Source organism: Hemiscyllium ocellatum, chromosome 24 (assembly GCF_020745735.1).
Source record: "Hemiscyllium ocellatum isolate sHemOce1 chromosome 24, sHemOce1.pat.X.cur, whole genome shotgun sequence".
In the NCBI taxonomy this organism is placed as follows: domain Eukaryota; kingdom Metazoa; phylum Chordata; class Chondrichthyes; order Orectolobiformes; family Hemiscylliidae; genus Hemiscyllium; species Hemiscyllium ocellatum.
In genome coordinates, this window is record NC_083424.1 from 16,536,612 (window position 1) to 16,824,969 (window position 288,358).

Genomic DNA, 288,358 nt, shown 5'->3' on the forward strand with positions numbered 1-288,358 from the left:
GCTTCAAGTAAACCTGTTCAACTATAACCCAGTGATGTGTGACTTCTGACCTTGTCCATCCCAGTCCAACACTGGCACCTCCACATCATCTCACAACAATATGCACTGTAGATTCTGTACACTTGACCTTGAATCTCTGGCTGGGGGCGGGGAGGATGGTACCACAAAAAAGTATTTTAAATCTGGGAGTCTTACAAAGCAGCTAACACTGTCCTTCAGTCTGCTTCAACAACTTAAAGATCTGTTAAAGTGCTTTAAAATAATTTGTTAGAAACTAAACTTGAATGTATTTTTTAAAATTAGATCCAAAATCTACTTTCATTGTTGTTGGTAACCATGTAAGCATGTAATCTAATTTTTAGGTTTCAACAAAGTGTAATGAATATTTATTGTTTTAATTCAAGATCTAGAACAGCCATTTGCAGTTTTAAATAAACAAATACAAAGTGCTGGGACATAAATTAGATGTGTTTCCAATTATGCACTGTACTTTAACTATGAAGTGCTTTGAGACATTGGATAGTTGTGAAAACTGCATACAAATGCAAGGCTATCTTTCAGTTGTGTGTAACTCCTGATTGGAGGTGAAAGTACGTTAATCTCCGGAGTGACAAATCACTTCGGCTGGTGGGTGATTTTGGATTTGTTGAAGAAATGCCTTCAATCGCACAACTCTTAGCGGCTTTCCAGAAGCAGTTTTCTGGAAGAGAGTAAACAATAGTCTCACAACCATGTTGTGGTTAAATAAGAATGGGGAGATTTTATTTGATAGAAGGAGAAATTTGAGGATGTTTATCCTCGACTAGAGATAGCAAAAAGGAATGAGCTGTCATTTCATTTTGAACCTGCCTCTCAGATTGTCATCAACTCACTATCAAATAAAATCATGTTGCGCTTTTTTATGAGTTTGTTTGTTTCTTGTTCATTTCTAATTTGCCTTTAAATTTAAGATTTAGTTTTCAAACTTTTATAAAGAAAAACCTATAAACCTGTTGTTACAACTAAAACTTTATCATTGAGTTTGCCTGGTATGTGTCAGGAGCTTTTGGAATTTCAGGAATTCAAGTTTTAATTTGACTATACTGACATTATTTTTTGGGAGGGAAGGAAATAACTTTGTTGATAATAATACTTTATCATGTCATTTCTGTGTTTTAAACCTGAGCTACATTTATGTTGTTTCATTACATTCCTGAATACAGTTTAGTCTGTAATGGAGTATCATGTGTTTACAGTCACAGCTGTGACAATGGGATGGGTATTATATTTATAAAGTGATGAATTTCCAGTGTACATTAATTTATATAACTTTCAACTTACAGTTTGTGGTTAAGTGTGTATCAATAGCGGCCTAATGTCAACCTTGTTTCAGGGAGATCTAGATCCAGTTCTTTCTGGAGAGATAAACAAAGTCAGTAAATCTTTTACTTGATTTTTGTTTTTACATATAATCCTTTATCCACTAGAATACAAACCTCAAAATATTGCCACACCTTTTTAACTCCCCTCCTAATACGGTCAACTTCTGAGGCAGATGAATATGTGGGGTAAGGCAACACTGAGTAATTTCCTCAGCACAGGAGGAACTGGGACATTTCTGTCCAGCTCTACAAGATGTTTGAGGATTCGTCAAGAGCTTTCTACATCTGTCCAGCTTTAGTTTCTCATATAAGATAATGCAGTAATTAGTAGATGATATTGGGGCAAGATGTAACTGCATGATGTATATCTTATCTGGTTGTCTTCTGACCTTTATCGAACTAGTGTTGGCAAATGTAAATTTCAAGTTTAAACTTTTGGGAAGTGTACTTATTTTACAAAATATTTCAAGAATTGCCTTTAAAATAAATTAACAAATGACGTAAAAACTATGATCTTGTAGTCTTGTATGTATTTAGGATTATGGCCTGAAATGTGTTAACAGTTTAATATATGCAAAGCATATTATAAACCACACTATACATTTAAATCTGATTACAATAGATGCAATGGATTTGCTTTGATTATAAATGTCAAGCATCATAAAATCATTAACTCTAGCCAAGTCACTGAGATCTCACCAGTATCATTCTTTGATTGCCATTACCACCAAACTGTTACAATAACATTCATGCAATAAATTTGCAATCATCAATTTTTAAAAAACAATTCTGGACAATTATTTAATATAGCACAAAGATGCAAGAATACTGGAAAGTCCGTAATTGTGAGAAGCTACCTAACCTAACCTGTTGCAGAGACATGTAATAACTCTCTGAATAGGTTGATTACAAAATAAATATGTGAGCTGGGTAAATCCAATAACTAAACATCGTTATAAATCTGATAATGAGTATCTACACAGACCCATATTCTCTCTCTCTCTCTCTCTCTCTCTCTCACACATTTTTATATATATATATAATATATATATAGTCCAAGTTCTTAAAACAATAATTACTTACAGGTATCAGATGTTTTTCCCCACATTTCTTAATTCTTTAAACAATAATTACTTACAGGTATCAGATGTTTTTCCCCACATTTCTTAAGTAATCTTTTATTTGGCCTCCCAGTTATTTTCCTATAAACTATGGATACTATTTCGCACTATCCAGACACTTGACTACGCAATTGAAAAAATATATGTGTTTATCTCTCTTGACTTATGATCTATTGGGCAAACCTATTTGGATTTTCTAATCATTTTCTTCAATCTGTTTTTCATGAACTTGATTGTTCCTTCCCCCAAAACAAATTTCCTTTTGGAGGAATTTCCAGGGTCTATATCAAAATAGCTTTTGACACAGAATTACAAATTCAAATTTAATCCATCCTCGCATTTCCAGTATTTAGGTCTGTCCAGTAGTTCCTTTTCCGCAGATGGTGTTTCCTTGTTCCCAGAAATACAAGAATTAACTGCCATCTTCTCAAGTAGTATTTATTATCTGAATTACTTTTTGTGTATTAATAAATTCAAACTGCAGGACAACGTAAAATTGATTTCTACTGTCTTCAAGCCAACCTCCAATCACATAGATTTACTCAAAGGAAGACAGGGTGACTATTAAAATCCACAAATGCGAAAAAGAATTAATTTATAAAACTGACATTTGATGTAATATTTGGTACTTCATATTTAATGGAATCTGCCTTATTGTTTAATTAAACAATTGTGCTTCACTCAACACAAAGAAATTGTTCTAATATAAATCTTATTTATTCAACTTTATTATTTATTACTTATTATTATTTATTATTCTTTATTATTTATTCCGCATTCTTCCCCACTGCCTGACATATTCAGTTACATCTAGTCTACTCACTTTCTCAGCTAAGCACTATTTTAACATTACTGTTTCCTGGAGCCTTCATTCCCTGTTGCTTAAAAATGTGGGGTTCTTCATTTTTGTTTGGAATCTTTTTTACAAGTATGAAAATAGCTCCCAGTGGATGTGATGGAATATCAATTCAAATCTATGAATTTTCTGGAAACAAATAGTATACAAAGATGTGTTGAACTACAGTAAAGTGAAGGATCAGATGTAAAGAACACTATTTTGCTCTGACAAACAATTTAAGAACTTTAACAGTGAGGGGAAGCTATTATTATGGATGGCATGCATTCCCACAAGATGCTAACACTTCCTGCTTTGACTGACCACATTTGTTTTTAGGCATTAGGTGTGTGGTGTAACTGTCGTGGATTGTTGCCCTGATAATCAACTGTCACTGCTGCTACATTTCATTCCTTCAAGCTCTTTGCAAGTAAGGTAAAGGAGACCAAAGTTATTTAGTTAGAAGAAGCAGGGAAGTATGCCCAATACTTCCTCGTTGAACTGTCACTATCTGTCCTCCTGAGTTGGGAAAGTGAGAGGTAAACCAGGCTGAACCTGAGAAAACATGTTAAAAGTATTTTATAAATGATAAAAAGATAGAAACTGTGTAAAAGGTGTAAAGAAATTTAAGGATCCAAAGATAGAAATCATGAAGAGCTTGTGAACGTATAGAAAAAATGAGAATTAAAAAGGCTAATGGAATTAAGGGGATTTGAATACAATGGAAATAATGTAATTGTTAGTTATGTAAATCTTTGCTTAGAACCCACTTGAGCACTGCATTCAGTTCTGTGCACTGCACACCAGAAAAAAATACATTTCTCTTGGAGGTTGTACAGTGTGGATTCAGCAGAATGATATGGGATAAAAGGACTATGGTGTAAGGTAGGCTAATCTTCCACAAAGCAGGGAATACAAAAGGATGATTTAATGATTTGTGTTTTATAATATGTTGAAAGGAATTGAGGAGAGACAAAATATTTTCTCTAGTGAAAGTAGTCCAGAGTATTTTCTTTTGTTATTCATTCATGGAATGTTGACATAACTGGTTGCGCCAACATTTTTGTCCATCCCTCCGATACGGGACCATATCTTTTAAAATTAGAGCGAAACCTTCCGGAGTATAACAGGAAAAAATTCACTTTTTTGGCACTTATTTTGCAAGTAATTGAGCATGCCTCTTGTTAATTAGTGATGACAGCACACCATATGCAAGCTGGTTTGCATATTTTAGAGTCTGATCTCTGTTTCCTCAACTTTATTTTTATTATAATTCAATATTATTTTGGATTTGGATTACATTGTTTGGTCCTCTTTAATATTGAAATAGTTTGAGTCCCTTATCTGAGGAAAGATATTGGAGGCAGTCCAGAGAAGGTTTTCTTAGTTGATCTGGGTATAGAGGGATTTTTCTTATGAGGAGAGCCTGAGGCCTGTACACGATGGGGTTTAAAATAGTGAGAGGAGACCTTATTGAAACATTAATGATTCTAAGGGGAATTGACAGGGTAGATGCAAAGAGATTGATTCTCCTTGCAGTAGAGTCCTGGACCACTGGGGCATAATTTCACAGCAAGGAATTGCCCATTTAAGACAGGGATAAAAATAATTTCTTCTCTCAGACGTTATTAAATCTGTCGGTTTCTGTGTTGCAGAAGGGTTTAGAGGCTGGGTCATTAAGTATATTCAAGACTGAGATAGACAGATTTTTGATTGGTAAAGGAATGGAGATCTAGAATAAGTGTCATACAGTACAGAAACAGACCTTTCAGTCCAACCAGTCCATGCCGAACATAATCCCAAACTCAACTAATCCCACCTGCCTGCTTCTGCCCCATAGCCCTCAAAACCTTTCCTATTCATATATCTATCCAGATGTCTTTTGAAAGTTGTAGTTATACTCACATCCACCATTTTCTCAGGAAGTTCATTTTCTCAGGAAGCGAATCACCCTCTGTAAAGAAACTGCCTCATGTCTTTTGTAAATCTGCTTCCTCTCATCTTAAAAATATGCTTCCTAATTTTGAAACCCCCATCCTAGGGGGGAAGAAGCAACTACCATTAGCTCTATCTCTAAATCTCATTATTTTATAAACTTATTTTAGATCGGGGCGGCACGGTGGCACAGTGGTGTGGGCGGCACGGTGGCACAGTGGTGTGGGCGGCACGGTGGCACAGTGGTTGTGGGCGGCACGGTGGCACAGTGGTTAGCACTGCTGCCTCACAGCGCCTGTAGACCCGGGTTCAATTCCCGACTCAGGCGACTGACTGTGTGGAGTTTGCACGTTCTCCCCGTGTCTGCGTGGGTTTCCTCCGGGTGCTCCGGTTTCCTCCCACAGTCCAAAGATGTGCGGGTCAGGTGAATTGGCCAAGCTAAATTGCCCGTAGTGTTAGGTAAGGGGTAAATGTAGGGGTATGGGTGGGTTGTGCTTCGGCGGGTCGGTGTGGACTTGTTGGGCCGAAGGGCCTGTTTCCACACTGTAAGTCAAATCTAAAAAATCGCTTCTCAACCTCCTATGCTCCAGTGAAAAGAAAAGTCCAAGCCTTTCCTTATAACTCAAGCCTTTCATACCCAGCAACATCCTGAGAAATCTCTTTTGAAACCTCTCCAGCTTGATAATATCCTTCCATTAACTGGGTGACCACAACTGGACACACTATTCCAGAAGAGGCGTCACTAATGTCCTGTACAACCTCAACATGACTTCCCAACTCCTAGACTCAAAGGGTTGAGCAATGAAGGCAAGTCTGTCAAACACCTTTATAACCACCCTGTCTATATGTGACCCAAACTTCAAAAGAGTTATGGACCTCACCCCTAAGTCCCTCTGTTCTATAAGACCATCGAAGACCCTACCATTAATTGTGTAAGCCCCTACTCTTGTTTGTTGTATCAAAGTGCAATACCTCACATTTATCTAGATTGAACTCCATCTGCTATTTTGCAGCCTATTTATCCATTTGATTCAAGATCCTTTTGCAATCTTAGAAACCCTTCTTCACTATCTACAATGCCACCAATTTTGGTGTCATCTGCAAACTTACTAACAGAGCCTTCTATATTGTCATCCAAATCATTTATATAAATGACAAACTAGAGAGGACCTGGAATCAATCCCTGTGGAACACCACTGGTCACAAGCCTTCAGTCTGAAAAGCAACCCTCTGACATTACTCTGTCTCCTGCTGTTAAACCAATTATGTATCCAATTGGTAAGGCCACCCAGAACACTGTTAGACCTAACTTTATTAGTTAGTCTATCACACAGAATCTTATCAAAGGCTTTACTAAAATCCAAATAAACAAAATTTACTACTCTGCCATCATCAATCCTTTTGGTAACTTCCTCAAAAAACTTAGTCAAGTTTGTGAAACACGATTTTCCTCACACAAAACCATGCTGACTATCCTTAATCAGTCCTTGCCTCTCTAAATGTCCATAAATCCTATCTTTTATAATCATCTTCAACAATTTACCCACAACCAAAGTCAGACTCACAAGTCGCTCTTTCTCTGGTTCTTCCTACAATCTTACTTAAACAAAGGTACAACATGTGGACTTTGCTAGGGTGCAAGGCCTGTTCGTAATGGCTTGAAAAAATGCTCCATGTATCCTTTTCGTCAATGAGATTGGTGCAGTTGGAAGGAAGAGTGGTCAAGGTAATTAGGAGGGCAGAGTAAGCAGGCAAACGCACTAAAATCAGTTATTGGTAGAAATGGATGCTGAGTATAATTTACTGGTTAAACAAGATCTGTCTTTGGAATATAATGCTCTATGTATGCTTTTTAATACATATCTAATATATTGTGCATCAATGTAAAATTTAATACCTATGCTTTCAAAGCAAAAACTTGTACTCTTGATTGCATGTATGAGCTGACATTTGTGCGTTTTGGACTGATAACTTCCCTTTTCACAAAGTAAACTGCCCTGACCCTAATACATTTCTCCAGCTCCATATCCATCCCTGTTTAAGTCCTTTAAGGATTATTTTATTCTTTGCTGAGATGTGAGTATCACTAATAAGACCTGAAATTGATGCCCATTCTGGAGGGCAGTAAAGAGTCAGCCACATTGCTGTGGGTCTGCAGTCACATGGAGACCAGGCCAGCGAAGGACAGCAGAATTTTTTTTGACAATTGATAATAGTTTCATGGTCACTATTTCTCAGCCTGACTTTCGTTTCAAGTTTTAATAACGGAATTCAAATGTCATTATCATGCACCTCTAGATTAATATTCCAGTAATATTGCTACAGTATCACCATCTAGGAGGACTTAGTGCAGAGCTTCTGTTAAGGGTGAGGTTGGTGTTAGCTCAGATATTCTGATCACTGTGTGAACGGATTCAACCAACAGTAAACCCTTTTTAAAATTACCCATTTGCGATTTTTCTGGCCAAGTGTCAGAGTCAGTTTTGAATGCATCCATGAGAGATACAAAGGAGAAAGCCACTCAGCACAGGAGTAGAATTACAGGCAAAGGCATTCTCATTTTTACAACACCTGCTGCATTCTTCAGGTTAAAGGTCCCTGAGGCACTCTAGCAATGACTGTGGAAAAGCAAGTATGTGTTACATAAGGACTTTAGATTAGATTACTTACAGTGTGGAAACAGGCCCTTCAACCCAACAAGTCCACACCGACCTGCTGAAGCGCAACCCACCCATACCCCTACATTTGCCCCTTACCTAACACTACGGGCAATTTAGCATGGCCAATTCACCTGACCCGCACATCTTTGGACTGTGGGAGGAAACCGGAGCACCCGGAGGAAACCCACGCAGACACGGGGAGAACGTGCAAACTCCACACAGTCGCCTGAGGCGGGAATTGAACCCAGGTCTCTGGCGCTGTGAGGCAGCAGTGCTAACCACTGTGCCACTGTGCTGCCCGCTGTGGCACCGACGTAGGGTACCAAGTGGGTGAAGAAGGGGAGAGTTCGCACGGCATGTGGGTGAAGGACTGGTTAGGGTGCTAGGTAAGTTGAGTGCTCATGGTGGGTCAGAATGTTGTGTTTGGCAGGATCTGTGGGTGTCAGGGCCAAAGAGGCGGAGGAGGTGGGGGCTGTTTTTGTATCTGAGGACATGAGTTAGGAGTCCAAAGAGATGCACTTCGGTTTTTCTGTGGGCTGGGCTGGCATTGTCAGTGGTGAGTCAGAGGGTCAGTTCATACTTAACCAAGCTTTAGAGTCCTCTAACTTTTCTTGCATAACTATTAACCTTAAGAGTTGGAATGCCCCACATTTGAAGGTACTTTTTTTTTGGTTAATTACAGATGCACTAGGACTTTCCAACAGATTTCAATTTCCCACAGAGTCTGCATGGTACTGGTGCGCAACTCCAGTCTATGCTGAACTAATGACAACAGTTTAGCTGCAGTCACTCTGTTACTACAAATAATTACCTACTATTCGTATTGATCACTTAGCATGTATCTTTATGGAAGGAAACACTATCTCAGCACTTAGACATTTATGCATACATTTTAAAACTGCAGTATAAACTGACGACTCACGCAGTGTTAGTACAGGTGATTCACATCAAGATGTTATGAAGGATACGCCATACAGATGAATATGCTAATTTCAGCATCACGAATGTATACATAGGAACGCTTTAAGTCTGTACCTAAGTATTTTCTCTCCTTTCAGTTTGACAATGCATAGCCAAATTAGAGAATGATGGGATTCTTTCTTTCCCCACTGCATTAATTTGAATAAAATAATCCTTGCTCAGGATAAATATTTCTCCAATGAAGTATTTATTCTATAATATGTTTGGTTTTCACCTTGCCCCCTTCCCTCTCCATTTCACATGTTTCTGTGCAGCTGTACCTCGCTGCTGAACTTCTGACGGCACTTCTTTGTTTAGCCACTAGATGGTGAACAAGAATGACTAGCATTGATTCTCTGCTTACCGTGCCTGCAGCTACAAAATAAAATTCTTGTAAATTTGTGAACACCTCCATGAGAGGTTTTGATTCTCTCTCCCTTCCAGTCAAAGCTGCTGTGCCTTGCTTGGTTCCTGCATCTTGCTATGCTTCAATGGGAACACAAAAGTAATTGTGTCATCTTATTTCCCACAATGTTTCTGTTTTTGCAACTACAGCCTCCTCTGATTTAAGCCACATTCTTAATGGCTTTCTCACTTTGGAACTACTTCCAAATTAAATGCCAAAAAATATAGTTATTCTTGCAAAACATCTAATTGTGCTTGACAAAATTCCTCCAAAAAGGAAACCTGAAACTAGTAAGCTCCCAAGGTGAGGAATGAACTGGCTATTTATTTATCAGTTCCTTTGATTGGTTGCAATATGGTTAAGCTCTAATTGGTCTCCCTACAAAAGAAGGTATAGAGGAAATACAGTGAAGTTTGCCCGGCTGATTCGCTAGGTTTGCAAGACTGTCACATGAGGAGAGATTGGTTTGAGTAGACCTGTATCCAGAGTTTAGAAAGATGAGAATGTATGAATTTTTAACAGGGTTAGGCAAACCACAAACAAGGAGGATGTTTCCACAAATTGGCGAGTCTAGAACCAGGGATCACTGTCTCAGCCATTTAGCCATTTAGTAAGCCATTTAGGACTTAGAGGACAAAAATGTATCCACATTTATATGGTGTTGAAATAGAGGACTAGCTATGATCTTGTTGAATGTGGAACAGCTTTGAAGCCTACTTCTATTCCTAGTATCTATTTTTATAAATGATCCCTTCCCTTGTGAGTACATTTCCCCTGGACCCAAATGAACTTTTATTTTAAAGAAACCAAATAGGCCAGGCTTTCTTGAATTATGAAAAAGTACAGGTTAATTAATTACTAAACATGAGAAGAAAAACTAAAGCAGCATACACACCCACATATTAGAAATACAAGGCAAGTCTAAAAAGGCAAAAATATTTTGGATAGGGTGAAGAGACAAGGTCTTTTCTCTGAGGTGGGGGAGTCAAGAATGAGGAAGCATAGGTTTAATGTAAGGGGGAATGTCTTAGAAGGGACCCAAGGGGTGTGTGTATGTGGAATGAGCTGCTGGAGAAAGTGGTGGAGGCTAGTATGATTGCAGCATTTAAAAAGCATCTGGATGGGTATATGAATGGGAAGGGTTTAGAGGGATATGGTCCAAACACTGGTAAATGGGACTAGATTTATCTGGTCAGCATGGATGAGTTGGACCGAAGGTCTGTTTCCATGCTGTACACCACTATGACTCTATTAGCCACCTCCAGTCATCAGGCCTTTCACCTGTAGTTATAAATGATGCAAATATTTCTGCAAGCAGTCTCATAATTTCCTCTTACTTCCCACAATGTTCTGAGATACATTAGATCAGGTCCAGGATATTTTTCCACGTTTATATTCTCTGAGACCTCCCAAACAACCTCTCCTGTAACGTGAACTGTTTTTAAAACATGAGAGTTTATTTCTCTGCATTCTCTGGACCCCATTCCTTTCTTCATAGTGAAAACTGATCCAAAATATTAATTTAGTGTCTCTCCCATCTTCTGGAGTTTAACACAAAGATTACTACTTTAATTTTTAATAGGCCCTACCTGCTCTCAAGTTGCCCTACCTGCTCTCAAGTTACCCTCTTGCTCTTAATGCATTTGTAGAAGCTCTTTGGATTATCCTTAACCTTATCTGCTGCCAAAACTATCTCGTATCCTCTCTTTGCCTTCCTGATTTCTCTCTTAAGAACACTCTCTATATTGATTAAGAGATTTAGTTGAACCAAGTTGTCTATATTTAAGGTTCTCTTTTATTCTTGATTAGAACCTCAATATATTTATTCATCCATTCTTCTTTAACCTTACCCTTCACTCTAACAGGAACAAAATATCTCTGAATTCTTATCATCTCTACACTCTTGAAAGCCTCCCACTTGTCAGATGTTCTTTTATCTGTGAATAGTCTACTCCAATTAACTTTTGCAAGTTCTTGTCTCGTACCATTAAAATTTGCCTTACTCCAGTTAAAAGCTTTAAATTTTATGAAAGGCTTATCCTTGTCCACAACCACTTTGAAACAAATAGAATTATGATCACTAGACCCAAAGTGTTCCCCAACTTTTACTTCAATCGCCTGCCCTGCCTGATTGCCCAAGAGATGGTCTAGTTTTGCTCCTTCTCTAATAGGACCATCCACATATTGATAAAGAAAATTTTCTTGAACACATTTGACAAATTCTTCACCACCCTTTAACCTTTAACACTATGGAGAGAAGTTATGGGGAGAAGGCAGGAAAGTGAAGTTGAAGACTATCTGATCAACTATGATTTCACTGAATGGTGGAGCAGATTTAATGGGCGAAATGCCCTATACCTGCTCTTACATTATATGGAATCTAATAAAACACCTTATATAAGACCATAAGACATAGGAACAGAAATTAGGTCATTCAGCCCATCAAGTCTGCTCCTCCATAGTATCATGGCAATAAATTTCTTAACCCCATTCTCTCACTTTCTCCAGTAATCCTTGATCGCCTTGATACTCAAGAACCCAACTCAGTCTTAACTATACTCAATAACTTGGCCTCCACAGCCTTCTGTGGCAATGAATTCCATAGATTCACCACTCTGTGGCTGAAGAAGTTTCTCCTTATCTCCATTCTAAAAGGTCTTCCCTTTACTCCAAGGTTGTGCCCTCAGGTCCTAGTCTCTCCTTCCAATGGAACACCTTCCCAAAATCTATTCTGTCCAGGCCATTCAGTATTGTTATGACACGGCAGTGAATCCTTCTGTTAATTAAACCAAACACTCAGAAAAGCTCACCTTGCCTTGTAATCTGTTCAAATATGAGTGACAGAGAATTCCCAAATTCCACTATTTAAAGAGCTATAGTATCAATTTATTCTTTAACTCTAAAAGTGAACATTAAACAACTATTCACAACAAAGGTGCAAGGTGGAAGTGATAAGTCAGAGGGGAGGATGGAGTTAATTGGTGGGAAGGAAGGAAGATGGACAGATAAGACCAGTTAAGGGGTGGTGCCGTTGGAGGCTTAGGACTGGGATAAATTGGGGAAGGGGAGGGGGGAGAAAATGAGGAAATTGGTGAAATCCACATTGATCCCGTGTGATTGCAGGGTCCCAAGGTGGAAGATAAGGCATTTTTCCTCCAGACATTGGGTGGTAAGCGTTAGACGATGGAGGAGGTCCAGGACCTGCATGCTCTTAGTGGAATGGGTGGGGAGTTGAAGCGTTCAGTCATGGGGCAGTGGGGTTGTTTAGTGCAGGTGTCCCAAAGATGCTCGCTGAAACGATCTGCAAGTTGGTATCCTGTCTCCCTGATGTCGAGGAGACCAAATCAGGTGTAATGGATGCCTTGAAGCTCTTCAGCCATGCATTGCAACCCCCAGCTCATCCTCTCAGCCCTGGAGCTCTTCAGCCACTGGATTTTACCAGTTTCCTCATCTCCCCTCCCCCAACCTTATCCCAGTCCCAAGCCTCCAATGCAGTACTGTCCCCTTGACCGATCCTCCTGCCCATTTTCCTTCCTTCCCACCCATCTGTTCCACCCTCCCTTCTGACCTATCACTACCACTCCTCATCTTCATCTACCTATCAACTTCCCAGCAACCTTCCCCCCCCCCACCCCCAGCCCCACACCCCTCCCATTTATCTCTCAGCCCCACAGCCCACAAGCCTCATTCCTGAAGCTCGAAACATGGATTCTCCTGCTCCTGGGATGCTGCCTAACCTGCTGTGCTTTTTCAGCACCACATTCTGAATTCTGATCTCCAGCATCTGAAGTCCTCACTTTCTCCTAACTATTCACAACTCTCATCCCCCATTTCTCTCAACTACTTATTACCTTCCTTCAATTCTATAACAATATACTGTTCCAATAAAACACTTATTAAAATTACATCAACTTCATCTCAAAACCACACAGTGGCTGTTATTTCCAGAGTCTTTCTTTTTCTGGCTAAAGATCACCCTGGGTCATCTATTCTTTTTCCTGTGAAGATGTTTCATACGAAAAGGTACCTTTGATAGAGAGTGCAAAATGCATGACATCACACATTCCCATGTTGTATTCCATCTTTGCCCACTTTCCTAACCTGTCCTTCTTCAGCCTTTTACCACTCCATGGACATCTGAAGAATGTGTACAGAACAACCTTTGTTATCCAAACATCGATTATCCGAACAAGATCTCAAGGACTAGATGCTTGGGTAAACTGTGTGATCCAAACATTCAATTATCCAAACAAAATACTTCCCATCCGTGTCGTTCAGATAATTGAGGTTGCCCTGTACATGTCACCCAGTTTTCCTTTCATGCAGAAAGGTATAAAGTGGAAGTAAAATTACTGGTTTTCCATGAAAGGAAAGGAAAATCCATGATTCGCCATGTGTCTAAAATTGATAGATTAAGACACAACGGTACATCTCGTAACACTTAAAGATAGATCAAAATAGTAGAGAAGACATTTAAACAGTTTTAAGTAATTAATTGGCCAAACGCAGTACTAGCTTTGATATGTGCACCACTGAATGGGGAATTGCGGGAAGTGAGCAACATGTAGCTTTATTTGCCAGCAGTATATAGCAACAAATTGTCCATATGTAGCATGGTGATTGTAGAAAAATATTTCTAAATACCTTAGTAACACAAGACAAAAAAGGTATTGGAAATTGTTGTGGGTAAATCACAATTTGGCTACTTATTAAGAAATCTCACAGACAGAGAAGTACTGAAACAACTATTTAAAGTTTATTGCTTACACAATATAAACAGGCTGCAATGTGAGGTCCAGTAGAATCGGTGGCAACAATGCATCCCTCCCCGATGAATTCAATGCATGCTATACTTGTTTTGAACAGAACATCAGTGAAATGATGTCACCTGCCCTGAAAGCCTCACATGCACCTGTACCCCCAATCACCGCCTTCTTGAGAGTGAACTTACTGAAAACAACTAACCCTGATGTGCACTCAGATCCTGCGTGGTTCCACCTCTCCGTACTCCAATTGCAGTTTCCCACCCGCTTCAAGAAGACCATTATCACCCCAGCACTGAAGAAAAAAGAACCAAGCAGCACGCCTTAATGACTACCGCCCAGTGGCTTGGACATCCATCATTATGAAGTGCTTTGATAGGTTAGAAATGGCACACCAACTCCAATCTTCCAAATTGCCTTGATCCACTACAACTGCCTACTGTTGCTAATAAGTCGATAGCTAGCATTGCCCTTTGATGTGAAGGGCACTGCTTGTCACAGGCCGCTCGGGTGTTTCCTTTCTTCCTAGTGGTGGAAATTAAATAAAGATTTGTGCACTTTGTGTCTCTCACTGTGTCTCACAACTGCACACACACACCATGGGTGCTGGGGAAAAAAATAAGCACTACCACAGTTAGGTGTTAGTGTGGGGGTTAATTAAAAAAAAGAAAAAAAAAGGAGATAAAATAAAGAAAAGAAACAAAAAAAAAGAAAAAAAGAAAAAAAATAAGTCGATAGCAAATGCCATCTACCTGACCCTAAACTCATCCTGGAATAACTGGACAACAAGTCAAAATCCTATTTATTGATTTTGGCTCTGCCTTCAACACCATGATTTAAACAAAACTCATCTTCAAACTCCTGACTAGGACTCTGCTCCCTTCTCTGCAATTGCATCCTCAATGACCTGCATACTGCAATCAGTAAGTTTAGCTGACAACACTTTGTCCACCATAATCCTCAACACCAGTGCCCCGTAAGGTTGCATTCTCAGCCCCTTGATATGCTCTTTATATACTCATGACTGTGTAGTCAAATTCTGCTCCAACTCCATTTACAGGTTTGCTGATAGCACTACTGCAGTTCAGCAGATATTAAACAATGACGAGACAGAGTACAGAAAAGAGATAGAGACCTTAGTTGCATGGTGTAAAGACAATAATCTCTCACTCAATATCAGCAAAACAAAAGAGCTGGTCATCGACTTCAGGAAGCGGAGTGGAGAACACACCCCTGTATCGGTGGTGCTGAGGTGGAAATGGTCGACAAGTTCAAGTTCCTCTGTATAAATATCACCAACAATTTCTCATGGTCCTTCCATATTCATGATATGGACAAAAATTTAACTACGATTCCACCAATGGTTTCTATCTCTGGAAGTGTCCAAGGTTTGATCCTTGTGTAGTCTTGTTCTTCAAAGTTCTGCTGTTGAATTGTTCTGATGTTGGATTCTTATATAATTTTCTCGCTTTCAAGTCTGTGGTATGACATTATTGACGACTCTTTAGATTCTTTCATCCCCAACATTGATTACACTGGAGATATCAAGTCTTATCAGAAGTAGCTCCTCTGTTCCTTGTTACATTTGGTGTGAGCTGTTTGCTTGAAACAGGCTGCCCCCCAATTATGCCTTTATTTCAGGACATTCCTTCTGCAAGCAGTCTTAGTTTCCCATTTGTAATGAGACAGCGGGTTATCTCATCTAATCTTGTGTATTATATTCTCTGCACCCAATGTGGCCTACTTTACATTGGAGAAACCAAACATAGACTGGGTGACTGCTTTGTGGAACACATCTGTTCTCTGCGCAATCATGACTCCGACCTTCCCGTATCATGCTGCTCACATACCCACATGTCTATCATTGGTTTTTTGCAGTGCTCCAGTGAATCACAGCACAAACTGGAAGAACAACATCTCATCTTCAGACTAGGCACTTTGCCGCCTTATGGACTTAGTATTGAATTCACCACCTTCAAACTGTGAACCAACTCCCATTTCTTCCTTTTCCTTTAGCTTGTTACATTCTGTTATCATGTCCTCTCTCCCCTCTCCCCATTCCAGTGGGACTGTCTGTCCTTACCAATCTGGCAGTTAGACACATCATTGTTCTGCCATCTTCATATTCCGATCACTCAATCTGAACTATCAACATCTTTTCTCCACCAACACTCTGCACCCACTCCCCCTCCCCCACAAACTATAGCATAAATACTGTCCGGTCCACACTTCAATTCAGCTCTGATGAAGAGTCATCTAGATTCGAAACGTTAGCTTGCTCTCTCTCCATGATGCTGTCTGACCCACTGTGATTTCCAGCATTTGTTATTTTCAGTAAATTTATAGTCAATGAGTGATCATAGCATCATGGCCACAATTGTATGAAGTGAATGACAGAAACAGAACAAGTACTTAATAATATGAGCGATCAGTGTTCACACCACACACATGAAGGTTTAGCAGGGACCCCAGCAAGGAGAATCATGGAATGTTTCTCTACAGACCTTTGAAATAGGGGATCTTATTTAGATGTATGCAGTACACGCTGTGATAAACAAATACAGTAGGGAATTGATAGTGTGGTAGGATTAGATACTTTGTTCCCACACATCACCCAAGAAAGACAGAAGTGCAGACAAAAACATGTTGATGAATCCTCCCAGTTCAAGGTAAGAAGAAAACAATGTCCTTGTAGACCTTACGAGATCTTGGACTGTCTTTGTCAATATAGCCTGCAATTGAGGTTTTTAAGGTCACCTGTGATTACTTCACAGAGATGACTATCTTCAATGTGTAGTGACCAATGACATGTTCAAGATTCAAAGTTTGGGAGAAGATTTGTAGCTCGGGTGCTCGTTGTTGTGGTTCTGTTCGCTGAGCTGGAAATTTGAGTTGCAGACGTTTCGTCCCCTTTCTAGGTGACATCCTCAGTGCTTGGGAGCCTCCTGTGAAACGCTTCTGTGATGTTTCTTCCAGCATTTATAGTAATTTGTATCTGCCGCTTCCCGTTGACAGATCCAGCTGCTAAGATAGCTGGTCATGTTGTTTCGTGGCTAGTTGGATGACCAGCTATCCTTAGTAGCCACACACTCAGATGACAAGCAACATGAGTTCGACTGGGACAACACGACTATTACAGGACAAGCCAAACAGAGAACAGCCAGGAAATTTTTAGAGGCATGGCACTCATCCACAGATTCAATCAATAAGCACATCGACCTGGACCCAATATACCGACCACTGCAGCGGACAGCTGAAACTGACAACCGGAAACGGCAGATACAAATCACTATAAATGTCAGAGGAAACATCACGGAAGCGCTTCACAGGAGGCTACCAAGCACTGAGGATGTCACCTAGACAGGGGACAAAACATCTGCAACACAAATTCCCAGCTCAGCGAACAGAACCACGACATGTTCAAGATTGCTTGTGACCAGGATTTGTAACCCACAATTTGGACAATGAGTAGCAGGGTACTATTACAAACGTCTTCAATCTGTGCTGTACAAGTGCTTGATTAATTAAATTATATAGAACAGTACTGCACAGTACAGGCCTTTGGCCATTGAAAGGCCTGAAATCCACATGGACAGACAGGAGGAAAATACAATTATTCTTCCCACTTTGTGTGTGGTCATATTCATTTTCCATTTCAGTTACACATTCATGATTTTGCACAAGGATGAAAGGCAATGCCAGTTGTGCTTGGCAGAGTCTGGCAAGAGAAGGAGAGACAGACAGCCAGCCAGGTAATTAAGGGCACCCCATTCTACTTCTACCTTCATGTTCCTCACTTCCCAGCACTCCTTATTAAGCCCATCAGTATGAGATTCCAGACGTTCTCACACAATGCTTTCATTTACATCTTTATCTCCCAACATTGTTTCAAGCCCCAGCCTAAATTGTGACAAGACCCTCCTGCTCTTTTCTACACCATGGATAATTTAAAAAAGTATACCTTCCCATCCCCCAACTTCTACAATTCTATGTATTTTACAATTTGTGTTCAATGCATGGTGTGCTCTTCCAAAATGTATTCCCCACACACCTCTAAATTAAATTCCATTTGTTACTTTATTCCCTTCTAATTTGTCCTTGAGTATATTATTGGAAGCCGACAGGTTTTTTTTCTGGCATTATTAATCACATGACCAACGTTTGCACGTCTGCAAAACTTCTTAATCATCTTCCCTACATTTAGAAACATAGGAACAGGAGAAGGCCATTCAGTCCTTTAACCCTGTTCCACCATTTAATAAGATCATGACTGATCTATGGCCTAATTCCATTTACTCACCCACATCCCTTAGTACTTTTGCTTAATAATTTTTTTATCAGATTTAAAGTTAACAATTGAACTGCCATTTGTGGAAAAGAGTTCCAAACCTCTACCGTCCTTTGTGTGCAAGTCAAAATCGTCGATTTTATGCCACAAAAGGCACAGTATCTAGTATTTTGATAGGCAATGGAAATAGACTGCCAGTTACAAAAAAAAGTTTGATAAACATTAACTTTTGCTTTCTGTAACTGAACCAATGTTGGATCAAAATTGCTACTTGCTCTTGGATCCCATGGTTTCTTACTTTCCAGGTGAGGCTCTTATGAAGCATTGTCAAAATCCATGTCAATTAGATTCATTGATTTTCTTCGTTACTTTCTCAAAACATTAATTTTGATTAGTCAGACATGGCATTCCCTTAACATCTATGCTGACTGTAATTAAATCCACACCTTTCTATAAATGACTTATAGTAAAAAATGAGGTCTGCAGATGCTGGAGATCACAGCTGCAAATGTGTTGCTGGTCAAAGCACAGCAGGTTAGGCAGCATCTCAGGAATAGAGAATTCAACGTTTCGAGCATAAGCCCTTCATCAGGAATAAGAGAGAGAGAGCCAAGCAGGCTGAGATAAAAGGTAGGGAGGAGGGACTAGGGGGAGGGGCGATGGAGGTGGGATAGGTGGAAGGAGGTCATAACCCTCTGAATTTTTTACAGTAGTTTTGCAACTAACAAAGTTCTTAATGCTGCCTGGTTTACTGTGTTCTTCCAGCCTCCTGTCTGTCCACTTTGAATTCCAGCATCTACAGCTTTTTTGTATTTTAAAAGTGTACTCCAGTAATGGTCTCAGAAAAGCTTTAGAATTGGGGATTTGCACAAACCGCTTTTTTCGAATGGGTGCAATAGCAATTCGGGATAAAGAAAACTGTTGACAAGAACCCAACAGTACTGATGCAATTGAAAAGCAGTCAACAACGTCATGGAGAGTGGGATAAGAATTCTGTGAAGTTACCCAGCCTCTGTGTCCTTGGACTGGGACTTCAATCAACATCTTTATGATAAAGCCCCACATTCTGACCCTGCTGGTAAACCTGCTTCTCCATTCTTAACGGGTTTTTGAATAGGTACATATTTAAAGTGAATTCGCTCTTTTGTTTTATTCTGTTCAGATTTCTTGAGAAAATCTATATTCTGCTCCAATGCCAAATTCTCTGCGAATGACAGGCCTTCCTTTCCCAAGATGGCGGAGGAGCGATTTGGAGAAGCGTCGGCGCCGATGTCGCTGCGTGGCGAAGCCAGCGGGTTTGTGGCGTTGCTATCGCTGTGATGACGTTAGCAGATTTCCTTGTCGCAGCGTGATGATGTCAGTGGGACGTTGGCGTTATCGTCGCGAGCAATAACATTGGCTGAGCTGTTTTCCTGAACTTTCCTCAGGGGCAAAGGTGACAAATCCCAATTTAAATACAAATGCGGAATTAAACGATCAGAGACTTCAGTGTAAACCGAACGTGGGGTTGTGATTGTATACCATCGTATCTGTTTGAAATTAAAGGAACAGAAGTTTATTTAATTTAAAATTTTATCTAGTAACAGGTAACAACAACAACTAAGTTCTCAACGTGAGATCTGACATTGGGAAAAAAAACCGTGAGAAAGGTTTCAGTTGATTTTGAAAAATGCTGTTGCATTGATTTTTGTTTTAATAGCAAGACGAATGAAAATAAGTGAACCTAACAATAAGTTAAAGACTGTTTGAGATAAAAGCAAGTGGTGTGCATTCTTGCCAGAAAAAGTGGTTGGGAGATCGGTAGCAATTCAGGGTGTAGCAAAGGGATGACCAATAAATTGATAAGGCGAAAGAGAATATAACTTTTGCACCCTAGTGCAAAACTGAAAGATGGGACTGGAAAAGCTTTTCTTAGCTCACAGAAAGGAAAGCATTAGCAATGATTATGTGGATACATTGCAGGTGGAGGCAGGAGAATTTATAATTGACAATACTCAATCTAAACAATACCAATGTCTTCACAAAGGAACATCTTAGCAACAAAGGACGTGTGAAAACGAAGAACTGAAAGAAATAGATATTAGTAAAGAGATAGTACTCAAAGGAAAAACTGGAAGCTCCAAGTGAGCTATATCCTGGGATAAAGAAGGAGGTGGCCATAGAGATAATTATGCTTTGGTGATTTTCTTTTAAAATTATATTAGATTCTGGAATGGTTTCTGCCGATGGAAAAGTAGCAAATGTAATCTAATTATTTAAGAAGGGGCCAGGAGAGAAAATGGAGAACTACAGATCCATTAGTTTCAAGTTAATTATAAGAAAAGCATGCACATGTGTTATAAAGGATCTTATAAATAGGTACTAAGCAAATAATGATATGATAGGGTATGAACAACATAGATTTATGAAATGGAAAGCATGTTTAATAGACCTGTTGGAATTTTTGAGGGTTTTAATTGTAGCAAAATGAAAAGTTTTGTGTATTTGTATTTTCAGAAGACTTCTGATAAAATCCATAACAAAATTATAGAACACATGGAATTGAGGTGATATTCTTCATAGAATCCCTACAGTGTGGAAGCAGGCCAAAGAGCCCATCAAGGCAACATCAACCATCCAAAGAACACCCCAGCCAGACCCACTCTACTTTATTCCTGTAATGTGGCGTTTTCCATGGCTAATCAGCCTAGTCAGTACATCCCTGGACATTATAGACAAGTTAGCATAGCCAACTCACCTAACCTGCTCAACTTTAGACTGAGAGAGGAAACCAGACCATCTGGAGGAAACCCATGCAGAATGTGCAAACTTCTCCCAAAGGTAGAATTGAATCTGTATCCTTGTCACTGTGACGGAGCAGTGCTAACCATTGGCTACCCTGTTCTCAATTTTAAATCCTCATCCATCAATTCTCAATCCATAGAACAAACAGACAGGAGAGATAAATGATTCATTTTCAGGCTAGCAGGCTATTTCTAGTGGGTACCACAAGAATCAGTGCCAGGATCAAAGCTGTTCACATTCAATATATAAGATTTGGTTACGGGGACCAAATGTAATGTTTCTAACTTTGATGACACAAACTAATTGGGAATATGAATTGTGAGGAGGATTAGAGGAGGCTGCAAAGGATTTGGACAGGCTCTGTGATTGGGCTAGAGCACAACAACTGGAAGATGATGTGAACAAGTGTGAACATATCTGCTTTGGAATGGAAAAAAGACAAAAGTGTTTCTTAAACGGCAAGAAGTTCAGAATTCTAGTTGTCCAAAGAGATCTGGATGGCATTATACATGTGTCCCTAAAAGCTAGCATGCAGGTGCAGCCAACAATTAGGAAAACAAATGGTATATTAGCCTTCTTCACACAGGAATTGAGTACAACAGTCAAGTTGTTCTTTTGCAGTCGCATGTTGCCATGTTGTGATCATATCTTGAAAACTACATGAAAATTTGGTCTCCTTATTATAAGGAGTAACATAGTTGCCAAAGAGGGTGTGCAACAGAGGTTCAGCAGACTAATCTCTGGGATCGTGGAATGTCTGTGAGAAAAGATTGAGAAAAACCAGACCTGTAACTGCTAGAGTTTCGAAGAAAGCAAGGTAATCTAATTGAAAATTACAAAGTTCTTACAGGACATGACAGGGTAGATGTGGATAGGTTGATTCCCTTGATTAGTAATTCTAGAACTGAGACATAGACTGGCCATTTAGGACAGAGATGATGAGGAATTCCTTCTCTCAGTAGTTGAATCTTTGAAACTCCCACAATCATTTAACTGGTTCAAGACAGAATTTGATAGATTTCTGTATTTTACAACATCTAGGGAGATAATGTGGGAATACCGTATTAAGATAGGTGATCAGCCATCATCTAATTGAATAGTGCAGCAGACTCAGTGGGCCCAATGGTCTACTGCTGCTCCTATGTTCCTAACTGTGAATAGGTGAGGTGGGGAATTTCTATATTTTGCTTGAACCACAACGTCCAGGTCGATGTGCTTATTGATTGAATCTATGGATGAGTGCCATGCCTCTAGGAATTCCCTGGCTGTTCTCTGTTTGGCTTGTCCTATAATAGTAGTGTTGTCCCAGTCGAACTCATGTTGCTTGTCATCTGAGTGTGTGGCTACTAAGGATAGCTGGTCATGTCGTTTCGTGGCTAGTTGGTGTTCATGGATGCAGATCGTGAGCTGTCTTCCTGTTTGTCCTATGTAGTATTTTGTGCAGCCCTTGCATGGGATTTTGTACACTACATTGGTTTTGCTCATGCTGGGTATCGGGTCCTTCATCTTGGTGAGTTGTTGCCTGAGAGTGGTTTGTGTGCTGTTATGAGGTCTAGTGGTCGCAGTAGCCTGAGCCACAAAGTTATATTTATTATGAAAACAGGAAAAAACATCAGGTCAGAGGTTGAGGTGTAACCTTACAGAGGTTTATAAAATCATGAAAGGCATGGGTAGCTCAAAGAGATCAGGTCTTTTCTCTGGAGTAGGGGAGTCCAGAGCAAGAGGACAGAAGTTTAAGGTGGAAGGGGAAAGATTTAAAAGGGAACTAAAGGGGAAACTTGTTCACACAGAGGTGGTGCATGTATGGAAATGAGCTGCCAGAGAAAATGGTCAAGGCTGGTACAATTGCAACATATAAAAGGCATCTGGATGAGTATATGAATAGGAAGGGTTTAGAGGGTTATGGGCCAAATGCTGGCAAATGGGACTAGATTAATTTGGAATATCTGGTCTGCATTGACGATTTGGATCGAAAGGTCTGTTTCCATGCCATATGTCTCTGTGATTTTAAAGGTGATATCCTTGGAGAGATCAACAGGCTTAACATTTCAGGTTAGGATCTAGAACTATGCTCTTATGATGTGGTTTATGTGTACAGGTTTGAGATTTTCTTCTAATTTGTAATACTAATACCAAGTTTAACTAATTCACTGTCTCTCTTTTCATGGTGTGCTTCAAAGTGAATGCCTGAAGGTGATGCAGCATACAAGAAAGCTGCCACACACTGAATTCAGCCATTGGTTTCAGGTTACACTGTATGAAATGATGACAATATACTGGAAAGCGCATTGTAATGTTGTATTGTGAAATACCAAGTTGTGATACCTCAAGATATAATTCCAGACATGAGCAAAACCTAGAATGATATTTTTGTAAAAAATATCGTTCATGTGATGACAGTGTCACTGACTAGGCCATCCCTAATGGCTGGGGATCTAGAGTCACATGTAGACCAGACCTGGCAAAGGTGGCAGGTTCCTTCCCTAAAGGATATTAGTGAACTAGATAGAGTTTTCCTGACAATCATCAGTGGATTTATGGCCATCATTTAACTCTTAATTCCAGGTTTTTTAAAAATTCAAATTCCACCATCTGCTGTGGTTGGTTTCAAATCTGAGTACTCAGAACATGACCTAGGTCTCTGCATTAACAGTTCAGCAATAATACATGAGGCCATCACTTCCTTTTTTTATTATGTGATATGGTGTTTGGTTTATATTTTAGAAAAAGTAATTAAAAATAACTGGGTAGAATAGATGGGCACAGATGATTTCCTGTATGTTATCCTGATTGCATTGTAGAGAATTACTACCTGTGAAGATTGCAGCAGTGTTTCACTTGTACATGCTGATCACAGAAGAATCAATGGTGGTGCACAGTTTATTTGTGAATTTGTAGAAGGAAGTGGGATTGTGAGAAGCTGAGAGCCATGCACAGGACTGTCAACATTGAACAGCAGCACTTAGAATCAACAAGAATGGTTAGAGATGATGACCCCACCCCTCTGAAAAGTAGAGGGACATCCTTTTACTTTTAGTTATAATGTGCATTTCCTACAGCTGAACAGTAACTGCAAAAAATATTCCATTGACTTAGAAGAAGTTTACCTCTGAGTATAACAGGATCTTGATCAGATGGGCTAATGGGCCAAAGAGTAGCAGATGGAATTTAATTTTGATAAAGGTGAGGTGCTATATTTTGGAAAGGCCAATCAGGGCAGGATTGAGACACTTAATGGTAAGGTCCTGTTGAGTGTTACTGAACAAAGAGACCTTGGAGTGCAGGTTCATAGTTCCTTGAAAGTGCAGTTGCAGATAGATAGGATAGTGAAGAAGGTGTTTGGTATGCTTTCTTTTATTGGTCAGAGCATTGAGTATAGGAGTTGGGAGGCTATGTTGTGGCTGTAGGACATTTGTTAGGCCACTTTTGGAATATTGCATGCAATTCTGATCTCCCTCCTGTCAGAAGGATGTTGTGACACTTGAAAGGGCTTAGAAAACATGTATGATGATATTGCCAGGGTTGGAGGGTTTGAGCTGCAGGGAGAGGCTGAATAGGCTAGGGCTGTTTTCCCTGGAGCATCGGAGGTTGAGGGGTGACCTTATAGAGATTTATAACATCATGAAGGTCGTGATACACGTCAAATGGTTAGGTCAAATAGATAAGGTCTTTTCTCTGGAGTAGGGGAGTCCTAGAGGGCATAATTTTAAGGTGAGAGGGGAAAGATTTAAAAGGGATCTCAGGGGTAACTTGTTCACGCAGAGGGTAGTGTGTGTATGGAAATGAGCTGCCAGAGGAAGTGGTCGAGGCTGGTACAATTACAACATTTAAAAGGCATCTGATTGGGTATATGAATAGGAAGGGTTTAGAGGGATATGGGCCAAATGCTGGCACATGGGACTAAATTAATTTAAAATATCTGGTCGGCATGGACGAATTGGATTGAAAGGTCTGTTTCCATGCTGTACATCTCTATGACTTTACAGTACCTGGAGACTTTGCTGCTTGTGAAAGATCATATGTAAAGGGCAGGCAAATTTAAAGGCTACATTTTAAAGCAAAAATATTGTTGGCATGGGCGTTACTCCATCTGAGTAAGATAATACACATGCATCAAATCACATCCCTTTGGGTGGGGTACCATCATATAGTGCACTTTCACTCAAGGGATCAATTTGTGGGAGGCAGGTACTACTACAAGTGCCATTCAGGTGATGATATGGTTTGTTATTATCAATGGGTTATTGGTGCCTAATGCCAAGATGTTCTAGCCACGGTTGGCATGGTGGCACATGCTAGCCCACAGGTGCTAATGCCATTTCCCTGCCATAGGATGATGTCTGCTAGCTGTAATTCTAAATCGATTTTTAGGACAATCATGTCATATTTCAAACCAGCGTTGAAAGGGAGCTTTGGACATCACACTGATCATTTAGTTCAGGTTATTTCACCTTACAACCAATCCTGAACTAAGTGACCAATGAGATTATGGCTGATCTGAGAATCCTCACATTCACTTTGCTGAATTTTCTCCATAACCCTTGGTTCATTTACTGTTTAAAAATCTGTCTGTCTCAGCCTTGAATATAAGTAATTACCTAGTTTTGACAGCCATCTATGACAAAGAATTCCACAGAATTCACTGTCCACTGAGAAAAGAATTCCTCCTTATCTCTATCTTAAATGTGTAACCTGTTTCATTTGAGATAATGCCTTACTGGTCATAGTCTGTCCCACCACAAGGGGAAATAACTTTTCCACATCTATCCTATCAAGTCCCCTAAGGATCTTCTATATTTCACTAAGGTCTCTTATTCTTTTACGTTCCAATGAGTAAAGGCCCAACTTACTCAACCTTTCCTCATAAGACAGACCTGCTAAAGAGCATTAAAATCCCTTCTGAGAGATTACATCTTGGACAGTTTACACAGCTGTCTCAACTTCGATTCTGTGGGAGAATGGGGATTGAATCCTAACCTGAATCAGGAGTAGAAGTGTCACAAAGAGCCAGGACTGAGGTGAGAGTGTCATTCAGCATGACTGTTGAAGGAAATAGACATTTTAGTCTAGGTTTGCTCCAAAATGTCTTTCTTCAGCTAAATGTATTTTGTTATAGTGTAACACCTGGGATAACTGTAACAAAGTTCACTAAAAAAATTGATAGTGAGTTTTGGGAAGATTTGTAGCTCAGGTTGAAGTTCTGGATGTAGGTTCATGAAAATGAACCTTCCAGCTCAGCGAGCAAACCTGCATCCAAAAAAATTGATATTTTGCACTCAGATAAAGCTGATAATGGTGCAGGTGTATATTAAGAATATGGGTAGGCCATTAAATGTTTGGAAATATTTGGCTGTTCTTGGATAATGCTGATCTATATCTTAACTCCATCCACCTGTCTTAGTTCTGTAATCCTTTAATACATTTGTCTAAATAGAGTCATAGAGATGTACAGCATGGAAACAGACCCTTTGGTCCAACCCATCCGTGCCGACCAGTTATCCCAACCCAATCTAGTCTCACCTGCCAGTACCTGACCCGTATCCCTCCAAACCCTTCCTGTTCATATACCCAACCAAATGCCTCTTAAATGTTGCAGTTGTACCAGCCTCCACCACTTCTTCTGGCAGCTCATTCCAAACACATACCACCCTCTGTGTGAAAAAGTTGCCCCATAGGTCTCTTTATATCTTTCCCCTCTCACCCTAAACCTATGCCCTCTAGTTCTGGACTCCCTGACCTCAGGGAAAAGACTTTGCCTATTTACCCTATCCATGCCCCTCATAATTTGTAAACCTATATAAGGTCACCCCCTCAGCCTCCGAGGCTCCAGGGAAAACCGCCCCAACCTGTTTAGCCTCTCCCTTTAGCTCAAATCCTCCAACTCTGGTAGCATCCTTGTAAATCTTTTCTGAACCCTTTCAAGTTTCACAACATCTCTCCGATAGGAAGGAGACTAGAATTGCATGCATATTCCAACAGTGGCCTAAACAATGTCCTGTACAGCAGCAACATGACCTCCCAACTCCTGTACTCAGTACTGTGACCAATAAAGGAAAGCATACCAAACACCTTCTTCACTATCCTATCTACCTGCCACTCCACTTTCAAGGAGCTATAAACCTGCATTCCAAGGTCTCTTTGTTCAGCAACTCTCCCTAGGACCTTACGATTAAGTGTATAAGTCCTGCTCAGATTTGCTTTCCCAAAATGCAGCACTTAGCATTTATCTGAATTAAACTCCATCTGCCACTTCTCAGCCCATTGGTCCATCTGGTCAAGATCCTGTTGTAATCTGAGGTAACCCTCTTCACTATTCACTACACCTCCAATTTTGGTGTCATCTGCAAACTTACTACCTGTACCTCTTATGCTCGCATCCAAATCATTTATGTAAATGACAAAAAGTAGAGGATCTAGCACCACTCCTTGTGGCACTCCATTAGTCATAGGTCTCCAGTCTGAAAAACAACCCTCCATGACCACCCTCTGTCTTCTATCTTTGAGCCAGTTCTGTATCCAAATGGCTAGTTCTCCTTGTATTCCATGAGATCTAACCTTGCTAATCAGTCTCCCATGGAGAACCCAATCTCAGTTTCAGATTTTCCAATTGATTTCATTTCAGCAGTCTTTGAGAGAAGAGTGGTCCAGATTTCCATTACCATGTGTGTGAAGAAGTGCTTCCTGACATCATGAAAGCGAATTAATGCGGATGCTGGGATCTGAAAACAAAAAGAGAGAATGCTGGAAAATCTCAGCAGGTCTGGCAGCATCTGCAAGGAGAGAAAAGAGCTGCCAGACCTGCTGAGATTTTCCAGCATTTTCTCTTTTTGCTTCCTGACATCACGTCCATGTATTATTGTAGTGCCATGGCTAGAAGCTTCATGGGGGAATTAGATTTTTGGGGAGCAATGCTGGTTTGGGATTCACTTTGCTAACATTGGTCAGTGTTATCCTGGTATAGGTGATAATGTAATTCATACTTCATAATTCATAAATTGCCATTGTTAACTGATGTCAGAGTATGATTGGAATTATAGCTTCTGATATTTGCTGCTTCATGTGCAGTGCAGAAAATGAGAACACAAAAGGACTCCACCTTTAGTGTTTTGCCCTTGTCAGTTTCGTGTTGGTTCTTTTTCTCCTTAATTCTCTACTCTCGTTCCCTGATATTCCTAAGTATGACCTAATCCAGTTTTTGAAGTTTAGCAACTTCAGCATTCTTAGACTGTTCGGTCAGGAATATTTGCGGTGAATTGTTTTGTGGTACCATTTTTACAATCTCTGTTCCTTTCCACAGCGGTTCGGCCAGCATGAGTGTCTCTAGAATTAGCCATGCTTCGCAATATTTCTTGGCGAAAGCATGGAGTTTTGTGTCCCTGTGCAGATATGCCCATGTACCAGTGTGGGTCTCATCTCGACGGAAACACACCAACTCTCAGCAGTATACGGCTGTGATTTTTGATATGGGTGGAGTTCTGATTCCTTCTCCAGCCACATTGGCAGCTGGTGAGCACTGTGAAAAATATCTTTGTCTTCTCTTCAATAAATCTTTCAGAAAGGAACTTCTACAAGTTTCTGTTTTAAATGGTGCAGCAAATTTTATCTAAAAGCATGGCTTCGTGAGAGCACAAGGGTCACACTATTACACAATAAATGCCTAGTTAATTGATCTGATCTGGGATGACAGGGCAGTATAATTTGCCTCAATGCTGTTCAGCTAAGGAAATAAAAAGTTGCTTATCCTGAATATTATCCAATAATCTCTGTTGGAAGTGGACACGTGTAGAAATTTGGAAAGATACAACTCTGGGCACTAAGAAACAAAGACATTTTTCAAAGAACACTCAGGCAACTCATCTCTACCAGTTAGTGTTGGAGTTATGAAGAAAATCTGGAAAACATGAGTTTCTCTAGTTGAACAGAGTGACTGATTATGTAAGAAATGAAAAGGTTAGTCTAGAATAGAGATTTAAATAACTTGTGAAGCGAGAGGGTCAAATGTCAATTTTTGCATGATCTTTAAGAACTAAATCAATGCTGTGATTAAAAATATTTGGAATATTTTTCAGAAAAGAATTGACAGTTATGGACTGATTTAAGAAAAAATTACAAGGTGAAATATAATCTTTACTCTCCTTTTAAATGAATTAGGGTAGATCAAATACATTTTTTCCTATTATATTATAATCTTTTGTGCATTAGATATGAATAGCCTAGTTTGGCTCACACAGGAATAATTGCAAGCTTTAAAAAATACATAATAATAGGAATAAAGCAAGACAGAATTGAATCCAAACTTGCATTTATATATATCCTTGAATCATCTCACAGATGGAGGTAGGACAAAGGATTGCGTCTGCAAATCTGTATTCCTAATCTCATCTGTTGCACTTTTTTTGAGGAAATGAGCTGATACCACAAATTGCTTTGAAGGGACCAAAACAGTCGGAAAGACTTAATTATTCTTTGGCTGCTTTTACATCTTTCCAACTAAAGGCTTTTAGTTTTAGTAAGGAAGAACCAAAAAACAGGTTCTTTGCTGTGTTCGTTGTGCAAGATTTGGGGAGTAGAATGCCTGCAAGTGAAGTATTTGTTTGTATGTGGAAAATATTGAAATATGGTAAATTCTGCAATTTGCAATTTAGTTATTTAGTTGAAGCAGCTATAAAACTTTTTATACAGGATTTATAACACCACCTCCGCTATTCTACATTCTTTAACCTTGGCTTTTTGTATTCAATAGAGTGGGAACTTAAAAATAATCTTCAGCCTGGATGGATATGGAAAACCATTTTAAGTGGAGAAAATTATGTTGCCTGGGACCGCTGCATGCTTGGAGAACTGACATTCGAGGAGTTTGTAGCAGTGGTTAGTAAAGAGGTGAGGGCTTCAGTATTATACATTGAATATGATGTCTCAAGTAACTAACAATTTTCTTACTACCCCCCCCCCCCCCCAATCAATTTTCTTCAAAAGCCCTTCATCAGGAATGTAGAGAGAGGAAGAGAACTTCTTCAAGGTAGACATCCTTGGAAAAGGCTTCACAATGAGATTAAAATCAACAAAGTGAAAGTGAGGACTGCAGATGCTGGAGATTAGAGTTGAGAGTGTGGTGTTGGAAAAGCACAGCAGGTCAGACAGCATCCAAGGGGCAAAAGCCCTTCATGAGGAATGTTCTGTTCAATCTGTGATCTGGCTCTGAGGGAGCTGGATCAGTGTTAAGAATTATCCATCTGTAAATAAAGGGTGACTTGGTGACAGGATAGTGGCTTCTGTGCAGTTATTTTACTGGCAATGAGAGTAAAGCGCGCTCCTGAAGAAATTCACTTGCAACAGTCATCGTTGAGTTGGGGGATAAACATTTCTGGCATCATGGCGTTATTTGGGAAACTTAACTCATTCAATCTTGCTGTTGAAGACTGGGCTCAATAAGTGGAAAGAAAGCATCATTTTTTCTGGGCAGTTGATATTAGGGCAGACGAAAAGCAACAAGTTATTGTCCTGACAGCTTGTAGACCAGCAGCTTCTTTAATTATTAGGAGCCTAACTTTCCCAGACGTACCAGATACTAAAACCTTTCAAGACCTGGCAGATTTAGTTAAGAAATATTACAACCCCAAGCCGCCTCTAATTCTGAGATGCTGTTGGTTTTACTTGGCAATTTGAGAGCATGAGGAATCCAAATCATGATTTCTGACTAGGTAAAGACAACTGACAGAGACGTATGACTTTTGTTTAACAGTTACTGAAATGCTGAGAGACTGTTTGGTATGTGGGATTGATAATGTAACCATTGCAAAAGCCCAACTGGGCTTCAAACAGTTGCCAAAACTGGCTTTGTCATTGGAAAAGGCAGTAGATGGAGCAAATGAGTTGCAGAATATTCTGATGGAAGTGGACACATTCGCCAGTCCGACTGAGCTTGGGCAACACCACTTGAGTGAAGGTAATTGCATAGTCTCATTCAGGACATATCCTGAACTGAGGGATTCTAAGTCAGTCCCACTGCAAAATCCTGAAACAAAGCCAAGCCTCGGCCAAATGGTTAAAATTTCTTTCAGGATCTGGGCTGGCAAGCTATTGTACTTGCTGCCAGTATGTGGACTCGAGACAGCAAAAGAGTCCCACTAAACCTAAATTGAGTAAAATAACTCCTAGGCCGGTATCTAAGAGAGTGCACACTTAGAAAGAAACTGGTTTGGAACAGTTAAATTGTTTACCAACATCCAGATCAGAACCAATCACAATAAACGTCCGGTTAAATGACCACCTGGTTCTAATGGATGTCAATACTGGTGCAACCATTTCAGTGATCATAGAACCAGTCTTTAACAAAATTTGCACTGTACTCCAACCTTGAAGTTTGTGCAAGACCTTGGCTAGACTGAGACCCTATACCGGGAACCTTCACAGATTAAGGGTACAACTTTGGTTCCAGTCTTGTATGAGAAGCAGCTGGTTCATCTACCAATGATTGTAGTAAAAGGCTCGGGCACAAGATGAATGGGGCAAAATTGGTTGAGAAAGATTCACCTTGATTCAACATCTTTTGATTAGAAAGTGGCTGCCTGAATGAAGTCAATTAAATACTCAGGTGTTTTTCAGGAAGATCTAGAGATTATCAAAGGTTACTTTGCATGATGATCAGGAAGCAATTCCACAGTGCTGCAAGGCCTGCCCAGTGCCATTTACCTTATGGGCAAAAGCAGAGGCAGACAGCAGAAGGCTGGAAAGTGAAGGAATCATCAAACCAACCAGTTTTCTAAGCTGGCCTTATGCTTTAGAAGGGAAAAATGTGTGTTCCAAACCCCCCAAGTGACCTACATGGTCTACAGAGTTGACAAAACTGGGTTACATCCATTGGAAGATAAAGTGAGAGCAATCAAATGTACCCTGGCTCCCACATATGTATCGGAGCTTAGGTCTTTCCTTGGATTGGTCAATTTATTGCGGGAAATTCATAACATAATCTGGCCTGCATCCTGTATCTTTGCGTCAACCTTTTACAAAGGGTCAGCCTTTGAAATGGTTGCATAGACAAGCTATAGTTTTCAGGCAAGTGAAGAAACAGTTATCATCCTCAAAGATGTTGGCGCCCTATGATCCCAAGCAAGAACTGGTATTGTAACCCCATACGGCATCAAGGTTGTATCGGCTTATAGGTGGCTCAATGGAGAGGAACACCCTATCGTGTTTGCATCCAGGCTAATGCAGAGTGTAAATATGCCCAGAGAGAGGAGAAAGGTTTGGTGGTCATGTTTGTTGTCAGGAAGTTCCACCAATAACTTTACAGATGTAATGATAATACCTCTGCTAGGTCTGTCAAGAGGACATAGCTTCAGGCTGAATTCAGCATTGAGCTCTAATACTAAGGGCATACAATCTGTGTCTAGGAGCCAAGTAGCGAATGCAATGCATTGAGTTGCCTTCTGCAGGCAGGTACAACATTGATGGTACTGCCAATGGAAGACCGTAATAGTTTTAAATTTTCTGGACATGCTTCTAGTCACAGCTGACAATATCAGACTTTGAATACAGACAGATCAGGTCTTGGCAAAACTGAAGCTGCTGGTGGTGGTGAATGAAACCAAAGGGGCATCACAGCCAAAATTGAAACCTTTCTTGACCCAGAGAGAGTAGATCACATTAGAGGTCAGCATATTATTATGGGGAGCAAAAGTGATTGTCCTAAGCAAAGGTTGCTGCTGGATACTGGTTGAACTCCACCACGGTCATTCAAAGGTTTCTAAAATGAAGATGTTGGTGAGAGGTTATGTCTGGTGACCAGGATTGGATGCAGACATAACTGCATTGGTGGGACAGTGCCCTGAGTGCCAAGGATCAAAATACCACTAGTAGCTTCCCCACAGTCATAGGAATGACCAGATAAACCCTGGATTCAGTTACACCTCAGTTATGCCGATCCTTTCATGGACACCCACTCAAAGTGCCTGGACGTTCAGAGTTATTCATCAAACACAGGGACAACAATAGAAAAACTGTGCCCATTTTTTGGAATACACGGAAGTGTTGGTGACAGATAACAGGTCATCATTTACCAGCAGGGAATTTGAATATTTCCTGAGGTCAAATGTCATTCAACATATGAGAACAGCTTCATACCATCTATCATCCAATGACCAGGCAGAAAGAGCAATCCAAACTTTGAAAGCAGGCTTAAAGAAACAGCCTACAGCTTCAATAGATATCAAACTGTCCTGGTTCTGATTTGATTGTAAGACCACTGTTCACGCAGCTGCACAGATAGCAGGGTGGGGGGGAAACGGTGTGGGACGGAAAAAGACATAAGAACACCAATGCCAGTCATGACTCCGCTAAGTGAGAGAGAGTTTACTTCAGGGGAAGACGTTTGGTGTAGGAACCATGAAAATGGCCCTACATGGGGAAGAGGCATGATCAAGGTGAGGTCAGATCCAGTGACATTTTAAAGTTTGGATAGGTGCGATGGTCCTGAACAAGCATATGGACCATGTCAAAGCTGCAAATTCACAAATGGATGGGAGCCAGATGTGCCTAGCTCCTCAAAACAGTTGGAAAGGCTGTAGAAATTCATGGATTCTCCCTGTCAGTTCAGCATTGAAGAGACCTCAGAATATGAAATGGACATGGCGGATGTCGCTGCCTTGGTATCTTTGCTGCCTGAATATTTCTAGGGGCAGGTTATTTTCTCCATGTGAATCAATTGTCTGAACCCTTTTAGCCAACAACTATAGGTCAACTGTTCCTGACATCACATGACCATTGACCCCTTGTCCACTTCCATTTGAAGATTAGTATCATTCCTTCTAAGAACAAAGCCTTATTTTTGAAAACAACAAACTGAAAGTAGAGTACATTTGGCACCAGATGAACTGTTGGTGGTAGTTCAAAATGTGTTGTGACCTCTGTGTTTCTTGTGATTCTGCCCTTTCATTTTCCCATGTTAGAATTTTGGCAAGTTAATTACTGCTGTAACGCTGTTGAATGAAAGCTCATGCTACACGATAAATACCTAAAAAATTAGAGTTTTAAGGGAGCCCAATATCCGGCAATAGTAAGGGAGTTAGAACATAGCTCTGCATATGGATTTTTAGAGATAATTAGAAAGGAAGATCAATTAATAAATACCCTTTATGCAACATTTTATCCATTTCTGATCATTTTAATTCCAAAGAACATTGGTCTACTCTAAAGAGGGTACAAGAGCAAGCAGTAAACCTTCATTCGCACAAAGTGGGAGCAGCATGAACATCCATATAATTGACCTCACTGTGCCTGGGCTGAGAACAAGGAAAAATTATTAGTCAGAGTTTCCAGTACTGGTGATTTTGTAGCTAGAGATGCTCAGTAACAATAGGATTCTGCAAGGAATTCATTTCTGTATGTTTAAATAATCACATGATGAAGGTTCATATTTAATGATCAACGATTTGTCAAAAGCTACTCAGTGACAGCGTCTTCAGGAGAGACAGGCAAAAGATTGAGCGAGAAGAAATGCATCTTGCATTTAGTGTATGTTTTGCTTGCTTATCTGGAGTATGTGTGTATGAAAACAAAGACATCTAGTTCAGATATTACCTTCCTACATCCAGTGCAGAAATAGAACATTTGAAAAACGACTTGGACTATTCCAAAAACCTCTGCTTGTGGAATTGTGGGACCTTCTGATTGTTTGATATTATGATTTATTATCCTGGTAAATCATTCTTTGCTTCCTTTGTTTATTACTGGCCAACCTGTTTCCCCTTACATCTTTCTTATTTTTCACTTACTGCCCTTTTCCTGTCTTTTCTTCTGCTTGGTGAGCACGAATGTAGGCTTCACTGTAAATGTTAGTGACTAGGGGATTTACCTATATGTTGTATTGCTTACATTCACATTCAGTGGTGCAGACCATGTTTTAAAGTCAGAGTTGTACAGCAACGAAATATGCCCTTCGGTCCAACGACCTGATATCCTAAATTAATCTAGTCTCATTGGCCCATATCACTTTAAACCCTTCCTATTCATATACCCATTCAGATGCCTTTTAAATGTTGTAATTTTACCAGCCTCCACCACTTCCTCCAGCAGCTCATTCCATACATGCGCCACCCTCAGCCTGAAAAATTTGCCCCTTAGTCCATTTTAAAATCTTTCAACTCTCACCTTACACCTATGCCCTCTAGTTTTGGACTCTCACACCCCGGGAAAAAGACCTCAGCTATTCACCCTATGCATACTCCTCATAATTTTATAAACTTCTATAAGGTCACCCTTCAGCATCCGATGCTCCAGAGAAAATAGTTCCAGCCTATTCAGCCTCTCCCTATAGCACAAGCCCTCCAACTCTGGCAACATCCTTAGAAATCTTTTCTGAACCCTTTCAAGTTTCAGAACATCTGTTGCTGAACAAAGAGACCTTGGAGTGCAGGTTCATAGCTCCTTGAAAGTGGAGTTGCAAGTAGATAGGATAGTGAGGAAGGCATTTTGTATGTTTTCCTTTATTGGTCAGAGTATTGAGTACAGGAGTTGGGAGGTCATGTTGCAGCTGTAAAGGTCATTGGTTCGGCCACTTTTGGTATAATGTGAGCAATTCTGGTCTCCTTCCTATCAGAAAGATGTTGTGAAACTTGAAAGGGTTCAGAAAAGATTTACAAGGATGTTGCCAGGATTGGAGGATTTGAGCTATAGGAAGAGGCTGAACAGGTTGGGACTGTTTTCCCTGGAGCATCGGAGGCTGAGGGGCGACCTTATAGAGGGGAACCTTGATTATCCTAACGTGATGGGCAGGCACTATTTCGTTCGGTTAATTGATTAAAGTTTTTTCCTCTGGAGCATGGAGTTTTTAAAATCTGCTCCTCATTCAGGACACTGCAGTAGCACACCACGTGAGAGACACCACCCAACACCTCCCCGTCCCCTCCCCCAACCGCGTGCAGCACCTCCCCCGCCCCCAACCCCGTGCAACACCTCCGCCTGCCCCCAACCCCGTGCAACACCTCCCCCTGCCCCCAACACTGTGCAACACCTCTCCCTGCTCCCAACACCGTGCAACACCTCCCCCTGCCCCCAATCATGTGCAACACTTCCCCCTGCCCCCAACCTTGTGCAACACCTCCCTCTGCCCCCAACACCGGGCAACACCTCCCCCTGCCCCAAATATCATGCAACACCTCGCCCCCTCCCCCAACCTCGTGCCAACACCTCGCCCCTCCCCCAACCCCGTGCAACACCTCCCTCCGCCCCCAACCCCGTGCAACACCTCCCCTACCCCCAACCCCGTGCAACACCTCATCCCCGCCCCCAACCCCGTGCAACACCTCATCCCCGCCCCCAACCCCGTGCAACACCTCATCCCCGCCCCCAACTCCGTGCAACACCTCCTCCCCCGTCCCCAACCTCATGCAACACCTCCCCCTGTCCCCAACCCCGTGCAACACTTTGTCCTGCACCCAACCGCGTGCAACATCTCTCCCCGCCCCCAACCCTGTGCAACTCCTCCCCCCAACCCTGTGCAACTCCTCCCCCCACCCCCAACTCCGTGCAACACCTCCCCCCCGCCCCTAACCCCGTGCAACACCTCCCCCAGTCCCCAACCGCGTGCAACACCACCTCCAGCCCCCAACCCCGTGCAACACCTACCCCTGCCCCCAACTCCATGCAACACCACCCCCCCCACCCCCAACGCTGTGCAACATCTCCCCCCGTCCCCAACACCATGCAACACCTCCTCATCCCCCAACTCCATGTGACACCTCCCCCCGTCCCCAACCTCGTGCAACACCTCCCCCGCCCCAAACACCGTGCAACACCTCTCCCCCGCCTCCCAACACCTTCCCCCGTCCCCAACCCCGTGCGACACCCCCCCCACCCCAAACACCGTGCAACACCTCCCTCTGCCCCCAACACACCGTGCAAACCTCCCCCCACCCCAACACTGTACAACACCTCCCCCTGCCCCCGCCATGCAAAACCTCCTCCCGCCCCCACCATGCAACACCTCCCCCCGCCCCCAACACCATGCAACACCTCTCCCCGTCCCCAACCCCATGCAACACCACCCCTGCCCCCTCCTCCATGCAACACCTCCCTCGCCCCTGACACCATGCAACACTGCCCCAACACTGCACCCCTGCCCCCAAAATCGCCCACCGCCCCAACTCTGTGCAATGCCTCCTCCCCATTCCCAACACATTCCTCCAGCCCCAACACCACTCCACACCACCTCCCACTGCCAACACTGCCCCCTGCCCCAACACCTTCCCCCCCGCCCCCAACACCTTCCCCTGCTCCCAACACCTCCCCCCATCTCCAACACCTCACCCCGCCCCAACATCTCCCCCCACCCCCAACACCACCCCACAGCTCCCCCCACTCCCAACACCGGTCCACACCTCCTTCTGCCCCCAACCCCACCACCTCCCCCCATCTCCAACACCTTCCCCTGCCCCAACATCTTCCCCCAACCCCTAACACAATACAGAGTTAGATATAGTTCTTAGCTCATAAGGCTAGAGGAATCAAAGGGTATGGGAGAAAGTGGGAACATGGTACTGAATGATCAGCCATGATCTAATTGAATGGCGGATTGGGATGAAAGGTCTGAATGGCCTATTCGTCCTCTTATTCTCTGTCTCTGTGTTTACTGTTAATACACTGCACTTCAAAGTCTCAGCCCTGTCTTGCTCCTCTTTTGCTTCTCTATCCTTCTCTTCCTTGTCTTTCTTTTTATCCAACCCTCGATTTTTCTGGTCTTGCAAACTCTTTCCCTTTCGGTTCATACCCCAAAATTACTAGAAGTCTCTCACCTTTTACCTATGATTTCTGATTTTCTAGACAGCCTCACTGGTACTATTACCTGTGTACTTTATGTTCTCTCCCTGTTTTTCTTTCTCTTTCTCAACTTTCTCTCATGTGCTGTTTTTTACTCTTGCTTATTTCTTACTCTCATCACCTCTCATTTGTTCTCTTACTCTGAGGTTGCTTCCCTGTATCACTAACTTTTAACAGTTTTACTTTTCTTTATAGAAGCAGATCAAACCCTATTTAGAAGCAATAACTAGTCAGAAAGAATATCAGATTCCCGCGATGAGAGAAGCAATCCAATGTATCAGAGCGGAGGGATTGAAAACTGCTGTACTGACCAATAACTTCTGGTTCAAACACCAAAGTTTCTTGCCTGTGGAGAAAGTTGATTTTGATGTGGTGAGTATAACTGATCAAGCACTTCACTTTATTTTATTTTGTGTATCTCTTGTATGGTGTGAAAGGTAAAACAATGATTAGATGTGCTTGTTGGTGCAGAAGTACTGAACATTAGACTGTCAGCACCTGGTGCTCCAGATAGGGAAAGATTATTTGTAGTTCTGTTATTTAGACTCTTCGTGAATGGGTACAAGGGTATGAGTGGTTACTAGGAAATGATTATACTGTACTTGCAGTTTCATCTACAAGGGATGAAAATACAAAATACATACGAATTTCACAGTAAACTGTCTCAGTAAACATCATACTGTTGTTTAGGAGATGGTCATGATGGACATTCTAACTTGCACTTCTCAAATACTGCACCTCCCAAAGATGGGAAATGCTGGTTAAGTATGTGTTTGTCCATATGTATTTTTCAAAGCTTGACAAGGATTTTGATGAATAGCAGCAACTTGTACCTTCATACCACTTGCCACAAAGTGTGATGGATACTGGGGAAACAGATATTGCAATGTTGAGATGATTGAAGACCTCTTCAAAAAGATAGGTGCTATGGAGTCTGTAGGAGTGGAAAGAACTAGAAATATAAGGCAGCGTGTAAAAAAGTATTCTGAGCACAAAGACCAAGCCAGAGAGAAACTACACAATTTTTCTAGAATTAGAAATGCAAACCTGCTGCCTAAAATAGATTGCAAGGTTAGAATTAATTAAAATCATGAGGCTTTTGAAAATGTTTGTATAAGACTTTAAACCAGCAAGGGTGAAGAAAGATCAAGTCTTTGTGTGAACAAAGATGCAGGCCTTGGAATTTGGGTTTATTTGCCAATGTACAGTGTCAGCTGTCAAGAATCAAATGGGAATAATTAGGCCTTAAATTTCTGAAGATGTATGAGATTGGCAGAGGTGTTGCTACTTCTGTTTTAATTGACTAAACATGGACAGTAATAACCCCATAGCTGATTTTCTTTTGTATTCATAATATAGTTATGAGTTTGTGCACTGTTGAAACAAGATATCTTTCTCAATTATTTTAGTGCATGTGTCACATGCAACAAGTTACAAAAGATATTTTTGATTATGGACAATAAATATATCTATTAATGTATTAGAATTAGCTTTATTGTCACGTGAAAAGTTTACAAAGTCACCACTTACAGTACTGGGTACAAAGGTACCAAGGCAAAAACAAAATTCGGAATAAATTAGAAAAATAAAGAAAGCAATGTTCCCAGAGAGTTATAAACAGATTTTATAATTTGCGAAGTCTTGAAAATCTAATCATGTTTCCCATTGTTCCCTGCAGTTTGTTTATTCGTTCAGGGAATGTGGACATCGCTGGTTGAGCTAGCATTTATTATCCACCCCTCCTTGCCCTTGAGAAGTTAGTGGTGAACTGCTGTCTTGAGTCACAGCAGTCCATTTGGAGTAGGTACATGAATGTTTTTGTTTGGAAGAGAGTTTCAGGATTTTCACCCAGTGACGCTAAAGGAATGTTGATACATTTCCAAGTGGAGCTCAGTTGGCTGGACAGCTGGTTTGTGATGCAGAGTTATGCCAACAGCACAGTTTCAATTCTTGCACAGGTTGAGGTTGCCATGATGGTCCCACCTTCTCAAGCTTACCTCTCACCTGAGGCATAGTCATCTTCAGTTTAAACAGTCATTTCTGTCTAATTGTCCTCTGGGATGATGGTGATTTTACTGTATTTATATGTCAGGTTGGGGAATGACTTGGTGAAGAACTTGCAGCTAGTGATGTCCTCATTCATGCATTATTGAAAGAGTTTTGGTGAATTTATGTTTTGCATCTTGAACATGGTACACACTGCTGCTACTGAGTATTGGACATGAAGGGAGTGAATTGAATGTGATGCTGGTCAAATGGACTTGCGTGCATATGTACAAAAGTCATTGAAGGTGGCAGGACAGGTTGAGAACATGGCCAATAAAGCATACAGTATCCTAGTCCTTAATAATAGAGCATAGTGTACAAGAGAAGGAAGGTCGTGAACACACTGTTCTAAAGAAGGGTCACTGGGCCCGAAACATTAACTCTGCTTTCCCTCCACAGATGTTGCTAGACCTGCTGAGTTTTTCTAGATATTTCTGTTTTGTTTCTGATTTCCACCAACTGCAGTTCTCCTTGCTTAGAAGTTATTTTGAATTTATAGAAGTTTGGCCTCAGCTGGACTGTTGTGTATAGTTCTGAGATCTGCACTACAGGAAAGATGTGAAGACATTAGCAAGGGTGTTCCAGGGATGAGGAACTTCTGTTATGAAACTAAGTTGGAGCAGTTGACACTGATTTCCTTGGAGAAGAGAAGGCTAAGACATTTTCAAAATGGTTAGGGGTATCAACAAAGTTGATAGAAACTGTGCCCACTCATAAAAACTCAGATGCTGCCTGGACTGCTGTGCTTTTCCAGCACCACTCTAACCTAGAGTCTGGTTTCCAGCATCTGCAGCCCTTGTTTTTACCGCTCATTAAAAGGTCAAAGCAAGCTGGCACAGATTTAAAATAATTGGCAAAAGAAGCAAATGTAACATGAGGAAAAGGAAGAATGTTTGAGGCAGGTGTAGGAGAGTGTGGAGGAATGGTATTTAATGATTTCTTCAGTTAGAGAGCTGGTGCAAAGATACAATGGATCAAATGGCCTCATTTTGTGGTGTAACAATTCTGAGAGTACAACAGCAGCAAAGTAAATAAATTTTTAAGGCTAGATGTAGAAATCATATCAGTGAAGATTAAATTGAAGGAATTTACCATCACTGATTGCTTAGGTTTACTTCAATGTTTGCAGGTTATTGAGTCATGCCGTGAGGGAATTAGCAAGCCAAATCCTGAGATCTACAAACGCTGTTTAGAACGTCTGAAAGTCCAGCCTACAGAATCAATTTATCTTGATGACGTTGGACGAAATCTGAAACCAGCAGCTCAGCTCGGAATGGTTACAATTAAGGTAAAGCTGTTACACTTGTCAGGCACAGAAAAATAATTTCTATAGCACATAATGCATCATAATCGGAGAAACAGGTACGATGTAAAGGCCTCATGAGTACTCGAGAAATAATTAATGTATAATTATCATAAATAATTAATGTTCTACAGCTTGTCCTTCAGAATCAAAATGTTTTCATCTCCTGGGGTGTGGTTACATAATCTCTCTCAGATGTCTGATACCTTGACCATCTGATCATTCTTTACATGTGAACCTGGTGTTAACCAGATGTGAATCTCAACAGTTCTGGTCTGATATGCATACTTTCTAAGTTACCACTTGGCAAGGGAGGTAGTGGCCTAGTTATATTATCACTGCACTGTTAATCCAGGGACTCAGCTAACGTTCTGGGGATTCAGATTCAAATCCTGCCATGGTGGATGGATTCAATAAAAATATGGAATTGAGAGAAACCATTGTTAATTGTCGGAAAAACTAAAGTGGGCAGCATGGTGGCTCAGTGGTTAGCTCTGCTGCCTCACTGTGCCAGGGACCAGGGTTTGATTCCAGCCTCGGGCAGCTGTCTGTGTGAAGTTTGCACATTCTCCCCGTGTCTGCGTGGGGTTCCTCCAGGTTCTCCGGTTTCCTCCCACAGTCCAAAGATGTGCTAGTCGGGTGAATTGGCCATGCTAAATTGCCCATAGTGTTAGGTACATTAGTCAGGGGTAAATGTAGGGTAGGGGAATGGGTCTGAGTGGGTTACAGCTTCGGACGGTTGGTGTGGACTTGTTGGGCCGAACGGCCTGTTTCCATACTGTGGGGTATCTAATCTAATCTAATACCCTTTAGGAAAGGAAACTGCCATCCATACTTGGTCTGATCTACATGTGACTGCAAACTCACAACAATGTGGTTGACTCTTAACTGCTCTGAGGAATTAGAAATGGGAACAAATGCTGGCCTTATTCCGTTAATTAAAACAAATAGGAACAAAAGTCATGTCTAGATTTTAGCATTTTAGAACTAAAGGGTAGAAGACAAGAACTTCTCTAGCTAGAGAATGGTGTACTTGATGGTTCTTTTACTTTGAAGACGGTTCTTTTACGTTGAAGACAGTGAAGAAACTGTCATTTCAATTGTGTGAAGGTTTTGTTTGTACTGCTACATGGAAAAAAGGAACTAGCTGAAAGCAATGTGGCAAAGGTGTCTCATTTTAATTTCTAGGTTGGAGACGTAACTACAGCCATTCAGAAATTGGAGTCATTGCTGAGGTTCCCGTTGCATGGTTATGTGCCTGGTACACAAACTGTTCATAAGCACATGGACATTCCTACAGACTGTCTGAAGGAGTACCTCCAGACCACTTTAGGGCTAAGTTCAGCAGGTATGTGCTTGACTGTCCCACACCATGTTGTGACCCACATTCTACACTGAAAGTACAAGGGGAGTCAATGGCATAGTGATATTATTGCTGGACTGTTAATCCTGAGACCCAGATAATGTTCTGGGGACCCTGGTTTGAACCCTGCCACGGCAGATGGTGGAATTTGCATTCAATAAATATCTGGAATTAATAACCTAATGACTACTGTAAATCCATTGCCAATTGTCAGAAAAACACATCTGGTACACTGTCCTTTAGGGAAGGAAACCTGCCATCTGCACATGGTCTGGTCTACATGTGATTCTAGACACACACCAATGTGGTGAAAGTGAGTATTGCAGGTCCTGAAGATTAGAGTAAAGAATGTGGTGCTGGAAAACGCAGCAGGTCAGGCAGCATCTGAGGAGCAGGAAATTCCTGATGGAGGGCTTTTGCCGAAATGTCGGTTTTCCTGCTCCTCGGATGCTGCCTGACCTGATGTGCTTTTCCAGCACCACACTCGTGACACACCAATGTGGTTGACTCTCAACTGCCCTCTGGGCAATAAGTGGTGCCTAGCCAGTGACACCCTCAACCCTTGAATGAATTTTGAAAAGATTGTGACATAACTTCATTACAGTGAGATATTATTAGATTGGTTTCTGAATGATCCACTTCAGAGACTTTGATACCTGATCAGAATTAAACTAGTGTCACACTATGAATTTATATGAACTGATGCACAGTGTACTGAAGTACCAGTACAAGAGCAAGCTGGAACATGGGTCAACAGGTCACTCGCATAAATGTTTTCCTTCTTGAATTTCAGTTATTGAACCAGAGGAATTTGAGTTCCAATACAAACTTTGCAGCTCCATCCACTTTGTGCAATAGTTAATGTAGAGAGAAGAGTTTTAGAAATGTCATCTCCTGGAGTTTCATTGTCTCCGTAGGGAAATGTATGTTTTTTTTAATATATATTCATGGTTGTGCCATGTCATGTGCTGTATTGAGTTATGTCCAGTCCCTTTAACATCAATTTACTTTAACTCTAATAGGAAATTCCATTTCACGTTAGAAACAGAGGATGGCTTTTTACAATACTAAATTGTGTCCTGCAGCAATTTAATTTGATTTCCTCAGAGAGTAACAGCAATTAGCTGACCAGTTTTGACCAAACTTTAGCAATGACTGATTGTTGGATGCTCTTCTGAAGCATTCTGTGTTTCCAGGTGAGGAAAGTTGTATGGATATACTTGGGCAATTTTAAAGAAATGAACGTGGGTCCCTTTATTTAAATTTTAATTGACATGAATTATTGAAAAGTGTTACAGTTCTTCTCCTATCTGAGATTCAATGTGTCTGATCTATTTAATATAATCTCCTCGAGATCAAAGCATTACCTGCTTGAGAAGATGTATTGTTGGTTGTTCACACAGGAGGTGTGCACAAGATTGTAGCTGTCTTGCTTGCTTTTTTCAGGATAACCAAATTTACACTTGTAAGACTTTGGCCAGAGAGAATTAGCATTTTTTACTATACTTTAGAAAATAAGATAGTTAACAGTCTATCATGCCACCTATAAGGACATTGTCTTTTTATATTTGTGTTTTTAAAAACTGTGGACTGAAATGAAAAAGCACTGTTTTTAAAAATCATTTTGTGAAAGAGTGGCTGCAGTTTTGAAAGCAAGTAACGATACTCATCATAAGCATTGTAAACAACTGTTTGAACAAGCATTGAAGTGTGGAAATGTAGACAACCTGGAGCCAAGGGTGTAGACTGATGCAGCTCTTGTTGACATCAAGAAGCTGATCGATCTCTTAACTAATGGCAGTTATCAGTGACAGAAATCTTTTGCTTACAAGCAACTGTGTAAAGTTAAAATTCATACGACACTAGTTTATAGTCCAACAGGTTTAATTGGAAGTAATAGCTTTCGGAGTGCTGCTCCTTCATCAGGTGTTTGTGGACAGCCCAATCTAACACTGGCATCTCCAAGTCAAACAACTGTGATTTGCTCTTGGGTAGCTGAGCAGCTTGGAGCTGGAAACTAGTTTCAGAGACACAGAGAGGAGAGAAAATATTTATGCAGATCTTCACCCAACCGAGAAGCTGCCTATTTCCTGCAGTCAAAAACTCCATTTACTCCTGAAGTAAAGCAGTTACTTTTCTTGCAGTAGTTGCTGTAAGCTGTGACTTTTAGATAAATCATAGACATTTGGCAAATGTATCTTACAAAGCAGCAAAAGCCTCCAGGCAAGATATCTGAACAGGCTGTCTGGCCAATTGAAGGAAGATTACCTCAACATCAGAACTGGGAAACAAACACCATTGAACTGACTTCCCATTTTTCTCTACTATCAATTTCCCTATTTCTTTCTACTTGTGTGTGTGTAAATGAGAGAGAAAATTTATAATTAGATTGGAGTTTTAATTAGTAGTGTTATATGCCAGTGGTTCATACCCGTTCATCTGCAGCTAAAGTCAAATTACTTGTAGTAAGTAATACTTCTTGTTCAGTAGAGAAATGTGGTTTGTGGTTTCTGTCAACCTTAGTCTGACAGTAAGCCATCTTTGGAAACTGTCATATTTTAAAAGAAACTTTAGCATTCCCGGTATATTTTCAGGAATAATGAGGCTTAATTTACCCAATTGGGTGTAACACCATTGTATTGATGAAGTTTGGGTAATATGCTACGTCTGGTTTCAGAGCCGTTGACTCTCCGGCAATTTAGTCATGGCCAATCCAACCCAACCTATCACATTCGGAGTGGCAATCGACAGCTGGTGCTAAGAAAGAAACCACCTGGAAAACTTCTGCAATCAGCGCATGCAGTGGAAAGAGAATACAGGTACTTTGTGCATAAAATGGAGGAAGTCTCTGCATCTTACAAAACTAATTCCTCTTCACTCAATCAGTTGCTTAGATTGTTCGGTTCTTAAGCTACTGTCAAGTGCCACAATTTCCAGGGGACTGGGCCAACGACTTAATCAAAATAATGTTTTCAGCTCATAGCTCCTTAATGCCTGGTACTGATCAGGAAGACCTCAAGTTTAATTCCCAACTACGTCAGTTCAGTTACTTTCAACCGTGTTGTCAATATAAGCTTCAGTGTGCCTGGAACCCAGGAAGGGAAATTTAGACAAGATTCCCCAACCTTGATTCCCTGCTCTGTAAAAATGTGACCATTGGATGAACTCATGGTTAGTCATATTTGTGAAGCTCCACACAGTCAAATATCTAGCCAACACTGATATCTAACTTCCATTTGTAATATTGTAATATATGCCTGTGAAAAATGGCATCTTTATGGGATGAGAAGAGGAAATTAGAAAAACAAAACTGGGGGAGTTGGAGAGAGTGTGCAGTTAATTATGCTCTGTTATACTTGAGTTTTTTTTCAGTCAAATTGTTGCCTACTATGTTTTAGGAGAATAAGTTGCATATTTATTTGTTGGTCTATTCAGAGTGATGAAAGCTCTTGGATCCATGGGAGTTCCTGTTCCCAAGGTACTTGCCATCTGTGAGGACCCCAGGTAAAAAATGACACTCCATAGCTGCAATGTATAAGTTATTTGTGTGAGTGAATAGCATAATGAAAATCAACAATTGGAAAGGAAAAGAAAGGAACTGTGAAGAAACTGATGACCATGGAAGCTGGATGATTTAAACTTCAAAATGTTGTCATTTACCTCTGGAATCTGGTACGGTCAAAGTCTCTGCTTTTCTACATTGTGTGGGAGTTAGAGCTTCGAAATAACAAAACTTGCAATTATATTACACCTTTATCAGGGAAGTAATAAATCAGACTAAATGTGACAGAGTTAAAGTAGATGTGAATACCTAATATATCATTTAGTACTGAATCATCATTTTCAATGAGCTGCTAAAAAGATAGCTGATGTGGTTAGTGGGAGCATTCACTCTTTTGGTGCTGCTCAAGCACATTCTTGAGTGACAGTAAAGGGAGTTGCTCACCTTGTTTAGTATCTGAGATGGACATCAGAAGAAAATAAATGTCCCCTCATGGAAGGAGAGAATAAATATAAAATAAGATTTAAAGGGAGTACTTTTCTTTGCCGTCAGCAGGTGATGTTGTTTGTTTTGATACACTCCATTATCTGCAATGGGGCAGATATCCAGACAGTGAAGGATAGAACTGGGATCAAAGCCTTACATACATTATAACAGGATGTCCCAAAGAATGGGTCGTGACCACCAATGGGTTCGCAAACCATCTCTAGGGTCACAATCTCCAAAGCAGCAATAGCTGCCATGGAGCTCCCTCCGAGTGCTAAGAACTGTGAGGCCCATTTAAATCCTTGCATGTTTTTACTGAGGTGGAGCCTAACTGGCTGATCTTTGATACCTGATTCCTCATCTCAAAAATTCAGTAGAAAGGTAGGTTTTCTTTCGCTTGTGCTCCTAATTCATATATTTAGACCATAAAAATTAGGAACAGGAGTTGGCCATTCAGCCCATCAAGCTTGCTCCGACATTCAATAAGATAGTGGCTGATCTGACATTTCTCACATCCAGTTTACAGCCCTTTCCTCTTAACCCTTCATTCTTTCACTGATCAAGAATCTATCTATCTCAGCTTTAAATATACAGAAGGATTCTGCCCCACAGCTCTCTGTGGCAAGGAGTTCCAAAGACTCTTGACGCTCTGAGAGAAGAAATTCCTCCTCTTCTCTGTTTTAAGTTGGTGCCCCTTAATTCTAACACCGTGCCTTTTCATGCAACACTCTCCCATGAGGGGAAAGATCCTCTCAGTATTTACCCTGCCAAGCCACTGAAAAAACTTACATGTTTCAGTGAGATCACCTTGCATTCTTCGAAATTCGAATGAATAGAGTCCCAACCCTTTGCTCGTAAGACAATCTTGCTATATCAGGGTCTCTTTTCTGAACTGCCTCCAACTTTTTTCAAAAACATGGGGCCAACACTTCTCTCAGTATTCCTGATGCAGTCTCACCAGCATCTTGTACAGCTGCAGCAAGACTTCCCTACTTTCATACTCCAGACCACTTGAAATAAGTATCAATCTTCCATTAGCCTTCCTGACTACCTGCTACACCTGTGTGCTAGTTTTGTTTTGTATTTCATGCAAAACTGGTTCCAAATCTCTTGATTGCAGCTTTCTACAGTTTTCCTGTATTTAAATAATACTTTGTTTTTTTGTTCTCCCTTCCAAAAATGAACAACTTCACATTTTCCCATATTATACTCCATTTTCCAACTTTCTGCCTCCATGATCTATCAATATCTCTCTGTAAATATTTGTATTCTTCTTGCAACTTGGTTTTTCCACCTGTATAGTGTCATCTGCAAATTTGGCTCAGTGCATTCGCTTTCTTTCTTGAAGTCATTTTGTATGAACAGTACCCCCTTTTGGATGTAAGATCAAAAGATTCAACAGCATTTTGTTTAAGCAATAACTTGTTTAAATATTATACTACAGGTATTTCTGGGATAATGGACATTTTGGCCACACAATTTGACTATAACATCGCTGAAGAATTAGGGAATGATATTTTGGAGAATGTTTACTTCTTCTCAATAGCGCAATTCCAGCAGAGATTGGTTAGCATTCTGAGCGTGTGCTGGTGTTCTTGTCATTCTGCACATACATTGTTGTCCACGCATGCACGATGTCAGTGTTGGTCTTCATGCTGTTCTGTGCATGTCATGTCAGTGCCAAAGTCTTTGTGCCGTTCTGTACATGCGCGATGTGAGCTCAATCTTCATGCCAATCTCCGCATGCGCTGATGTCAGCTGCCGATACAGCAGCTTTCTGTGTGATACTGCACAGAAAGCAGCTTTCTGACATTTTTAAAATGTACTGTTAAATTTACTTTTGTTTTCTTGATAAATATGATTTCGACCTTCATTCAGGCTGGGTTATACTTTTTCGTTAGACTTTTGGGTCTTTTTTGAGCGATTGTGAGAGTTTTTTTTGCTGGTCTGCCCCAACCCCACTTTTTAAATAGGCCTCACTGTTTCAGTGATTTTCCATTAGGCGACGTTTTGCTGGAACACCACAGCATTATCGCAGAACTACATGTATTCTGGGATCCAAGCTTGTTGGCCGAGTTTTATGTTAAAATTCAAGTATTCAGTGATAGCTTTGCCTTCACTAACAGAGATGGTATTCATAGTAATCTTCCTTATTTTCCAGTGTTCTTGGGACTTCCTTCTACCTGATGGAATACTGCCAGGGGAGAATATTTAAGGACCCAACATTACCAGGACTATCGGCTCATCAGCGAACAGAAATTTACAGTGCCATGAACCATGTTCTTTGCCAGATTCATCAGGTTGATGTCCATGCTGCTGGATTAGAGGATTATGGAAAACATGGTAAGGACTATCTACAGATTTGAATCAGTTAAAACTTTGCATGCATTTGTTCTTGTATACAGAACTGAGTTTTGAATTGATTAGCTTTCATTTTTTACTTATTCCTATGAATCAATTATTTTTACAGTGTCGGATCATTCATAATCCTCTTTAGCTTTTGTCGTACCTATTCTCCTTAGCACTTTTGCCAATTGAGAACCAGATCTTTCTTGCTGGTAAATCAGGGACATGACTTCTCATTTTATCCTGTTTGCCAGAGGACTAGTTCATTTTGTCACTACTGCCTCCATGTTGACATGACTCATTATCATTCTTATTAAGTGTATGTTAGATTGAGCATTAAACAGCTCATTTTGTTTTCTTCTAGCCAACAGCACTAAAGCAATTGTAAAAATCCAAAAGCTGCGATCAGCTAATTCAGCACAGACCAAGAATAAACCCCAGGAAGCTTCTGATCTTTTTGCCTTTGTAGCAAAGTGAGCAGTGCATTCATTTAAAAAAACTATTGTAGGAAATCTAGTGTATAAACAATATGACAGTTAAGAAAAATGTGCAAGTTCAAATCTGCACAAGTCAGCAAAATAATTGTTTGCTTAATCCTTTGCTTCTTCCAAGAGTTTGATCAACTTTTTTTCATTCTGTGCAGCTTTCTTAGTATTATACTTACCTAGTAATAATATTTATCTTTAGGCAACTACATTGAGCGCCAGGTTCACACGTGGATTAAACAGTATCGAGCAAGTGAGACTCGTAATATTCCAGCAATGGAACAGATCATAAAATGGCTTCCAGAAAACCTCCCAACGCATGAAAAGACCACTATTGTACATGGGGACTTCAGGTATATAATGTAACTACTTAAATGCTTGATAATAATTTCAACAAATAATGGTTAGGGGTAGATTTGGAGGTAGCATTTGAGAATGATTTTTAAGATGAGAATTTGAATTTTATTGGATTTAAAGATTTGATTTAAACTGTGGGCCATTGTGCATCTCCACAAACTTGTCACCATTGTTCCTATCAACCATTCTCCGCACTTAAGAATCTAATTTGTAGTGAGCATAATGCATCGGTTTTATAAAACAAATTAATTTAAGGCACTTTTTGTCTCTTTTCTTCTCTCACTCTTCTGCTTCCCACTTTCTCTTCGTTTCTCTATCTTCATTCTTTATTCCAACTTCTGACCTCACTTTCATACTCTCTGTATCTCCTCAAAATTTTAGATTGGACAATCTGATTTTTCATCCTGACAAGCCTGAGGTGTTGGCGATTTTGGACTGGGAACTGTCCACCTTGGGTGATCCCATATCTGATGTAGCACTTAGCTGTTTGGCACACTACCTTCCACCAGATTTTCCCATCCTGAAAGGTAATGTGAGTAGCGCTGCTTACGTACACTAGTGCCATGGTGTTTCTTTCACAAAAACTGTTTGCATTTATATTGCACCTTTCCCACAGTGTAATTATTGTTTCATAGGAAAACAAAGCAACCAATTTGCACAAAACAAAGTTCACAAATAACAATGAGACAAATCACCAAACAGTTGATTTTTGGGCAAGAGCAAAATATGGTACTTCAGATACTGGAAATTTGAGCAAAAAGCAAAAAATGCTGGAAAACATAATCAGCTATGGAAAGAGAAACAGAAATAATGTTTCAAGTCATAGAGTCATGCAGCATGAAAACAGAAGTCTGTTTTAAATTTTCAATATTTGCTGTAGTTTTGATTCTGTCTATGCCTAAACGAGGTGTGAATGACAGAATTTAAAATTCCTAATGAAGAGCTTCTGCCTGAAACATCGATTCTCCTGCTCCTCAGATGCTGCCTGATCTGCTGTGCTTTTCCAGCACCACACTCTTGACTCTAATCTCCAGCATCTGCAGTCCTCACTTGCTCCCAGGATTTTAAATAGGTAACATGCAAAAGTAACTAAATGAAATAAGAGAGAAGGAAGCCCAGCACTAAGTGTTAGTCTAGGTTACATGCTTTAGAACATAAAAGAAAGGAACAGGTTAAAGTCCCATGGCTGAAAATGTGTTGCTGGTTAAAGCACAGCAGGTTAGGCAGCATCTCGGGAATAGGGAATTCGACGTTTCGAGCATAAGCCCTTCATCAGGAATGAGAGAGAGTAGCCAAGCAGGCTAAGATAAAAGGTAGGGAGGAGGGACTTGGGGGAGGGGCGATGGAGGTGGGATAGGTGGAAGGAGGTCAAGGTGAGGGTGATAGGCCAGAGTGGGGTGGTGGCGGAGAGGTCAGGAAGAAGATTGCAGGTTAGGAGGGCGGTGCTGAGTTGAGGGAACCGACTGAGACAAGGTGGGGGGAGGGGAAATGAGGAAACTGGAGAAATCTGAATTCATACCTTGTGGTTGGAGGGTTCCCAGGCGGAAGATGAGGCGCTCCTCCTCCAGCTGTCGTGTTGTTGTGTTCTGCCGGTGGAGGAGTCCAAGGACCTGCATGTCCTCGGTGGAGTGGGAGGGAGAGTTAAAGTGTTGAGCCACGGGGTGGTTGGGTTGGTTGGTCCGGGCGGCCCAGAGGTGTTCTCTGAAGCGTTCCGCAAGTAAGCGGCCTGTCTCCCCAATATAGAGGAGGCCACATCGGGTGCAGCGGATGCAATAGATGATGTGTGTGGAGGTGCAGGTGAACTTGTGGCGGATATGGAAGGATCCCTTGGGGCCTTGGAGGGAAGTGAGTGTGGAGGTGTGGGCGCAAGTTTTACATTTCCTGCAGTTGCAGGGGAAGGTGCCGGGGGTGGAGGTTGGGTTGGTGGGGGGTGTGGATCTGACAAGGGAGTCACGAAGGGAGTGGTCCTTGCGGAACGCTGATAGGGGAGGGGAGGGAAATATATCCTTGGTGGTGGGGTCCGTTTGGAGGTGGCGGAAATGACGGCGGATGATACGTTGTATGCGGAGGTTGGTGGGGTGGTAGGTGAGAACCAGTGGGGTTCTGTCTTGGTGGCGGTTGGAGGAGCGGGGCTCAAGGGCGGAGGAGCGGGAAGTGGAGGAGATGCGGTGGAGGGCATCGTCGATCACGTCTGGGGGGAATCTGCCCCTTAAGTCTGCCCCACTATTCAAAAAGATCTGATCTGCCTGAGGCCTTCTCTTTCATGCCCACTCATCATAACTTTCAATTCCCTGATATTTCAAAAATCCACGTACCTCCTCTTTGTATACTTTTAGTAATAAATCTCTGAAATTAAACTTGAAGCATGACGTTCAGTCCCTTTTTTTCAGTCTTCTGATTTTAAAAATGGAATTGTATTTTATTTCTCCTAAGGACCTAATTGTTAAATGCAGTGCCTGGTGTGATTCTCACTAAGCTGCCTTCACACTGAGTTCCCTCTAAACTGCGCGGCTGCAGAAGTCACTGCTGCACATAGGACTTGAAGGCCCGCACAGCCATTAAGAAAATTAGAGGGATCGCTGGACACAAACACCAGGAATATTTCAAAATTTGACTTGTTCCAGTATCTGGTGATCAGTTGGAGATTTTTGCTGACAGCCTCGAGCTGGTTCAGCTTGGCCGCCCTCCTCTTATACATTCAGTAGGAATTCTTCATGTCCTAAAGGGCTGATCACCAACAATGCAGGATGCCAAGTGACAGGGTAAAGCTAATTGATCATCTTTAACAAATGGAGGATTAAACTGGAGGCTGTTCTGAGTGTTGTCTTATTTTAATGTTGGACATAAAATCCTTCCAGTGTATGTCTAGAATTTTTTGAATTCAAATTAATTTGATTTCTGTTCTTGGCAGGTGTTCAAGTCCTAGGTTTCATGTCTTTTCTGCTGAAATATCTTCCGTTCTTCTTTCAGTGTGATCACTGACCTATGCTTCCTTCAAAAACTTCTGTATTCTAGTATCTCTTCTCCTCCTCCTTTTATTGCCACCTTTCATTGCTCTCACTAGTTTGCAATGACAACTGAAGGAAGTGAATGTTAGGGGCACTAATAATTACCTATATGGATAGGAACCATTTCTGGCTTTGAATTGAAGAATAAATCATGTGGATTAATCTGAGCTGTTCCGACACTGATTCTGATTATCATATTATAATTATCATCTGTCAGTGTTTGTGAAACAGAAGTAGCCATTCAGCCCCTCAAGTCTGATCCACCATTTAATGAGATCACGGCTTTGCCCCTTTGCCCCACAGCCCTTAATACCTTTGCTTAATAAAAATGTACCTATCCCAGATTTAAAATTACCAACTGATCTAGCATCAACTGACATTTGTGGAAGAGAGTTCCAAACCTTTTGTGTGTACTGTTTCCTAACATCTCTCCTAAATGCTCTGGCTCTAATTCTCAGAGTTTGTCCCCTACTTCTAAAATCTCCAACCAATGGAAAGGGTTTATCCTTATCTATCCTGGCTTTTCTTGTTAATATAGAATCATAGAAATATACAGTACGGAATCAGACCCTTTGGTCCAACGTGTCTATGCTGACCAGATATCCCAACTCAATCTAGTCCCACCTGCCCATATCCCTCCAAACCCTTCCTATTCGTATACCCATCCACATGCCTTTTAAATGTTGCAGTTGTAGTATCCTCCACAACTTCCTCTGGCAGCTCATTCCATACACGTAACACCCTCTGCATGAAAAAGTTGCCCCTTAGGTCTCTTTTGTATCATTCCCCTCTCACCCTAAACCTATGCCCTCTAGTTCTGGACTCCAACCCCCCCCCCAGAAAAAGACTTTCTCTATTTGTCCTATCCGTGCCCCTCATGTTTTTATAAGCCTCTATAAGGCCACCCCTCAGCCTTCAATGCTCCAGGGAAAACAGTACTAACCTATTCAACCTTTCCTATTGTTTGCAATATTCCAACAGTGGCCTAACCAATATCCTGTACAGCTGCAATATGACCTCCCGACTCCTGTACTCAATACCCTGACCAATAAAGGAAAGCATATCAAATGCCTTCTTCACTATCCTATCTACCTGCGACTCCATTTTCAAGAAGCTATGAACCTGCACTCCAAGGTCTCTTTGTTCAGCAACACTCCCTAGGACCTTACCATGAAGTGTATAAGTCCTGCAAAGATTTGCTTTCCCAAAATGCAGGACCTTGCATTTATCTGAATTAAACTCCATCTGCCACTTCTCAGCCCATTGGCCCATCTGGTCCAGATCCTGTTGTAATCTAAGGTAACATTCTTCGCTGTCCACTACGCCTCCAATTTTGGTGTCATCTGCAAACTTACAAATGATACCGCTTATGCTCTCATCCAAATAATTTATATAAATGGCAAAAGGTAGTGCACCAATCCTTGTGGCACTCCACTGGTCACAGGCCTCCAGTCTGAAAAACAACTCTCCGCCACCACCCTCTGTCTTTTAACTTTGAGCCAGTTCTGTTTCCAAATGGCTACTTCTCCCTGTATTTCATGAGATCTAACCTTGCTAACCAGTCTCCCATGGGAACCTTGTCAAACGGCTTACTGAAGTCCATATAGGTCACATCTACCACACTTCCCTCATCAGTCCTCTTTGTTACTTCTTCAAAAAACTCAATCAAGTTTGTGAGACATGATTTCTCAGGCATAAAGCCATGTTGACTATCCCTAATCAGTTCTTGCCTTTCCAAATACACATATATCCTGCCCCTCAGGATTCCTTCCAACAACTTGCCCACCACCAACGTCAGGCTCACTGGTCTATAGTTTCCTGGCTTAGTCTTACCACCTTTCTTAAATTGTGGCACCACGTTAGCCAACCTCCAGACTTCCGGCATCTCACCTGTGACAATCAATGAGTCAAATATCTCAGTAAGAGGACCAGCAATAACTTCCCTAGTTTCCCACAGAGTTCTAGGGTACCCCTGATCAGGTCATAGAGTCATAGAGATGTACAGCATGGAACAGACCCTTCGGTCAAACCCGTCCATGCCGACCAGATATCAGAAGCCAATCTAGTCCCACCTGCCAGCACCCGGCCCATATCCCTCCAAAATCTTCCTATTCATATACCCATCCAAATGCCTCTTAAATGTTGCAATTGTACCAGCCTCCACCACATCCTCTGGCAGCTCATTCCATACACGTACCACCCTCTGTGTGAAAAAGTTGCCCCGTGGGTCTCTTATATATTTCCCCTCTCACTTTAAACCTATGCCCTCTAGTTCTGGACTCCCCGACCCACCCCAGGGAAAAGGCTTAGCTGCATTTTTATAGAGTTGGGGTCAGATAGTAATTAGTTAGGAAAAAGGGGACTCAGATTTGTTATTTGTTTCTGTTGAGTGTTCACTGTTAAGAGTTAGGAAAGTATTTTTTTTCTTTAAACAGTGGAAATTAGGAGTTCTCTTTCACTCACTCACACTTTTAGGAGATTACGAGGCGAAACGAGCTTTTCCAAGTATTTGGTTTTAATTAGCAGAGGGTTTAGAGATCTGTGTCATAACACTCAGTTTCTGGCACAACAACTAACTGATTATTTTCTAATCAATTGCAATATCAATTTATACATGTCTTTTCCTTCTACCATAGGGTTGAATAATTGTGATTTGACAGAGCTTGGAATCCCATCTGATCTGGAATATCTTACTATGTATTGCGATAACATGGGTATAAATCCTGTCAAAAACTGGAATTTTTATATGGCATTTTCCTTTTTCCGAGTCACAGCCATACTCCAAGGAGTCTATAAGCGGTCACTTCAAGGTGAGAATCTTTCAAGTGTTTTCTATTACTGAGGAATAATACATTATACAACGATCAAAGGGAGTTGATGGCTATGCTGATCTGGCATGAAAGAGGAGTTGAGGCCTACAACAGATCAGCCATGATCTTGTTAAATGGACAGCAGGTTTGAGGGGCCAAATGGTTTACTCCTGCTATTTTTATGTTCTTATGAAACTTCATCTCAAAAGATAAAGGAACTACATGTCAAACTAAGCTATACAGATTAGTACCAAGCCATATTAACCACAAAAATTACGGATTATTTGCCTCCAGCTGTGACTTCACCAGGTGACAGTGGGAAAGAACAGCAAGGATTCTTATACTCCTGAGCACTATCTAAGAACACTTGCTAGAAATTGCACGTACTTGTGAAAAAGATACACTGGTCCCCCAAATTGTGATTGGAGCATTGGGGTTGTAAGAGTTCATGTCTGAGACTGTGTGATAATGAGGATAAAAAGAAAACATATGGTTGAGGGACTTGGAGAACATTAGAGCATTTACGGGACACCACTACAAGGTGCAGCAATCAACATGCAGAAGTGCAGTTTGAAAAAATGTGGTTTCTGTGTTAAGCACTGTTAGAGCTTACAATGACGGCAAGCAAAAAGATTAAAAAAACTTTTTTTCTTTTGTTTGTGAGATTGGCTATTTTGACAGTGAAATATGCAAGATATTCCAGCCAGTAGGAATTGCGTATTTCTGTGTTCTTTGCTGTTGCATCTGTGTTGTGAGTGCATCTGCGCATTGACCAGATCAGCCATTTTTAATGTTGCTGCCCTACCTCCTGAACTGGGAACATACTTTGGGAGAAGAATGATCATGGTGTGTGGTGTAATACACATTAGTTGTGTCATTGATAAATACAAAAACTAGTTGTTTGAACATACCAATGAGTCAGTCATCTCTCCAGAGCTAAAGTAACATCCAACATGATGGCAGTTGTGACGGACCCCAAAGTACCAGAAGTGCAACTTTAAAGAAGATTAAAAAACAGACCTGAAAAAGAGATGCCAAAACCGCAGAACTTGCTAGCAGACAATTGAAGAACCCCAATGTTCCTCCAAGGATGAAGTGGAGACACTCAGAATGAGAAAATCAACTTGGAAAGGCATTCAGAAAATCACCTTGGAAAGGCATTCAAGGCTGTCAGAAAAATTTGGTGGTTTAAGAAGAAAGTGCCAATCTACAAATCTCAGGCTTTGAGTCAAAGTAACAAGCAAAGATCGTAGATCAGGCGAGCAACCCTACATAAACTAGGCAAGCAGCAGTGGGAACAGTCAGACCCCTAGCAAGGGTAACTTATCATAAAAACTCTGCAGTCCTGATCTGAGGTTGCTCCACCACACATGGTGACAGCAAGGTAGCACAAAAAATCAAAATCAAAAAATGGCTGCAAATACTCACCACCTTGAAAGAAGGCAGTAAAGAAATTATTGAAATAAATTAACTGATTTGCTTTTTCAGCAGCCTTTAAAAGGTTGAAGAAATTAATGCCTAGTATACCTGATTGATTCTCCAGGATAACTCTGCAGCGGGAGTCAATAGAAGACTTCCAATACTGGAAGATAAATATAAAACTTTAAGTAATCTACCCGCAACCTCCGAAAAACCATGGATTTTAAAAAATTTGTTCAAGTGATGTGGGCATCTCTCGCTTGGCTGGTATTTATTAGAGTCAAAAAGTGTGGCACTGGAAAAGTACAGCAGGTCAGGCAGCATCCAATGAGCACTAGAATCGACATTTCGGACATAAGCCCTTCTTCGGGAATGTTGGGGGGAAACTGAGAGATAAATAGGAGGGTGGGGGTGGACAGAGTGAGGTAGCTGGGAAAGCAATAGGTAAATGCAGGTGGGCGGTAATGGTGATAGGTCAGAGGGGAGGGTAAGGAAGATGGACATGTAGGACAGTTCAAGAGTGCGGTGTCGAGTTGGAGGATTGGATTTGGGATGAGGTGGGGGGTGGGGAGATGAGGAAACTGGTGAAGTCAACGTTGATGCTGTGTGGTTGGAGAGTCCCAAGGCGGAAGATGAGGCGTTCTTCCTCCAGAAGTTGGGTGGCTTGGATTTGGCAGTGGAGGAGACCCAGGACTTGCATGTCCTCGGCGAAGTGGAAGGGGGAGTTGAAGTGGTCGGCCACAGGGCGGTGGTGTTGTTTGGTGCGTGTGTCCCGGAGATGTTCCCTGAATGTTCCACGACTTGGCGTCCTGTCTCCCCAGTATACAGGAGACCACATCGAGAGCAACGGACACAGTAGATGAGGTGTTTAGATGTGCAGGAAAATCTCTGCCGCATAGAGTTATATGGAAGGATACTTTGGGGCCTTGGATGGAGATGAAGGGTTAGGTGTGGGCACAGGTTTTACATCTATTGTGACAGTTGAAAGTGTGTTGCTGGAAAAGCACAGCAGGTCAGGCAGCATCTGAGGAGCAGGAGAATAAGAAAGGGCTTATCAGCTCCATCTGTTGTGGCAGCAAGGGAAGGTGCCAGGCGTAGAGGATGGGTTGGTGGGTGGGCATGGAGCTAATGAGGGAGTCATGGAGGGAATGGTCTCTGTGGAATACCGATATTACGACACATAATAATGGGACAAGTTCAGCACAGCTGAAAGAGTTGACCATGATAGGAATTGTTGCATTGTTTCAGCCTTGTCTTTTGCAGTGTTGTGCTGGGCTTCCTCATCATTGAGGATGGGGATGTTTGTAGAACCTTGTTTAATTGCTGCTGACCATTTACAACTAGATGTGGCAAGTCTGCAGAGCTTAGATCTGATCCATTGATTGTGAAATTGCTTAGTCCTGTTTATTATTTGGTGCTTGCACTGTTTGGCATGTAAATAATCTCGTATTGGAGGTTCATATCTCATTTTTAGGTATGCCAGATGCCTCTCCTGTCATGACCACCTACATGCTTTATTCAATCAGGGTCAATCCCTGATTTTATGGTACTGGGAGAAGAAAGGATGTGCCAGGCCATGAGGTTGCAGATTTTGTTTGAGCACTGCTGATGGCCCACAGCACTTCATTGCTGTCCAGTCTTGAGTTGCTGAATCTGTTTTAAGTCTATCCCGTGCAGTACCACACAGCACAATGGAGGGTATCCTCATCATTATGAAAGGACTTCATCCCTGCAAGGACTATGCAGCAGTCATTTCTGTTGATACTGTCAGGAACAGATACATCTGTGGCAAGCAGATTGGTGAGGATGAAAAGTATGTTTTCTTTCTTGTTGGTTCTGTTACTACCTGTCGCAGAACCAGTCTAGCTGTAATGTTCTTTAATACCTGATCAGCTCAGTCAGTTAATGGTGCTACTGAACCACAGTGATGGACAATGAATTTCCCACCCAGCATATATCCTGCACTTTTGCTTACTTCAGTGCTTCCTCCAAGTGGTATTTACCATGGAAGGTTACTGATATATCAGCTGAGGAGGAGACAATGTTAAGGACACTTACCATTTAATTGTATAGCACTGTGCTGCCACCTCTACTGGGTCTGTCTTGCAAGTTGGACTTGCCATACCCAACTGAAAATGTGTTGCTGGTCAAAGCACAGCAGGCCAGGCAGCATCTCAGGAATAGAGAATTCGACGTTTCGAGCATAAGCCCTTCATCAGGAATGAAGGGCTTATGCTCGAAACGTCGAATTCTCTATTCCTGAGATGCTGCCTGGCCTGCTGTGCTTTGACCAGCAACACATTTTCAGCTGTGATCTCCAGCATCTGCAGACCTCATTTTTTACTTGCCATACCCAAGTATAGTGACGTATTATCTGGGACTTTGTAAGTTATGATTCTGTAAGTATGACCATTTCAGGCTGTTGCTTGCTTAATCTCTAAGATAGCTCTCCCAGTTTTAGTTCTAAATCCCAGATGTTGGTAAGAAGGACTTTGCAGGGGCAACAGGGCTGTGTTTGCCATTGTTGTTTCCAGAATCTACATTAAATGTCAGCTGCCAGATCCCAGCCCTTTACTCCACCATATCTAAGTAAAATTTGAATCATGTTTTCCTCTCAAGGTATCTATCACTAGCACAGATCATGTGGCGCTTGTAAGCTTACTGACAGTATTTCCAGTGCTCCATTTAGATCATTGATATAAATTGTTAATGAACTATTAAAGGCTAATGCACAACTTTTATAAGATTCCACCTGTAACCAGTTTCCACTATTAGTGAAAAGTTTTTCCAATCCAGCCTAGATCTGCTTTCCAATCCCACATTATCTATTAGAATCTAATGTAAATATTGAAATTGTACATTTGAATTTTCAGCATTTACAATGTTCTCTTGGCTATCTCTCAGCAATCTAGTAGCCCCCTAGAAGAGTTCATCCAGTTTTTACAATATGACCTTTTCCACCAACCATATTGCATGTTTGTAATAATCCCTTCTCTGTAAAGAGAATCTCAAATGATCCTTTCTCTTAGCCAAGTGAATGAGCCTAAATTTCCTGACTGTGACATTTTGCCCTTTCAAGATATCAGTAAATGAATATTGATTAGAGAAGGCAATATAAAAGAACACTTTCTATTCTTGCTCACATATATAAAGAAGAAAGGTGTTTTCACAACATTCTAATGCATTTTATAATTACCTTTAAAGTTATACATTGTTGTTTTGTGACAAACATAGTGATCATTTTGCACATACCAAGTCATTAGTACAATGCTTTGCTTTAATATTTCAGCTGAGATATGGCATCAACAGTGTAAAAGTTACTATTTATTGCAGCACTGAACCAGAGCTTAGACTCTATGTTCTAGTCCGAGAGGTTGAGCTTGGAACCTCTAATTCAATTGAGAGGGTTAACATTGAATCAAGCTAATATTGTGTTGGTGGTTGTCTACCTTCGATGAAACAATGCAATGAACATGATCTTCTCTTCCTGAATGTCTTCAGCACAGTTTCTCAATATAATACAATGCTTAATAAATGTTCTGTCAATATATTACTAGCCCTTATATATTTATTCTATTAAAAGCTTGTCCAATAGTGAAATATTTAATCAACTCTATGATATCCAAATTAGAATCTTTACCATCATTGCACACATCCTGAGATGTGCACATTTCCATAATCTCATCTTTCTTTTTGCAATGTTCTGTTTAGGTCAGGCAAGTTCAACTAAAGCTGAAACAGCTGGAAAACTTGTAGAGAGCACAGCTGAGTTGTCCTGGATGTTTGCTATAAGAGAAGGATTCAGAAAATTCAAATCAATCCCTACTAGAAATCCAAATCCTCCAGTGAGAAAGTATTCTACATGGAACAGACAGAGATCATCAGCAACAAACTTTTTATCTACTCTTTCACTTAATAACCATTCCAAACATTTGCTATCAGTCCATAAAGGACATTTAATTATCTCGCCTGAAGGGCTATCTCCTCGGGTCCAAGAGTTGTACCACCAGCTGACTATGTTCATGGATAAACACATCTATCCTCTGGAACGGGAACTAACGGACCACCAGAGGGATGAAAATCGATGGACTCCAAATCCTAAAATGGAGAAACTAAAAGTATGTTTAATTGCTGTAAAGGATATTCAGAATCTCTACATTTTGAAATAATTTAGACCAGGTCAAACCTCTAGAAATAATTTTTAACAAAAATGTTATGGAGCAACTGCTCTGTACTGGGGTTAAAGTAGAAAAGAGAGAATTGGAGAGATTTTCTTTCACAAAACATGATATCATAACGTGATATATTTTATAGACTGAATTAAAGGAAAAAATAATGGTTTTATAAGACTTTCTCCAATTTGAAGCAATTTTGGAAAATAAATTGTTAAGAAAATAATAAATGTTTAATTACCTTTTCATTTTCATATACAGTCGGAGGATGCTCCATTCATTACAATAGGGAAATCTTTCACTGAATACACTAGTGAAATATTCTGCAGTTTGAAAACTAGGTTGATCTTCAGTACCAAACTCAGATGATGCTTGTCGGAGCTGTTCACTTACCATAGAAGTTATAGAGTGGCATAGAATTCCAAAAGAATTAGGGAGATAAAAGAAATGTAATACAGAATTCTCTTGTAACAACAAGGTTCTTCGTAAGAGGGAAGAGATCATGAACATCAAGATAGACAAAGTATGAATGTGGAAACAGAATAATTTTTAAAAGGTGTGTAATGATCCCATCTGTTACTACTGGATGAGTTAGATTCGAGAATGAAATCTGGCCCAATGGATTTTTTTTTTCAATTTAATGTGGCAGTCTTTTATTGAAACATGAACACAAAACTAAAGTTTGGTGTGCAAAAGAAAGATTGGAAAATAAAACAAATTAATCTATCAATATACAATACAAATTAAAAGATTTCAAGCACTGAACAAAACAAAATCCCATTTACTCCCAACTCCATTACTTTACAGTTAATCAAAATGGAGAGATATTTTCCTTCTCCATCACAACTGTAGGTTGATTTAACTGCTTCTTTCCACCTCTGGTCCTGTGAGCTGCAAAGCATTTTTCTTTGACTCTCACAACTTGAGATTCTTACACTGAGATGTGTTCCCTTTAATGATCGAAACAAACTCTGTCTTTCTAGGATAGGCTATACTTACATCTGACCTCAGACATTGAGCTCAACAAGGTTTTCCATCTCTAGATTTTTTCCAGCCAAAATCAATCCTGATTATTCTGAACTGAAATAAACATAAAACACTTCAATGTCTTCTATCCTCTGTTCATAAAACCCCACAGAATAGACAAAATTCCATCCAGGAGGCCTTCGGGCATCTGCTTTCTGGCACATACAGTTTTAAAATCATGATTCCAACGACCCTGAACTAATTAATTAAATCCCTTTGCAAAAAAAATCGTATGCCACTCGTTTTAAATCCAAACTCTTAAAAAGTGATAATATATAAATTACCCACCTTTCATCATAGATGGCAGAAATGTTTGAATCACAAAATCCTTACATTATGGAAACAGGCCCTTCAGCCCAACAAGTCCACACCAACCCTCTGAAGAATAACCCACCCAGACACATACCCTACCCTATTATCTAACATTTACCCCTGACTAATGTACCTAACCTACACATCCCTGAATACTATGGGCAATTTCGCATGGCTAATTCACCTAACCTGCACATCTTTGGATTGTGGGAGGAAACCGGAGCACTTGGTGGAAACCCACGCAGACATGGTGAGAACGTGCAAACTCCAAACAGACAGTTGCCTGAGACTGGAATCGAACCTGGGTCCCTGGCACTGTGAGTCACCGTGCTGCCCATGTTTTGTTGAAACTTGAGAATTGAAGACGAGTGGAAATCTAATAAGATTGAAAAGTTTAGGCATAGTGTTTAAATGCTCTGTCGACAGAAACTTCTGACAGGAGAGGAATGGTTCAAAATTGACAGCAGACCTGAGTTGGAGTTGGTTATGCACAGGACTGAGGAAATTTGCAAAGGTGGAGTGGAACTTAAAAGTGAGGGCATTTGTAATCAAAGATTACATTTTTGAAGTTTGTGTATTGAGGCTAACAAGCCACCAGAAGTCAGTAAGAATGGGAGTGCAAGATGAACATGATAAAATGTGGGTAGCAGAGTTTGTATGTAGTTAACAGAATCTGGGATTTGCAGTTATATGTGATGGGAGTCCAGTGTAAATTGGAGTCATCAAAATTATGTGTATTTTACAGTTTAAGGGGTGAGGAGATTAGAGCCATAAAATTATTTTTACCATTTAACATTTTAATCATTCCAGTTAGTACTTTTCTATTGAAATCTTTGCACTCTCAAATGCAAATATCAAAAACAACTAGAAAGTGCCTGGGTTAGACATTCACAGCAAGTCATTCCATATTGATAACATATTATTTTGTTCTGAGGACTGGTGGTTCATTGTATATGGTGGCAGATGATTTGTTTGGATGTAAATGACTGGAAAATGTTTTCTGTAGATAGTGACTAAGCCAAAAGATTACATTTTGCACTTGCAGACTGAAGCTAAAGCTAAAGGTCTTTGGAACCTGTTTTTACCATTGAAAACTGATCCTGAGATCAAATATGGTGCTGGACTGACAAATCTGGAGTATGCCCACCTTTGTGAGGTCATGGGGAGGTCTCTACATGCTCCTGAGGTACTATAATTATTTGTGAGTCTTTGTTAAACGAATCTATTTACTTTTCTTGGCATGGCCTATTTAAATTTATTCCATGAGTTTAAGTTGTGTCACTCTATCTTACAGGCTTTCAACTGTTCTGCACCAGATACAGGGAACATGGAGATCCTGTTGAAATATGGGACTGAAGCACAGAAGGAACAGTGGCTTCTACCGTTATTAGAAGGAAAAATTAGATCATGTTTTGCCATGACTGAGCCCCATGTAAAACAAATATTCTGAATTTCTAACTCCTATTTAAAACATTGTCAGTGAAGCCCTGAAATATATTTTGTTTTTATTTTTAAGGATAATCATTTCATTAATGGAAAATACATCAGCAAATAAATTGACATTACTCAAATTCTACTGGTGCCCTAATGTAGTTGAGTTCAAAATACAGATTGGGCTGTAGCAATACTGGGAGATAAATTCAATACCTGGGATATTAGTATCTGAATGAGTTAAGTATTATTTTAGACCCCAAAGAAAATGAGGGAAAAAAGGAAATAGCAAATGATTGAACAGGTATTTTTCAACCGTCTTCACAGTGGGGGATACAAATAACATCTCAGAAGCAAAGGTGAATTAGGAAGTGGGGGTTAGGGACGATCTTAGGAAAATCACAATCTCCAGACAAGTGGTACTGAGTAAATTGTCAGTGTTGTGGGCTGACAATTGGCCTGTCCTGATGGCCTTTATTCACAGGTCTTAAGTTACTAGTGAGATAGTTGATGCATTGGTTTTAATTTTCCAAAACTCACTTGATTCCATTAGTTGGAAGATAGTTAGTGGAAATCCTTTGTTCAAAAAGAGGAAGAAACGGAAAGCAGGGAAATTGTAATTAGTTTTCTTAAGGTCTGTCAAAGAGAAAATGTTAGAAGCTATCATAAAAGGAGTTACAGTAGAGCACTTCAATAAATAACTTTGATAAAGGCAGACTCAATGGATTTGTGAAAGGGAAGTCATGTCTGCCCAATCTATAGGAGTTCTTTGAGGAGATGAAGTACTGTACATAAAAGGGAAATGGTGGATGTATTGCACTTAGATTTCCAGAAAGTATTTAATAAGGTGCCACATCAAAGATTATTGTGGCAAAGAAAAGTTCATGGTGTGGGGAGTAACATATTGGCATGGATAGAAGATTAACTAGCTAACAGGAAAGGGAAAGTAGATGTAAATGAGTTTACTTTTTCCAGCTGGCAAGATGTAATGAGTGGTGTCCCACAGGGATCAGTACTGAACAGTTTACAACTTATATAAATAAAGTGGATGAAGGGACAGAAGGTATGATTACGAAATTTGCTGATGCCACAAAGATAGAAGTTAAAAATCACACAACACCAGGTTATAGTCCAACAGATTTATTTGGAAGTACAAGCTTTCGGAGCACTCCTCCTTTTCCACATCATGACAAAGGAAAGTAAGCTGTGAAGAGGACACAAGAAAGGTACAAAAGACAGAATCATACAGTCCCTACAGTGCAGAAGCAAGCCATGAAATCCACACTGACCCTCCAAATAGCATCCCATCCAGACCCATTCCTCCATCCTAACCCTGTAACCCTGCATTAGCCATGGCTAATCCATCTAGCCTGCAATCCCAGGCCAATTTAGCATGGCCAGTCCATCTAACCTGTTTCAGCAGCCCTACGTTTACATTTCAGTGACATCTTGTCAAAGTGTTACTAATGTCTGAAGACTTTGTTTTGCTCTTGTTTAATAAATGAACCATAGAACTAAGGTATGCATCTGTGAGCGTTGATTTTTGATATGTACAGTGTCGCTCTGTCAGCAGAGAGAGCACTACAATCTGCCTCAGTTGGCTAAGATGAAGGGAAATCTCTGCTTGTCTTCACTATCCTTTTACCCTTGTTGGAAGTTGAATTTGTGGACATTGAATGAGGAGAGAAAATGACTGGCCAACAGTCCATGGTTCCAAATGAAGAATGACCATTTTAAATGTGGTGCAGCAATGTCCTTTGAACTATATCCCAAAAATAATTGATATTCTTCAAGGAAGAGGAATTTTATTTTTTTACGTACAGGTACTGAGGTACATTTTGGCATTGGTAAAGTTTCAATTTTAATATTATAGTATCTTTGAAAGGTTACAGACATTCAGAGGTGTCTGGTTAATCCATATCACCTTGTTGTTCTTGCAAAGTGCAGGTTGCATCTTCAGATGCCACAAACATTGAAGCCTCAATTGTTGAAGAGGGAGACAGTTATATCCTGAATGGTCACAAATGGTGGATATCAGGTAAGAATGCTCGAAGAAAGATGCACAACATGATTGGATGAGAATAACCAAATTGAGGTGCAGTTAATATATTGTTTATTTCTTGCTTCAGAAGTTGGAAATACAACAAAAATTGGGATGTAAAGAAGCTGTTTTGCCTGAAAATTCATCTCTTCTAGTTGTGGCATTTTAACTGATGTTCAATAACTTCAGTAGATGTTTTCCTAATTTCGCTCTTTTCTATTCACTTGCCTGTTTGGGTTCATCCTATGTAAACTGCCTTGTATGCACTTTGAAGTCCACTTGTCTTTCCTCAGAGTTAATCAACTTCACACTTAAAGCAGACTTGCATTTTGGGGCAAAGATGTCTTACTGCAATTATATAGAGTCTTAGTGAGAACACATTTGGAGTATTGTGTACAGTTTTAATCTCCTTGCCTAAGAAAATATACACTTACCAAGAGGAAGTGCAGTGAAGGTTCACCAAATAATTTTTTGGGATTGAGTCATTGCCTTTTGTTGCAAGATTAAATTGATTGTCCTTATATTCTCTGGAGTTTAGACTAATGAGAGATGATCTCTTTGATCATACAGAATTCTTACAGGGTCAGCAATGTAAATACAGGAAGAATGTTGTCCTTGGTTACGGTATAGAGCCAGAATACACAGTTTCAAAATAAGGGGCAGGCCATTTGGCAGAGATGAGGAAGTACTTATTTACTCAGAGTGTGATGAATCTTTGGAGCTCTGCCCCAGAGGGCTGTAAAGTTTCTGACATTCAGTGCATTTGAAATTGATAAATGTCTACATCAAGGGAAAATGAGATATTGCAGGAAAATGATGTTGAAGTAGCAGATTAACTATGATCTCATTAAAAGACAGAGCATCCTGTAGGGCTGAATGGTTTGCTCTTATTTCTTATGTTTACACTTGGCATCGATCTTCCTGTTCTTCACTGCACTTTTTTGTATGCTTGCATTCTTTTTGTTACTGCTTAAGTCGCATAACATGATGTAGATATTAAGCTCAAGTTTCATTGAATTTTTCTGCTACCTCATTTAGTATTTTTGTGACTTGGTGACCATAACTAGGAAGTAAATTATAAAGGTGTTACAATTGAATTACTGTGAGCCATGAAACCACTGTTACATAATACTATCTCTGATAACCTCCTGTGATTCCTTATTTTTTTGGGAATGATTGTTCTAATTGCTGCTTTTTATGTTTTGACAGGTGCAATGGATCCTCGCTGCAAACTGTGTGTGTTTATGGGAAAAACCAATCCACAGGCTCATCGTCACAGACAGCAGTCAATGATTCTAGTTTCTATGGATACACCAGGGATGACAGTTATCCGACCCCTATCAGTTTATGGGATGGAAGACCCTCCGGGTAAGGCAGGCTAATACAGGAGCAGTGCCTGTGTGAGGTCAAAGCATGTTGTACAGTTGAGGAATCTGTGTAGATGAGCAGGCTTGTGCTTGACCCTGGCAGAAAGCTTACATTTGGAGGCAACCCAAGACACCATTTGGATCTGATATATCTTGGGTAATGCAGTGTTAGAAATTCTCTTCATCCATTGGCTAAGAGTTCCATCTAGTACATTTGTTTAACCTTGATTTATGATTATTCCATATTCTCAGGCTCTGAGCAGCCTGTAATGTGATGTGAACGTTATGGCCTTGTACAGGGAGACCACAGGTTGGCAGGTGTAAATATGAGAAAGTGTTGTACTGATTCAGAACAGGTGTGATTGTGAGATTGGAAAAAAAGTGGAGGGGACTTGAGTTCTGTACATGACTCTTGTATTTGATTTGAGGGTGCATTGTTGCTGACATTAGGGACTTAAAATATGAAAGTGTTCCAATTTCTAGTTGGCAAGCATAAAATTCACAAAACTGAAATGCCTCTCGTTGTTTTCCATGTGTGGTTCCAATCAAATTAATTGGGAGAAAGCTGAGATTAGATTGACTATAAGTCAAGATAGAAGCCTGTAAAAATTGGTTTTCTCTTGAATATAAAGCAGTCCTTTACTGTGAAGCATTTCACTTGGAAACTTGAACGACATGAAGGATTTTGATAGAGCAAATATGGACAAACTGCTTTGACTAGCAGGAGTCTGATTAACATAGACCAAAAGATAATTAGCATAAAAGCTAAGGAGAGATCAGGAAAAATATTTTAATGTCTGCTGAAGATTCATAATGTATCATTTATCTAGGATCTACATATATTCTATGTAGGATGAAAATTTTATTTTAGTTTTCAGTTCTGTGAAGGTCTTTTTGAAAGAAAATTCAGGAAGTTGTTTTGAACAGCGAATTAGAGCTAGCATTTTGAAGAACCATGTGATTTTCGGAGATATAATTGCTAAGATGTTTGCTGATTTGAGTTTTACAACCCAGAGAGAGATGGGACAGCAGAAGGTTCATTTCGAGAGAAGAGGTCCATAACAGTAGAAATACTGTTAGTTAACAGTGTCCACGCAGTCAGAGTTGGGGAAGTGTCCAAATTTGCTTAGAAGAAAATTCTAGAAGCAGATGGCTGTGGCGATGTCACGGAGGAAAACATTCTGTAAGGTTGTTGAAGACAAATTTTTAAGGAACCTGTGTTAAGTTGTAATAGTGAACCGACTTAGCAACTTATTTGAAGGTTTTGGGGAGAAACATTCAAGAAGCATTTGAGTGAATGCACAGAAATTTGACAAAAAGGTGTCTCAGCTAAGCAAGAAACTTTCATGTGGAGATAGAAATGATTCTTCACTGAGCTTTGAATGTCTGTAAGAGTCTTGCTGAGGGTAACAGGGATTATTTTTTGTTCTGATGTTTGGAATGAGGTTGTTCTTGTATAGTGTACTATATTGTTTTGTTGTTTTGTTAAAAGTACATTGACATCCTCTTGTTATATTTTTCAGTCTCTCACCTCCACAATAAACAAAAAGAAAAACTAAAAGTTTTGGTCTATCAAGGCAGGTCTCATTGTGGCTTGTCCGCTATTATCATTGGCTGGGATCATAAGAAATGTAACAAGTTGTACGCAGTGCTGAAAAGAGTGGTGGAAGCAGAATCAATGCTAATTATCAAAGGGCAATTGAACAATATGTACTTGAAAAGGAAATTGATCAATGTGGAAAAGGGCAGGCCAGTAGGAACAATGAGGTTTTTTTTTAAGAAGTGCTAGTACAGCCACGCAAGGCTGCCTTCTATCTATGAAAATAAACTGTAAGCTGGATGGCTCAGCTGAGAACTATTGTGTCTGCCCACCAAGGTCACAGCATAGTAATGTTTCCTGAATAGGTTTTCTGTGACTAGTCTGGAGAGCAAGCACTGGAAGTCTTTCCAGGTGCCAAGACAGGAGAGAAGGGAGAATTGATCTAGTTTGATTGGAGCGATGGGAAAGGTGTAGAAATGACGCAACAGTCTGAACTGTGAGTGAGAAGAGAGATGATCCAGATGTAATAGTGAGAGCAGAGAGATATTGCTGTAGGTGTGATTGGGCATAAAAATACACCTATTACTCTACTGCAGGAGGTCATGGCGAACTTCTATTTGAAAATGTTCGAGTGTCAAAAGAGAATATTCTATTGGGGCCTGGCCAAGGGTTTGAAATTGCTCAAGGAAGGCTTGGACCAGGAAGGATACACCACTGTATGCGACTCATTGGCTATGCAGATCGAGCATTACAACTCATGAAGGAGCGGGTGAGTATCTTAAACTGAGTGAAGTTGATCACTGATGCCTTCATTCAAATCTAGACCAATAAAGATGTTGAAAAGTATCCCTGACTGACTGTTTAATGCAATCTCACATTGCTTTTTACTGATATCAGGGTAAATGTCCTGAGTAAATTTCAGAGATATTTTAACAATATAACATTCTCTGAAAATGAAATAATTTACTTTATTGTAAAGCATTTTATCCTGCATTAAATGAATGCTGTTTTGATTCCCTTAATATGTCTTCAAACTTTTAAACTCCATACAATAGCAATGTTGCAGTATTATCTTCATCTTCAAGGTTTTAAACTCCAACGCTGTATTCTTGTCTTCTACTAACATTTTAAGTGCTGTATCCTGGTAATACTACTGTGTTTTACTTCTTTTAAATTTTAAATTCTACTAAATAGCAATACTAAATCTCTGAGTTGCTTATTGGGAATTACCCTCCTTTTTTCTGATCAAAGTGGTAGTTTGGCACCCTTTGCACAAAAATGGAAATTTTCTCACATTCTGCACTCTAAATGGAGTTTACCCACTTCTTCAGGGGCATTGTTGATGTTTCCCCACCTTTCAATAAAAGGATGAATTCCGCTCAAGATTGCAGTTTCAGTAGGTAAAAAGAATTTTTTTTACATAGCCTCATTTTTCATGAGAATAAAAAAGGGACTGACAAGATCTGCTACATTCTCATGGTAACACCTTAACCAATCAGAGCTTACCAGCCTGGTCGAAGAACTAGGATTGTCAGTCAGGTGTTCTTTTTGCATATCCATTGCCAAAGATAACCCTTTCTCAGGCTGTATAAATTAGTGTCCCTTTTTTCAAGTCCATTTCTTGTATCCTTTAGTACTTGCTATGATTATAATAATTCCATTGTGTTATGACACAGAAACAGACAGCCAAACCTAATCACGAAATTAAACAGCAAGTTAATCTAATTAATGTCTATGCTCCAAACCTGAAACATATGTTTTCAGCCTTCATTCACACAAAACAAAGACAAACGCAGTTAAAGGATAAATAAAAATACAAAAACTGGCCAGTGATAGAGTCATAGAGACGTACAGCATGGAAACAGACCCTTCGGTCCAACTCGTCCATGCCGACCAGATATCCCAACCCAATCTAGTCCCACCTGCCAGCATATCCCTCCAAACCCTTCCTATTCATATACCCATCTAGATGCCTTTTTAATATTGCAGTTGTACTAGCCTCCACGACTTCTTCTGGCAGCTCATTCCACACACGTACCACCCTCTAAGTGAAAAAGGTCTCTTTTATATCTTTCCCCTCTCACCCTAAACCTATGCCCTCTGGTTCTGGACTCCCCGACCCCAGGGAAAAGACTTTGTTTATTTATCCCATCCATGCCCTTCATGATTTTACAAACCTCTATAAGGTCACGCCTTAGCCTCTGACGCTCCAGGGAAAACAGGCCCAGCCTATTCATCCTCTCCCCGTATCTCAAATCCTCCAACCCAGGCAACATCCTTGTAAATCTTTTCTGAATCCTTTCAAGTTTCACAACATCTTTCCAATAGGAAGGAGACCAGAATTGCATGCATTATTCCAACAGTGGCCTAATCAATATCCTGTATAGCAACATGACCTCCCAACACATGTACTCAATACTCTAATAAAGGAAAGCATACCAGAAGTCGTCTTCACTATTCTATTTACCTGCAACTCCACTTTCAAGGAGCTGTGAACCTGTACTCCAAGGTGTCTTTGTTCTGCAACACTCCCTAGGACCTTAGGACCTTAACATTAAGTGTATAAGTCCTGCTAAGATTTGCTTTCCCAAAATGCAGCACCTCACAGTTATCTAAATTAAACTCCATCTGATCAAGATCCTGTTGTAATCTGAGGTAACCCTCTTCACTGTCCACTACACCTCCAATTTTAACTGGTTTTCACAATGTTTTGTTTCACAGGCACAGCTGTAGACTCGTTGTTTGCTTCTCTGGAAGCGTCGATCAGGATTACCTTTTCAGTTCACTCTGGTAAAAGTAATAATACTCTAACTTGGCTTTCTACTCTTTGGGCGGGAAGGGAGATTAAGCAAGGAGCTTTCAAATCTTTATGCAGCGTCATCGCAGCCAAACTCTTCTCTCCAGAAAAAAATAGTTTAAAAAAACAACTTCAGCTCTGGTCCTTCCCCGAAAGATTGACTGTCTTTTCCAGGCTTCAATATCTGACATCTGTTTTAATATAAAGTCTCTTCCAGACTTACTGGAACCAATTCCCAGGTATTAACCTCGTTAATAGCCAACTTCTGCTCTCTGTTAAAACACAATGCTCGCATATCTTCCATGCATACTTTTTTTAAAAAATGAACTCCCTTTTTATAGACAAATTGCCTTCCTTAGTTGAAGGATTAGAAGAGTGGAATATTTTCTTGTATTATTTTTCTCACTTTACAAGTAAATGGATGAAGTGTGCAATTGTAGAACCTGGGATTCCAATGGCCCAGGTTTCCTTGAGGCTTCTGCACTGTCTCTGTGGTGACATGGTTGGTCTGGTTCAGCCTAGAAGTCCTTTCAGGAGCTTCAGTGGCTGTTATCATCAGCGTCAATCTGGGTTTACTTGTGGCGGCTTCAGTCAGTCTGTGACTCCCAAGTGGCTTTTCCTTCAGCATTGCAGTGTGTCCACCATGGGATTCCAGCAGTGGAGTTGGAATCTTGGGCCCAGAGCTGTGAAGTAGACTTGGTCTTAAATTCTCTTCCTATAACTTTCTTTTCTTTTATTGTATTATCATTGTTCTGGACGTTTTGCTTATTTAAATATGTTACCTGATTTTGTGCTTCCGAAGGTCGGTAATGCTGGACTTTTTATTTCTTTATTTTTCTAATTTTTTTCCTAAGAATTTTTACTTAAGAATATGTACCTAGGTACCTTATGCCGAAGATGGTGCCATAAGTTGCGACTTGTAAACTTTTCACTGTACTCAGGCGAGTACATGTGACAATAAAGCTAATCCATTCATTTGTTCACTCATTGTGAGTGCAATCTTCCATCTCATTAATCTGCAGATTTGAAGAAAGGTCCAGATCCAAGTTTTGAACTGGTCTGAGCATATACAAATGCTACCTTACCAGCTAATTGTTTCTAGTATTTCAATATATGTTTCAGATTTCCAGCATCTACATTTGTTTTTTTGCTTTTTCTTAATGTTTTGCAAAGTTAGCTTGAGTGATCCTTCCTGAAATATGACATGTGAGAAATTGGGGAATTGAAGAGTTTATTTTGGCTGACAGTGGATCTCTGGCTAATTTTGAATCTTCCTAACCCAGGTGATAATCCAAATGACACCTCTTAAACTGTGTGTGACCAACAAGCGCTGTAACAATACATTGTTTTCAGTATTGTAGCCTCACTAAATGAAAACAACAATATTGTTTTAGTATCAGTTTGAGTAAATTAATAGCGACATTGAGGGTTTGGTTAAGGAAAAGAAGGAAGCATATGTCAGATATAGACAGGATAGATCGAGTGAACCCTTAGAGTATAAAAGAAGTAGGAGTATACTTAAGAGGGAAATCAGGAGGGCAAAAAAGGGACATGAGATAGCTTTGACAGATAGGGTTAAGGAGAATCCAAAATAACTAGGGAGAGAAAGGGCCCCTCAAAGATCAGCATGGTGGCCTTTGTGTGGAGCCGTAGAATATGGGGGAGATACTAAACAAGTATTTTGCATCAGTATTTACTGTGGAGAAGGATATAGAAGATAGAACGTAGGGAAATATATGGTGACACCTTAAAAAATGTCCACATTACAGCTGGATGTCTTGAAACGCATAAAGGTGGATAAGTCCCCAGGACCATCAGGTGTACCCTAGAACTCTGTGGGAAGCTAGAGAAATGATTGCTGAGCCTCTTGCTGAGATATTTGTATCATCAATCATCACAGGTGAGGTGCCGGAAGACTGGAGGTTGGCTAACATGGTGCCAAGAAGGGTGGTAAGGACAAGTCAGGGAACAATAGACCAGTGAGCCTGACGTCGGTGGTGGACAATTTGTTGGAGGGAATCCTGAGGGACAGATGTACATGTATTTGGAAAGGCAAGGACCGATCAGGGATAGCCAACAAGGCTTTGTGCGTGGGAAATCATATGTCATAAATTTGATTGAGTTTTTTGAAGAAGTAACAAAGATATGATCTATATGGACTTCAGTAAGATATTCACAAGGTTCCCTGTGTCTAACCTGGTTAGTAAGGTTAGATCTCATGGAAAACAGGGAGAACCAACAATTTGGATACAGAACTGGCTCAAAGGTAGAAGACAGAGGGTGTGGTGGGGGAGGGTTGTTTTTCAGACTGGAGGCCAGTGACCAGTAGAGTGTCACAAGGATCGGTGCTGGGTCCTCTACTTTTTGTCATTTACATAAATGATTTGGATGCGAGCATAAGAGGTATAGTCAGTAAGTTTGCAGATGACACCAAAATTGGAGGTGTGGTGGACAGCGAAGAGGGTTACCTCAGATTACAACAGGATCTTGATCAGACGGGCCAATTGGCTGAGAAGTGGCAGATGGATTTTAATTCAGATAAATGCGAGGTGCTGCATTTTGGGAAAGCAAATCTTAGCAAGACATATACACTTAATGGTAAGGTCTTAGGGAGTGTTGCTGAATAAAGAGACCTTGAAATGCAGGTTCATAGCTCCTTGAAAGTGTTAGATAGGATAGTGAAGAAGGTGTTTGGTATGCTTTCCTTTATTGGTCAAGTATTGAGTACAGCAGTTGGGAGGTCATGTTGCGGCTGTACAGGACATTAGTTAGGTCACTGTTGGAATATTGCGTGCAATTCTGGTCTCCTTCCTATCAGAAAAATGTTGTGAAACTTGAAAGGGTTCACAAAAGATTTACAAGGAAGTTGCCAAGGTTGAAGGCTTTGAGCTATAAGGAGAGGCTGAACAGGCTGGGGCTGTATTCCCTGGAGTGTCGGAAACTGATGGGTCACCTTATAGAGGTTTACACAATTATGAGGGGCATGGATAAGATAAACAGACAAAGTTATCTTCCCTGGGGTGGGGGAGTCCAGAACTAGAGGGCATAGGTTTAGGGTGAGAGGAGAAAGATATAAAAGAGATCTAAGGGGCACCTTTTTCACACAGAGGGTGGTATGTGTATGGAATGAGCCGCTAGAGGAAGTGGTGGAGGCTGGTACAATTGCAACATTTGAAAGGCATTTGGATGGGTATATGAATAGGAAGTGTTTGGGGGGATATGGGCTGGATGCTGGCAGGTGGGACTAGATTGGGTTGGGATATCTGGTCAGCTTGGATGGGTTGGACCGAAGAATCTGTTTCCATGCTGTACACCTCTATGACTCTATCAATATATCTCGAGGCTCAATTGTACAACTAAGCAAACCACAAAGACAAAAAGCTCAGACATCTCCCTGGCCTTAATCGTCAGGCGTACATAATCTGCAATATTATAAAGGGGTGTTAGAATGTAATGTGGGATCTAATTCACTTTTCCATTTCCCACTCATTGCATGTAGGTAAAAACACGAGTGGCTTTTGGAAGACCATTAGCTGAACAGGGCACTATCATGGCAGACATTGCTAACTCCCGGATAGAGATTGAACAGGCACGGCTGCTTGTGCTGAAAGCTGCCCACCTTATGGATACAGTGAGTGGCAAGGTAAATATTCTGGTAAACTTCCAATGCTCCTGGTACCATCAAATCAGACTGCTACAGGACTTTTGTGAAATTGTACAAGCATTGTGATGTGAAACTGACATAACTAATGTCATTGTGTGAAGTATGCTTACTATTCTGGTGAAATTCTCTTGCTATATCCATTTTGTTTTGTACTGAGCAAGCCTATCATCTATGATTGGAAACATCTATGACACATTCAGGTTTTCAAGATGGCCACTTTCAATTTTGCATAGCAACATGAGAGAGTATGCTTGGTGCCACATACATGCGGTTTCAACATCAAGGGCACTCACTTCATCTCTGGAACTAAGCTCTTTCATCTGTGTTATAACAAAGGCTGTAATGAGGTCAGGAGTTGAATGGCCCCAAAAACAGTGAGCAGGTTATTGCTTGAAAGCACTGTTGATACCTTCCATCACTTGTGCAGACTGTGCAGGATTACTGCCAATCACACTGATGCTGTACATGCAGTATACAACCTCAGTTATGCCTTAAAAAAAATTTATCTGAATATAAGATCCTCTTTTCCTTTGGGTGTGGAGTGTTGACTCTTGCTGGGTTGTGCATTGTCACTAGAATTGTACTCTTTTGGTTTATAATTTCTGACTGGTATCAGCTTCAGTCATTCCCAGTCTTTGTTCCAGACATTAGTGAGCAATGTCACATAGATCTAATACATGATGTGATATATTACTAAATAGTATGATGCTTACATCATTATAAGAGAGCATTACCTCCAACTGACTGTCAGTCATGCCACAAGATAGCTTCTAATTTATTTTGCATCTTTGCAACAAGTAGTGATATGAGTGACCAAAGAGTCTTCTAGAACTACAAACGTGCAGCTCCCAGTTCTAGGGCTTTGCTGTTTCTTAATGCACTCCATAACTATTAACTATTAAATTAATTCTATGTTGTACTGCCTCCATTATGTATTGCATCTTTTCTCTTATCCCTGGTTCATGCTCAGTGCAGTATTTTTACTTAATCATTTGCATTTGCAGGAAGCAGCCTCTGAGATCTCGATGATTAAATTAGTGGCACCAAACATGGCTTTGCATGTCATTGATCGTGCAATCCAGGTGAGAGTAGCTAATGCCTAAATCAACAAATACATGAACTAGTAACTCTATTCAAATAACTGCCTTCTTTCACCAAAATGTAAATTACATAGCTTTTTTTCCCTGCTGATATACATTACCTGTGTAAAATCCTAAGTTATAAACGATTCCAGATAAAATACCAGAAGTGTAAAAGTGTAATACTTATTTTAAGCAGTCACTGCATCCCTATACTTGTACACAAAACTAATTACTACAATATTGTCTTCCAATAATTTTATTTTTAGACATTTGCCTGAAACTAGTATTAGTAAAAGTGATGGATCAACTTTCACCCTTCATTGTATGTTGAAGGAATTCTGTAGTTCCTGATAAACTATTCTGCATAATCATGAAGTCAGGGACCTCTGTTCCAGGATTATAGTAGTATGGTCCAAAGGCTGACCATTTAAGCTCCAGCCCCCATCTAACACACTGATCCATGAGAGTTGATTTTGTTTTTTGAAGTCATTGAATTGCTGGATAATGTGCCTACAGCATTGGTATTGGCATATTGAGAGAGGAGTAATGTTAGATGTGTCCAGCATTACATCCTCTTTAAAATGTTGCAGATATGTCAGTTTATGGGTTCCTTCTGATCACACTCTTGATGGTGCCATCTCACAGGATACCATTAGAGGTAACATTGTAGATTATTCCATGCGTTTCTAAGCATTATTTTCTAATTCAATGTTGCTGACATTTTTTTTCTGTGTTTGTTTAGGCATTTGGAGCAGCCGGGCTCAGCAGTGACTACCCATTGGCTCAGTTTTTTGGCTGGGCACGTGCACTGCGACTGGCTGATGGTCCAGATGAGGTTCATAGAGCTGTGGTTGCCAAACTCGAATTGAAACGCTGAGTCATTACAAGATACTGAACCTGGTGCCCTGATCAGTGCAACCATTTCTTTTGTTTTTAAGGTTATTTTATGTACATTGCATTCATGTTTTTGAAACAACACTATTGTCTTTGTAATGATTTTCTACACAGCCTCATCAATAACACAAACTGCCTTTGTATTTCTCCTTATTTCACAAATCATGCTTCAGTCCCTCAGCATATTATAATTGAAAGCAAGTAACCTGCAAAGAATAAACATGTACCATTCTTTCATCCAGCTGCTAGGAGTCCTTGGGGCACTGTGGAGTGTCTGGTATTAAGTGTTAGTATAGTTACTGAGCCTGAAAGTATAGATTAAAGAACTTGTTCATTTGATCTGACTGGAATTCTAGAACGCTAAGTGGACAAGTGCAGAAGTTGGTGTCCATAACAAAATAGTCCAAAACTCAGTGAACATTTTAGAAAGAGTGAAACCTAATTATTTAAATATTGGATTTTTGAAATTATAGGTTTCATCTTCTGTCTTGCAGTTTCCTCCCATCTTTTTTTTTGAAGGCACTGATCCCTTGATGATTTCAGGGGAACAACTCTGTTATCTGGCGACACGGTGGCTCAGCAGTTAGCACTGCTGCCTCACAGCGCCAGGGACCTGGGTTCAATTCCTGCCTCGGGCAACTGTCTGTGTGGAGTTTGCACATTCTGCCCATGCCTGTGTGGGTTTCCTCCAGGTGCTCCGGTTTCCTTCCACAGTCCAAAGATGTGCAGCTTAGGTGAATTGGCCATGCTAAATTGCCCATAGTGTTAGGTGTAGGGGAATGGGTCTGGGTTGCTCTTCAGAGGGTCAGTGTGGACTTGTTGGGCCAAAGGGCCTGTTTCCACACTGTAGGGAATCCACTCTAATTCAATCCAATCCAATCTAACCTCTAATAAAAATGTGAGGAAGAAATCAAGATTACTCTGATAGGGTTAGTTGAGAAGAAGTTGAGTACCAATGCTGTACTGTAAAATTTATGTAACTCGATGTAAGCTTCCCCATCTAGCCATTCTTCATATGTATGTGTAGGCCATTCAGCACAGCTCAGATTGATCACACTTCATGCATTTTCCAACAGACAACTCTCTGGCTGATTTTTTTCATCCCTAATCTAGATTTCAATATCAAATTAGTGATTAATCAACTGACCTGTTGAAGAAATCTAGTACTGTACTTGGTTGTAATCCAAATACAGCTTTGATGATATAAAGTTATAGGTTTTAAAATATTTTCAAATGCAAAAGATTTTGGAGCTAATTACACATTTCTGTATGGTGCATACGGATTACAATCAAACTAAGCTTAATTTTTGGTTGAAAATAGGTTTATGAATGATAACATGCACATAATTCCTATTGTAGGCAGATATCAAGTTTGTGGTTCATACTGTTTTTACTCTCTGTTCCTGTTTTCCTGTGCCTCCCTTTTTACTTTAGAAGACAGTGCACACACTTGGGATGGTACGGTATCTTAGTGGTTAGCACTGTTGCCTCACAGCACCAGGGACTCGGGTTTGATTCCTGTCTCAGGCGACTGTCTGTGTGGAGTTTGCACATTCTCCCTGTGTCTGCGTGGGTTTCCTCCCACAATCCAAATATGTGCAGGCCAGGTGAATTGGTCATGCTTAAATTCCCCATAGTGTGAGGTGCATTAGTCAAAGGGAAATGGGTCTGGCTGGGTTACTCTTTGGAGGGTCGGTATGGACTTGTTGGGCCAAAGGGCCTGTTTCCACACTGTAGGGAATCTAATCTAATCTTGGCTCAGAAAACACATTTGCCAAACCCCTGGCCTTCAACAGTCAATCACACTATGGAAAGAGGGACACTATTTTAGTCAAATATTTTGACATACCTTCTATCATGAGTAATTAGGTAGTAATCAGAAATGGAAATCCTTTTCTTCTCCATCTGTAACTCATCGCTAGGAAGGCAGATTGTAGTGCCCTGACCTATTGCGAGAAAGAGAGGACTGCAGATGCTGGAGATCAGAGTCAAAAAGTGTGGTGCTGGAGAAGCACAGCTGGTCAGGCTGAGGAATAGTAGAAAATTCCTAATAAAGAGCTTATGCTCGAAACGTCGACTCTCCTGCTCCTCGAATGCTGCCTGACCGGCTGTGCTTTTCCAGCACCACACTTTTTGACCCTTACCTATTGCCCCTGCTGACCCAATTGGCTTAGAATACTATCATAGCATTTATGCATAGGATGCGGCTCAGACAAATATATATGATCCTTGGCTGATATTTGTGTGTACCTCAAATAGGGATATGTGGATAACAATTAGAAGCAGATACAGAGCATTTATCCATAGGATGCGGCACAGCCAAGTGTTTATTGGTCCTTGACTGAAACTTGTGGATAAGAGGATAAGAATTACAAACGGATACCTCTTCTTCCATCTCTGTCTAAGGTAACCAGCCCCACTTGGTCCCAGTTGAGAACAGCTGAGCACAGAGAGAATGACAGCTGGGACTTTTCTTGGTTTGTGTGAATCAACACCATATTAATATCCACTAAATCAGTGAATGAATCACCTCATCACTCTATTTCCAGGTGTTTTTATAAACTGTCTGGCTTGTTGATTCTTAGATGACATGATCCGTTTTCTGTCACAAACACCAATAGCTGCTGAAGGTAAAGCCACCTCCTCATGTTTTCTAATTTTTATTTTTGTAATCAATTGGAAAGATATACATTCATTTCTGCAAGATACTTGGTTTGTAAATTGAAAGTTTATCTATTGAAATCATGGATATTAAATTTAAAACTCTTTAATTGAAGATGACTAAAATGTGATTATGGTGTTGATAATAGTAACACGTTGAATTATATTTAACACGGACGATGCTTCCCAGGTTCATAGATCAAATACAAGTTGATGCAGAGCTAGACTGTTGAAATGAATTGCAAACATCGACCTAGACTTTCTGATTGGACCATATCTCTTACACATCAAAGCTGCCAATCATTTCCAAGATGACCTTCAAAATGACTTTCCAATTTTGCAGTAACTTGCATATTAGAGGTAGCTAACAGTTGCTGCCCTGGAGTTGTGCAAATACAGCTTGAAATATTGAACATGAAGCTGCTTAAAGCGGTAACTGAAGCTTCACTTTACTTACAGGTCACATTCCTCAAATGGTATGTAGCCCTGAAATCCAGTATTCGAAACAAGGCAAATTTCAGTAATCATGGCAGACGTAATTGTTCTGTCACTTCTGTTCTTTATGCCTCAACCAAGATATTAAACGTGCAGCAGTACAAAATTATAATCGGCTGTTTGGTGTGGGAAATGGTACACTATTGGGAATACTGTTTATAAAGATGAATTTAAATGATGTTGATAAGAAAAATTAAGGGAGATTTACTTTGCCCTTAACCTGTATCTAAGTTAGCTGGTTGGTAAGTATATATTATAAAATAGCACAGAAACAGGCACATGCTGGTGTTTACACTGCCATCTTTCGACATCTAACCCCAACATTCCTTTCTCCTGAATTTGTTCATCCAGCTTTGCTAAAGTGCATTTGTGCACTCCTCAATCATTCCCTGTGGTAGAGAGTTCACATTCTTAACCACACTTAGTATTGGAGTTTTAAAAAGAATTTCCTATTAGATGTGTTGATGACTGTCTGATACTTGTGGCCCTTCCATCTGGACTCTCTCTGCCTCACCCCTCCATCAGATTTTGCTGAATCTATTAGGTCACACTTTGTCTTTTCTAAAATAAAAGATCCTCAGCTTGTTGAACTATTCTTTGAAGATAATAATCCTTTAGTTCTGGTATCATTCACCTTTAACCATCACCTCAAACACCATTCAATTCTTTACGTAATGTGGAGATCAGACTCTTCATTGTATTCCCAAGTCTGGTCTAACTAAGGTTCAATAGAAGGTAAATTTTTTTTTGTTTAATTATATTCCTCTAAAACTAAATCGCAAAGTTACTTTTAGTGATTGGCAAATCTGTAATCACTAATCCCTCTTTCTGTCTTCCATTTAGACATTTATTTCCCAAATAGAATAAAGTCTTTTTCCATCGAAAACTTATCACTTCACACAGAATTCATGAGCCATTCATATATCTACTCTGTGTACGTTTTAGTGGCTTCCTTAAAGCCATCACAGTCTTCATCTGTATTAACTACTTATCCTGATACTTGCTGGTAATCCACAAGTTGTGATGCCCAAATCCAAAAATTTTATGATCTGAAGAACATGAATGGATAAAGTATGAACAACATTCTAAAGAATATATTTTCACCTTTAGGTTTAAGTCCCAAGAAATGGCATAAAGACTAACAGAAATCTAAATTGCAGATTGTACAGGTAGTTCTTGTATAAGGTGTGTTTCAGCAGCGTGATTTGGCTATAATATCACTGAAGAATTAGGGAATGGAATTTTCAAGAACGCTTACCTCTTCGCAATAGCACAATCATAGCAGCAATTGTTTCTAATGCTTCGTTCTGTGCATGTACCGAAGTATCCACATTGTTCTGCACATGTGCTACTGTCAGAACATGTGAGGAGTACAGTGCTCTAAATCGAGCAACTTCATCTCAAAAATTACACTAATAAATGTACATTGCTCTGCCTCTGAGACAAGAATACTCTTATATAATTCCTGCATATGCCTTTAATATTCCTGCAGGACTGCATTCCTCTTACATATACCATTTGCCTTTCTAATCTGTTCTTGGACCTACATCTCATACATGTTATGGACCAGGCCATACCTCCTCAAAACATTTCAAGAAAGTAGGCCAGATCCTAACTTTGTTCGTTGGTTTGAGCTGGTATAACACAGCTATTCCAGGAGGGATGCAGCTTGTCAAACCACTGAGTTTTAAACAAAACAGAATTTATTTACAAGATTATGAACGAATACAAACAAGAGAACAGAATACACAGAATAACTTAAACTATCCAAAATTCCAACAGATCATCCCAACTTAATGATGCTGTTCCCAACACTTGCAAAAATTCTCATAAACACTGCATGGAACAAAAGGTAAAATCAAACACGGTGACCCGGCAAGATGGCGGTGCTTCTGTAGAACTGCTGTGCTCAGCTCTGCCCAACAGCCAATGCATACTGGTGTATTTTGCCATCCCTGGCCAACGTATGTAGTGGAATTATTAGTTTAGAACCTTACAGAACATATATTTGTTAATATTTGGGAGTGGGAAGGATGCCAAAGGGAAAAGGAGTGAGCAAACAGCAGCAGGGAGGACACTTCCTTGCAGCACCAGGCATACCAGAGACAGCAGCAACAGCAACTTCTCCTGAGCCCACCGGGGACCAGAGGGACTCACAAGAATTGGTTGCGGCAATGGAGAGACTTACCTTGAAAGTTGGGGCTGCGATTGAGGACATCCGTGGGGAGATTTGTGCCCAGGTCCACTCTATCGCACCCATGCTGCAGAAATATGAGCAGGAGATCCAGGGCCACTGGGAGCAGCTGGAGGAAGTGGAGGGTCAAACTAAGGCCTCAGGAGCTGCGATTGAGTCTTTATCCAGTCAGATCCAGGTGCTGGAGCGAGAGGTGCGGGCCTTGCGAGACCATATCGATGACCTCGAAAATTGAGATTGGAGGATAAATTTCCGAATTGGCGAACTACCTAAAGGTGAGGAAGATGAGCAGCCAGTCAGCTTCTTCACAGAGTCCAGCAGGCTGCAGATTGGAAATGATTATCGAGTTACAGTGCATAGGTCAGGGCTGGTGCAGCACCCCTACCCAGTCCTAGTGCACTTCCACTCATATAAGGACAAGCCAAAAGTAGTAGAAGCCTCTTGATTACTGGGAAAAGATTCATAGGCACTGCTGTACAAGGGGTCAAAAGACATGTTTTTCCAGGATTTTTCGGCAGCTTTAATTCGAAAGAGGAAGTCCTTCAATGAAGTTAAAAAGAAGCTCAGGAACCTGGGCATCCAGTACTCCATGAGATACCCCGTAGTGCTCCATTTCAGCCACGAGGACTCAGTTTATAGATTTGACTCAGCGGATAAAGCTAAAACCTTTGTAGACACTTTAAAATAGATGGACTGGCCTGAAGAATATGGTTAATGTTTGTTCTCTTTTCCTTCTTTCCCCATGTTTTCCCTTTTTTTATTCCTTTCTTTCTCCCTAATAATTTCTTTTTTTGGAAAGGGAGAGAAAAAACTTGGAATAAGTTGTTCCTAATTTTTTTTAATAACTGGATTTTCTGATGGGAAATTTTGTGGATGTTCTTTGTTGTCTCCCCCTTCTTTTTGTTTGTTCTGTTTCTCTTTTCATAACAAGTAAGCATGACATGAAGCCAGGCATGGTTGGAGTGCTCATCTTGACTTTGTCTTTTTTCTGTTGATTTAAGGATCATCTTGTTTTTTTTCTGGCCTAAGGCTGGGGTACAGTCTGGGTTTGAAGGAGCTGTGAAGGAGGGGATGGGTGAGTTAGTGCCCCCTATGGGCAGGGGGAAGAGTCTTCCATTCAAGGTTTTATCGTTGGTTTTCTTTGAAGTTTTTTGGTAATAATAGTTTTTATAGTCATGATAGAGTAGTTTTTGTAAATATAATTCTTTGACTCTTTATTTACTTGTGCCCGGCGCTTTGTAAGTAAGGTTCTCCCTCCCAGGGGTTCAGGGTGTCTGAAAGAGGATATGGCTAAGTGTCTTATTAAATAGTGCACCTGGAACATTAAGGAAAGTCATTTGCCTGTTAAAAGGAAAAAAGTGCTTTCTAGCCTTAAGAGGGAAAGAGTTAATATTGTTTTGTTGCAGGAAACCCATCTTGATGATGGGGGACACCTGAAATTACAACAGGGGGGTTATGACCCGATATTCTTTTCATCCTTTACTACTAAAATTGGGAGAGTGGTGGTACTTATCCAGAAAAATCTTTCATTAACATTATTAGAGCAGGTGAAAGATAAGCAGGGACGGTTTGTGATACTTAAAGCCCTGATACATGGGGAGGAATATGGCATTTTAAATGTCTACTGTCCTCCAGCGCATCCCCTCAAATTTTTGAATAGTGCTCTCTCTAAGCTGATTGCTTTTGGAACACGGCACACTTTTATAGGGGGGGGGATTTTAATTGTTTGGATCCGACAGCGGACAGGATGCCTTATGGGCTCCCAACCATTTCTTCACAGGCCAAGCAGGTGGTTGACTTATGCGAGGAGTTAGGACTGGTGGACATTTGGAGATGTCTTCACCCTACCGGCAGGGACTTCACCTTTTTTTCAACCCACATAAATGTCACACAAAAATTGATCTTTTTCTGGCTCCCTCGGCCTTTCTGGATTCGATTATGGATTGTAAAATTGGGAATGTAGCTATCTCAATTCACACAGCAGTGTATTTGGAGGTTAAGGCCAGGAGTGAAGGGCTAGGTTTGCAGCACTGGCGTTTGGACCCTTTTCTCCTTAAGGATTCCAAATTTGTGGAATACTTTTTGAAGGAGTTTCAGGAATTCCTGACTATCAACTCAGGTGTGGCTAGTAGTCCGTCCATGCTATGGGAGACTGCTAAGGCCTTTGCTAGGGGATTAGCTATTTCCTATTCGGCTAGCCAGAAATGACAGAAGGAGGAACAGCAGCGTCTACTTGAGATGCGGTTGAAAGCCGCGAAGGAGGCACATTTTGCGCGGCATTTGGTGACTAAGCTACAGCAGATCATGGCCCTCTGGGCTGCCTTGAATTCAATACTGACACAAAATGCAAAGAAAAAACTTGCTTTTGCAAGACAAAGTCTGTTCGAATATGGGATAGGCCAGGGAAGTATTTAGCGTACCTGACTAGGAAAAAGTGTGCTCCCCAATCCATTACTGCAATCAGAGACAATGCCAGGGTCCTTACATACGATGCTAAAAAGATTAATGAGGCTTTTCGGAGCTTTTACTCAGAATTGTTTCGGTCTGAAGGTTGCGAGGACAGGAAGGCTAAAACGGAGGCCGTTTTTTAGAACCTGGACCTCCCAGGGGTAACCTTGGCACAGGTCTCTCTCCTTAATGTCCCCTTGACAGTTCAGGAAGTACAGGAGGCAACTAAGCAACTTCAGAGTGGGAAAAGCGCCTGGCCCTGATGGTCTTCCAGGTGAGTTTTATAAGGAGTTTATACGGATTCTGTCAGGGCCGATGTTGGAGATGTACAATCACTCTTATATGTATGAATGTCCACCACCATCTTTGAGAGAAGCTAATATTTCCTTAATTCCTAAGAAGGGGAAGATTTCTGAGGATTGTGCCTCATACAGGCCCATCTCTCTATTAAATTCAGATTTCAAGATTCTGTCCAAGATCCTGGCGTTGAGATTGGAAAAGATGTTGCCCCATATTGTTAAAGAGGACCAGACAGGCTTTATAAGGGGCCATAGGTCCTCTAATAATATTAGAAGGTTGCTGAATATGGTCCATTTTGTCAGCAACGATCGATTCAGGGGTTGGTGATTTCCTTAGATGCAGAGAAAGCATTTGACCGGGTGGAATAGCCGTATCTTTTTTATGTCATAGAGGTGTACAGCATGGAAACAGACCCTTCAGTCCAACCCTTTGGGTTGGGTGGAATCTTTGCTAGGTAGGTGGAGGTTTTATATCGCCACCCTCTGGCCATGGTCATCATCAACAGGGTAAAGTCTGAATTTTAAGATTGGTAGGGGTAGTCGGCCCCCTCTCACCGTTGTTGTTTACGTTGGTGATAGAGCCACTGGCAGAGGCCATTCATCAGAACATCCAAAGAACTGCTCCGGAAGTGGGATTGAGGGCACACACACTGTATGCAGATGATGTCCTGTTTTTATTGAACCCGATGACTTCCGTACCCTATTTGATAAAATGTATCAATTAATTTCGGGCTATTTCAGGATATAAGATTAACTGCAAAATCGGAGGCTATGCCTTTGGGGGATGTTAAAGGTGTGCCAGAAGTTGAAGATGGATCTAAGTTCCCTTTTAAGTGGTCATGGGCAGGGTTTTGATAACTAGGCATTTGTATTACCCCCAAGTTTGATCTGTTATTTCGGACAAACTTTGCTCACTTGCTCAACAATATTAGGCGAGATCTCCAGCGATGGGAGGCTCTTCAAATTTCATGACAGAGCCGAATATCTCTCATTAACATGAATGTCCTTCCTCGTTTGCTTTATGCCATGCATATGATCCCTATAATGCTACCCAAATCAACGCTGTGGAAGGTTATGGGATGGTTTGATTCCTTTGTCTGGCATCGTGGGCTGCCCCTCATCAAACTTACTAAATTGCAGTTGCCTCAGTGAGGGGGAGGAGTTGATTTCCCAGACATCAGGCAGTATCAGTTGAGTTTCTGCTGTTCTTTGTCTGCGATTGGGTAGGTAATGATCCAGACTCAATATGGCTAGATATTGAGAGCTCCCAGGCAAAGTGCCCTCTTACTAACTTGGATAAGATGAGGTCAGTTATGGACCTAACTCACTCTGAGAGTGAGGGTTGCTTATCCAAGACTTCACCACTTACACCTATAGTTGGCATGCCAGGTTCCAATCAGGGATGATGAACTCAGGATTCAAACTATGGGCAGTGAGAGGAGCTTTTAGTTTAGGAGTCTTGTTTGAAGGGGAGGTTATTATGTCTTTTGAGCAACTGAGTTGCAAATACAGGTTACCCAGCAGAGATCTTTTCCATTTTTTTCAGGTTAGGGATTTCATCCAGAAGAAGACTATCCTTCTCACTAAGCTCTATAAGCCCAATACAGAGAGGTTGTTACTACGCTCCACAAGCACCCTGTTGGTTAGTGCCCTCTATCGCCTGCTGGGTGGCAGGGCCTGGCATGATATTAACCAGTTATGTGATGTCTGGGAGGAAATGCTAGGAGTGGAGATCTCTTCTGAAACATGGGAGAACATGTGGGAGAATGCTGAAAATATCTCAATCTGTAACAGGACATGCGCATACGCAGTTAAATGTTCTGCACAAGGTTCATCTGGCACCAGACCATCTGGTGAAATGTGCCCCAAATGGAAAATAAGTGTAGGTACTCTTACCCATTGCTTCTGGACATGCCACATGCTCCATGTTTATTGGAGCGCTGTGGCAGGAGAGATAGGGAGGGTATTGAGGACTGAAGTCAACATAGACCTGATATCTCTCCTCTTAGGTCTGCCAAATTTACCATCTTTAGACGGGCATGGGAAGAAACTAATATTCTTGTATACTGTGCCTGGAAGAATATTCTGATGAACTGGGTGTCTGAGAACCCGCAGGGCTTGCTGGGATGGCAGAAATTAATTGTGGAGCACATTCCCAATGACATTTTTACAAACATGGTGCACCACACAACAGATTATTTTTATAAGACATGGCAGTCCTACTTGAGTTATTTAGGTATAGATTTGTCAGCTATCTTAACTAGGGCATTTGTTTAACCGGGATGGTTAGGTTTGTCAAGCCCTGGGCCCTGGAGGGTAAATATACAATGCTCCTGTTCCTTTGGTTGGGAGCTTTATAGAACATAGAACATAGAAGGATACAGCGCAGTACAGGCCCTTCGGCCCTCGATGTTGCGCCGACCGAATCCTACCTAACCTATACTAGCCCAATAACTTCCAAATGCCTATCCAATGCCCGCTTAAATGACCATAAAGAAGGAGAGTTCACCACTGATACGGGCAGGGCATTCCATGAACTCACAACCCGCTGTGTGAAGAATCTACCCCTAACATCTGTCCTATACCTACCACCCCTTAATTTAAAGCTATGTCCCCTAGTAACACCTGACTCCATTAGCGGTAAAAGGTTCTTAGTATCTACCCTATCTAAACCCCTAATCATCTTATACACTTCTATCAGATCTCCCCTAAACCTTCTCTTCTCCAATGAGAACAGCCCCAAGTGCCTCAGCCTTTCCTCATAAGATTTTCCTACCATTCCAGGCAACATCCTGGTAAACCTCCTCTGCACTCGTTCTAAAGCTTCCACATCCTTCCTATAGTATGGCGACCAAAACTGCACACAATACTCCAGATGAGGCCTCACCAGAGTCTTATACAACTGCAACATGACCTCTGGACTCCGGAACTCAATTCCTCTGCCAATAAAGCCCAGTACACCATATGCCTTCCTCACAGCACTATTTACCTGGGTAGCAACTTTCAGAGATCTGTGTACATGGACACCAAGATCCCTCTGCTCATCCACACTACCAAGTAGCCTACCATTAGCCCAGTAATCCATCATCTTGTTATTCCTACCAAAGTGAACGACTTCGCACTTAGCTACATTGAATTCCATTTGCCACATTTCCGCCCAGCTCTGCAACTTATCTATATCCCGCTGTAACCTACCACTTCCTTCCTCACTATCCACAACTCCACCGACTTTTGTGTCATCCGCAAACTTGCTTACCCAGCTTTCAAGTCCTTCCTCTAGATCATTTATAAAGATAACAAAAAGCAATGGTCCCAAAACAGATCCTTGTGGTACACCGCTAGTAACTGCGCTCCAAGATGAACATAATCCATCAACTACTACCCTCTGTCTCCTTCCAGCCAGCCAATTCCTAATCCAAACCTCTAATGTATCCTCAATGCCATACCTCCGTAGTTTTAACATTAGCCTACCATGGGGAACCTTATCGAACGCCTTACTAAAATCCATATACACAACATCTACTGCTTTACCCTCATCCACTTCCTTAGTCACCTTCTCAAAGAACTCAATAAGGTTTGTGAGGCACGACCTGCCCTTCACAAAACCATGCTGGCTATCCCTGATCACGTTATTCCTACCCAGATGTTCATAAATCTTATCCCTTACCATTCTCTCTAAGACTTTGCCCACCACTGAAGTCAGACTCACTGGCCTATAGTTACTAGGGCTATCCCTACTCCCTTTCTTGAACAATGGGACCACATTCGCTATCCTCCAGTCCTCTGGTACTATTCCCGTTGACAATGACGAGCATAACTATTCTGTGTTCTGTGGGTTTTATTTTTGCTTTTCTTTCCCTTTTTTTGATCTATTCATTATTTAATTATTTATCGGTGTTGCTTTGCACAGTGTTAGGGTTTGTTTGTATTATAGGGTAGGTTAGTAGGCAGTAGTTGTATTGTAATTTATGTTTTGTTTTCTTTTTATTATACTGATATTTGTTATTGATTGTATTTTTCAATAATTTTATATGTTTGTAAAGTTCAAAAAATTTGCTAATAAATATATTTACAAAAAATATCAAACACTTGTGCTTACAAGAGAGACATCAGAGAGAGGATCAGCATGGACCTACTTCTTGGGACCAGTAGCTTCAAACTGCCTGGCTGCTTTCAGTGAATAGCCAGACTGCCAAAACCAGAGAAAAGCTGAGCTGGGAGAACTGGCCACACCCCTTTCATTGCACAAGTGTCTTTTTTTTAATTTTTAAAAGCCTTTTGCCTGAGGTACTGTGAGCTACAATCAAATTGGCCTGAAACCCATCCAAACCCAGACTTTTCAGAACCTGTGCTTTTAGGACATCCTGAAAAAAACCAAGGACAACATAAACTTGTTAAAGGAGCAGCAGCATCACACCTTCCCCCACACCCCCACCCCACCCCCTTAAAACAAGAGCCATCAATATCCAAAGATGGCTTCATTTTAAAACCACTTAATCCTAAAGTGTTGGTACACTACAACACCCATATATATTACATTGACAATAACCATGCCAACGTGCACTCTGTTTCACTCATGGCAACGAATGCCTCTGTTTCTCATTCAAGTCTCGGCAGTGTGTCGGCAATTACATTTTCTCATCCTGCCACAAGTACAATTTTCAAATTGAATGACTGTAACAACAAGCTCTATCTAAACAATTTGACAGTTTTGTCCTTAAACTTCTCCACAAACTTCAATGGGTTACGATCAGTGTATATAATTGTCTCAGATATGTTACTGGTAACATAAACGTTGAAATCTTATAACACCAACACCAAGCTTATAGTGTCCTCAACTCCTATTTCAGCCGATGAATGTTTAACTTCCTGGAGAAATATCCATTAGGTCTTTTCTATCTTCACACTGTCTACCTGGAAGAGCACATCACCAACACCCACATCACTTGCATCCATGGCACCTTGAATGGCTTTACATAATTAGGTGTGACGAATGCTGGGGCAGTGTTTAACCCAGCTTTCAGGCTTTCAAATGCCTTCTGACAGTTCGCTTTCCATGGAAACTTCTTGCCTTTCTTTAGTAATCAGTGAGTGGAGCAGCCACACTGCTAAAATTTGGTACGATGTTTGATAAAATCCACTCAATCCCAGGGATTGTGGTACTGCTCTTTTTGTTGAGGGTATGGGAAACTCCCCAATTACTTTTGTTTTTGCATCCCGTGGAGCCATTTGTCCATGTGCAACAACATGATCCAGGAAGCTCAGTAAAGTTTATCACCGAGCCTCCCTGCTGAAGTTGTTCGAACAAAACTGATAAACGTTGCAAATGTTCCTTTTGTTGACTAAAAATCACTAGTTATCTATATATACGACACAATTGGGTAATCCAGCAATGACCTTATTGGTTTGTCTCTGAAATGTGGCTGGTGCATTTGTCATACAAATGGCATGACTTTAAACTGACACAGTCAATTTGGCGTTAATGAAAGCGGAAATTGCCTTCACTCTTTCTGACAAAGGTACCTGCCAGTATCCTCGAAGCAAGTCCAACTTAGATATCTAAGTTGCTAGTCCCACCTTTTCAATATAGTCTCCCAAACACAGAATCAGATATGCATCAGTCTTCGTAACTGCACTGACTTTGCGATAGTCCACACATAACCATTGGGTACCATCTGGCTTTGGGGTGAGCTCCAGTCACTGTAACTCACTTCAATTATATCACCTTGGCACGTGTATCTAACCTCGTTTTGAACCAGTGCCAACTTTAGAGGGTTCTGCCTATAAAGATGTTGGTTAATCTGAACAGCATCTCCTATATTTATATCATTCATAATTAGTTTCGTACCTCCCAGCTTATTTCCACATATCTTCCCATGTGATAGTAATAACTCTTTCAGGTCATTTCAATTTTCCCGTGGAAGGTAACTCAATAATTTATCCCAATTTTTGACAACTTCCTCATTGTCCGATTTAATTTGAGGAATGTCCAATTCAGAATCTTCTGAACTTGTTTACATTGGTTACCTCTGTGTTGTAACCAATTTGACAGTCTACTTTGGCTTTCTTTCCCTGTCAAAATACTTTTTAAGCACATTCACATGACAGACTCTGTGAGATTTCTTTCTGTCTGGAGCCCTTACCAAGTAGTTCACCTCACTCAATTGCCTTTCGACTTGATGTGGTCCACTAAACCTTACTTTTCAAGGTTCCCCTATCACTGGAAATAACACTAACATCTTATCCCCAATAGGAAAATTGTGAGTGTTTGATTTCTTATTTACAATGTTTCATTGTATGCTGTGATACTGCTAAATGCTGTCGAGCCAACTCGCCCAGTGTATTTAATTGTTCCCTAAAATTTGACACATAGTCCAAATATATGGTCACTGAATTCTGACTTACCAATTTCTCCTTAATTTTAGCAGTCCTCTCACCCATGCCCAGTCTTTTCCCTGGGGTTGGAGAGTCCAGAACTAGAGGGCATAGGTTTAGTGTGAGAGGAGAAAGATATGAAAGAGACCTAAGGGGCAACTTTTTACTGTACATGTATGGGATGAGCTGCCAGAGGATGTGGTAAAGGCTGGTACAATTACAACATTTAAAAGGCATTTGGATGGGTATATGAATAGGAAGGGTTTGGAGGGATATGGGCTGGGTGCTGGCAGGTGGGACTAGATTGGGTTGGGATATCTGGTCGGCATGGACAGGTTGGACCAAAGGGTCTGTTTCCATGCTGTACATCTCCATGACTCTATGTACAGCACAGAAACAACCCTTCGGTCCAAATTGTCCATGCCAACCAAATATCCTATCCTAATCTAGTCCAATTCATGGAGTCATAGAGATGTACAATATAGAAACAGACCCTTCAGTCCAACTTGTCCATACCGACCAGATATCTTAACATAATCTAGTCCCATTTGCCAACACTTGGCCCACAACCCTCTAAATCCTTCCTATTCATTTACCCATCCAGATGCCTTTTAAATGCTATGATTGTACCAGCCTCCACCACTTCCTCTGGCTGCTCATTCCATACAGGCACCACCCTCTGAGTGAAACAGCTGCTGCTTAGGTCCCTTTTATATCTTTCCCCTCTCACTCTAAACCTATGCCCTCTAGTCCTGGAATCCCCCACCCCAGGGAAAATACCTTGTCTATTTATCCTATTCATGCCCCTCATGATTTTATAAACCTTCATAAGGTCACCCCTCAGCCTCTGGCACTCCAGGGAATACAGCCCCAGTCTATTCAACCTCTCCCTATAGCTCACATCCTCCAACCCTGGCAACATCCTTGTAATTTCTTTTATGAACCCTTTCAAGTTTCACAAACCCCTTCTGATAGGAAGGAGACTAGAATTGCACGCAATATTCCAAAAGTGGCCAAACCAATGTCTTGTACTGTTGCAATATGACCTCCCAACTCCTGTACTCAATACTCTGACCAATAAAGGAAAACATGCCAAATGCCTCTTTCACTATCCTATCTACCTACAACTCTACTTTCAAGGAACTATGAACCTCCATGCCAAGGTCTCTTTGTTCAGCAACACTCCCCAACACCTCACTTTTAAGTGCATGAGTCCTGCTAAGATGTGTTTTTCCAAAATGCAGCACTTTGTATTTACTTAAATTAAACTCCATCTGCCACTCTTCATCCCATTGGCCCATCAGATCAAGGTCTTGTTGAACTCTGAGGTAACCTTCTTAGCTGTCCACTACACCTCCAATTTCAGTGTCATCTGCAAACTTACTAATTATACCTCCTATGCTCACATCCAAATCATTTATATAAATGATGAAAAGCAGTGGACCCAGCACCGATCCTTGTGGTAATCCACTGGTCACAGGCTTCCAGTTTGAAAAGCAACTTTCCACCACCACTCTCTGTCTTCTACCTTCGTGCCAGTTCTGTATCCACATGCTTGTTCTCCCTGTATTCCATGAGATCCAACCTTGCTAACCAGTCTCCCATGAAGAACCTTGTTGAACACCTTATTGAAGTCCATATAGATCATGTCTACCACTCTGCCTCCTGTAACTTCTTCAAAAAACCCAAATCAAATTTGAGAGACATGATTTCCCATGCACAAAGTCATGCTGACTATTCCTAATCAGTCCTTGGCTTTCCAAATACAGGTAAATCCTGTCCCTCAGGATTCCCTCCAACAATTTGCTCACCACTGACATCAGACTCACCGGCCTATAGTTTCCTGGCTTGTCCTCACCACCTTTAAATAGTGGCACCACTTTAGCCAACCGCCAGTCATCTGGTACCTAACCTATGACTATTGATGATACAATTATCTCAGCAAGGTGTCCAGCAATCACTTCCCTCAGAGTTCTAAGGTACACCTGATCAGGTCCTGGGGATTTATCCACTTCTATGCATTTCAAGGCATACAGCACCTCCTCCTCTATAATATGGACATTTTTCAAGATGTCACCATCTGCCTCCCCACGTTCTATATCTTCCATGTCCTTCTCCACAGTTAACACTAATGCAAAGTATTTGCTTAGTATCTCCCCCATTTCCTGTCGTTCCAAACATAGGCTACCTTGCTGATCTTTGAGGGGTCCTATTCTCTCCCTAGTTACCCTTTTGTCCTTAACATATATAAAATCCCTTTGGATTCTCCTTAACCTTATCTGCCAAAGCTATCTCATGTCCTCTTTTTGCCCTCCTGATTTCCCTCTTAAGTATACTCCTACTGCCTTTATATTCTTCTAAGGATTCACTCGATCTATCCTGTCTATACCTGACATACATTCCCTACATCTACTAGCCTTTCCCTTTTCCCTAATAGTAATATACTATCTTTGGACCCTTGTTAACTCACTTTTGAAGGCTTCCCATTTTCCAACAGTCCCTTTACCTGTGAACATCTGCCCCAATTCAGCTTTTGAAAGTTCTTGCCTAGTACTGTCAAACTGGCCTTCCTTCAATTGAGAACTTCAACTTTTAGATTCTGTTTATCCTTTTCCAACACTGTTCAGTTCCATCTAAATAACTTTCCTGGATGTATTCTCAGGAATGTCCTCTCTAAGTTACATAAAGAGATATTAGGATAACTGACCAAAATTTTGACAAAGAGAGGGGTTTTTAGGACAATGTTATAAATAGAGGGGCTTTATAGCTGAAGGCACTGCCACTAACTGTGGAGCAATTACAACTGGGTACGCACAAGAGGCCAGAATTGGAATACAGCAGAAATCTTTCATTATATTACGGAGGTGCTTACAGGTAGATGGGGTAAGCCATGGAAGTAATAGAAACAAGAATGACAATTTGAAAATTGAGGCATGGTTTACCTGGCAACTAAAGTACATCGGCTAGCTCAATTGTGATGACAGATCAGGACTTTGTTATGGACTAGGCCAGACCACTCAAAACATTCTGAAGCAGGCAGCCCAGGCCGTAACTTTGCAATCTTTTTTCGGTAAGTGCACAGTGAAAATTACCTGGAGTAAGTTAGCTAGCGTTGACTACCAGGTTTTAAAATAGACAAAAAGTTTATTCACAAAATTACAGGATGACACACAAAGAACAGAGCATAGTATACCCACAGAACTCAGACTATCCCTGACTAGACTTAATTATACTGTTCTAAATATACACAACAGTCCCAATAAACAAACTCCTTAAACACAGAGCAAAAAATTAAACAAAGGCTTACAGGTTGAAATTAGAAGGGTAGAAGGAGAGAGAGTCCAGCAGCCTGCATCCACACAGCTCCACAGCTGAATTTTTCTAATTGAAGTTCTAAACTGAACTGCTCAGCTAGAAAGCTGGCCACGCCCCTTGACTTAAACAGGTTACTTCTAAAAACATAGAAGCTTTGGCCTAAAGTCTCATCTGTTTATGTATAAGCAAAAAGGCCTTTCATCTCTGTACCAAACCCAGCCGTTTTGGAGCCCGGCCTGTTTTTGACCCCTCTGAGAAAACCAAGAACACCGTATCCTTGAGAAAAGGAACAGCTTTTAGAATAAAGGACCAGCTTTGTGGCAAATTGATATGAAGTAGGATATATGGAGCAGCGTTTTGGGATAGATTATGTTTAGACAGGGTGAATATTTGGAAGCCACTGGATGAGTATCTGTTGAAAACAAAATTAATTATATGAAGGATCACAATAGAGATATAATCTGAAAGTTTCATAAAAATTTCAAGCTAGGGTTGACATGAAAGGGGTTATTAAAGTGACAGCATTTTAAAAGTCACAGATGAAGATGGTGAAAAGGTATTGTTATGATCTGAAGTCATAATGGAGCAATTTAGCATGTGACCTGTTCTGCCACTTAAGTAAAAGATTTTCTGGTGAGGATGGTTACTCTCCATTCCATTCCATAGTGTTATCCCCTTAGTCAGCACTTTAGGAGACCACAATTTTCTGTAGCTAAACTTCACATTAAGCTGACTATTACAACCAAAATATCTATGAAATGGTGGCCTAATACTTGCCTAGTTCCATTCTAAGGAGAAAGTGAGGTCTGCAGATGCTGGAGATCAGAGCTGAAAATGTGAAAATTCCTGAAGAAGGGTTTATGCTTGAAACATCGAATCTCCTGTTCCTTGGATGCTGCCTGACCTGCTGCGCTTTTCCAGCAACACATTTTCAGCTAGTTCCATTCTAATCCACTTAGTAGAGCCAGATAAACATCTGCATTACCTTTTCTTCCTGCACCAACACCATTACCTCTGATGTTCCACAAGGATTTGTCCTCATTCCCCTCCTATTTCTTAACTACTTGCTGTCTCTTCATAACATCCTCCAAAGGCACATTCAAGTGTATGTAGTTTGACATCATCTAGCTCTAACTCATCACTAACTATCTCAAATCCCATCACTGCCCCTAAATTATCAGATTGTGTCCAACTTCTTGTAATGGATGAGCAAAAATTTCCTCCAATCAAATATTGAGAAGATCAAAGTCATTGTCTTTATTGTCCTTCTTAAACTTCTTTTCCAAATCAGTGATTAAATTTCTCTCTGATTAAAAACTGTCTGAAGCTGAATTAGACTATTCACTGCCTTGGTGGTAGATTCAAAGGTGAGTTTCCAGTCATATATAATGCAAGAATCTATTCCAAAATTAATAGAACAGAAAATAAGTTTTAAAGAACATTATGAGTAATATTTTAATCAAGGTCACACTTGACTTGCAGACCAACTTTTGTAGTGAAGTGATTTTGGTGACTCACTGATGAGAATGAGAGTTAATGTAACTCTGGCATCATGTTTCCTTAACGAAGCTAAGACCTCCTGCACACATTTAGGTCCCACTTAGACATCCATTAGACAACCAGTTCACCAACATAAACATTGAACATAGGATAAAATCTCTAGCATCGTGCCTCAAAACATGGTGTACGCATACTATATATTTTCATTCCTCATAAAAGTCATAATATGGTGTCCTAGATTAGGACTGCCTAATTAAGGAGAGCTTGACTCGAAGTGTATGGTTAGTAGGAACAACATTATGATTCCTAAACATGGTTCCATAAGCAAAAGAATGTTCTACAAAGAGCAATTCAACCCCAACCCCCAAACATATTCATCTTGAATCTGAACATTAATTAACAAAAGTTCATAGCTACATTAGTTCGAATTTAACAAAAACTAAGAGAGACCATATTTAAAAGTATTGCGAAACTTAGTTAACTGCAGAATGCCATTCGACGGTTTAAAGGCTTTGACTACGACTCCCATAGTGCTCTGCAGGCCCGGGCGGAAGCTAAGTGACGTTTCATTAACGGCTTATACCAACGTGTTCCGGATGTTCAACCCTTCCTTTTGAGACAAGGTAGGAATGGCGGCGTTTATTGAATGAAGTAGTCGGTTGAAAATCAGCATCCATCGGAATCGGGAAATCTTTTCCATAACTAGCACCACTCCAAAAAAATAACATAGTGTTTCAGCTACTCGGATTACTCCCAATTTCCAGTTGAGGTGGTTGTTCAATGATGTTTGTGGTGATTTCTGTTCCAGACCCAGGAAAACCGACAGAGCACGGTGGTGTAATGGCGGTGTCTGAGATTTTGTGCTGTATTAGAAACTTCTGTGACTGGAAGGGCGAAGGAGTTAACGTTATTTAAGGGATGAGGCCTGTTGGAAAGAGTGTAGCAGCAAGGAGCTTGAGAGTCTTAATACATGGAGTTTGACGGTGTGACTGCTGGTTTGGAAATGGCGCATATAAATATCCTTAATGTTTCTGATATGGTGGAAACGTTATGAAAATATCTGGATTAGTGACGCCACAAGCTTTGTATCAACTCTTATAATTTTTGTGAAAGTGTCATTGGAACCGGTTTATTCAACTTCTTATCCAGGGTGTTATTTTTAATAAAATTAATCCAGTTGGTTGATCTGTTGTTCCAAATATAGAGATATTTCAGTGAACTATTCTAAGGTATTTGTGTGATTATTTTGTACCAGTTTTCAACATAAATTAGTGTCAATTACTAGTTAATCAATCGCATTGATCAAATGTATTTCTCTTGCAAGTTATGTCAACAGTATCTTTATGTTGTCCACTACATTGTCTGGACACTTACGTTGAACTTTGAGATCTATGCAGCAAGATTTTACAGGTGGATACATATCTCAGTGTGGAAGAGATGCTGTGGGAATTAACTGATTAAATACTAAACTCAATGTGCAAAGCAGTGACAGCTGTTTCCATTAGATTAGTTAGTTCTTGGGGTTAAAAAGATCAAAAGGTTAAGGGGAGAAAGTTGATGTCGTGATTTTTTTTTGACTTTATCCACTCCAGTCCAACACACACACCTCCACATCATGATTTGGATAATCAGCCATGATTGTACTGAATCAAAAGGCTGTTTGGCCTACTCCTGTTTGTTTTTCGTTTCTGTTAACAGTTTATGACAGAGGTGAAGTGTAACAACCCACTGACTTCCAAAAATGTTCCTTTGAGAATAATGTTTGTGGTACCTCAAATTTTAGATGGCAGTATTCATGACCAGTTGGCACATTATTTACTGTTTGATTCACAGTTGGTTACGCAGTTGTGTGATTTGTCTGATCTTGATGTATTAAATCTTGTCGGATGTTTTGGTATACTTTGCTTTAATGCATCAGGACAGTTTGAGCACACTGGAACTTAAATTTGAAACTTCACCTTGTCTGTGTTGTTTGTATTGAGGTATTGTAGGAGAAAGTGAGAACTGCAGATGCTGGAGATCAGAGCTGAAAATGTGTTGCTGGAAAAGCACCAGTGGGTCAGGCAGCATCCAAGGAGCAGGAGAATCGACGTTTCGGGCATGAGCCCTTCTTCAGCTGCCTGACCTGCGCTTTTCCAGCAACACATTTTCAGCTCTGAATTGAGGTATTGGTCTACACCTTCAAACTATCATATGCGCAAACTTACTTTTAAAGTGTAACTTTTGGTAGATGGCGGGAGAGAAGGAGCCGATGGTGGGAGAGAAGAAAGAACCAATGGCGGAAGAGAAAAAGAAAAAACCACGTCACCGCTGTAGTCGTAACCCTGTGCTGGCTCGGGGCATTGGCAGATTTTCCCGCTCTGCCATGTATACCAGGAGAGCCATGTACAAGCGAAAATATAAAGCTCCTGAGACAAAGGTAAGGAAAGACAAGATTTTCAATATGACCTCAAAGTTTGTATGTCTTCGTCAAGGTACACTTTCAAATGTAGCAATTGACAATGAAGTGCATTCACCTAAATACAAAAACGTGGAGAGTCTGCCTCACGGTGCCAGAGACCCGGGTTCAATTCCCGTCTCGGGCAACTGTCTGTGTGGAGTTTGCACATTCTCCCCGTGTCTGCATGCAGATTAGGTGAATTGGCCAAGCTAAATTGCCCGTAGTTTAGGTGATGGGGTAAATGTAAGGGAATGGGTCTGGGTGGGTTGCTCTTCGGAGGGTTGGTTTGGACTTGTTGGGCCGAAGGGCCTGTTTCCACACTGGAAGTAATCTAATCTAATCTAAACTTCAATAAGGGGTCACACGTTCCAGAGGAGGAATTTCTTTACCACAGCCAACTGTTGAGGCTTAGTGTATTCAAGGCTGAAATAGGCATTTTTAAAATCTGTAAACGAGCCAACAATTATGGGGAAAAGGAATGAAAGGGGTTTTAGAACAGTCAGCTATGATGTCATTGAATGGTGGTGCACACTTGATGGGCTGAATGGCTTACTTCTGCACCTAAGTCTTATGGGCAACTGTTCTTTTAAAGTTATTTAAAATCTATTCCAACAATTTGGATGAGGGGACCACTTAATGTTTTGTCAGTGCAAAACTAGGTGAGTATGAGTGGTGAGGAGGGTGTAAAGAAACTTCAGGGCAATTTGGACAAGTGGAATATATGGTAGATGTTGTATAACATACATAAGTATGAAATTGCCCATTTTGGAGGGAAAAAATACAAAGGTGGTGAACTATGCAAATTGTAATAGATTGGATGGGGAAGGATTGAGGTGCAGAGAGGCCTGGATGTTCTTGTTCATTGGTCATTGAAAGTAAGTGTGCAGGTGCTGTAAGCAGTAAGGAAGATGCATGGTATGTCAGTCTTTATAGGTGGATTGAGTACAGGAGCAAGGAACCCTAACTGTAGCTGCAGAAGACCCTGGTAAGACCACACATCTGGAGTATCGTATACAATTTGGTCTCCTTGCATAAAATATACATACTTTTCATAGACGGTGTCCAGCAAAGGTTAACTATATTGATTCCCGGAGTGCCAAGTTTGATGTATTAGTGCAGATTTATTTCACTGGGCTGCTATTCAATGGTGCTTGAATTTGGCTGGATGCACGTGATGTCAGAATGATGTTCCCCCTGGCCATAGAGGGCCTAACAAGAGGTCACTGTCTCTGGATAAGCCATCTAACTTGGGGTTGTGATCCTGTGCAATTATCAGTGGAATCTGTAGAGGCGAAGTCACGAAATAAGTATAAGCTAAAGATGTCAAAGATTCAGGAGAAAAAATAAACTCTGGTCACATTGAATGGTAGAGCAAGCTCAGTGGTCCAAGTGGTATACTCTTGCCTTGATTTTCTGTTCATTGCTAGTAATAGAAATTGGGATTTCATAGCTTGTGGTGTAACACATCACAAAATAAGAAAATTTAAAAGTTGACCTCTGCTTTTCAGATTGAGAAGAAGTTGAAGGAAAAGACTCCCTTTTCAATTACCAAGCCTGTTGGAGGAGACAAAAATGGTGGCACTCGTGTTGTCAAAATCCGTAAAATGGTAATCTTTCTTCCTCTTGAACTTTTAAAAATGTTTTGAGAGAGGTGGAATATGCAGCTAATTTTGAGTTTGAGACTTGGACGTTCCTTGATGTATTCTAGTGATTTTGTTTTTCATCCATATAAGAGAGACTGATGTACAGCCATTCTGTATTAGAGTTGCATGGTTCTTGGCAAATAACAATCCTGACATAATTGCTCCACAGCACTATGTTACTATTATCTGTTTTCTATCAGTAGCTTGGTGGGTTTATTTGGTTGCTAACTTTCAAATCAGTGTTCTAAACTATTTTGTTCCAGCTTGGCAAGGGGTTGTAGGGGTTGCCTGTTGTCCAGCAATCCTTCAATTGTCTGGTGATTCTGGACTTTGGTGTACTTCTCTTGCTGTGATGGAACCTGCTGACAGATGGCGACAAGAGCAAGCTACTGAGAACTGATGGTGATCACACAGCAGGGAAAAAAATCAGCTCAGCATTGCTGGAGAAAGTTTCATTTTAAAAGCTGGTCAAATTCAGAAGGCTAAAGTTCCAGTTTGTTTATTGCTAAAACGTTCAATATTGATCAAATTGAACATTTTTAGAGAGTTTGATTGCACGACCAGAATGAAATGTCTTTTTGTGAAGAGAAGTATACACCATCTCCATTAAGAATTTTCTTGAATCTAGTTGTATATTTTACCCTTTAGAAGGCAATATCTTTGTACTTATTTGCTCTTCCAGCCACGCTATTACCCCACTGAAGATGTCCCTCGCAAAAGAATTAGCCATGGTAACAAACCTTTCAGCCAGCACAAAAGGCATCTTCGTGCATCCATCACCCCAGGGACAGTGCTCATCATACTTACTGGTCGCCACAGATGTAAGGTGAGATGAGTCTCCGGATTGACACTTTTTATTTCCATGTTTGTAACTACAGTGAACATCATAGATGGGAAGCAGTTGTTTGGGTACGGAAGAAAACCATTTTGCATATCACATCCGTGCAAACTCTAGAGTAATCCAGTCAGTCACATTTTTTTTTGCATTGCTGCCCACTTGACTTTAAAGATCAATGCTCATAAACCTGCAACTGTCTCCTGTCTGTTCAGAGTCCTGTAGAGCAGTGCCAACACCATGCTCTTAATTGCAACTAACACTTGCCTGCCTATTCTATTATCTCTGTCCCATTGAAGTTAATTGCTATTATCCTCTGTTTATTACACATCCAAATTTGTTATCATGAACAACATTTGAATCTTTATTGTATTCCAGCATCAGGGTGATTTATATATTGAAAACAAAAACAGCGCTCCGAACACTGGCCATAAAGGAAAATCAAACGTATACTACCTACCAGCTTGAAAAACAGTTAGCACAACTTGTTTCTTGTCTGTTTTTAACCAAGCTGAAAATGATCCTTGTATTTGAAGCTCAATTTTATTAACTAGCTTTAAGTGGTGCCCTGTCAACCACTTCCTTAAAACTCCATACAGACAAGATTTGTTATATCCTTCAATGTTTGCTGTATGCTTTTTAAAAAAAAAACAGGTTAGGTTGGTCAAACACAATCTGTCTTTTACAAATCTTTAGTTAATTAAAACCTCCCCAAGAGCTTGTTAATTCTTTCTGTGACTACTGTTTTAGTTCCGTGCCCGACATTGGCCTTAATATTACTGGCCTGTAGAAAATATGAATATTCATGGTAATAGAGTCAGATATATTAAGAACACTTAAGCAACTCTTAGGTAGGCACATGGATGAATGTAAAATGAAGGTTATGTGGGTTAGTTTGACCCTGGAGTTGGATAAAAGGTCAGTACAACATCGAGAGCTGAAGGCCTGTACTGTTCTATGTTCTGTGCTTATACTTTTTTTCAATAAAGTGGCTCTATTTGTCACTGTCCAATTCTGTTGCACCAATTTAATATTGGCAAGCTCTTCTGCTATCACTGTCCCCACTTCCCTTTTAAAAGCATAGGATACCAACCATCCAAGGTAGAAAGGCTAACCCCTCAAAGCATAGCCAGCCTCTGTATCAAATCCTACCTATTGATTGATTTTTTTTTTACTGTGCCCATTGCCTCTTCTATGTTGGCTGTCACTGATGTTTGGTCAGCATTCTCTTTATCAGTAAATATTGATACAAAGTACTCATTAACTATTTCAGCCTGTTAGCACAGAACACTTTGTCTTTAATAGGTTCTGACCTGCTCCTAGGCCTGGCCAAACTGGCCATAAACAGGTCCAGACAGCGGGCCGTGGAGGGGGTCGTAAGGGCCGACTGCCTGCCCCTCTTCCGCGGTTACGTTAGGGCCCAGGTGTCCTTGGAGAAGGAGCACGCGGTGTCCACCAACGCCCTGGAGTTGTTCAGGGAGAGGTGGGCGCCGCAGGGAGTGGAGTGCATCATTTCCCCCTCCAACGCTATTTTAATTTAGTCCTTGCCCTCCCCTTCACTGTTTTGATCACACAGCATTGCCCTTTGATGTGAAGGGCACTGCTTGTCACAGGCCACTCGGGTGTTTTCCTACTTTTCCTGGTGGTGGAAATTGAATAAAGATTTGTACACCTTGTCTCTCACTGTGTCTCACACCTGCGCGCACACACCATGGGTGCTGGGGTTAAAAATAATAAGCACTACCGCAAAAGAAGAAGAAAAAAAAATAGGTTCTGACCCATCTCATACTATCAGTGTAATAATTCACATGCTAAGGAGTGATTTTTGGTTTCTGTTGTGTAACTACAGTTCTGTTGTCATTCTGTCCTTGACCTTTTTTTTTGTTGTCTGTTCACTTTCCTTCTACTTTCTCAATTCGGTCTGGTTCTTGTTTGCAGAATCCATCTGTCATACCTCATATACTTTTTGTTTAGATTCTTTATTTTGCTCAACATCCATGCTGTGTTGGCTTTAGTTTTTCTGCTTTTTCCCATTTATTAAGTTGAGCTGCTTGTATCTGTAGGGCACATATCTATACTGTTAACAGATAATTAGGTTATCGACAATCATTGTGATGAAGATTGATTTTTCACTGTCCTTTTCTTTGCAGCGTGTGGTTTTCCTGAAGCAGCTTGATAGTGGCCTGTTACTGGTGACTGGTGAGTAAGGTTCCTCTTAAAAGTTGTTTTCACTTAAATTGCATCTGTTGGAGGAGGCAGAGTAGAGCTGAGTTTGGGATTGATTGGATTGTGATATGTTTCATCATGCTGTACATATAGTGAATCTGCCAGTGTTTTCCTTAGATGTTTTTATTTGCAGAACTTTGGTATTCATGTTCATTGTTGCAGTTTCTTTTTCCCTACACTAGTGTTCCAACTTGTAACATGTTCTGCAACTGTAAACTAATTCTGCCTGTGCTTAACACTTTTATTTTTTGTCTAAATTTCCTTCATGTTTTCATATAACAATAGTCATATTTCCCAACAGATACACTCATTGCAAGTTGTACTTTTGATTCCACTCTGCTTGCCACTTGATTTATTAGTTTTAAGTGTTTTCACACTATTTTAAAGATTGTGTAGTGTTGTAGAACTGCTGAAAACAAACCTACCTCTTGTTGGAACTACTTGCAATATGTTTCACATTAGTGGTAATGTATTTTGGGAACCTTGTCCTGTATCGTCTTTGGGAGGCAAATTCTAAGGGTACAAACCAGACGGGAAGGGTATTTTGTGCTTTTCTATTCATTTATGAGATGTGTGTCACTATCATTGACTGAGCCACCGTATTCCACTGCCCTCGAGAAGATGGTGGTGAGGTGCATCCTTTGAACTGATGTTAATTTGCTTGAAATCTGCTATGATGTATTTGGACCAAAGTGAAGAACCTCATGAGCATTAAAAATCACCACTGGTGTCAATGAACAGTCAATGTACTTAAAATTGATTTGTCTGGAATTTTCTGTGTGGATAGTAACGTGAAGTGATTAACCCCGTAAAAGAACTTCGCAATGATCTTTGCGTACCTTTTCTGTTTGCTCTGTGTTGATGTATCTGCTGCTGTGGGTTGTTTTCTGATTCCTCTTGTATTTTTTTTGTAGGTCCTCTGGTTCTCAACCGTGTCCCATTGCGTAGGGTTCATCAGAAATTTGTCATTGCAACATCAACAAAGATTGACCTCTCGGGTGTAAAAATTCCCAAACACCTGACTGACTCCTACTTCAAGAAGAAGCGGCTGCGCAGGCCCAAGCACCAGGAGGGCGAGATCTTTGATACTGAGAAAGAGGTAGAGAGAGCCCTGCATTCTGATGCTTCGCCTCATTTAATCTCTTGACATTATAGTATTTTGTTGCCTCTTTGTTTAGAATATTTCAGTTGTAATATTTTTGTCTGCGTTCTGCTACCTGAAGCTTTTCTGCATTACATAGCTTGCCCATAGAGTGGTAACAGCACCAAATGAGGATATTTGTCTTACAAAAGCTTTTACAAAGACTCTAATAGCTAATCAGATAGTTATTCCTCTGTCCGTACCTTAGAGCCTTGATATTTATTTCCTCTTTTGATTATTTTCCAATTCCTTTAGGAAAATGTATGGAATTATTGAATGATATCCTACTCTTGCCATACTTGTATGTTCCCTTTCATTGTTGCTGGTTGGAGTTGTCTGTGATTTAAGCATCGGGTTATTTGCTGTTATCTCCCTTTTGTCAATAGTAGTTGGGTATGGTTACGCTTCTCTTGATATACAAGTTCAATGTAGTCCCACACCAGTTTTATCTTTAAGTAATCATTCTTGCTGCAGATTGATTGGAAAGACCATCTTGCTGCTCTACTGTGGGGTCAGTGCAGCTGTCTGACAGTAACAATATTGAACTCTGGAGCTTTAGCTGATGTTTGGAGCTCAACTTCTGTGGTATATACGACAAATGCCAAAATATTTGTAATTTAAAAAAAGGCAAAGGACAGGGAGACACTCAAATTTTCTTTACACATTGTGCATTGAACTTGTATGTAATTCATACCTGGATAACTCAGGTAATGCAGAGATTTCGGCACAAAACTCTAAATTTGGCACTTCGGTGCAGCACTCAGCATTTCACTTTGAGCTTTAAACCAAGACTCCCACCTGTGAAGGTAAACAATCTTGTGGCTTACTTTGAAGGTTAACTGTATCTCTCTCATCTCTAGCAAGTATTATCCCTGTTAAACTATTTTGCTGTTTATGGGTGCTTGCTGTGTTCAATTTGACTGCCAGATTTTTTAATTGCAACCGTGTGCATTTAAAGCTCTATCAATGAAATGCAATAACATATTTCAAGTTTATAAAACATGGTATGGAGATATATCCTTTAATTTGGGAACGCATTCATGGTTGTGTTTTTGTTTATTAACGTCTGCCTTGCAACCAACCTAAACAGGAAGATTACATTGTTTTATAATTGGGAACTGCAGGTACCTCGTGATAATTTGGGTTGCAAGCTACACTCTGTGTCAGAAGTTGAATTCAACGATGATCTGGTACAATTTTTGCTTGCTATAGTAACAGCATTCTCGACCCAGTGAATCGTCTTCATTCCATGATGCTCAGTGGGCCTGAGTTGACTGACAAAACTATGATTGATTTATCCCAGTAGTTTGAGAACATTCACTTGGGGGTGATCTGAATCTAGAAATGCAACCAAAACAAAAACCTATAAAAAATGATAACAATTTCTTGCAAGAGAGGTGTGATGAAGTTAGTATATTTCAAGCCAAGGAGATTGAGATGGACCACTTGAAATCAAAGATTAACCATTTTCAGGTGTTTTGATTTACAATTTGTCCTAGTGATTTATTTATCTCCACTTTATAGCTGATTTTAATATGTCTCTGATGTAGTTTCCATTTTATTCAATAGTAGCATCTTATGACTGTTGGAAAATTGTGGATTTAAGCCCACTTAGGAGCTGTGAGCACTTAATCTGAACTAACATTTAGGTAGTTTGCTATATGCCATTACTGGTTCGTTAAATACTATCTCCCCTCTCAACTGATGAGCCAAGGTGAAAGAGTCTCTGGTATTCAATAATAACTTAAATATTTTGTAATTCTGTTCCACTTCCCAATTACAAGAGTGAACAGAGTTTTTAAATGATACACCAGTAGCTGAAGTACTTTAGGATGTAGTGTGAAGATTTAAATTAACAATTTGCTCTTTTAAATGAGTGTGTATAGGAACATATGTATTCGACCATAAGACATAGGAGTGGAAGTAAGGCCATTCAGCCCATCGAGTCCACTCCGCCATTCAATCATGGCTGATGGGCATTTCAACACCACTTACCAGCATTCTCCCCATAGCCCTTAATTCCTTGTGACATCAAGAATTTATCAATCTCTGCCTTGAAGACATTTAGCATCCCGGCCTCCACTGCACTCTGCGGCAATGAATTCCACAGGCCCACCACTCTCTGGCTGAAGAAATGTCTCCGCATTTCTGTTCTGAATTGACCCCCTCTAATTCTAAGGCTGTGTCCACGGGTCCTAGTCTCCTCACCTAACGGAAACAATTTCCTAGCGTCCACCCTTTCCAAGCCATGTATTATCTTGTATGTTTCTATTAAATCTCCCCTTAATCTTCAAAACTCCAATGAATACAATCCCAGAATCCTCAGCCCATTCCTCGTATGTTAGACGTACCATTCCAGGGATCATCCGTGTGAATATCCGCTGGATACGCTCCAGCGCCAGTATGTCCTTCCTAAGGTGTGGGGACCAAAACTGGATGCAGTACTCCAAATGGGGCCTAACCAGAGCTTTATAAAGTCTCAGTAGCACAACGGTGCTTTTATATTCCAACCCTCTTGAGATAAATGACAACATTGCATTTGCTTTCTTAATCACAGATTCAACCTGCATGTTTACCTTTAGAGAATCCTCGACTAGCACTCCCAGATCCCTTTGTACTTTGACTTTACAAATTTTCTCACCATTTAGAAAGTAGTCTATGCTTTTATTTTTTTTCCAAAGTGCAAGACCTCATATTTGCTCACGTTAAATTCCATCAGCCATTTCCTGGACCACTCTGCCAAATTGTCTAGCTCCTTCTGCAGCCTCCCCACTTCCTCAGTACTACCTGCCTGTCCACCTAACTTCGTATCATCGGCAAACTTCGCTAGAATGCCCCCAGTTCCTTCATCCAGATCATTAATATATAACGTGAACAGCTGCGACCCCAACACTGAACCCTGCGGGACACCGCTTGTCACCAGCTGTCATTCCGAAAAAGAACCTTTTATCCCAACTCTCTGCCTTCTGTCAGACAGCCAATCCTCAATCCATCCCAGTAGCTCATCTCGAACACCATGGGCCCTCACCTTGTTCAGCAGTCTCCCGTGTGGCACCTTATCAAAGGCCTTTTAGAAATCTAGATAGACCACATCCATTGGGTTTCCCTGGTCTAACCTACTTGTGACCTCTTCAAAGAATTCCAACAGGTTTGTCAGACACGACCTCCCCTTACTAAATCCATGTTGACTTGTTCTAATCAGACTCTGCCTTCCAAGAATTTAGAAACCTCATCCTTAATGATGGATTCTAGAATTTTGCCAACAACCGAGGTTAGGCTAATTGGTGTATAATTTTCCATTGTCTTGATCCTTTCTTAAACAAGGGGTTTACAACAGTGATCTTCCAATCATCCGGGACTTTCCCTTACTCCAGTGACTTTTGAAAGATCTCGACCAATGCCTGCGATATTTCCTCAGCCACCTTTCTCAGAACTCTAGGATGTATCATATCGAGGCTAGGAGATTTATCAATTTTAAGACCTTTTAGCTTTTCTAGCACTTCTCTTTTGTAATGGCAACCATACTCAACTCCGTCCCCTGACTCCCTTTAATTGTTGGGATATTACTCATGTCTTTCACTGTGAAGACTGACGCAAAGTACTTGTTAAGTTCTCCTGCTATTTCCTTATCTCCCATCACTAGGCTTCCAGCATCAGTTTGAAGTGGCCCAATGTCTACTTTTGCCTGTCGTTTGTTTCTTATGTATTGAAAGAAACTTTTACTATCATTTCTAGCCTACCTTCATATTTGATCCTCTCCTTCCTTATTTCTCTCTTTGTTATCCTCTGTTTGTTTTTGTAACCTTCCCAATCTTCTGATTTCCCACTGCTCTTGACCATTTTATAGGATTTCTCTTTTTTTCTTTAATACATTTTCTGACTTCCTTTGTCAGCCATGGCTGTCTAATTCCTCCCCGGATAATCTTTCTTTTCTTGGGGATGAACCTCTGTACAGTGTCCTCAATTATACCCACAAACAACATTGCATTCGCTTTCTTAATCACGGACTCAACCTGCATGTTTACCTTTAGAGAATCCTCGACTAGCACTCCCAGATCCCTTTGTACTTTGGCTTTATGAATTTTCTCACCATTTAGAAAGTAGTCTATGCTTTTGTTCTTTTTTCCAAAGTGCAAGACCTCGCATTTGCACACGTTAAATTCCATCAGCCATTTCCTGGACCACTTTGCCAAACTGTCTAGCTCCTTCTGCAGCCTCCCCACTTCCTGTCCACCTAACTTTGTATCATCTACTGTCTTCCCCGCTAGGCTCTGCTTCCAGTCTGTTTTTGTCAGTTCCTCTCTCATGCCCTCATAATTACCTTTTATTTAACTGTAACACCATTACATCCGATTTTGCCTCCTCTCTTTCAAACTGCAGACTGAACTCTACCATATTATGATCGCTGCTTCCCAAGTGTTCCCTTACTTTAAGGTCTTTAATAAAGTCCGGTTCGTTACATAGCACTAGGTCCAGAATAGCCTGCTCCCTTGTGGGCTCCATGACAAGATGTTCCAAAAAGCCATCCTGTAAACATTCCATGAATTCCCTTTCTTTGGATCCACTGGCAACATTATTTACTCAGTCCACCTGCATATTGAAGTCTCCCATGATCATCGTGACCTTGCCTTTCTGACATGCCTTCTCTATTTCTCAGTACATGTTGCGCCCCTGGTCCTGACCACTGTTAGGAAGTCTTTTGGTTTTTTTGGCTTTGTGGTTCCTCAGTTCCACCCACACAGACTCCACATCATCCGACACTGTCATTCAGTGCTATAGATTTAATTTTGTTCTTAACTTACAAGGCAACCCCACCCCCTCTGCCCACCTCCCTGTATTTTCAATAAGTTGAAAATCCTTTTGGATGTTTAACTGCCAGTCCTGACCCCCCGTAACCACGTCTCTGTGATGCCTACCACATCATAATCATTTACTATGATCTGTGCCATCAGTTCATCTGCTTTGTTACGAATGCTATGAGCATTCAGGTAAAGTGCCTTAATGCAAACTTTATCATTCGAGATATTGGAAGTCATAAGATGTCCTGAGTTATCCTTCCTTTTTGCTGTATTCCCAGGCTGCCTCGAGTTTAAATCCACCTGCAGATATGCTATCCTGTTGCTTATCTTTCCATTTAACTCCCTGTCGTTTTCACCCCCCCCCCCCCCCCCCCCCCAAAACTCAGAAGTTGAAAGTCCTACTGGCCACCCTATTTATCCTCTTCGCTAGAACATTGGTACCTGATCGGTTCAGGTGGAGACCATCCCCGCTTCCAAAACTGATGCCAATGCCCCATGAAGTGGAATCCCTCTTTCCCACACCAATCCCTTAGCCACGTGTTTATTTCCATAATTTTCTTCTCCCTATGCCAATTGGCACGTGGCTCGGGCAGTAATCCGCAGATTATGACCCTTGAGGACCTGTACTTCAATTTCCTTCCTAGTGCTTGATAATCCCCAAACAGGTCCTCCACCCTAGCTTTGCCTGTGTTGTTAGTACCAATGTGGACCACAACAACTGGATCCGCCTCCTCCCGCTCCAATATCCTTTCAAGCCGATCGGAGATGTCCCGCACCCTGGCACCGGGCAGGCAACACACCATGCGAGACTCCCAATCCAGCATGCAAAGGATACTATCTGTCCCCCTAATTATAGAATCCACTATAACAACTACTTGTCTTTTTGCTCCCCCCTCTTGAATGGCCTTCTGCACCATGGTATTAGGATCTGAAGTATCTTTGGACGGAGAATTAACATTTTAACTTGAATATGTCTTAACAATTTTAGTAAGTGGATTTTACTTTGATTTGCAATTAAATTGATGTAATAGTATAATCAGACTTCTATCTTGTAACACAGAAGCATTGTCTTATGAATGAGAAGACTGCTGCTGATCTCATCAATTTGAGTGTACATTGGAAAATTCCATTGCTGACTGAGAGATGTTTAGAAATTGCTGGATGAAGAATATTTTTTATGGGTTCAAATGCAATCGAAAATTCTTTTGATTTTGTCATTAGTTTTATAATTAAGAGCTTGTTTAACAACTCGGGTATCTCAAATCTGATTTGTGTTCACTTGGCCAACAAAGTTAGAATAAAAGTTGCCACTTGGGTAGAGTGTTGTTGAGGCTTTAAAGCCTGGTTGTAATGTTTTTGAAAATGTTCTCTTGCTGGGTGTGGATTTGCTGGCTGTGCCAGCACTTGGTGTCCATCCCTAGTTGGCCTTGAAAGAATGGGTGGTGAGCCACTGCTGTTCGTTTGGATGTAAGTACATCCACGAGAGAGCAAGGATTTTGACCCAGTGATACTGAAGGAACAGTGATGTATTTCCAGGTCTGGCTGGTGATTTCATCCAGAATTATCTTATTTGCTATCTGAAATTTACTCATTCCGCAGTTTCAGACAAAACCTGAATTATTAGTGGCAGAGCATTCAGCTGCAGCAATATGCTTTGAGGAAAGGTTGTCCTATGTTAGCATATTTTAAGTTCTCCTTGATCTCTTTTACTATCTCTCTTTCTCTTTCTAAGCATTCCTTGATACCTATTGAAGAAGCTTTTGGTTTTCCTAATATCTGTATTTCAGTATGTTAAGCGGTTCATATAAACACTGCATTGTTTTACATTAACACCTCCATTCATTATCTCACATTATAGCAGCAAAATCTTTGCCTTTGGCTCCAATGCTATAATGTTTCGGAGGCAAAATATATAATTTGATTGAGTTCAATAGTCACTTCATAATATGACTTTTTGTTCTAGAAGTGATTACTAAATTCTAGTGATTCCATCTGACAAAGTTTGCTGTGACTCACCTTTGCACCTTCCTGTCTTCACAGAAATATCAACTAACAGAACAGCGGAAGGATGACCAGAAGACTGTTGATTCCCAAATCCTGCCCATTGTTAAAAAGACTCCACAGCTCCGTGGCTACCTTCACTCCATGTTCTTTCTGTCGAAAGGGGTGTACCCACATAAATTAATCTTTTGAGCATGTTGTGAGGAGAGACACTTATTAAAATTGGGATTTCAGCATCACTGGCTCCTGTTCTTGTATATGAAATGCAACAATAAAAGTGTTCTTGATTTGTTTTTTCAGACTTGAGTTTAGGTTCATATTAAAATAATGTTTACATGCATATTGCAAAGTATCATAAAATATGCAAATAAGTCTTAAATTAGAACACCCAAGCTATTAGGTCCAGTCACTTTATCCTGAGCCCACTTTAGTCTTTTAAATAGTGGAAATTGAGAGTGGAGAATATTTTGAACCAAGTTGTATGGATGCCATTGTTTCTCCTATTTTAAAACCAAGTAGTCCATTAGTGAGTTTTGAGAAGATTTGTAGCTCAGTTTGAGGTTCTGGATGTAGGTTTGCATGCTAAGCTGGAAGGTTCATTTTCAGATGTTTCGTCACCATACTAGGTAACATCTTCAGTGCGCCTCCGAATGAAGCACTGATGGTGTTGTCCATTTTCTATTTATGTTTGCGTTTCCTTGGGTTGGTGATGTCCTTCCTGTGGTGACATCAATTCCTATGGTGATGTCATTTCCTGTTTTTTATATAGATGTTGGTAAATGGGGCCCCAGGCAATATGCTTGTTGACAGACAAAACTGCATTAGAACCTTATTTCAATGAGCCACCACACACTGCAGTAGAGGAACTATGTAGAACAGTGGAAAATCACCTATACAGTGTGCTCAATACCCAATGAACACAGCCTGCTGATTTCTGAGCAGCAAACGCAAATGGGCACACAAAACATGTCCGAAAACTCTAGCCAGTTCCCTGACATTAAAGACATCTTGGAAATGACTGCCAGACTACTCAGACCCCTTGGCATTATGGTAGCCCACAAACCCACCAACACACTAAAACAGCAGTTAATGAACTTGAAAGACCCTATACAGACAACAAGCAAAACTAATGTAATTTACAAAATACCGTACAAGAACTGTAACAAACACTACATTGGTCAAGCAGAAAACTAGCCACCAGGATACATGAACATCAACTAGCCGCAAAATGACATGACCCACTCTCACGAGTATCCTTACATACAGATAAGGAAGGACACCGCTTCGACTGGGACAACTCATCCATCCTAAAACAGACATGCACGAGAATTCCTAGAAGCATGAAGTTCTAAACTGAGCTCTATCAGCAAACACATTGACTTGGATCCCATGTACAACTGACTGAGGAAAAAGGAACTGGAAATGACATCATAATAGGAAATAATGTCATCTGCCCAAGGAAATTCAACATAATAAATAGAAAGCAGGAAACATTAGCAGGGCTTCATCTGGAAGCTCACTGAAGATGTTACCTAACATGGTGATGAAATGTCTGAAAATAAATTTTATAGCTCAGCGAGCAAACTTATATCCACAAGTATCCCATTCTTTATAAATTTGGACATTGGAATTTATAATGCAAATATAGTGAGAAAATATGATGCATGATGGGCCAAAGTTAATTTAAGAATAATCAAAATAGAACAAGTATCTATTTTAACTAGTACTTGACTTCATGACTTGGACAAGAGTTTTTCAATAACTTATTCAATTTGATCAACATATTGCATTTGACCATCTCTTGTTCAGTGATTCAGCATTTTGAACTGACTTGCTGTTTAGTTCCCTGCATTGAATTACAAAACAATACATTTTATCTGCAATTGACATTGTAGTGGGTAGTTTGGACATCCGGCACATTTTAATAATTATTTAAATACCCTTAGGTCAAATGTATGCTTTTTTAAAAAATCTGACACAAGTTCAACCATGATTGAGTTTCCAAAATAATGCAATGTTTTGTTTGTTTGATTATGATGTGGACTCTTTGAAGGAAAATAGTTCTCTGGAGTTGCATAAGAGATGTGTCTAGATTGTTAACAAATGAAGATGTGGAAGGGTCCTACTCTTCAGTTAAAACTGCAGTTTAATCATGATTTTTTTAAAAAAGATCAAACTTGCCTCATATCTTATCAGGGAGGAGAAAGTGAGGTCCGCAGATGCTGGAGATCAGAGCTGAAAATGTGTTGCTGGAAAAGCGCAGCAGGTCAGGCAGCATCCAAGGATCCGGAAATTCGACATTTCGGGCATAAGCCGAAATATCGAATTTCCTGATCTTTGGATGCTGCCTGACCTGCTGCGCTTTTCCAGCAACACATTTTCAGCTCATATCTTATCAGGCCAGTCTGGTGTATTAGCTTGTAGAATTAGTGATCCTCTTGTGTGTTTATGGTTCCAAATGCCATTAGTACGTGAAAATACCTGCCATTAGTGATTGAGTGAAGCCATCTCCTGGAATGCTTTGGACTTAACTCACGTGTATCAAATTACTCTGTATAAAGTTGACTTGGATTGACCTTCCCTTGATACCTTTGTCTTATGATCCTAACACAGATTTGTGTAATATATTGGAGGATCCCAAGTGGAACAGATTTTTCAATAACTGTTCCTGCTTCTGGTATTGGATCTTGAGATTGTTACGAAAGATTTCCTTGTTCTCAAGTCTCTGTAATCAACTTGATTTTCAGAAATTACTGCATGATAAAAGTGCTGTTCAGAATTGGACAGTAAATACCAGAAATTTAACAGCAGATCTATTTAATAATCTGCCTTCTACAGTTCAGATATACTGAATTCTGGATCTGAGTATGCAGGTTGGTAACACGCTCTGATCTCTATCTTATCACTTGTACCACAAGATTGTGGGATTCACTTGAATTGTGAAAACTTAATTATAGTTATAGACTGTAGCGCTGATGTAAAGGTTAGCTAGACCTAAATAGTTCCAAAACCTTTGCAGGAATGTTTTCACAATTAACTTTATTACAAGTACAAAATAAATGATACTTTAAAAAAGCAGTGTTATTTCAATCTGTCTACTTAGTGGTGCCAGTTTACAATGCTGGGTGACTAGGTGCAGGTCCTTTTGTTTTGAATTTTTATCTTGCTTCTTGCACACCAAACTATTAAGAATCTGGCCAATTTAATTTTTTTTCTAACCATCCTAGTTATAATCGTCGTTACACACCTCTGGAGTAGGTGGGACTTGAACCCAGGCCTCCTGGCTCAAAAAGCAGAGACGCGACATAGTGTCATAACAGCCAGAGTACTTTCTTTCCACTTTATTTTGTATCTGGAAGTGTCGCAACTCAGTTTTTTAAAAAAACATTGACCAGTTTTTCTGATCAAACTGTTTAGAGATGTTATTACATACTTCTGGAGCAGGTGGACCTTTAACTGAGGCCTATGGGTAGGGACTGTACCTCTGCACCATAAGAGGACCCCCTCAGAACGAAGTCTTATTAACCTTTACTGGCCACTGTGACCAGTTCATTGTCAATCTTTGATGTCTGCCTAATTCCTGATTTGGTTTCTTCAAAAGTCAGTAATGAGTGACATCACTTCCTACGGGCAGTTGATTTCTTGACAATTATTCACTATTTTCTGTTAAGATCATATTATGTCAACATCTTTACTCCTGACTAATAACCTGAATTCATCTCAGATTTGCTTCATTGGGTGTGAGTTCCTCTAAAACAAATTGAAAATTTCATATTTGCAATTAAAACTCTGCGGAATGTTTTTTAAAAAGTGCATAATGACAATCGAGTAAATGTTTAACGGGACATGGGCCAAATGTAGGCACATAAGACTAGTTTGGGAAACTTGATTGGCATGGACAGGTTGGACCGAAGGGGCTGTTTACCTGCTGTACCACTTGACGTTAGTGAAGTATACTTTATATTCAGTGTGATGATGATGCTCCTTGAAAAGGTTAGGTTGTCCTTCGTATTTTTTCCCAGGGGAATTGTAACTCATGGATTCTGATGTATCTGCTTTGTATGGGTTTTAGGGCCAATTTGATTATAGTTAAAGTACTGCATCAGACAAAAGGCTTTCAAGTTTAAAAAAAACTTGTACAATGAAAGGGGAGTGGCCAGTTGTTTTAGTTCTGCGTTACTCTGGTTTGGTCTTAGCAAATAATCAGTTTTTTGAGGCTACTGGTTAAAGAAATAGCTCCATGCTGATTCTTTCTCTGACATCTCTCCTGTAAGAACCATTGTTTGATTTTACCTTTTTTAACAAGGGATTTTACCTTTTTTATAGGGATGTTGCAAGTATTTGGAACAGCATCATTAGGTTGCGCTGGAGTCGATTGGGTTTTCATTAAGTAGTGTTATTCTATATTCTGTTCTCTTTTAAAACATAATTTATTTACACACAAACAAAACAGTAGTTGGGCCAGCTGCATTACTACATCTACTTTTCACCTGCTTAAAACTACCAGAAAGGTTAGGGTCTTGAAATGTTTTGAGAGGGTCTGGCCTGGGTTCATAACATCAGTTAATACAACTACCTGATGAAGATGCAGCACTTCGAAAGCTACTGCTTCCAAATAAATCTGTTGGACTGAAACCTGGTGTTGTGACAATTTAACTTTATCCAGCCCAGTCCAACACCAGCACCTCCAAATCAGTAAAATGTCTTCAGTGACAAAAATCAAAAATGATCATGCACTCATTAAAATAAATATATACTGTTACAGAACTGAATACAAAAATATATTTAACAAAATGTGATTGCTTGTCTGCCACTAAAGCTGTGGATTAAAACTGGCATGCTTTAAAAACAGCTATTATTTGAATTTTTCCCATAAGACCTAAAAGTTGAAGTTCTAAATTGGAGAAAAGCTTATTTTGACAGTATTAGGCAAGAACTTTCAAAAGCTGGTTGGGGGCAGATGTTCACAGGTAAAGGGACGGCTGGAAAATGGGAAACCTTCAGAAATGAGATATCGAGTCCAGAGAAAAGTATATTCCTGTCAGGGTGAAAGGGAAGGCCGGTAGGTATAGGGAATGCTGGATGACTAAAGAAATTGAAGGTTTGGTTAAGAAAAAGAAGGAAGAATATGTCAGGTATAGATCGAGTGAGTCCTTTACAGTATAAAGGCAGTGGGAGTATATTTAAGAGGGAAATCAGAAGGGCAAAAAGGGGACATAAGATAGCTTAGTCAAATAGAATTAAGGAGAATCCAAAGGGTTTTTACAAAAGCATTAAGGACAAAAAGGTAACTAGGAAGAGAATAGGGCCTCTCGAAGATCAGCAAGGTGGATTTTGTGTGGAGCCACAGAAAATAGGGAAGAATCTAAATGAGTATTTTGCAACAGTATTTACTGTTGAACATGGAAGATATAGAATGTAGGGAAATAAATGGTGACATATTGAAAAATGTCCATATTACAGAGGAGGAAGTGCTGGGTGTCTTGAAACGCATGAAGGTGGATAAATCCCCAGGACCTGATCAGGTGTACCTTAGAACTCTGTGGGAAGCTAGGGAAGTAATTGCTGTGCCTATTATTGAAATATTTGTATCATCAATAGTCACAGGCGAGGTACCAGAAGACTGGAGGTTGGCTAATGTAGTGCCACTGTTTACGAAAGGACAACCCAGGGAACTATAGACCAGTGAGCCTTATGGCAGTTGTGGACAAGTTGTTGGAGGGAATCCTGAGGGACAGGATGGACATGTATTTGGCAAGGCAAGGACTGATTAGGGATAGTCAACATGGCTTTGTGCGTGGGAAATCACTTGTCACAGACGGGTTTTTTTGAAAAAGTAACAGAGGATTGATGAGGGCAGAGCAGTGGACATGATTTATATGGAGTAAAAAATGAGGTCTGCAGATGCTGGAGATCACAGCTGCAAATGTGTTGCTGGTCAAAGCACAGCAGGCCAGGCAGCATCTCAGGAATAGAGAATTCGACGTTTCGATTATGCTCGAAACGTCGAATTCTCTATTCCTGAGATGCTGCCTGGCCTGCTGTGCTTTGACCAGCAACACATGATTTATATGGACTTCAGTAAGTTGTTTGACAAGGTTCCCCATTGGAGACTGGTTAGCAAGGTTAGATCTCATTGGAATACAGGGAGAACTAGCCATTTGGATACAGAACTGGTCAAAGATAGAAGACTGAGGGTGGTGGTGGAGGGTTGTTTTTCAGACTGGAGTCCTGTGGCCAGTTGAGTGCCACAAAGATCGTTGCTGTGTCCACTTCTTTTCGTCATTTATATAAATGGTTTGGATGTGAGCATAAGAGGTACAGTTAGTAAATTTGCTGATGACACCAAAATTGGAGGTGTAGTGGACAGCGAAGAACATTACCTCAGATTATAAAAGGATCTTGATCAGGTGGGCCAATGGGCTGAGTGACAGATGGAGTTTAATTTGAATAAATGTGAGGTGCTGTAGTTTGGGAAAGCAAATCTTAGCAGGACTTATACACTTAATGGTAAAGTCCTAGGGAGTGTTGCTGAACAAAGAGACCTTGGAGTGCAGGTTCATAGCTCCTTGAAAGTGGAGACGCAGGTAGATAGGATAGTGAAGGAGGCGTGTGGAATGCTTTCCTTTATTGGTCAGAGTATTGAGTACAAGAGTAAGGTTATGATGTGGCTGTACAGGATATTGGTTAGGGGAGAAAGTGAGGTTTGCATATGCTGGAGATCAGAGCTGAAAATGTGTTGCTGGAATAGCGCAGCAGGACAGGCAGCATCCAAGGAACAGGAGATTCGATGTTTCGGGCATAAGCTTGTGTCCGAAATGTCGAATCTCCTGTTCCTTGGATGCTGCCTGACCTGCTGCGCTTTTCCAGCAACACATTTTCAGGATATTGGTGAGGGCACGTTTGGAGTATTGCATGCAATTCTGGTCTCCTTCCTATCGGAAAGATGTTGTGAAACTTGAAAGGGTTCAGAAAAGATTTACAAGGATGTTGCCAGGTTTGGAGAATTTGAGCTGTAGGGTGAGGTTGAATAGGCTGGGGCTGTTTTCTCAGCAGCATCGGAGGCTGAGGGGTGACCTTATAGAGGATAAAATCATGAGGGGCATGGATTGGATAAATGGGCAAAGTCTCTTCCTTGGGGTGGGGGAGTCCAGAACTAGAGGGCATAGGTTTAGAGGAAGACAGGAAAAAACAATAGAGATCTAAGGGTCAACATTTTCATGCAAAGGATGGTATGTGCATGGAATGAGCTGCCAGATGATGGAGGCTGGTACAATTGCAACATTTAAAAGTCATCTGGATGGGTATATGAATAGGAAGGGTATGGAGGGAAATGTGCTGGGTTCTGGCAAGTGGGACTAGATTAGGTTGGGATATCTGGTCAGCATGGATGAGTTAGATCGAAGGGTCTGTTTCCTTGCTGTACATCTCTATGGCAATTCTTCTAACAGGGCCTAAACTTTCAAAACTAGGTCTGAACCTGTGCCATCTACAACACTGAAACATTCCGCACGCCCCAGTACTGCTGATGTCGCCCCTGCTATTCATCTCTGCTAGGAAGTCAGATGTCAAAAAGTAATGATAAGTACGTGTTGGTGTTGGACTGGGGTGGACGAAGTTAAAAATCACACAACACCGTAGTCCAACAGGTTTATTTGGAAGTACTCGCTTTCAGTTCGCTGCTCCTTCATCGAATTGTTTACCTGATGAAGGAGCAGATATCTGAAAACTAGTACTTCCAAATAAACTTGTGCGACTTTTAACTTCGAAACTTAACATCAGTGGCTGGAAAAAGTATCCTGATGTCCTTGAAGACAAATTTAAAAACATAATATGAAACCAGCCCTCAATGGCATAACTCACCGTCCTCGGTTAAACATGCAAATAGACACTCAGAAAAAAAAACAGAAGTTGCAAATATTCGGTGTAGCATTTTAAGGGGGAGAATGAATGGTTCCAAAAACAAAATTTTACAAATCCGAAATGAAATAAGCCTCAAATGCACAGGGAGCACCTGCAGACACAGGTACACGGCTCACTGCTACCTCAGATCACTGACCCCCAACACTCCCGCCCTCCCGCCCCGCCCCCCCGCTCCCGCCCCGCCCCCCCGCGTCCCCGCTCCCGCCCCCCGTCCCCGCCCCCGCCCCGGCCCCCGCCCCGTGTCCCCGCCCCCGCCCCGCGTTCCCGCTCCCGCCCCGTGTCCCCGTCCCCGCCCCCGCCCCCGCTCCCGCTCGAGGCAGGGTGACAGTTGCTGAGCGCCACGTGTGTCGTGCGTGTTTAGACGCAATATCCGGTTCTCCTGCGCCATGATGTAAGACGTCGTGGCGGGTTGCTTGGCGCAGCGCCGGAGGTGAGTGACATGGCAGGCAAGGGTGCTGGGCAGGGACTGAAACTGGGGCAATCGGAAAGGGTGACTACAGCTGGTTTTCAGGGGGGACGGAGACTTATACTTACCTCAGATGTTTTCATAGAATTTCTACAGCGTGGAAACAGGCCATTTGGCCCAAGAAGTCCACACTGACCCTCCAAAGTGTATCTCACCCAGACCTAGTCCCCTCCATTTAGTCCTGACTAATGTACCCAGGCTGCACACCCCTGAACACGATGGCCAACTCACTTAACCTGCGCAGCTTTGGACTGTGGGAGGAAGCCCACGCAGACATGGGGAGAATGTGCAAACTCCACACAGTCGCCAAAGGCTGGGATCGAGCCCGTGTCCCTGGCGCTGTGAGGCAGCAATGCTAACCAGTTTTGAAAGAAATGATACAGATCCAAATCTGAAGTTAGAAAGTTTTGCGCCCTGTTGTTTGGATTTTTTTTTCCAGTTCTAATCTACTGAACTTTAAGGAGAGAACTTGCTCGCAGTCCTTACTTCTCCAAGTCATTGTGACACTTGTTCATTTGGCCACAAGTTTTACTTAAACTCTTCAATTGATATTGTTCCTCCATAAGAACAGCTGACTGCCAACACACATTTACAGTATCCCATTCCCCCACAAATATCATCCCACAGTCTGCTCTTTCAAAGCTTCCTGTTTTCATTTGGATCTGATCGTGGTAGTTTCAATGACTGTCAAGAGTGTTTACTAAGATGGATATCTTCACTATCCATCGCTGTCTACCATCAGCCAGCTCCATGGAACTGTCCAACTGTATTCTCCAACCATGGCTTCTTCGCTTTGTCCTGTTTTTGGAAGTGCCTCAAAGATAAGAAACAAATAAAAGTTTATAAAATCTTGAGGGGAGTGAATAGGATGAATAGCCAAGGATTATTTTCTCCAAGGGAGGGGAATCCAAACTAGACAGCATAGTTTTAAGATGAGAGGAAAGCTTGAAGAGGAACCTGATGGTGCAACTTCTCACGCAGAGGGTGGTGTGTGTATGGAATGAGCTGCTAGAGGAAGTGGTGGAAGCTGGTACAATTGCAACATTTAAAAGGCATCTGGATGGGTACATGAATAGGACGGGTTTAGAGGGATATGGGCCAAATGCTGGCAAATAGGACGAGATTAATTTAGGACATCTGGTTAGCGTGGATGAACTGGACTGAAGGTACGCTTCCATATTGTACAACTCTAAGACTATGACTCTAACTTATTGCAAAGCCCCTTCTGAAGCTACTAACATCTGAGTGTAAAATACTAAACTCCTTTAATGCCCTTATGTTTTACAAATAATGCTATTGCAAAATTCAAGAATGAGGATTACGATATGTAAGTAAACTTCCTCATACCAGTTTTTTTGTGCATGTAGTTCTTGGTACTTTGTATAAATCTGTTTTGTAATCTTAGTACCTGCAAACTACAAATGTTCACTTTTTAAATGAATTTTCCTCTTTGATTAGATTAGATTCTGTACAGTATGGAAACCGACTATTTGGCTCAACAAGTTCACACCGACTGTCTGAAGGGTAACCCACCCAGTCTCATTCCCCTACCCTATATTTACCTCTGACTATTGCACCTAAAACTATGGGCAATTTAGCATGGCCAATTCACCTGCTCTGCACATCTTTGGATTGTGGGAGGAAGCCCACACAGACACTGGGAGAATGTGTGAGCTCCACACAGACAGTTGCCTGAGGCTAGAATTGAACCCAGGTCCCTGCTATTGTGAGACAGCAGAGCTGACTGCTGTGCCACCATGCTTACCATTGCCTTTCTCCAAACAAATTACCTTCAGTGACATCTATTGTATTTGATATTGAGCATATATGAAGATAAGATAATATGTATAGTGTGCTTTAAATATTTTTCATTTGTTTGCATAATCATTTTAAATAACACAATCTTAGTCAAGATGTTCCTTTCAGATTTAGATTGGGGTTGGTGTATACAAAAAAAAAGCAATTTTACAAAGATATCAAATTTGCATCCTTAGAAGTTGCAGAGTCATGCAGCATGGAAGAGGCCCTTCAACTCAACTTGGTAAATTTGCCTGCATTTAGTCCAAATCTCTCAACTTTTCTTACCTATGTAGTTGTCCAAATGTCTCTTCAATGTTGTAATTGTAACCAGCTCTACTATTACCTGTGGCAGCTCATTCCATATATGCACCACCTTCTGTGAAAAAGTTACCCTTCAGGTCCCTTTTAAACATTTCCCTTTTTACCTGATACCTATGCCGTGTAGTTTTGGACTAGTCCCTTACTATAGGGGAAAAGACCTTGGCTGTTTACCTTATGTATGCCCATCATGATTTTATGAACCGCTATAAGGTCAGCCTTCTGCCCTCCATGCAAAAAACGACTTGGCCTATCTAGTGTCTCCTTATAAACAAACCTTCCAGTCTTGGTAACATATGTGTAAATCTTGTACCCTTTCCAGTTTAATAACATCCTTCCTATAGCGGGGAACCAGATTGGTAAGGCTAAATTTGGAGTACTGCGTACAATGTCTTGTACAGCTGTAACATGACGTCCTAACTCTTGTACTCAGCGCTGTGACTAATGAAGGCAAGCATGCCAAACACCGCTTTCAACCTGTTTACCTGTGACACCACTTACAAGGAGCTATGTATCTGTTCAACAACACTCTCCAGGGCAATTAACTGTGAAAGTTGACCTAGTTTGTCTAACCAAAATGCAACACATCTGCATTAACTCTATCTGCCATTCCTTAGCCCACTGTTCCAGTTGATCAAGATCTTGGTGTACGCTATGAAAATTAAGTCAATTTTTTTTTCAGTAAAATGGCTTTTCTTAAAAATAGATAAATCTTTTGAATTTGTCCCAAGTTTGGGGGTGACTCTACAAAGGAAAAGAAGGTCTTGGGCAACAATAAACATTTTTTATTTAAGAACAGTCCAAGGAATATTTCAGCACTATTGATACCTGCTTCCTGTAATGTCTGGCTGGGAGCGGTAATGGTCATGTTCCGTTATGTAATTTACAGTTATCTTAACAAAGCAAGTGGCAGTTTAGTTTGTCAAAATGTTTATCCATGATCAAATACAAACTCCAAAGACTATTATTTAACTGCTTGCAATGCCATCCATGCTGGCTCCTATTCAGTGCAGGTCACTGGAAGAAAACTAACGAGCAGTGTAATTGAAGGAAACGTGACAAATTCTCCTGTGTACCAACACCCCACCATCTCTACAGAAATGTCAGGATGTGACATTATGTAGTGGCAGGTTGTAAGTTTGGTAGTAAATCCAATAAGTAAAGTTCCACATTTTTCTCTTGTTTACAAGTGCATAATTAATACATAAAAATGCATATTTACAGCATTAGCACGTCATTTCCGGAAGATGCAAATTAAGCATTCATCTGATTTACTTAACCAGTTTTAAAAAATTTTGTGAAATACATTTTTGTAAAGACAGTAGCTTCAATTTCCAAAGAGCCTTTGGAAAATGTAGGAGTGGAAGTAGGCCATTTGGCCTGCTGAGTCTGTTTCAGCATTCAGTGAGATCATGACTGATCTGATGATCCTTAACTCCATTTCTTGCCTTAGCCCCATAACCTTTGATTCCTTACTGATTAAAAATCTGTCTATTTCAGCTTGGATATATTTGATCACCCAGCCTCAGCAGTTCTCTGCAGTAAAGAATTCCACTGGAAGATTTTCCTTCCCAGGCCATTGAAAATGTAACTTTATACTTAATTTCCACATTTCATCACGTGTATAATTATGAAATAATACTTTCAGTTATTTTGCAAATATTTGGTTAATAATTGAATGTTGACAGCACTGAAGGAGAATATTCAGCCCTTCATGTCTATGCCAACTCTGTGCAAAGGTGACTGTCAGACCCACAATCCTGTCAGAACGCTGATTTTTTTTTACTCTGTCGGCAATTGTCCAATTCCTTTTCGAAAACCGTGATTAAATTTGCCTCCTCCACATTCTCAAGTAGTTCAACCCAGACCCTGAGCACACTGTTAAAAATGTTCTTCCTCACATCATCTTCAGTTCTTTTGATGTTCAGCTTCAAATCTGGTTCTCGACCTTCTCTCTGGAAAAAGAATTCTCTATGAAGAGCCTTCATGATTTTGAATGCCTGTATTAAATCTCCTCAAGGATAAACCGTTAACTCTCTGATCTACCCACCTCTCTAAAATGCTTTCTCTTTGGACTCTTACTCGTGAATGTCTTCTGCATTGTCTCTATTGTCTTTGTGTAACTCCTAATGTGTGATGCCCAGAGTTGAAGACACAACTTTCATTGAAGCTGAGCCATTGTTTCATAAAAATGTTTGTCATTAGTTCCTTGCTTTTGTGCTCAATGCTTGTTTTGAAAGCCAAGGATTCCAAGTGCTTTATTGACTATTTTCTATACTTGCCCTGCCACATTCAATTTGTCAGATATGCCTGTATCCCTTCTGCTCTTGACCCCATTCAGAAGTAGATGCTTTTATATTACCTCTTCTCCTACTTTCTACTAAAATATGATTTCACACTTCTTCGCATTATAATAGATTTGCCTCGTGTCTATCTCTTTCATCAACCTCTTTGCTTTTGGAGTTTATCACTATCCTTTTTGTTCATGATACTTCTTCTAAATTCTGTGATGATTAAATTTTAAATTTGTTTACTGCATGTCTATGTTATTTAACGTGGAAAAGCCATAGGCTTGGACTGAACCTTGGTTTGCACCACTGCATGCTTTCCTCGAGATATTATTGAATTTGGACAAAAGAGTATCTGAGTTGCAGCATGGGATATAATGTGGCTGCTGTCAGTCAGTACTTTTATTGGAAGAATTACGGAGCTGATTCTCAGTTCATATCATATAAGTTTCCCTGTTCTGTCCAACTCTGCTTTGAATGAATTTCCAATTTCTACATAAACATTGGGGAAGAAATGCATTGATACTGAATGCAATCTGAAGTTCCATGTAGTTCAGCACAAACGTTTTGTTGATGTAAACAGCAGAATAGTTGTTTTTCTTTTTGTCATGTTATTTATTCATGAATGAATGGCACCAACTATAGGGTCAGAGATGTACAGCAGAGAAACAGACCCTTTGGTCCAACTCATCCACGCTGACCAGATATCCTAACCTAATATAGTTTCATTTGGCAGCACTTGACCCATATCCCTCTAAATCCTTCCAATTCATATACCTATCCAGATGCCTTTTAAATGTTGTAATTATAACTAGGTCAACATTTTCTGTCCATCCCGAAGTGCCCTGGAAAAATAGGCAGTGAATTTCCTCCTTGAACTGATCCTTGGCATAGGAGCACACAGGATGCTGGTTAGTAAGGAATTTCTAGGAGTTTGATCGAGCAACAGTGGTGGGTGGATAGGGGCAATCAAAAGCAATTGTAGTTCGAAGTCAGGACGTTGTGTGGCTGGGGAACATACAAGTGGTAGTGTGAATGTACTTAGATTTTCAGAAGGTGTCTGATAGATGCTGCTTCAAAGGTTTCTGTGTAAAATAAGAGCATTAACAGAAAACAGGCATGAATTGATTAGTTTTGGAAACAAAAACAAGCTGCTGGAGAAACTCTGGTTTCATTTGTACTGTAACATCTGTGGAGAAAAGAACAGAGTTCTGAAGAAGAGTCATATCAAAAAACATTAACTCTGTTTCTCTCTCCACAGAGGCTGCCAGATATGCCAAGGTTCTTTAACAATTTCTTTTTTTTACTTTAGGTGACTTGCATCTGCAGTATTTTATTTTTATTTAATAATAACTATCTTGTTTGCAGCTGTGATGAGAGGAGTTTCACAAAGATCATTGCTAGGTCCTTGATTATTTACAATTTATAACAAACGATTTGGACAAACAGACCAAAGATGTGCAAAATTTGAACTTTAAAAATTATTTAGGCATTTCAGAGTGTAGTGCTGAGTTGTTGCCTTGAACTGCTGCAGCCCATGTGCTGTAGGTAGACTAAACATGTTGTTTGGGAAAGAGTTCCAGGATTTTGTCGCAACAATTGTGAATTAATGACAATATAGTTAGTTCCAAGTTAAAATAGTGAATAGCATGGGGGTGAACTTGGAGATGGTACTGTTCTTGCTTGTCTGCTGCCCTTGATGTAGGTGATAGAGATTATCGGTTTAGAAAGTGCTGTATAAGGTGTTGTTGTAAGTTTGCAGTGCATCTTGTGGATGGTGCATACTGCTGCGTTATGATTCAGTAGAGCAAATAAATATTGATGGTGTTCCACTTTAGCACAATGCTTTGTTTGAGATGGAATCAGGCTTCTTGTGTTGTTGGAGCTGCACTAATCCAGCCAAGTAGAGAGTATTCCATCACGTTCCTGACCCCATCATGTTCTTGACCTGTGCTTTGTGATGGAAGCTTTGAGGAGTGAAGTCAGATACCCGCTGCAGAATTCTCAGCCTGCAACCTGCTTTTGCAACTGCAGTATTTATTTGACGTCCAGTTCAGTTTCTGGTCAACAGTAACCCTAATGAAGTTGTTTGTAAGGGATTCAGTGATGGTATTGGCATTGAACTTTAATTAATGGTTATTGGATTCTGTTTTGTTGAAGATGATCATTGTCCTACTGGTGTGTGAATGTTACTGCAAGTTATCAGCCCCTGTCTGTATGATATCTGGGTCTCCTTTCCCTTTGAGCATGGCCTGCTTCTGTATCTGAGGATTTACAAATTGTTCTGAACACTAATCACCAGTGAACATCCCCACCCCTAACCTTTTGGAGTATATGTGATAAAGCAGCTAAAAATGATTGAGTCTAGAACTTCACCCTAAGGAACCCCTGCAGTGATGGCCTGTAGCTGAGACAATTGACCTCTATCAACCACAAGCCTCTTCCTTCGTGTTAGGTGCAACTCCAAATAGTGCAAGATTTCCCCCAGCTTCTCATTAACTGCAATTTTGTTAGGATTCCCATAATGCCATAGATGGTCAAATGCTGCCTTGACATCAGGGGCAGTGACTAAACGTTTCCTTTCAAGAGCACTCCTTTTTCCATGTTTGGGCCTAGGCTGCAATGAAGTCAGGAGCCGAGTGAATCTGGTGGAGCCCAAGTTGAGCATCAGTGAGCAGGTTATTGTTATGTTGATAGCACTGTTAATGACACCTTCCATCTGTTTGATGAGAGAAAGTAGACTTTTTGGCTGCGCTGGATTTGTCCTGATTTTTGTCCGTGGGATATAAGCAATTTCCACATTGCTCGGTAGATGCCGTTAGAATCCGTGCCCAGTAGAAAATTATCCTTGTCTCTCGATTACTAGTTCAGTGATAATACAGTCATGGGCCACCTACCTCTTCCACAATGATACATGATAGGTAGGAAAGTAAGTTGTGAAATGGATAAGAATCTACAGAGGGACATAGGTTAAAAGAGTTGGCAAAAAATTGACAAATGGAGTGTCTTGTCAGAAGTGTGAACTTGTCCCCTTTAGAAGGAACAATGGAAAATGTATTATTTAAAAGGAGAAAGATTGCAGACCTCGGAGGTGTAGAGGCCTCTGGGTGATCTGGTGCATGAATCACAGATTGTTAGAATGCAGGTATGGGCAGTGATAAAGATGACCAAATGAAATGTTATAATTTATTACAAGGGGAATGAGCTATAAAGTTAGGGATCTTTAACTACAGTTGCACAGAGGAGAGCACATCAAGAATAGTGTGTACACTTCTGGTCTCCTTATTTAGAAGAATGTCAACAAATTAGAGACAGTTAAGAAAAAGTTCACTCAACTGTTACTTGGGATGTAGGGTTATCTTAAGGAAAAGTTTGATAGAACAGGCCCCTACATTGAGATTTTGAAGGATGGGAGGTGATCTTATTGTAAAATACAATCCTGAAGGGATTTGACAGTGAATGCTGACAGGAGTAAATAAAGCTAAGGAGCGCAGTTTAGGAAGAAGGGGTTGCCTGTGAAAGATGAGGAAATATTTCTGAGGGTCATAAATCTTTGGAACACTCTTCAAAGGATCATTGAATATTTTTAAGGCAGGAATAGATGCTTGGCAACAATGGAGTCAAAGGGTAATCTGGTACATGGAAATGAAGTTGAGATCACAATCCAATCAGCTATGACATCTTTAAATAATAGTGTAGGCTCAAAGGGGCTGAAAGACCTTGATATTCCTGTTCATTTGAATGTAATTTAGTCAGAGCAGAATAAAATATGTAAAATTGCTATATCTGGTAGTAACTTAAAAAAAATTCCAGACCTGCTCTTATAGGTGTTTTCTAGTCAACCTTTTCATCAAAGTTCTTACATTCCTTTAGAGCAGATGAGACTTGAACCTAGGCTTCTTGGTCCAAAGGTAGGGATGCTATCACTGCACCACAAGAGCCTACTACGTTTTCTGTTATATGCTCAGGAGTCAGGTTAATCAACCAGAAGTAATTTCCCAAAAGCTACAGTTGTACAGATGAGAACGCATCAAGAATAGTGTGTACATTTCTGGTCTCGTTATTTAGAAGGATGTCAACAAATTTCAGTGTTGAATCATTCACCGATAATCCTGCTGTGACATGCATGTGTACACGTGGACGTCAGATAAGCTGGCCTAGTTATGGTTGTCAGCAGTGGACCAGTTCATTGGCATTCATTGTCCAGCAATTCATGTGAAGAATGAACACTTTAGAAACACTGACCTTGGTCTTGAGGATGAGCTGTGGTGGTGAGAATATTGGAGGAGGAACCATAATAACATTTGACGGTACTACTTATGCTTAGACATTAATGTTGAAGTCCACAAATGATCCTTTCTGCTAAATTGAGAACTATGAAGTGAGTTTTTTGTGGTGGTCAGCAAAAGAGATAGAAAGGCTATTCAAAATGTGTCCACGATAGGACAATATAGGCACTCAATGAATAACTTGCTTAAGATTTTAAAATGTAGGCAAGCAGAAGGCTAGAAGAGCACAGCAAGCCAGGCAGCATCAGGGGGTGGAGAAGCCTGGTGTTTTGGGTATAACCGTTCTTCCATCCCCATTCCTGAAAAAGGGTTATACCCAAAATGTCGGATTTCTTCACTTACTGATGCTTGCTGTGCTCTTCCAGTCTCCTGCTTGTCTAGAAGAAAGTGAGGACTGCAGATACTGGAGATCAGAGCTGAAAATGTGTTGCTGGAAAAACGTAGCAGGTCAGGCAACTTTCAAGGAGCAGGAGAATCGACGTTTTGGGCATGAGCCCTTCTTCAGGAATGAGGAGTGTGCGCCAAGCGGGCTAAGATAAAATTAGGGCGGAGGGACTTGGGAGAGGGGTGTTGGAAATGCGATAGGTGGAAGAAGATTAAGGTGAGAGTGATAGGCCAGAGTGGGGGTGAGGGCGGAGAGGTCAGGAAGAAGATTGCAGGTTAGGAGGGCGGTACTGAGTTTGAGGGAATCGACTGAGACAAGGTGGGGGGAGGGGAAATGAGGAAACTGGAGAAATCTGAGTTCATCCCTTCTGGTTGGAGGGTTTCTAAGCGGAAGGTGAGGCACTCTTCCTCCAGCCGTCGTGTTGCTACGGTCTGGTGATGGAGGAGTCCAAGGACCTGCTTGTCCTTGGTGAAGTGGGAGGGGGGAGTTGAAGTGTTGAGCCACGGGGTGGTTGGGTTGGTTGGTTCAGGTGTCCCAGAGGTATTCTCTGAAATGTTCCGCAAGTAGGCGGCCTGTCTCCCCAATATAGAGGAGGCCACATCGGGTGCAGCAGATGCAGTAAATGATGTGTGTGGAGGTGCAGGTGAATTTGTGGCGGATACGGAAGGATCCCTTCGGGTCTTGGAGGGAGGTAAGGGGGAAGGTGTGAGCGCAAGTTTTGCATGTCTTGCGGTTGCAGGGGAAGGTGTCAGGAGTGGAGGTTGGGTTGGTGGGGGGTGTGGACCTGACAAGGGAGTCACAGAGGGAGTGGTCTTTTCGGAATGCTGATAGGAGAGGGGAGGGAAATATATCCCTGGTGGTGGGGTCTGTTTGGAGTTGGCGGAAATGACGACGGATGATCTGATGTATATGGAAGTTGGTGGGGTGTTAGATGAGGACCAGTGGGTCCTCGCTCTTGGCACTCCTGGCTCCTGCTTGTCTACTTTGGATTCCAGCATCTGCAGATTTTTACAAAAAAGCATGGTACAAAATTAATTACATGGTGACATCATGTACAATGAAGTTGATCACATTTCTGAACCTGAATGTGGAGGTCAGTTGAAGTCTGGCTCAAATAAACTCAAGATTCCAAACCTGGTATATCTGGATCCATTATTGCATACAGAGGAAACTCAATTACCTGGCATTTGATTATCCGAATTTTGGATTATCCAGCAAGATCGCAGGGTCTCAATGTTTAGCTAAACTGTGTTATCTGACATTTGATTATCCAAACAAAACACTGCCCCCCCCCCATGTTGTACGGATAATCGAGGTTCCTCTATATATGGATGCCCAATGCAAACAAAAACAGATCTCCTAAGTCTGCAATGGAGTTGCAGCAAAAATGATATTTCTTTTGTGTTCAAAATTCAAGAGTTGTTATGGAAACATGGCAATCATCTCCTCAATTGGTGTCAAAAGTGGGGTTTTACTGTGCAGTGGCATATACCTATCTCAGAGGCCAGAAGGTCCAGGTTCAAGTCCTACCTGCCTGTGAGATGTGACATATGTTCAACAGGTTGATAAAGTAACTGGGGGTCCTAGCAACATATCTGGCTGGCTTTGCAACCCTTGCTCACTGAGAGACAGTGCATTGTTGTGTAGGAGTTGGAGGTCATGTTGCAGGTACAGGCATTGGTTAGGCCACTTTCTGAATACTGTGTTCAGTTTTAGTCTCCCTGCTGTAGGAAGGATGTTGTGAAACTTAAAAGGGTTCAAAAAAGATTTAGAGGGTTTGAGAAGTGGTGGAGGCTGGTACAATTACAGCATTTAAAAGGCATTTGGTTAGGTATATGAAAAGGGAGGGGTTAGAAGAATATGGGCCAAATGCTGGCAAATGGGACTAGATCAGTTTAGGATATCTGGTCGGCATGGATGAGTTTGACCAAAGAGTCTGTTTCCATGCTGTACATCTCTGAGAACAGCTAAATCTGAACAAGCCGTAAGTTATCTTGGGTTTTTGAACTTCTAGACACTATAGGCCTTTGAGTAATTTGCAAGAAACTAAAGATAATAAGTAGGGGCCATTTTTCCAGTCAATGAATCTTTAATCAGGCATATAACTATATTGAGGGTGACGCAATGGTTAGAGCTGCTGCCTCACAGTGCCAGGAACCCGGGTTTGATTCCACCCTTTGGTGACTCTATGTGGAGTTTGCATGTTCTCCTTGTGTCTGCACAGATTTCTGCCAGATGTTTCAGTTTCCTCCCACAGTCCAAAAATGTGCAGGTTGGGTGGGTTGACCGTGGTAAATTGTCCGTAGTGTCCAGGGCGTGCAGACTGGGTGAGTCAACCATGGTACAGGTGGGCTGGAGGGGATAGGGTAAGCAGCTGAGTCTAGGTAGAATATTCTTTGGAGGGTTAGTACAGACTCGGTGAGCCAAATGACCTCTTTCTGCACTATAGGGACTCTATGATATTCATAATTTAATACATTTACTGTGTTCAAAAGCAGTTTCATTCCCGTGAGTATTTGTATTGTGTACTGTACCTTGCACGAAGGAAGGGGATCGAAGGGTAATGTTAGAGACAACAGCTGGTATATTCCAGTTGGCTGCAGATTCTGAAAGCTTGTATAACTTGTCATCCAATAATAACAACTGATGTGAAGTGAGTGTTTTCTTCTTCTGTGTAAATGCATTTTTACAAGATCTTAGTACAATATGGTACATTTCTAATATGGTTTTTGTTATTTATGACACGCAACTGAAGTCTGTTTTTGATTTTTTTAAAAATAAAGGAACCTGAAGGGGCTTCATCTTCCTTTTCCTCTTCTGTTTATTTTTGTTCTGAAGAAGTATTTTTATATATCCATACAGGTCATGTCTTTTTAAGAAACTAGTTGTCAAGATTGATTTGTTCCTGTACAATACTTTTAGTATAATCTGTTCACCACTGAAATAGGAGTCATCGAATTTTGGTTTTTCTCAAACCGATGCTAGAACTTACAGCTTAGAAATGAAGTCATATGTAGCCAATGTTTACCTTGTTCCCCCCAGAGAATTGGGGAAAAAATAGCTTGGGGCTAATTTTGACATCGACCAATTCAGGCTGTTGAGCAAACCCAGTGTTGTTGGATAGGTTTAAGGATTGGAATGAGAGACTGGGTCAGGTAATGCTTTAGCATCTCCTTACCATAAATTTCATACCGTAAATGGAAACAAATTTAATATGTAGTTATAAACTAGATGCCAAATATCTTAAAAATGTATACCTAATTCCAAAGTATCACATTTTGTTACAGCTGTAAAACAGTATTTGAAATAGAGACGACTTAGCTGCATTTACTTGTTTTGATTAATTGTTTTAAAGACACAGCAGGGTAGCAACTCAAAATCCCAGTTATGATCTAGATCAGGACTTGGCCATAAGTGACCCACAGAGGTCATGTTAGTGTCGTTTAATGTTGAGCTATATCTAGTGGCTTTGGTCTGTTTGTTTGTCCCAAGATCTCTAGCAAAAGAACGTACATCCTCTTTCTTTTGCATCTCATGAAATTAGAACTAAAATTAAGATTTCGATATAGAGATTTACATGAACTGGGGTCTGGGTATTCTGCGAGAAATGTGCTGTGAATGCTGTAATATGTCTCATTAAAATAAAGTTTGTACCCTAACAATTTTATGAAAAGGAAACAATTTGCAGTGCAGCTACAAGCATAATAGATTGCAGGGGGATAAATGGAGCAATACAGTCTAATGCCTTTATTTGTGGCTGAAAGATGACTGCTACGAGGTATATAAGAGTTGCTCAGCGGAATGCAGCTCTGGTTCTTCTTGTGAAGATGTCTTACCTCAGCAGTTCTATTGAAATAAATGAAGCTCAAGAAGCTTTAATAATATATCTTTCATCACAGAAATTAGGTTTGCATTATTTCATAGATCTTCTTTTAGCAGTACATCTTTAGCACTATAAATGCCAAAAACAATTATGGAAGATCAATTGTAACTACATCGTATGATATAAAACAGTTTTTATATTAAATTTATCACCTGCTGTTGGTGCCAATTTGTGACCACTTTTCTGTGGAGCTGATGAAAACTCCTAATTCCTAGTTGATGCCCTAAATTAAATGTTTCCATGCTTTATTTTGAATTGCCTGTGTTTTGTGTAACTTCAGAGCGTCAAGAACTGATGATTGTACCATGTCCCTAAACCTAATATAAAAAATCGTATTTTCCCCCATTCTGATGCTTGAAAAACAAAAGAAAACTGAAAGCTAAAGCAGAATGAGATATTGCTAAAGTTACCTCTGCACACCTAGAAGAAAAGTTCCAAAATTTTAATGCTTTAATTTCAGCAAGTATCAATGAAAAAAAATTAAGCAATTTGAAAGACTTCATTGAGGTAACAACAACATATACAGTGGTTGCATCTGTGTTTTATTTGCCCAAGAGAGTCACTTTATATTCTGTAACTTGCATTGCTTTGTATCATCACCCTATTCTGATACAATTAACTTTCTGTCTGGAAATAGTGATGTCCAACCTGGATTTCAGGGTTAAGTTGTGAGGAGAGACTGTACACTTCAGGCCTGTGTTCTCCAGAATTTAGAAGGATAAGTGGTGATCTGATCAAAGTCTTCAACAGGAATAGACAGGGTAGATAAAGATAAACTCTTTACATTGGTTAGAAATGCTAGAACTAAGCTTCATAGCCTGAGAATTAGGGTCAGACTATTCAGGAAAACATTTAAGAAGCGTTTTTATTTATAAAGGGTCGAATATGTTTGGACCTCTGTTCCACAAATAGAGGTCCAAATTGCTGGATCAATTGCTCATTTTCAATCTGAGATACAGTTTCTTCTTAAGCAAAGGTATTAGGGATATAGGCCAAAGGCAGATATGTAGAGTTGGGCCACACACCAGCCATGATCTAATTGAATAGGCTTGAGAGGCTGAATGGCCTCCTGTTTCTATGTCATTACTGCAAGTTAATTTATTATGAATCAGCATTTGATGAATTAAAAATGACTAAAGATGGAAATCTAATGAAAGCTAGAGCAATGTCATAAAGCTCGAGGACAAAGTCTCTGTTCTTTGGGTTTTTAGCACTTTGGAATTGGCATAGTATTTTATTGTCACTGATGCACTTTACCATTGTGACTTTTCTTCAATGATTATTTTCTTGCCAGAGCAATGATGCTTGACTGTTAACATCTCCTTTGTGAAGATTTTGCAATCTTTGAAGAGGTAAAGATAAAACTAGTGGCAAAACATGCAAAAGTTTTATTGATCAGGAAATCAAACTTTGATATCATCAGGTTAGTTCATTACTAATATTGCAAAATATTAATGTTTATTTTTGCTCATTCCTGCCACTCAAGGGCTTGCTTGTTAATGGAGAGATGGATTGGAGTGGGAAGCACCAGCAATGATCTAGGAACCACTTTTTGTTAGGTTTTCTCCTCTTTTTGCCAAGAAACATCTGGGTTCAATTAGCACCGAAATTGCAAATGAATTAAGGTAGGTTTTTAGTCCATGTCTTTCACTATCATTTTGCTGCGTAATTATAATTACCTCAACAGACTGAAGCAGCTGTGTTCAAATTTTCAGGTAGTTCATCAAAATTTTAAACTCTGAGTACATTCTATAATGCAAACTATAACATCTGAATTCTGAGAGCAATTAATGCCATAAGCCTATATTTCTATCATTGCTTATATAAATTTAGAATCATAAAACACAGGAACTGAAGTATGTTGCTCGACCCATTGAGTCTGCTTCTGCATACAATGAGATCATAGCCAATCTCATAACCTTCAGATTCACTTTCCTGGCTTTTCCCCATAACCTTTCCTTCTCTTACTGATTAAAAGTGAGCGTCCGGCCGGACAGAAGGCGGTAAAAAAGACCCAATGCGCCAAGCCTGCCCATGTGGAGACCACCCTGTCACCTTCCCCCACAACAGACCCACGACCTGCCCCCACCACAGCTCGACAATGCCCCTGCGGTGATGCCAGCATCGCCGTGGTGTGGGAACCCTGACCCCCAAACCCTAATCTGCACCCACTGACCCCACACCCAACCCCTGCTCCGTTACAGAAACCCCTGGGGCTTTACGCCTGCTCCTGACATGGGGGTCCCTGAGCCCAAGCCCCGCACCACCCGGCCACATCCTTGCCCTAACCTGGGGGAAACCACCGCTGCCTTCCTTCCTGCAACAGCTGTAAAAAAAAAACTTGTATGCTTCAATAAAGTCAGACCCTCTTCAAAATTCCATTGAGTTCAAGCACATCCTACTTTTCTTCTTAAGAAAATCCTTCCAGGCCCAGTATCAGCCTAGTGAATCTTCTCTGGACTGCCTCCAGTGCCAGCTCAGAATATTCTACTTGTGATCTAATAGCAAGACCTCCCTACTTTTATTGTCTTTTTCATTGGAAAACAGGACTTTGTATTGTGTGAGAAAGAGAGAACCGAGGTGCAGGTAAAGTTGACTTCGTCACCCAAGAATGTAAATATTTTTTGTAATGAGTGCTGCTGGAAAGAAGTTTGTTTTATTCATTCATGGAATGTGGGAATCGCTGGCTGGGACCAGCATTTATCACTCTTGAAAGGTAGTGGTGAACTGAAGTCTGGCTGTAGGTGTCCCCTTAGTGCTGTTAAGGAGAGGATTCTGGGATTTTGACTCAGTTACATTGAAAAAAACACTGATGCAGTTCCCATTTTGTGTGTGGCTTCAAATAGAGAAATTGTGAAAGTAATTAGACAGCTGAATTAGCTGGGCACTCAGAATATCAGCTGCCAGTTTCGAATTACAGGTATTCGAGCTGAGTATGACTGAAAAATCCCAATTTAAGCAGCGATAACATTGAAAAAAATTAAAAACAAAGCTAATGTCTTTCAAAATTTTCATTGAAAGATGCTATGAACATGAAACTTGTTTTTTGTGATTCTTTTTGTCCATATCTCTCAGGGATCTGGAGTGCAGGTGGATTGATAATATTTGTACGAAAGGGAGACAAATGCTTAGGAAGCTAAAAAGATTGCAAGAATATTAAAAAGTATGTCGCCCTTGGTGATTCACAGGATATGACATTGTTTCATAGCAAAAATATTGGAAGAAATTCTGAATGGGGATTTAGCAACAATACTCATTGAGTGCGATGTTGTCATTAAGTCACAATGGGATAACACAAAGAAACAAAACATGTGAATGAGTAAAGTCTGACAATCGATATTGCAGTTTTAAAATAGATGGTAGACAATGGAGTGATTACAAATCGAAATGGCTACTTTCTGATTGTTTTACAAAGAAAGCAGTAAGTTTTAAGTTGCTGGACATGCTGGGAAAAGGATGCTTAGGAATTTTTTTGCTTTGTATAGTAAAGGGAATATGATCTATTGTCATTTTAGATTTTTTTATTCAAAAAAGAAAAAAGGGAACCTGTTATCATCTAATATGGTCTGCAAGAATGTCTGAGTTCCAATGGAATGAGGGAACAATTGATGGACGTGTTAATTGAGTTTGAGCTTGCAGTATAAATATGGAGACCTAGTAATCAGTGGTGAGTTTTATAGGGTGTGGTTAACTGAAATTAAACGTGGACTTGAGTTCTGTTTAAATAGTTATCATTTGAACTATAACAATCATCACTGTACATGAGGTGGTGACAAAGAGCTGGATGCCATCTCTCTGCATGTTGCCTTTCTAGTAATGTTGCCAAAGGACACCATAAAGATGTGAAATTGGAAGCTGTTAGCAAACATTAGAGGTAAAGGTTTAGCATCTCGCAAAAAATATAGAAAAGGTAGTCTAGCTATGATCAGCTAGAAAATAATGGAATCAAATGAGTGCAGTCTCCCCCAGCTGGATGATTGAAGAGAGACATTCCGAGGAAAATATTGTGGTCAATTGTGTCAAAGTCCGCAGACAGATTGAGAAGGCTGGGAGAGGATAGTTTACCTTTGTTAACATAGAGGATGTCATTTGTGACTTTTATAAGAGCAATTTTAAGACTATGGAAGAGACAGAAATGTGATTGAAGTGACTCTAAGAAATATATGCATGGATTTAGCAGGTGGTAACTGATTCAAGGACTTTGAAGAGGTGAAAGAGATTAATTTGGAGCAGTTTGTAAAGGCATGCTGGTAAGCACCTTTTTGTTTAAATATAGGTTAAATAATTGTTTAAAGATCCTTCCATACACTTGATGTGTGGTAAAATTGAGGTAAAAGAAGATAAATGTGGAAGTTTGAATTGTTTAACAGTAGGAATTATAATAGTGGAGCTGAATATCAGAAATACGGGTTGGATTAGATGTTGTACACATTTTAGGATCAGGATAATGTATAATTGCTGTTTCTAGTAGCATGCAAAGCAACCAAGTATAAGTTGATATTGTACTTTTCAGATTTGATCAATGTTGTATTTTTCCAATGGAAATGCTTCTGCTTTAACAGAGAAGTACACAGATTAGTTTTCTTGTCAATGGAAGGCTATCTGTACTTCAGACCAAACAGCACTGACCCAGGTGCAGTGAGTATAACGGTTATATTAGTTACAGGGAAGTTGGTCTGATGAGATCTGTTTGTGGTTGGGTTATTTTCCTTCCATCATTCTACAGCTGAGGTAGTAGCTGTGACTGAGAAGATCACAAAAAAGAAAAGGAACTGATCAACTAAGCAATACTTCTTTGATTCTGTTTACAGTCGCAGCACCATCACTGCCCCTCTCCAATCAAATACTGCAGCACAAGCTGAGAGGTGTGGTGTTGCCTGATTTGGGAGCTTTTTTTTACAATAGCTGACTGAAATTAGTCTGCTATGTTGTCTGCCAGATACATCAACTAATCTTTAGTATTGTAAGAGTCTTGACCTCTTTAAACATTGCATCTGCCTAAATGTTATTCTTTTAACATATCTCTTTTTTTATATATATTAAAATATCCCAGAATGTTGAAATGTTATGCTTTCTCCCAAACATTGTGGAGTAAAGTCAAGCAAAGGACCTACGTTGGACTGTTTTCTGACCTTTTCTGTTAAGTACAGGTGCATGGACATTTTATCGAGATAGCAGAAACATCTGTGATTTTTCCAAACATGGTTGAATAACTTGCTGGTATGGCCAAAGAACCACAAACCATCAAAACAAAGTTAGCATAGTGAGAGGATTGGGCACAGTGAGAGAATTGAATTTTACTTCATGGGCAGAATATTGATGCAGTTCACTGGATTTGAACAGATTGTGCTGAGACCGGTGGGAAGCCAGTCTATGGTTGCCATTCCAGTCACTGCAGTGCCAATGAGAGGTGACCTAAGCCCAAATTAGACACTCCACCAAAAGCAAAATTAATCAGATGATGAATTTCATATTCTGCCAGCTCCAGAATGCTTACAGTCTAACATTAGATAATTTGTTTAGTTGGTGAACACTGCTATGAACTTGAACACCATTTAGCAAATGAGCTAGAGAAGACTCACTCCTTTTATACATAAATTCTATTATATATATTTAGATGTCACCAGCATTGACTCATTTTGTTCCATGTATTTAAACTGTTTTCAATCCAGTTGTAATCAGCTTTCATCATGATAACATGGCATCTGTTGGAAAATGTGAAGTATTTTGTTCTCCAACGACCACCAATGATTTTATTTATTTTGAGCATCAGCTCTTTAGGCATCGCTTTCTTCAGTCTTGGGATCTACATCCAGTCACATGAAGTCTCCAATCCTGATGTGCCTAAGGTACTTGCAAAGATGAAACAAATTATTTTATTATATGATTGTTATATGCTGCTTATAACTAGTAAAGCAGAACTCCATGGCCTGTTTTTCCCACTCTGTCTACACGGAGTTCATGGAATAAATGAGAATGTAAAATTGTTGAGGTACATAATCAGTTTTCTTCTTGCACTTGCACCTGCAGTTGGATATTTTGGGAACTGTATTGTTGCAATTGACATAACTCGTGTTTGTTAGAATCTGTGTCCTGTATGTTACTAATAGAAGTTACTAAAGTTTTATTTCTGAAGGCAATTCCCTGATCTGTGTTAAATTAGTTCATTTGAGCTACGATGACAAGACTTCAATTACAATTGGTCTCTATATGTCAGCCAAGGATTAGTGGTGGTAGTTGTATCTCATAGTCTTGAATTACGTCCCCAACACTAACTTAGATGTGTAATCTCTTCTGCCCCTTCGAATTTCCAGATAGGATGTTTAGATAGAGATTTGTGTGCTCTGTCAGGTGTATGTGAAAGATTCAATGATGAGCAGGGCTTCCCTCACTATAATGACTTAATGACTATATTTGCTCTACAGCATTTATGTCTTAGCACCATCAGGAATAGACTATCCCAGTGTTGTTTGTGGATTCTTGCTTTGATACACAACTGCAGTGTTTGTTGATAGTACAGATAATTACAGAGCAGTACTGTCCACTACAATAGTATTCTGGGTCCCAGGCTCATGTTTTGAGCACATGAGTTTGAATCCCATCCTGTCAGATGGTGAAATTTGAACTTAATAAAAATCTGCTTAATGGCAACTGTGTTGTTTGTTGTAAAAACCCATCAACTCACTGGTATCCTTTAGGGAAAGAAAAAAAGCCATCCTGATCCAGCATACATGTGACTTCAGACCCGAATGTGGATGACGCTGAACTGCTGGATGGCCAGTAAATGGTGGTCTAGCCAATAATGCTTATATCCATGAACAAATTTTCAAAAAAAGTACTATGCTGCAAAAGTGATTCATTGTATTTCACCAAATTTGCTTTTGTGCAGCATTTTTCATGCCTGTGAAGCATTTTGAGACATCCAGAGAATTTAAAAGATACATAAATTGAAAAGCATAAGTTGAATTTATCTTGGATAAATTAGACTGATTCCAATTTCTAAGTGCTATCCAATGGTCTTAATAAAAACACATTTCCACATCGATGTTGAATGAGGACAGGATTGGAGTTGGCTCTGCTGCTCTTCCTGAAAATCTTTGTGATACTTGCTGTTTAATCAAAGCATGAAGGGGAATGTCTTGATGAGTTGTGGGAGGACTGATGGTGCAACATAGCTATACACAAAAAAAAAATTGTGCCTTCAGAAAATGGAGCCAAGGACAACTTCCTGATCTACTATCTATCTTTTGTGTCCCCCTATGCCCTTGCTACTTTCTTCACTACTTGAGACCACTGTGCTGGAGTATGGCTTAATCGGAGCTGACAGTCCTCTGAGCCAGTCCTTCTTACCATACTTCACATGCAATCTACAGTGGTGATGGCTAGCAATCTTGTTAACTAAGGCCCTTGCAATTGAGACCATAGCATGCAACGTAAAAATGCAGGGTAACAGGATAATGATGAGAATTGGGAGCTGAAACTTAATGTTCTAGGGAGGATGAAGGTTAGATCAACTGTAGCACTGCAGCTAGTTGGAATCAATATACTGTAACTCGGTGAAGAAGCCTGAAACATTCAAGACTATTGTTTAGTGGAATGGGAGAGAAATCATCTAGGATTTGCATTCTTGATCATGTTCCCACTGCTATCTATTGACATGTTTGTGTTGTTCACATATGGTAGACACAATTTTGGTCATGAAAACTTAGTTAATTTTGGGACAACATTTGCCTCAACTGGCATAAACAATTGCCCTATGAGTGATTCATCAAGGCTGAGAAATCATATCAGAACTTCACTCAGTATGTTGAGAAGTTGAGGGAGGAAAAAGCTTAAGATTTGATGTTGGTGAGAAGTAATAATTTTTAAAATGAGAGGTAAATATATTTGTTGTTTTTTGATGTAGGCATGGAATACAGTTCTGCAATCTCTCAGTGAACTAGAATTCTGTCTGCCTGAAAATGAAAGCCTGTGGCAGACTAGCACACAACCTCTATCTTTTGGACGGGGTTCTGTAAGGAGACGACCAGACCCGGATCCTTTAGTCCATACAACAACAAGGCAACCCGTAACCACGATTGCTTTTACCCGAGACTTACCAGAGAGTGTCTCTGTACTACTGCCAATCACCTTTGATTCAAATGAACCATTAAAAAGATCTTCTAGTGACATAACTCGTCTCCATGCTGTGGTAGATGGAAAACTGCTGGGCCTGGAAGGTAAGTGTGAAATGTACAGTGGCAGTCCTTTCTGAACTGACAACCTAGGGCAAGTTTAAAAGTGGAAATACCAACTATAATTTTGCGCTTCTGCATTGTTTTAATTGTTAGAAAATCTCAGGTTGTTGACTACAGAAACAGATTAAAACTATGATAAATTCACATTTTCTCTTTGTCAAAGCTTTTGATAATTTTTAATGGCTCCCTACTTTGGATCAGTCTCCATTGTAAATAGGATAAAACTTTATAGAGGGCCCACTGCAATACAAGTAGTAGGTTACAATTGTAACCTGTGCACAATCTCCTCCCTATCCTAATTAATTTTTGTGTTAACTCTAAATTTTACCAATTTACGTTTGTTGTCTTAAATCTAAGTCTTGTAAATTTGGATCTTCTATCCAGTTTTGCGTAAAAAACAAAAATGGCTAGAAAATATGACAGTATGGTAACTAAACTCACTGATCTGTTTATTGTGTTCAAACCTTCACTTACAAAATTTTTAAGCAGTTTTTAATTAGAAGTTATTGACATTATTTTTGACTGCTTGTTTACTGCCAACTTCTTTCTGTTTCAGATTCTAAAGCAAAGGAGGTTATTAATATCATGCTGGTGTCGCCATGGCCACCTGAACATAACCTTTCGCAAATAAACTCCTCAAATAATATGAATCCCCTTACATGCATCACAATGTCTGCGCCTGCACATGTACTTCCCCAGGCAAGGTCAGTGAAAATGACCTGAGAGAAGTCTGCCTGTTTTTTTTTGTTTGCTTTTTGGTTGAGTCAGAAATTTGAAGATTCCTACTCTTTACTCAGGAACCTTATGTTATATTTTATCAAACTAATGCACGAAAAGGCTGAGCAACTTGTAGTAACAAAAGGTGAAAGGCAGGGGAGCATGGATACAAACTTGTTAGGTCCTAATGAAAGATTCCTACCTAAAACAACAACTCCCCTGCTCCTCTGATCCTGCTTGACCTGCTGTGCTGTATTCAGCTCTATACTTTATTTACTCTGACTTTCCAGCATCTGCATGCCCCTTTAGAAATACTGTATAATCCGTTATTGATGAACAATTTGTTGCAAGTAGACCTGCTACATATTTAACCAGGTTTCCAATATTATAATGCTATCTCTGAAAAATGTGCAAATAGGACTGACTATGGGTGATTAGATGAAGGCACTGAAGTTGTATTATTGGACTTTCAACCATCTTGCCAAAGTGACTTGCATTTCATGATAATGAACCTCCTTTATTCTGCCCCTACAGGATTCACTGTAACTGTAAATTGCACTGTAGGGTTCTCACCATAAATTTAGCTAAACTTTATACCCTTTACTTGCTCCTAAATGCAGTGCAGGAATTCCTACTGTCTGCTGTCCACAAAGCCCCATTCTTTCTCGCCAGTACATGATTGGTGCTGCAGGTTCATTCCTTAGGCTGAATCAATTACTTCTGGTGTATCTCACTGTTTCTTTGTGAAAGCACCTGGACCAAAGATTGAATTGTTGCTTTGGAGTACAAAACTCCAAAAGTTATTTTGTCCTGCTTACCAGATGTCTTGCCTCGAGAGAAAACTGCAGTGCAGCCACCACTGCTTATTTCAGGCAGGTTTATGTTACTATGCTTCTCAAACAGCAATCTACATTTGAAATGAACCTCTATAACCAGTGAAAAAATAAGTCTCACTTTATTTTGTAATCTGTCTCAAATAAAATTTAAAAAAAATAATAGTTTGTATATTAAAAGGGCACTGAAATTTATATTTAAATTACAGTTCTATAAGATGATAAGAAATAGGAACAGAAGTAGGTTGTTCAGCCCCTCCAGCCAGCTCCACTATTCATTTAGATAATGGCTGATCTGACACTCTGCACATCCATGATCCCGATTCCCCTACACATCCCGTCTATTTCAGCCTTACATATACACAAGGACTCTGCCTCCACAGCTGTTTGTGTCAGAGTTCCAAAGTGCCTCAACCCTCTGAGAGAAGAAATTCTTCCTCATCTCAGTGTTAAATTGGCACCCCTTAATTCTGAGACTATGCCCTCTGGTCCTAGACACTCCCGCGAGAGGAAGCATCCTCTCAGCATTTACTCTGTTAAGTCCCTTAAGAATATTACATTTCAATTATATCACCTCTCATTCTTCTAAATTCCAATGAGAGTCCCAACCAGTTTAGCCTTTGCTCATAAGACAATTTGCCCATACCAGGAATCAATCCATTAAACTTCGTCCGAACCTCCCCAATGAAATTATATCTTTCCTTAAATAAAGAGACCAAATGGCTCTCATTACTCCAGATGTGTTCTCACAAACACCTTGTACAGTTGCAATTAGACTTCCCTATTCTTATACTCCAACCCTCTTGAAATAAGAGCCAACATTCCAATAGCCTTCCTGATTACCTGCTGCACCTGTATACTAGCTTTCTGTGTTTCATGCGCAACTATCCCTAATCCTTTTCGAGCTGTAGATTTCTGCACTTTTTCTCCACTCCTGTTTGTTTTCAGTAAAGCACTCTGTAATTGTTGCCAGGACCACTATTTTTCTGACAATATGGATGCAAAAATTAGCTCACTGTTCTTAGCGCATGCAACTCTAGCTTATATCAGGACATTGCTCTGCAGCTGTAATATCAAACACACTGAATGACTGTACGGCAGCATTACCATAATCTCTCCCAGGCCCCATTCTCTCTCCTTGTCATTACAGCCATGTCATCAATTGATGTTGTTTTCATGGGGAATATCATGATCAAAGGGATTAAAATTGAACTTGCCATGTCATTCAGCCAACTCCTCGTCTCTGATAGAGGGAAATTGAATCTAGTGCAGACATGGTCCTCGACCTGCTCCCTCCCTCTTTCTCTCTTAGAGTCATAGAGATATACAGCACTGAAACAAACTCTTTGGTGCAACCTGTCCATGCCGACCAGATATTCCAACCCAATCTAGTCCCACTTGCCAGCACCTGGCCCATATTCCTCCAAACCCTTCCTATTCATATACCCATCCAGATGCCAGTTAAATGTTGCAATTGTATTAGCTTTTACCACTTCCTCTGGCAACTCATTCCATACATGTACCACCCTCTGCATGAAAATATTGCCCCTTAGGTCTCTTTTGTATCTTTCTCCTCTCACTCTAAACTTATGTCCTCTAGTTCTGGACTTGCCCACCCCAGGGAAAAAACTTTGTCTATTTATCCTATCCATGCCCCTCATGATTTTGTAAACCTCTATAAGGTTACCCCGCAGCCTCCAATGCTCCAGGGAAAACAGCCCCAGCCTGTTCAGCCTCTCCCTATAGCTCATACCTCCAGCCTTGGCAACATCCTTGTAAATTCCAAGTTTGTGAAAAGATTTGTAGCTCGGGTGCTCGTTGTTGTGGTTCTGTACACCGAGCTGGGAATTTGTGTTGCAGACGTTTCGTCCCCTGTCTAGGTGACATCCTCAGTGTTTGGGAGCCTCTTGTGAAGCGCTTCTGTGATGTTTCCTCTGGCATTTATAGTGGCTTGTCTCTGCTGCTTCTGGTTGTCAGTTCCAGCTGTCCATTGCAGTGGTCGGGATATTGGGTCCAGGTCGATGTGCTTATTGATTGAATCTGTGGATGAGTGCCATGCCTCTAGGAATTCCCTGGCTGTTCTCTGTTTGGCTTGTCCTATAATGAAGGGCTTTTGCCCGAAACGTCGATTTCACTACTCGTTGGATGCTGCCTGAACTGCTGTGCTCTTCCAGCACCACTGATCCAGAATCTGGTTTCCAGCATCTGCAGTCATTGTTTTTACCTTGTCCTATAATAGTAGTGTTGTCCCAGTCGAACTCATGTTGCTTGTCGTCTGCGTGTGTGGCTGCTAAGGATAGCTAGTTGTGTCGTTTTGTGGCTAATGGAGAATTCACCACAAAGGTATACAGGAAAGCCACACACACAGACCAAGTCCTGAACTATGAAAGCAACCGCCCCAACACACACAAAAGAAGTTCTATCAAGACACTGTTCGAAAGGGCCACAACACACTGCAGTACACCAGAATTGCAAAAAGAGGAAAAAGAACACCGATACAATGTATTTGCCAAAAACAGATACTCGCGCAATTTCATGAACAGATGCCTAAGGGAAAGACAACGGAACGAGGACATGCCGCAACCCAAAGGACTAGCCACAGTACTATACATCAAGAGCATTTCCGAACTGACAGCCAGACCACTGCGACCACTAGGACTCATAACAGCACACAAGCTAACAGCCACTCTCAGACAACAACTCACCAGAACGAAGGACCCGATACCTAGCATGAGCAAAACCAATGTAGTGTACAAAATCCCATGCAAGGACTGCACAAAACACTACATAGGACAAACAGGAAGACAGCTAACGGTCCACATCCATGAACACCAACTAGCCACGAAACGACACGACCAGCTATCCTTAATAACCACACACTCAGATGACAAGCAACATTAGTTCAACTGGGACAACACTACTATTATAGGACAAGCCAAACAGAGAACAGCCAGGGAATTCCTAGAGGCATGGCACTCATCCATAGATTCAATCAATAAGCACATTGACCTGGACCCAATATACTGACCACTGCAACGGACAGCTGGAACTGACAACCGGAAGCGGCAGAGAAAAACCACTATATATGCCAGAGGAAACATCACAGGAGGCTCCCAAGCACTGAGGATGTCACCTTGACAGGGGGACGAAACGTCTGCAACACAAATTCCCAGCTCAGCGAACAGAACCACAACAATTCTTGTAAATCTTTGCTGAACCTTTTCAAGTTTAACACATCTTTTCGATAGGGAGGACACCAGAATTGTAAGCAATATTCCAACAGTGGCCTAACCAACATCCTGTACAGCCGCAACATGAACACCCAACTCTTGAACTCGACACTCTGACCAATAAAGGAAAGTCACTTTCACTATCCTATCTACTTGCAACTCCAGGAGCTATGAACCTGCACTCCAAGGTCTCTTTGTTCAGCAACACTCCCTAGGACATTACCATTAAGTGTATAAGTCCTGCTAAGATTTACTTTCCCAAAATACAGCACCTCACATTTATCTAAATTAAACTCCATCTGCCACTTCTCAGCCTCCTTTTGTTTATCTCTCTCTTCCATCACCCCAACAAAAAGAGAGAATTTTCAAATTTGATGCTATTCAATGTCTCTATAAATTTGCACCAACACATTTTGAAAAATTGAAGTCCTTTACTAGCATACTGGCTTACCTTCAGCAGCTCCAATCATCTTGTGTAAAACATCGTGTTTGTAGTGAGGATAATTAATTTTCTTTTTTTTAATCCCTTTTCCAGCTGCAATCAGTGCTGATTAGTTTTAACATGATACAGATGACTGGGATTTTATAAATACGATATAATTGCATATTGATATGATGTAAAGTGTTGAATAACTGAGGTAAAAACAATGACTGCAGATGCTGGAAACCAGATTCTGGATTAGTGGTGCTGGAAGAGCACAGCAGTTCAGGCAGCATCCAAGGAGCAGCGAAATGGGCGTTTCGGGCAAAAGCCCTTCATCAGGAATAAAGGCAGTGAGCCTGAAGAGTGGAGAGATAAGCTAGAGGAGGGTGGGGGTGGGGAGAAAGTTGCATAGAGTACAATGGGTGAGTGGGGGAGGGGATGAAGGTGATAGGTCAGGGAGGAGAGGGTGGAGTGGATAGGTGGAAAAGGAGATAGGCAGGTAGGACAAGTCCGGACAAGTCATGGGGACAGTGCTGAGCTGGAAGTTTTGAACTAGGGTGAGGTGGGGGAAGGGGAAATGAGGAAACTGTTGAAGTCCACATTGATGCCCTGGGATTGAAGTGTTCCAAGGTGGAAGATGAGGCGTTCTTCCTCCAGGTGTCTTGTGGTGAGGGAGTGGCGGTGAAGGAGGCCCAGGACCTCCATGTCCTTGGCAGAGTGGGAGGGGGAGTTGAAATATTGGGCCACGGGGCGATTTGGTTGATTGGTGCAGGTGTCCCGGAGATGTTCCCTAAAGCGCTCTGCTAGGAGGCGCCCAGTCTCCCCAGTGTAGAGGAGACCGCATTGGGAGCAATGGATACAATAAATGATATTAGTGGAACGCCCCTGGTGCTCACCTTCCATCCTATCAACCTTCGCATAAACCAAATCATCTGCCAACATTTCCGTCACCTCCAAAAAGACCCCACCACCAGGGATATATTTACCTCCCCACCCCTTTCCGCCTTCCGCAAAGACCGTTCTCTCCATGACTACCTGGTCAGGTCCACGCCCCCCTAAAACCTACCCATCCTGGCACCTTCCCCTGCCACCGCAGGAACTGTAAAACCTGCGCCCACATCTCCTCCCTCACCTCTATCCAAGGCCCTAAAAGAGCCTTCCACATCCATCGAAGTTTTACCTGCACATCCACTAATATCATTTATTGTATCCATTGCTGGGCGCCTCCTAGCAGAGCGCTTTAGGGAACAACTCCGGGACACCCGCACCAATCAACCACACCGCCCCGTGGCCCAACATTTCAACGCCCCCTCCCACTCTGCTGAGAACATGGAGGTCCTGGGCCTCCTTCACTGTCACTCCCTCACCACAAGACGCCTGGAGGAAGAACACCTCATCTTCCACCTCGGAACACTTCAACCCCCGGGCATCAATGTGGACTTCAACAGTTTCCTCATTTCCCCTTCCCCCACCTCACCCTAGTTCAAAACTTCCAGCTCAGCAGTGTCCCCATGACTTGTCCGGACTTGTCCTACCTGCCTATCTCCTTTTCCACCTACCCACTCCATCCTCTCCTCCCTGACTTATCACCATCATCCCCTCCCCCACTCACCCATTGTACTCTATGCTACTTTCTCCCCACCCCCACCCTCCTCTAGTTTATCTGTCCACGCTTCAGGCTCACTGCCTTTATTCCTGATGAAGGGCTTTTGCGCGAAACGTCGATTTTCGCTGCTCCTTGGATGCTGCCTGAACTGCTGTGCTCTTCCAGCACCACTCATCCAGAATTGAATAACTGAGTCTGCCAAAAATAACTGGTGCACTTAAGGTGGTATTTGTTTACTTTTGTAATTGCCATCTTTAAGGAAGGCATAGCTTATAATAATAAAGATGATACAAATGATAGAAACTGTATGTACTGACTGCTAACAGTTTTTTTTTCTTGCAATTAATACTACATCTTTATTTAATACTACACTTTTAAATGATGTACTCTTTGGGATTTTTTGTGATCTCAGCCATCACTCTAACATTCTGTTTTGCATTGTGCCATGTGGTATCTTGTTTGGTAAACCTCATCCTTGTTGAGAAAATTTTTTTCATTTTTGTCTTTTGTTTCTGTCAGATACCTTCCCTCCTGTAACTTAGAAAATATCACTGATACATTATTGTATCAAAATACACTAGCAAAAATTTCAGAGAAGACGCCTTCACAAAGTCACACTCCTGCTCAGTGCTACAAAGTACAGGACAAACCTGAACGTAAATTTCTCATTTTGCTATCAAAGGTAAGAGTTAGTTATAAAAACATATATCCTCCTCTATTTTGGTTAATACCACTTTGCTAAAATCTGTTATAATATACACATGTACATTTTTTTGTATGTAAATCAATCACTTCTTTCCAAAATGACTCATCTATCAAATTTCTGATTCGTCATAACAATAGAACAAAGTATAATCTAGCAACTGGTTCTTGCTGATAGAGAGAGTGGAGGGAAATCTGAAATTTAAGTCTACTGCAGAACTTTCAATGAACTAAGATCCATGAACCAGGTCAGAAAATGATGTAGGTCTTGAGAAACTAATGTATAAAACTCTTTTTAAACAGGCATGTATTTATTGTAAGTGATCCTTGAAATAATGTCTCTTAATGTATTCTACTATATTAATTTATCCATGTATAGATATTTAGTGAAAATTTCTTAGATTATTAGCTGAGAGTTACGGTCCAATCACTAAGTTTTCAGAGTGTCACCGAACAAGCTGGGCACTTTTCTAGCTATCACACACAGATGTAGAGGACCCAGGCATCTGTGGGCTAATATGGCTTGCTGAATATTTCAAGGTAATCTTGACCTTGACCTCTGCCTCAACTTAATTTTGCAAGATGCTCCTGTAATCTGCAAGCCATCACTTACATATGGCACATCTGGAATGCCCAACTGAAGAAATCAGAAAGTCAGGATGAAGATATGCCCTGTGTTTTTGGGCCTTATGATGCTTTCCTTTGATGATCTTGTAAGGGATGGGTAAAGGACATTCCCTCAAAAGACCACCTGGGAAATTTGGGGTTAAACTAAATCCCAGCCTAATTATCATCTGTCTGGTATACTGCCAGCAACTTGTGGAATTTCATCAGAATCAATGTTGATTGACTCAACAATGTTTACTCATGGCTATGTTTCCAGTTTTGAATGTAAAGGCATTCAAACATTAAAGGGTGGACGCTAGGAAATTGTTTCCGTTAAGCGAAGAGACTAGGACCCATGGACACAGCCTTAGAATTAGAAGGGGTCAATTCAGAACAGAAATGCGGAGATTTTTCTTCAGCCAGAGAGTGTTGGGCCTGTGGAATTCATTGCCGCAGAGTGCAATGGAGGCCGGGTCACTAAATGTCTTCAGGGCAGAGATTCATAAATTCTTGATGTAAGGAATTAAGGGGAGAATGCTGGTAAGTGGAGTTGAAATGCCCATCAACCATGATTGAATGGTGGAGTGGACTCGAAGGGCTGAATGGCTTTACTTCCACTCCTATGTCTCATGGTCTAATGGTCTTAAATTTGGTAGATCATATCAAATGTGTTTCAGATATATTTTAATTATTTCAGGTGTCAGGGCTTTTGAAAGTGACACTTTCATTATTAAACTATTTTTGCCATTCTTTCCCTCTTTCCTGTTGAATGTTGATTATTCATGTTGAGGTACTTGCCCAATTACTAGCTGCCCTCCAGAGTCTTACCCAGTTGACCACTCTCATAAATTACAATGGAAATGCATCCATCCCCTTTCAAAACCACGGGCATTAAAACAAATTGTATCACTGCAATGATTTTAGCTGAGGCTGCAATCTTCTACTCTGTATGATTTACTTCTAAACTGGTTGATACCTTTGTTCTTCCAGGAGTGGAGACTGATTAATTCACATTGCCATTTATATTTTAAGTGATTTTTCTTTTCTCTCTGTAGGAAGACCGTATTCTTTGCAGTCAGCACTTACTGAGGTCCAGTTTCATTTTGCTTCTGCTGGCTCTTGTAATCTTCTGTTTATGTGTAGCATGTGGCCTGAGAAAGAAAAAGAGGCACAAAATAATGAACCTACGCAAGGTAACTAGACTCATTTGATAAAACTTAAGCCTTTTGTCAGTAAAGTAGATGTTATTAGTTTACAACTTCATGCAAGATATTCATCATCTATGCTGTGGATATAGTTGGGAAGAAATTAAGAATTTTTTTTTGTTCAGGATGAGGATTGCAGTAGTAGAGGCGAGTGGTTTGTTGGCAAAACGAACTTGGATTTTAGTGAACACCCGAGAAATAGCAGTGTCTTGATGGAGCTGAGCATGGAGACTAAGAAGTTGTCATGTTAAAATGCGTTAATTTGGAAAATGTGAGCAGCAATAGGATCATTGAACCAGCATTTAAAATGGAACAGAACGGAACAGGGTGTTTTGTCAATTTTCAGTCAGTTTTGCTTTTTGGATATCCTGAGTTTTCTTTCTTGCAAATCTATGATCTTTGGAGTGAGTAAGAATGATTCACCAATAGATCCAATTATTTTAACCCTTTTCATGCATTTCACAAATCTCGCAACTGTTTTAGTCAGTATGTTGGAAGTATGAGGAAAAGTAATAGAGTAGGGGCTTTACTCTCAATTGCAATCCTTTGTCCGTGCTGAATATGCAGATGGAAGAGGTTAGCATTGCCTTTGTGTGTGCAGGTTTTAAAATGAAGCATGTCTGCAATTGAAGGGTGACACAACTATTCAAACTACATTCCCGATGATTTGCTGTATTTGGGAGAGGGAGAAAATGTGCAGTATGTTCAAAGTATTTACAGCGTTTCTTTGTTGTTGTTCTAGGCTCATCTTCTAGAAATGTGATGTAGTCCAACTTCTCATTTGTTGAGAGTAAAAATGTATGGATTACTTTGGAAGATGGGAATATCTCTAACTGAATACCGTTGCAAGTTTTCCAAAAGGAAGTTACCAAAGGACCACATTAAATTTGTGCTGTTCTCCTTAAAACAATTTTTTGAAACCAATAGGATTTGCCTTTAGTACAATTTAATTAGTTGTGATTGTGCTGGCTGTAATACTACATTAAACGTTTGAATTGTGTACAATCTACCTAATCCCCTCTCCTTTTTCCCACAATTCAAAAGTATCTTAAAATTTTAAAATTTTGATTAAACTAGATTGTAATAACTTATTTATAAAATGTTTTGAAAACTGAGATTCTGCTACTTTGTTTTTACATTTCATTAAATATTTACCATAATTACAATGATTGTTAATTTGTTAATATGCCCTATATGTTTTGAATGTTGTTAAGCCATTGTCATGAAGAAACACAAGTGTTTAATGTCTTGATGGTGTGTTTTGTAAATTCTGTTCAACGTTTCAGATGGGATTATTATCCACATTGTGTGCATGCCATGTGTGTGAAGATTTGTAGCCTCTTTGTCTCCATGTTGCACGTCTTGTGAATTTCCTAGTGTCCTTTCAGAATTGTCATGGTCTTGGACAGGAAACTGTGAAGGTGTTTAAAAAAATTGCATGTATGTCCTAATGGTCAAATACATCCCAATGTATTTGAATGAGATTTCTAAAATGTGCAAAGACACAGCAGTTAACAACAATGGCATGTGCACACCAAATTTATCGATACAGTAAGGATCTTTTTAAAAGCAAAATGCTTTTGTTTGTTTTGCTCTGACATCATCAAATTTCAGGATTTTTGTAAAGGTACCCAATCAGTTTCAAACCACACTGATTATTTGAAGTTGGACTCTTTAAGCCACTGTTAAGACATGGTGCGACCCTTTCTTCTTGTAACAAATTTGTGGTGGTCGTTCTGTATTTTTATGTTTGTATTTGTGTGAACTGATAAAAGAAATTTCAGACAATTGCTAAGATCTGATTGTAGATGTGAATTTGCCCCTTGTTAGTTCTTTTCTTTCACCACATTAACATGTATATCTTCATTCTTTTACATTTTTGCCTCCTACTTGATAATGTTTCTTTGCCCCTAAATGCTACAAGTCATGGTTAATATTCCTGGCATAAATGTGTGGATTCTGATGTAATTGTATAGCATTGAAACTAGATAGATATTAGGGTTCAGTTTGTGTACTTGTTCTAAAGGTTAATGGTCAACAAAAGTAAATCTTATTAAGGAAGGGAAATTACAGGGTAACATTGAAGTTGATTTGTTTCTAAAAGGTGTGTGATAACCAAGAACTCAATGGAAGAACCTCTGATAATTGAGGACTGTAAAAGTTCAGAAATAAAGGCTTTTAATCCTTAAGAATGCTATTGATGAATGGGCTAAGGTACACCAATGAAAGCCTTATCAAAAACACTTAGCATTTAATCAAAATATTGTTTAGCTTCAGAATAAAGAATGATTGTCTTCTGAAATTATTCTTTCAGTCAGTAAATATTTTTATCTCCCAAATTGGCAGTGGGAAAAAAAAATGAACACATATGTTTGACAATACAATTGGAGAGACAACAAAGGTTGCCACAAACAGAATTTATTTGTGTTACGTTTTTAATGATCTTTTATAAAGGTTTAAGAATATCTTATTCTGCTATCTGGATGCATTTATGACTATACTAGGGTTTATTTTGATTCACTGCTGAAAATTGAAAGGGCTCATTTTGGAATATGTGGGATTGGATGTTTTCTTCTTATTAACTGGCTTTAAAATTTCGGTGAGCAGTTAATGTTGTTTCATGTCTAGTCTTAGAATCTAACTCTTTAAGTATATCTAAAAGACAATATATTCTAGCAGTCTAGTGGAATTGTGTTTTTTTTAAAAGTAATTATTACACACTCTGAGGATTACGATGGTTCTTACTTTGTTTTCTCTGAACAATAAATGATTTGGTCTTTAAAATGAGACTTGCTCTTCTCTCTTTCTATGGTTTTATTGGAACATAGACATCTTCTGACAAAGAGCTCTTCAAATTTTTGTTAGCAGTGCATTTAAACAAATCACCAGATATTGTGCTAAAATATTGTCATCACTATTTTCTTTTTAATGAAGGAATGTACCTAATCTTTATAATACTGTATATAGTGCTGAATGCAGTGACCAAAATATTAAATCACTGTCTGAAGGTTTGATCCACAGTTTGAGCAGAATTGCCAGAACAGAGGTCAATGTGCTGTTGTTAGCCTCGGGGGACCTGCGTTGGAAGAAGTAAGCAGGTACACAGCAAGTAATTAGATAAGCTTATATGATGATGTTTATTGCGAGGGGAATTAAAGAAAAAGTTATGGGTCAGTTACACAAGGCACACTGGTTGGACCATATCTGGAGTACTATATACCTTAGTGGTGTCCTTAATTAAGGAGTGGTGAAAATACATTGGAATCGGTTCAGAACAGGTTTACACAGTTAATACCTGGAATTGGCAAGTTGTCACAGAAGGAAAGGTTGGGCAGCCTAAGCTGTTTGCTGTTGAGGTAGCGTCTAGAACTAGGGGTTACCATTTAAAAGGAAAGGGTCATTCAATTAAGACACTTGAGAATTTATTTTCCCCCAAGAGTGTTGTGCATTCTCAAAATTCTCATCCTGTAAATCTTTCAGTTTTTTTAAGGTAGAGGTGAATAAATTATTGGTAAACAAGACAGTGATATTGAAATATGATCAGCTTAGGTCTTGTTAAACGGTGGGGCAGCATTGAGTAACAAAATGGCCTACTCCTGCTCCAGATTGGTATGTTTATGTTCATTACTAAGAAGAACACAGGAATAGACCGTTCAGCTCATTGAGTCTGCCCCACCATTTCATGCGATCATGACTGATCAAAATTTCAATGCTTTTTACTCACCCCTATCCCCATAACTCAGTACTCCACTGGTAATCAGAAATTTATCAGTTGCTACCTTAACCATTCTCAAGACTGACTCTCCAAAGCTGACTGAGTCTCCACAGCCCACTGTGGTAGCAAAGGTTTTCATCTGAAGTGTCCTCCCCTTTATTTTTAATTTGTACCCCCTGGTTCTAGTCACTTGCACCGGGGAAACATCTTTCCCTTTAAGTATTTTGTAAGTTTCAATGAGATCATCTCTTATTCTTTGAACTTCTAGGAAGCACTGGCTCGGCTTGCAAAACCTGCTGTCTTAGGACTCTCCAGCCATCCCAGGAACAAGTCTGGCGAACCTTTGTTGCACTCCCTCTATGGCAATTATATCTTGAGGTAAGGAGACCAAAGTACACAGAGTACTCCAGGTGCAGTCTAATTGAGCTCTTGCAATTAAAACAAGACTTTTCACTATTCCTGTAGTCAAATCCTCTTGCAATATAAACTAACCTTCCAGTAGACTTCCTAACAACCTAATGCACCCCAATTTTAGCTTTCAGTAACTTAGTGATACGTAGGCCCTTTTGTACATCTATATTTATTAGACTATTACCACTTAAGAAATATTCTACATGCGTTTCTCCTACCAAAGTGGATAATCTCACATTTCTCCACATTATATACCATCTGCCATGTTGTTGTCCATTCACTAAGCCTGTCCAAATCTTCCTGAAATCACTTTATGCCATCCTCTCAGCACACATTCCTATTTAGCTCTGCATCATCTGCAAATCAATCATTCACATATATTGTGAGCAGCTGGGTCCCAAGGTATGATCCTTGCGGTACCGGCCTAGTCACAGCCTGCCAACACGAGAATTACCCATTTATTCCTACTCTCTATTTCCTGTGTTAGCCAATCCATACTCCAGACTAGTACACTGTCTCCTAATCCACGTGCTTTAATTTTCCTAACCAGCCTCCTGTGTGGGACTTTATCAATCCTTCTGAATTTCTGATTCTGCATCCATTCATTGGCCCTCCTTTATCAATTTTATTAGTAACATCCCTAAAAGTAAACTACACCAAGTTCATCAAACATGATTTCTCATTTGCAAATTAATGGTGACTTTGCCCATCAGATCATTATCAATCAGGTGTCAATTTATCTCATCTTTTATAATAATTCTAGCATTTTTCCTATTACTGTATAAGACTAACTGGTCTGTAGTTCAATTTTTTTCCTTTCTTGCACCCTTAAATAGTGGACTGACGTTTACTACCTTCTAATCCACAGGAATCATTCCGAATCCATAGAATTTTGAAGATTGTCCCTAATATTAACTATCTGAATAACCATTAATTTTGACATTCTAGAAAGAAGGCCATGAACGTTGAGGCTCATCAATTTCATTCAACTCCTCATTCTCCCTAGCTAATTGGATCTCTACTTCAAGGAGATTTGGAACATAGAACATTACAATGCAGTATAGGCCTTTCGGCCCTTGATGTTACACCAACCTACGGAACCAATCTGAAGCCTATCTATCCTATGCTATTACATTTTCATTCATGTGTTTATCCAATGACCATTTAAATGCCCTGAAAGTTGGTGAGTCTCCTACTGTTGCAGACTGTACATTCCCTGCCCTTAATACAATGAGTAAAGAAACTACCTCTGACATCTGTCCTATATCCAACACCCCTCAATTTATAACTATGTCCCTCATGCTAGCCATCACCATCTGAGGAAAAAGGGTCTCACTGTTCACCGTATCTAACCCTCTGATTATCTAATATATCTCAATTAAATAACTTCTCAACTTTCTTCTCTCGGTAACAAAAACAACCTCAAGTCCCTCAGCCTTTCCTCATAAGACCTTCCCTCCATACCAGGTAACACCCTAGTAAACCTCTTCTGAATCCTTTCCAAAGCTTCCACATCCTTTGTATAATGCGATGACCAGAACTGTACACGATACTCCAAGTGCAGCTGCACCAGAGTTTTGTACAGCTGCAGCATGACCTCGTGGCTCTGAAACTCGATCCCTCTACCAATAAAAGCTAATACACCGTATGCCTTCTTAACAATCCTATCAATCTGGGTGGCAACTTTCAAGGATATATGTACACAGACATTGAGATCTCTCTGCTCATCTACACTATCAAGGATCTTATTAGCCTAGTATTCTTTATTCCTGTTACTCCTTCCAAAGTGAATCACCTCACACTTTTCCACATTAAACTCCATTCGCTGCCTCTCAGCCTAGCTCTGCAGCTTATCTATGTTCCTTTTGTAACCTGCAACATCTTTCAGCACTATCCACAACTCCACTGACCTTGATGGCATCCGCAAATTTACTAACCCATCCTTCTACACTCTCATGCAGATTATTTATAAAAATGACAAACAGCTGTGGCCCCAAAATAGCTCCTTGCAGTACACCACTAGTAACTAAACTCCAGGATGAACAATTCCCATCAACCACCACCCTCTGTCAACTTTCAGCTAGCCAATTTCTGATCCAAACTGCTAAATCACCTTCAGTCCCATGCTTCCATATTTTGTGGAATAGCCTATCATGGGGAATCTTATTAAACACCTTACTGAAATCCATATATACCATATCAACTCGTTATCCTTGTCCACCTGTTTGGTCGCCTTCTCAAAGAACTCAGTAAGTTTTGTGAAGGGTTGGTCATGCCTCACAAACCTATGTTGATTATCCCTAATCAACTTATTCCTCTCTAGATGGTAAATCCTATCTCATAACCTTTCCAAAACTTTACCCACAACCGCAGTAAGGCTCACTGGTCTATACATACTCTCCTCCTTGAACAAGGGGGCAACATTTGCTATCCTCCAGTGTTCTGGCACTATTCCTATAGACAATTTGAGATTTTGCTCAGTGAAAACAGACACAAAAATAATCATTATCGTCTCTGCCATTTCTCTATTCCCATTCTAAGACCATAAGAAATAGGAACCAGAGAAGGCTAATTGGTCTTTTGATGCTGCTCCACCATTCAATTGATCATGGCTGTTTCAACATTCCTCTCATCTACTTTCCAGAATTTTCCCTGTAGCCCTTGATTTCCCTGAGTGATTAAGAATCTATTTCAAAAAAAAACTGTGGATGCTAGAAATCAGAAACAACATAAATCACTGGAAGTACTCAGTAAGTCTGGCAGCATCTGTGGAGAGAAAGTAGAGTTAATGTTTCAAGTCCAGTAGCCCTACTTCAATTCTGAAGATCTTATCCAGGGCCCAAACTTACCTTCCAGGTGATGCAGTGCTTTACCTACACTTCACTCAATTTAGTCTACTGCATTTGCTGCTCACAATGTGGTCATCTGCATATTGGGGAAACGAAACGTAGACTGGGTGATCACATTGCAGAAGACCTACATTCTATCTACCAAAAAAAGCCCTGTGCGTCCAGTTGCTGCTACTTCAACACACCATCTCATTCCCTGGCCAATATCTCTGACTCAAACTTTTACAGTGAAAGAACAGCATCTCATTTTCTGCTGAGGAACTCTACAATCTTTTGGACTCCAATATCAAATTTGATAATTTTAGGATTTGAGGCATCTTCTCCCATGTCATTACCCCAGCATGGTCTACTATTACACATAACCCACTGTTAGCCACTAATAGTCGCCATTAGTAGCTATTCATTCTACTAGGCAGACTATGATCCACTCCTTTCTGTCCAACTACCTGTATTCTGTCTCTTTGGGCTCTATTTCCACTTCCCATTTACTCCTTACCACCTCTTCCCCACCCTAACTTCTGCATAAAAAACAACTTTTTTACTAGCTATCATCAGTTCTGAAGAAAGGTCACTGGATCTGAAACATTAAATTTGATTTCCAGCATCTACAGTTCTTTTGTTTTTTTTATCTAATCAGAATTGCTGGTGCATGTAAGTGGTCACAATTTTGAAAAGCATAAATATTTATTTGTTGCTCTCATGCATGATCTGCTGTGTGGGTGAGACTTAAACCCTTGTATATTTTCTTGGCAACAGGCCTATAATTTTTGTTTGATCCTACATGTGGACTTAAGGTGTATGTACCCCTGAATATGTCTGTCTTAATCAGTAAATTGAGATCAACTCCAAATTCAAAAATGGTTCTGCATTTATTAGCTGCAAATTCCACTCCTGAACATAAATTTATTAGCTGATAAGTGAGGGAATCAATTTAAACATTAAGTATAGACCTAACCATACATTTTATTTTTCAAAACGTCATCTTTTAAGTTAAAAATCACACAACACCAGGTTATAGTCCAGCAGGTTTAATTGGAAGCACACTAGCTTTCAGAGCGACACTCCTTCATCAGGTGATTATGGAGGGCTCGATCGTAACACAGAATCTATAGCAAAAATTTGCAGTGTGGTGCAACTGAAATTATACATTGAAAAATTGATTGTCTGTTAAGCCTTTCATCTGTTAGAATACAGTGATAGTTTCACTTCCTTCATGACTAAATCACAAAACCTTTTTTTTTTAAAGTTGCATTCTCGGGTTAGCACTACATTGCACTTTGCTCAAAACTGCATACATTCATGTAGAACTCTGAGCTCAAAAACTGCATGAATTTATGTAAAACTCTGTTACCTCACTTTTTAGATTAGAATCGTTCTAAACATTAGGTCATAGACAGAGAACACAGGGGGTTAACACCTTCAACATTTTGTCTAGTTATCACCATTGTTAACAGCTAACCCGAGAATGCAACTTTTTAACAGACAATCAATTTTTCAATGTATAATTTCAGTTATATCACACTGCAAATTTTTGCTATAAATTCTGTGTTATGATCGAGCCCTCCACTATCACCTGATGAATGAGCGTCGCTCCGAAAGTTAGTGTGCTTCCAATTAAACCTGTTGGACTATAACCAGGTGTTGTGATTTTTAACTTTGTACACCCCAGTCCAACACCAGTATCTCCAAATCATGTCTTTTAAGTTAGATCAACTTATGTGCTATGATCTTTGGTAAGTATTTGATATTTCTCATTTCCTAATTATAAAAACATAGTTTTCTTGGGAGTGTGATAACATATTGGTGCCTTAATTAAATAATTGACTAAATGAAGTCATTAGTCAAAATGTTCGAGTAAAAAGTAAGGTCTGCAGATGCTGGAGATCAGAGCTGAAAATGTGTTGCTGGTTAAAGCACAGCAGGTTAGGCAGCATCCAAGGAACAGGAAATTCGACGTTTTGGGCCATAGCCTTTATTCCTGATGAAGGGCTCTGGCCCGAAACGTCGAATGTCCTGTTCCTCGGATGCTGCCTAACCTGCTGTGCTTTAACCAGCAACACATTATCAGCATTAGTCAAAATGATCAATGCTAAACAAATGAAATGCAAGTCTTCAAAACTTGTTGACTTGTTTAAAACGGTCTGCAGCAGACAGATATTAATTGAGATCTACGATCTATGTCCATTGAAGCCTAAAACTTGCTTAGTATCTTTGATACCAAGTTCTGGCAAATGTAATTTATCTATCAACCCCTTTATGAATTATTGCAATTATTTGTTCTTAATCTTGGCTGTAAATGGATTTCTCAGTGTTGTATGGCTGATCACTTGAAATTAGTCTATATATTTTCTAGGCTGTGCTTAAATAAATGCTGTAATACAGTTGCACAAAATTAATATTTAATAAGGTGATGTAATAAAAATGAAACCTGAATTAGTCACCAGAAAAAAAGCTGTTCTTCTAAAAGGCCATTGTTGAAACAGAACATAAAACAATAGCCATCAGCGCTTCAGAAAATGCCAGGTTTAATGTTTTCCTTTGAAACACTGTCCTGCTGAATACTGTCAATGTAGTCTCTCTTCATATGAATTAATCACGTTAAGAACAAGAAGTGTCTTTTAAAATTTGTGTTTTGTAAAATTATCTAATAATTTCATTATAGCAATGATGTATTTTCATAATTATCCTTTATTTGGAGGTCTATGCCTTTTTAAAATTCAGAACTGGTTCTGTTACAACATTTGTCACTATATTCCATGTGCAATTACTGCAAACTCTACAACAGTCATTCTGATTGGGTCCTCCCCAAAGAGTTTCACTCATAACAATGTTAATCAAGGCACATCTGTAGCAACTGTGGCTGATGACAGCTCAGTTATCTTTGCTATAAGAAACAGTTGGGAAAATGATTGGAAATTTCGATTGTCTCCGATGGCACTGACAGTTGTTTCCGTTAGAATTTTGTCTGATGATGTTTTCTGAGACAATCCTGCAAGAAAAACAGGTTATCGGTTAACCATCAGATTTCTAAATTTGGTCCTTAATAGCTGTTGTGTAATTCTGACATTTTTATACGATTAAATGCTATTTTGGGGGAAAACACCTTTTCTCATGTTTTCTAGCACAAATTGGATGATGTTGACGAATCAAATTTGCAAGCAACTCTGAAATTTTGAAACAATACTTACATTAACTCAAGGTGGATATATTTTTAATAAGTCTCAAGATCCTAGAAAGGGGCTGCAAATTGGTTTAATTGGAGTGAGTAAGGAAGATGCTTGCTATGAATTATTAATATATATGTATGATGGCATGATAATACACATGTCCAGGCTGATTCTTGACTCTACTGTCCAAAACTCAAGCAACCCTTGTGAACAATTCCACTTGCAGGTATTTTCAATAATGCTGTGATTAAATGCTTTTTTTCAGTTTTACATAATGTTTGCTTTCTGGTTTGTACCTCTGAGACATAAATTCATTTTTCAAATTTCTCATCGTGTCTTAACTTAAATTGTAGTCAAGTCAGTTCTCTTCTGCAGCTTTGTTTAAAAAAAATTGTTAAAAGATTTTTTGCCTCAAATTCTGCAACTCTGTGATGTAATTTTTTGTTGAAACATTTCCATGCTGTACATCTCTGACTCTAAATGCTCACCTTTGCCTTAAACATACTTTATTTCATAATGTTGTCCATTTTTTCCAAATACTTTATTTTACCTGACTATAATTTATGTTACTGATTGCTTGTCATGGTAAATTGAATTTAAACAAATTAATATTGAAATTCATCTTCACAGGTCCCAGTTGTTTACATAAAAAAATGATATTTTTACATATGATGTAATCCAACAATTATGTACTCTGTTCCAACCCCAAGAAACCTGACCATAGACTCAACACTGTTCCAGCTGCTGAGGGTTGTTCATTTTACAGCCTAGATCCTAAACTGCAGTTTTCCTTTTAATGTAGTTGTAGCATTACTTAGGCATTCTGTCAGGATTCAGGATGACCTCCTCCACTTCTGTGTTTTGGTTCCGGAAGTGACTAAATCATCCAGTACTGGATCTACAAACCCTGCCATGAGTGGGAAGGTGATGTTAGCTGAAAGAAATGGGTGAGATGCTCTAGTTCTTCCATGCTCCTCCTGTTTGCACTTGACCCAGCTTTGGGCCTATCAGAGATGCTTAAAATGGATGACTCCTTCTTGGAAGCAGCTTTTCCAAATTGCCCACTTTTGGATGAGAAATTCTCAATTGCATTTTTTCTAGGAGGATTTGAGGATATCTTCAAAGCATTTCCTCTGCCCTCCTGGAGGCCACTTCTGTAATGAAGCTTGGAGCAGAGTGCTGATTTGAAAATCTCATGTCAAGTGTGTGCTTGATCTCAATGCAGCTGAGTATCTGTAATCATAATCTTAATACAGAGATATTGGTGTGAGTGAGTTAAAGTATATGTCCTGCTAATGGATTTGCAAGGTTTTGCACGGGTGCTGCTGCTGATATTTCTCTAGGGTTTGATGTGTCTGCTATATATTGTCCATGTCTCCAATGCATATGGGAGAGCTGGTAACAATGCTATCCTGATGATCAGGTGTTTGGTATTGGATTTGTTTGTACATTTGAAATATTTGTCAACAATCACACTTTTTTTTCCTCTGACTGCGGTTGCATTTGCACACTGGATGTGATGTTGAATCTCATGGTTGATGTTGGCCTGTGCTGATAGAAGGCTCTGAAGGTACAGGAATTGATCCACATTGTCTAGTGGCTCGCCATGGATCCTAAGTTGGGCAATGTTACGGGTGGAAAAAGGACCTTTGATTTCAGTGTTCGGCTTGAGGCTCATTATTTTACGTGCCTCCTGTGATTGCATCAGTAGTAGTTTAAAGCTTCGCTTTTGAATGTGTGCAGGAGCAAACGTCATCTAAACTACAGATTAACAATAAGTTGGGTAGTCTTGGTTCTGGACTGGAGGTGAACAGATTGAACAGTTAGGAGCAAATTACTGCAGCTGCTGGAATCTGTACTGAACACAACAAATGCTGGATGTAAGTTTGCTCGCTGAGCCAGAAGGTTCATTTTCAGATGTTTTGTCACCATACTAGGTAACATCAGTGAGCCTCCGGTGAAGTACTGGCATTAGTGACCCTTTTTCTATTTAAGTGTTTAGTTTTCCTTGTGTTGGTGATGTCATTTCCAGCTGTGAGGTCATTTCCCATTCTTTTTCTCAGAGGGTGGTAAATGGGTCCAAGCCGATGTGTTAGAGCTCTGGTTGGAATGCCTTGTTTGAGGAATTCTTGTGCATGTCTCTGTTTGGCTTGCCCAAGGATGGATGTGTTCTCCCAGTCGAAGTGGTGTCCTTCCTCATCTGTATGTAAGGATACTAGTGAGAGTGGGTCATGTCTTTTTTGTGGCTAGTTGATATTTATGTTTCCTAGTGGCTAGTTTTCTGCCTGTTTGTCCAATGTCGTGTTTATAAAAGTTTTTGCAAGAGAATTCCTTGAAGCATGGCATTCCAACTGGAACTCTAATACCTTGACTTGGACTCCATTTACCACTCTGAGAAAAAAAATGGGAAATGACATCACAGGAAATTACTTAACTAACTTGAGGAAAACTAAACACAAATAGAAAGCCAGTTGTTAGCATGGTGACGAAACATCTGAAAAAGAATCTACCAGCTTAGCGAGCAAACTTACATCTAGAACCTCAACCTGAGCTACAAATCTTCTCAAAACTTGTTGACATCAAATGCTGAAGATTTATCTAGACTCAATACATTAGCTTGCTCTCTCTCCGTGGATGTTGTCTGACAGGTTGAACAGTTTCGCATTTGTCTTATCGAGAATTTCCACTCCAGCAGAAAGTCTAATTGATATCGGGTGAAATGTTATTTCACAGAAGATTTCCTTCTTTCCTGAAGAAGGGCTCATGCCCGAAACGTCGATTCTTCCGCTCTTTGGATGCTGACTGACCTGCGCTTTTCCAGCAACACATTTTCAGCTCTGATCTCCAGCATCTGCAGTCCTCACTTTCTCCTCACAAGATGCCAAGACAAATGTTCATGTGGTGACAAAACCTTGCTTGACCCCATGTTGCACAAGTATTAGTCTGTGGTGGATCTATTGATGAGATCTCATGGATTGCAAGCTGTTATATAGCAGGCAGAGGATAAAGAATTTTTATGAACAACAAAGTTTGAGGAGGAAGCTCAACTGTCCCACTCCTTCAACATTGTCAAAGGCCATGTATAGAGACTGTATACATATGGTATGTTGGGCAGGATTGAGTGACTGCTATTACACTGACATTAAGGATGAGAATAGCAAAAAGGAGATTTGAAGATAAGATCCCAGTGTGGATGTGATGGTGTGTAGGAACAGTATGTTGGAACACAGTAAATTGATATATCAGGGGAGTGGCTAGGAACAGTAACTTGGAAATTCTAAATATGGAACATGATCTGAGGAAATTGGAATATTAGGGATAGAACAGTGAATCTTACCATTGTATTTTCTCCCTGCCACTGACATCTCAATTGTGAAGGGATCGAGCATGAGAGCGCACGGATTTCAAATAACTGATGATAAAGACACAAAAGTGACTGAAGGAAAACTTGGACGCAGTTCTTGGTTAAGATTTGGACCGCAATGACGAAGACAATTTTGAGGCCGATTCAGGTGAAGCGTTGCAAATGATCCCCTTGTTAAAGAGGATATGTAGAGTTGGCAGGCGGAGGTGAGAGAATGGCATGTTCAGAGAGCTGGCACAGACATGAAGGGCCGGATGGCCTCCGCCGCAGCGTCCACGAGAGATGCTGTGGCGCAGGCGTGGTGCGGGTGGAGGCTGGGTTAGTCTCGCGCGTGCGCAGTCGAGCTGGTGGCTGCAGTTACTTTTCAAAGAGTCTCTTGCTGGCGCTGGATGCGGTTGTTGGAAGGAGCTTGAGGGAAGGCGGTGAGGTAACTGGGGCCTGGAAAGGAAAGACGGGGCTGGATCGGATCGGATCGGACTGGATCAGGCCAGGCGGGCGGTTGACTCAAGCACCGAAACCGGGCCCGACGACGAGGGTTTGAAGGGTGACGGTTTGTCGAGGAGCGGCCGTGTTTTCAGGAGGAGTGAGAGGGAGACGTTCGTTAATGAGTGAACGATAAATGTGGCTAGGAAATTTTATGCTCGGGGAGAGAGAGGGGAACGAAAGAGGCCCGAGACTTGTAGCGTGAACCGAGGGGGCGGCCCTGAGAAACCCGGGGCGCTGTGTTCGCGGAGAAGGGAAGGCGCCATGGCTGGTACCAATTACAATTGCCTTAACCGAGCTCAACTGACCTTCGAATACCTACACACCAACTCGTGAGTATCCAGATAGGGTGAGAAAACCGCGTCTGCATCGGGGCGAACGTTTTAGGTATCACATGGATTCTGTTTCGAAAGTCTACCCTAATATGTAAACGTTTCCTTAAACCTGTCACTTGAATTCGCGTTTTATTAATGTCTGTGTGTGTTCTGAAGTGTTTAGTTTTTTTAAAAACACAAAAATATTCTTAATCTGGCAGCGGCAGACAAATATGCATATGCCTTCAGATTAAAACATGCAATGTAGGTGGGGATTTGTTCGAGCTCCTCAAAATAGAGGCCAGTTTGTGTCGAGGCAGGATGCTGTTGGCAAGGTGGGACAACATCAACTTGTTAATGAAGCTCTTTCGACTAATCTAAAATTTGCTAAAGATATTTATACTTTAACGCAAATTGCAATGTGAGGTAGCCAACAGTCATAGAAGGACTCGGCCTGTTGTGTAGCATAATCCGTTTGAAAATGCGTTTGATTAACCACATTTTGTTAAAAGGAGAAGAAAGAAGAATATTTAAATTATTTGGGAGGTTTCTCCACACAAGACCACCTACTTTTCTAGTCTTTACTCCATTTTGCATTTAGGTTCATGCTCCTTTATCATTTGTTTAATTTAATTTCTTAAGGGCATTTTTAAAATCAACATGATCTGTATATTTTGTTGTGGAATGGATGCTTTAAAGTAGTGGGTGTACGTTGCAGTTTTTCAGCCTAAGAAACTGACTTGTGTTCTTCTATATCAGGCTGAATCCTGGGATGGCAGGACTAGCACATAGACTAGATCACTGAGGACAATATTCACTAGAGTTTAGAAGAATGACAAGGAAATTTTGCCATATAAAATTCTAACAAGATCATACAGGGTGGATGTGGGAATGATGGTCTCAATGATAAGGGAATCATTAACCGGGGTCACAATCTCTAAGGATGTGGAGTTTGCCTTTTAGGATGGCGTTGAGTAATTTCTTCACCAGGAGAATGGTGAGTTGTTGGAATTTTCTACTGCAGGAAATTGTTGACGCCAAAATATTGAAGAATTCCAAGTAAGATGTTGATACAGTTCATAGGACTAGAGAGATCAAAGGATGCAAATAGGGTACTGAGCTGGATGAACATACATGTTCGTATTGATTGGCAGAGTAGGTTTGAATGGCTGACTGCTTTATGGTGCTATGTATGCTTAGATTTTACACTAGATGGAAATCCAGTTTTTGTTTTTGCTGGTGAAGTGATAGTTGCACGCTTGTAACAAGTCATGAAATTTCCTCCAGGGCTAATCTGTAAGGTAGATTACTTGGAACATTCCAGAGCAATCAAAATATTTTGCATTTAGCTTAATTCTTCTGGATGTACATTCATATCATAAAGATGGTGGTGATGTGATCAGTTTAAAAGATTTAAAGTTGTTTAGAGGTTTACCTTTGGAATGGATAACAGCTGCTAAACGCGTGTGACAGTGCAGATCATTTTTCAGTGTTCTGTCTTTCGCATACAACTGCAGGCAAACATTGAGGAGGAACTTAAACATAACAAGAAATGGCATGAGAAGTAGACCATACAGTACAACAAACCTCTCCTATTCCATTCAAAACAATTGTAACTGATTTATCACAGCAATTCCACTTTTACACCCAATATCTGAGACATCTAACATCTGTCTACCTGTACCTCAAATAAAGCATTCACATTCCCTTTAGTAGAGAATTTCAAGGGTGCGCAGTCTTTTGAGTAAAGATATTCCTCCTGTCTGGGTACCAAAAGAGCATCCCTTTTATCCTGAGAGAATGTCTACCATGTTCTAGATTCCCTTAGCAGCAGAAACAACCTGTATCAAACCTCATCAGAATCTTGTGTGATTTGGTGAAATCACCTTGTATTCTTGTAAACTCCAGAGACTATAATCCTGGTTTACTCCACCTCTGATTGTTAGACAGCCCTGTTTGAAATGCAGTATTGCAAAGGGCATCAAGACAAGCCAGGTCTTGTCTTTGGCAGGAGTTAAGAGTACTTTCCAAAACACAGTCAAATTACATTTGGGTGTAGAAGTATCTTTACTCCTCATCTGAAGACACTGGGTTACCCAAAGCACCCATCCCAATGCGTTTGGGACCTCCTCCCAAATTAATGCATATTATCAGATGCAACAGATTAGTGTCTAAGTTTTTATTGGACTTTAAGTAGCTGGTTCCGCAAGTCATAGGGAAATCAGTTGGTGTAATCATAGTTATTGTGTGCAGCCTTTGTCATGTATGGATCAAATTCTTGGACTTGTCAAATTTAGGTTTCACGTTGCGGACCAAACATTTTTCAGGTTGGGATAAAAGCAACTGAAAATTTTAAATATTGATGAATCTAAAGAATGGCCGTATTACAGAATCAATTATTGATATGAGATCTATTGAAGTCCCTTTGGGTTAAGATTATTCCATCTACTGCTTTCCTCCAAGCCTGATTAAATACTGTTACCAGGCATCCTAACCCCTTTCTCTTTAATTCAGGAGACTCCGGTAATTGTCCTACGGGAATGCACCATCTCGGAGAGATGTTTGTTTAGTGACTAAGTTATGAACTTTTATTACATTGTTCTTGATCACTTACCTTACAGCTCTCCTCTCTGCTTGAACAGAAAGTTCCTTTGTCAATTTATTTCCATTGTGAGGATTTCTGTTGAAATGCAGGTAATCAAGAGTACAATATGTAGGGCTAAGAGGACAGAGAATTGTCACAAGTGGAGTATTGTTGTTTGGAGCTAAGGAAATGAAATTGAGATTAATATCAAGATATTTCATGTAGATCCTTCCAAGACAGAAGGTTGGAACTAGTTTTCTGACAGATATCAGCAAATGTTGATGGTAGACTATTTATTGTCGAGGAGTAACTGATTAATTAAACTATAAAGATTCCAGTATGCCAAGGCACATCCATTGGACTTTGATCTCACAATGAAGAAGCTTCTGCTTTGAACTTTTTTTTGTCAGCAGTTTGTTTCTAACATACATGTATGTGTAATATGGTACAGTAAGTACCTTTTTAATTTCTATTATGTTGACAGCCCATTAATTTTTATTGCAGAGTTCAGTTTTTTGCCAACTAATTTGTCCTGCTGCTACATGGTTCTGTACATTGCCACTGTGTATAAGGAGTAAACTCAGTTGTGAATTCTATTGAATTTCAGGCTAGATGGCAGAACTGAATTTTAATGGGCCCTCTAGGCAAAAGACTTGATCTGATATGGGTTGAAAATGTGTGGGGCATAATCAAATACAGCATAACTGATTGGAAGAAAAAAAAATTGAGAGTAAAGCTGAATGCACTGAGGGTGAAGAGAAGGGAACCCTCTTGACTTTGCATGGAAAATGAAATTATTTTGAGGTGGTGGTTGAACTACACGGAACTCAAAATTAAGTGTCCACTATCAGTTATGGTGTAAATTAAATGCATTTGCTTTTGGAAGGCTTAATGCCATATTTCTTGTCCAGCACACGCCAGCACTTATTGGGGGGAAGGAATGTCGTCCTTTTGGGATGAGTACCCTGATTTTCACCTGTTGGACTTGTGTTCATCTGTTTCACAACTCTGATCTCTCCAGTCAGGCTTTCATCACATCCACAGCAACAAAATGGCCATGACCTAAGTAGCAAATAATATTCTGTATCTGTTATGCTTTCTTCCTTTTTGTTTTTGGTGGGTAGATGACATTGGCAAAGTTCTGTTTATTGTTTATTCAGTTGTCGCTGAGAAGTTGCTAAGGCCTCTTAATTAATTTAGCCTCATTATATGTGGTTACGGGCTGCATTTAAGCCCTGTTAGGTAGGAATGGAAAGCTTTCTGCCTAAAAGATGCAAAGTATTTGGATTGTTGCGACAATCATTGTTTTATTTTCCTGGTATAAGACCATGTATCATTCTTAATTTGCCCTATTGAGATTTAAACTTGTGTCTAGTCCAACCGTACAGTGACTAAATGGCACCCTGTTTCATTGCGCCAATCATAAGTGTTCATTTCTGTTATCCAATTTCAGACTTTTTCTAATTGATCTGTTCATATCATTGCACACTTCTAGACCAGTTGAGACTTGATCCTGGGCTTATTGGTTCAGATGTAGGGCCGTTACCACTGTTCCTGATGAAGAGCTAATGTTCAACATCGACTGTCCTGCTCCTTGGATGCTGCCTGACTTGCTGTGCTTTTCCAATACCACGCTTTTTGACTGATCTCCAGCATCTGCAGTCCTCACGTTTTCCCCATTACCATCATGCCATAAGAGCCCTCATTGTCCAGCTCCATGACATAGGTGCAGGTGAAATCATACTAGGACTATCTAGTTATCTAAATCATCTGTCTGCACTTTCTTTTCTTTTCATACACTGTGCCATCCTCTCTGGAATCCTTTTGAGTGTTGTACAGGTTGTTGAGCTATAATGCATGTTTCATCAGTGCAAATTTAAATATAAAATCATGAGGGACACAAAATGAATAGCAAAGGTCCTTTCCCAAAGGTGGGGGAGCTCAAAACTAGGGGACATATTTTTACGGTGAGGGGAGAAATATTTAAAGAGGACATGAGGGGCTAGTCAGAGGTTGGGATTTCTGTGGAAAGTAACTTGCCTCCTGTCTTCTCGCAGTCTGTCTGCCATCTACAAGGTAGTTTGGGAGTGTAATGGAATACTGCACTTACCTGGATGAATGCAGCTTCATCAACAATCGAGAAGCTTGACACATCCAGGGCAAAGCTGTTCAGTTGACTGGCGCCCCATTCACCCTTGACTCAGTGACAGCAATGTGTGCCATCTTCAGCAACTTGCCTTTACTTAGTTCACAGCTTTTTCCAATCTCACAACCTCTACCACCTAGAATGGCAAGGACAGCGAACATATTATCTTTACTATTGTGAGTACCCCTCCAAATCCCATTCAATCCTGACTTGGAACTGTGTCACCTCACCCTCTTTGTCATTACGTTGAAGACCTGGAACCCCTTGCTAACAACATTAGGTATACCACATGGACTGCAGTAATTCCCAGTGCGTTGACTTATCACCATCACTTCAGGGATAACTGAGGATGGAACATATATTTTGACCTTGTCAGCAATGCCCACATCCCGAGAGTGAGTAAAATAAATACTGCAATGAGATTTTTTGCATGGATACAAAATGAGACTGAGGCAGTGAAGTCATGCACATAACTGACACTTGGAAATCAAGAATTACAGATTGCAAAGATTTTCATTAAGGCAATTTTTATTGTGCTTTATAAGATAAATATATCTTTATAATAAAGAACTAATGCTCACATTGTTAGTAGCTAGTGGGCAGTTGTGTTTGTGGGTATCTAACATTGATAATTAAGCCATATCTAGTGCTTCTCTGCATGACTTATTAACCAAACGTCTCTTAAAACTGCTTTGAATTTCTCCCACTTATTTCCAGTACTACCATTGAGTATTGTATGCTGTCCACAAGTTAATGTTTTGCATTAACTGTCTTTTGCACCATTAAAAGTGGGTAGGGAGTAGATAGGAATCACAGGCAAGCTAGGCACCTTGTACCTTAACCAAATGAGAGATGATAAATGTGCTGATAAACAAAATGACCATGGACATCAAATCTGCATCTGATCATGTCTTTACCTGATAACCATCAGACAATCCTTGTAGAAACAAAGGCCTGCCTTCATTTTGACAATAATGCCTTCATCATGTTGTGTGGCACTATTGCTATGCTAAATGGGACAGACTGGAAACAGATCTAACAACTCAAGACTGGGCATCCATGAGGCGTGGTGAGCCATCAACAGCAACAGAATTGTATTCCACAATCTGTAACCTCATGGCCCAGCATATTCCCCCACTCAACCATTACGATCAAGCCAGGGGATTAAACCCTGGCTCAATGAAGAGTGTGGAAAGGCATGACAGGAATAGCATCAGGTATACCTGAAAATGGTAAAGCTACCAAACATGCCAAACAGCATAAGCAGCAAGTGATAGACAGAGCTAAATGATCCCACAATCAGATCTAAGATCTACAGTCCTGCCACATCAAGCCGTGGATGGTGGTGGATAATTAAGCAACTCATTGGAGGAGAAAGCTCCACAAATATCTCCATCCTCCATGATGGAAGACCTAGCACATCAGTGCAAAAGATAAGCCTGTAGCCTTCGCAGCATTCTTCAGCAAGAAGTGCCAAGTTGATGATCTGTCACTGCCTCCTCCAGTGATTCCCAGCATTACAGATACTAGTCTTTAGCCAATTTGTTTAATCCATTTGATATCAAGAATCAAGGTTGGAAACACTGGATACTGAGAAGACTATGGGCGTTCACAAGATTCCAGTAATAATACTGAAGATTGGTGCTCCAGCCACTCCCCTAGCCAAGTTGTTCCAGTACATTTACAATACTGGTATCTTATCAGGCATTGTGAAGAATTGCCCAAGTCTATCCTGTACATAAAAAGCAGGACAAATCCAACCCGGCCAGTTACTTCTGAGTAATTCTTACTGTTGTCTAGTCTTGATCATCTGTAACGTGTTGGAATGTGTCAACGATAGTGCTATTAATCAGCACCTCCTCAGTGATGTCCAGTTTGGCTTCCGCTAGAGCCACTCAGCTCCTGACCTCATTACAGCTTTGTTCCAAACATGGACAAAAGAGCTGAACTCCAGGGTTGAGGTGAGAGTGAGAGCCTTGGACATCAAAGTTGCATTTGACTGAGTGTGGCATCAAGGAGCCCGAGCTGAAAATGTGTTGCTGGAAAAGCACAGCAGGTCAGGCAGCATCCAAGAGGCAGGAGAGTCCGAAACGTCGACTCTCCTACCTCTTGGATGCTGCCTGACCTGCTGCGCTTTTCCAGCAACACATTTTCGGCTCTGATCTCCAGCATCTGCAGACCTCACTTTCTCCATCAAGGAGCCCGAGCAAAACTGGAATTGGGAGATATCGAGGCAAACTCTCTGGAGTTTGGAATCATACTTGACACATAGGAAGATGGTCATGGTTGTTGAAGGTCAGTCATCTCAAATTCCAAGACATCTGTGCAGGAGTTCCTCAGTGGTGTTCTTGACCCAACCATCTTTAACTGCTTCATCAATGACCTTCTCTCCATCATAAGGTTAGAAGTGGGAATGTTTGCCGAAGATTGCGCAATGTTCAGTATTATTCGCGACTCCTCATACTGAAGCAGTCCATGTTCAAATGCAACAAGATCTGGACAATATCCAGACTTGGACTGACAAATGGCAAGAAACATTCACACCACACAAATGTTAGGCAATCAAACCACTACCCTTTGGCATTCAACAGTGATACCATCATTGAATATCCCATTATCAACATTCTGGGGGTGTTAGCATTGATCAGTAACTCAACTGGATTCACCATGTAAACACAGTGGCTGCATGAACAGGTCAGAAGCTAGGAATACAGTGGTGGGTAATTCAGCACCTGATTCTCCAAAGCCTGTCCAACATCTACAAAGCACAAATCAGGGATGTGATGAAATGCTCCTGACTTACCTGGATGAGTGCAGCCCCAACAACACTTGAAGCTTGACACCATCGAGGACAAAGCAGTCCACTTGATTGGCACTACATCCACAAGCTTCCACTCCCTCCATAACTAATGCTCAGTAGCAGCAGTGTATACTATTTACAGGAGTTCACCAAAGATCCTCAGAACACCCTCCAAACCCACGGCCACTTCTGCCTAGAAAGAAAGGGGTAGCAGATACGTGGGAACGCCATCACCTGCAAGTTCCCCTCCAAGCCACTCGCCATCCTGACTTGGAAATATATCGCCGTTCCTTCATGTTGCTGGGACAAAATCCTGGAGTGTCCTCCCTAATGGGTCAACGTAGCAGGTGGACTGCAGCAGTTTAAGAAGGCAGCTCACCACAACTTCCTCAAGGGCAACTAGGGACGGGCATTAAATGCTGGCCAGTCAGCAACATCCACATCACAAATGAATAATTTTTTTAAAAATGCCACTCGTGTTTTGTAATCATGATTATCAGATCATGATAAGGAGTGGGCATTTTCTTCTTTTTCCCTTAATTATCCAGCCCAAAGTTAGGGATATGGAGTTCAAATGTATAATTAAATTTGGGGTCTTCCCACATTAGTACAATGTGTTAATGGAAACATTGCAGCCCACTATTTAGTTTTCTGACAGTCTTTATATTTCAAAAGTATTGCTTCTTAACTGAAGCACCTTTTAGATTTTTGCAGGCTGTTTAAATATTTTGGGCTCAGTTCATTAATAAGGAGAATGTGTCTGTGTTCAGATGTTGTAGACTTGCTGGGCTTTAATATTCCCTTAGGATCATTTCAGTGTTTCGTTTATACATAATGGCAAAGGTTATATGAAAGGGGTGTAGCTTCAACTGTGCATAACATGGGGCATTTAGTGACGTGGAAATCTGATTTCACTCGAGCAGAACAATTTAATGGTGAAACTGCAGACTGGCTTTAAGAAGGAACCCCAGGGGTTTTTGAACATTTAACATATTCACGCTGCTGTAAGGTTCTCAATTTGTAAAGTAGGAAACAAGTGTTGAGCAGCCCTGCATTTGGCAGCAGTGAGAGAAAAATACCCTGAAGCTTTCAGACAGTACTAAAGCTGTCAGAGTGCTTACCTAAGTGGTGATTGGAAAAGTGATGTCACTGAGATTTGGGAAAATGTAGTGGTGCACATTTTAAATTGTTTGCATCACACCCATCTAAATTTTTGAAAGGCACTCAGCAGTGGGATATTGGGTTGCACTGAAGATTCTGCTGATTTCTGATAGACTTTTATTACACAGAAGGAGGCCATTCAGCCCATCATATATGCCCAGTCTGCAAAGATCTAACTAGAATAATCCCATTTCTAGCTCTTGGTCCATAGTCTTCAAGGCTATGGCAACACAAATGAGTATCTAAATACTGCTTAAACTTTGAAAAATTTTGATTCGACTGCCCTTGAAGTTAGAGAGATCCAGACTTCCATCATCCTCTGATTGAAATTATTTCTTTTAGGCTTTTTGTGTCTTTCTTTAAATCTATATGTCCCTGTTATAAACCCCTCTACAAATGGCATAAGTGCTTTTCTCTGTCAACCTTCTGTACCCTTCAGTGTTACGCTGCTTTGACGGTTTCCTCGTACTATTTGCTGAGCCAAGGAAAATTACCCCAGCTATCCAGAATTTCCTTGTAGTTCACACCAGACAGCATCTTGATAATATTCCTTTGTACCCCCTTTTGTGCAGTCGCATCTTTCCAAAATTTGACCAGAACTGCATGCAGTACTTCACTTGTGGCCTAATCACCATTTTATACAGTTCAAGCAACTTCTCCCTGCTTTTGCATTCCACCTGGGCAGCTTACAGCCCAGAGGACTCAACCTTGAGTGCTCCAATTTCAAATAACCTCCTTCCCATCCTCTTCCCCTCTCCCTTCCACTCCTCCCTGCCACCAATCGGATTCATTCCTCCCATTGACCTACCAGGTTGTATCTTTTACCTGTCTTCACCTTTCCCCAATTCACTACCCTGTCCCTGCCAGCCGCTTTGCAGTGGAATTCATTGCCACAGGGGTACAGTGGAGGCTGGGACGCTAAATGTCTTCAAGGCAGAGATTGATAGATTCTTGTTGTCTCAAGGAATTAAGGGCTATGGGGAGAATGCTGGTAAGTGGAGTTGAAATGCCCATCAGCCATGATTGAATGGCGGAGTGGACTCGATGGGCCAAATGGCCTTACTTCCACTCCTATGTCTTATGGTCTTATACCCCAAGCCCTGAAGAAGACTCCACATCTCGATGCTGCCTGGCTTGCTCTGTTCTTCCAGCCACCTACATGTCTATCTTGCATTCTTTTCCTCAGCTAATACAAGCAAGTATGCCATATGCTGTCTTAACCATATTACTTATCTGCCCTGCTACCTCTGGGATCTACAGATATGCACACAAGACCTTCAATCATCAATACTTTCCAGGGTCCCACTATTTATTTTGTAATCCTTTGCCTCAGTCCTTGCAAGTGTGTTAACTCTCCCTTTTGAATTTTATTTGCCAATGTATTGCCATTTGAGCGGCCCATTGATACCCTTCTGCATCTTGTGGCTATCCTCCTCATGGTTTACCCTTCTACAATTTTCACTTTGTCTGTGATAATCTTGATATTCCCCCTTGCGTTTAACTTCTCATCATTAATTCACATTACAAACAGCAAGGACCCCAGTAAAGATCCTGGGGAGCAGCACTGGAAGCAAACTTCCAGCTACAGAAAGCATTCTTATACCATCAACCTCTGCTTCCTGCCTGTCAACCAGTTTTTGTGACACTTTACCTTGGATTCCACGGGCTCTTTCTTCGTTGATCAGTCTGTTATGAGGGACCTTTTATCAAAAGCTTTACTAAAGACCATGTAGGCCACGGTGAAATGTATTATCTCTGTCTTTTAAAACATTTGATCAATTTGTTAAGCATGTCCTTCCCTTAATAGGTGCACGCTGACCATCCCTAACTCCTCTGGCTATCTCCAAGCATAGATATATTCTGTCCAACCTCTCCACCACTGAGATTAGACTGAGTAGCCTGTAATCTCCTGGCCTATCCCTTCCTCACTTTTTAAATAATGGTACAACATTAGCAGTCTGGTACCTCACATATGGCCAGAGGGAATATGAAAATTACTGTCAGGGCTCCTGATATCTCTTACCTTGCCCTTTTCAACAGTCTGGGATATATCTCATTCAGGCTTGTGGATTTATCCACTAATAAGGCTGCTAAATCTATTAATACCTCCTTTCTATGTAATTTCTTCTAATATTTCACAGTCCCCTACTTTGATGTCTACACCCAGTCAACCTTTTCCATTGGGAAGACTGGCACGAAGTATTCATTGAAGACTCTGTCCGTATCTTCCATATACTCTTTCTCAACCTGAATGGCTCCTAATGGGCTCTACTCTTGCCCAACTTATTTTCTTGCCCATTGTATATTTTGTAAAGATCCTGAGTTTTCCTTTATACTAACTACCGGTGCTTTCTCATACACTCTTTGCTTTCTTTTCTCTTGGGATTCTGCCATTGTGAACATGATGTATCTGCTATAAGCTTTCTTAATTCTAACCTTTTATGTCCCTTTGCATCGGGGTTTTCTGGTCTTTGTCTTAACCCTTTGTCTTTTTGGGAACATATTTCTCAATACTCTCTCTTCTCCTTGAATGCCTCCCACTGTTCTCTGTTTTATCTTCAAGTCAGTGCTCCCAGTCCATTTCTTGTTCTTTTTGTTCATTCATGTGATGCGGTTGTCACTGACTGGACCAGGCTTTATTGTCCATCCTAGTTGCCCTTGAGGAGGTGATAGTGAGCTGCCACCTTGAATTGCTGCAGTCCATTTGTGACGTGTAAATCCACAATGCAGTCCGCAATGTCAATCCCCCTTGGGCCAAATCATATATAACTTAGCAAAATTAGCCTTTGCCCATTTAAGAACTTTTATTCCCACCTCATCCTTATCCTTAACTCAGTTACCTTTAGGATAGTTATAGTAACGGTTGCTATCTCCAAAATGGTTCTCATTTCATAAGACAGGCATACCTTTTTTACTTTATGTAGGACACCAGAACTGTGCGCAGTACTCCAGGTTAAGTCTTGCCAAAGCCATATAGAGTTTCTTTGATTTTCTTGCTCCTGTGCTACAACCCTCTTTCAATGAACCCTAACATGCCTTTTGTCTTTCTAACTGTTTTATGTACTTGCATTCTTGATTTCAATGAATGATGTACAAGGACACCCAGTGACTTTTATACATCAGCATTTTACGCCAGCAAAAAAAAATCAATGCGTGTTTTTTGAAAAGGAATTGCAACGAGATTAATAAATCCTTTCTCATTACAGAAAACCAATTCCAGGATAGCCTATCCCTTAACCTGATTCCTCAATGTACTGGTCTTTCTAAAATAAAAATTGCATATACTGTAGAAATTGTCTTCCATAGTGTTGCTAATGTGATTGGTCTGGCTGTTGTTTGTTGCTTCTTAGTTCAACCCAGACCAATTCTACATTGTAGATTTCCAGCACAAATATCCTTTCTTGCTATTGCACTGATTTTATCTTTGACTAAAGCCACCCCATCTCTTCCTGGTGACCTGTTACAGGGTCGTAGAGCATGGAAACAAGACCCTTCAGTCCAACCAGTCCATGCTGAACATATTCCAAAAGGAAACAGTGAGGACTGCAGATGGTGGAGATCAGAGTAAAGTGTGCAGTGCTGGAAAACTGCAGCAGGTCAGGCAGTGTCCCAGAAGCAGGAAAATTGACATTTTGGCCATAAGCACTTCATCAGGAATGAAGCCTTGTTGTGAAGGGCTTATGCCTGCAATGTTGATTCTCCTGCTCCTTGGATGCTGCCTGACAGGCTGTGCTTTTCCAGCACCACAGTCTTGACTATATTCTCAAACTAAAGTAGTCCCACCTGCCTACTCCTGGGCCATATCTCTCCTAAGCTTTCCAGTTATGTACTTATCCAAATACCTTTTAAATGTTGTAATTGTACCCTCATCTACTTCCCCAGGAAGGTCATTGCACATGCAAGCCATCCACTGTAAAAAAGTTTGCCCCAACGTCTTTTTTAAATATCTTTCCTCTCATCTTAAAAGTGTGCCCCGAGACTTGAAATCCCCCCATCCTAGGGAAATGACAACTATCATTAACTCTATCTATACCTCTCAATATTTTACAAACTTCTGTCTGGTCATTTTTCCTAAAGATTGAATACCTTTTGATAAAAACTGAAATAACTGCAGGTGCTATAAATCAGAAACAAAAGCAGAAATTGCTGGAAAAGCTCAGCAGGTCTGGCAGCATATGCAGGAAAAAAAATCAGTTAACATTTTGGCTCAAGTGATCCTTCCTCAGCAATAAGCTGCTTATTGATGTACAGTTTGGGTTCTGTCAAGGCCGTTCAGCTCCTGACCTCATTGCAGTCTTGATTCAAACACTGACAAAAGAGCTGAATGCTAGAGGTGAAGTGAGAGTGACAACCCTTGATGTCAAGGCTGCATTCTACAGTGTGTGGCATCAAGGAGCCTTAGCAAAGCTCACATCAGTGGGTATCAAGTAAACTTCTCCAATGGTTGAAGTCATACCTGTCACATAGGAAGATGATTGTTGGAGGCCAGTTATTTCAGCTCCAGGACATCTCTGCCCAAATTCTTCTGGATAATGTCCTAGGTCTACCATCTTCAACTGCTTCATCAATGACCTTCTCTCCATCATAAGGTCAGAAATGGGGCTGTTTGCTGAAGATTGTGCAATGTTCAGCATTATTTGCATCTCCTCAGATACTGAAGCTGTCCATGTTCAAATGCAACAAGATCTGGATAGTAACCAACCTTGGACTGAAAAGGGGCAAGTTACATTCAAGCCACACACATGCCAGGCTATAGCTTTCACCAGTAAGAGACAATCTAATCATTGTCCCTTGGCATTCAATGGTGTTACCATAATTGAATCCCCCACTATCAGCATTCTGAGGGTGTTATCATTGACCAGAAACTCAGTTGGACACTACACATAAATACAATGGCTACAAGGGCAGGTCAGAGGCTAAAAATACTGTGGTAAGTAATTCACTTCCTGACTCCCCAAAGCCTGACCATCATCTACAAGGCACAAGTCATGTGCATGATGGAATATTCTCTACTTGCCTGGATGAGTGCAGCTCCAGCAACACTTGAGAAGCTTGACATCATCCAGGGGAAAGCAGCTGCTTATTTGGCACCACAGCCTCAAACATCCAGTGCCTCTGACACCAATGTTTGGTAACAGCAGTGTGTATTATCTACAAGATGCACTAAAGAAATTCACCCAAAGATCCTCGCTGTCGCTGGGTTAAAATTCTCGAGTTCCCTCAGCTCCTCACTGCATTACAGCCTTAGCTCAAACATGGACAGAGGAGCTGAGTGGAATTCCCTCACGAATGGCATTGTTGGTCAACTCACAGCAGGTGCACTGCAGAAGTTCAAGATGGCACCTCAGCACCACCTTCTCAAGGGCAACTGGGGATGGGCAATAATTGCTGGCCAGTCAGTGATGCCCACATCCCATAAATAAATAAATAAGCTCTGAGGAAAGGTTACTCAACATTAACTCTGAATTCTTTCCATAGATGCTGCTGGACCTGCTGAGCTTTTCCAGCAATTTCTATTTTTGTTTCTCAATACCTTTTGATGTTCAGTTCCCAGCCTTGGCTACTTCACAGATATGTCTCTGTACTCAGAATCAGTTACTAGCGCTGTTAGTTCTTCTATCATATTATGAATATTCTGTGCATTCAGATATAGTACCCTTTGGACTTGTCTTTTGACATTTCATACAGACTGTTCCCCTTTTTGCTGCTAGTCCTTGTTTACTCTGCCTTCCACTTTCGCTTTCTACTTTCTTACCTTTCATTTCCATTTTTGTTTCCTGACTAGTGAATGCCCTGTGGGCCTGGTCCTCCTGCAGTGCAACCCGTCAGCGTGTGTATGTATTTCGGTCCCAATGTGTCAAGAATCTAAATTCCTGCAGCTCCACATTCATCCAGTCTGTCCTCTTTTTGATCTTACTGGTAGTAATCCAGAAATTGCTACCTTTTTGAGGGCATGTTGTTGAATTTATTTCCTAACAGCTCCACACCCGCAAGCAAACCTGCAGGACCTTAGCCCTTTTTCATAACCTAGGTCTTGCTAATATTATTAACCATGACTTCTGACTGTCCTCCCTTCTCTTCATGTTGCCCTGCAACCACTTACTGACCTCCTTGATCCCAGCATAAGGGAGGAAACCTAACATCCAGGTGTTATATCTACGCTGCAGAAACTTCTGTCTGTTTCCCTTGCAATAGAAACTCCTGTCACCTTTGCTTTCCCACTCTGGATACCATGACTGTGGCTCTTGCTGTACTCTGCTGAAGATTTTTTTAATCTGTGTTTTTTTTAACCTAAGGTTTGAACCTCAGCCGTGTCAATGCCCCACTTGGCCATTGCTCCAGATCCAAAAAGCAGGTTTACAATAACTGGAGTCTGTTCCTGCGCGCATGGAGGTGTGCTGGACGACTCGTGTTGTGCAAGAGGAGCATTCCAACATGGAAAGTCAGTTTTCCATGATTTAACTCTTAAAATTGCTCTTTCTTTGCATTTGCTACCTTCAGTTTAAAGAATATTGAAGAGAAACCAGGGACTTTAACTTTTTCCATATGTTTTGAATACACTTGATCTAAACTAAAGACAAATTTCTACTTTAAAGATTGAACAGTTTTACTTATCACAGTTGACACTTGTTCCATACTGACTCCCACTCCCACTTGATGAATTCATGTTTCCTCTGTGATGTCACCCTTAAACTGTCACCTTTCTTGCGCCTATTCAACTCCTTGTCTCCTTGATGCTGAAGAAAGAGGAAATCAGGGAAAAGCGCACCCCCTCCCTTTTCACGAAACTTGCAATCTGCACCAGTGTGTTCTGTGACAGAGCGTTTGATCTACCTTGTTTAATGACCATGACTGCCTGACAGGCAGTTACATAAATTGGTTAAGCTGATTTCTTAAATCGCTGACCGCATTTCTTTTTCTTGATTAGTCCTGCCCCAAAATCTCTGAAAATATTTAGATTTAAAAATTAGCTTTAATTCAATATTAAACTGCAGGCAAGCTGTCATGGATTTTATGCAAGATTAACCCTTAAAGCTTTTATCTGTATTTTTACCAATTCTCAGTGTATCCTTTAAAACAGGTATTTGAAGCTTCTTCGTACTGCCTTCAATGTCTGCAGGTTGCTGAGATGCTGATTATTTTGTTCTGTTATAATTGTCTAGCATTCCTGTTTTTCGTATACAGTGATGTTAAGGGGAGGTGATGCCTAGTGGGATTATTACTGGACTGTTAATCCAGAGACTCAGGTAATGTTCTGGGGACTCTGGTTCAAATCCTGCCATGGCTGATGGTGGAATTTGAATTCATTAAGAACCTGGTGTTGAAAGTCTAGTGATGATCATTAAACTATTGATTTTTGGAAAAACCCATCTGGTTCACTAATGTTCCCCTTTAAGAAACTGCCACCCTTACATGGTCTGGCCTACATGTGACTCTTAATTTCTCTCTGGTTGATTAGAGGTAGACAAGAAATGTTGGCTTAACCAGTGACACCCTCATCTCATGAATGAATTACAAAAAATTTGATTTGCAAGAACTGAAAAATGTTTCAAAAATAATTAAGGCTAGAAATTGTATGATAAAGAATTTAGGACAAATACAGCCATTTTATTTTACCACTTTGAAAATTTCCTAAAGTTTATGACAAAACTTTCAATTTCCACTTGTGTGATCCTGCTGTGTACTACCTTGTCACACTTGGCAATAATGATAATTGTATACTTTCAAATTAATAAGGACTTAAGACATTTCTAAAAGGTATGACAAGATACTCTATACACTGTCTTTGTTAAACACAGCTCAATTTTGGAAGAAAACATCTGTAATTGTCAACAGTTCAGATGGATATAATATGACAATTCCATACATTCTTTATTCTACTTGATTCCTTGACTATCTGATGTTATTTAGTGTGACCGTGTGAAATGTTCTTGTATGCAATCAAACTACTGAAAGTCTGATGGCAAAATAATGAAGGGCATTTTTATAACAATTTCCGTGTTTTGAATTTCAGAACCACCCATGAGTTTCTTTTTGGAGCATTGGCTGAACTAGTAGACAATGCCAGGTAAGATTTTTTTGTTGAAATCCGTAGGTATTATTCCTTTCAAATTTATTACCACCTTTGAAAAGATCACAAGTAAGATTTGTGCAGGTCTTTTGTAATTGTCCTTTCCATTCTTATTCTATGAATTTAATATCATTGAGCTAGTTTGGATTCTTTATTTCATTTAGTGCTTATCCAAATGAGAAACATTAGTCAATGAAACACAAAGGACTGAAGAAATTCGTGCCTGACAGTTTCTTTGTAGGGTGAAACGGTGTTAATGTTTTGAATACATTATGAATTCTTTGGCACATAAATAAATTAATACACTTTGATCACTTGTGTGCTTATTAAGATTGACTTTTCCCTGACCATTTTTCTTGGTATACAGTATTAACATCAATTTAACACCGCAGTACAATGCTTCACCAGTGCTGTTGTCATGACAGTTGTGTGAATGAACCAATTTAATATCTGCCTGATCCAGTGGTCAAATAAATTATTGAAAGTTTTTAAATAGTGACTCTTACATAAGGGTTTGTGGAAAACTTTCCGTGCTTTGCGGGGAATAGATGTGGACTGTTGCTATAATAACATTCCATCAGTTGTTCTTCAATGGACACAGCTGAAGGAGTTTCTTGTCAAACCTTGAAGTTTGCCTGACGGACTTGCACAATGAAATACTAGTAAACAATCGGTGGGATTGAGGCAGCTCTGAAAATCGATCAAGCTTGACCTTGAACTGACTGAAAATCCTGAGAAAGGAGATAAGAGGCACTGGAACTGAAATTTCCTAAGGCTAGACTGGTAAAGGATAAAAAAGAGCCATCCTGTTGGTCTTGTCCATGGGTCTGGAATAATGATCAAGGCAAGTTTGAATAAGCAGTTGAAACTGTGGTCCCAGTTATTAGGTGGTGTCCTAATATCAGACATGCTGCATTTTTTTGGCAGTATGTCAGTGATGTTCCAGCATAGATGGTGAAAAATTCTTTAGCAATTGTGCTGTCAAGCAGCTGGTGGAGGTTAACTTCTTAAACTCCCATCTGTAATCATCCCATCTAACCTCTGGAAGAGCAGGGTTGCGTTGTGAAGTATTCAACAGTCTGAAGTTGCCAGCATTTATCTTTCAGCTGAAAGTAAAATTAAAATTCACTCTTGTTATACGATTTCATTTCCTTTAATAGGGAGCAGCTGAACTTTAGATTCAGAAATATAAATGTCCTAACAATTGATACAACTGAATCTTAAGTTTTGGCTAAGTTTGGTGGAATTATCCTTGTTGCAAAGTTGAGCAAGTGTTCTTGACATTTTTTGATGTACTCACTGCCTTAGTTGATGTTTTACCTCTTGTGGTGAGTATCATGTCTATTTTCTGCCTATCCTACCACATGCTGTTTCTGGAATCACTCGCCATTCATTGGATATCCTGGTATCGTCCCTTGTTTCAGTGAGGTCTTTAAGAAGCCAATTGTGAAACTGGGTAGCTGCTGTCAGTCTGGTACTTACATTTGTCTCAGTCACGGCAAACAGGAGGAAAATTGGGTGCTGGAGGTCATGTTAAATGGGTTGGTGCACAGGTGGTATGTACTTTTATTTCCTCCCTGGACTAGCATGGAGACCATGATATTAGAACATGCCACCCAAGTCAGAGGTTATCACCCAGGTTAAAGTGCTCTCAGCCATCTGGGGAATGCACAGCACTGTAGGAAGCAGGTCAATGTCCTTCTCCACTCTGCCAGGTCAAGTGCCACTATTGTTGTTCCAATACCTCACACATTGTGTATCTCTCCTACTGTACCCATGAGCTGGGTGTGTGTCTGAGAGTAAACAGTATCCTTGCAGCAGCATTGCAATGATAGTTGGCTGTACTGTATCAAAGTGCAGAAGTATTTGAAGTGGTTTGGAAATGTGCCAGACTCTAAGAATACTCATGGGACAAGGAATTATGTTTAGCGTGGACTGGTCAAAGGGTCTGTTTCCATGCTGTATGCTCTATGACTCCATGTCAAATATCACTATCTGTGGATGTAGGGTGCCTTAAGAAATGGATGCTTTGAGTCGACAATGGAAGTCATTTTGAGCAAACAAAGAGTTGAACGCTCCAAGAATCTGCTCTGGTTTCCACATTCCTGAGGGCTTACGCCCAAAACGTCAACTCTTCTGCTCCTCTGATGCTACCTGACCTGCTGTGCTTTTTTCAGTGCCACACCTTTAGACTCTCCAGCATCTGCAGTCTTCTCTTTCTCTGTATTACATCTGTAGCCAGTTTATGTGGCGTATTTGGTTAGGTCAAAACCAGTAGCGGGTTGGGCTGTTAATCTGTATTGCTTGTCAAATACCTTGTTATTTGTTGGAATCTTGCTGCTACCGATAGAAAACCCTGTCATAGTACTTGAGAAAAGCTTACAAAATGTGTGAAGCGCTCTTGTGGCGCAGTGGCAATATTCCTCCTTTTTGCGAAAGAAGGTTCATGTCCTATCTTCTTCGGTGTCATAACATGATGAAACAGGTTGGTCAAAATAACTATACACTACAGTGAGCCTATAGCCATATAAGTGTGAAAACACCAGACCTCAGAAGTTAAGCAGATTCAGTCCTCGTTAGTATTTGGTGGGGCTTTTCTGGTACATTGTTAGTGTCTCTGCACCTGAAACAGAAGGCCCAGGTAAAGTCCTGTGCGCTTCTAACACATTGAACAGGTTTGCATAAAAAGTATCTTCTAGATGACCTTGAATCTTGTGATTTAGCCTTGCTGAACATCTCTCCCAATTCTACTAGACAGCTTGTCACAGCCCACAGTAATCAGCATTTGGTAAGATTCTGCCCATGGTAGATCATATGGAGTGGCATTCTATATTGACTAATTCATTACAAAAGGGGCCTTTTAACCAAATAGGTTTGAGAGAAACTGTTATGCGGCCTCTTTCAAAGGAACTTGGGAGTCTTCCCTTTTGGTTATTCACATATTTGCTGTTTATGGAAATTTTGCTTGCAGAAATTAGTTGTTGTTTGGCTGCATGATGATTATGGTTCAGTGTCATTGATGTTGCATAACAAAGACATTCCTATGTACTAAAGTGCTATGCAATTGCAGAAGATCCTTTACTTTAATGCATTTTTCCCCATTATTTTCATTTGGTTATTAAGTAAAAACCTGTCCACCTGGCCCTTGCATATACTTAACGACCTAGCCTTTACAGCCCTCTGTGATACAGAATTCCACAGATTCAATACCTTCAGAAGAAATTCCTCCTCTTATCTGACTCTAAGATCATGCGTTCTGGTTCTAGATTTTCCAACAAGGGGAACAACTACTCAGCACTTACCCTGTCAAACCTTTTAAGAATCTTGTATGTATCCATATGGTTGCTTTTTATTATTCTAAACACCGGTCTAAACACAGGCTCAACCTACTTGACCTCCCCTCAAGAAAATCCCTCCGTAGCCAGGATCAACTTTGTGAACGTTCTTTGGACTGTCTCCAAAGGCAGAATATCTTTCCTTAGATAATGGGACCAAACTGTTCATTCTTTTTTAGTGTCCTAACTAGTGTCTTAAATAATTTGAGCAAAACTTCTGTATTTTTGTTCTCCATTTCCTTTGAAATAAAGGTTGGTGTTCCATTTGTTTCCTTTAATACTTATTTAACATGAATACTAGCTTTTTGTAATTTATGCATTGGGGCCCCAAATCTCTCTGTGATGCAGCTTTTTGTATTCATTCTCCATTTATCTATACTGAACTTTCTTATTTTTGCCCAAATACATAACAACATATTTTCCCACATTGTTCCATCTGCCAATATTTTGCCTGCTCCCACTCGTGATCTGTTTATATTCCTTTAGAGACTCTCATCCTCATCAGTTTTTAATATATATTTTATATATATATATATATATACACACACACATATATAAATATTTTCTAAATACTGAACAAGCCAGAGCACAGCAACACAATGAGATGTCTGAATTATTATTTTAGTCACTGCCCAGAATATTGTCAGTTTCAGTAATGGCATGATACAGTGCTTCTTTACTCCCAGAAGTTTCAGCTTAAACATGCCTAATAGTGTGCCAAAATTTATGTTGTAGGTTTGAAAGAGAGATATTTTTTATCCTTTATCTAAAGTGATGTAACAATTATTCATCATCTATACCTGGCAAATGAAATTGATAGGAAATTATTGTTAACCCTTTTTTAAATTTCACATTTCTATTATGTCTTTTTAAGTAAACATCCCATTGCACTATACAGCATGTATTACCAACTAACATGTGGCCTCAAGCAACATAAGGAGACATCAGGGCAGGAAAAAATTGGGTGAAGACTTCAGTTTTAACTGGTGTCTTAAAAGAAAAGAGATGTTTAAGGAGAAATTCACAGTGCTAAGGCCCCATGAAGCTGAAAGCATGGCCATCCAGTGATTAAAACTGGCTGTGTTTGAGGCCAGAATTGGAAGAATGGAAGTATGTCCATTGGGTTTTGGGACTAGAAGAGATAACAGAAGTAGGGACTTGATGATCGTGGTGGGTTAGAATATAAGAATGAGAATTTTAAAACATGTTCTCTGGTTAATCAGGGCCAATGTAGACCATCAAGACATCCACGAAGGTAACCTGGCATAAGTTAGGATCTGAGCATCAGGGTTTGGTTAAATCTGATGCCATGTTTGCAAACCGTCTAGTTCAGCCTCAGCAGTTGCCAGGGTGAGAGATTGAGTGTGGCGATAAGGGATTAGTGTTTGTAATTTTAGGTAACAGCGTTTTTGGTACTGTGGGGCAGGCAGAAATCTTTTCGAATGATACAACATGGGAGTTCTGGGAAAGTTAAGTAAGCATTTGAGAGGCAAGAACACATTCAAAGACTCTGGAAAGGAAGGGATATGGAATAACAGTTTGTAATGATATTGTTACTTTTGAATAGAAAATGATAGCAAGAGGTTCATAATTGGTTGCTGAGAAATACACAAGAGCATCCTATAACTTTTTGTGTGTGGGAGAAAGGATGTTGCTTTTTTCTATAACAGCACTGTTGATTATATGGAAAATATGCCTGTCTGAAGTTCGTTTCCTGATATTTTGCTGTAACCTGCCAAACCCCTCATACTGCTGCTATCTATTTCATTATTTAAGGCCTAAAGCACTATTCACTAGTGCTTTTATTCACTTTCTTCTTGTATATTCTGCAGCACTTTGATCTTTAATTTGCTGGTTTTTGCTGTGGATGAGCAATCGTAAGACTTCTGAACTGATTTTTGCCTCAGCTTATGGCAGAGTAATTTATTAATGCAAAGTCTATTGATTGTTTAAAGTAAACAGTCTATAACTTTTCCTTTCACCAAGAAATGTATTTTAAACAGTTTCACGCTGTGTATCTTGTTGAATCTTCCTGCATTAGGTTTAATTCTTTTCTGGAATGTATAAAGCCATCAATATCTGAATTGTCTTATATATGGTTTTACTACATATTGAGTCTGAAGACCCTTGATTAAAGAAATGTGATTAAATGTGAACAAGGATTCTTCTTTGGTTCAATTGATGAAATGGAGCTGAATGAATCTGATGCATGTACTGATATTAAACAGGTGTGAGAGTAGGAATATAAAATCAACTCATATATTTGGATTGCAGAATGGAAATCAGCCAAAGTTTGTCCTTCTGATAAGCACAACTAGAGTGGAAGACAATATCAGACATGAATGTGATGCCATATCACTGGCTGGGCCAGCATTGATTGCCCATACCTAGTTGCACCTCGAGAAGGTGTTGGTGTTGGTGAGTTTTCAGAAGATTTGTAGCTCAGGTTGAGCTGTTGGTGTGCTGCCTTCTTCAAACACTGCAGTCTATGTGCCGTAGGTTGGACCCCCCACCCCCAGTGCTCTTAGGAATGGCTATAGCCTTTCTTATGTTAATAAGGAAGACTTCACAGGGTCAACCAGGATTGTTCCTGCAAAAAAAAGTGGAACATAGAAGAGTACAGCACAGGAACAGGGTCCACAATCCACCATGATGCAATTCTAAACCAATCCCATTTGCTTGCACATGGTCTCTCTCCCTCTATCCCTGCATGTTCATGTGTTTTTCTATATACCTCTTAAATGTTGCCATTGTATCTGTTTCTACCACATCCCTGGCAGTGCTTTCCAGGCATCTACTACGCTCTGCACAAAAACAAATTCCCTCGCATAGCTCCTTTTAAATATTCCCCCTTTCACTAATCATGTCCCCAGTATTTGACATTTCCACTCTGAGAAAGAGACCCCTGACTGTCCACCTATCCATTGCCTCTCATAATTTTATATACTTCTATCAGGTTGCCCCTTAACCTCTAATGCTATAGCAAAAACAATCCAAGTTTGTCTAATTGCTCCAACCCAGGCAGTATCCTGGTGAACCTCTTTTGCTCCCTCTCCATAGTCTCTGCATCCTTCCTATAGTGTGGCGATCAGATCTACACAGGATGCTCCAATTTTGGCCATCCTAAAGATTTATACAGTTTGCAATATGACTTGCCAACTTGTATACTCCATACCCTGACTGGTGGCAAACATGCCGTATGCAGCCTTTACCACCTTATCCACTTGTGTTGCCACTTTCAGAATGCTTTGGACTTGTACTCTCTATAGCAATGCTCAAAAGAGTTCTGCCAGTTACTATGTATTTTTCTCTTGCATTTGACATCCTAAAATGCGTCACCTCACACTTGTCCTGATTAAACTCCAATCCTCTGCCCAACTTGCCAACTAACGTTGAGGCTATCTCATTGAATGTTTTAAAGGCAAAGGTAGATTTTTGAACAGTAAAGGAATTAAGGGTTGTGGGGAGCAGGTGGTTAAGTGGAGCTGAGTCCACAAAAACATCAGCTATGATCATATTACATGGCAGAGCAGGATTGATGGGCCAGATGGCCTATGCCAGCTCCTGTTTCTTATATATCCTCCTGTATCCTTTGACAGCCTTCCACATTATCCGCAACTCCTCCAGTTTTCATGTCAGCTTCAAACTTACTAATCAGACCAACTATGTTTTCATCCTTGTGGAACACCTCTGGTCAAGGGCCTCCAGACAGAAAATCTAACTTGGCAACTAAGTTAACAACTGTGATTTATGCTTCTGGGCCAGCCTATCATTGAAGCCCCTTATCAAATGTTTGAGTAAAGTCCATGTAGACAGCATCTAATGCTGGACCCTCATGAGCCATTTTGGTTACTTAAAAAAACTCAATCAAATTTGTGAGACAAGATCGCCTCCAAGACATGGCAAAATTCTCCTTAATCCTACTTGCCAAGAATATTTCAGCCCTCCTAACTACTTGTTTAAGTTCACTCATAAGTATTGTTTGATTTCAGTTTCCAAAACCTTACTTATGTATTCTTTTCTTTTTGATTAATCTTTCAATATCTCTTTATCATCCTCGTTTCCTGAATTTTGTCATCCTTAATTTTCATCCTTAGAGGGACATGCTAGTCCTGAACTCTGATGAACTGGCCTTTAAAAGACTCCCATATATAAGATGTGGATTTACTCTTAATCAGCCACCCCAATCTAATTTCTCTAATTCCTGCCTTGACCAGATGGGCCACTAGGTTGAGAAGTGGCAGATGGCGTTTAATTCAGATAAATGGAGGTGCTGCATTTTGGGAAAGCAAATCTTAGCAGGACTTATACACTTCATGGTAAGGTCCTAGGGAGTGTTGCTGATCAAAGAGACCTTGGAGTGCAGGATTATAGCTCCTTGAAAATGGAGTCGCAGGTAGATAGGATAGAGAAGAAGGCATTTGGTACGTTTTCCTTTGTTGGTCAGAGTATTGAGTACAGGCGTTGGGAGATCATGTTGCAGCTGTCCAGGACATTGGTGAGGCCACTGTTAGAATATTCCATGCAGTTCTGGTCTCCTTCCTATCAGAAAGATGTTGTGAAACTTGAAAGGGTTCAGAAAAGATTTACAAGGATGTTGCCAGGGTTGGAGGATTTGATCTATTGGGAGAGGCTGGACAGGCTGGGGCTATTTTCCCTGGAGTGTCAGCGTTTGAGGGGTGACCTTATAGAGATTTGCAAAATTATGAGGGGCATGGATAGGATAAATAGACAAAGTCTTTTCCCTGGGGTGGGGGAGTCCAGAACTAGAGGGAATAGATTTAGGGTGAGAGGGGAATGATATAGAAGAGACCTAAGGGGCAACCTTTCCACACACAGGGTGGTACAGGTATGGAATGAGCTGTCAGAGGAAGTGGTAGAGGCTGGTACAGTTGTGACATTTAAGAGGCATTAGGATGGGTATATGAAAAGGAAGGGTTTAGAGGGATATGGGCCGGGTGCTGGCACGTGGGACTAGGTTGGGTTGGGATATCTGGTCGGCATGGATGGGTTGGACCGAAGGGTCTGTTTCCATGCTGTACATCTCTATGACTCTATAATTAGCCTTGGCCTCCAATTCAGCACTTTAACTTAAGGACCAGTCTTGTCCATATCCATAACAAATAGAAAATGTATGGAATTGTGATCACCTTTCCCAAAAATGCTCCCCAACTGAAACTTTGATCACCTGGCCAGGCTCATTCCCTAGGTCTAGTGTGGCCCCTTTCCGAGTTGGACTATCTAAATAATATTTCAAGAAACCTTCCTGGATGCCCCTTAAAAATAAATTGTGCCCGATCTTAAGTCCCACACAGAATTGGGGAAGCTAAAGTCACCCACAACAATAACCCTACTATTTTAATATTGTTCCTCAAGTGGCCACCAGGAAGACAGTTGACTAGATACAAGTGAGGCTTGGCGGACGGAGATAAGTTTAATAGCATGGACTAGATTAATGGATCGAAAACCGCATGAATAATAGGCTATGGCTAGTGGTACCTCACTACTTAGAATCTGTGTTAATAGGGATATGGGCCAAATGCTGGTAAATGGGACTAGATTAATTTAGACTATCTGGTCAGCATGAGCACTTTGGACTGAAGTTGCTGCATATTTCAAAGACTCTGACTGTAATTTGGGGAATGTGATGTTATTTATTTTGAGGGAAGAATAAAAAGATCACTATTTTAAAGTTGTGAGGTTCTTAGCCTTCTACAAGAACACCGATAAAATGCAGGTACAGAAAGTAACTAGGCAGGCAAGCAGACGGTATATCAAACTTTACTGCTGAAAAGTTTGATTATGTGAATAAAAAAGTCTTGCCAGAGTCTCCCTTTGCTGAGATCATACTCTGAATGATATGTACAGTTTTGGTTTTCTTATGTAAATAATTGGTAGTTATAGCAGAAGTTCACTGGATTGATTTGAGATCAGAGAGTTCTCTTATAGTAAGTGCAGGAATGAGTCTTATGCTTTTTGGAGTTTGAGGAATGAGAATTGATCCCATCAATATGTAGGGTTGAAGGGTAGACATTGAAACTGTTTCCCTAGAAACTTGAATTAGAGGATATGGTTTTCTAATGAAAGATGAGTTATTTAAGACTGAGATTACAAGGAATTTCAGTACTCTCAAACGTGCACCTTTGGAATCTTCACTCCCAGGTGACTTAACCTTTAATTATTGTGGATGTACAAAACTGAGAGATTAGTTTTTGAATTCTTAAATGTTCAAAGGTACTGAAGATCTGAGTGAAAAACTGAACTTGAATGTCAGTTATAATCTTACTGATTTGTAAAAGAAGCTTGAGAAGTCAGTTGCCTATTTCTGTTAGGTTCTTAAATACTCATTAAATCTCATTCAAATCTTGTTTTGAGGCGTAATGCCAACTTGACTCCAATGCCTGCTTTGCCTTCCAGTTGTGGTTGAAGACGTATTTCAGCGCTAACCTCCAGTTGTAAGTTTGCTCGCTGAGCTGGTGGATTTGTTCTCGGGCATTTCATCACCATGCTCGCTAACAGCATCAGTAAGCCTCTGGTGAAGTGTTGGTGTTCTATCCCACTTGCTATTTATCTGTCTCTGTTTGTTATGGTAGGTGATATCATTTCCTGTTCTGTTTCTGAGGGGTTGGTAAATGGGGTCCAAGTCTATATGTTTGTTAATGAGTTCTGGTTTGAATGCCAGGCCTCCAGGAATTCCTGTGCGTGTCTTTGTTTAGCATGTCCCACGATGGATGTATTATTCCAGTCGAACTGGTGTCCCTCTTTGTCTGTGGCATTCAAACCAGATCTCCATTAACAAACATTTGATTTGGATCCCATTTACCAACCTCAGAAACAACTGGAAGTGATATCCACGACAAACCGAGACACACAAATACCAAGCGGGACAGAACATCAATGCTTCACTGGAGGCTCCCTGATGATATCGAGCATGGTGACGAAACATCTTGAGAACAAATCCATTAGCTCAGCAAGCAAACTTAAAAATCTGATGTATAACCTAAACTATAAATCTTCTCCAAAATCTCAAAGCACTCACCTGTCAGAAATTAAATAAAATTGCATGTTTAAGGGATTAAGCGTCTTAATGCATTTAATTTTTCTTCCTGTTCCAATGTCAGTGGTAAAAATCACAGAATTATAAATTAAACATTTTGCAAATACTGGAAGCACAACCCTATTAATATATAAAAAGAGAATTAAACAGGTTCAAGGTTGGGATAAAGATAAGATATAGGAACAGAAATATATCACTCTGCCCACCCTATCTGCTTTCCATAAAGGCTGTTCCTTCCACTGCTACCACAGGAATTGCAAAACCTGCGCCCAGACCTCCCCCCTCACCTCCATTCAAGGCCCCAAAGGAGCTTTCCACATCCAAAGTTTCACTGCACTTCCACACATGTTATTTACTTTATCTATTGCTCCTGATGCAGTCTCCTCTACATTGGGGAGACCGGACGCTTACTCGCAGAGTGCTTCAGAGAACATCTCCAGGGCACCTGCACCAACCAACACCACCGCCCATGGCTGAACACTTCAACACCCCCTCCCAAGCTGCCAAGGGCATGCAGGCCCTGGGTCACATCCATCGCCACTCCCAAACCATCTGGCATCTGGAGAAAGAACGCTTCATCTTCTGCCTCTGGACTCTCCAACACCATGGCATCAATGCGGATTTCACCAGTTTCCCCTCCCCTACCTTATCCCAAATCCAACCTTCCAACTCAGCACTGCCCTCATGACTTGTCCTACCTGTCCACCTTCCTACCTCTCCTCACCCTAGGCTCCTAGCCTCATTCCTGATGAAGGGCTTTTGCCCGAAATATTGATTTTCCTGCTCCTCAGGTGCTGCCTGACCTGGCTGTGCTTTTCCAGCACCACAGTCTTGACTCTAATTTCCTACACATTTGCCTACGCTGCCCATCAAGTCTGCTCTATCATTCAGTGAGACCATGGTGGACCTGATAATCCTCAACTGTACTTTCCTACCTTTTAACTCCAAAGTACTTGATTCCATTGCTGATTAAAAGTCTGTTTATCTAATTTTTCTCGAAATATTGATCAGCCTTCTGTGTTTTTTCTCAATTATCTACTCTTTCAGGTTGACCATTATTGAAAATGTTGAGAGAAATTAATATTTCTTCTAAATTCCAAGAAATACAGGTCCAAATAAAAATTGCTGTGAGATCCCTAGAGTGGATAATGCAATGCTTGACACCAGTTGCACAATAGAAAGTCTGTTTCCACCTCAAAGCTTCTTTTTATCCACAGTTTACGAACAGTAATGCAGTAGTGTGATTGAAAGGATATGCAACTTTGGAATCTTGAAAGATTTTAATCTTTGGTGTGTTGGCCATTATGACCTGAACTTAATTCTTCCATCAATTATTTATTTCTGTTAAATTTTATAGGGATGCAGCTGCTACAAGAGTGGATATTTATACTGGTAAGTTACGGAGATGCTAACACTTTGTTTTATCTAAATTGATCAAATGAAAGAAGCGAAAATCCTGAAATTAGGAGTTAACTGTCGAAACACAAGTCAACTCTGTGTTATTTCCCAAAATCTCAAGTTCAGATTTTTGTCATGCTGAGTTGAGCTACACAGAGACTGGGAGTTTCTAAGAGGAAAGAAAAATTGTCTTGCAGCTGTCCCTTGGCTGCTTTCCAACATCTGAGAACAGGTTGTTGAAAACTGGCAAACATATGAAAGCAGGTCTACTGCCTCAGCAGTCAAGCAAGAAATTTCATGTAGATTCTGCTTTGAGAAGCAGATGCATGATGGCTCTCAAAAGCACACTGTGTACACACCAGTTTCATGTCTTGTCATTATCTAGGTCTTGGTTGCATAAGATCTGCACTTGAATGGGTGAATATCACACCATAAAACAATTATATATCCATGTACACAATAAGTTGTATAAATAGAAACGCAAGCTAATGTCATCCGAGAACTGAATTATTCAGATCTTAATATTTGCATGAAGTCAATTTGCACAATTCAAATGAGCACTTTCTGCAGTCAGTATGAGTAAGGATGAGACATTTAACTTATTTAATGTCTCCAGAGCAATTTTGTTATGCTCTCTGTTCATAATCCAATTGTATTGAGTAAGACCATAAGCTGTATGAGCAGAGGTGGGCCTTTCAGTCAACTGAGTCAGCTTCATCACTCAGTGAGTTTAAGGCTTTTGCCTTTTGGTCGCAATTCTTGATTCCCTTATCGACTTTAAAAAAAACTCTCACCCATTAATATGACTAAGCTTCAACAGTCGTCTGCGATAGAGAATTCAGCAGATTTGCCACACTCTTCGAGAAGAAATCTCTCTTTATTTGTTTTAAATGTGTGATCACTTATTCTAAGATTATGCCCTCTGGACCTAGACTCTTCCTCTTGGAGAAAGTACATCTCTACATCTACCCTTCCTGGTTCCTCTAAATAAGACTGCCTTTTGTTCTTCTGTATTCCAAGAAAAGCTCAACTTTGGACAGTCCTTCCATAACTGATATCAGTCGAGTGTACCTTTTCTATACTGCCTCCAATGCCAATATAGCTTTGCTTAGATTAGGGGACTGAAACTGTTCAGGTATTTCAGGATGGCACTTATGCCATGCAAGTGACAGACAATGACCAGAAGAGAACCTAGCAATCTCCCCAAGACTTTGAATGTGATTGCGATCACTGAATCTCCATCCTTCAACTAATTGAGGATTGTCATTGATCTGAAACTTAACTGGACCAGTCATACAAATACTGTGGCCACAGCGAGATGCAAATTTTGTAGCAAGTAACTCCTCAAAGTTTGTCCATCATCTCCAAGCATCAGTCAGGAAATTACTGGAATATTCTTCACTTGTCTGGGTAAGTGCAGCAGCAACAATATTTGAAGCCGCTTACTATTCTGGTCTAAGTTCACCTGAATGGCACTCAGTTTACCATCTTCAACATTCATTTCTGTTATCAATGGCACATGTTGGCAACAATGTTTATCTGTCTACAAGATGCATTGCAATATCAAAGCTCCTTTGAGTACGTCTTCCAAACTTGTAATCTCTACCAGAGGGATACAGGGCAGAAGGCACATGAGAAAACAACCACTTGCAAGTTCCCTTCCAAGTTGCACAGTATCCTCACTCGCAACTATTTTGTCATTCCTTCATGGCTGGCTCAAAAAAAATGGAATTCCTTCCTAACAAAACCATGAGTGCAATAGTTAGACCATAACAATTCACTATTGCCTTCTGCATAGCAGTTGACTTTGTCTGTGATGCTGGCATTTCATTAACATATCTTTAAAGTCTGAAAAGTGGTCATCATGTTCAAAACTTTTAATCTTCATTCTGGTAGAAACTTGTGACATTTGCTGTCAAATTACTGCGCTTACCAATTCCATCATCTCATTTATTCCTCACATACTGACCCCAGCAAGCCTTTCCCTTACCCCATGCCTTTCTCTTTTAGTCTATCTCATTTCATAAAGATTTCTGTTTTGTTCCATGAAGATTTTATTTAAAGAAGGGACATTCTCCATTATTTTCTGGTGGTTGAAGTCCGCGATACAAATTGCCTGTAACTTGCCATTGATCACACTAAATTGACAGCACCGTTCAGCAATGGTGGTTATTCTGGGCATGTCATTCTGGTGCTTTTTGTGGTGAAGCCCCAAATCATATTGTTCCTGTTATACGCTTCATGTTGACACTTGGATAGGTATATATATGTATATATTTTATGTCCCCAGCTAAAGTTCAATGTTTTTCAGTGCGGAATGTAGATTTGCGAGGAATGTTCATGCTGTGTTTTCTGGACGATGGAGCTGGGATGGATTGCAGTAAGTAAACATCATCCTGATGCGATGCATGAAAATAGATTCAGATCATAAGTATGATTCAAACAAAGATAAAATATGAAATGGGGACTTTTTTTTGCAAAACAACTTGATAAGGGTACTAAACCACATTGCATCAGGCATATATGCTTGCACTTCTGCTGAGGGCCAGGTTCTAGAACTCCACTTTATTGCCAAAATGAAGGAAGGTGGAGAATTGTTGCCAAGAAAACAGAAAATTGGAAGACAGTTTCCGTTTGCCTATATATCATTGCTGAAATGCTTGTAATCTACCGTTCAAACAATTCTGTGTTTTCCTTATCCCAGGTCATAATTTTTAAAAAATTCTTATTCTTAACAAACTTGTAGTGTCTGATAGAATTGAGTATGGGATCATTTTTGGTAAGATTCTGTACAGTAGGAATTTTCAAAATTGCAGTCTGTCAACTCTGTTTTTATTTGCACAATGCAACAATATAAATTGTTTCCATTATAGTTGCATTAATTACAATGAAGATAGGAACATTTCGTGAGCAGTTGAGTAGGCTTTCTAGAATTGATCTTGAGTGCTGGGGAAGTCAATAAAGTTCAGAAAATGTAAGGATTTCCTGCAGTATTTTTACACCAATAAAAAAATTAAAATGTATATGATTAAAGAATTATTTTACTCTTATGTAGCAGTTAACAAAATTAATCTCTGCTGTTGCTATTTTAGGTATTTAATGTGCTGCTAGAGGTTGATAAAATGATATAGCTGTGGGAATCACTGTAGACCGAAAAGATTATCTCATCTTTTCTGTTACTTTGAGTAGTGTGCCAGATATATCCATTACCCTGCATGTGAAATACTCTACGATGTTGCTCAAAAAATGATTTACAATTTCACCATCATTGTCATCATGGCTGCTTTGTTCAGTTCACTTGAGGTTTATGAAGTGATATTGCTTCCAATTTATGCTTCAAATTACTCTAGCCTTAATCAACTTTAGGCTTTGTGCTCAATCTGTCGTCTAAGATTGGAACATACTGAGGTCCCAAAATTCATAAGTAAAACTGAACAAAATATTTTTGTTCAACAGTTTAGCATTATGACAGTGTTTGGCCTCCTGACTGGATGCGAGAACACTTTGGGCAAATTACATTTATAAGCAAATTGCTTATCACAATTTGGCTTAACCATTGCATCTCGAATTTGAAAACTGTATCATCAGTGTTTAAAATGCAAGTTTTTACAATTAGATTAGATTACTTAGTGTGGAAACAGGCCCTTCGGCCCAACAAGTCCACACCGACCCGCCGAAGCGCAACCCACCCATACCCTTACATATACCCCTTACCTAACACTACAGGCAATTTAGCATGGCCAATTCACCTGACCTGCACATCTTTGGACCGTGGGAGGAAACCGGAGCACCCGGAGGAAACCCACGCAGACACGGGGAGAACATGCAAACTCCACACAGTCAGTCGCCTGAGGCAGGAATTGAACCCAGGTTCAGCAGAAATTTTTTTTTAAAAATCATCTTGCTGTGAGTGTGAGAACGATGGTGACTGGCAAAAATCTGAGTCACGATATGCTGTCGTAAACAGAAAATGGAGAGTGATGAGTATTTGTGCTTTTTTTCAATGAACTTTGATTTTGTGAATTTTCTTCATTGTACCTAGTTTTTTGATCTGCTACCCTTGGAGCAGGTGAAATGCAAAATTTGATTTACTCATTCCTATTACTTAGGGCTTCAAAATTAGAGACAGTTGATCACCTTGCATTGGGCAGTGTACTAGTAAACAAAAATAGCTCTAAATTGATGTCACTTGCCACCACAGGGACTTGATGATCCCCAATAGAATTCATAAAGTCATTGAAAGTGCTGGAAAACCTTTTGTGGAATTGTACATGCAAGCATGATACTGCACGACTCAATGCAGTGAAGTTGTGTATGGCTACCCTTGGAAAACGTGTATTTAATATAAAATCCAGTACTGCAATTTTACTCAAGTGTGTAAACCATATACTTGCTAGCTAATGATCACTTTAACCTGCATAGTTATTGATATAGACCTGACCAGATTCTTGTGCTGTTGGAATTTGTCATATTTGTTGCTTCGCCTTTATTTTATGGGCTCTTCCTAAATTGATTAAACTTTCTTCCTGACAGATGAGGCTGCCAGTGTTATCCAGTTTGGGAAGTCTGCCAAAAGGACTCCAGAATCCACACAAATTGGACAATATGGAAATGGACTCAAATCGTATGTTTTCAATTTTCATTGAATTCATGTTTTTCTTTATAGTATTGTCTACCTCTTAGTGAATCAATCACTAGATTATTGACATAATGAATAATAACTTCAATATTAATGATAGGGATTTTTATTCTCATTGTTTTTTCACAATTTGAACATGTTAACAGCTGGACAGTTAAAGGTCTCAAAGCAAAATTTCTCGTAACAGTCCTGCTTATTTGAAGGTTTTCATCCTTTTTCTTGGAACTTTTTTAGTCAAACACATGGAACTTGCCAAGCTTCAACAAAGTTACCACTGTACAGAAAGGCAAAGGCAAAATGCTTCCATTGTGACAGCACCTTTTTTAATGTCAACAGCGTTCCAAGTTTTTTTATTAGTTGGTGTAGTGGAGTTAGAAGCAGGTTTTAGTATTTAATATGAGTGGGGTAGTTCAGGTGTTTATCAGTGTAATGAGAAATTGGGACAAGTTATTAAAAACTTGGCTAAAGGGAAAAAGGTGGAAATAATTAGGGAGTTCCAAAGAGCAGATCAAAGTAGTTTAACACCTATTTTGTGCTGAAGACGTGGGATTCAGAACCAAAGGGTATGGAAGTGAACAAAACCTGAAGGAAATTGCAACAAAGCTTGCTCACTTGCAATCTCTATTGCTTTCAAGGGCAAGAATAAAATGTTGTGAGAGCATTGTCATCTCTAAATGCCAAACTTTATTTATTGACAGAATATACCCATTGCTGGCTAGGGCAACATCTGTTGCTTTTGAAACAGAGATGAGCTGTCATCTTAACCTTTTGCAGCCTGAGGCATAAGAATAGAGCTATTAGGAAGGAGTTCCGAGGTATTTTGACCCAGCAACAGTAAATGAAGAGTGATAGGTTTCCTAGTCATGAAAGTTTATGCCTAGGAGGCAAACTTGCAAAGTGTTGGCATTCCTATATATTTTCTGCCCTTGTCCTAATCTGCTTGGAAGGTGGTAAGTTGTTGCAATACAGTCTGTAGATGGTGCACACTGGTGCCACTGCATGTCATTGATTGAAGTTGTTGGAAGAGGTGTCAGTTCAGCAGGCTTCTTTGTTTTAAATGATGTTAAATGTCTTGAACTGTATTCATACAGGCAAGCAGTGAGTATTCCATCACACTCCTGCCTTTGTGCTTTGCAAAGTTTGTGTCTTATAATTAATAGGCAAACTGTGAGGAGTCAGGAGATGGGATAGGTGCTGCAAACTTTCCTGTCTATGACTTACTTTTGTAACCACAGTATTTAACCACCGTATGTGGTTGGTTCAATTAAGTTTCTGGTCATTGGTATTTCCCAGGATGTTCGTAGTGAGGGGTTGTTGCCTATAGGAGACTACCCTGAGGAAGTCTTGCAATGATATCCTGTGACTGAGAACATTGATCTCCAAAAAGGCAATATCGTTTTTTTTCCCTAGGTATGATTCCAACCAGTAGAGATTTTTACCCAATTCCCATTAACTCGACTTCTGCTAGAACTCCCTGATACCTCACAAGGTCAGATTCTGCTTGAAGCTAAGGGTAGCCCTTGCTTCCTTATTGGCTTAAGTTCTTTGGACCATGAATATGGATTTAAGAGGTGTATTTTGACCTTTTTTTAAATGGAGAGGTTGAAAAAGATGGCAGACAGTCTGTTCTAAGCCAATAAAATAAACAGCTTGAGAGGCCTTGAGGGTTTGCTTTTGAAAGTTGGAACAATAGAAGCAGCATGAATGGGTGAAGTCAGGCTCCCATGGAAACAGGGTTTTAGTTTTAGCTTTTAGTAGTTGCTGGAGTTGGAAGTTGGCTGTGGGAGCTGTTATGTCTCCCTGTTGCAGCAAAATGCTTGTGTTCTCTCAAGTTCTCCAGGAGAGTTAAATTTTGACTAATTCTTCTTTTGTTTGTACTTAACTGAAGCATAAGAATAAAGTATGTTTTGCTTAAAGTCAAGTGTAACCAGTCAAATTACATCTGGAATACAGTACCTGACACTTGTCTTTAAGTGAGAAAAAGTTAGAGTCTAGGCTATCTCCTTGATATATTCAAAGGTGGTTTGGTCTGGTCCATTACATTTGGAACAAGGCTAAGATGAGGTCGAGCTAAGAACCCAAACAGCATGTCAGTGAGCAGGGTATTTTTATGCTGTTTTTGCACTGTCATTGACAGCCGTCATATTGTTAATGATTGAGAGTAGATTTGGGTGTATAAATATATTTCCATAGCATCTGGATTGGGGTTTGCTCACTGAGCTGGAAGGTTCTGTTTCATCACCATACTAAGTAACATCATCAGTGAACAGTCAACAACAACATCCATCCTAGGACAGGCCAAACAGAGACACGCTAGAATTCCTAGAAACATGGCATTCCAACCGGAATTCTATGAACAAACACATTGATTTGGACCCCCTCTACCATCCTCTGAGAAAACTAAATGGAAATGACATCACCAAATGCCCAAAGAAACCAAAGCATATAAATAGCAAGGGAAGCATAACACCAGCGCTTCACTGGAGGCTCATTGATGATGTTATCTAGTATGGCGATGAAGCGTCTGAAACCGAAACTTATGGCTCAGCGAGCAAACTCACAACCAGAACCTCAACCTGAGTTACAAATCTTTTCAAAACTTGCTATTTCCATAGCATGGTTGTTATTATAAGTCTTGAGCAACAATATCATAATGTAAGTATTCAGACAGCAACATTTTGAGGAGACTGACAATTACTAGTGCCTCAGTGCACCTCTGGTTTGTATCAGACTTAGTCTTTTCTTGGATTGGTGAATTATTACAGAAAGTTCACACATAACCTGGCCTCCATCCTGGTACCCTTACATCTGCTACTGAAAAAGGTCAGCCTTAGAAATGACCTTGTAGCCGAAGCATAGCCTTTAGGGAAATGAAGAATATGCTTCTTTGTCTTTGGCCGATGAGAATGCACATGAGCCCAGATAGAGGAGGAGGAGGAGGATTTGGTGTGATAAATCTTGGGTGTGAGAAGGTTCCACCAGTACCTTTTACAGATGTAAATTTGTAATAATGACAGATCATAAACCTCTGCTCGGGCTACTCGGAAAGGACAAAGCTGTGCCATCCGTAGCTTCAGGTTGAATTCAGCATTGGGCTCTTACTCAAAGTGCATACAATTACAAGGTGGTTCAATGTCTGGGAGGCCAAGTAGCAAATGCCGATGCATTGAGCCGCCACCTGCTGGTAGTTATGGCACCAATGATGCTGCAAATGGAAGAATTTGGACAAACTTCCAGTCACCACTGACGGTCTCAAGACTGCGGATGCAAAAAGATCCAATCCTGACAAAACTAAAACAGCTGATGGCGATGGGAAAACAAAAGGGCCTTCACAGCCATAATTGAAATTTCTTGACCCAGCAGAGATGTTGATGAGAAGTTATGTCTGGTGGCCACACTAGGTGAGGCATATCCACGTTGCTGGGGCAGCGGTCAAAATACCAACAAGGACAAAGATTACAGTTAGCCGTTCATTTGTGGGAATGGCCAGGTAAAGTCGGACTCAGTTACAAATCAACTATGCCAGCACTTTCATGGGCTCAATGTTCTTAGTCTTTATGGATGCCCACTCAAAGTGTTGGATGTGCATAGAGTTCATCCATCAAACGCAGGGATGGTGATTGAAAAACTGCGAGCATCTGTGGAAGTGTTGATCCACAGATAATGGGCTATTGTTTACCAGCAGAGAATTCGAATATTTCCTAAAGTTGAATGGCATTCGGCATATAAGGGCAGCTCCATACCATCCATTGTCTAATGGTGGCTGAAAGAGCCGTCCAAACTTTGAAAGAAAGCTTAAGGAAACAGCCTACAACATCACTCAATAACAAACTGTACCAGTTCCTATTTGATTTTCAGACTACCCCTCTTGCAATTACAGGGATAGCTTCAGCACAGTCGCTAATGGGGACAAGACTGCACCAGGTTAAATTTGATTTTCCCAAACCTGGAAGTGGGGGGGAACGCAGAAATGGCATTAGGAAAGCTATTGCCAGACACTAGACTTCTCTAAGCGAGAGTTATAGTTTACTTCATGGACAAGGTTTGGTGGCGAAACCATGGAAGCGACCCTATAATGGGCAAGTGGCATGGTCAAAGCAAGGTCAGGTCAGTGACGTGCAAAGTTCGGGTAGGTGAGGCTGTCCTGAGTGAGCACATGGATCACATGAAAGTCGTAAATGGGGCAGGAGAAAAACATGCCTGCTCCAACAGAACAGCCAGGCAGGCTGTCAGAACCCATGGGTTCTCCCCCTCTGTCTAGCATCGAAGAAACCTTGGAATCTGAGATGGACACAGCAGATGTCGTACTTTAGATTAGATTAGTTACAGTGTGGAAACAGGCCCTTCGACCAATAAGTCCACACTGACCCGCAAACCACCCAGACCCATTCCCCTATATTTACCCCTTCACCTAACACTACGGGCAATTTAGCATGGCCAGTTCACCTAACCTGCACATTTTTGGACTGTGGGAGGAAACCAGAGCACCCGGAGGAAACCCACGCAGACACGGGAAGAATGTGCAAACTCCACAGAGTCGCCTGAGGCCGGAATTGAACACGGGTCTCTGGCACTCTGAGGCAGCAGCGCTAATCACTGTGCTACCGTGCCGCCACTCTCAACTCTTTTTCTGCCTGAAGAAGAGAATGAATTTCTTCTGAGTTGCACTGGGCACAAGAGGCAGGCTATGGTCTGGTACATGCTGCCTGTATCTGAGGCTTAGGTGGAGGAACTGGACCCAGTGTGATAATGCCCCAGGAGATGCTACAAGAAAAAGAACAGGAATCTGTCACAGACTTGGAAGGGGAGGGATTTAGTGATTGTAATGAGGTCAGCCAGGTGGACCTCATAGAATGAATTCCCTTTACTGGGTGGTCACCTGGCCCAATCAGGGAGCCCTGGCTGACATGATAACAAGAATGTCAGGTTCTGTTTACTATAAGAGCTGGGTCTGAGGAAGACTAATCAGTGTCAAGTACTATGCAAGGATCTTGGTGATGGGATACCAGCCTCTGTGGAGGTATTTCATGGTTTAACAATAAAAATTGGTCTACCAGTGTTGTCCACTTCCTTCTAAACTAATGCTAAAACAATGTGCTTTTCTCCATTTGGCTATGACAGATGTTGGGTAATATATCACTGAGATTGTTTGAGTCAAAAGGCTGTTATTTAGAATAATACCATTATTAAGAATATTGCCTATAATAGAGCCTGATTCAAACAAGAGACAGACATTGCTATTTTCTTTCACTTATCGGATGTGGGTGTTCTAGTAACTATAGGCCGGTGAGTCTTACCTCTATTGTGGGCAAAGTCTTAGAGAGAATTGTAAGGGATAGGATTTATGAACATCTGGATAGGAATAATGTGATCAAGGATAGTCAGCATGGTTTTGTGAAGGGCCGGTCGTGCCTCACAAACCTTATTGAATTCTTTGAGAAGGTGACTAAGGAGGTGGACGAGGGTAAAGCGGTTGATGTGGTGTATATGGATTTTAGTAAGGTGTTTGATAAGGTTCCCCGTGGTAGGCTACTGCAAAAATTACGGAGGTATGGCATTTGAGGGGGAGTTGGAGGTTTGGATTAGGAATTGGCTGGCTGGAAGAAGACAGACGGTAGTAGTTGATGGTCAAGGTTAATCTTGGAGTGCAGTTACCAGCGGTGTTCCGCAAGGATCTGTTTTGGGACCATTGCTGTTTGTCATATTTATAAATGACCTGGGCTAGAAGGTTGGATGAGCAAGTTTGCGGATGATACGAAAGTCGGTGGAGTTGTTGACAGTGAGGAAGGATGTGGCAGGTTACAGCGGGATATAGATAAGCTGCAGAGCTGGGCAGATAGGTGGCAAATGGAGTTCAATGTCGCTAAGTGTGAAGTGATTCACTTTGGTAAGAGTAACAAGAAGATGGAGTACTGGGCTAATGGTCGGATACTTGGTAGTGTGGATGAGCAGAGGGATCTTGGTGTCCATGTACACAGATCTCTGAAAGTTGCCACCCAGGTAAATAGCTGTGAAGAAGGCCTATGGTGTACTGGCTTTTATTGGTAGAGGAATTGAGTTCCGGACTCCTGAGGTCATGTTGCAGTTGTATAAGACTCTGGTGCGCCCGCATCTGGAGTATTGTGTGCAGTTTTGGTCGCCATACTATCGGAAGGATGTGGAGGCACTGGAACGGGTGCAGAGGAGGTTTACCAGGATGTTGCCTGGTATGGTAGGAAGATCGTATGAGGAAAGGCTGAGGCACTTGGGGCTGTTTTTATTGGAGAAAAGAAGGTTTAGGGGTGACTTGATAGAGGTATACAAGATGATTAGGGGTTTAGATAGGGTTGACCATGAGAACCTTTTTCCACGTATGGAGTCAGATATTACGAGGGGGCATAGCTTTAAATTAAGGGGTGATAGGTATAGGACAGATGTTGGGGGTAGTTTCTTTACTCAGCGATTCGTGAGTTCATGGAATGCCCTGCCAGTAACAGTGGTGGACTCTCCCTCTTTATGGGCATTTAAACGGGCATTGGATAGGCATATGGAGGAAAGTGGGCTAGTGTAGGTTAGGTGGGCTTGGATCGGTGCAACATCGAGGGCCGAAGGGCCTATACTGCGCTGTATTTTTCTATGTTCTATGTCCTGTCTGGACCAACGTTTATTATCCATTTCATATTTGCCCTTGAGAAAGTGGTGGTGATCTGCTGCCTTTAACAGCTGCAGTCCATATGCTGTAGCTAGACCCATCATGCTGTAAGGGAGGTAATTCTAGAATTTTCACACAGTGAAAGTGAAGGAATGGCAGTATGTTTCCAAATTAGGATGGTGACCGGCTTGGAGAGGTGTTCTGTTATTGTGTTGTACAGGTACACTGATTGTTTGGAAGAAATATTGGACGTTGTTCAGAATATGCAACTGGATCCATAGTGAAAGGATTTCTGTATTCACTAAATTCGAGTAATTAATCAAAGTTGGATTACTGAGGAAGTAAGAATATTGTACAAGGTGTTATTTTATGGAACAAGTCATTAATTGCAAAGTCAATGGCAAATGAACAGGAAGAAAATCCATGCTTAAAATTCATTATCCCAAGATTGGCCATAGGTCTGTATGGCACAAAAGTGATTGGCAATTGTAGTCATTGCCAGTCATTAATGACATGAAGTTAAGTTCTCTAGCAATGGAACAAAGGCTAGTTAATTACTTCTTTTTGAAGTTGCGCATGTCAGGTGCTAATGTTGAGTAGAGTTTGAGATAATTATGAACTTTAAATGTCTGGGATTTTCCCTCTCTCTTTATCTAGTGGCTCAATGCGAATTGGCAAAGACTTTATCCTGTTTACGAAGAAAAAGGAGACTATGACCTGTGTTTTTCTTTCAAGAACGTTTCATGAAGAGGAGGGGATTGATGAGGTTAGTTAGTTTAAAACTAAATTATTCTACAGATTTATTCTGCTGTTATCTCCAACTAAATTCTTACTTGTTAACTGATCAATAGTTTTCAGAAGTGAGACCAGATGGTATATCCTGAATAATCTCACTTCTCTAATGTGCATACCTGTGCATGTTTGGTCAGTGTCAAGTAATCAGGATTAGGCACTGTCCATTTCTCCTGTCCTAAATCGTAGAGTTGGAGGCAATTTTAATACCCCTATTGCCAGACAAGCTGAGATCAAATAATTTTGTTTGGAGCAGCAATTGAAGTGGAATGCTTCTGTTCATATGATATTGCCTTCAAGAATAGAGCGACTTTCTTATTTATGATTTGTAACTTCTGTATACAGGTATGAGATGTGCTAGTGTCCCAAACATGACATCTGTGCATGTGCTTTATTATTAATGATGTGTGTTTTCTTGGATAAAAAGGTGATAGTTCCACTTCCAACATGGAATTCTAAAACCAAAGAGCCCATTACTGAGAACCCTGAGAAATTTGCCATTGAAACAGAACTGATCTACAAGTATTCACCATTCAAGTCCGAATCGGAGGTCTTGGAACAGTTTGATAAAATCAAAGAGGATAATGGTAAGGCACACATCCGGTAGAAATTCCAGTGCAAAAATACTTCTAATTTTTCAATGAAATATTCCTCGTGCTTTACAGTAGAATTGGTAAATTCAAAAAAAGGAAGATGCAAAGTTAGTGCTCGTGACCATAGAAGATTAAACAGAATTTAAATACTTTATGACAACTCTGTCACTTATATGCAGAGAATCAGGCAATTCACAATTGACTGGTAGTAGAAGGTATCATTTTCACTTTAGCATTCATTTTGTCCTGGTGCTTTTAAATTAAAAATTTGAGCAATTTGAAATTGATGATACTGATGCATGGGCAGTTGCTATAATGAATTAAAATAACTGGTGTGGCACAGATTCCAGTTCTTGACTGCTGTTCAGAAATAATGCTGTTTAGATGTTAGAATGCAAGCTCACCTTTTAAGTATTCCCTACTTGCAGTCATCCTGAGATCTGCCACAAATCGAAAGCTGCAGATGATATGACCACGAACAGTAAATCATACCCTCTACTCCCAAACAACGGGTAAACGTTTTGCTACCCCACTCAAGATGGATTGAAAATGCTCAAACAAATTTCAGTCAGTGATCTCACTTGATCAAGCTTGGAATTTTTTGAAGCAATAGTAACTGTCAGATAAAATGCAGTGAATATGGATTGAACAAATAAGAGATAAATGGTAAAAATAAAATCAAACGGTCTTCAATGGAATGTGGGTGTATGGAATGATGCTTTTGGGGAAGAAAGCAAAATGTAAGAACTAAAGGAAGTCTCTTGGACAGGAAAGCTAATGATTAGTGTTCTGTGGAATCCATATTGTGATAAGTGATTTGAACTTGAGAATTGAGGCATCTTGACCTACAACGTCCAATTTTGTGTTGTGCCAAATTTGAAAGGAGTATGAATGTTTACAGGAGGATATCAGTGGAATGGCATGATGGGAAAGTCACGGGTGGGGGAGGGGGAGAAAAGTTGCAAAAATTTCAAGTAGAGGAATCTAGATTGTTAAGTGATAACAACAGTTGACAACCCTTTAAAATGAAAGCAAATAAGTATTTTTTTTACCCAAAGATGTTAGAAGCAAGTTGAATTGCATAAGATTTTAGCCATTTGAGAAAAAATGATACAAGTATGATGAACAAGAATGAAAGTTAACATTAGACTGTCAGGTTTGAGAAGAAAAGCATTGCATTGAGGGGTAATTGGTCTTGCTGTGTTTTTATGATTCTTCTATTAATAATTTGAATTTTAAGGAAACTTTGAAGAATGTCCATAAAATTTGTGCTATGTCAAAGAATGTTAATGCTTCTCTGTTTTGAATTATTTATTGAATCTTCTGCATTCTCAATAATTCTTTCCATTCCTTTGCAGGGACTTTGGTGATAGTTTACAATCTTAAACTGATGGATAATGGGGAACCAGAACTGGATGTTACCTCTGATCCTACAGATATTCTGATGGCAGGACCACAACTTGAAGGAATGTGAGTAGTTATACAGCAGCATTATCGGGACACTTTGGTTTGTAGAGATAAATCACTTTAAGCCAATGAATCTGTCATTAATAAAGTTGGCGCTTGTGACAATTTGACACAACTTCAGAAGTTGAGAAATTCACTGTGAAATTAATTTGAGTTTGCGGTTTTGAGTAATGGATGTGGAGTATAAACCCATGGGGTTAGGTACAGGGCAACATATCAAAATATTGCTGTGTGTGGAACCATTGGATGAAGTTCCACTAAATGGCAGTGCTTTCTCACTGGTGCTATAAAATCAAAATATCATTTTATTATACCTTTCCATGGATAATTTGAGATCTCTAAAGTTATCCTAGAGTGCGAGTAAATTAAAAAATGAAATATGTTGAGGCACAGACCTTAATTTCAGTTCAGCCTTATGGTTTGCATTTGTTACAAAAGTTAATCAACATTGAATTTTTCAGGCATCGTAATACTCATATTTAAAAATCACAATAAAAGAGGTGGTGACAAAATCTGAACACCCACTATCAACTGGTAACAGAATTGTAAAGGCAAATAAGGATTTTGCTTCTATCCACCCAACCTCTTCAGTTAAGCATGAAAAAAATGATGAGCGAAGTTCCAACTGTAACCATCATTAAAGTATATTTTTAAATCTTACAGCTTAACTTGATGACCCTCTCATTGTCAGTAGTGGTACTCTCTACATGCCACTGAAAGGCTATTATGGGAGGACCTCCTTATCCAGTCATTTTTTGGCTCCTGTCAAAATATGGTAGTTTAATATTATTGAAGAAATGGTCCAATCATTTCCCAGACCATGCACAGATTTTCCCTGGTGGTTTAGCGCCTCTTCTTGGAAAGTGGATCACTAAGCTTCCTATGAGTGAGGAGACGGCTGGTTCCTGAAGATTACTCTGTGATTGCTGTTGACTAAGCATTGTTTTTGTTCTTATACACACTTATTTTGTAGAAAACCTGAGCGACGTTCTTTCAGGGCATACACAGCTGTATTGTACATTGATCCGAGGATGAGAATTTTCATTCAGGGTCACAAGGTCCGAACAAAACGACTCTCCTGCTGCTTGTTTAGACCCAGGTAATCAAGGAATTTTATAGATCAGAGAGAAAGAAATGCATCTTATGTCACAATTTCAGGATGTCCTAAAATGCTTCACAATCAATTAAATGCAGTGCAATTTTTATTAAATGTCAATTACTGTTGAAGTGCAAGAGAAGTAGCAATAGAATCATGTAAAAAAGTATGGTAGTGAACAGATTGGATTTTCATAGTGATGGTTGTAGGATGTATGGTGACTTGAACGTTGGGGAGAAATTGGAGACAAAAATAGAAATCACTGGAAAGCTCAGGAGTTCTTGAAGCATCTGTGGTGAGAAATTAGTTAACATTTTGGGTTGTGACCCCTCCTCTTGGCCCAACACGTTAACCCTGATTTCTCTTCACAGATGCTGCCAGATCTGCTGAGCTTTTCCAGCAATTTCTATTTTTGTCTGATTTACAGCATCCGCAGTTCTTTTGGTTTTTACTGGGGAGAAGTTCTTCACTTTTACAAAGAACAAAGAAAATTTACAGCCCAGGAACAGGCCCTTCGGCCCTTCAAGCCTGAGTTGATCCAAATGTACTGTCTAAACCTGTCCGTCAATTCCTAAGCATCTGTATCCCTCTGCTCCCCACCTACTCATGCATCTGTCCAGATGCATCTTAGATGAATCAACTGTGCCTGCGTCTACCACCTCTGCTGGCAACCCGTTCCAAACGCCCACCACCCTCTGTGTGAAGCACGTATGATGTGTATCCCCCTTAAACTTTCCACCTCTCACCTTGAAAGCATCACCTCTTGTTATTGAAGTCTTCACCCTGGGAAAAAGCTTGTCTCTATCCACCCTTCATGATTTTGTAAACCTCAATCAGGTCCCCCCTCAATCTCATTTTTTCTAGTGAAAATAAACCTAACCTACTCAACTTCTCTTGATAGCTAGCACCTTCCATACTAGGCAACATCTTTGTAAATTTACAAATTTAATATCAATTATCTTTTACATCCGTTTGAAAGTGGGGTGGGGGGGGATATTGTGTCACACTAAAATCTCATCTGAAAGACAAAACCTCTTGACAGTATAGCACTCAGAGTACTACACTGGAATGTGAGCCTAGACTTTGAGGCCTAGTCTGTGGAGTGAGACTTTTTTGTATGTATGATGGCAGTGATTGTATGAAGCACTCTGACTTAATTGATTATATGAACAAACTTAGAACTGAGTACCTACTCCAATTCTTGTGCTGTAATTTCCTTGAAAATGAAACTTTCTTTATATTTGGTGGTCAAATAAATATTAACTAATAGTTGAATAAAATAATAATTGTGCTGTTGAGCTTAGTTTTTGTATGTAAATTGAATTTGCAAATACCTTCTGTGCACCATCTTAGCATTGACTATTTCAAGTTAGTGCATCTTGGTCTGTACTCTGATTAACTTCTCTCCATTTCATAGAATGTACAAGTATACATCAAATCGGTTCAAGACACGTGCAGAACAGGAAGTCAAAAAAGCCGAGCATCTGATGAAAATAGGTATGTTGAAACAGAGAATAATATGCATCATTTTTCCATTTATACCTTTTAAGGATGTTAAATGTTATAACTAATTAAGTGTTAGAAATGTTTTAGAACCTACATCATACTGGCTCTATCTTGATGATTTGTCAGCTGAATGCACCCCTTGAGTTGGAAGTTAGCAGTGTTAGCCAGCTTTACCACAAGTTAAGTTCTGGTTAATATTGAATGAAATGATATTCAGCTAGGATTGACGGGAAAGATGCTGGCAAATTATACTTGACTTGGGAAACAGGAAAAGTTCCTTCTACTTGCAATTCAATGAACTCTACTAAAGTATAGTGTTGAGAGTACTTGTACTTGCCACTTTACATCAGAACACAAACTGTTTTCAGTTGCAAACTTGGGCAGGATGGATTTATAGATTTCATTCTATGAATGCTTCTATAAATTGTGCTATCCTTAATCTTAATTTTTTTAATCAGTAAGGGAATCAAGACTTATGAGGAAAGTGGAGTTGAGGGTTATCGGGTTAGCCATGACTTCATTGAACGGTAGCGCAGACTTCATAGGCTAAAGGACTTTCAAAAGCTCCTACGTCTTATGGCCTCTATTCTGCTCAAATTATTAAATCAGAAGTTTGTTTACTTTTGTGAAGATAACATTATATGTCTCTAGGGGATTGAGGAGAATTAGAATAGAAGGATTGGAAGCAATTGTCAAAATTATGGTTAAATGAATTTGTTTTATGAAGGCTGTTACAGGATACAAGAGAGAATTGGCATGGCAGAGGTACATGGGCTTGGCTATGAGGACTTCTGTTACACAGAAGGCACAAAATAAAGCCAAGCCATTCAGTCCACTCAACCTATGTACTCCTAATCACTTTTACCAGCAAGGTTTAAGGGAGTTTGTTGTACTAGGTGGAGTTATCAGTCGAGGAGTTTGGAAATGAAGGCAAGGATATTGAAACCCACATTGGACCTGCGAAATTTTGGTCCATGCAGTACTACCTTATGTGGTTTGTTAAGGCATTAAGGAAGCATTAATCATTGAAAGTGCAGAATGTGCTCTTAATATTTAGTGCGGTAGTGTATCATTTTGGTATGATGTAGGTTTCGTACCTTTTGCATATTCTCATCTTGGACGTATTGGGCAGTACAAAACTAAGCTTCCTGAGCAGATTTTTGTTCAAGTTGCAAAGTTCAGAGCACCATTGCCAAAAGCTACACTTATTGAGTGATGTTCTTATCAGATAGAGTACATGGCTTGAGTAGCTGTGTTTTTTAAAAGAAAAAGGCGAAAAGGGGAGGATAAAATCAACTTCAAACATGAGCTTCCATTTCTTAGATATTTCCAATCAGGTATTGTGTGTTTCTGGATTTTGTGAAAGTTCTTAATGTTAGCATTATATAGCTAAATGAAACAGTATCTCATGTTGTTCTGTTGTTTCCAGCTGAGGAGAAATCACGGGAAGCAGAGAGCAAAGCACGGGCACTGGTATTGAAGTTGGGAGATGACTTGAGCAGGGAATCGAGGGTGAGCCAATTTGATTTGTGTTTTGAACAGGTGCAACAGACTTAGACATATGCAAACACTTAGATGCCTGAATACATGTGCACTCTTAATTTATATATGTCTTGTTGTTTTGTGTAGCAACCTTTTCTCAGGGCATTACAGCGTAGCGTAGGTTAAATTGTTTGTCTTTATCCGTTTGGGCATCAAAGTAGTCTGTTTCCTTGATCGAATTATCAGCATTGTTGCTTTGATGCGAAGATTCTTGCAGTTTATTTATCTTTTTATGTGTAAAAGTATACAGTTAACTTTTCTTGAGTGTTAAATTTTTATTTTGCTAGCAGTATCATCAACTGTCAGGTAACTTCTTGAAAAAACAAAATGAAGATTTGGATTTACCTTCTAAATGTGTTAGAATTGGATGTCTTGAACAGGACATGAGTTCGTCTGAGATTTGGTCATTCAGTGTGAAGTGGTCAGAGTTATGATGTATGAAGTTTTAAGACAATGTTGTACCAAAGACCTGTAAGATGAAAAGGCTGAATTTACTGCTTTGCTGTAAAGCTTAGTCCAAGGTTTGCCAGGGTCAATTTTCAATCCAAAGCATTTTAGCCTTCAGGACTTTTGTTCTTGAAGTTATCTAATTAATACAAATAAAGTCAGGACTTTACAAATCTTTGTCCTTAACATCTGCCAGGTTGAAGCATTTAATAATACAATGTGGGATGGTTAAATCCTGTAAGATGATTTGAGGAAGTGAAATTGTTAGTCTCTTGGGTATTTTGCTATGCAAGTTCTAGTTAATTTAGATTGCCTTGACTTCACAGGTTCATCTGCGACAGGTGCAGGATGCTGCCTTCAACCTAAGCCGAGAAGCTGATGTGAAAAAACGAATACACGAGGCAAAACTCAGGTATACATTGTGTGGTAAGATTGTTCTGTTATGTCAAGAAACTTTGCTTTTTTTTTCCCTTTTTATCTGCACTGAATTTGATTATTCTGGTTTAGTTGAGTATTTTGTTTTGAGAGAAAGTAAAATTATGAAAAAAATCTTGGCCTGACTTAGTAATACTATTGTCTATAGTTAGATTAAACTTATTGCCAAAACTAGGACTTGAGTGTACTGTCTACTAGGTCATAATATTACATAATGTGATTCTCTGCCAAGACAGACATTTGGATCAGACATTAGTCCAGAGGCAAAATATAAAAGATTCATTGGAATGATCTGAAGAAAAATATCAATGTTACAATATTGAAATGGGTGTTTGGCCCAACTAGTTCACATTGGCATTTACATACCATGCAAGCTAATCATCAATACCATATTTACATGTATTTTGTATCTCTTTTATTCTCCTTTTCTTACATCCATCTGCCAAATCTCTCTGCCACTGAGATGGACTGCTACCTTGAACCACAGCAGTCCTTGGAGTGTATTTACACCCACAGTGCTGATAGGAAGGTAGTTCCAGGACTTTTATCCAGTAGTCATGGATCGATCATACTGCTCCCTGTCAGAATGTTGTGTGGCTTTGAGGGAAGTTTACAGGTCATGATACTTCCTGTTCATATGTTGTCCCTGTCTGTCTTAGTGATAGAAGTTACATGTTTAAAAGGTGCTGTTGAACAGAGCCTTGGTGAGTTGTTGCCCTGTGTCTTTGTAAATGGTATATACTGTTAATACTGTTAATGGTGAAGGAAGTAAATGTTTTCTGGATGTGCTGATCAAATAGGTGCTTTGTCTTGGCTGGTGTCAAGCTCCTTGAGTGTAGTTGGAGCCGCACTTGTCTTGTAGATGGTAGACAGTCTTTGGAGAGTCAGAAGGTGAGTGACTGGTTACAAAGTTCCTAGCCTCTGACCTGCTGTTGTAGTCACATTTATTGAGTTGTAAAAGGTTTTAAAGCATGTCCACGCCAGTCATCAAGTAGCTATCTACTATAGTTCCATTTTATAGCATTTGGCCTACATGTATGCCTTTGCGCTTCACCTCTTAAATGTAGTGATGATAGTACCTATCTCAATCACCCTTTCAGGCAGACTTATCCAGATACTCACCAGTTTTCTTAAAAAAAAAACTACCTTAAATCTATTTTAAATTTCCTGCCCTTTAAATCCATGCACCCTGATTATTGATGTTTTTAATAAGGGGAATAGTTTCTTCCTATCTAGCCTAGCCTATCCATCCCCCTCATGATTTTACATACCTCAATCAGATCTTTCCTTGATCTTCTCTGTTTCAAGGAAGCAGCCCCAACCTATTTAGTCTCTCTTCAGAGTTGTAACAGTGAGTTGGTGAATGTTCTCTGCATTCTCTCTAGTGCACCCTCTCTATAGATCTGCACACAGTACTCCAGCTGTGACCCACTAACGTCTTATGTAGCTCCATCATATCGTCCTTTCTTTTGTAGTGATTATCTTGACTAATAAAAGTTAGTATCTTGTATACATCCTAACCACCTTATCGACCTGTCCTGTTGCCTTCGTGCATCTGTGGACATGTACACAAAGGTGTCACTGATCATCTGTGCTTCCTAGGGTCCTGTGTATTTCTTTGCTGTGCATCATCTCATACTTTCAGGGTTAAATTGCACATCTGACCAGCTTTATACATTGTTATGTTGTCTAAGATTTTTCTCCTTGCTATTTACCACACTACCAATTTTCATATATAATCAAGCTACCTACATTCGTACCTAGATCATTAATATACACTATAAACAGCAAGGGACCCAGCAGAGAACACTACATCACTGGTCACAGCTTCCAGAAACATGACCTGTGACTATCACCATCTGTATTTTGACACTAAGCCAGTTTGGGTCCAATTTGCCAAATTGCCCTAAATCTCATGGGCTTTTACTTTCTTGGTCAGTCTTCCCATGTAAAACTTGTTAAAAGCCTATAAAAGTCCATGAAAATTACATTCTCTGCAGTACCCTCCCATCTAGTCACCACCATTTTAAAACCTCAATCAGTCATGTTAGATATGATCTCCCCTGAAAGAATCATTAAGTCATAGACTATGGAAGCAGATCCTTTGGTCCAACTCATCCATGCTGACCAGGTTCTACGAACTAATCCAGTCCCATTTACCTGCATTTGGCCTGTAACCCTCAAAACATTTCTTATTCATGTACCTGTCCAAATATCCTTTATATGTTGTAACAGCCTCTTCCTCTGGTATTTCATTCCATATGCGTGCCACTCTGTGTGGAAGAAGTTCCCCCCCTCACCTTAAACTTATGCCTTTTAGTTTTGAACTAGCCTACCCTAGGGCAAAGACTTTTTCTATTCACCTTATCCATGCCCCTCATGATCTATAAACCTCTATAAAGTCATCCCTCAACCTCCTATGCTGCATGGAAAAAATGCACAGTCTTACAACTCATTTTCCAGTCTGGCAACATCCTTGTAAATCTTTTCTACACCCTCTCTCACTTAACAACATCCTTCCTATAGAATGGTGATCAGAATTGAATCCATTATTCTAAAAGTGGCTGCACCAATGTCTTGCACAGCTGCAACATGGCATCCCAACTCCTATACTCAATGCACTCACTAGTGAAAGCAAAGATTGCCATTGCCGCCTGCACCATCCTGTCTACCTGTGACTCCACTTTCAAGAAACTATGCACTTATACCCTCCCCCGAGTCTTTTTGTTTGGCAACACTCCCCAGGGCCCTACTATTAAATGTGTAAGCCCCTGCCATGGTTTGTCTTAGCGAAATACAACACCTTGCAGTTATCGAAATTAAACTCCATCTGCCACTTCTCAGCCCATTGGCAGCTAATTAAGATCCCATTGTAGTTAATTAACTTCACTGTCCACTACGCCATCAATTTTGGTGTCATCCACAACCTTATTAACCTTGCTTTCCATATTCTCATCCAAATTATTTATGTAAATGACAAACAACAGTGGACCAGCATTGATCCCTGTAAGTCACAGGCCTCCAGTCTGGAAAAACAGTGCGTTACCACCAACTCCTGCTGTCATGCTGACTGTCCTTGATTAATCTTGCCCTCTGATGGTTTTTCCGACAGTTTCCCTACCCCGATGTCAAATTCTGGCTTTTAATTCCCTTGTTTTTCTCTGTCACTCCTCTTGAATAATGGTACTACATTAGCTGTCCTGCGGTCCTCTGACACCTCTTCTGTATCCAGACAAGATTTGAAAATTAATATCAGGACCCTGCAATCTTCTTTCTCACCTCCCATAGCATTCTGGGGTGCATATCTTTTGAGCCTGACCAATTTTAAGTGGCAGAACTGCTGATACCTTAATTTGTTCAAACATATCATCACAGTCCTTTTCTCTGATTTCTATACCTACATCTACTGTGAATGCAAATGTAAACCTCTTCTACATCTACCTCCACCTGAAGATTGCCACTTAGATGGACTCCATTTTTTGGCTTGGTTATCCTCCTGGCCCTAATATAATTATGCCTTTTGATTTTCCTTCATTTACTTAGCAGTGTGTTTTTTTTAATGTCCCTTCACTATCTTAACTTTTTTTTTTAAAAATGCACCTGCATTTTATATAGCATTTGGCTTCTAATGTTCTGAACCTTTGGTACCTATGATGACCTGCCCTTATGTTCCATATCCCATTCTGTCCCTTCCTCAATACCCATGGTTAATCATAGGGTCCTACAGCATGGAGATAGGTCTTTTGGCCCCAGATGGTCCTCGCAGTCGAAAATGTCCATCTATGCTAACCCCATTTCCCTGAAAGGAATGAAGGATTATGGACCAATGGCTGGCAGAAGAGCTTAGTTTAATTTGGCATCATGTTCAGCAGAACATTATGTCCTATACTGTTCTATGTTCGAAGTAAAAATGTCCATATCCTTCTTAATCTTTCTTGTCCATGTATTTATCCAAATGCCTTTTAAATGTTGTTAACCTACCTGTGTCAACAACTACCACTGGCAGCTCTTTCCATATACGTATCACCCTCTGTGCAAAAAAAGTTGCCCCTCAGGTTCCCCTCTAACCTTAAACTGATGTCCTCTGGTCCTTGATTCCCCAATCCCGGGAATACGACTGAGTGCATTCACCCTATCCATGCCTCTCATGATCTTATACACTTCTAAAAGATCCCTCCTTCTTCTCCTATGCTCTAAAGAAAAATTATCTAGCTTGTCCAACCTCTCCCTATAACTCACATCATTCAATCGTGGCAACATCCTTGTAAATTTCTTCTGTACTTGCGTGGGAAATCATGTCTCACAAACTTGATTGAGTTTTTTGAGGAAGTAACAAAGATGAGGCAGAGCAGTAGATGTGATCTATATGGACTTCAGTAACGCATTCGACAAGGTTCCCCATGGGAGACTGATTGATTAGCAAGGTTGGATCTCACGGATTACAGGGAGAACTGGCCATTTGGATACAGAATTGGCTCAAAGGTAGAAAAGAGAGGGTGGTGGTGGAGGGATGTTTTTCAGACTGGAGGCCTGTAACCAGTGGAGTGCCACAAGGGTCGGTGCTGGGTCCTCTACTTGTTGTCATTTACATAAATGATTTGGATGTGAGCAGAAGAGGTACAGTTAGTAAGTTTGCAGATGACACCAAAATTGGAGATGTAGTGGACAGCAAAGAGGGATGCCTCAGATTACAGCAGGATCTTGACCAGGTGGGCCAATGGGCTGAGAAATGGCAGATGGAGTTTAATTCGGATAAATGCGAGGTGCTGCATTTTGGAAAAGCAAATCTTAGCAGGATTTATACACTTAATGGTAAGGTCCTAGGGAGTGTTGCTGAACAAAAGAGACCTTGGACTGCAGGTTCATTGCTCCTTGAAAGTGGAGTCGCAAGTAGATAGGATAGTGAAGACGGCATTTGGTATGCTTTCCTTTATTGGTCAGAGTATCGAGTACAGGAGTTGGGAAGTCATGTTGCGGCTGTACAGGGCATTGGTTAGGCCACAGTTGGAATATTGCGTGCAAATCTAGTCTCCTTCCTATTGGAAAGATGTAGTGAACCTTGAAAGGGTTCAGAAAAGATTTACAAGGATGTTGCCAGGGTTGGAGGATTTGAGCTATAGGGAGAGGCTGAACAGGCTGGGGCTGTTTTCTCTGGAGCGTCTTAGGCTGAGGGGTGACTTTATAGAGGTTTACAAAATTGAGGGGCATGGATAGGGTAAATAGGCAAAGTCTTGGGATCGGGGAGTCCAGAATTAGAGGGCATCGGTTTAGGGTGAGAGGGGAAAGAAATAAGAGGTCCACGGGGCAACCTTTTCACACAGAGGGTGGTACCTGTATGGAATGAGCTGCCAGAGGGAGTGGTGGAGGCTGGTACAATTGCAACATTTAAGAGGCATTTGGATGGGCATATGAATAGAAAGGGTTTGGAGGGATATGGGCTGGGTGCTGGTAGGTGGGACTAGATTGAGTTGGGATATCTGGTCGGCATGGACAGGTTGGACTGAAGGATCTGTTTCCATGCTGTACATCTCTCTGACTCTATAGCATCCTTTCTTTAGCAAAGTGACCAAAACTGAGCACAATACTCCAAGTGTGCCCCAACCAACGCCCTGTACAACTCCAACATAATTTCCCAATTCTATATTCTGTCTAATGAAGGCCAAAAACTACATTCGCTGCCCTGTCTACCTGTAACTCAACTTTCAGGGAACCATGCACCTGAACTCCGAGGTCCCTCTGTTTCACTCCACTCCTTAGGGCCCTACCAAATGTTCTCTCAATGTATGTTTACCTACAAATAGCTGCTCCTAGTCCAGATTCAGCTTTATCATATTAAAATTGGCCTCCTACCTATTCAGATTTTAAAACATTTCTGATCCATCTTTGTTCTTTTCCCCAGTTCTAGAATTCTAGCCACTGACACTTCTACCACTCCTCAGCTTCATTTCCTAAAGTTAGGTCCTATCTTGTAGGACTTGATTCATGCTGGTTTAAAAAGCTGCTTTGGATACATTTTAAGAATTCCATCCCCTGTAAACCTTTTACACTTCATCTATCCCAGTTACTGACCAGTGAGTTAGCTCAATTGGCTGATTGGCTGGTTTGCAATGCAGCATGATACCAACGGCATGGTTTCAATTCCTGCACTAGTTGAGGTTACCTGAAGGGTCTTCCTTCTCAACTGAGGTGTAATGACCCTCAGGTTAAACCACCACCAGTCTCACTAATGAACTAACCCTGTTCTCTGGTAGGAATATAGTGAATTTACCTTTTTACCTTGAACATAGTACACAATACATAGTACACATGTACAGTATGCAATATTGTGCTGAACATGACACCAAATTAAACTAAGCTCTTCTGCCTGACATTGGTCCACATCTCTTCATTCCTTGCATAATCCTGTGTTTATTTAAAAGTCCCTTAAATGGCCCCATTATATCTGCCTTCACAACCACCCGGCTGTGCTTTCCAGACTCCCACCATTCTCTGTAAAAACCTGCCCTTCACATTTCCTTTGAATTTCTCCTCTTACCATAAATACATGTGTTATCCTGCTATTATATGTTTTTATCTCAGTTAATATTGGGGGAATTTGTTATTTTTATACTTTTTGAAGTTCTACCACTGTGGTATCAATTAAGAGACTTCGAAGATATCTTCCCTACTAGTTGACTCCTTGATCAATATTGCAACAAGTCTTTTGCACCCCCACCCCATGTTTCACCTGAAGATTCTATACCTGGAATATTGAACTGACAGTCCTGCAGGGATGTAGATCCCATTGCTATTCAGGTGCAACAGGTCCCACCTTCCCTCAAAACAGACCCAGTGAGCAGTACTCTAAAGGCCTCTCTCCTGAACCAACTCTTAAGTCCTCCATTAATCTGCTGAATCCACCTATTCTGAAAGTCAATAGCACAGATCTCTGCATTGTTGCTGGTGCTTATAGCCTTTGAGGGGCCAGCTCTTCAATCTGCTACCTAACTCCCTAAATGCTTGTTACAGGATCTCATCCCTCTTTCTACCTATGGTGTTAGTACCAATGTGAACTGTGACTTATGACTGTCTCCCTTCAGAATGCCATGCTGCTCTACACTGACATCCTTGACTCTGGTCTGGAGTGGACAGCACACCACTCCGGAGTCATATCTGTTGCCATAGAAATGCAGGTCTGTACTCCTCACCACTATAAGCTCCTCTTCTTTGTCTGATTCCTTTTGTGTAGCTGGGCTCTGATTGCGCACACTCACTGTTTTCCAACACACTAACTTTGACATGCCACTTTGGGACGTCCCTGGCTGTCTGTCTGCCTTCCACCTTCTGACTTCTGGTCACCCATTCCTTCTCTGACTGTAGTTCCTTAAGCTGTGGAGTGACTAAACCTAAAACCTCCACATAACTTGTAGCACCAGGAATGTACTGCAATGCAGTTCTTTCAACCAATGTTCAAACTCCTAAAACTAAAGTTTGAGTTGATCAGACTTTCTGCAGATGTGGTCATTCAGACTTTCTGGAACATTCAAGATTTTCTACATACTGCAGGCCATGTAACACACAACTGAGCTCCTGTGCCATGCCTGTAGTTAAAACCTCACACACTAAATGTAAGGCAAATCCAGACATTTAGTATATTTGTTTTTAAAAACTAATGAGCTTGAACTCAACTTTAAAGTAAACAAAGACAACTTACCCACTACCTCCTGGTACAATTCCATTTCTGGTTCATAATAACTTCATGCTGTTGAAGGTTAGGGTTTCAGTGGTGGTAATGGCACTGAATGTTCTGCTGAAATCTAAGTACTCTGTTTCTCAGTCCACAGATGCTGTCAGCCCTAATAATACTTCTGGCAATTTTGTTTTTTGTCTGAGGATTTTTATGCCTGATTCTGATAGTGACGTTCTGGACTTACTTACCAATAAATGTTTTGCTCAGTCTCATGGTAGGTTGCCCAAGAAGAATCCGATGAAGATCTTTTAAAAATATATTAATTTCTGACTCTTACAGAGCTTTGAAAGAGCCAAAGGAGATGTGCTTTATTTTTGGTGTGAACATTGAACATCGTGACCTGGATGGAATGTTCATTTATAACTGCAGTCGTCTCATAAAGATGTACGAGAAAGTCGGACCGCAGCTGGAAGGAGGAGTGTGAGTCCTCAGATACTTGTCTGCACGTTGACTTAAATTCTTGAGATAGAGTAACATTGACATTTCCCCAGGGAAGTGCTAGGAGTTCTGACTATTTCATGAACGAAATGCTAGAAGATCAGGAGAGGGATTGTTGCATGCTTCTCAGTGTTCATTGAGCTATGAACTCCATGTGTGGAGTCATGGTCAACACCCAACTTGTCCAATTCTATGGTGCATATGTCCGTATGATAAATTGCCAAGTTACGCAGTGAATATGAGATAGTCATCATTGACCTCCTATTGCGTTTTAGTTGAAGAGTCATAGAATCAGAAATGTACAGCACAGAAACAATCCTTTGGTCCAACTTGACTGTGCAGACCAGATATCCTAAATTAATCTAGTTCCATTTGCTAGCATTTGGCCCATATCCCTTTAAACCCTTTCTTTACATGTACCCATCCAGTCGCATTTTAAATGCTGTAATTATATCAGCCTCCATCACTTCCTCTGGCAGCTCATTCCACGCACTCACCACTCGGTGTGAAGAAGTTGCCCCATTAGGTACCTTTAAAATTTTTTCACTCTCGCCTTAAATCTATGCCCTCTAGTTTTGGACTCTCCTACCCTGAAGAAAAGACCATGAATATTCACCCTATCTGTGCCCCTCATGATGTTAGAACTTCCATAAAGTAATTCCTCAGCCTCCAAAGCTGCAAGGAAAATAGCCCCAGCCTATTCAGCCCCTCCCTATATAGCTCAAACCCTACAACCCTAGAAAGATCCTTGTAAATCTTTTCTGAATTCTTTCAAGTTTCCTAACATCTTCCCAAAGCAGGGAGACCAAACCTGAACACAGTATTCCAAAAGTTGTCTAACCAGTGTCCTGTACAGCTGCAACATGACCTCCCAACCACTATACTCAAAGCACTGACCAATAAAGATAAGCATACCAAACACCACCTTCAGTATGCTCTCTACCTGAGACTCCACTGTCAAGGCACTATGAACCTGCACTTCAAGGTCTCTGTTTAGCAACATTCCCCAGGACCTAAATGTATAAGTCCTGTCTTTATTTGCCCTACCAAAATGCAGCACCTCACATTTACCTAAACATCATTACACAGACAATGGTAGGTATGTTTTGAAAAGGTGCTTAATGATATGGACAGTGCTGCAGAAGTGGAAGAAGTTAGGAAGAATTTCAAAAGAAAATAAGTTTAAAAATGGAGCAAGGGCAAAATATGCATAGGCGCAAGGTCGCAGAAAAGTGAAGAGGAATGACTGGATTAGATTATAATGGAAGATGCTGAATAACACCAGAATTATAATTTCACTTCGATCTGGAACAAGGGTAATAGTAAGGACCGGTAAACAGAGCCTGTTGTAGAACAGAATACAGCTGGTGTTGATTTTGACAATTTTTGGAATTAGCAAAGGAAATGTTAAATTAAGTCTAGGGAGATGACCGAGCTGTGAATAAGAATTTGCCAAAGAAAGAGGAAAGTTGTATTTGTAGCTTTTAAACAAAAATAAAAATCATTTTTATCTTTAGTTCATGTGGTGGAGTGGTGGGTGTGGTAGATGTCCCCTACCTCGTTCTGGAGCCAACTCACAACAAACAGGACTTTGCAGATGCCAAGGAGTATCGGCATCTTCTGAGAGCCATGGGCGAGCACTTAGTGCAGTATTGGAAAGACATCGGCATTGGTAAGGAGAAGAGTTGCTGCTGAACTGGGTTAACTCGAATCTTCGCTGATCACTTCACCTTTCCTGAACACATTTTTTCCTTCGATATTTTTCTTTGACTGGTTTTACTGCATTAATTTTAGAGGTTCACTTGAGTTGTGTAGGAGTTGGATTAAATGTATTCTTTGAATCGATACTGGTACCATGGTATTCTAGGGTTATCTACTCTTGCAGACTTTGTGAACCTACTCAATTTTCACCCAAGTAAAATTATTTAGTCAAAACAAATAGAAATGAAATGATTGGATTGCAAGATGATACTTGCGTGTTTTTAAACTCCGTACACAGTTGTTCATGTTAATTTGTTAATTGAGCAATGTACAGACTTGATGCACAGAATCATGTCACCAGGGACAGCAGTGGTACAATTGAAATTATAATTGCTTCCCTTCAATGAAGATTTCCTTCAACTCTGGGCATCATATTTTGATTGTTAGCTGTGAAGTAAGATGCAATGTGGGAGCTGGAGTTGATTGTAATGAGTGTGTTACCATTGGAGGAGGTCCATGTGTTTTTGGTGCAAATTTTCAGTTGGGATTTGAAGCATTTTGTCTGCTCTTTTGTGGGAGAGGAACAAGAACCCTTTCATGCATCATACTAAGTCAAAAACCCCTTCCACTCCAGCAGTACTCTATTCCACCCTCTCCTATCAAGCAGAAAATATAAATTTTGAATACACTTATGAACAGATTCAAGAATGGCTTCTTACCCGCTGTTATCAGACTTTTGAATGGACCTCTTAAATATTAGTATTGATCTCTCTCTGCACCTTTTCAGTAGCTCTAACACTCTATCCTGAACTCTGGTCTGCCACCCTGATGCACATGTATAGTACAATCTCCCCATAAAGCATACAAGACGGCACTTTTCGCTGTACCTCAGTATACATTGCAGTAATAAATAAATAAATAAAATTGTTATTACATTATCCCTAGTGTTTGGATCAATGTTTTTGTTATTTTAGGAATCCCCTTAATGCTTCGTTACATTTTTAGTGTTCAAAACCAGAAAGAAATCTGCAGGTGTATTGCACTTTGTGTCTTATGAAATGTCTTTAGCCATGTGATCTACCTGTGAGCCATGAGATCTGTCTGGCAGATTGTAATATAATAGCAATTTATCTTTGGGTCATTGGTTTGACAGTACCAGTTCAACCTGTTTTAGAGCATTAAGTAACTATGATAGCTTTTTTATCTTGAGCCACTTTGGCACATGACTTCTGTGTGTTGAGTCGTGTGTCCTCTTTTACCAGACTGAAACATGAGCCTTTCTTTGCAAAGAATTTGCCAGTTAATAGCATTTCTTTCTTGTGATAATTCCTCCACTCTACTTTTTTTAAAACGTGAGGCTGTGCAAATAATCGGACTTTCAGCACTATATTCTGGGCATAATTCTAGGAGACGGCTCCACATTGAACAAGTTTACTAGCTTCCAGCAAAGCTTTGAACTTATTTTTATCGATTATGCTGTGCTCTTCACATTTTTCTGCTTCTTGTTATCAAATATACTGCGTTCTTGCATTTTGACCTTTTATAAAGTTAACAAACATTCTCTTGGCTTACAGCACAGAAGGGAATATTGAAATTCTGGGATGAATTTGGCTATCTGTCAGCCAGTTGGAATCAGCCGCCTTCTGATGAGACATTGTACAAGAGGCGACGTGCTATGGAAATCCCAACCACCATTCAATGTGGTATGTCTTGCCCATAATGCTTTCTATCCATAAAGTTTGTAAGTTTCAGAAACAGAATCATGTAGGTCAGAGACAAGTCAGGGGAAAAATAATTACCTCCTTGCTCACCTAGAAACTAACTTGAACATTAGGTGAAATTTTTTGCTGTTTTGTCATCTTTGATTTTATACATGGCAAAATTGCGCATGCATTTGTGTTTTGCTCTATCCATTTGCATGTGCCAGTTGCCTAACTTTTTTATGTCTTCTTTATTAAAGATGGTGCTGTGTGTGATTCCAAGACTCCTAAGTGACCTTGTTCACCTGTGAGAGTCTGGATAGTGAGTATCAGCAAACTAATTGCCCATGCTTTTCTATTATTCTTGCCCAGTATTGGTGTGCTTTTAGTAGGGTTTCTTACTAGTATCCAAATACTAGATGACTTTGCCATTGCCATCTCCCCATTCTGGGCTTCTGCTCTTCCTCTAATGAATGCAGGAAAACTGATCTGGATTAGCAGATAGTTGAATACAGATCAAGAATATAAACTCAAAATTTCTTGATTTGAATGGCTCCATTCATATCACACATTGCATTACTCATTAAGCCATAAGGAAGTGACACATAATGCATTGAGAAGTAAGATTCATAATCAAGGGGCATGGCTTTTTCTATTTTTAATGTCAATTAAAAGTGTATATAAAGTTTTCAGAAATATTAATGAATGTTTAGTTATAATTGCTAACATGTCTTCAGTTAAGAAGCAAACAACTTAATGGTTTAGATCCCAAGATGGTTGCACTGTTTACTTTGTTTCTATCAGTTCAGACAGACCTGAATAGGGGCATCGAGTAATAGAGCAAGGAGGTGATGTTGAACTTGTGTAAGACACTTTGTAGACCTCAGCTGGAGTATTGATCACATTTGGATAGGAAAGATGTGAATGCATTGGAGAGCGTATAGAAGCAGTTTACAAGAATGGTTTCAGAGATGAGGAACTTCAGTTATGAGGATAGATTGAAGAAGTTAGGACTCTTCTCCTTGGAGAGAAGAAGACTAACAGGAGATGTGATGGAGATTTTCAAAATCATGAGTGGGCAGAGTAGAGTAGATGTTTCCACTTGTAAAAGGAATAAGAATAACAGAGTATAGATTTAAATTGATTTGCAAAAGAAACTGGTGAAATGAGGAATTTTTTTTCACTCAGTGAGTAATTAGGGTCTGAAGACATAGCCTGGAAGTATTGGAGGTAGGTTCAATTAAGACAGTGGTTATTTGGATTAAAAGTAATGTGGGGGCAAAAGCTGAAGATTGGCACAACGTAATGATTAATTAATGAGCTGATGCAGGCATGCAGGGCTTCTTTCTAGGTCAGAAGAATTCTGTGATGATATGGTTTCCCATTTATAGTATCCAATTTCTAAGTGGTTGGAGTTTTGTCCCAACTATTAATCTTAAAAATAAAAAAATAAAAAAATTTGTTGACCATCCACCCTGGGTGATTTCAACTCTTATATTCTTGCCATATTTTGCAATTTGGTTTGAGGTAATTGTTTGATTAATTTAAGAGAATGAGAAGATGTATGAATTTAAACTGTTAAACTAGATTCTTCTGTTCACTTATGTATTTAGTGCAAGTCAAATCATAATTTCTAAACTGCATACTTCAAATCCACAGCACTGAGTTGCTTGAGATCCTAAGAAAATTTGGATAATTTGCATTAGCTTCGTGAATTCAAGTCGTCGATATAAATTAGAAACAGTAATAGTCCCAATTCTGATCTCTGAAGCACTTTGAAGTGTTTCACAAGTGTAATTATCAAACAAAATTTGATACCAAGCTATATGAAATAATGAGACAGGTAATCAAAAGCTTGGATAAAGAGCTACATTTTAAGGGGCACTTTTAAAGGAGGTGAGAGGGAATTCCATAGTGTAAAGTCCAAACAACTGAAGGTATGGCTACCAAAGAAGCAGAGATGAGAACTGGTGGGCAAAAAGTTAGAATTGGAGGAATATAGAGATATGAGGTTTGTATAGCTGGAAATAAGCCATTATGCAATCTTTGAGGTAATAAAATCAGAGGTGAAAACATTGAAGTCTAAGCCAATGTAAGTCAGTGAGTTCAAGGGTGATTTGTGATTAGATTGAGATCTGGCAGGATGGAATGGGATCAGATACTTTGTAGTAAACCTGTGTCAGAGCAGTGAGAACACGTTAAAGAAGGAAATATGGAGAGCACAGGCCCAACATGTTCCAATAAAGATAAAAGGTAGAGCCATCAAATCCGTTAAACCCTGGATATTGGTATATACAGAATTGGATAAAAGAAAGTAGGGAGGTTTATGGCAGATTCTGAAGGCTTAAAATCAGCAGAAACCCTGCAGAACAGAATGTTTAGAGTCATACAGCATAGAAATGAACCCTTTGGTCCAACTTGTTCACGCCAACCAGATTTTCCAGTCTAACCTAGATCCATTTGCCAGCATTTGACCTAGATCCCCCTCAACCCTTCTTATTCATATACCCATTCTGATGCCTTTTAAATGTTATAATTGTACCCACTTCCTCCAGCAGTTCATTCCATACACGCACTAGCCTCTGTGGGGGAAAGTTACCTCAGGTCCTTTTTACACTTTGCTGTCTCACCTTAAACCAATGCCTTCAAGTTTTGGGCTACTTCACTTAGGGCAAAGACCTTAGCAATTCACCCTACCAATGCCCCTCATGATTTTTTAAAAATCTCTGTAGGATCACCCCTCAGTCTCTGACACCCCACAGATAGAAGGCCTTGCCCATTCAGCTTCACCCTAAAATTTAAACCCTCCAGTCCTGGCAACTTCTAAATTTTTTTTTGCACCCCCTTAAGTTTAACAACATCCTTCCTAAAGAAGGGCGACGAGAATTGTATGCAGTATTATAAAAGTGGGCTGACCAATGCACTGTATAGTTGCAATGTAACAATCCTACTCATAACGTTCTGAAAGCAAGCATGTCAAATGCCACTTTGTCCACCTTGTCTTCCTGTGACTCCACTTTCAAGGAATATGCACCTGTACCCCTAGGTCCTTTTGTTCGACTGCACTCCCGAGGGCTGTGGAGAAAGTGAGAACTGCAGATGCTGGAGATCAGAGTTGAAAAGTGTGGCACTGGAAAAGCACAGAAGGTTGGCAGTATCCGAGGAGCAGGAGAATTGGCATTTCAGGCATAAGCTCTTCATCAGGAATATGGGGATGGGGTTGGGGAGAAAGGGGCTGGGAGATAAATGAGGAGGGTGGGGTGAGGTAGCTGGAAAAGTGATAGGTAGCTGTAGGTGTTTGTTGATGGTGATTGTTTCCTGCAAAGTTGCTAACCATATTTTTATATTTAAATATATTTTTAAATCCAAATCCTATATTTAATCCTGATCATTAATATAAGTGGCGAAAAGTAATGGGCCAGCACTGATCCTTGTGACACATGACTGGTTACAGACCTCCAGACCAAAAACCATCCTCTGTCTCTCACCTTCAAATCAATTTGGTATCAACTGGCTAGCTTCCTCAGAGGAAATTAGGAATGCAAAGAAGGCATGAAAGGATAATAGCAAGTAAAATAGAGGAAAACCCTAAATATTTTACAAGGCAAAAAGATAGCTCTGGAAGGATTAGGGCCCATGAAATACATTTAGAGTGGGTGTTTATGAAAAATATCTCACTGAGGGTAGTAGGAATCTGACCCACTGCTTAAGAATGGTAGAAACAGAAACCCTCTGAATATTGTAATAAATATTTAGATGTGTGCTTGGGTTGCCAAGGTATGCAACATTGTAGGCCAAGTGCTAGAAAATGGGGTTAGGTTAGTTAAGTGGTTGTTTTTGACAGGTGTAGATGTGATGGGCCTTTTTCTGTGCTGTAGGTCTTTATGGCAAGCTGGTGCAAGATAGAACAGTCTGGAATAGCTAAATCTAGAAAGCTGTTCATTTTTGACTGTTGGTCAGTTTTTATGTACTGTTGATCCTGAATCCCCACAGCTTTGATATTAACGAGCAATCCTTCACACCAAACTCAATTATTTATCTTTTGGTACACAAGGATTGACATAGTCCATTTGAGTTGTGAGTTCCTCAAAAGATAAAGTCAAGTTTGTTGAGTGGGATCTTTCTCTAATTTTTTTAAAACTTTCTTGGGATAACCTTGTTGCTGGATAGGATGGCATTCATTGCCCATCCAGTAGCTCTTTGGAATAAATATAATCTTATTTCTGAGTCCAAACCTTTCAGCATGCAGAGCATAAGTTTGCACAGGAATTAATTCTACATAAATTATCTTGTATTTTGAAGAAAATGTTGCTCACACCCTTCATTGTGAAAACTTGGAAGAGGTGATCATACAGAAAATTAGTATATTGTTCCAGTCATTGGACTCAAAATGTTAACTCTGCTTCTCTCTCCACAGGCATGCTCAGTTTCTTCAGTACTTTGTTTTTATTTCCAATCTCCAGCATCCTTAATCTGTCCACCTGTTGTTGAAATGACAAAATGATTCTTAGTTTAGTTCTTACATCCGTGACCATACACTACTGCCCCTGTTTCCTCACTATCCTTTCGGAACTTCTTATCCCAATGCAACCCTTCTTCTTTTTCCCCTGTTGGTTTTGGTAAATTTCTTCTTCCTTACTTCACTTCTAGCTTAATTTGTTCATGATTCTAGTAATTATTTGTCTTCCTCAAAAATTGTATTTAAAATTGATCGTTTTGTACTTGACCTGTCCATTTCCTTGAACATATTTGCCTGTTTCTTTGTTAGCTCTTCTTTATAGTTAGGTCTGACCTGTGGAGTTTCTGAATCTCGGATCATGCTAGATTTTGGTTGCTTTATAGAATCCCTGCAGTGTGGAAACAGGCACTTCAGCCCAACAAGTCCACACTGACCCTCCAGACTCATTCCCCTACCCTATTACTCCAAATTTTCCCCTGACTAGTGTATTTAACCTACACATCCCTGAACACCAATTTAGCTTGGCAAATTGACCTAACCTGCACATCTTTGGACTGTGGGAGGAAACCGGAGAACTTGGAGGAAACCCACGCAGCCACTGGGAGAATGTGCAAACTTGACACAGACAGTTGCCCAAGGCTGGAATTGAACCTGGGTCCCTGGCGCTATGAGGTTGCAACGGTAACCATTCAGCCACCATGCCGCCAAAGAGCCACTGACTGTTCAGAGGGTCATTGTGGACTTGTTGGGCCAAAGGGCATGTTTCCACACTGTAAGTTATAGATCTTTAAGTTGAAAAAATTAATTTCAGGTTTTTCAGTTTTACAAACTGAAGGTGAAATGATCACTCTTAGCTAGAAGATTCTTCACTGTGAGTTGCTCATTTGAAAAACTCATGTTGATAGTATGCCTAAAGGTCTTCTGTGCTGTTTTCTGAGATTTTATGAGGCTGTTAAGTAATTCTGTCTCATTACATTTTACTTTGACTAAAGCAGCCTGTTCCCCATTTGGTTCCGCAACATGTTTTAAGAAGCTGTTTGCAATATACTCTATGAAATCATTCTCTAAGTCTATGATACCAATCTGTATGATGGTTAAAATTGCTTGTGCATATTGTTGTACTTTTCTTAGAAGCCATTATTTCTTAATTTACACTCTGTACTAGTGTAGCCACTGTTTGGGGGCCAACAAGTTACTCCCATGAGCAATGTTCTATGTCTTTTTTTTTCCCAAGGTCTGTTTGCAGTAGCAGTTTCAAGAATTAGAAGCCATTCCATGGCATGCCAATTGACATGTACAAAACATTCCAGCGGCTTAGAGGAAAGATTGCCTACAGTTGGCTTTGTTCTCTTGATAATTCTTGTCTTCACCCAAACTTATTGAATGTCGTTAAAAATCACACAACACCAAGTTATAGTCCAACAGGTTTATTTGGAAGCACTAGCTTTCGGAGTGCTGCTCCTTCATCAGGTGGCTGTGGAGAACTTATTTAACTTCTTGATCTTTCAATATAATTTCTCACCAGTGTACTGAAGTCTTTTTACTAACTGAACTGTCCCACTTCCTTCTACCTTTGTTTTCAAAGTTCAATTCTTAATCTTGGTCACTTTGCAACGGTGTCACTGTAATGGCTATAATACCCAACGTTTCTGATTTGTACCTGACTAGAGTGGATAGATGCTCGATGACCACTGTGAATACAACAGACCACAGGGCCTATCTCCATGCTGTACAAGTTATAGAAAAACATAACATCTTTACAATGGCATGGGTTTGTGAAAGGAAAAGAAAATTATCATTGGGTTGTTAGAGGTTTTGTTTTGAGAAAGTAATAAATAACAAGGATAAAAGATATCCTGTTAATGTGATGTTCTTAGATTTTCAAAAAGTCTTTAATAAGGTGCTACATAAAGATTACTATATAAGAGCTCATGGTGCAAGGAGTAACCTTGTTGATATAGGGTTTGTTGGCTATAACCAATGGAGTACCACAGCCTTAACTATTTACAGTTTATTTAAATGATGTGCAAGAAAAGACCAAAACAAAGTAGCTAAATTGGCTGATGAGATAAAGATATATGGGAAAGTAAATTGTGAGGGGTATCTGATTCTGTAAAGGAATGCAGATAAGTAAAGTAAATGGGCACAAAATTAGCAGTTAGATATAATGTAGAAAAATGTGAACTTGTCCACTTTGATGCTGAGATTGGAGTGTCATTGTATATGAATCTCAAAGGTGAATGTGCAGGTGCACCAAGTGATTAGGAATTCAAGTCACCACATCACCACAGCCTACAGCTCAAATTTCTTATGCTGCTTTATCTGGTGTGAGGCAATTGGAATATTGGCAATTGGTAGTGGGTGGCACAGTGCCAGAGACCCGGGTTCAATTCCCGCCTTGGGCGACTGTCTGTGTGGAGTTTGCACATTCTCCCCGTGTCTGCGTGGGTTTCCTCCAGGTGCTCCGATTTCCTCCCACAATCCAAAAATGTGCAGCTTAGGTGAATTGTCCATGCTAAATTGCCTGTAGTGTTAGGTTAAGGGGTAAATGTAGGGGAATGGGTCTGAGTGTGTTAAGCTTCGGCGGGTCGGTGTGCACTTGTTGGGCCTAAGGGCCTGTTTCCACACTGTATGTGATCTAATCTAATCTAATTTGCCACTCTTTTTACACTTCTAGGTGAGAAAACGAATGCATCAGTGCTAGTTCCTCAATTACAAAGCCAACTCTAATTCTTAAATTCTGTTAGGGAAAATATTTTCTTCTGTAACTTTTTTAAAAATAATCTTACAAAATCATTTTTTTTTATTTTGGCTGACCAACCATTTAGACATATCTAGTCCCTTTTGTATGTTTTGGTACAGTGAAGAAGAAAAAAAAATCCATATATTCCAGAATTGTTGATGTTCAAGGTCTAAACTTTGAAATGCTGAATTGTGACTGAGATCAGATTGCCTAATTGCTAGGGGCCTAGGAAGCATTGATGATCAGATTAAATGGGAAGGATACTTTGGAAGATTTAAAAGAAATGGTGGGCGATTTGAAAAACTGCCATATTAATAGCAGTGGCAAGCAGAATAACATGATCAACATGAAAACACTGATTTTAACTCATTCCTTCCAAGAATGAACCATTTATGGGAACTAACATTTTTGTATTTGGTTTCTAGATCAATGTTTAAAATGGAGGACTCTTCCCTACAGAGTGGATGATGTTGGTAAGGAATATCCAGACAGTTGGACGTGCTCCATGAGTCCGGACCATGTACAGAATCGGTATGTATGACAAGTTCAAAACACAAAATTTTGCCATATATATGATCCTGATATTCCTAACATTGTTAGGGTACTGCTGGGAACATCTCTCCCAACAGATTGTTAGATGACATAATATTCCATGGGTCCATGGGAGGTAAAATTCAATGCAGGATAACCACACAATGTAATTGGTCTCATTTTGTTGAGAACATACGGAATGCAATGCACCTGAAAAAGAAATGAGGCCAAAATATGTTTGAAATGGCATTGGGTGCACAAGGAAATTGTTCACTTTCAGTGTAACTCTTTAAAGCACAGCTCCTGTTCATTAACACACGTTGCATTGTTTTTCTTCAGGTGTGATGCTCCAGAACAGAAACAAAATGTTCCAATAGGGACACTTCGAAAAGAGGTGAAATCGCATGAGGAAAAAATACAGGCACAACAAAAGAAGTTGGAAGCATTAAAGGTATTCTTGGTGCATGAAAGTAAATTTGATGTGAAAAGAACAATTATATTTATTTCTATTTTGGTTTTCACATAAGTTAAATGTTGAAGTATATGAGCTGAAACCTACAATGTGAATCTTGATTATGAAAGATCACAAGGCCCCTTTCTGAAGACACAACATTTCAACTCCCCCTCCCACTCTGCCAAGGACATGGAGGTCCTGGGCCTCCTTCACCGCCGCTCCATCACCACCAGACGCCTGGAGGAAGAACACTTCATCTTCCGCCTCGGAACACTTCAACCCCAGGGCATCAATATGGACTTCAACAGCTTCCTCATTTCCCCTTCCCCCACCTCACCCTAGTTTCAAACTTCCAGCTCAGCACTGTCCCCATGACTTCTGCGGACTTGTCCGACCTGCCTAGCTCCTTTTTCACCTATCCACTCCACCCTCTCCTCCCTGACCTATCACCTTCATCCCCTCCCCCACTCACCCATTGTACTCTATGCTACTCTCTCCCCGCCCCCACCCTCCCCTAGCTTATCTCTCCACGCTTCAGGCTCACTGCCTTTATTCCTGATGAAGGGCTTTTGCCCGAAACGTCGATTTCGCTGCTCCTTGGATGCTGCCTGAACTACTGTGCTCTTCTAGCACCACTAATCCAGAACGATGTTGCCATGTCATGTCTGAAGCTTTTATCCCTCAATTGCACCGCAAAACAATCTCTCTTACCACATTGCTGTTTATGAAGTCTTGATGAACTAAAGTGGATACTAAATTTTCTACATTACACAGTTGCTGTGCTTCATTGTCTTTAAAACTGTTTGAGGCCTTAAGTTCAGAAGATGTGATATATAAAAATGAATCTTTTCATTTTGATGTGAACACTGGCATTTATTTAATAGCATTAAATTACTTCATCTAGATAAGCAAATAAAAGTTTTTAAAAAGTCTCTTTCAATCAAAGAAAAATTACTTGCCCTTAGATAAGTTTTTAGTTTTTTTAACAAAATCGTTTGGAGATGTTACTTTCTTATTTGCATCCCATTCTGCCTCTAAACTGACTTTGTGTCCTGCAGTTTGAGCCATGTTGCTCACTTTTCAGTTTGTCATCTGAAGGCCAGCTAAATTAACCCAGTGCATTTATCGAACAGTTTCTTTAAAAAAAAGAATAAATAGTAAGAATGCCACAATGAAGGTTTTACAGTAATTGTGCTGCTGTTTATTTGTAAGTTGTTCTAATTGTCAAGTTAAACCATCTCTAAATAGCAACTGCTATTCATAGTTGTGATGCTAAATTAAACCCAACACTTAAGGGGACAGTCTTTATCTCACGCTTCATGAAAGCTGAGTAACCTACTAAAGGTATAGTGGATTCAGAAAAGTCTCCACTTTTTCTAACCCTTAACAATTTAATTAAGATTGATTTAATGCTTTATCAAAGTGACTCAGACCATACATTTTTAAATAACTAGCAATTAAGGCAATTACTGCCAATCAAACACATTTGCCAATCCCTAATTTGAATTGAACGGTTTTGCTCGATTACTCGAGTATTCGAATGATAGAATCTGCAGAGTGTGGAAACACACCATTTGGTTCATCAAGTCCACACTGACCCTCTGAAGAGCATCCCATCCAGATTCACCCCTTTTATCCTTTCCCTGTAACCCTGCATTTCCCATGGCTAATGCATGTAGCCGGCACATCCCTGGACACTATAGTGAATTTAACATTGTCAATCCACCTAACCTACATATCTTTGGTCTGTAGAAGGAAACCAGATTACATCAAAGAAACCCATGCAGACATGGGGAGAATGTGCAAACTCCACACAAACAGTTGCCCAAGGGTGGAATTGAACCCTGGTGCCTGGTGCTGAGAGGCAGCAGTGCGAATCATTGACTCACCGTGTTATCCCTTGCACAAGGTGAAACAGGATTTGTACCAAAATGCTTTGTGTCGGGAGTTGGTATTTATCATGAAAAACTAATGGGAACAAATACCATGCTAAATCGAAGACAAAAATACTTCTGGTTTTCTCAATATAAAATATCTGCAGAGAATTTAAATGTTTCTACAATAACTTTCAAGAAAAAAATAACAGGAAATTAAAATGTCTTCCTGTTCAGTTTCTCTTTTATTTTGACCTTGTCAGTTAAAGTGGGTTTTTTGGGCTATTTAATTTTGGAGAAGGATTTTTATTTTTAATTTTATTTATTTCCAGAAAAATATGCCTATCCGTTCACAGGCAGATTTAAAAAAATTGCCACTGGAAGTCAGCAGCAAACCCTTGCTGGAGGTGAGTAATGCCAGTTTCAAACAAGGGCCTTGGATTCTAAAGAGTGGAAGAGTTAGGGGTTATATGTTATTTAAATTTTAATGGTAACTCAGTACAGTGTGAGGATATCTCATGGGTACAGTATGTAAATTAGATGTGAAACTGCAACTGTTGTTCAAACCTTGTACACCAGGAATTTTAATTTTACCATGCTTTGTATTTAAGCAATGGGAACGCCCTTTGGTCCAGTCCATCCACTCCGACCAGACATCCCAATCTGACCCTAGTCCTATTTGCCAGCAACTGACCCATGTCCCTCTAAACCCTTCCTATTCATATGCACATCCAAACGCCTTTTAAATGTCGTAATTGTACTCCTCTCCACCACTTCCTTTGGCATACACACACCACCTTCTGCATGAAAAAGTTGCTCTTATATACCTTTTGCTCCTGACACATAGTCCAAATATGTGGTCTCTGAATTCTGACTTACTAACTTATCCTTAATCAATTTTAGCAGTCCTTTCACTTATTGTCCAAAAACTGATTCAAATGGACTGAATTTAGAACAAAGAACAAAGAAAATTTACAGCCCAGGAACAGGCCCTTCGGCCCTCCAAGACTGAGCCAATCCAAATCAACTGTCTAAACCTGTCACCCAATTCCTAAGCATTTGCATCCCTTTGCTCCCCACCTACTCGTGCATCTGTCCAGACACATCTTAAGTAAATCTACCGTACCTGCTTCTACCACCTCTGCTGGTAATGTATTCCAAATGCCCACCACCCTCTGTGTGAAGTAGTTGCCACGTGTAAATCCCTTAAACTTTCTACCTCTCACCTTGAAAGAGTGACCTATCGTTATTGAATCCTTCACCCTGGGAAAAAGCTTTTCTTTATCCACCCCTGTCTATATCCTTCATGATTTTGTAAACCTCAATCAGGTCCCCCCTCAATTTCCTTTTTTCTAATGAAAATAAAGCTAACCTACTCAACCTCTCTTCATAGCTAGCACCTTCCATACCAGACAACCTCCTCGTAAACCTTCTCTGCACCCTTTTCAAAGTGTCCACGTTCTTTTGGTAATGTGGCGCCCAGAACTGTACACAGTATTCTAAATGCGGCGAACCAATGTCTTGTACAATTTTAACATGACTTGCCAGCTCTTCTACTCAATACCCCGTCCAATGAAGGCAAGCATACTATATGCCTTCTTGACCATTCTACTCACCGATGCAGCAAACTTCAGGATACAATGGACCTGCATTCCCAGATCTCTCTGCCCATCAACTTTTCCCAAGGCTCTTCCGTTCATCGTATAATTCTCTCTAGAATTAGTCTTGCCTAAATGCATCACCTCACATTTGTCTGGATTGAAAACCATCTGCCACTTTTCTGCCCAACTCTCCAGTCTATCTATATCCTTCTATATTCTCTGACAGTCCCTTATACTTTCTGCTACTCCACCTACTTTAATCAATTCATTTGGTGCATCTCTGAAAAAGGACAAATGGAATTCCTTTATCCCAGTCATCTGGATAATCTTGACTACAATCCCTCAACATGGTCTTTAATGTCTGCCACCTTTTCAGCGCTCCCTGTGATTCTGTATGGTATGCAGTAGATTTGAATTGTTTTATTCTTAAGCTGTCCATAACTTCCTTGAATAATATTGATGTGAAGTTTGACCCTTGATCTAATTTGTTTCTGTGGGTCGTTCATAGCTAGTGAAAAATTTGAGTAGCTCCTCCACAATCCTTTTAGCTGTAATATTATGTAATGGAACGGCCTCTGGAAATCTAGTGGACACACGCATTATTGGTAACCAATACTAATTCCCACTTTTTGTTTGACATAAGGGTTCGATGCACTCAACAGTATATTCCTGTAAGGGTGAAAGGAAAGGCTGGTAGGTGGAGGGAATGCAGGATGACAAAAGAAACTGAGGGTTTGGTTAAGAAAAAGAAGGAAGCATATGTCCGGTATAGACAGAAGAGATCGAATGAATCCTTAGCATATAAAGGCAGTAGGAATATACTTAAGAAGGAAATCAGGTGGGCAAAAGGGAGACATGAGATTGCTTTGGCAAATAGAATTAAGGAGAATCCAAGGGTTTTTACAAGTACATTAAGGACAAAAGGGTAACTAAGGAGAGATTAGGGCCCCTTAAGGATCAGCAAGGCGTCCTTTGTATGGAGTCGCAAGAGATGGGGGGAGATACTAAATGAGCATTTTGCATCAGTATTTACTGCGGAGAAGGACATGGAAGATATAGAATGTAGGGAAATGATGGTGACATCTTGAAAAATGTCCAGATTACAGAGAACGAAGTGCTGGATGTCTTGAAACACATAAGTGGATAGTTCCCCAGGACCTGATCAGGTGTACCCTAGAACTCTGTGGGAATCTAGGGAAGTGATTGCTGGGTCCGTTGCTGAGATACTGTATCATCGATAGTCAAAGGTGAGGTGCCGCAAGATTGGATGTTGGCTAACGTGCCACTGTTCAAGAAAGGTGGCATGGACAAGCTATGGACCAGTGAGCCTGACCTCAGTGGCGGACAAGTTGTTGGAGGGAATCCTGAGGGATAGGATGTACAAATATTTGGAAAGGCAAGGACTGATTAGGGATAGTCAACATGGCTTCGTGCATAGGAAATCATGTCTGACTAACTTGTCTCAGTAACAGGATTAATGAAAGCAGAATAGTGGACGTGATCTATATGGTCAAGGTTCCTCATGGGAGATTGGTTAGCAAGGTTAGATCTTTTGGAATACAAAGAGAACTAGCCATTTGGACATAACTGGCTCAAAGGTAGAAGACAGAGGGTGGTGGTAGAAGGTTGTTTTTCGAAATTGGAGGCCTATGACCATTGGAGTGCCACAAGGATCAGTGCTGAGTCCTCTACTTTTCATCATTTTATATTAATGATTTGGATATGAGCATAAAAGGTATAGTTAGTAAGTTTGCAAATGACACCAAAATTGGAGGTGTAGTGGACAGTGAAGAAGATTACCTCCGATTACAATGGGATCTTGATCAGATGGGCCGAAGGGCTGAGAAGTGGCAGATGGAATTAAATTTAGATAAATGCAAGGTGTTGCCTTTTGGGAAAGCAAATCTTAGCAAGATTTATACACTTAATGGTAAGGTCCTAGGGAGTGTTACTAAACAAAGAGACCTTGGAATGCAGGTTCATAGCTCATAGAAAGTGGAGTCACAGGCAGATAGGATAGTGAAGAAGGCATTTGGTATGCTTTCCTTTATTGGTCAGAGTACTGAGTACAGGAGTTTGGAGGTCATGTTGTGGCTGCACAGGACATTGGTTAGGCCACTGTTGGAATATTACGTGCAATTCTGGTCTCCTTCCTATCGGAAAGATGTTGTGAAACAGAAACATTTACTAGGATGTTGCCAGGGTTGGAAGATTTGAACTATAGGGAGAGGTTGAATGGCTGAGGCTATTTTCCCTGGAGCATTTGAGGCTGAGGGGTGACCTTATAGAGGTTTATAAAGTCATGAGGGACATGGATAGGATAAATAGATAGTCTCTTCCCTGGGGTGGGGGAGTCGAGAGCTTGGGGGTAGGTTTAGGGTGAGAGGGGAAAGATATACAAGAGACCTAAGGGGCAACTTTTTCACGCAGAGGGGTGGTAATTGTATGGAATGAGCTGCCAGAGGAAGGCTAGTACAATTGCAACATTTAAGAGGCATCTGGATGGGTATACGAATAGGAAGGGTTTGGAGGGATATGGGCCGGGTGCTGGCAGGTGGGACTAGATTGGGTTGGGATGCCAGGTTCCTCAAATGCAGGAGTAGATCTTAAAGGTGCAGTTTTTTTTACTACTTGTGGTTTTCTGATTGCCTGACATGCATGACATGTCTGGCAAAATTCAGTTACGTCCTCGTGTAGTCCAGGCAGGTAAAAATGTTTTCGTATTTTAGCTTGAGATTTTCTGATCCCTAAATGACCCCCTATTGGTTCATGTGCTACCCGCAACACCACCTTTTTGTAAACCCCTGGCAATACAACTTGGAGTCATAGAGATGTACAGCATGGAAACGGACCTTTCGATTCAACTCATCCATGCTGACCAGATATCCCAACCTAATCTAGTCCTATTTGCCTGCACTTGGCCCATATCCCTTCCTATTCATAACTTCAGCCCATTTCTTATCGTCCTGAATATACAATGGTATTTTTAATGTGGTAGCTCTTCAGGATGCATCGAGATTCTTCCGTGTATGCCGTTTGATAAAATTGCTTTAAATTTTCATCTTTCTGCTCATTAATTTCTTTGAACTAAAGATGTCTGCTTTGTCATCTATTTGCTCCTGGTTTGTCTCAACCATTTGATCAGCAGGGTATTTGATAATTCCATGTCGACTTTCTTATCTGTACGGTTTGATCTCTCTTGTTTTAAGTGATGACTTTGTGACCCTCGTTACCACAATCAGGAAAAGTTCCAGGATATGCGTCCAGCACTAGTTCAGTGCCCGAATTTCCACTGGGTTTTCAACCACCGTAAATGGCGCTCCTACCTGTTAGCCAGCTATATTGTTAGCAAGAACAAATTGTATTCCCGGACCTGAGAGTTTGTCCATTATTCCTACCCTGACTTCTCCACTTTTCACTGGACTGATTAACCTCATTTTACATAATTGAGCGCTTGTCGCACCATGAATTCCTGTTACTAGCACTTTTTCTGGCAGAGTCCTTCAGAGATATATATCTCCTCATCTTTCAGTATCAAAGATTGAGAGCATCTTGTATTTCTTAATATTGTAACCTCTACCTGCTGCTGCTAGCTGATGCAAGTAAACTTTACCTTCGCAGGTATATGATTTAGGAAAGACATGCACTTCCTCCTTAACCAACTTCCTAACAGATTGTACATTCTGGTGCAGAGTTTTAGCTTCCACTGTGCTTTCTGTTACCATTCGAACAAAATTCACTGGCTTATCCTGTTTTCCTACATCTGGCTTCCTGTGCTTTTCCTAACTCAGCAACACTGATTTCAAGTGGCCTACTTTATTGCAGTGAAAACACTGGAGCTTTTCAACTTTTCTTTCTCCTTCAAGAGTTTCCATTTTAACCTGTTATAAGTTATCCTTATGACCTTCACTGAGATCTGCCTGTGCCTTTTAATGTGAGGATTTCTCTTTTTTCCCCCCTCACTGATTGAAACTGATGTTGGAAGCTAAACTTTGATTTATGGGCCAACTCATAATCATCCATTTCAGCTGCTAATCTTGTTGTATTAACTCTCTGCTCTTCCACATAAGTTCTCACTACCTCAGAAAGTCAATTTTTTAACTCCTCCAAAATAATTGTCCCTCTAAGAGCGCCATAGGTTTGTTCTGTTTTTAGTGCCATTATCCACTTTTCAAAATTACTTTGTTTGATCCTTTCAACCTCCGTGTAGGTTTGACCAGGGTCCCTCCTCAGATTCCTGAAATGCTGTCTGTAGGCTTTTGGCACAAGCTCAAAGGCACTTAAGATGGCTTTCTTCACTATCTCATATGCCCCAGACACCTTTTGTAATAGTGAAATGAATACCTCACTATCTCTCCGTGCAAGTTTTATTTGAGCTAACGAAAGCCACTTCATTTGTTTAGCCACCATCACAAATGAAATGAAAAAAGATTCTACGTCCTTCTCTTCAAATTTAGGCAATGCTTGGATATATTTAACCAAATTTTCACCAGGCCTTTGAACACGATGGGTTTGTTCATCCTCACTCTTTTCCTTACTCAGCTTTTACCTTCAGTCACTTTCTCCAGCCCTTAAAAGCTGACTTTCCTGTCCAAGTGCCAATTTCTGCAGTTCACAGTTTTCCTTGTCTTTTACCTCTAACTCGAGCTGATTAATTTTCAATTGAATTTTAGCCAACTCCCCACATTCTGGCATTTCCAGCAAATTTAAATGCTAACCTATTACTGTAAGTATCTTTCCGTTTCTCATGAAAAGAGGCAGCTCCAACTGCAGCTTGACTGCCAATTCCAGCAGCCTTTCCTTGTTCACCTTTGGTAAAGCCCCCAAAGTCATTTCTTCCATCCCCAGAAAACTCTTAGTGACTGAAAGAGCCATTGTTGTCCCACACACTGTTTAAACCAACCAAAATTAACACCCGGAACAAAAGACACAAATACCTACCACTCGCTGCCTAATCCCAAATTGGAACTAAAGAACAAATCCTGCAAAGAGCCTCCAATCTGTTATAGACCAAGCCCAACCCCCTCAAAACATTTTAAAAAGGTAGTCCAGAACCTCACTTTTCTAATTGTTTTAAGCAGATGTAAAGTGGATATTCCAGAAGTAATACAGTTGTCCCAGCCACTCAGTTTTAAACAAAGCAGTATTTATTTACGCATGAACAAAAGAAAACCGACTTTAGATTAACATGCCTATTTAAAAACCCAGTTGACACTATTGCAACTTAATGATGCTGTTCCAAATACTTGCTACGTCCCCATAAGCGCCCCCTTGGCACAAAAGGTAGAATCAAACACCGGGGAGATGTCAGAGGAGAGGGGATCAACATGGAGCTGTTTCTTTGACCAGCAGCCTCAAAAAACTGACTGCTTGGTAAAACCAAACCAGAGAAAAGCCAAGCTGGGAGAACTGGCCACTCTCCATTCATTGTACAAGTTGTTTTTAAAACATGAAAGCCTTTTCCCTGGGGCAGTATCTGTTGGCTGTAATCAAATTGGCCCTAAAACCCATACAAACCCGACACGTCGGAATCTATGCGGTTATGACTCCTCTAAGAAATAAACAAGAACAACCTAACATTATTAAAGGAGCAGCATCGCCACAGCTATTAATTTGTCAAAAAGTCTTGTTTGCGAAGTGTTGACTCCTCCTTTTCTCAGACATGGCCTTCAATTGCTTTCAATTCCTGTATGTGTTTGTCTTTGTCCCTGTACACTTTATTCCAGGCAGCGTTATTGTTGCTTCTTTGAATTGGTGAACAGTTATTAAAGTTCTGAAGTTCATCATAGCATATAATCACTAGCTTTATCATATGTCTTTGTTTTTGATTACATATTGTCTTTGATAAGCCTCTGTTAACCACATGTGGCTCATCTTTCTTGAGTGCTTTCAAATAGTGGCCACTAGAATAGTTTTCTTTTAACAACCTACCCCAAACCTTTGTATTTTGTTTCCTCGCAACTCCTTAAAACGTGATTAATTGATGGACATTAATTTAGGATAGACATTTCAGCTTCTGATTTCACATCTGGTTCTGAGTTCTAAAACTGAATGATTGATTGTGCTAGAATCAAAATTGAATGTTCAAGACGATTTACCAATTGGATGATGCCAAAAGCAGCATCTCTTTAGCTCTGTGGTGCTAATAGGAGGAATGCATTCTTGTTTACTTGTCTCCAATATAGCCCTTTATCAATACAATTATGATAGAGTTAAATGGAATAATTCTTCAAGACAAACTTCCTAACTTTTGTGAAGATTTCTCAGATTAGCTAGTGTGGGGCCTTTCTAAGGTTGATTGCTAATCAACTGTCTGCAACAGAATACACCATTTGTGGTGTGAGCTCCACCATTAGGAGCTGGACTTCAAAATCTAAGCACATTTCACATGGGGTCTTTGTAGTTACTTGAGAAGTAGACCTCAATCTTATAGTTCAATGGAAATAAATGAGCACAGATCAGCACATCTGCAGTTTATTCTTCAGTGCCAGTAAAATGGGAGATGTGAAAACTATTTTTCTCACCTAGTTTCATGTGTGATATATGCTTTTCAAGCTTGAAGGGAAGAAGTGTGGGCGGTTTGAAAGCAAAAGTAATTTGAAGACTTTGAAATTACTGTGATGACCACCAGGTAAAGTTTTGTATTTCTATTTTCATAACTTAGTGTTTTACTTTGTAGGGACAGTCATCTGCAAGTAGTCAGCGACCACGATCACCACCTCTGGCTGATATAATCAAAAATGCTCCAAGTCACCCACCTCCAACAAAGTCCCAGACTTTACTGCGAAAGGGATCTGCAGCTAGATCTGTGGGCAAAGTTGTGACCCCACACACCAGCTTTAATAGTAAGAAAGCAGCAATCAACACAGGGCGGCCCCAACAACGGCCAACAATCTCTGCAAAACAAAAACCTTCCAAAGTTGGATCGCAGCCTTCTACTTCCACGAGGAATTCTCCTTCTATCTCTGCAAGCGTGAAGAGTCAACAATCGAAAGGAGCAAAGACCTTGGGACTCAGGAAAGACACTCTGAGTAGGGGGACACAGGTATTTAAAATAATTTTAAATGAATCTTTAAAGGAACCACTGAGGAATTTTAAATTAAGATTATAAGTTGAAAGCAGAATGTATGTCCTTAATTATTCAAACAAGATGTCTTAAACTGAACGTCGGATCAACATCTGTTGCAGTGTTTGTTTCACCAGTCAATCGCCAATCTTTGCTTTGTGCCAAATCTGGTTGTATTTAATATTTGAGACTAGTTTTCCTGAATTCTACTGACACCATCTTTTTGTTTGTCTTGCATTTTATATTAATTTGACAATATATTTCAGGCAGGATCCTCTTCTAATGGTTAGCTGCTTTCCTATGTTACTTCCCAGCTATCACAGGGAGTTTTCTCTAGTAAAGTGGTCTTTACTTTTCGAGTCATTGAGAATTTTGCTGGCTGCATGATGGACTCTTGCAGATTCAAAGCTGCTTGTAATTCTCCTACAGCCCAGCAGGAAACAAAAAAAAGTCGATTAACAGCATTTTTATTCCTTAGTGTGTGAAGATGGCCATCAAAACTTCACACAAGTGCACTAAAGCAGGGACTCCAATTCGTTATTTGCAGAAAATTGTGTGTAGATTATTACATACCAATGCTGGACCAGATACTTTTTTCCCTGAGGTACCAAGTAGAAGCTAGGTGTTTCGTGCAGCAATAAGAATGGACAGCCCAACAAAGTGATTTAGCCTCCACTTTTAGCGGATTTAGCAGGAGCTGGCATCTGAGGCTTTGCAGAGGCTATTGTTTCCTTTCAGCTAGGTTGCAGTGCTGATTAGACTTTCAAAATGGGAAGCAAAGCAACCTACCAGGGAAATGTTGCAGTCATTCAATTGATATATGCTTCCAACAAACTCAAATTAATTACAAAACAGTGTTCCAAAAGTCTGGAAGTTGTTGGGAGCTTTATGTCGATACTTCCTAGTTCTAGAAGCCTTGTTTTATATTTTTAAAAATTACTTCTCCTTTACATAGTCTGCAGGGACACGAAAGAGGAATACAGCAATAGAAAGCAGTGAGGAAGAGGACATGGAAGATGAGGAGGAAGAGGAGCAGGAAGAAAGGAAAGTGAAGATATCTGCAAAGGTTTCAGACTCGAAGCGCCTTAAAAAGGACATAGCCGATGTTGTGGAGGTAGTTCAACAAACTGTTTTACGTGTATCCCCTCAGTAAATCTCCACTCATTGTTTATCCACTCCTCTTCCTCTCTGGCGGCTTTGATCCTTTCAATTACCTTTAAGAAAACTGTCCCCTATTCATTATTTTATTTATCTTTGCTTCCTGTAGATGCTGACTTTTGCTTGGCTATGTTTCGTGTTTCTGGTCACCATTTTCCTTAAATTGTACTACTTACATCAGCCTAAAGGAGTCATGTTTTTTGTAGCTGAGTGTCCTCACGCAGTTTCCAGTTGAATGATGGGCCGCAACAACATTGCCAATTACCCTTCACAGCAAGTACATTTAAGACAATTTTAACAGCTCAGACTGCTAACTCTGCATAGACCAGGGTTGGAACCTGGCACATTTCTGGCTAATATGGAGCTACAGCTCCCCATGTTGTCAAGTTGAGACATCAGTCAAATATGTTTCTTTGAACACGATCATTTGAAGTTGAGTATCCAGGAGGTTGGGTCATTCAGTAAGAGGGCACAGGTCACTATGTCTCCTGAGAGTCACCAGTTTTGATCATATGTTTGTGGGGAGAATCTTGTTGCCTGACCTTCCTCTCATCTCCCATACTCCTTCACTCCCAATAGTGGTGGTTTTTTTTAACCATTTATCCTCCCTTTCTCTCGACATACTATCTCCTTGGTAGTAGATGCAATTCTTAGGTCTGAATTATTATCTTGGGAGACTGGATGAGAGGAAAGGGAAGAAATAGGCCAAGATAGTTTTACTTGGTGCCTTGCAGTCCTTTTACTTAAAGTGCAAAGTCCCAGAAAGCAATAAATCACTTAGGAAAAGGTCTTTTAGGATTGGTCTTCCTGGACAGCTGCAACATGGCAGGCAAACTAATGGTGACTTGTTCTTGTTCTTGTTGAATCTAAATGATTATGTACACCTAGCCGTTGGCTCTTTGTGGTTGGAGGCAATTTCTTTTATAAGTTCTTTTGTGTTTCCCCCTGGTCTAACTGTATTTTATTACAGATTTCAGATAGTGGAGGAGAGCTTGAGGAGGTGGATGAGGCCAGCACTTCAAAAGGTGAGAATGCATTTCCATTCTCTGATGAAGTATATTCTTTGTCTTGTTAAAATGTCAAAGAATGTCTAACTGGTGGAAATCGGTGGGTACCCTGCTGACGCGTGCAGTAAGATTCAGTAGGAAGAGTATTAACACTCGCCATATTAAGAGATGGGATATGACTCTGAAGGTCTCAAATTATGAAAAACATCACTAGCAATATGTCCTTCAAAAGATTTTCTTCAATGCTTTGAGAAGCTCACACCTTTGTCAATTTTTTTTGTTCCTCCTGTATAGATAGAGGGCTTCTTGTAGAAGTTAAGGTTAATAAGGAATGGCATACAGGCCGAGTCACTGATGTTGCAACAAGTAAGCAGTCAGTGCGATGGAAGGTCAAGTTTGATTACGTTCCAACTGCAACTACTCCAAGAGACAGATGGTGAGAATATTATTTTGCTTCTTGCTCCTCACTCACTTCTCCACTGCATGATGCACAATAATGCTATATTTTAATCTGGTGATCCCTGAGTAACCTAAAATCAACCTCGATTTTTTTTAAATAGGGCCAGTAATTTGGAGCAGCAAGGTATCAGTCCATGAAACCATTTTCCTTAGGAAGCCACATAAATAATGAAAATGCCTCTGAGTGGCAAACTACAAGTCCTGTTTGTGGAACCACTCTACCTATTCTTTCTCATCTTTCTATCTTCACTTTGAAATTAAGGCTTGCAATCATTTATATCTGTGCCAGTGCTTCACAGCTGGACCTCTTCATCTTTTTTCAGTGCCTTCCTCCTGCAGCCCAGTGTCTTTTAGAATTTGAGCTCGTTGTCATGTAACCACCATTTTATTTACTCTGTCTTATTTCCTGATTAAATCGTGGTGGTGTCTAATGTAAGTTCTTGACCCAGCACCTAAATAACTCAGTTTGAAAAAATCTGATCTCCTGAGATAGTGAGGACTGCAGATGCTGGAGAGTCAGAGGTCGAAGGAGCAGGAGAGTTGATGTTTTGGACAGCTGCTTCTCAGATATTGCCTGACCTGCTGTGCTCTTTCCAGTACCACACAAAATCTGATCTCTGCTCATTTTGACTGTTCCATCTCAGTCTGAAACTCTCTAGTTCAAACATCTCTAGTTTGAACTGAAAATACAAAATCTAACCTTTAGTTGCAATGCTGATCTGTGTGGCCTTCTGTAATGAAGTTGAATGTATATCCCACTCTTATTTTTTAAATATTTATATTGATGATGTGCATTTTGAGATTAGATCATTATTTTACCTTTAATACTAAAATTGCAAACATGCAAGTTTTTGTCTGATAAAGTATGTAATAGGACTGAGACATAATGAGAAAATCAGAGCAAAGGAAATAGAAAGAGTGTTGGATGCATAGTGTCTGATCTTCATCGTTAATTTGTTTGCTTTGGTTCCACATTCTTTAATATTAGATTAGATTAGATTACTTACAGTGTGGAAACAGGCCCTTCGGCCCAACAAGTCCACACCGACCCGCCGAAGCGCAACCCACCCATACACCTACATTTACCCCTTACCTAACACTACGGGCAATTTAGCATGGCCAATTCACCTGACCCGCACATCTTTGGACTGTGGGAGGAAACCGGAGAACCCGGAGGAAACCCACGCAGACACGGGGAGAACGTGCAAACTCCACACAGTCGCCTGAGTCGGGAATTGAACCCGGGTCTCAGGCGCTATGAGACAGCAGTGCTAACCACTATGCCACCATGCCGCCCACAATATCATTGCCTGACAAAAACCTATCCGTCTCATTTTTACAACATTCAGTTGACCTAGCCTCAAGAGCCAAGGGAAGGAGACTTTTAGATTTCCATTGTCCTTCTTTGGAAAGTATTCAGTCTTGAGAAACTTTGCTTAAATTTTAAAATGGTGTTCCTTGCTCTGGACTAAATTTCTCTACCCTCTTGTACCTTTTAATCTACTTGAGCACCTAAGTTATATCACAGCATAAGATTGAGAAAATTCAAACACAGTCTATTTCACCTGTCCTTGTAAGTTGATTTTGTTTTCAGTCCATATATAACTGTACTCCAGATGCAGCCTAACCAGTGCCCATACACAACTGTAACATAATCTCCATTCTGTATGAATTGGGCTAATATTCCATTGGCTTTTTATAATTTTATATTTTAGAAATTATTTAGAGTATGATTAAATCACCAAAATCATCATAAAACACAACTGTTAATCTGTTTTGTTTCTTCAGTTCAAGGTGTACCATAATTTTTCCTTCAATCCATGCCCCTCCTTCAGTTTTTCCCTGCCTGTGTTGCTGTCTATCCTTGTGTGCATCTTGGTTAATCTATCTAACCTAGTTAGCCAGTCCATCCCTAGTCCATTGGTAGGTATAAATCAGGATTGATTATAAATGCTGGCACAACCAGCAACACCCACATCCCACGCATCATTGATTTTTTTTAAAACTAAATTTTCTACCAATTTAGTTGCATTTTGTTCCTTCTAATTGAGCAGAAAGCTCACTTCATAAATGTGGGTGCATCTGCCCATAATGAGTTTCTTTATCTTTGAAAAACTAGCAAACTATGATGGAACCAGTGAACAGAGGGTAATGATTGTATTTAGTCGTCGTTTTCTTTAATATTTTGTGATTGCAAGTTATTTTAATTGTTTCAGTTTGACATGTTTTATTCCTGCAGGGTTGAAAAGGGGTGTATGGATGTACGGCTGATGAAACCACCATCTCCAGAATACCAGACGCCTGACACACTTGGTGTGGAGGAGGACATCTCTGTGGAAACAGGATCAACTTCTGACAGTACAAGGATGGAGCCAGACACTACGCAACCAACAACCAGCAAAGAGACTGTGGAAGCGCTGGTGGTGAGCTTCAGGTGAGAGAATGATGGTTCGTTACCTGCCCCATCCATGCCAAAGTCAAAGAAAATGTGTAAGAAAAACGTTCAATCGTGATATCTTCATGATTTGGCAAAAAAAATCAAGAAGGGACATATTTCCAGAATGTGCTTTTCTGTATCAGCTTCTTGAGGTTTGTTCTGGGATACATCATGTATTGTTGGCTTTTACCCATGTGGCAATTTATTATGTTCAGTCCTAGATATTGATTATCAACAGCCTATTGTACCTTAGATGTTATGCTTCCGATCACAGTTTAGTGTTCCCTTATCCATTTTCCAGCATGTATCACTGTAATGATTAGAAGCTGGAACTATGGCTATGTTTGTTTTTAAATGCACTTCTTAATTTGGTTGTACATATATACTAGATCCCAGGATAGTATGCCTAACTGTGGTGACAGTTGAAGTTGACAAATTCTTCATATTCTGTGAAACCAGCTAGGGTCATCTGGGTCGTTACTATACTACATGTCCATTGATTATGTGGCCAGGAGCATTCCCATCATTACTTTTAAATTCATGTTTGTGTGGTTACTTTCAGTTCACAAACCAGCACCTGATATCGTCATTTGACTGTGAAGAGGTATTTTGCTAATCATAGAATTCCTACAGTGTGGAAACAGGTCCTTTGGCCCAACAAGTCCACACTGACCCTCCAAAGAGTAACCCATTCCCCTATCTTACATTTACCCCTGACTAATGCACCTAATCTACATATCCCCGAACATTATGGGCAATTTAGCATGGCCAGTTCACCCTAACCTGCACATTTTGGATTTTGGGAAGAAACCAGAGCACCCAGAGGAAACCCACACAACATGGGGAGAAAATGCAAACTCCAGATAGACAGTCGTCCAAGGCTAGAATCGAAGCCGTATCCCTGGCACTTTGAGGCAGCAGTGCTAACCACTGAGCCACCGTGCTGCTCATCTGTTCTCAGGTTTATTTGTAGTAGTTTAAGGATGAGTATGGTTGCTCACAAAAATGTTCTCTTTTCTGTTTAGGAATGCATTGCGATATTTTCTACCACCAAATTACAGGATAACAAAGGAGGAGTTAAGTTCAATGACACCAGAAGAGCTGGCTTCATTCCCACTGGTACATTTTAGCATAAAGATGCAAATTGTATACTTAATATCTTTACATTGCCTTTAGTATACTGGTGGAGGTGAGGGATATGTGTTGACAAGTGCTAAAGACTTGCTACCTTGACTTCTCAAGTGATACAAATCCAATATGATTTGTACAAGTTTTTTGTTAGCTAAGTTAATGGCATTCTTGTAGGTTCAAGCCCCAAGAAGAGTTGAGCATATAAAATAGGCTCACTCTTGATTGGGGTACTGAAGTATCTTTTGTTTTTGAGATAAGCCATCAATTTGTTCTGGTTGTTCAGATGAATGGAAAAGATCCTGTAACATATTTTCTAGTAAAATAAAATTCAATTAACAGCCTCTTGGAATAGCAAGACAATAATAAATGGTAACCACTTGCCACATAGCAAGCCATTGATCTAAATCAGTACTGCTGAGTGTCAGCTTGGATTTTGTGTTGTAGTTACTGGAGTTGGATTTGAACCCACAGCCTCCTTATTCAGAAGGGGAATTGTATTAAATGAACCAGTAGTTTCTGGATGGGGTAAAATGGCATATCAATGAAGTTGCTTTCTGTAACTGCTATTCTGAAATTACTTTTTTTCTTCTGTGCAAAAACAGAAGGATTATTTTGAACAGTACGAGGAGGGCCTGAAGAACCTCTGCACTGCGTATCAGACAAGGGCTGAAGAGCGTGTCCGAGCAACTGAGAAGAAGCTGCAGCAAAATGATGCAGAGCTGACAGATGCACAGGAAAAGCTCTGTAAATTGCGAAATAACATTGTAGAGCTGTTGCGGAAAGTACAAGAGGTAACACTGCATGTTGAGCAAGTAAATGTTCATAGTTACATACAGAGTGCTTAAGAACGAGGGAAGCTTGCTTATAGCTGTACTGCACTTGAAAAGTAGTTCCAAGCCCAAACTAAAAAGATCTGAATATTAAATTGAAATCTGAAATTAAGTTCTAATTATAACTAGACCATCTCATTTGAGGTCGCAAAGATAACATGTTGCAGTTTGGAATGTCACACTGACCACTTCTGTATTAAAGGATAGTCGGGGGTAAATGTAGAGTAGTGGGAGAATGGGTGGTTACTCTTCAGAGGGTTGGTGTTGCGTTGTTGGGCCAAGTGGCCTGTTTCTACACTGTAGGGATTCTAAATATAAGTCTTGATGCTATTATTTCATTAATTACATCAAGACTTAAAGAGATCAATACCAAGAATTTGAATTCTACTGGAATACTTGGTTGTAAAATTTAAACACCGTACGTCAGCAACAGTAGCTTGCATTTGCGTAATACCTTTAATGCAAAAAAAATCTCAATATAGCTATCAGAATTTTGGCAAAGTTTAAATACATTGGAGTTGGTAAGGGAAACAGTGAAAATGTAAAGTCTGTGTGAGATAAAGGAATGTATTCCTTTCTGGGTTTCAGCAGAAAGTGGGTTGAGAGCTCGTGCTGGATTTCATCAGTGTACTGGTCGAAGCTTGTACTGTCTTCAGTGGTGTCACCAAGAGGCAGTATGAGGAAAAGGATGAGTCAATTTCTAGATCTCTCAACATTCAGCTCAAGTACAAATGTTCATTACAGAAATTATAACACCAAAGCAAACCATTTGGCCCACTGTATGTAAATGAGCTCTTATGGAAGCAGAGCTGAAAGCTTTGATACTTAACTCCAATGTTGTATGAAATTTGGATAAATGTGAGGTGTTGCATTTTGATAAGGCAAACCAGGGTAGAACTTGTACAATTAATAGTAAGGCCCTGGGAAATTTGACAACAAAGGGACCTAGGGGCAGTGGTGCATAATTCCTTGAAAGTGGAGTCACAGGTAAACAGGGTGGCAAAAAAGGCATTTGGCACCCTTGCCCTCATTGGTCAGAACATTGAGTATAGGAGTTGGGATATCATGTTGCTGTTGTAGAAGACATTAGTGAGGCCACTTCTGGATTACTGTGTACAATTGTGGTAGCTGTGCTATGGAAGGATGTTGCAGGGACTGGAGGGTTTGAGTCCTAGGGAGACTGAATCGGCTGGATTTCTTTTCCTATTGAGTGTTGGAGGCTGAGGGGTGACCTTGTAGGAGTTTAGAAAATCAGGAGCAGGATAGAAAGAATAGCTAGAGTCGTTTTCCCTGGATGGTGCGGCACAGGAGTCCAAAGCATAGAGGGTGTAGGTTTAAGGGGAGCGGACAGATTTAAAAAAGAACCGAGGGGTAACATTTTCACACAGAGTGATATGTTATGGAGTGAGTTGCCAGAGAGAAGTGGGTGCAGTTACAGCATTTAAAAGGCATCTAGATGGGTACGCCAATAAGAAGGATTTAGAGAGATGGAAACTTAACGCTGGCAAGTGACATTAGGTCAAATTGGGATGTCTGGTTGGTGCCGACGAGTTGGTTGATGGGTCTGTTTCCATGCTATAGGACTTTACAGAAAAATTGTTACTTTTTAAGATCATGAATTTTACACAGTGCATCACAGATAAATGCATCCATAGCATTTACTTACCTTCATTAGTTTCTGTAGCTGATAAACTGTTCAAGGAAACATTCAGGTGTGATCTTTCCCCTATTTGGTTTTCTTAAAGAAATTGAATAATTACATGCAGATAAAATAATTGTGTGCTATGGAGAGAGGTTGGAGTGGATCCAGTGTTGTTTGCAGAAGTGAAAATGTGCCTTTAGGGCTACTTGTGCTGTTACGATTCCACAAGTAGTGGAATCCCCTGTCAATATAGTTTAGATCAGTACTATATTATGGAACTAGAACTGTATCGGTTGCATTGTGAGATAGAATAGGTGGAAATACATGCATAACCTCTGAGAACAAGATAAAAACAAAGTATTGGAGAAAGTTAGATCTGGCAGCATTTGTACAAATAGGAACAATTAAAATTGAGTCCAATATGGCTTCTCTTTGCAACTCAGAAGAATCATATTGGACTAGAATGCTCCACAAATGCTGTCATACCTGCTGACGTTCTCCAGTTGTTGTTTTTATGAGCTCTCTAGCATCTACAGGACTTCGTTTTTCCTTAAAACAGTAGAATTTTATGGAAAGCATGCAACTTTAAAAAGTCTTTTGCGTGGCAAATTTCAGTGATTATTAATAGCTTGTCTTGAAAGAAGTTGGAATTCAGATAATAGAGATAAATGGTGAAAACTTGAGATTCTTAAAATGGACTATTCGGAGCCCATTTGGAATTTGCTATGGGTAGTCACATCTAGTGTTGATCATATTTTGGAGTTTGTTCACTCTAGTTCCACTGGCAAAGACATATATTGACTGAACCATCGAGACCTACAAATTTTTTTCCCTGGTTGCTGATCAAAGCTTAAGTGCGACAATTGATCTCTGAGAGTAGACAGTCCCCCAGTGGTCTCATCCTCGCGTACCATTGAGTATTGGGAATGCATCTCTGTGAACAGCATGCCGAAGCAGCACTGTGCTGTGCTTAACTGTTTCAGTCTTGTTAAAGGCTTCCAATACTTACTATGCATGAAGTTGTGTATTTGACTAAAATACTTAAGTGCCACAGAAGCAATGAAAAATGGAGTATCTGGAGTCAGCTTCTGCATTAGAGATGAAAGCATTTTTAACATTATATTTACTTAAGTGTCAGTTTATTTTAAATTAAGTCAGTTTTAAGAATTCTGTGTAATAAAGTATTGAGTAATGGTAATTGATCTTTATTTTTGCATTAACAGGATATTGAAATTAACACAGATGATGAACTTGATGCATATATTGAAGAACTAATCACAAAGGTGGACTGATGTGGATGCTACCATGCCTGCCACAAAGTGGGTCAGAAAGTCTGTTGGCACACTGCTGCAAAGTGGACTTTAAAAAAAGTTAGCAGTGTTTTAGAAAAGAGTTACTTCATTTTGAGGTTTTAGCTTTAAAGTTTTACACCTTGTTCAATGGGCTTGGAATTTTGTATTATATTTATTAAAATTACAACTGTACCATTTTTTTTTGCCAGTCTATCTCCTGACCATACATGACCACTGTTTATTCTCCCTGAAACCTTCTAAGTTTCTTGGCTACATGGACTACAGTTGTCTGTTTGAAATTTGTGTACCTTTTGCAGGCTTACGCCACTCCAAAAGCCTGCCCCACCATTCAGTAGGATCATGGCTGATCCAGCACTCCATTGTCTTGCATTTTCCCCATAACCCTTGATTCCCCTACTGATGAAGAATCTATCCAGGTCGGCCTTAATTGAACACAAGATGTTCAAAGATGCTGACATTTTAGGATCTGTTGCAGTGGGTACTGCCATCCCTCTGCCACCTCAGCACATTCTTTATGTGTTGGCCTTGATCGGTGGTGCTATACTCAAGCTTGGTCTTACCTTCATGACAAATGCATTTTTCAGTAGGGTTCAGTGCATTAGGAACAAGGTTAATATAGATTGTTTTGCAAGACCAAAAGTTTACTTGCTCTTGGCTGAAATGTCAGTCCCATTGATATGCTAATGGGTCTTGAACTCTCACTTTTTAACTCTTAAGAGTCAACTGAACAATTTAAAGCCTGTATTTAAAGCCCCTCTTTGTGGTATTATCTTCTAGCAATAGTATACATTCCCCTGCTTGTTCCTTCAGCTACCCCTCCCAAGGAAGGCAAGTCTTATTAACAGCAGCGATATCAATTTGAGATAATCTGTGTGAATTCTAACATTCCAAGTTGCTATTTAGTTTGTTTTCTTTGATGACAAAGAAGTATCCTACAGGCTATAATTCCCCATTAAAAAAGAAGTGGAACAATCCATTTTGAGAGCACCTGTTCTTGCCTCTTCACCATTTTGGGTGAGCAGAGAGTATCCAAAAAGGGACTGTTCAGTCACAAATACTGCTGTTCAAAGACCGCTCTGTCCCAACTCATGCCAGGCACTCCCCAGTTTATCAGATCTGTCATTAGCACCAATTCACTTTCATGTCAGGACTTGGTAACTGGTATGACCTTGCAAATGACTCAATTGATTCATTTTCCAGATTTAAGAGAAGAATTCTCCTCCCAATTTCAGAAATGCAACAATTCTGAATACAAAAAGAAAGGTAATTAAAAACTATTGAGGTATTTCCTCTGGTCTAATGCAGGGACCGATGGAAAGGATAGACCAATTAAGTGTACGTCCCATTCACTGACATACTGGCATTTATAAGCATTATCTGTGACATGGACTTGAAAAGAATGCAGATTCTTAGTTTACATTTCAATATAAAGACAGACCACAAATCAGAGACACCCTGAAGAAGAGTTACACCTGAAACGGCAACTTCTCCACCACCTGATGCTGCCTGGCTTGTGTTCTTCCAGTCTCTGCTTGGTGTCTACCACAAATCCTTAGTGACATACAGATTTTAAGAATTTAGTAAAAGTAAATCTCATGCACTGTTACAGACCTCAGTGTTTTGATCCCAGCTGGTGATAATACTGGGCTAGTCAGACCCCAGTCTTAAACTAACTTGTTTACCATGATGGTCAGTCAATGAACATATCTACAGGAGGTGGCTGATTAACTTTGCTGTTTTGTTAAAAGTATATTACACAAAAGCGTAAACAAAACTACACTCTACAAGAATTGTGTACAATGTTAATAAATGTGAAGTCATCCATTTCAGTAGGAATAACAATAAAAAGGACTATTATTTGAATGGTAAGAAACTGCAAAGGGACCTGGGTGTCCATGTGCATGAATCACAGAAGGTTGGTCTGCAGATGCATCAGCTAATTAAAAAGCCAAATGGAATTTTGTTCATCCTTTGCTAAAGCAGGGAGGTTATGTTGCAGCTGTACGGGGTGCTGGTGAAGCCGCACCTGGAGTATAGTGTACAATTGTGGTCTTGAGAAGGGATATCCTGGCACTTGAAGGGGTACAGGGGAGGTTCATTAGGTTGGTTCTGGAGTTGAGGGGTTAGCTTATGAGGAGAGACTGAGTAGACCAGGATTATATTCATTGGAATTTAGAAGAATGGGAGGCGAGAGGAGAGAGAATCTTGTAGAAACACACACAATTATGAAGGGAATAGATAAGATAGAAGCAGAGGATGTTTCCACTGGTGGATGAAACTAGGATAAAAGGCATAGCCTCAAAATTAGGGGGAGCAAATGGTTGTGAATCTTGTCCAGGAAGTAGTTGAGGCTTCCTCAGTAGATGTTTTTAAAGCTAAAATAGGTAATATTTTGAATAGTAAAGGGTTTAAGGGTTATGGTGAGAGGGTAGGTGAGTGAAACTAAGACCATGAAAAAAATCAGCCATGATCTTATTGAGGCGTGGAACAGGCTTGAATGACCAGATGGCCTACTCCCGCACCTAGTTCTTATGTTACAAATATCTGATATAAATATTAAAACTTTTTTCCCTCAACAACAACCTTACAGATTATCAACCCCCATTGAAAGATCAGCCTACTCCCATTTTACAAGCTTTCAGTCAGTATGGCTGATAAGTAGTTTATTTTTGGCACACCTCTGCATTTACTTGATCATCATTTTTCAGCTGGTATTTCTCGCTGAGACCCTTGGACTGCTATCACAACTAATTTTTTTTTTTAACAATGACTTCCTCAGATTCCTCTTTCACGTCATTCTGTTTCTGGAGCTTTTCTCTTGCTGACTATAAGCCACTCAGCTTGTTTTTGTTATGTCCTGATTATTTTAGAGATTTAAGGCCTGTAACTGCAGCAACATTTTTTTCTCTCTGATTTGGTTCTTTGAAAGAAACCTGGGTACAATCTGACCTTCTGGCTAATTCGATTTTTACTAAAAATTATAGATTTCCGTCTTGTATCATAGGGGACTTTGTTCCGAGGCACAACCCATCTCTCTTTTTGTTACTCTTCTACTCGTCGTTTCTCAGTGTTGAACTATTCACCTCAAGGATTTTTAAAGCACAAATTGCCAGATAACCTTTTACCACTTGAAACTCAGAACAGAGACTAAAATTATATCTGTTCTTTTAAATGTCTACAAGAGATCCAAAATCAAGCTATAAATAGTACTGTCCATTTTAGCACCCAAGTTTTCAAATTAAAATAATATATCATGATCCTTATCATTTCTACAAATCAAACTGATGCTTTATCCCTGGGTAAAGGCCTGAACAAGGAGATGTAAACATTTCCAACTCTTTAAAGCCAGTTACAACCTTATCAACCGAAACTCTACTAGTCAACAACCCAGTAACTAAATGAAATCACAGATGCACAGAAATCTGATGAAGGATGTGCTTCAATTTGAGAAGACTATCAGAGAAAGAACTAGGCCATTCAGTCCATCAAGTCAGTTCACTAATCAAGAAGGTCATGGCTGAACTGATAATGATTATTTTCACTTTATCTTTTCTCCAACACCTTATCTTCCCTTGCTAATTAAAAATGTCTATTTCAGCCTTTCGTCTATTTAATGATCCAGCCTCAATAGTTGTTTGCAATAAGTTATTCCACAGATTCACCATCTTCAGCAGAAATCCCTCCTCCATCTCTGTCTTCATTGCACATTTCTGCCCTCTTGTCCTGGCTTCTCCCACAAGGGGAAATAAACTGTTGTTCTTAAGGTAGAGGTAACTAGGGATAGGCAATAAATGCTGGCACCCATTTCCTGGTGAACAAAAAAGGTGATATTCCAGGGTTGAGGGGGGATTGGGAGGAGGAGAGTAAAATGTTAATTTCTGACGAGCTAATGAAGTAATGTACACCATGAAATAATGAAATGTCACATGATCATGCTGTGTTTTGCAATTACAAAATGAAACTGTAATAAGAGATTTCATATTTAGTGAATGGTTTCTTTACCTAAACAGACTTGACATTTTTTTTAGTAGTTCACAAGCTCTAACATAAGTTAACATCCAGTAATTGCCATATCTAGTATATCATTGCATTTTCACTTTGATGTTTGTTATCTATAAACTTCAGTATTTCACACTCTTGTTCAAAGACTTACCTTTAGGCACATTTAAGCAACTGCTGGAGATGCATATGGATAGCAGTGAGTTGAGGGGTGCATAGATTAAGTTATTATATTTTTCATTAGGATTAAACCTCGGCACAACATCGTGGACCAAAGGGCCTGTTCTGTGCTGGACTTTTCTATGTTCTATAAACGCGAATGAAAGTTGATCTTGTGTAAGTGTGACGCCTATTTTTGGCCAAAAGATCTGGAATCTCCATATATCTTGTGTAAAAGTCAACCTGAGTTCTTCACAGATAACAGATCAACAATTGAGAGTCAAGGTATCCTTTACATAAATGTTACAATGAGGGAATAAATCTTTTTCGTGCTTTTGAATGTTCAAGATTCATCTGGTTTTGTAATGAATGAGACGTGATCAGAATGAAGGGAATAACTGCAGGATGGAGAAAAAGGAGGCAATAGGTAGGCTTCATCACTGCCACTGATCTGTGAATGGATCGTTAATTCATGGAGCTGACACTATTTTCAATTCAAATCATTCAGAAAATGTGGAATTATGAATGTATTGGACAGTACAGAGGATGATTATCTATGGGATGACAAATGAAGAAGCGGATGCTGTGCTACTTCTAACTAAGGATAGTGAAGATGATGAGGATCCATGCATGATATCATTTATTCTCATGATAATGAAGCTTTATTCGGTGGTGAAGATGTTGAACAGTGTGATTTTGCAGGATTTTAATGAACTTTTATATTGGACATGTTTAAGATGTATCATGTAATTGTAATTTAAAGCTGTATTATACTTCTATTTCTACTTTTTGTATGTATAAATAAAAACTTAATTACTAATTTTTTATTGTCTTTATGGTAATTACCATAATTTGTTTCTTTCCATTTAGAGATCAATTGGGCTTTGGCTAATGATAACAGTATTCAGCCCCTCGAAAGTAGTAATAATTGACCCCATAAATTAAAACAATTTGACTTTTACACTAGTATATATGGTATTCAAGAACAAAACCTGCATTTCTGATTTTTTTTAAAAAGTGTGATAAAGGGCAATGGAAAGCAGGCAGGAAAGTGGAGTTGAGACCAAGATAAGCTCGGCCATGATCATGTTAATATGGTGGTGGGCTCAAAGGCTGAATTGCTTAAGGAATACTCTTAATTCCTATGTTCCTCATCTATAACACTGGAGCAAGTATTGTGAGACACTTTAGCAAATACCAGTTACCTTCAAAGAGCATACAGCACAGCAACAGGCTGTTCAAGCCATCACTGACACATGATACCTTTCTAAATGAAAAAGCTTTTGTCTCCATGTGGTCCACATCCCTCTTCACCACCAATTCATGTGTATGTCTCTTAAATATTGCTATTATATCTGCTTCTGCCACTTCCTTTCGCAGCACATTCCATGCACTTCACACCCTCTATGTAAAAAAAACTTGTCTCAAATCTCCTTTAAACTTTTCCCCCTTTAATCTTAAATCTATGTACCCCAGTAACACTTTTACACTGCGATCAATGCTCGATGGTCCATGCCTTCTATAATTTTGTGAACTTCTATCAGGTTACCAGCAACCCTTCGTATTCAAATGAAAACCAAATTTGTTCAGTCTGACTTCGTAACAGCTGCCAAACAAGACAAAGTCCTGGTTATTCTTTAGTGTACCCACTCCAAAGTCTCCACATCTTTCTGGTGTGGCGACCAGAACTGTGCGCATTATTCCAAATGTATTCTATACAGCTGTGACATGACTTGCCATTTGTTATATTCTGTGTCCTGATGAAAAAGGCACACATGCCAGATGCCTGGCATTGCCCATGGTGGGGTCTTGGCCTGGCATGGCAGTCTCTCTGCTTGGCATGGTGATTCTGTGGCAGTCTCATGGCCTGGCATGGTCTCCGTGTGGACATTTGGTTTTGAGGTTATTCCTCGATGTGTGGTCCCAGAGTGGCTAAGCACTTCAACTTTATTTTCTACTTAAAACTAAAAGTCTGCAATGTGTAACTTTTAACCTTATTTTGTATGTTTTACACTATACTATAATTAGTGCAATGTTTAACTTTTAACTTTGTTATTTCTTTCTACCTTGTTCTTAAGTTTCTGTACCTAGGTACTTGTACACAAGATGACACCTTGTGTGGCAACATTATGCACTTTTCACTGTACTCCTGTGCCTGAGTACATGTGACAATAAAATCAAATCAAATGACTACTGTATCCACTTATGTTTTGATTTCCAATACACTTCGATCCCTCTTGTATGTTGATCCTTGTAACGATGTCACAGATATGTTCCTGACTTGTCATAAATAGAACAATATGTTAAAGAAACACATGAAGAGAAAGGCAAATGTCAAAAGTCTAGCCATGTGAATGTTAGAAACTCATGCACAGGAGAATGTACAGTAGACTAGCAAGTCTTAGGAAGTAGAGTTTATGAAATAATTTTTCAGTAATAGATATACCAGACTACAATCCTACTGTTCTATGAATACTTTCTCTTACAGTATTTAGTCTTAATATGCAATAAGTTCAAGTCTGAAGTGGTCCTTGACCTTCTCAACCAGTCTGCCCTGAACCCAAACTCATGGATGTCAGCATAAAAACACACAAAATAATTACCATGTCTCCTTGTATCTGTCCTCCATTAAATCTAAAAATACACTTTCCAGTCAAGGACAGTAATTTAAAAGAGGGGTTCAGCCTGATTTTTAGCCCATCTTGCCCAGGGGCAAAGTCTAAATCTCACTGGAAACTGGTTAAATCAACTGAAACCAACAGTGGTAAATTGGACCCTCCAGGGTTGAATAGTGCACTACTGTTACAGTGACCAAGAGAATACAGTCTTTATTTGTGCTGGAGAAAATATTAAAAATCCAAAGCTCATATGAAATTAGCATTTTCAAGGAATAAGACTTTATGTTGCTCGAACATTTTCCATCAATGTTTGGTGCTCTTTACAATAACAAAATGGTGGTTAAATGCCCTCTGCTGACTTCTTTATTCCAGAGCAGATGTCTTGGTTAGTTTTTTTTCTTGTCCTCCTGTCTTCAAAACAATTGAAGCTCCATAACTGCTACTTTTCTGGAGATTAGTTAAATTAGCATAGACCCAACATTGAGGCTGAGGGGCTGTTGCAGTAATATTCAGTATATTGTGATCCTTATTACATTAAGGTAGTAAAATCAGTAACTTTTACAGAAATATAAGTATTTGGGGAATTGGAGCAGGTCATTCAGCCCATTGAGCCTGCTCCAACATGTAAAATGATCATGGTTGATTGAATGTTTCAATGACTTTTACTGATGCTATACCCTTAAACCTTCATGCCATCAATAACCAAGGATTAATCAACATCTATTTTAGATACACTCAAAGACTGTGCTTCTGGGGTAGAGAATTCCACTAAATTCACTAAAAACATTTCTTCTCATCTTGGCCCTAAATGGCACCTTCCTTATTTTGAAATCATCTGCCCTGGTTCTACATTGTCTAACCAAGAGAGACATCTTATGTACACTGACCCTATACATCCCTTTCAGTTTTCAATTATTTTAATTCTCGTTCTTCAAAACATTAGAGAATACAATCCCTGTTTGTTCAATCATCATTGTACCATCTGCCATCCCAGGAACAAGTCTGGTAAACCTTTGTTACACTCTCTCTCTAGCAATAATACTTTGCTGAAATAACAAGGTGTAATGTGCACACAATACTCCAGGTACCAACACAACCAAGCTCCTACACAACTGAAACAAAACTTTGCTACAGCTATATTCAAATCCTCATGCAATAAAAGCTAACATTGTTAGCCTTAGTAGCTTGCTGCACCTGCATACTAGCCTTTTGTGTCTTGCTGACTAGGAGCCCCAAGTCCCCTTGCACATCTACACTTTACAACCTCATGATTTAAGAAATACTACAGACACCTGTTCTTCCCATTTCACATTTTTCAACATAATATTCCTTTAACCATGTTCTTCACTCATCACTAAGCCTGTTCAAATCTGCCTGAAAATGTTTTGCATCTTTCTCATAATACGCATTCCTGATTAGCTTTGTATCCACTCGTAACATTTGAAAATATTACATTTGATTCCCAAATTCAAAGCATTGATATGTATTATGAATAGAGCCATAGAGATGTACAGTATGAAAACAGAACCTTCGGTCAAACTCTTCCATGCCGACCAGATATCCCAATCCAATCTAGTTCCACCTGCCAGCACCCGGCCCATTTCCTTACAAACTCTTCCTATTCATACACCCATCCAAATACCTTTTAAATGTCGTAATTGTACTAGCCTCCACCACTTCCTCTGGCAGCTCATTCCATACACATACTACCCCTTGAGTGAAAAAGTTGCCCCTTAGGTCTCTTTTATATCTTTCCCCTCTCACCCTAAACCTATGCCCTCTAGTTCTGGACTCCCCCACTCCAGGGAAAAGACTTTGTCTATTTATCCTTTCCATGCCCCTCATGATTTTATAAACCTCTGACGCTCCAGGGAAAATAGCCCCAGCCTATTCAACCTCTCCCTGAAGCTCAAATCCTCCAACCCTGGCAACATCCTTGTAAATCTTTTCTGAACCCTTTCAAGTTTCACAACATCTTTCCGATAGGAAGGAGACCAGAATTGCACGCAATATTCCAACTGCGGCCTAACCAATGTCCTGTATAGCCGCAACATGACCTCCTAACTCCTGTACTCAATACTCTGACCAATAAAGGAAAGCATACCTACTGCTTTCTTCACTATCCTATCTACCTGTGACTCCACTTTCAAGGAGCTATGATCCTGCACTCCAAGGTATCTTTGTTCTGCAACACTTCCTAGGGCCTTACCATGAAGTGTATATGTCCTGCTAAGATTTGTTTTCCAAAAATGCAGCACCTCACATTTATTTAAATTAAACTCCATCTGCCACATCTGAGCCCACTGGCCCATCTGATTATGATCCCGTTGTAAGCTGAGGTAACCTTCTTCGCTGTCCACTACATCTCCAATTTTGATGTCATCAGCAAACTAACTATACCTCTTATGCTCACATCCAAATCATTTATATAAATGATGAAAGGTAATGGAACCGATTCTTGTGCCACCCCACTGGTCACAGGCCTTCACTCTGAAAAACAACCCTCCACCACCACCCTCTGTCTTCCACCACTGAGCCAGTTCTGTATTCAAATGCGAGTTCTCCCTGTATTCCGTGAGATCTAATCTTGCTAACCAGTCTCTCTTGGGGAACCTTGTTAAACATCTTACTGAAGTCCACGTAGAGCGCCTCTACCACTCTGCCCTCATCAATCCTCTTTGTTACTTCTTCAAAAACTCAATCAAGTTTGTGAGACATGATTTTCCACGTGTCAAGCCATGTTGACTATCCCTAATCAGTCCTTGCCTTTCCAAATATATATACATTCCTGTCCCTCAGGATTCCCTCCAACAACTTGCCGACCACCAATGTCAGGCTTGTGGTCTATAGTTCCCTGGCTTGTTCTTACCATCTTTCTTAAACAATGGCACCACGTTAGCCAAACTCTAGCCTTCTGGCACCTCACCTGTGACCATTGATGATACAAATATCTCAGTAAGATGCCTAGGAATCACTTCTCTTGCTTCTCACAGAGTTCTGGGGTACACCTGACCAGGTCCTGGGGATTTATCCACTTTTATGCATTTCCAATCATCCAGCACTTCCTCCTCTGTAATATGGACATTTTTCAAGATGTCACCATCTATTTCCCTACATTCTACATCTTCCATGTCCTTTTCCACAGTATGTACTAATGCAAAATACTTGTTTAGTATCTGATCTTTGAGGGGCCCTATTCTCTCCCTAGTTACCCTTTTGTCCTTAATGTATTTGTAAAAACCCTTTGGACTCTCCTGAACTCTATTTGCCCAAGTTATCTCATGTCCGCTTTTTGCCCTCCAATTTCTCTCTTAAATATATTCCTACAGCCTTTATACTCTTCTAAGGATTCACTTGATTTATCCTGTCTCTACCTTCTTTTCTTAACCAAACCCTCAATTTCTTTAGTCATCTAGCATTCCCTTTCACCCTGACAGGAATATACTTTCTCTGGACTCTCATGTCATTTCAAAGGCTTCTCATTTTCAGCCATCCCTTTACCTGCGAACATCTCCCTCCAATCAGCTTTTGAAAGTTCTTGCCTAATTGGCCTTCCTCCAATTTAGAGCTTCAGCTTTTAGGTCTGGTCTATCCTTTTCCATCACTATTTTAAAACTAATAGACTTATGGTAGCCGGCCCCAAAGTGCTTCCCTACTGACACCTCAGTCACCTGCCCTGCCTTATTTCCCAAGAGTTGGTCAAGTTAGCTGAGGCGTACTGATCCTTGTAGTATCCCAACTAGTTAGTTTGCCAATATGAGAATGATTAGGTTATGCCTACTCTGTTTTCTGTCTGTTAGCTAATCCTTAAACTATATGTGTTTTAATTTTTCTAACTAACTAACTTTGTCCTGGTGAGTTGTTGTCTGAGAGTGGCTATTGGTTTGTGTGCTGTTATGAGTCCTAGTGGTCGTAGTAGTCTGGCTGTCAGTTCAGAAATGTTCTTGATGTATGGTAACGTGGCTTGGGTTGCGGCATGTCCTCATTCTGTTGTCTTTCCCTTAGGCATCTGTAGATAAAATTGCGCGAGTATCCGTTTTTGGCGAATACATTGTAGAGGTGTTCTTCTTCCTCTTTTTGCAGTTCTGGTGTACTGCGGTGTGTTGTGGCGCTTTTGAACAGTGTCTTGACGCAACTTCTTTTGTTTATGTTGGGGTGGTTGCTTTCGTAGTTCAGGACTTGGTCTGTGTGTGTGGCAGGACCCAGACAAAGGACCCGATACCCAGCATGAGCAAAACCAACATAGTGTACAAAATCCCATGCAAGGACTGCACAAGGACACTACATAAGACAAACAGGAAGACAGCTAACGATCCGTATCCATGAACACCAACTAGCCACGAAACGATTCGATCAGCTATCCTTAGTAGCCACACACGCAGATGACAAGCAAAATGAGTTCGACTGGGACAACGCTACTATTATAGGACAAGCCAAACAGAGAACAGCCAGGGAATTCCTAGAGGCGTGGCACTCATCCACAGATTCTATCAACAAACATATCGACCTGGACCCAATATACCGGCCACTGCAGCGGACAGCTGGAACTGACAACCAGAAGCGGCAGAGACAAACCACTATAAATGCTGGAGGAAACATCACAGAAACGCTTCACAAGAGGCTCCCAAACACTTAGGATGTCACCTAGACAGGGGATGAAACATCTACAACACAACTTCCCAGCTCGGGAAACAACCACAACAACGAGCACCCGAGCTACAAATCTTCTCACAAACTTTGAACTTTCTGAAAATCTAAATATTTATTGACGCCTTTATTAAGTTAGTTAGTTACATTTTCAAAAACTCCATTTATCAAGCATAATTTTTCATTCACAAATTCATGTTATGCCCAATCATTTTTTATGCAAATATCCGTTTATCACATCTTTTATGATTGGAAAAATACCAGAATCTACTACTGAGATGAGGCTGAGTGGTTCAAAGATTTTTCAGTGTAATAGGCCTTTAAAGACTGTCCGTAGACCATGTACAATCATGTCTCATACTTTCATAATTTCTCTGATTCAAATTCATCACCCTTGTTTCACATTGAACTCATTTCTAAACGTAGATATTTAACATTATCCTTATGTAAGATTATGCATTGTGTGCAAAGTATTACAAGATTTGCACCTGTACATAGAAAAACTTTACAATAGTGTTTACTTCGTATCTATTAGGCCTGATCCACAAACTGGTCCCAAATTATCATTGAATTTAGAAGGAGACTAATGTAAGGAAATCGAAAACATGACAATGGACAGTAGGAGGTGCTGTGAGATTAGCCATTCAATGAGGAAGCTTTACCATGCATCTAAACTGTACTAAATTTATTGTTTCAATTCAGAATTATTTTAATTCAAAATAATTTGATTATCTAGAATGCTGAATTCATCAATCTTAATAAAACCACAAGTTTAAACATGACAGGAACACAAAAAAAATCTGAATTTCACACCCTTCAGTCCAGCTTGCCTGTTTGCTGAAGGTGTCAGAAAGTCTACGGAATTTATAGAACAATTGGCCATTCACCCTGACTGTCTCAAGAGGGTATCTATGCCTCCCATCCCACTTTTTCGAACCTCGCCTGCATATCCTTCCTATTTCCTCCACGCACTCTTATTTTAACTCCACAAGTGCATTTTTAAAAAATATTTCATGGGGTGGGGGCAGTGTTGGTTAGGTCGGCATTTATAGTCCATCCCTAATTGCCTTAGTGTTGGTGAGGTACATTTTTGTGCCATTGCATTCCTTGGGGGTTTGGGGACACCCACATGATTGAAATTCAAGAATAAGAGTCAAGCTGCTAACCTTTCTTCAGCTACAGTGGAAAAGACTTTGCGGGTGTGGTTAACTACTTGCCAACCAAGCATGCATCCACAAACTCTCAACTGTGTTCTGCACAAACCCTTTGCAATTGCACATACCTGGAAACCATGGCAATATTTTCGGCTGTTCATCCCTGGGCTGGCAACCCCCACCCTGGCCTACTTTCAGGAACCTACTTGCATGAGTGTCTTTCTTGGTCTCAGATCTATGAAGCTGCACAATTCAAAGTTATGGCTTGTTTGCCAAGGATGGCAATAATTTAAAACTCACCCTTTTTTTGCTATGACATCGGAGAGCTCATGCTCTCAAAAGTTCACCGTGTGCTTCTCAATTTTTACAAAAGCAACTGTTTTCTGTTGGGGTGAAGCAACATGTTTAAAGCAGTTGGTAATGGATTCTGCTTTCAGTTACTCCCATGGTCAGTGGATTATGAGAATTTCATGTAGAATGTGCAAAGAAAATGACACATAAGCAACATTAGTGGCAGTAACATTTTGCATCAATTATTTCTTGTACGGTTTGTTGAAGTACAATGCAGGTATTTAACGTGACTTCAAATTTAAGTATGTGAAAGTAAATTGCCATAGTCCCAGAGGGCTACTCTCTCACTAGAGATGACTGCTGGTAACTTTAATCTGAGGAACACTACACCTGAAGTGAGGTCTCAAAGGTGGGACCTCATGTTGATGATAACCAATGTGGGGACTGAAACCACACCGTTGGTGTTAGTCTATCGCAAACCAGCTGTCCAGCCAAATGATTTAACCAACTTCCAGATTAAATATTTAAAACCACATTTAATGAAAAGGCAATTATAATCAGCAATGGTCAGCCCTTGATACCTGCACCCAAGTGCTATCATCTTTGCCTTGTATTATTTTTCCAGAAAGATATTTTGTTCTAAAAATTTATAGGAACAACTACATTCCAAATTGAGTCAATTTGGAACTTTAGTCAACCCAGTTCACAAAGAACATAGCCTTGCTTTTGCCATGTTTTACTGTGGCTCCCAAGGTCTGGTCACAGATGTTTTTCAATCTGTGTAGCAACAGTGATTCATAGTAGAAGGCAGTGATGACATCCAACTATAGGAAGGCTTGGACCTGCGTACCTCCACTTCCTGGGATTGTTGTCCCTCTTGCACCCTATGTGCTGGTATCCTTTCTGATAGACTCAGAAAACGTTCAATGCAACAGACGAACATAGGACAGTGCCAGACAGCCCCAACTGATTCCAGATTTGATTGGAAAGCTTTCCAATTCTCACCTTTTGGTCAAAATTGTTCTACTTGTGTTTGTGTAGAGCAATGGTTCCAGTTGTATACTCCCTGTCAAATCCAAGCATGTACATCATGTAAATAAAAAGAACATATTGCAGATGCCAAAACTTTGAATTAAAAAGTGCTGCAGAAACTCAGAAGGTCAGCAGCATCTCTGCAGAGTGTTATGATCCCAGCTGGTATTTACACTGAACGAGTCAGATCGCAGAGTGAAACCTGGCTCGACAGATTATTAATTTAATTTCTCCCGCTAGTTAATATGTCACTCAGTCACTGTCATGTCCTTTTAATACAAAAACAAAGGTGTATTACACAAAGGGAGAAAACAACCAAGCCACACATATGTATGTGTAAAACAAAATGAAAACATTAATAGCAGCTTTATGATTCATTCTTTACTCAGCAAGATCTTTTTCAGATACTCAAGCTCTCTTCTTTCAGTCTGAAATAGCAGGACACAATTAGTAAATTACAAAATGCTCAACCTAGCTTGACATAGAACAGTACAACACAGGAGCAGGCCCTTTGATCCACCACGTCTGCACCATGATGCCAGTCTAAATTAATCCCATCTTCCTGCATGTGGTCTGTATCCCTCAATTCCCTGCCTGAGGTGTCTGCTTAAACATTCCAGCTTTTAGCAATGTGCAGTTTAAAGTGTAATGATATCGACAATCACGCAACGCCTGGTTTTTGTCCAATAGGTTTATTTAAAACCGCAAACTTTCATTGCTAACTGCCCGAGGAAGGAGTGGGGGCTCCAAAAACTTGTGTTTTCAAATAAACCCATTGGACTATAAGGCGTTGTGTGATTTTTGACTTTGTCCACCCCAGTCCAACACTGGCATCTTCACATCAAGTATGTCAAGTAGGAGCACATACTGCAATTTATTAGAAGCACATAATAATGTTAAAAAATATTGTGAACCAGGTAGCGTGGATCTCGCAGCTGCTCCTGAGTTGCAGTCTTTATTTGTAGTTTTCTGACAGTTATTATATAGCAGAAGCATTTTTTTTATTTTAAATTTTTTTTTGGAACTTTCATAGTCCAAATAAAAAGAGAAAAAGATGCAGTGAAGGGATTTTTTTCCCCACACTGAGTCTGTAGGAGATGCCTCCACACGTTTGACAAGTGTCAGTCTGGAGAGGGTCTCTTATCTGTTTGAAACTTTTATAGTTAAAAAGAAATGCAAAAAAAACACAAAGGAGGAGAGATTGTTTTACACACGGAGCTTGTGGGAGGGGCCTGTCCATGTGTTCAATGGCTCCAGATTTTGTTTCTGTTTATCCAAGATTTGAAAGCTGACTGATAAAGGACTTAAGGAAGAGGCTGTTTTTTCAGCTGATGAGAGTTTCAGCTAAGTGCATAATTTTAAAAATTTTAAATGCTTTTTTTAATACGTTTACATGCTTAAGATTAAAATCCGTGGGTAAGGAAAGGTAGATTTTGCTTTAAATATACGGTGCTTTTAAGAACTTTTCAAGTTTAATGTCACTAAAGGCATTTAAGAGATACAGAGTGTGATGGTTAGTAGACTTAGAGAGGTGGTCACACAGCAGGATCAGTCAGATAGATGGATAACTGTCAGGAAAGGTAAGAAGGCAGTTTAGTGGTCTCCTGTGGCTATTCCTCTATTGAACAGAAATTTCATTTTGGGTACTGTTGAAAGGGATAATCTATCAGAGGAAAACAGATGTGGCAGAAGATCTTGGGCACTGCGAGTGAATCTTATGTTAAGCAGGATTTGTTAGGGTTTAAAAGAATAATTGTTATAGGGACTGTCCTGTCAGGGCACGCACAGGAGATTCTGCAGCTGTGAGCATGAATTTAGGATAATATATTGCCTTCCTGGTGCCAGGGTTAAGGATGTCTCAAAAATGGTTGAAGCACTGACTGTGTGGAGTTTGCACGTTCTCCCCGTGTCTGCGTGGGTTTCCTCCGGGTGCTCCGGTTTCCTCCCACAGTCTAAAAATGTGCGGGTCAGGTGAATTGGCCATGCCATATTGCCCGTAGTGTTAGGTAAAGGGTAAATGTAGGGGTATGGGTGGGTTGCGCTTCGGCGGGTCGGAGTGGACTTGTTGGGCCGAAGGGCCTATTTCCACACTGTAAGTAATCTAATCATATTGTCAAAGGTGGAAAGTGAGAAGCCAGAAATTGTTGTACATATTGGCAGGAACAACACAGTTTGAGAAAGGGTTATGGCTTTGCAGGGTGATTATAAGAATTATGTAGAAGATTAGAAAGCAAAACCTCAAAAGGTAATCTTTGGTTAACTCCCAATATCACATTCTAATGAGAGTAGGAATAAAAAGACAAGGTAGATAAATCATTGGCTGAAGAGATGGTGTTACGTGCCAGGATTCAGAGTTTTTGGATCACTGAGATCTCTTCTGGGGCAGAAAAGTCTATTCAAAAAGGATGGATTTGGAGAGGGACCAACATCCTGGCAAAGGAATTTGCTATATCTGTTTCAGGAGCCTTTAAACTATTAGAGGGAGGGTGGTGTTTGGAAGTACTCTTTGTAGCAGTAAACTTGAAAGGCTGTTGAGGGTGGTTCTGAATCAGAAAAGAGCAGGCTAATTAGAAAAGGCAAACAAGAGCAAGTCAGAAAACAAGGTGACACTGAACAATTAAACTGCATTTATTTCAATGTGAGGGATCTTACAGGTAATGCTAATGAACTCATAGTCTGTACGTAAACGTGGGATTGGGAGTTTTAGCTACTATAGAAACGTGGCTGAAGGAAGGACAGGTTTGACAGCACAATGTTGTGGATTTTAGATGCCAGACAAAGGACAGAAATGAAAGCAAGAGAGGAGGAGTGACATTTTTGATGAAGGAAAACATTATGACCATAATTAGAGAGATATTTCTGAGATCATCCACTGAAACTACAATGGTAGAAATTAGAAGTAAGAAAGGGATTACCACCTTGATGGGATTATACTATAGGCCCTCCAATAGTCAGAGGGTAATCGAGGAGCAAGTATGTAGAAAGATATTAGATATATGTAATAACAATAATGGGGTTGTAACAGTAGGGGGTTTTAAGTTTCCAAACATTAACTAGGACTGTCATGGTGTTAAAGCTTTGGATGGTGAGGAATTTGTTAAGTGTGTTCAAGAAAATTTTCTTTATCAACATGTAAATGTACCAACTTGAGAAGGAGGAAAAATTGACCTTCTCTTGGGAAATAAGATAGAGCAAGTGACTGAAGTGTTAGTAGGGGAACATATTGGGAACAGGCATCAGTGGGGAAGCACTTTGGGGCCAGCAACCATAATTCTATTCGTTTTAAAATAGTGATGGAAAAGGATAGACCAGATCTAAAAGTTGAAGTTCTAAATTGGAGAAAGGCCAATTTTGACGGTATTAGGCAAGAACTTTCAAAAACTGATTGGAGGAAGATGTTCGCAGGTAAAGGGACGGCTCGAAAATGGGAAGCCTTCAGAAATGAGATAACAAGAGTTCAGAGAAAGTATATTCCTGTCAGGGTGAAAGGGAAGGCTGGTAGGTATAGGGAATGCTGGATGACTAAAGAAATTGAGGGTTTGGTTAAGAAAAAGAAGAAAACATATGTCAGGGATAGACAGGATAGATCGAGTGAACCCTTAAAAGAGTATAAAGGAAGTAGGAGTATACTTAAGAGAGAAATCAGGAGGGCAAAACAGGGACATGAGATAGCGTTGGCAAATAGAATTAAGGAGAATCCAAAGGGGTTTTACAAATATTAAGGACAAAAGGGTAACTAGGGTGAGAATAGGGCCCCTCAAAGATCAGCAAGGCGGCCTTTGTGTGGAGCCACAGAAAATGGGGGACATACGAAATGAATATTTTGTGGCAGTACTTACTGTGGAAAAGGACATGGAAGATATAGACTGTAGGGAAATAGATGGTGACATCTTGCAAAATGTCCAGATTACAGAGGAGGAAGTGCTGGATGTCTTGAAACTGTTAAAAGTGGATAAATCCCCAGGACCTAATCAGGTGTACCTGAGAACTCTGTGGGAAGCTAGAGAAGTGATTTCTGGGCCTCTTGCTGAGATATTTGTATCATCGATAGTCACAGGTGAGGTGCCGGACGACTGGAGGTTGGCAAACATGGTGCCACTGTTTAAGAAGGGCAGTAAAGACAAGCCGGGGAACTATAGACCGGTGAGCCTGACCTCGGTGGTGGGCAAGTTGTTGGAGGGAATCCTGAGGGACAGGATGTACATGTATTTGGAAAGGCAAGGACTGATTAGGGATAGTCAACATGGCTTTGTGTGTGGGAAATCATGTCTCACAAACTTGATTGAGTTTTTTGAAGAAATAACAAAGAAGATTGATGAGGGCAGAGCAGTAGATGTCAATGTGTTTGCTGATAGAGTTCCAGTTGGAATGCCATGCTCTAGGAATTCTTGTGTGTGTCTCTGTGTGGCTTGTCCTAGGACGGATGTGTTGTCCCAGTCAAAGTGGTGTCCTTCCTCATCTGTATGTGAGGATATTAGTGAGAGAGGGTCATGTCGTTTTATAGCTAGTTGATGTTCATGTATCCTGGTGGCTAGTTTTCTGCCTGTTTGTCCAATGTAGTGTTTGTTACAGTCCTTGCACAGTATTTTGTAAATGAAATTAGTTTTGCTTGTTGTCTGTATAGCGTCTTTCAGGTTCATTAGCTGCTGTTTTAGTGTGTTGGTGAGTTTGTGGGCTACCATGAATGGATACCCAATGAACACAGTCCTCAAATTTCTCAGCAACAAACCCAAACAGGCAGACAAAACACGTCCAGTAAGCCTAGCCATTCTACCCTACATCAAAGACATCTCAGAAATGACTGGCAGACTACTCAGACCCCTTGGCATCATGGTAGCCCACAAACCCACCAACACACTAAAACAACAGTTAATGACCTTGAAAGACCCTATACAGACAACAAGCAAAACTAATGTCATTTACAAAATACTGTGCAAGAACTGTAACAAACATTACATTGGACAAACAGGCAGAAAACTAGCCACCAGGATACATGAGCATCAACTAGCTATAAAACGACGTGAACCTCTCTCACCAATATTCTTACATACAGATGAGGAAGGACACCAGATTGACTGGGACAAGCTAACAGAGACGCGCATGAGAATTCCTCGAAGCATGGAATTCCAACAAGAACTCTATCAACAAACACACTGACTTGGATCCGATTTACCAACCCCCGAGAAAAATAACAGGAAATGACATCACCACAGGAAATGACATCACCAACCCCAAAAAAACCAAACTTATAAATAGAAAGCAGGAATCATCAGCAATGCTTTGCCTGATGGCTCACTGAAGATGTTACATAGTATGGTGACAAAACATCTGAACATGAACGTTCCAGCTCAGTGAGCAAACCTACATCCAGTAATGACAATGTGGGGCATGGTGTAAGTCAGGAGATGAGAGAAGCTTGTAGCACATGCAACATAGTAATCACTGGTGACTTCAATCTCCATATAGACTGGGTAAACCAACTGAGCACTAAAGCTATGAAGGACAAGTTTCTGCAGTGTCTTAGGGATCAATTTCTCGAGTAGCATTTTGAAAAGTTAACTAAAGGACAGGCTACATTGGATCTACTAGTATTATGTAATGAAAAGGGCTAATTAATAATCATGCTGTAAAAGAATCTTCAGGGAGGAGTGACCACCATAATAAAATTTTATATTATGCAGAAAACTGAAGTAGTTCACTCTGAAGCAAGAGTATTACAGGCAAAAGTGAGGATTGCAGATGCTGGAGATCAGAGTCAAGATTAGAGTGGTGCTGGAAAAGCACAGCAGGTCAGGCAGCATCCGAGGAGCAGGAAAATCGACATTTCAGGCAAGCCTGTCATTTCCTGATGAAGGGCTTTTGCCCAAAACATCGATTTTTCTGCTCCTCGGATGTTGCCTGACCTGCTGTGCTTTTCCAGCACCACTCTAATCTTGAGCAAAAGTATTATGTTTGAATGAGGAAAATTATAAAACGAAACACAACTTGGCTGAGTTGGGTTGGAAAAACACATTAAAAGGCACAATTATACATCAGCAATGCATATTATTTAATGAATGACATAGCTTATAGCAGCAATATATTCCTTCAAGGTGAAAAATCTCAAAAAAAGGTCAGTTATGGTTAATAAAGGAAGTAAAGGATTGTATAAGATCAAAAGAGAAACCTTATACAGTGGCCAGAAGTAATAATAAATCTGAGGATTGGAAAGTTAGTAATTTTCAAAACATTTTAAAAATCAAAATACAACTTCAGATATTGTTCCCTTTCCCTTTTGCACCATGCTTAAAGTAAGCTTACACTAACAGATCTGGCCCCAACCACTTTTTACGAAAATGTTTACTCTTTCAGGGATAGCATCTGATCGGAGCACGTTTAAACTCTTTGATAAAAATCTAGTTGAACAAGTCGACATTGTGTGCAACCCTCCTACTAAAGCCAGAATAAATTAATGAAACAACTCCCAAAAAACCTGTCTCCAAGGATACGCGGGTCTCAGGAAATCTCTGACAGCTGGCTCAGTTTGAAATAAAAGTGTTTATCTGTGAACGGTGAAGTTGGCTGTTTTTTTTCAAATCTCATTCCATTCTGTTTGGATTTCAGTCTTCTTCCTGAGGATGAAGAGGAAGGTGGCCTGGAGCCGAGTCCTGGGCACACAGAGAACCCAACACACACACAGACACAGACCCCTTTTTATTGGGAAAAATCAACAACAAGGCAGAGTAACGCTGGAGAAAGGAAACCATTTGTCAACACATACAAGATGCCCCTGCTTTTTTTTGAAGAAGTTAGCACATTTCTAAATAAACTTCGCTAAACTTTTGTCTGTGATTATTCTCACTTAAATGAGTCTGAGGTAAAATGTGAAAGAGCTGCTTAAGGCGTGTGACAATGAATGAAGCCAAATACAGACCCTATTTGTGCAAAATTGAATCTCTATGAACTGTCTCTAGAAAGGAAATGGTCACAATTTCTGTTCCTCCTTCCCATTTTACTAAAAGGACTACTGATTATACAGGATGTTGCTGGAACAGCCTCACATACTTCCCTAAATAAACAATTTTAGATAATTTATAAAAGCACCTTTAAGCCCGGGTACAGACGTTGCCACTCAAAGATGCTAATTACACAATTCCCTGGACTAAGAGTTATTGGAGCTAACTGAAAACAGAGTTACAACTTCTTCCCTACCTACACAGCTGGCACGCATTCATCTGCTTCTTGTTAGGAAAACAGTTTTGTTCCCAGGTTCTTAAACATATGTCAAAGTTGTTTTGATCAAATATTTGCTTCTTTTTTCCATCTTCTTTCAAAATTTACCTTATCCATAATTCCATCCAATATTGCAACAAAATAGATGAAAGTCATTCTTTGATGTCTCAGGGCATGTCTTGACCAGAGATAACCTGCCTTGTTTAAAATGTAAACAAAGCTTGGCAGTTGACTGTCAATCATTAATAACTGATGCCTTTTCCAAGGCAATGCATGTATCAATTAACATCCACTGCCAACGAATTAGCACTTTCCTTTCACTTCAGAATAAAGGGAAAACAACATTTATGTGGTATGTCTTTCAAATTTCCCTCACAATTACAAGATGAAAGCTTCCAAAAAATGTCTTCTGTTCAGCAAAAATCATATAATTAGAACTAGACCATTCAAGACTAAAATCATGAAGTATTTTATCTCAAAAGAGTGAAGATATGCACCTCATACTCCCAAAGGCTGTAAATGTTGGGTGGCACGGTGGCACAGTGGTTAGCACTGCTGCCTCACAGCACCAGACACCCGGGTTCAATTCCCGACTCAGGCGACTGACTGTGTGGAGTTTGCACGTTCCCCCCGTGTCTGCGTGGGTTTCCTCCGGGTGCTCTGGTTTCCTCCCACAATCCAAAGATGTGCAGGTTAGGTGAATTGGCCATGCTAAATTGCCCGTAGTGTTAGGTAAAGGGGTAAATGTAGGGGAATGGGTGGGTTGCGCTTCAGCGGGTCGGTGTGGACTTGTTGGGCCGAAGGGCCTGTTTCCACACTGTAAGTAATCTAATCTAAAAATAAAATGAAAGATCATCAAGATTGAGGCCACAGCATTTTTGTCAGGTATATGAAGCAAGAGGGAGTAAATTGAGGTGAGGTACTGATCAACCATGACCTGACTGAATGGCAAAACAAGACTAAGGGACTAATGGCTAAAAGAATTAAACTGTTTTGATTATAAGTGTCTTTTAGTGAAATACGTCATAAGCAGGAAAGTGTCAGAGTCATAGAGATGTACAGCAAGGAAACAGACCCTTTGTCCAAATCATCTATGCTAACCAGATATCTACATTAATCTAGTCCCATTTGCCAGCACTTGGCCCATATCCCCCTAAACCCTTCCTATTCACATACCCATCCAGATGCTTTTTAAATGTTGTCCTTGTACATTTTCTGTGGCTGCTCATTCCGTATATACACAGCCATGTGTGTGAAAAAGTTGTTCCTTAGGTCCTTTTTAAATCTTCCCCTCTCACCTTAAACCTATGCTTTCTACTTCTGGAGCAAAAGGAATGAGACAAGGGTGAAGAGCGAGGCCAGCGAGTCGGTGATAGAAACCAGAATGTATGTTTGCCACACAAAGCACTGAAGCTAGGGACATTTGTTTAAGATGTGAATTAAAGATGTATGTGACTGAAATTGTGTATATGGAATGAACACTTGTTGCTTTTCAGAGTATAGTCTCAGAATGCCTAAGACTGGCTTGCCATTTGCTTGAATAAGCAATTGTAACCTGTACCCAAGTCTTCTGATTGTTTGTAAAGTTGCACCACAATGATTTTGGCATATTTGGCAAGATTATTGTGTCCTGTCATCACGGCCAGCACTGCAAATGGCTATCTTTTAATTTACCATATATAGGTAAGGATATTAGTCTCACCTGAACCAACGTGGGCAAGATACAAAGAATCTAAAGGAGGACACACAACAGGAGTTATCTGTAAGGAGGCGGAACGGCACTGGTGGAACAGAAAGCTGAAACCACACAAGTAAGTCAGATCCCAAGAAACCGTAAAAGGAACAAATCAGCCAAAGCTGTGCAGATCCAGGTAATAAGATCGTTCAGGGAGACCAAAAGTCTGAAACAAAGAATTAACAATGTTTTCGTGAAAGGAAGAGGAAGCAAGGGACACTGGGCTTCCTGACAGAGAATAGCAAAGCACCTAACGAGTTTCACAGCAGAGCATCAAAAAAGAAATCAAGAAAATTCAGAACGACAGGTCGAACTCAGACTCCTAGGAAACGAAAATGCTGAATAGGCCAAAGAAAAAGAATAAGAGGACAATGATTATTACTACTTAGAAATATGTGGGTGAGTACATGATAGCATACAATAGTTTAAGGAAACAAGAAAACAGCAGACAGTATTATAGTGGTCACCACCAGAAAAGGAGGAGGAAATTAATTGAAGAGTTCAGAACTTGAAGCAGGCATGTTCAAGAAACACCCATTCCCAAATGACAACCCAGACCCCTCCTGCCATGTGGGAAAATGTTGCTCCATGACAATAACAATTAAAAAAATAAGGTGTAGAAGGAAACACAAGGGTGAGGAAGTTTAGCATTGCATGTGAATTTGGAACAGGAACATATTTTACATGACAAGTGATTAATAACGTTTATTAAGTTGCTGGGAATAAAACAAAAGTTTCACATTCCCTCCCACTTACAAAACACAGCATGATTGAGCAAATGAATAGGACATTAAAGAGCACTAGCTAAGTCCAGACAAGAGACAGGACAGGGATTTGCCTATTTATTGCCTAACAGCCTATTCAGACTCAGGATAACACTCAGTAGAATGTCTGGCTTAATTCCCTCTGAATAAATGACAGGAAGGGTGATGACATTACCAGTGACACCATCCCCTAGCAGTGAGGAAGTAGGACCTGCAAAAGAGGGAAATAGAGACAGCGAGAATTCAACGGTTTGTCAGACAGCTGGACTGGGTCAAGAGATTATCGATCAGGAGATCAGACACAACATGGAATGTAGGGACAGGAACAGAACTGACTGAGGTACTTTATGTAGAAGATAAGGTCACAGTATAGTTACACTAAAGAGGCTAAATTCACACCAAAATGGATAGGATATTATTAAATTATGATTATCAATGTTGGCTGGTGCAGTAGAAAAGGAAGAGGTAATAAGAAACATTGGTCAAAACTGATACACGTTACCAATTCCATTTCAAGAATTAACATGACCAGTGATAGCTCGGAGATCATTTGTTTACAAACCACAGCATGTTGCTCATCACATTGATGGTCATGGGAATAGTGGTACACAAAGGAAAACTCAACTAGCATTCCTTGAGAAACAGGATCTCCCAAGGAGGTGATGCTTCAATCCCATCACTCACGCCCCCCTCTCTTGGTGAAGGATGATAAAACCTTAATGATAATGTTCACCATTACCTGATACCTAGAATTTCAAACATCTCCACAATTAGCATTTGGTTCAGACTCAAGCATCTTATGCAGCTTTGGTAAAACAAATGACAACACAGGGGCTTGTTCTATGCATTAAGGGCACCCGATGGCTTAACTCCTGTTCAGAGACTAGACCAACTCAAACAGTCTGATCAATGATGTTGTCGTATCATTAAAGGCACCTGTTATAAATTTGATTTAAGATCTTGTGATGCACTGGCAGAGTCCCTACCTTGGGACCAGGAGACCCAGATTTCAAATTTCATCTGCTCTGGACATTTGTAATAATATCTGTAAACAGGTTGATTAGAAAATATCTAAATTGCATTGTTTTGGCAACAGCGGGTTAAAAAAGTCAACTAACTTTAAGTTCTCAACTTCATAAAATTCTAAAAAAGGAACAACGAATCTACGACAGACAGCCCACTATAGACTATGACCTGAGAGGGGTAATTTAGAGTTTGGCCACTGCAGGAGAGAGTGATGCACAAACCCTTATCAGGTAGATTAATGGGGAGAAAAATCTCTTAGACAATGAATCAGGAATGATATCTGTATCATGGATACTCGAGCAGATGGTGGGAAAACATCAATCACATTCATGAGGGTGAGGTGACCCTACGGATAATGAATGTGCATTTTTTAAACTTTTCATTGCATAAGGAGCTTGGCCTGACTGGTTGCCAGTCAGTGTATTAAAAAACTGATCTAGAATTTTCTATCCATTGTGTTAATCAGCTTTGTTTCAGCAATCCCAGTTGTGCCAGAGTAAATGCCAATTAAGGCATTATATAAAATAGAAAATATTGGAATAATTAGCGAAGATTACTAGGTCAGGTGTAATATACGATCATATGCAGTAGATATAGAAGGTAACATGGTAAACTTTAGCTACATGCACTCTAAACCTTCTTCGACAGTGTGTGTTCACATCAGATACATGAAACAGAAAAAGCAAAGTGCATGTTTAATACACTTATACCAGGGAAAGTATACAGGCTGCAATGGAACCTACCCACATTGCATGTCTGGATACAGGGAGACATTATGATATTATCACATTATAAAGTGGATCACAAAATCACATTGTAGATGCCTTAGGCCTCTGTACTGACAAAAATATGCTACCTACACAAGTCTCACTTTCCCACCCGACACTTATTGCCTTCAATGTTGTAACCCTTCAAATTGTTCATCAAGTACTGATTAACAGGAAATACATTCAAACTCCCACCACTCATAGGGCAGCAGAGTGGCTCAGTGGTTAGCACTGCTGCCTCAGTCCCAGGGACCCGGGTTTGATCCCATCCTTGGGTGACTATCTATCTAGAGTTTACAAGTTCTCCTGTGTCTGTCTGGGTTTCCTCCAGGTGCACCAATAGTCCAAAGATATGTAAGCTAGGAGGATTAACCATAGGGAATGGAGGGTTATAGGAATAGGGTAAGGGTGGGATGCTCTTTAGAGGGTCAGCGTGGACTTGATGTGCCAAATAGTCTATTCCACATTGTAGGGATTCTATGATCCTCTGGGATCAAAATGTTTGCCTCAAATCCCCAATAAACCTCCTGCCTTTTACTCTAGATTATGCCCCCTTGCTAATAACCCTTCAACTAAGGGGAAGAGCTGTTTTCTATTCACTCCGGCCACACCCTCAATCTTATGCACCTCTATCAGGTCCCCGTCTCTGCTCCAACATTCTCTGCTCCAAAGAAAATAATTCAAGCTTATCCAGCCTCCAATGCTCTATACTAGGCAACATCCTGGTGAATCTCCTCTGCATCCCCTCCAATGCAATCACACCCTTCCTATTGTTTGGTGACCAGAACTGCACAAAGTACTCCGTGGCTTAATTAGTCCTGAAAAGCTCCAACATAACCTCTCTGCTCTTATGATTATGCTTCAATTAATAAATGCAAGTGTCTGAATGCCTTCTTAACTAACCTCGGAGAAAGTGAGGACTGCAGATGCTGGAGATCAGAGTTGAAAGTGCAGTGCTGTAAAAGACAGCAGGTCAGGCAACATCCGAGGAGCAGGAGAATAGATGTTTCAAGCATTGAAGGGCTTATGCCCGAAATGTCAACTCTCCTGCTCCTTGGATGCTCCCTGACCTGCTGTGGTTTTCCAGCACCACACTACCCTATTAACCTGTCGTGCCATCTTCAAGCATTGTAAACAAGCAGCTGAAAACCCCTATGTTCCTCAGAATTTCTTAGGTGCCCTGCCGTTCTCTGAGTACTTCCTTGTCTTTCTCCTTCTTCCAAAGTGCATCACTTCACATTTATGAGTTAAATTTCATCTGGCACTGATTTCCAAATCTGGCCAATCAATTTATATCCTCCTGGACCACAAGACCTTCCACCTCAGGTCAACCACCCGCTCATCCTTGTGTCATCCAAAAACTTATCCATACAGTACACATGAATCCAGCTACATTGAAATTACGTATTTAATCAAAAGGCACTGAAACTCAAGAAGGCATCAAAAATATCTACATCTTTGTGTTTACTCATATTTGCATGGTAACTACATAGTTACAGTATAGTGGAAGATGAAAAGCTTGTCTGACAGATAGCCAACTATTAATTAAATCTGTTGGACTATAACCTGGTGTAGTGTGATTTTTAACTTTGTAAGCCCAGTCCAACACCGGCATCTCCAAATCAGGGCAGGACTTAAACACTTAATGGTAGGGTCCTGGAAGTGTTGCTGAATAAAGAGACCTTGGAATGCAGGTTCATAGCTCCTTGAAAGTGGAGTCGCAGGTAGATAGGATAGTGAAGCTTGGTAAGCTTGCCTTTATTGGTCAATGCATCGATTATAGAAGTTGGAAGGTCATGTCGCAGCTGTGCAGAACATTGGTTACGCCACTTTTAGATCACTGCGTAGAGGTCTAGTCTCCCTACTGATAGAAAAGATGTTGTGAAACTTGAAAGGATTCAGAAAAGATTTACAAGGATGCTGCCATGATTGAAGAGTTTGAGCTATACAGAAAGGCTGAACAGACTGGGGCTATTTTTCATAGAGGGTCAGAAGCTGAAGGGTGACCGTACAAAGATTTATAAAATCATGACGGGCATAGATAGGGTAAATAGACAAGGTTAAGAGTGCGTTGCTGGAAAAGCATAGCAGTTCAGACAGCATCCAAGGAGCAGGAAAATCGATATTTCAGGCCAGAGCCCTTAATCAGGAATGAACAGGGAGCCTCGGGGCGGAGAGATAAATGGGAGGGGGTCGGGACTGCGGAGAAGGTAGCTGAAAGTGCCACATGTGAATGGAGGTGGAGATAAAGGTGATAGGTAGAGAGGAGGGTGGAGCGGATTGGTGGGAAGGAAGATCGACAAGTGGGACAAGTCATGAGGGTGATGCTGAGCTCCACTGAGGTAAAGTGGGCTGAGGGAAAATGAAGAAACTGGTGAAGTTCACATTGATGCCCTAGGGTTGAAGGTTCCCAAGGCAAAACATAAGGTGTTTTTCCTCCAGGCATCGGGTGGTGAGGGAATGCGATGGAGGAGACCCAGGACCTGCATGTCCTCAGCACAGTGGGAGGGGGAGTTGAAATGTTCAGCCAAGGGGTGATGGAGTAGATTTGTGCGGGTGTTTCAGAGATGAATTCTAAAGCGCTCTGTGAGAAGGTGTCCAGTCTTCCCAATGTAGAGGAGACCACATTGGGAACAATGGATACAATAAATGACATGTGGAAGTGCAGGTGAAACCTTAATGGATGTGGAAGGCTCCTTCGAGGCCTTGGACGGAGGTAAGGGTGGAGGTGTGAGTGCAGGTTTTGCAATTCCTGTGGTGGCAGGAGAAGGTGCCAGGAGGGGAGGGTGGCTTGTTAGGGGACGTGGACCTGACTGGGTAGTCATAGAGGGAACGGTCTTTACGGAAAGTGGATAGGGGTTGGGAGGAAAATATATCCCTTATGGTGGAGTCCATTTGTAGGTGGTGGAAATGTTGGCGATGATGCCATTTATGTGGAGGTTGGTGGGGTGGAAGTTGAGCACGGGGTGGGGGGTTTCTGTCCTTTTTGCAGTTGGAGGGGTGGAGTTCGAGGGCAGAGGTGTAGGACATGGAGGAGATGCTTGGAGGGCATCTCCAATCACTGGAGAGAGAGGAAGTTTCAGTCTTTAAAGAAGGAGGCCATCTGGTGTGTTCTGTGGTGGAACTGGCCCTCCTGGGAGCAGATGTGGTGGAGGCAGAGGAATTGGGAATACGGGTATCCTCAGCAGGATACTAGGACCTTGTATTTTTACATCCTCAGGAGGATGTAATGACCTCTGTATTTCTATATCGTTAGGAGGATACAACCCCAGCTCCGAGCCTCACATTCCCAGACCTGCAGCGGACCTCCATATTGTTACATCCTCAGGAGGATATATATCCCCACCTCTTCCTCTGCTACACCAATGACTGCATCGGCACCACCTCATGCTCCCACAAGGAAATCGAACAGTTCATCAACTTCACCAACATATTCCACTCCGACCTTAAATTCACCTGGACCATCTCTGACACCTCCCTCCACTACCTAGACCTCTCAATCTCCATCCACAAGGACTGACTCAAAACTGACATTTTTTACAAACCCAACTCCCACAAGCTACCTGGATTACACCTCCTCCCAACCTACTTTCTGCAAAAACACTATCCCGTATTCCTAATTCCTCCGCCTCCACCACATCTGCTCCCAGGAGGACCAGTTCCACCACAGAGCACACCAGATGGCCTCCTTCTTTCAAGACCAGAGTTTCCCCTCCCATGTGGTTGAAGATGCCCTCCAGCGCATCTCATCCATGGCCTGCACCTCCAACCGCAATAAGGACACAGCCCCCCCAGTGCTCACCTTCCATTCCACCAACCTCTGCATAAATCACATCATCCGACGATATTTCCACCACGTACAAATGGACTCCACCATCAGGGATATATTTCCCTCCCCACCCCATTCACTTTTCGCAAGGACCATTCCCTCCGCAACTACCCAGTCAGGTCTACACCCCCTAACAAGCCACCCTCCCCTCCTGGCACCTTCCCCTGCCACCACAGGAATTGCAAAACCTGCACCCACACCTCCCCACTTACTTCTGTCTAAAGCCCCAAAGGAGCCTTCCACATCCATCAAGTTTCACCTGCACTTCCACACATGACATTTATTGTATCTGTTGCTCCCAACACGGTCTCCTCTACACTGGGGACACTGTACGCCTTCTTGCAGAGTGCTTTAGAAAACATCTCTGGTACACCTTCACAAATCTACCCCAACATCCCTTGGCCAAACATTTCAACTCCCCCTCCATCTCTGCCGAGGACATGCAGACCCTGGGCCTTCTCCATCACCACTTCCTCACCACCCAACGCCTGGAGGAATAATGCTTTATCTTCTACCTTGGGACCCTTCAACCCCAGGGCATCAATATGGACTTCACCAGCTTCCTCATTTCCCCTCTCCCCACCTTACCTTACCCCAGTTCCAACCTCCAGCTCAGCACCACCCTCATGACCTGTCCCACCTGTCAATCTTCCGCTCCACCCTCCTCTCTGACCTATCACCTTTACCCCCACCTCCATTCACCTATTGCACGCTCAGCTACCTTCTCCACAGTCCTGACCCCCCTCCCATTTATCTCTCAACCCCAAGGCTCCCCAACTTCATCCCTGATGAAGGGCTCCAGCCCGAAACATTGATTCTCCTGCTCCTCGGATGCTGCCTGACCTGCTGTGCTTTTCCAGCAACACGCTCTCAATTCTGATCTCCAACATCTGCAGACCTCACTGTCTCCTAAATAGACAAAGGTCTTTTCCCCAAGGTGGGGGAGTCAGAAACTAGAGGACATAGGGTTAAGGCAAGATGGAAAGATTTTAAAAAGGGACCTCAGCAGAAACATTTTTCACAGAGAGTGGTGTGTGTATGGAATGAGCTGCCACAGGAAGTTGTGGAGGCTGGTATAATTACAACATTTAAAAGACAGCTGCATGGGTACATGAATAGGAAGGGTGTAGAGAGCTTTAGGCCAAATACCGGCAAGTGGGACTAGATTTATTAGATTAGATTAGATTACTTAGATTAGATTACTTACAGTGTGGAAACAGGCCCTTCGGCCCAACAAGTCCACACCGACCCGCCAAAGCGCAACCCACCCATACCCCTACATTTACCCCTTACCTAACACTACGGGCAATTTAGCATGGCCAATTCACCTGACCTGCACATCTTTGGATTGTGGGAGGAAACCGGAGCACCCGGAGGAAACCCACGCAGACACGGGGAGAATGTGCAAACTCCACATAGTCAGTCTTTAGGATATTTGGTCAGCATGGATAAGTTGGACTAAAGGATCTGCTTCCATGCTATACATCTCTGACTCTATGAGATAGACAAGACAACACAACAAAACTTTGGAACACATATAAAGACAATAATTATTCAGGTTTCAATGCTAAAAATTTATTTCACTTTTATTTGGCAACACATGGCTTGTGTAATACTGATTCAAACAAATTCATAACAAAGAAAACATATGGGAAGTGAAAACAGCAAAGTTAATTGAAGTAAAAGTTTCCTTTCTAACCAACAATAAATACATATAAAGTTAATAAGCTTTTCTTTTATCTATTACAATCATGACATCATCAGTACATTTGTATAAAATCACCGAAGTGATCTCAGCATTTCAACATCTCAGCTTTCTGAGCAATTACTACATCCAACACAGGATGAAGTCCATGCAGTAGCAACAACAGATCTTGTAAAATTATAAATCACACAATACTAGGTTATAGTTCAACAGGTTTACTTGGGTACACTAGCTTCGTCAGGTAGCCCATAGTGTTAAGTGCATTAGTCAAAGGGAAATGGGTCTAGGTGGATAACTCTTCGGAGGGTCGGTGTGGACTGGTTGGGCTGAACGGCCTGTTTCCACACTGTAGGGAATCTAATCTAATTTAAAGCAAAAGATGACAATTTCATGCAACTGAAATGATATATTGAACTGAAATGATTATCAATGAGTATCAATATAACTTAAGTTGCGTGATACTGTCATCTTTTGTTCTAAATTATGTGTCTAATGGCCCTGCTTCACAACCACCTGATGAAGGAGCAGCGCTCTGAAAGCTAGTGCTTCCAAATAACCCTGTTGGACTATAACCTGGCATGATGTGATTTTTTAGCTTTGACCACCCCAGTCCAACACCGGCTCCTCCGCATCATTGTAAAACTGCACATCACGCGTCAGCAAAAGGAGACAGGATATGAGCCATGACTGACAGACCGCCCGGACTATTTGCTCACTGATGAAATGCAATTCCCACTTTATAACTGCCAACAAAGTAAGATCACACTCACCTAAAACTACAATAATTTGTTACGGTGGAACAGATACCAAACAGATATAAAACAGTTTAAGTTAGCAAAGGATCAAAGGAATCAGCATAGCCTTCTTCTCATTGCCTCCTCAGCCTCTATTACCACATGATTGGCCTTCTCTTAGGTGGCGGCAACTCCTTCATTTTCTACTCATTTCTGAATTCCAACCATCACCAGCTCTTCCTCTTACCACACCTAGACCCAGTAAGGGGGGCAATTAGTTAACACTGAACTCCTCGCGACAGCCCCACTTCCAGAGAACATGGAAACTTCCAGATGCCTTGAGTGTCAACTGCTGCAGCTCCCCCAATCACAGGCCTCCTTCTCTCCCGCTCTTGCTTCTCCTCCAATGATAGCGTCTGACTCCGAGGGACTCCCTGAATGGACAAGTAGGTGCGGCCCATATGTGTGTAACGACACCTGTGATTGGATGGGTGGCAACCCGCTCGTCCAATTAACCACATCACCCCGTGGCCCAACATTTCAACTGCCCCTCCCACTCTGCCGAGGACATGGAGGTCCTGGGCCTCCTTCACCACCGCTCCCTCACCAGCTGACGCCTGGAGGAAGAATGCCTCATTTTCCGCCTCGGGATACTTCAACCCCAAGGCATCAATGTGGACTTCAACAGTTTCCTCATTTCCCCTTCCCCCACCTCACCCTAGTTCCAAACTTCCAGCTCAGCACTGTCCCCATGACTTGTCTGGACTTGTCCTACCTGCCTATCTCCTTTTCCACCTATCCACTCCACCCTCTCCTCCCTGACCTATCACCTTCATCCCCTCCCCCACTCACCCATTGTACTCTATGCTACTTTCTCCCCACCCCACCCTCCTCTAGCTTATCTCTCCACGCTTCAGGTTCACTGCCTTTATTCCTGATGAAGGGCTTTTGCCTGAAACGTCGATTTCGCTGCACTTTGGATGCTGCCTGAACTGCTGTGCTTTTCCAGCTCCACTGATCCACAATTAACTCACATGTTGCTTTCCTGCTTCCTGAGCTTTAGGGTTTTAGGAATCATGATGTGGGTTTGTGCAGAAATGTTGGGTTGGGTAATTATTTTGTATTCACTTGTAGGATATGAACGTCATTAGCTGGTCTTTGAATTAAGTTTGTTGATTCGCCATTTCAGAGGGTGAACTATATCTTGCTGTGGGTGTGGAGTCACATGAAGGCCAGACTGGGTGAGGATTGCAGATTTCGTTCCCGAAAAGGGCATTAGTGAGCTAGATGGATTTCTAACAATTGGCAATAGTTTCATGGTTATTATTAGATTTTTTAATTCCAGATAGTGTTTCTTTTAATTGAATTCAAATTCCACTATTGTTGTGGCAGGATTTGAAACTGTCCTCAGAACATTTGCAAAGTTTCTGGATTTGTAGTCTAGCATAATACCACTGGGCCATTGCTGCCCTTAAATTGAGGGGGTGTTTGAGAATATGGGAAGGGTGTATAAATCCTCAATTTTAGTGGGCTATATTTAACAGGCTTACTCACCTGAGGCCTCTGACTTATTTTGGGCCTTGGAAGCTGCTACGGCATTGCAGGAAATGCTGGGTATCTTTAAATGTTCTGCCAATGTAGGGCTTGGAGTTCAAACTGCACATTTCATGACATTTATGTAAATGTCATTGAACAAGGAAAAGTGTGGAACTCTGGCTGAAAAGAATTGTGGTTACTAATGGGAATCCATACATACAGCACTCTGCTATTAGAAGGTAATATTTGGTCTTTTAAGCAGACTTTGAAAAGTACAAGATGTCAACCCCTCTCCTTTTTAGTAGTTCAGTAGACAAACTAATTAACTTACAGACTTTTGTGTTTGTTTCTATTCTAACCTCCATCTTTGAGATTATTTTAGATCTGTTTTTAAATGCTTCTGTCTGGAAGTCCCTCTCTTGAGAGTATGTTTATTAACTTTGATACTAGGGCACATTTTCAGTATTCAGAACACTCTAACTACTGAAATTATATTACAACACAATAGAATTGAAAAGGGGGAGCTTAGAAATGAGGGATCATTAGTAGAAGTGCAGGGGCAATTGAGAACAAAAAACATTTATAATTGGAAACTGGAATTTGGGGTTATTTGGTTTGGAAGGAAAAAGTGATGGGGGTAGGTTGTTCTAGTAATGGAGATGACCAGGGTTAGTAGGACTCAGCTTTGAATTTGTAAAGAGGTTCGGAAAACATCTAGTAACTGAAACAATAGGAAATGCATGGAGGGGAGCAGTAGGCAATTCGAAGGAAACCATGAAATGCTGTGCATCGCAGACAGTGTGTGTTCAAAAGATGGATAATGTGGATGAATGAGTGAACATATAAGAGACAACTGTTGAATGATAGTACAAATCAGATTTTTGTAAGTGTGAATTTGAGATCAATAGCAGATAGTTATGGAACATTTGCATTCTTGTTTTAATTATTACAATCACACTAAAAACACAATCAAGACTATATTTCATGTCTTTACTGTCCAATTGGACACTTTTACAAAAAGGATTTTGCCAGAAGCACATTCACATTAAACAGTAGCACAATAACAATATAGACTGATACGGTAGTAATGATATAGCATGTCAAACTGGTCCACAGTCAGACAGTGATACAGTAGCTCAAACAATTCAAATAAAGCATACAAAATGGATGAAGGTTGTACAGCCACCTCAGTTAAGGCAAATAATGTTTACAATGTCCAGTGTCTAACTGGTGCTTATTACAAATTAATGCACCAATTTATAAACAATTTGCTTTCAACCTTTAACAATCCAAAAATTCTCACAGTGTACTCAGATATATTTGACCCAAAGATATTTCAGTTATTCCCTACAGCAATGCTAAAATCCAACAGAAGCTCCAAAAGCATTCACAAAATAATAGGTTAACCTCTCAAAACAAGAGGGGCCAAAGAATACTTTTTAAAAAAAAACCTTTAGTAGATCTTATCTGTAGCAGTGTATTGACTTCCAAATGAACAATTAACAGTTCATTTCTTTTTGGTTAGCTGATGGTTTGATATAAACAGAAATTATTAAACAGTTGCAATTGTTAAATAGTCTCCAAGCCAAGTTACTCCCTCTTACATGGGTAAAGTTTCTAATTGCCTAATATGGAGAATACGTTCTCTCCTCCCAGGGAGATACTAATTTACCTAAAACTAGGAAGCTTTGTGTGCAAATTGGCAATAGTTAATGCTGCTTGGAATTTATGAGAAATGTGGTAGGTTGGCTTATGACAATGACTGATCTTGTGATCTATTGTAATAAGACCCTAAAAAGCTGTTTGAGTTTCATGAGTTCATCGGTGAATGGGAATCAATTCCCAAGGCACAAACTGAAGGAAGAACACCTCATCTTATGCCTCTGGAGCTTATAACCTTATGGCCCCAACAGTTTCCAAATCCCCCCACCTCATCCCTTGTCCAGCCCTCCCTCTCCACCCTGTCCCTTGATCTGTCCTACCTGTCTATCTTCCCCTCCCGCCTATCCGTTCCACCTTTCCCACTGTCCAATCTCAATCAACTACCTGTATCCACCTATCATCAACCCAGTTACCTTTCCCCCCAATCATTTCTCAGCTCCCTTACCCCACCCCAGCCCTGATGAACGGTCCTCCCCGAAACATCAACTCTCCTGCTCCTCTGATGCTGCTTGACCTGCTATGCTTTTTCCAGCTCTACATTTTATCTGT

At 40.4% G+C, this 288,358-nt stretch overlaps 5 protein-coding genes across 7 annotated transcripts in view; 4 read left to right on the forward strand and 1 right to left on the reverse strand.

The window, feature by feature from the left end:
- Window positions 1-19,701: 19,701 nt before the first annotated feature.
- On the forward strand, window positions 19,702-80,121 carry LOC132827070 (acyl-CoA dehydrogenase family member 10-like). 2 transcript variants are annotated; one of them, XM_060843519.1, is made up of 21 exons: window positions 19,702-19,764; window positions 28,411-28,619; window positions 29,857-29,993; window positions 38,124-38,300; window positions 41,104-41,262; window positions 42,466-42,625; window positions 45,318-45,459; window positions 46,076-46,144; window positions 48,790-48,971; window positions 49,662-49,812; window positions 50,198-50,343; window positions 55,461-55,634; window positions 60,765-61,171; window positions 63,609-63,749; window positions 63,858-63,995; window positions 65,942-66,032; window positions 67,245-67,403; window positions 69,539-69,711; window positions 75,239-75,382; window positions 76,408-76,485; window positions 77,228-80,121. In XM_060843519.1, the coding sequence occupies exons 2-21, from the start codon at window positions 28,424-28,426 to the stop codon at window positions 77,360-77,362; spliced, it is 3,159 nt and encodes a 1,052-aa protein (XP_060699502.1). In that variant the 5' UTR covers window positions 19,702-19,764; window positions 28,411-28,423; the 3' UTR covers window positions 77,363-80,121. The 2 variants fall into 2 exon arrangements, with proteins under 2 accessions (XP_060699502.1, XP_060699501.1); XM_060843518.1 differs by lacking the exon at window positions 19,702-19,764 and adding an exon at window positions 19,802-19,915.
- Window positions 80,122-98,872: 18,751 nt separating this feature from the next.
- rpl6 (ribosomal protein L6) lies at window positions 98,873-111,987 on the forward strand. The gene is made up of 6 exons (XM_060843520.1): window positions 98,873-99,085; window positions 100,615-100,713; window positions 101,432-101,575; window positions 103,735-103,783; window positions 104,725-104,909; window positions 111,791-111,987. The coding sequence occupies exons 1-6, from the start codon at window positions 98,897-98,899 to the stop codon at window positions 111,941-111,943; spliced, it is 819 nt and encodes a 272-aa protein (XP_060699503.1). The 5' UTR covers window positions 98,873-98,896; the 3' UTR covers window positions 111,944-111,987.
- Window positions 111,988-119,329: 7,342 nt separating this feature from the next.
- LOC132827450 (transmembrane protein 248-like) lies at window positions 119,330-152,458 on the forward strand. Its single transcript, XM_060844136.1, has 8 exons — window positions 119,330-119,336; window positions 120,071-120,104; window positions 138,877-138,952; window positions 141,010-141,322; window positions 141,897-142,044; window positions 148,670-148,832; window positions 150,514-150,651; window positions 151,406-152,458. The coding sequence occupies exons 1-8, from the start codon at window positions 119,330-119,332 to the stop codon at window positions 151,424-151,426; spliced, it is 900 nt and encodes a 299-aa protein (XP_060700119.1). The 3' UTR covers window positions 151,427-152,458.
- Window positions 152,459-164,544: 12,086 nt separating this feature from the next.
- LOC132827072 (ATPase MORC2-like) lies at window positions 164,545-257,825 on the forward strand. Of its 2 annotated transcripts, XM_060843522.1 has the most exons (27): window positions 164,913-164,984; window positions 179,954-180,099; window positions 181,672-181,725; window positions 193,478-193,512; window positions 195,830-195,898; window positions 198,052-198,142; window positions 205,446-205,554; window positions 206,008-206,167; window positions 207,532-207,643; window positions 208,614-208,739; window positions 210,154-210,233; window positions 211,672-211,754; window positions 212,558-212,643; window positions 220,675-220,815; window positions 222,351-222,505; window positions 224,109-224,237; window positions 231,862-231,967; window positions 232,307-232,418; window positions 234,628-234,702; window positions 242,576-242,941; window positions 243,918-244,076; window positions 245,091-245,145; window positions 245,422-245,563; window positions 247,826-248,020; window positions 249,049-249,142; window positions 249,757-249,945; window positions 252,850-257,825. In XM_060843522.1, exons 2-27 carry the CDS (start codon window positions 179,975-179,977, stop codon window positions 252,916-252,918), a joined length of 3,117 nt encoding a protein of 1,038 aa, XP_060699505.1. In that variant the 5' UTR covers window positions 164,913-164,984; window positions 179,954-179,974; the 3' UTR covers window positions 252,919-257,825. The 2 variants fall into 2 exon arrangements, with proteins under 2 accessions (XP_060699506.1, XP_060699505.1); XM_060843523.1 differs by lacking the exon at window positions 179,954-180,099 and having other exon boundaries at window positions 164,545-164,984.
- A 29,298-nt stretch (window positions 257,826-287,123) lies between these two features.
- aplnra (apelin receptor a) overlaps window positions 287,124-288,358 on the reverse strand; it is a 4,448-nt gene continuing 3,213 nt past the window's right edge. The window contains exon 1 of the mRNA XM_060843524.1: window positions 287,124-288,358. This exon is cut by the window's right edge and continues 3,213 nt beyond it. The gene's annotated coding sequence lies outside the window, so the exon portion shown is untranslated.

Bases quoted from the DNA above. Each gene is read 5' to 3' on its own strand.
- LOC132827070 (XM_060843519.1), top strand. From the start codon at position 28,424: ATGAGTGTCTCTAGAATTAGCCATGCTTCGCAATATTTCTTGGCGAAA. The intron at 28,620-29,856 runs GTGAGCACTGTG...TGTATTCAATAG, and splicing joins TCCAGCCACATTGGCAGCTG to AGTGGGAACTTAAAAATAAT. The intron at 38,301-41,103 runs GTGAGTATAACT...CAATGTTTGCAG, and splicing joins AGAAAGTTGATTTTGATGTG to GTTATTGAGTCATGCCGTGA.
- rpl6 (XM_060843520.1), top strand. From the start codon at position 98,897: ATGGCGGGAGAGAAGGAGCCGATGGTGGGAGAGAAGAAAGAACCAATG. The intron at 101,576-103,734 runs GTGAGATGAGTC...TTTTCTTTGCAG, and splicing joins CTGGTCGCCACAGATGTAAG to CGTGTGGTTTTCCTGAAGCA. The intron at 103,784-104,724 runs GTGAGTAAGGTT...TTTTTTTTGTAG, and splicing joins TGGCCTGTTACTGGTGACTG to GTCCTCTGGTTCTCAACCGT.
- LOC132827450 (XM_060844136.1), top strand. The intron at 148,833-150,513 runs GTAAGAGTTAGT...TTCTCTCTGTAG, and splicing joins TTCTCATTTTGCTATCAAAG to GAAGACCGTATTCTTTGCAG. The intron at 150,652-151,405 runs GTAACTAGACTC...TTGTTGTTCTAG, and splicing joins AAATAATGAACCTACGCAAG to GCTCATCTTCTAGAAATGTG.
- LOC132827072 (XM_060843522.1), top strand. From the start codon at position 179,975: ATGCCCCACTTGGCCATTGCTCCAGATCCAAAAAGCAGGTTTACAATA. The intron at 198,143-205,445 runs GTATGTTTTCAA...CTCTTTATCTAG, and splicing joins TATGGAAATGGACTCAAATC to TGGCTCAATGCGAATTGGCA. The intron at 242,942-243,917 runs GTATTTAAAATA...TCCTTTACATAG, and splicing joins CTCTGAGTAGGGGGACACAG to TCTGCAGGGACACGAAAGAG.